Below are 288,358 nucleotides of genomic sequence, written 5' to 3' on the forward strand. Positions count from 1 at the left end.
TACATAGATGTTACTCCTTTGATTTCAGTGGAATTAGCCCAGCATAAACCTGGAGTAACACCATGGTGAATTAGGACTCAGGAATTTAATCAAATAATAGCAAGAGAACAAAATTCAGAAGCGAGAAAAATCTTCATGACTATACTAGTGCATATCCTCTTTCACATACACTGGTGAATTCCCACTGATGCCCATGGATTTATAGCAGATTTGCATGTGTGTAAAAGCAGAATCAGACTCAGGTGAAAACGAGCTCAGTAATACACACCAGAAATATCTGAAAAAGTTTCGAGCATTGATGAAAAGTGGGACAAGATTAACTGAAAGCAATGTTCAATTGGGAGCAAGTTCCTGACCCTCATAGAAGTAATTAGTTATATCTTAATTATTATAAAGAACTTGATGATTAATTCAGACATCATGTTTGACTCTGAGTACCTACTTTGCAAAGGGAAAATCAACTTACTCTCAGTTATTCCAATCTGGTTCACGGGCTTCCTAATTTCTTTAGTTGCCTGCATGCCAAGCTAAACATATAGGCTACAGCTATGCTAGCAAGTTTCGCCAACAAAACTTGTGGAACATCCACCCACAAAATACGTTCTGTCGACAGTATGTTGGCAAAAGTCGGTGCTTCTGCCGACAACTGTCCTGACTCTACCAAATAAGGAAGAATGCCTTTTGTTGACAGATTCTGTCAACAAAAAAGCTGTGTGGTCACTGAGTGTGGGGGGGAGCCTTCTCTTGACAGACAGGGTGTCCAAGACAATGAACAGCCCTGCCTGCTGAGCTTCTGGGCACCTGTTTTATTGAGAGAGTGACCTGGCAGTTGGCCGCTACATCACCAGAGCAGAGCTCTCTTCCGACTGGATTTTGTGTGTGGCCACTCTCTGTCGACAGAAGTTATGTCAGGAAATCTCTTCCAACAGTGACTTCTGTCGACAGATCACTGTAGCGTAACCCTAGCCAAAAGGTATTTAAAAACAAAAAGCCAACCAAACAGAGAAGTTGCAAAACCTACTTTGCTTTCAGGCTGAACAACTGTTTCTGGACATTCAGGGGTAATTTTATGCTAATCAGGGAAAGCAGACACCTGTGTAAAACACCAGTCATTGGTCTGAGCATTACCCAATTGCAGAAATATTTTCTGAGCTTGCAAATAAACAGCCGCGCGGTATCTGCTTAAGATAGGTTCTCCACTTCCCCAGCATTAATGTAATTTCACACTTTACCAAATTAAATGCCCAGCAGTTTCTATACAAGATGCAGCTGTTGTGCTGTTCCCATTGATAAAAGAGCAGCAAAGTAGAATTCATAGCGAGCCAGTTTTGGCTGAACCGCTCTGGTCTTTGTTTCAGTTCTGGCTGATTTGATCTGAGCTACTGAAATTAGAAACAGTGAGCTTCAGGGATAGGGGTACAGTCTTAGTAGCTCACTAGGCAAGTTGGAAAGAAAGAAGCCCAACAAGGTCAAAGGAAGGAAGAGGAAAGCTTTTTGCACCTAAATGCAAATGAATTAGAACGGGTGCAAACAGCACTCTAGGCCAAATTAAGACACCAGTTCAGCAATTACACACTTGAGTCACATGATAAATCCACAAGATTACTCATGTGTGTAAAGTTCGGCATGTGCTGAATGACTTTTTGAATGGGTGCTCATGAGAGCAAAAGGCAGGAAAAGATGCCCACTCAGAGTGGCAAACAAAGAAAAAGTGACCAAAGGAAGACCCTACAGGTTGAAAACATAAGCTGGAGAACTGAAGAAAGACCCCAGGGAGGAGGAAAGAAAAAGAGAGAAAGAATCAGAGCTGCCAGAGAAGGGAGGAGGAAAGCCCTGGTGAGACCAGAAAAAGTATAGGAATGTGGGAGTTAAGGAAGAATTGAGCCACAGTACGTAGCAGGAAAAAGTCAATGGAGTTTGATTACAGACATTCCTTGGGAGCTGAGACACACACAGCATAGGAGACAAACACGTGGGTCATTCTGGGTCTATTCCTTGTGCTAACTTCTCCCAGCTCCTGTTTTTCCAGCTCTCAAATGGAGATAAAAATCACCCACCCACTTAATGATACATACAATTGCTAAAATGGATTTGGGCAGGCCAAGAGTTATCCAACTGTGTAACAAGGCCATTGTATGTATTCCAGAGTCACTTTTATTGCTATGCTTATATTATTGCTAAGATGTTCATCTCCAAACATGTATGTACACCATTTACCACCATATTACCAGAGTATTTCATAATCATCCATGCACTTTATACTCATCACACCCATGTGAAATAGGGAAGATTAATTCTCTGATTTTTACAGAGTATGAGGAACTTGGGTACACAGTAAATTAAGTGACTTTACCAAGGTCACACAGGAAGTCTGTGGCAGGAACTGACACTTGTCTCCTGGATCCCAGTCCAGTGAATTATTCACTAGACCAGGCGTGTCCAACCCGTGGCCCATGGGCCACAGGCGGCCCTGGACAGCTAGTAATGCGGCCCCACAAGATCGTAAACTTTTAACATTATTATGTGATTTATATACATTAACTATATTATATATTTTATATGCGGCCCAAGACAATTCCTCTTCACTCAGTGCGGCCCAGGCAAGCCAAAAGGTTGGACACCCATGCACTAGACCATCCCTGGAGCAGCTACATCAACACTAACCATGCCTGATGAACTATCTTTTTATGCGGTGGTGGTGAGCAAGGTTTCTGGAGCACCACCGAAGTCTCATGCAGTCCTCAAAAAGGGGCCATATTAAAGCCAACATACTGCACAGGCATTGTGTTGGCCTTCTACTGAGGGGTGAACATCACCCTCCGAGTGTAGGAAGGTTTGCTGCTGTTTCTAGTGCTGTGAAATAGGAGAGCAATGAAAATGAATGTGACCAGGAGCAATTTTCTTTTTGTAAAAGGATCATGAGCCGATAGCCAGCCAGATGTCTAGAAAGGAGAAGAGGCTACATTGTGGTGTCTGGAACTTTACTAGGTAGGCAGCTGAAATTTCTTTCAAAAAAAGTGAGATACATCCTTTTAATTAGCCCCCCTCCACACACGCAGGATGTGAGATAAAGTGGCATAGCAAAATTAGCACTGGTGGCTATGAAACTTGCTGTAACAAATCTGTTAGGGTGTTAGAAGACACTTCCACAGAGTCTATTCTGAGCAACTTGCATGGAAATGATAGATGTCTCCCAAGTTTGTACCCAGATCTGAACTCTCCCAAATTCCAGGACTGCTTGAATCTGAGCTTTTAGTTCTGACTCATCTTTAAGATGTCTACACTGCACATTTATTTAGAAATAATAGCCATTATTTCAAAATAACTTTGTGTGCTTTTACACTACACACACGCTATTTCAAAATCAAATTGAAATAGCAGGCGCATTATTTTGAATTTTGTAAATCTCATTGCAGGAGGAATAATGCCTAATTCGAAATAACTATTTTGCAATAGGCACGGTTAAGACACGGAATAGCGCTATATTGAAATAAGCCATAATGGCATCCAATGACACTATTTTGAAATAGGCACGATGTATCCAGGCATGCTATTTCAAAATAGCTGGTTGCTATTTCGAAATGCATTCTTGGGTATAGCTGTGTTATTTCAAAATAAGCTATTTTGGAAAAACTATCTTGGAATGGATCATTTCAAAATAAGGCTTCTGTGTAGACATGGGCTAAGTGAGACGCAAAATTTTCCAAGACACACATCAATTCTTAGCCTACTTGTCCTTTGGTCCTCATCATTCGTATATTGTCGATCTTCCTGGGGCACTCAGTCATATGTCGCAGATAGTTACCAACCTCCTATTTGACTACTATACCATTTGGCTTGACTGCTGGAGCTTTGAGTGCTATAGACAAAGATGTCCAAAGAAAGGAGACAAGTCTTCGGGCATGCCTTTACTATGGGACAGATCTATGGGCAGCAGTCGATCCAGCAGGAGTTGATTTATCGCATCTAGTATAGACATGATAAATAAACCTCCAAGTTCTCCTCTTTCAACTCTGGTTCTCCACCAGAATAAGAAGAGTAAGTGGAGTCACTGGGAGAGTGTCATCTGTCAACCTACCACTGTGAAGATACTACAGGAAGCAGACCTAAGTACATTGGCTTCAGTTAGGGCAGGGCTACACTGAACCTGAAAGTCCATCTTAGATACACAGTTCCAGCTACAACAATTGACATATCTAAGATCAATTTATCTGGCTGTCCTTGCAGAGGAAGGTTGACAGAAGAAACTCTCCCACCTACCTCCCTTGCTCCTTGTGAGAGCGAGGAGTACCAGGGTTGACTGGCAAGCCCTGATAATTCAATTTAGCTCCCCACTAGGCATGCTAAATCAAACCCTGAAAAAATCGACCCTGTCAGGGTTGATCTTCCAGTGAATATAGACATCCCCTAGTCTTAACAACTGAAGTTGCTTAACTTAGATTAATGGCCCACATTAGTATAGACAAGGCCTAAATTGCTCTGTTGTCCTAGAAAGTCTACAGTCTGGTGTTGACAATAAATTTGGAATTGGCTGGTGGAAGGTGCCATTTTTCTCTGAGACAGCTGAAGGAAGCTTGCTAGCTGCTGTCCAGGATATCTGGGTCTTAGCAGATTCCTTTCTCCTCCCTGAGTTTGCTTGCTGAAGATTTTCTGTTTATCTTACAAAAGTCTGTTTCTCTTTGACAGGTGTCCTGAGTGCAGCAAATATGTGCTGGCTAAGGACACTCCAGAGGGAGTTAGTTTCTGGGTTTCTTCTAAAGAGGAACGGGAGTTTCTCTGCGAAAGGTAAAGCACCGCAAGGATTATATATTGGTAACAACGTTCCTCTCTATATTTAGACATCTTTCAATGTGTGTTTCATTTTAGACGCTGTAGTAAAAACCTCAGATTTGAGAGGCCACATGAAAATAGAGATCTAGAAGAGCGACACTCCCTGGGAGCTTTTGGATTTAAAAACCAACTCAAACAAAGAAAGCAATTTTGGGGTTTCCAATATTTTGCAAACCACAGACTAAGTTAGATCTGGATCTCATTGCATCTGAATCACTGATGATCATGACAGATGACTCAAAAGGCTCCTATTTTCCATAGAATGTGGGGTTTAATGGGATTTTTGTTTGTCAGATGATGTAAATATTCCTTTAAAACCTTTATGTTAACTCCTGAATACTTTTTCAGTCGTAAAGAGAGGTGGGAAGTGAAATCTAGTGGTTAGAGCACAGCAAGGCTGGATTCCTAGCATTCCCTTGGGGCTCTATATGCCCTTTGGTGAGTCATTCATTTCTCTGGGTCCTAGTTTATGCACGCATAAAAATGCTCCGAGTACCTCCCAAGAAACTGGTGAATCTTAGTTTGTGTTTGATGGATTTAGCTGAGAAGTGCTAGACAACAACTATTGCAGAGCCCAGTCAGGTCATCTACATCCCTGTTCAAGCAATAACACTAGTGAGTTCAAGAAAACTTGCAGCCCATGAGAGAAATGCCTGAATAATCACTTCAGCGCTAGGTACAAGAGCCCTGGAACCATTCTTGTGTCTGTCACATCTGTTAGTATTGCTCCATCCCAGATGTGCTATAACCATGCAGAAATTCAGTGCCTGCAATGTCTTATTGCTTACTTGATGGATGATGCATTGGGAGAGGACTGTGCAATATTGCAATGTTGCTTATGGACAGGAAAAGGCAATGAACTTGAGTGAGGGGTTTTTTTTGTTTTGTTTTGTTTTTTAACTCTCCAGTGTGAGTCCTAGGGGAGGAAGGCAAGGGAACAAATCAGCAAGGTCAAATCAAAAAGGTATCTCACTAATAATATAAGTCAGAGGACGACAGAAAACAGCTATTTACGCACTTGCAGAATGAACTGTCTTCATTAACTTTTGAAGCCCAAATTCAAAGCCTAGTCCCCACTTAACTTTCAGCACAGGCTCAAGTTCAATTAACATAAAGGAATTTTAAGCACAAGCTCCATTGCTCTGATGAGTAGGAATGCTCTTGAATCTGTGCTTAGGTGCTTTGCTGAACTGGGACTCATCACAGATCACCCCACAACCGGAGCCAGAAATCAATAAGCCTGTTACAGTGGACCTCATTATACAATGGCAGATCAGGTTCAATCAGCTTTTGCTTGTAGTTCTGTATCTTGGGTACAAATATGCAACTACAGAGAATTCTTTCACAAGTGTCTGGCTGGTGGGTCTTGCCCATATGTGCATGATGTAACTGACTGTCATATTTGGAGTCAGAAAGAAGTTTTTTGCCTCCCCCTACAGCACGGGTCATGGGTCAGTTGCAGTTTTGAACTAGTGTAAATGGTGAATTCCCTGGAACATGGAGTCTTTAAACCATGATTTGAGAACTTCCGTCACTCAGCCAGAAGTTATGAATACAAAAAGCAGTCAAGTAGCACTTTAAAGACTAGCAAAATAGTTTATTAGGTGAGCTTTCGTGGGACAGACCCACTTCTTCAGACCATAGCCATACCAGAACAGACTCAATATTTAAGACACAGAGAACCAAAAACAGTAAGCAAGGAGGACAAATCAGAAAAAGATAATCAAGGTGGGCAAATCAGAGAGTGGAGGGGTGGAGGGGAAGGTCAAGAATTAGATTGAGCCAAGTATGCAGATGAGCCCCTATAGTGACTCAGAAAGTTCCCATCACGATTTAAACCATGTGTTAATGTGCCGAATTTGAATATAAAAGTCAGCTCGCCCACTTCTCTTTCTAAAACGGTGCGATAATTTCTCTTCAGTAACACACATACCTTGAGGTCATTGACAGAATGCCCCATTCCATTAAAATGCTGACTAACTGGTTTGTGGATCTGGAGTGTTTTGATGTCTGTTTTATGAATTATGAATGTTATGAATGTGTAGGTGAGGTTCTGTGAGCTGCAACAGGCACATCACGGTGGTTTCTTCTGACCCTAAAGTCTGTAAACCTGGGCTAAAACTTTACACACGAGGACTCTTTCTGGAAGCTTTTGTTTTAATAAGCTGATTCATTTGTTTTGGAAAGGAAATGCACACACACAGACAAATGCTATGGATTTTACAAAGAGGAGAATCACACAGCAACCCATAGGATACAACGTTGGTCTCCTCCGATTTTACAGCCAGTGTTTTGTCAGGTGATTTTTGCTACAGAATTGTGACCACAAAGAAAAAAAGATATTGCCCTTCATGAGCCTCACAGAAATAAAAGTTATTGTGTGTTATTTTGTCAGCAATGCTTCTTTACTGTTCAAAATAATCAGAGGCATGTCTTCAGTCTGTGATAACACACCTTACTCTGCTGGAGTCAATGGGACTGTGGCCAGTTTATACCATCTGGCACCAGATTATAACAATATTGAACAAAGTCACATTTAGATAGAAGAAGTGTGAGGATTTCTCTTTAACAAGAGGGAGGAAAGTTTTGAAGACAGATGTTACGGGAGAGCTCTCAAAGCTCAGTCAGTGTACTTGGTGTATTTCAACAACAAACAGTTTTCATGCCGTCCTTTACACTTAGAGCGATCATCTAGACCTGGCAGAGATCCAGTCTGACACTTTCTTTACCTCTTTTACTTTAAGGAAGTGTCATGGCAAGTCTCCAGTTAATATTAATGTACATCATTAATAAGGCAATTCCCATTATGGATCTCTGCCTACTACCCAAAAGGAGCTCAAACACATCCATGAGATGCAGAAGCCTAGTAACGTCTATTTCTGGGAGAAAGGGCACATTTAAAAAGCACAATCTCAAAAATGTGTGCTTTCTCTCCACTTCTAGACTGCACGCCTGAGAACTCCCACACTAGATAGCAAGACATACATAATCTTCTGAAGACCATAAGCCGCAGTCACATGATTACAATTATTGTACATACTGAAGTAAAAAGGTCCTGAAGGAAGACAGTGCCGCTCCTATTTAAGTACATTTGCTCCCATGCTGAATTTGGTCCAAAATTACTTAGAAAACCCTTTTTCATTTTATAAAGCATCTGGGACCTCAACTGGTTGCTGTTCTTGCATATCTAGATTATGATACATGCATGTATAAAAGGAGCTATTCGAAAGCAACTGGAATTTTCAAAGCATTTTCAGCAAGTAAGACACCCGATTTCCATTGGACTGGACCCCTTTTCCCCTCGGGCATTTGAAAATTGAAGCCTTGGTGCTTTATAGGTAAAGACCTGCTTACCACAATGGGCTGGGGTAATGGATACATTCCTACCATATGGAGTCTCACATTCTGCATATAGAGGTTCCTTAAAGGAGGGATTAGGATATCTTGAAACTCTTCCAAATTTGTGGGATAAATGCCATTGATGGAGAAAAGTGGCGCTCCGCACACTTTGGTGCCATTCTGACTTGGTAGGAGGAAACATAGACAGAATAATAGGAACAGTGAGATGGTACCACTCTGTAGCTGCTGAAATCAGTGGGAGGCGGGCAGTGCTCCTAATATTTTCTACCCATGAGAAGAATAAATTTTGCTACATGCACCAATACATGTGCACCACCAGTAGAAACACATGCTGCCAGCCGTGGGTGGCTGTGGGCACTCTAGTAACCAGCTGGGCAGCACCTGACTCTCTCCCAGGCAGCTGCCCAAGCTTTATCTTACAGGGTTCACCGGAGGCAGGCACGGCGAGCACCTTGTAGGATTAAACTCCTATCAGTGAACAGAGAATGTTTTACCGAAGAGACTTTACATCCCTCTCCTTAGCAGTCGGAAAGGATTTGCACAGAGCGAGACAAAAAACACCTTTTTAATTAGTCCTACTGACTTTAATCACTCACCTGTTTTCTCTAATTTCCTATGCAATAAGAATATGCCTGGTTCTGCTGACTCCTTCACTGCAATAAATTCCCAGGCAGCTAGCTGCTATGCCCCCCTCCTCTGTCTTATTCAAACCAGCCCATTCTTGGAAAGGAGATAACCAACCAGATCCTTATCTAGTGTAAACTGGCCTAACTCCCTTGATTTGGAGCTACAGTAAATTATGCCAGTCAAGACTCTCTCTGTCTCTCTCTAAATTTGAATCAATAGAATTTTGCTTCACTCTGATAACTGCAATCCCCAGTGTTCTTTCAGCTACTCCTTGTAAACACAGAAAGTTCACTGGCTCCTGTGCTCTGCTAACATACCCATCTCCTTCCCAGAGCTTCCTATTTGGCAATGGGCACCTTCTTCTGAATCACAACTATTCAGGTCTTGCTTCATTGGCAGACTCTGATGATCCAATAGCATTTATTTAGGGCTCCAAGTACTTCAAACCAACACAACACATTTCAAACATAATCTAGACCAAGAAGGCATCTGAACATTCTTATTTAGCACAGCCTGGGAAACAACTTCTGCTCCCCTGGAAACTCCAATATTTTGAAATTTCCATTCAGCCTGAACATTTCAAAATTTACCATAAAATGGAAATGAAAATTCAGAAATACTTTGTTTTTGAAACATTGGAGTTCTCCCATAAAAATTCATACTGTATAATTTAGACATTCTGTTAAACTGTATTCTGTTAATATTAATATTAACATTATATAAATGTTATATGAATATAATCTACCATAAAAGATAGTCAAAGGGAAACAGTTTATCAGTTTATCTTACCAGAATACAATGTTCTGAAAATTTCCCACAAAAAAATTCTATAAAATCGATAATTCCCACTAATGACTCCTATCAGATCAGCATGTTCTGATGAAAAATTTTGCACTGGAAACTTCTCAACCAGCTCTACTGCTATTATATTTGCAAGTACTTTTTGGTTTCTTTCAGCATTGATATCAAATCAATCTCAGGGATGAAATCCTAGTCTTACTGAAGTTGCTGGGAAATTCCTATTGACTTCAATGCGACTAGGTATTTAAAATTAGTAAAGATAATTAACATAAGAATCCTCTGGTTTCGAGTTGTATAGCTTCTACAGAATTTAATATAATTATGCCCACATCAGATTAGTTAGGCATCTAACTGGTCATTTGCATGCATAATCATGATTAAAAAAATCAGGCCTTTGCCCTCTTTGTAGCATCATTTTCTCACTGAAAAAGGGCGGCTTATACATTTAACAATGTGGCATGAGGTTTCATTCACTATGGTTTCTGAACTGCTTCAAGATCTCCAATGAGAAGACACTAGATAAGAGAAAAGTGGCTTTATCATGATACTTCTTTGAGAAATCAACACTTCTTCAGGACTGTTCCTGGGGAAGCAAGGCTTGAGACTTTGAGTAAGCCCTTCGATTACCATGAAAGAAGAAGACAGATGTCTCCACATGCCTGTATATAAAAACTGGCCAGGTCAATGCTGACGGTATCAGCCTGGCTCTACTATGCAATTAAAGAGAACAATGACATCCCTGCATTATGGAAGTTTCCTAGAAATAGTGACTGATAACAAAATGTCCAGGCTTTGAGTCATAAGAGTCACAATCTGGTATGCAGATCTGCATCTGTCCCTGAGCTGAAGATGTTAGGAGAGAGAAGACTGATCTTATTTGACCTTAACTACGTCAATCAGTAGATTCTCAGAACTGAGCTGCCGTTAGCAGTTCAGGGATTTGGGTCAGCAAATCCCTTTATTCTTTGCCCACAGTAAAAGAGGCATTGTGAACTTTTTCAGGAGGTAGGTTGTCTGGATATTAGGGCACATTTTTTAAGACACAGGGCAGAAACAACCAGGAGGTTTTGCCCATAGCCTCTTTCTCAGGACCCACCACTGATGCCTCGGCACACAAGTTAAAGTATAACAAAACAAACAAAAAAAAACCACACAAGACAGGTGATGCTTGTTCATAGAATCCTTCTGCTTCATACTTCCTTGCTATTTTCTTTTCCTTGCTGACATAGTATTAACTCCCTTATTTCCCCACTGCTGCAGTATTCCCCGGTTACACTGGGTGAGCATACTTGGGAACACGCTCCTTTCCGCACTGTTGAATATTTCTGTATTTTCACACCTAAAAATCTTAGCTGGAGTAAGTGGCGATGGGCTGCCAAGATTGGACACTGAGCAAGGGTTCTCTGCAGAATAACTGGCACTTGTAATGTTTTGAACATGGCGCATCTAAACTCAAGCTACATGTTGGGTAAAGAACTTAACCAGCTTGCAAGCTACCGCTGAAACAGCCATACACAGAGAGCCATACCTGTAAACGGTCAGTTTGTAGGTTGCAGCAATTACATTTAACTATAGCAGAACACTACATAGGATATTCTCAACTATGCTGCTTTAGTAGGTGCCTCCAAGAACAATATACATGTTCCCTAGTGTTTAGTAAATAACAAGTGCGTGAAAGCAGCCATTCAAGCAAGGGTTCTATTTCAAAAGAGCTGGTGGGGCAGCAGCCAAGCATACAGTGATGCTACTTGCTCTTTTCCCCCTGCTCCTGACTCTCAGGGAGTGAGGGGAAAGGACACAGGTTGTGTGAATGACTTCTCTGTCCCCTCCCCTCACCTGCCAGGAGTGAGAGGCATGCACACAAGCTGTGTACTTTCCCCTTGCTCCCTGACAGTCAGCAGGATGGGAAGAACAGCAAGCAGCAGTATGCCCAGACACTGGTCCTCCACGCTGCAAAACAACACCCTTGTATTCAAGGCAGGTGACATTCCCAAATGCAGAATAATTTAACTCTTCTAAAGACAAGGGTGAAAACTACTTACAGAGCCAAGTTCTTTTCTTCAGCCTTCAGCGGTAGAAAAACCCTGAACCTGAAGGTTTGGTCCTTCCATGTCTTTCACACAGCAGTAAGAACAGCTAAGAGATCAGGTATCCAAAAACATGGATATTAGAAGCATAATTCCTAGCTTGTCTATTTGAAAGGGCTCTTCTTTCACAATCTCTACAGTTTGCTGTGCTGTTACTGAATTGCCTCTGCAATGAGATGTCTCTTATTTAACAACTAAAGTGAATTTCAGGCTCCTTAAAATTAGCTGTATGGGCTAATGAAGCTAATGAATTAGCTATCTGGGCTAACTTCATTGCAATGAAGTTCGCAGTCGCTTTTAACTCCTGTTACAGAGTAAACCCCATTCAGCTTCTTGGGGGACTTGGCTAAGCTAATTAAGAGGTGAGCCAATTTCATGGGCTTCTTCAGGCTGAAAGTCTGCTTCAGAATTGGAATGCAACCTTAAACAGTATTAGTACCTCATTCTGGTGCCTGAACTACCCCTGAGTCAGAGGCGCTATCCATGTAACGAGTCAGCCCCCCACCCAAAGAGTGTGATCAGTCATCAGAGGCAATTACCTACCATACCCCATTCTATCAGGTTTCAGCCAGGCCACAGGCCGGGAGCTACCCAGCAGACCCCAAGGCGGGTATATAGATTCCTAAGGGAAGCAGCCTCTTCAGTTTCCTCACTGTCATTACCCAACTAGGAATGCTACTAGTTCTCATCATTTCAACGGACAGCCCCTGGTCCCGGTCTAACCATGCTTGTTTCCATAATAGACAGCCCCTGTGTTTGTTTGCATCTCTTTCTACCCTACCCACTAAGCTGGGCAGATATACCATTTCAGCCAAGTGAGAAGGCACATGCTTCAAGCTAACACCAGCTTTACAGAGGTTGCTGAAGTGAGAGTTAAAGTTATCAGAGGTATTTCTCCTCCCCTATTCTAGCCACAGAAGGTGGCAGCATCATCCATCTTGAGGATTTGGAGGTGACAAATAGTGACGCTTCTTGAGTGTGATGTCAAGCTTTAAAAGATCATTTGACAAGAGCAGCGTAATTTATTAGCTCGCTCAAGGGAACATAGCTTGTAATCAAAGTCATTGCCTTTGGAGGTCTTGAGCACTGTCATTTCCAAACTGGCCTCAATTATGTTATAAGCAACAATAAGAAACTTTACACTTGATAAGTGCTATAATAAGCCAATGATAATTCCTTCCTCCCCCATTCCCTACTCCTTTAATGAGCGCGTCCATTAAATAGAAGTACAAAAGGAGTTCACCCTAAGCTATAGTAATTTTGCATGTTAGTAAGGCTGAGGAACAGTTCAAAAAGCAATCTGCCTACAAACCACAAGTTTATGAATCCCAGAAGTTTCATTTGCTCAGGTCAGGTTGAAAGCTTGGCTGAAGTTACAGTAGAAATTTTTCTCTGTCAGGCAACAGAAAGCAGTACAAAGAACACAGCTGTTAGGCCTCATAGCCCAGGCCTCTAATTAAAACAGTGGAAAATTAGATAACTTCACAAATTCATCACTGCCACTACTGGCTGTCAAAAAAAGCTCCGGGGGTTACCACCCACCTTTTGTTTATATTGCTAACTAGTGTCTCTGTTTAGCTTGTGTGCAAGAGAGAGTTTTATCGTTCTCCCCTTTCTTTGCTTTCAGCCATGTTTTGCACCTCATTCAAGAAAGCTTTTGTATCAGACTGTGCAGGAAACCGCAGGCGAGTATTTTTTACACACATATGCAGTCTTGCCCCAAATTTTCAAAAGGACTCACCAGAATGAAATGGTCTTATTTTCAAAAGCACCCAGCATGCAGAAGAACCCACTGGTCTCAGTGAGGAAGGAAGAGTCTTCACCATTGTCTACCATAGGAGCTGCTTGAGTCTTCTCAAATTGTGACCCAAAGTTGACAAATATCACCCAGACAGTTATGATCAACTTACTTAAAATAAAGGAGAAAAGGTTTTCTACCAAACCCAATTCCCCATCAGTAGAAAAAGAAAGCTGTCGCTCTTTCTAAAGGTTGTAGTCTCTGGTTTTAATGATCATTGTTAGACCTGCAAGGGCTATCAGACCAGAGTTAATAAAATACCTTTTATTAGTCTTTATTATTATGAACAAGATGCTATTTCAAAGAATGAGGAGAAAAACAGTCTCAGTCCAAAAAATCTTAGCACCCACAAAAAAAACTATCAGAGGCCAAACCCCATACATACATCTATCTATCTGTCTATCTATCTATCCCCATTCACCCCCTCTGTCTGTCTATATATCTGTCCATCCATCCATCCATCTCACTCTATTTATTTATCTATCTGTACATCAAGGAAAGTTTGGACCTTGACAGTGGGAGCAGAGTTGGGTCTCGGTTGTTGTTGTTATTTGAATTACAGTAGCGTCCAGGGTCTTCCGCTGAGATCAGGGCCTATTGCATTAGGCATTGTGCAAACTCGTAGTGACAGTCCTGGCTCTGAAGAACTGATGGTACAAACAAATGAGCAAGACAAAGGGTACGGCTGCGCTGCACACTCATGGGTGGCAACATATAGGGTATGTGTAGCTATAGGGGGCTGTGAAAAGCTACACCATTCCTGCTGGGAGTAACTATGCACATCAGTAAGAGGATGGGGGCAGGCAGTGAAGTCTGGCTTTGGCAGTAGGGAGCTGCCTGAGCCTTTCCCCACTGCTGGAATCTTTCACTGAGGCAGGAAGAGTCTCCAGGAATTCTCCTGGGCTCTGGCACCACTTAATATCAGTGTATCTGTTTCAGCTTGGGCTGCAGCCTAAGCTCTGGGACCCACCCCCCATCTTGCAGGCTTTTAGAGCCTGTCTTCAGCTCAAACCAAGCAACAAAATAGCCCCACAGCCTAAGCCTTGTGAGCTTGTCAGCTGGCGCTGATCAGCCACAGGTTTTTAACTGCTGCGTAGACTTACAGCTATACTCTACTCCTCTTCTCATTCTAACTCTCCACCGCGCACGCCATCCCCAACCTTCACAAAGCAGTAGCCAGAGAAACACCCTGACCCACAGGTTTGGGACAGAGACTTCTATAGTTTCACCCACAAAGAAGGATAAGTGTTCCTTACCACTGTCTTCAACGGAAGGCAGTGGTCGTACACATCCCCATTTTCAAGGAAGTTTAACCCAACCCATGAGGGCAGTAAGCACAATGACCTGTGTTAAATTTTGGCCACTTTGGGCCCTAATTTGTACTTTTTGACACATAAATGGTCAGAGTTATATATTTACTCATTGAGGAGACAGCATATTCTTCACCAAATGGTAAAGACATTGAGGAGAAAGGAGCTCCAATCACGTGTCACCTTCTAAATCTTGGGTCTTCCTTTGTACTCTGACAGCAATGTTACATACAGACATGGCTGCCAAGCGACATTTGTTTGATGTTCTTTCCTGCCTTTGTATGGTGTTTCCTTTGGGGGGGGGGCAACGGGAGTTTATACATGTGGAAAAGACTCTTTGGCATAAAATTCGCATTACATTTAAATACCTACTTGCACAGCTCTTTCTTCTTAAGCTGGCTACCGTTGGGATTGTCCGTTTGGAAAATGTATTCTTAAAAAAAGAAACACAGAAGGAAAAATCATCATCTCTGGGAAACAAGGAAAAGACAGTGAAGCTTTGTCCATTCTATCTGTGGCACATGGATAGCCTGTAATACTGCATGACTTGAGCAGTTCTCAGGTTTAGTGCTTTTAGGGACTGGAAGTTTTAATCTCACTTTACAGATGGGAAACTGCATTACAGACACTAAGTGACTTGCCCAAGATCACACAGGAAGATGGTGGCAGAGCAAGGAAACGAAGGCAGTTCAGCTGGCTCCCCGGCTAGTACCCACCACTAGATTAGGGATGGGCAATAAATTGGATGCACCTCTGCAGGATTAGCCCCTGTTGGGCCACCAGTGCTTTATTTACCTGCCAGTCCACAGGCACAGCGACTTGCAGCTCCTGTTGACCACAGATTGCCATTCCTGGCCAAAGGGAGGTGTGGGAAGTGATGTCCCAGCCCATCCCAATTCCTGCATCTCCCATTGGCTGGAAACAGTGATCTGTGGCCAAAAGGGGCTGCATGTGGCCATATCCACAGATTATCCAGTAAATAAAGCACTATTGGCCCATAGGGGACTAACCCTGGAAACTTGTGTCCAATCCTCTGGCTGGTTATTGCCCAGCCGTGCATTAAATCACCCTTCTCATTGAAGATTAACTTGATCTACAGCCTTCCAAGCTGCTCCCTGAACTTTGCTCTCCAGCTTCTATTTCTTCTTCAGTTGTGCAGGCATGCTAATGATTTGTTCTGGCTTAAATGCATATATTTATTTCTCATATCTTTTGGTGTGGTTCAGCTATATAGATAAGTATTCTTATTGGGTATTTATGGAAAGTTAGCACTCAGGGGATATCCTGCTAATGCAGATCACATCAGTCCCTTAAAGAATGAGAGACAGAAACTTCTGTTTAGCATACTTGGGGAAGAACCTGTGATAATCAATATAGATTGCAAGTGCAAAAAATTTCTGCCCTTATTTAACAAGACTACAAAGTCATTGGGGACACACCCACATCTGTTGTATTCAGAGTACCAGGGAGCAGGACTATAACATTTTAACATCAAGAAAAAAGAAATATAATTATATAATCTTGAAAGAACATACGATGTAAACAATACACTAAACCATTTTGGAGGAAATTCACTACGGTAATAGCCTAGTGAACCAGGCCCAAAGTGAACATAAAATACATTCTGTGTACACAAGCCAATCCCATTTTTTAATTTCACAAGTGCCTGGCAGCTTTGACAGTTGTTCAGACTCAAATGGCTCTGCAGATCTGCTTGCCTAGCACTTTTTCTTATTTCCTGTTGGGCTGTTGAGCTGCCTCATTCAAAAGAGGGCCAAACCCCTCTCTCTCTTTCTCTCTCTCTCTCCCTTGCATTCTTTTTTGTTTAATTTACTCCTGTGATTGGTCTCATTAGGTTGCGCTTGATGCTGCAGTCTTGGTTTGGCACATGAAAATCCCATTGATTAACATGTATCTCTTATAAAGAGAAGAAGTGAAAACCACATCCAAAGTCCCAACCAGACTGCCAGATGGAACATTACAGAAGACGAGAGATAAGCTGCCTATTGGCTTTTTTGAAGAATCACTGAAATTAGAAAGGGAAAGATCCATTATAGTTAATCTAATGTGGGTTTGAGCACTAAATATGTTCCCCCAGTGCTCTGCACAGTGCTGAATGACTCATGTTGTGATGCTTCCAATACTTCTCTTGGGAAATTATTTCAGTCTAATAGATTTCATTGTTTGGAATTTCTGACCATCTGCATTTCAAAGCATATAAACGTGCTCGAGTGTTTGGTTTGGAAAGGCTTGAAATATTTTTTAAATCTCATATTTGCAACACTACTCAGTTACAGGAATCCATATTTGCAAAATGCATCCTTCAAGACTGTGAATGCAATTTCATGCACGTATCACTCGTGCATGCACTGGAGCTCTCACTAATACTTGTGCAAGCCAAATTGTTCACAAAAAATTAGAGCCTTTGATTATTTGGCTTGCTGCATCAATTGAAGCTTAGCTCTCAGGAGACTAGGGTTGATATATTAATGACCAAGTTAATGTAATTTGGAATAAACAAGGTTTGGGGGTGGAGTTGTTAGTACAAGCAGTTGGACTGGCTTGCTACACAGAATAGACTAAGCAGTTCAGAATGCCTGTCTGGCATAAAGTGAACCTGTTGTAAACAGTGGTTGGATTCCCTGAAGTCCAAAGTCATGAAGCCTGATCTAGATTTCTTGATCCGGATCACTTGAATTCCAGGGTGTAGAATTGTTGTGAAATCAAAACTCAGACTCTTGATATAGAAAAGGAAGAGGATTTTCCCCGGATATCACATACGGAAGACAGAGCCTTCTGTTAAAGACTCACTGAATTTGGAGACCAATGCCTGCTTTACCCATTGAAGGCCAGTTCTGCTTACACTTTAGGAAACACTCCTGTGAGCTTGCAATCCATTGCAGGACATTTTAGGGATGTGGCACATGATCTTCTCTGACTTTCCCACTTTGGCCTAATCCACAATCCAGCCCCAGTAGCAAATCAAGTACATAGTCACTTGATTTGAAAAACTGTCACCACACAGGTCAGAAATAACATCCCAGTTCCCTGCTTCACTCTATGTTAAGCTTCCCACAAGTCTTCACTTACCTGTTCTGTTTTAGAGAAACTGGAAGAGACAGCTGACTATCAGAAACTTTGAAAGGACGCTTCGGCTAATTGAGAACAGATCTGAAACAGTGCAGAGAGTAAACCATTGCTAGCTAGGACAGCTGCCCTTCTAGTACTCTATTATTACTTAATATTTATTTGTATTATTTTAGCATCTTGGAGCCTCAATCAAGGACCAGAACTCCACTGTTGTAGATTCTGTACTCTCTCTAACAACGATCACTTGATAACAAGTAGGACGTATTCATGTCACCCTCCTATTTGTGAGTCGGTTGATGGCTGATCAACCCGATTCTGGAGCTGTAGGTCTTATCACAAAAGGGGCAGGTGTTGGTAGCTGTTGGAGGGGCGCAAGGCAGTTTTTGATGTTCTTTTCTTCTTCTCAGCCTCTCCTCATCTGCACTGTGGCGGGACACCTCAAATTGCACCACCCCTTCGTGGATTACTGTTCTCCACTGGGGATGATCTCCCAAGTGCCAACACCAGTGCTGCACTTTTCCATGTGTGCCTTCAGCATGTCCTTATATCACTTCAGCTAGACTCCAATGCTCCTCAGTCCTTCCTCCAAATCAGAAAACAGAATCTATTTTGGGAGGTGCTGCTCAGACATCCGAACCATGTGACCAGTCCAACAAAGTTGTTGATGAAGGATAATAGCCTCAGTGCTGGTCATGTGTGACTTTTCCAGGACACTGATGTTCGTGCACCTATCCTCCCAAGAGATATTTAGGATTCTCCTGAAACAGTGTTGATATTGTTCAAGTGCCTTCAAATGTCGCTTGTATGTTGTCCAGGTTTCACATGTGTACAGTAGCGTTGGAACAACCACTGCATGGTATACATGCAGCTTTGTCTTGGGATAGATGTCCCAGTCCTTGAAGACCCCTTGTCTCAGGCAGGCAAAAGCAGAGCTTGCATGGCTCAGATGATGCTGTACTTCCACATCCATGTCGATTTTAGCAGAAAGATGTCTTCCAAGGTATGGGAGGTGCTCCACATTTTCCAGCAGTTCTCCACTGACTTCAATAGATGGTACATAAGATTGTCCCCTTTGGTGAAGGTTGGTGGAGCACCTTGGTCTTTTTGATGTTCAGTGTGAGGCCAAGATTCTTGTATGCTTCAGCGAAGGCACTTAAGATGGTCTGAAGGGCTGTGGGTGAAACAGCAGCAATCATATTGTCATCCACTTACTGTAGCTCCATGATGGAGGCTGTGGAAGCCTTGCTTCTAGCCTTCAGCTTCCTGAGACTGAGAAGCTTCCCTTTCATTCTATAGACAATCTTCTCACCATCCGGAAGCCTGCCATCAATGAGGGGAAGGGTCATGGCAATGAAGATGAAGAATAATGATGGGGCAATGAGGCAGCCTTGTTTGACTCTTGTTTTGGCCTCAAAGGGGTAGCTTTGGGATCTGTTGTTGCTCAGTACTGTGGCCATCATATTGTTGTGAAGTAGCCTCAAGATGCCAATGAATTTTTGGTGCAGCTGACCTTGCAGAGGATGGCCCAGTGGGCACTATGATTGATTGAGTTGAATGCTTTGATCAGGTTAATGAAACTCAAGTACAAGGCTTGGTTTTGTTCACAACATTTTTCTTGCAGTTGCCAGGCAGTGAAGATGATGTCTGCTGTTCCTTGGAATGATCAGAAGCCACACTGGGGTTCTGGGAGAATTTTCTTCTGAGAGTGGCAGGAATAGGTTTGCAAGGATTCGAGCTAAGATTTTCTCTGCCATTGCCAGGAGGCAGATGCCATGATAGTCTCCACAGTATGACTTTTTGCCCTTCTTCAAGAGACTGAGGGTTAGTCTGTCTCTGAAATCTTGTGACATCTGCTCCCTTTCCCAGATTTTGAGAATCAGGAGGCAGAGTTGTTTGTGGAGCTCTGGCCCACCATCTTTGAAGACTTATATATAATATACAGAGAGATATTCATGGTTTCTGTACAAGTTCCAATGATGGCATTTTTCAACTAACACCAGTATTCTTCCCCATCTTCAAGGTGTATTGTTGGCAGCTTCCTTTGGAGTGCTATCTGGAAGTCACTTTGTCTGATGGGGTCCTCCACGCCTTGTTCAATGACCTGTTGTTGGATCTGTTTCCTCCGACTTCTCCGTTTCTCCATTTCTCTGACAATCCTAATTACCATTGTGGATCAAATAAGGCGGTGATCAGTCCAGCAGTCATCAGCACTAGTCACTGCACTTGTGAGAAGGACATCGCACTGATCCCGAGCACAGATAATGACCTAGTTTATGAGGTGCTAGTGCTTCAGTTGAGGATGTTGCCATAAGGTCTTAAATTTGCTTTTCTGTTTCAGGACGATGAGCTTGTGTTCTGCACATTTCATAATGAGGAACGCTCCATTGGTATTGCTGTCGCCAACTCTTTCTCTCCCAATCATAGCCTGCCAGATGTTTGCGTCTCTTCTGACTCTGGTGTTGAAATCGCCCAACAGAATAATCTTGTCTTTTCTGGGGGTGTCTTTCAGGACTGTGTCCAACTGGGTGTAGAGCTTCTCCTTCATATCATTTTTGGTGTCTAGAGTTGGTGCATAAGCACTGATGACAGTTGCCTACTTTTTTCGTCAAGCTTCAAGCAGAGAGTCATGAAACCCTCATTGATGCCAACAGGGACTTCAGATAAGATCTCTGTGAGTTCATTTTTGATGGCAAATCCTGCTCCGTGAATTTGTTTTTCTTCCTTTGGGGTTCCTTTCCAGAAAAATGTGTACCCTCTACCTTCTTCTCTTAGCTGTCCTTCTTCTGGTCTCACGTTTCTGCCATGGCAGCTATATCGATGCTGAATCATCGCAGCTCATGGGTGATAATTGCCATGTGGCTTTCAGGTCACCCACTATCTGGGTTCTCCATTACAGTCAAAATATTCCATGTTCCAAAGTTTACTGTTCAATTTCAACCACACTGAAGTGAACCCACTGGACATGGTTATCCAGCAGGGAGGTTGAGGTGGACTATATTTAGGTCACCTTTTCTAGCTTCTTCCCCAGGTGGGGTGAGCAGAGCGGATCCTAAATAGGGCTGCTCAATTGTGGATGCAGCAGCTGGACCATTCTACCACCTCAGTCCTCAAAACGGAATGACTGATGCACACACCCACTGCCTACATGCTGATCCATGACTAAAAGTTTCCAGATTTCACAATCCTGCATCTGTCGCCATTTGCCAATCAGTACAAGGCTAAAATTTAGGACAGTAGCATGCAGAGGAAGATGCATGTGCGTGACATCTTTTAATGTGAGGGGACTGTTGCACTGAAGCTACCATATAGTTCTTGATGGATAAAAGGCTCAGGTCCAATGGTCTGGGATCCACAGCAACTTGCAGTCTCCTGTCTGCTGCAGCCTTTATGTGACTTCATAGGTGTTGTAGCATTACCCTTGCTATCCTCTGCCTCTTCTGCCATTGAGGACTTTTAGGATCATTCTTCATCTGGACCCTCTCCCTTGATCTTCACATGATGGATGACCCTGCTGGGAGTACGAGATTCCCTACGACGTTGCTCTTGGGTTCATTGGCCCACTCATCCTGATAATCCAGTGGCAAGGATCCCATGCCATTGGATCTGAGTCTTCTATCCATCAAGAACCATGTGGTGGCTGAAGTTCAGATTCTGTACAAAGGCAGCACAAAAAGATGGTTCCCACCCCAAAAGGTTTACAGTCAACAAAACCAGCTGCGAAATAATCTCGTTAGCAAATGTACACATTTTAAAGACAAAATGAGAAGATGTTTGAGCTCAGTTTTGACCCCATGGATAGATTACCCTGCTTCCAAAAGAAAGAAGGGAGGACATACAACCACTGGCTGGAATATTCATTTTACTATTTTAAGGTTTATACCATATCTTGGGGAAATATATACTTTGCAGCTTACTTTAAGCCCTGAGCCTAACACTCATCTGCAAGGAACACCCCCCTCCCCAACATTCTGGTAGTTTGCATTCCATATTCAGATCAGGATATGAATTTTGCAAATGGCCTCAATTTTTTCAAGGAGACAAAACCTGTATCCCTGATGCCAACAGGTGTTTTGCTATTGACTTCAACAGCTGTTAACATAAGGCAGTAATGAGAAAAATCAAACCCTCAGTTCCAAATGCTGTCTAACTTTAGGATGCTTGACATCTAGATGGGAAATCTGAATTTTGTGTCTTACGACAACTGTTTGGATAGACGCACAAACGCACTACCCAGCCCAAAAATTTATTAAGGAGGCATATCCATTGATTTCAAATATGCATATTCTGCTTTGTTTTGTTTTTGTCTGGGTAACACAATATGTTGTGAAAATAACAAAAAAAGGCTTTGACTGATTTTACTTTATTGCATAAAATGTACTGAACACACTTGTGGGTGGGGAAAGGAACCACAGGGGGATTATTGAACATGTTGACATGAGAGCACGATGCATCTTCAACTATATGAAGCTGCTTCATATCATTTAGTGACTTGAAAAGATAAAATAATGTAACATGATTGGACATGATATTACATATAAGCCCAAGAAAAAATTCAGAGAAAAAGAAGTTCTTGTTCTGGGAGGCATTATACATTGCATAGAAATTGGGCAGGCTATCCAGCAAATGGGTGGGTATGTAGACAGTGAGATATCTGCTTAAATACACTTTAAGTGCTAAGCATCACAGATTGAATAGTTATGAGCAACTAACGAACAAGATACTATCACCAGAACAAAAACAAAATGTAGGTTTAAATTTTAATCTGTATACGAGTCCAATTCAAACATTGTTCCACTTTCCTAAGGGATTCAGTAACTATTATGAAAAATAATATTGATACATCTTGAGTTACTTTCTTTGGAACTTGTTACAATCTGCTTCCTCAGAGACCTCACATTAAACAAAAATCAAGGGAATGGCAACCCCTTAGACAAAGTGTTTCTGTAACCTAACGTACTATGTGATAATGCAGAAATCAAACTGTGGACCAAATGGTTTGAAGTGGGAAAGTGATGTTTTGTTTTTGTTTTCTTTTCTTTTCTTTTTTTCAAAGGGGCCAGGTGTATTTTGAAAAGTAGTAATGCTTTGGAATGAACATGGTATTTCTTATGGTTTTACCTAAGGCAAACAAAATCAACAGGACTTAATGCTCAAGGCTGAATCAAGGTCAAATTCCCAGCTTTAATTGGCTTAGTAGCACTGAAATTCATTGAACATGATGTATCAGCAGCAGATAGAGAGGGGATTATTTTAAAATATTGTATCTATTAGCTCTTGTTTCTGAGATATGAACAATGGGCCAGATCCTACATGTTCATCTTGATCCATTGAAACAAATCAATTCTTATTTGTAAAATATTTTATGATGTCCCATTAAAATAAATCCATATACTCCAAAGTATTTCACAGGCACAAATGAGTTACACACTGGCCAATGTGTGTTACGTTCCTCTTCTAGGTGTGATCCACAGAAAATGGGAGTCTGTGATAGTTCTCGAAAGGCACCTGTCACTAAGTAGGGACACATGTAGGATCTGAACTACTGTGAACCTAATTTTCTCTGTCTAGGGAAAGAATGTAACCCACAGGTCTTGCCGGATGCCTAGTCCCAGAGGATATGGGTCTGCTGTACGTCTCCAGATGGCACTTTTAGCTCCAGTTATAGGGATATAGGTTTTCGGTTCTGGAGCCCTGGTTCAATCTCTGGTGATTGTCATGTATGCAAATAAAAAGTATCCCTGTTCTCTCTGGCTTTTAAACATTAATAGCTCAAATTACATCGAACAAGAGACTATGAAGGCTATGTCTAACCTGCAGCCCAGAGGGCTCCTGACAGAAGTCTGCCACTTTGAGAGCATTCTGCCGATATCCCAGTCATCCTCTTTCCACAAGGAAGAAGGGATATCTCAGCAGAGGGGGAGTTTCCTGACATTTAGCCCCAAGTGGACAGAACTGTCAGCAGGAGACACGCAAATGCAGTGCACAATTTGTGTATCTTTCGCCGAAAGTTCTCGGGAAACTAGACAGCCTATATGGACAGAACAGTCTGCAGCTGTTCTCACCCCTCCCCCCAGCCACACACACAGTGGTCCACCACAGCTTTTCATACAGCAAAGCAGACAAGATAGTTATTATATGGCAGAGAACACCTAGGCAGAGGTTAGAGATATTTATTACAGGCCTAACCTCTCTCATTCAGCACTCTCAGGACCTGACCAGTGATGTACAAAAGAATATCCGAACCATGGGAGGTCAATGTTGTCTAGCAGCATGATCAACATGTCCACTGCTACCTGGGCTCTTAGTAGACATTTAGGGGTAAACTACAGCTAAATAACAGCATAGAACACAGATCAAGGACAGGTGGCTGTAAACAAATGGTATGGGACTGGGGGAAACTTGACCACACCGATGATAAGTATCATCCAGCGAACTAAAATCATGCCGGATTACAGATATTGCCAGATGAGAGAATTCCAGATAAGAGAGGTGCAACCTGTATCCTACTATGGATGTGAGCCTGAACTGTAAAGACTCAATCCGCCCCTAGTTCCAAATCAAACCCAGGTTCAAAGTGTTCAAATGTTGGTTCCATTTTAGGTCCAGCTCTTGTTATGTTGCTAGGAAACTCTATGCTTTGAGCCTTTAATGCAATAAATGAACATGTCTCCACACCTTGTATGCAAAGAATGATTATGATCAGGGTTATAATGCCAACATCTGCAAGATAGGGGCAAAAATAGAATTATTGATTATTGTGCCTAAATATAATGAAAGAGCAGGATTTGTTATAATGAAACCTGAATTTGCACCATGTTTCTCTGATCCGGGAAGGCAGATGACAGCAGTCCTATGGGCATGAGGAGGGTGGGGTGGAATGTATTACAGAGGATTATAATCCAGCTACTGACAGGATTATTCACTGGAGCAGTTGTTTGTCCTTTTTGCATCAAACATTTGATTGGGTCTGGAACATGGTTCTTGCACTGTTTGACAACTGAAATGCTTTGTGGTGATTGACAAATGAGGTGGTATCTGACAGATTTAAATGTAAACTTGACATACAGTATCAGCCTAAGAACACCCATGAATATATGAGATAAAAGTAGATGCCCCACAGTGTATTCGGGCTCAGAACGGCATCATATACCATATACTATTGCAGTTCCTGTATCTTCATCTACACCTAAGAGAAAAAATATTGCACCACTTGGGTCAAATGTCCATCTTATTCCTTGTATTTCAGCACAGATGTGTAGATGTCCAAGATGGATCCTGCTTTCAGGCATGTCCAGATAAGATGTTATAATGATGATAATGATATGATAATGTTGTGTAGGAGAAAAAAGTTCAGAAATCCAGGAGGACTGACCATAGTTTTTAAAGTGCACAGTGCTGAGAAGAACTAACACATTTACAGTCTGCCTTTCCAACAAGCAAATAGCTTTAAGTTTTATAGAAAGAACTTGATTCACCTCAACGCTGCATCCCCTCGACACTGTCAGAGCCTAAATGATATGTCTACACTGCAATTGAAAAGTGGGTTTGCAACACATATAGCACTACCCAACATAGTTTAATCTAGATCAAAATTAGCATTGGCAGGTTGATCTGTGCTGCAATCACACCTCCTGATTGCAGTGTAGACTTACTATCAGACTCAGGCCTAAGCATCTACAACTACACTTAGAACGCATTTGAAATGGGTGGTAGAGACTTTTTTTGAGTAATCAAAATCAGGTGGTGACAAATAGAGATGGGTTTGAACCAAATCTAAGCTTTGCAGAAGTCAGCGTGAGTTATTGCACCTGATTTTGTAGCTCTTGCCCACCTTCACTTATAATAGGATCCTAGTTCTAAGGCAACGGTCAGAGGGTGGGGCATCTGGTATATTTCACGAGCCAAAGGGCTGATTTGATATCTGGTGGTAAGAAAAGGGAGATCACACATCTTTTTGATTCATAAGGGGAAATTTTGTGGGTTGGACATGGGGCATGGAGAGGATGGTGAGTTGAAAGCCTCAGGTTCCACCCTCTGTGTCTTAGTAATCAATTTTTCTTGACAACATATATATTGCATCCTATCCAAGAGAGGTCTAAACAGATTAAGGGGAGCGCTTCAAACAAGGAGCCCAGCTGGGCACAAGTAGGGTGCTTTTATTTTGGTGGGATGTTTTGGGTTTTGCAAAATGAGGGGATCTGGTATGGATCAGGATTTCATTTTTTAGCTGTACCATTAAAGGACTGGGGATATTTTAAATAATATGATCTGGTTGTCTCCCAACTCCAACAGACAGAGATGCTTAAGGTGGACATGAATCATACGTCAAACTAATTGCACTGTGTCCCTTTCACTCTCATCCACATGACAGACAACTGTCATGGCCAATGTACCCTTTTACCGGAGGCCAAATGTTTTTCACAGAGCCTTCATGCCAAAGCTGACCTTCCTCATTCTCAAAGGAAACTGGCACAACTCTTTCCAAGATGAGCCTAGGAGTTTAAATTCATAAGTTTGGTAAACACTAAATCATGGACCTAACAGTAATTCAAAGCTGATGACAACAATCTGTACCCCATTGCCCCTTACTTTTTGTCCTGTGACTGCAGAGGTATAAATGGGCCAATCTGCATTGCAATATTAGCCAACTACCTATGCTAAACAATCAGGGCAGTCTGTAGGCAGGTGTGGGGGCTGGGGCAATTCCCCCTCAGTGCCCCAGGTGTGGGGCCCATTGCAAACCCCCACCACAGGTCATGCTGCACCTCTGCACCTCTGCTGCACCTCTGCCCCACTCCACCCTTCCCCAACTCCACTCCTTCGACCAAGTCCCATCCCTTCTCTGAGACACTTTGGTGCAAGGCAGCAGCCAGGCATTATAGCTGGCTAGCATTCCAGGCGTGGACATAGAATCACAGAATCATAGAATGTTGGGACTAGAAGGGACATCGACAGGCCATCGAGTCCAGCCCCCTGCCCTAATGGCAGGACCAAGTACTGTCTAGACCATCCCTGATAGACATCTATCTAACCTGTTCTTAAATATCTCCAGCAATGGAGATTCCACAACCTCCCTTGGCAATTTATTCCACTGTTTGACCACCCTGACAGTTAGGAACTTTTTCCTAATGTCCAACCTAAATCTCCCTTGCTGCAGTTTAAGTCCATTGCCTCTTGTTCTGTCCTCAGAGGCCAAAAAGAACAAGTTTTCTCCCTCCTCCTTATGACCCCCTTTTAGATACCTGAAAACCGCTATCATGTTGCCCCTCAATCTTCTCTTTTCGAAACTAAACAAGCCCAATTCTTTCAGCCTTTCTTCATAGGTCACAGTCTCTAGACATTTAATCATTCTTGTTGCTCTTTTCTGGACCCTCTCTAATTTCTCCACATCTTTCTTGAACTGCAGTTCCCAGAACTGGACACAATACTCTAGCTGACTCCTAACCAGTGCAGAGTAGAGTGGAAGAATGACTTCTCATGTCTTGTTTACAACACACCTTTTAATGCATCCCAGACTCATGTTTACTTTTTTTGCAACAGCATCACACTGTTGACTCATATTTAGCTTGTGGTCTTCTATAACCCCTAGATCCCTTTCTGCTGTAGTCATTCCGAGACAGTCTCTCCCCATTCTGTATATGTGAAACTGATTGTTCCTTCCCAAGTGGAGCACTTTGCATTTGTCCTTATTTAACTTCATCCTGTTTACCCCAGACCATTTCTCCAATTTATCCAGATCATTTTGAATTATGACCCTATCCTCCAAAGCAGTTGCAACCCCTCCCAGCTTGGTATCATCTGCGAACATAATAAGCATACTTCCTATGCCAACATCTAAATTGTTGATGAAGATATTGAACAGAACCAGTCCTAAAACAGACCCCTGCAGAACCCCACTTGTTATACTTTTCCATCAGGATTGAGAACCATTCACTATGTACCCAGCTAGGAGCAAAGCTACACACATACACTGTGAGCACATGGCTGAGTTTGCTTGGATGACTGACCACAACACCAAAAAGGAAGCCAAGAAACAACCCTGGTGAGAAATCACATGTGTACTGTTCCAGCTCGTCAACAGTAGAGTGACCCAATATCCTCCTGTCTGCAGGCCACAGGGTGCCCTGATACTGTCCCCTCTTATGACCTTGACAGCTCTGTGTCTCTAGGAAGGGCTGAAAATCAAGGAACAGGAATTGGGTAAAGCTTGACATTAACTATTATGTCCCACTAGCATTCACAAAACAATTTGCATTTCCTAGGGACCACTGCAGCAGAACATCCACCACCACCACCACAACAAAAAAGCATACACTTTAGAAGATGTCTGGAGCAGGAGAAGCCATAAAATTTATCAGAGTAAAATATTCTCAGTGCAAAAGGCTCCAAGCAACAGGGGATAGAGCCAGTCATTTAAATAGGCCAATAATAACAGCGCTAAAGTATCCTCTCTCCAAGACAAGCTTTTATGTGCTATTAGTGACCAATCTTATTTTGTATATGGGTTGAAAAGAAGAGGTGTTGATCAGGAACGTGGTCATAATTTTGTGTTTGGGATTTCTCCATAACAGAGCAGGGAAACAAGCATGGACATGTAGCCTAATTTCAGGAGTTTGTTATTTTGCTGGAAAAGAAAATAACTCTGCTGAACAAGTGCCACATTTTTAGCATTTCAGTCATATTGCACAAAATATATGAAAAGGGAGCCTGGTTCTGAGCTGACCTTTTTAAAGTGGTGTAACTCTAATGACCTCAGGGAAATAACTCCTGATTTTCTCTGGAGTAAACCTGAGCAGGACTTGTATAAAAAGCAAAGCAAAGAGAGACAGCAACTGAATCTACTTGTCAATAAAGGGCTGGATTCTCAGCTGCTGTGGACTGGCATATCTCCAGGTAAGTCAATGGAATGATGCAGCTCGACACCAAGTGGGAATTTGTCCCGACATCTCTATTACTTTACTAAAGCCAGCCATGCCCATGGAATTGCTTTATTTCTACTTAAGATGAAAAAAAGGAGCAAAGCTCTTTGCAAACCTGAGCTGCGTCTACACGTGCACGCTACTTCGAAGTAGCGGCAGTAACTTCGAAATAGCGCCCGTCACGTCTACACGTGTTGGGCGCTATTTCGAAGTTGAAATCGACGTTAGGCGGCGAGACGTCGAAGTCGCTAACCCCATGAGGGGATGGGAATAGCGCCCTACTTCGACGTTCAACATCGAAGTAGGGACGTGTAGACGATCCGCGTCCCGCAACATCGAAATAGCGGGGTCCTCCATGGCGGCCATCAGCTGGGGGGTTGAGAGATACTCTCTCTCCAGCCCTTGCGGGGCTCTGTGGTCACCGTGGGCAGCAGCCCTTAGCCCAGGGCTTCTGGCTGCTGCTGCTGCAGCTGGGGGTCCGTGCTGCATATACAGGGTCTGCAACTAGTTGTTGGCTCTGTGTATCTTGCACTGTTTAATGAAAGTGTGTCTGGGAGGGGCCCTTTAAGGGAGCGACTTGCTGTTGAGTCCGCCCCGTGACCCTGTCTGCAGCTGTGCCTGGCTCCCTTATTTCGATGTGTGCTACTTTGGCGTGTAGACGTTCCCTCGCTGTGCCTATTTCGATGTTGGGCTGAGCAACGTCGAAGTTGAACATCGACGTTGCCAGCCCTGGAGGACGTGTAGACGTTATTCATCGAAATAGCCTATTTCGATGTCGCAACATCGAAATAAGCTATTTCGAAGTTGGGTGCACGTGTAGACGTAGCCCTGATGTCCTGCTGAGGTCAGTTCAGGCAAGAAGCCATGGGGCATGCCACTGCTCACCTGCCCTAAAACCTTCCTGAGTGATTCAGCCAGCCATGTTTCTGCACTGACCTCCTGAAGCAGGGATTTCAGTCTCCGGCAGAGACTCTGGTGGCTGGCTGTAACTCAAAGCAAGAAGCCGTGGCTCCCATCGTGTCCATGTTTGCAGAGAGCCAGGGTGATGCTGTTAATATGACTCAGTGCAGCATATTTGGCCGGAGCAGTTAGGTCAACACAAACTGCAGAGGGGATTTCATCCGGAGGCTGGCTGCAAGCCTGCAGTCCGCCACCCTTAAAGAGGAAGCACACCTTTTGTATGTATCCCCTCATTGGTCTCTGCTGGTCAATGTTGCCAAGCTCTGGCTCATCACATGACATTTCTGTTCAGTGCAATGTCATGGGATAGGAAAGGTGCAGAATGTGTGTAACTTTTTATTTTCTTAAGAGACAAACTGTGCTCTATAGCCACCTGGAAGGGCAGCTCAGGAAAGGACAATATTTCTACAAGGCAAGCAGCTTGGTACATTAGAAGATGTGTAGGTCTTTGTCACCTTATTAGTCCAAACATGCCCAGTCAACTCAAGGGTCAGCCCTAGGCTCTATACCTGTTTTCTCCTGAGTCTTTTGGGGCAGGGTCCTCTGAACTCCAATCTTCAATTGTGAGGATCCTTTGTACTAGATGAAGTTCCTCGTGCCTCCTGCACACCCTGCCGCCTGCCAGTCACAACGTGGCCCTTAGTTTTAGAAAACTTAGATGGATCCAGACTAAACAACCTAATGTAAACACACACACCTATAATAGGTAGCAAAATTATGCTGTGCGCACTCTCTTTCCTAGCATCTGTTTTTATAAAGATGTTATTCTGCATGCTCCATGCACTTTGCTTCTGCTTCAGAAAAATAAATCAGAGCAAAACGCATGAAAAAGCACCCACAAACAGGAGGCCATGCAAACAATCGGTCTGCATTACTTACTTCTCCACAAATGCCGAGGAAGGGGAAATGGATAGCTGAAGTATGCCAGTAGTTCAAACTTTCCGACGGCTCTCTGCAGCTGTGACTTGGACAGGGAGTGCTCTGGAAACACGCTCCATGTGGACATGTTTAAAAAGATACTGAGATTAGGAAAACATTATTGCACCACAGAAATAACACATTTCAGCTGCCTTTACTCCACTAAACCTGAGAAAGCTGTTCCAGCATTATTATGTGATAACATCAAATAGCTTGCAAACAAAGCAAAAAAACTCCATGGCTTTAACAAAGCTTGGTTTTAAGATGAAAGGCAAAATTCACTTACCAAAGGACTAGGCATTGGCCTAACTGTACTGTCATTGACGTCAGAGGTAAGCTCCCACTAACTTGAGGGGGAGCAGAGGCAGGCCAGATCTGGGCTGGGTTGCCAATTTTAGCTGGCTATGATCTGTTTCTGATGCTTTCATCATGTGACAGAAGCTTTCATTCCTGCAGACTCCAAGACAGTCCTGGAAAGTTGACGACCTGGCTCTATTTTTGTGTTACAAAGCAGCTTATATTAAAACAATGTCCACTGTACTTTCTTCTACTTGAGGATCAGATCTTCTCCATGTGTTGGCCCTCATCTTCGCTGGCTTCCACTTTAAAATTGACCTAATAGTTTTCCAAACTTCACTGCTTTCTAACTGATCTCATAGCCACTTCCACCCTTATTCCCTCTATCAGACTGTCTCTCCTTTCCTTTAAGAGTTATTTTCTGTCTTGAAAGCTCACTTTTACTACCAGATCAACAGAAGCTTGGAGTAATGTAGATGATGAAAAATACTCAGGATGCTCTTTCATTCTCATGCTTTGATCAGATGCTTCAGGTGGGACTGGTGGAGTACAGAAGAAGTCATGATCCCTCCTCTTTGGCCGGAGTGTGGAAACACCTCAACATGGAGACTTGGAGGGGAAGAGAAGAGGAAAGATGACTGGAGCCTGTACACTTATTCTCAACACCAGCCCCAACATCCTCCCTCAAATTCATTTTGCTCTTTGCTTCTCAGTACTTCAGAACCATCTCTTAGTCTGGTTCAACAATAACGAGATAGTCTTCATGCTGGGGGGGTAGCGGGGGGGGGGAGACAGAATACCTAATGGAAGTCCAGCTCCACAACAAAAAAGAAAAATGTGTACCTGCATAACAATGTCAGTTAGGGGTGTGATTTATTAACCAACATAGAAGTACGAGCTCTGAGGTAGATACATTTATGTTAGAATAAGGGTGCTTCTGCTCGGATAGTTTAGGTTTCTCAAAGAACAGATATAAGCGGTACTGGCAGAAATCCTCTTATGCTGGTATAAGCTGCATCTAGACTAGGAGAGCTCAGCAATACACAGATGTGCTAGGATAACAATGCCAGCAGCTCTTCTGACATAGACAAGGTCTAAAAGGGAGATATCAACTGAAAACTGAACCCCCTTTTTTCCCTTTAAATTTTGGGCAAATTAAAACCCAGATCAGATCATTGCAACCATCCCAGCCCTCCTCAATTGTGAGCATCAAGTTTGCCCGGAGCTTCTGTAGGGTCAATGACAAATAGAAAAACCTACCGGCCCCTTCCACATACTGGGGAATATTAACACCGTATTAAGGCCTGCTTCCACTGGGGAGATCTCGAGACAAGGGGGTTATGATGTCCCAAGGCCTACAGTGGTAGAGAACCAAGGGTGTTGCATTGCCACAGTCCTGTCGAAGGCAAACAAGCCAACTGGGGCAGCACAATGAAAAAAGAAATACCTACTACCCCGGGCATTTCTTAGCCAAAAGCCTTTTGTTTATTTACTTGGTCTTCCTTTTGATTTTACATAAACAGCAGTTACCCAGCAAGCATGGGAGACGCAGCTCCACTGAATACTTTTCCTACCGGACAAGACTGGAAAGAGATCTGAGCAGTTAAGGAGCGTTTTTCAAATGCCATGTTTTTGATCGTTTGTTTTTCTGTTTTCTTGGCCCTGTCTCAAAAGATCATGTTTCTTGAAGGGAAGTTTCCCCTGGCGAAGCGGCTGACCCGTTGGCAGTAGTACAAAGTGCTGAGTTTTTAGGAGATGAACTCATACTTTTGAAGTCAAGCCCCTTTTGCTGATGAAAGCCACTGATGGAGGCTGGCAGTGTTAAGGAGGAAGCTGGGTCCAGTGGTTAAGGGGCTAATCGGGGTTGCCAGAGACTTGGGTTTGGTGCCCAGCTGTGCTACAGGCTTCCTGTGTCATCTTGGACAAGTCTCTGGGGGCCTTAGTTCTTTACCTCAGCAAAAGGCTAGGGATCTGACTGCCTTTGTGGTTCCCTAGGCAAGGTGGAGTGAGGGGGCTGGCTCTGCGCTCCTGGAAAGGGTGGAGCTGAGGGTGGAAGAGGTGGGGCTGAGGGCAGCCAGCCCTCAATGCCACCCAGAGTATGTGGTGTGGTTTGGTGCTCTGGCAGTGATTTAAAGTGCCTGGTGTTCTGGCTATTATGGTAGTGGCACCCTTTGAAGGGCTGGGCCCTGGGGCAACTTCTTTCCTTTGCCCCTCTGTTGACAGGCCTGGCAAAGAGTGGAACATAACCCTGAGCTACCTCAGAGCAATGGTGTGAAGCTGAGAGGGTCCAGGAGAAGTAGCCTACATAGATCCCTGTTGGAGGATGCAGAAAGCCATTTGTATCCTCTGGACAGTCTCCAAGTTGCAGAGAAGTGATGTAGCACACTCTGCACTTGTATGGTGCATTCCCTCCAAGATGCTAACAACACTTCACAGTCGGGGGAGCACTAACACATGGGGGGGATGTTGGGGACTGTTTAGTATCATTAAGTATTTAGGAAAGGAACTGAGGCAGGGAGCAGTTACGTGCCGAAGATCACCCAGTGAGTCAGAATTAAGAGTTGGGAACAGAGCCCAGGGCTGCGATTTTTGAAGAAGTAACTAGTAAGGCGCAGCCCTTTTTAGCTATCCATTTTGAGACACCTGAAAGGAGTTCCACCATCAAAGGCTAAGGGAGCCTCAGCAGTTTCAGAAAACCAGGTTCCTTTGAAGTGTCCCAAGCTCGGGCCTCAAAAACAAAGGCACCCCCCATCACTAATCAAATCTTGGCTGACTTCGAGGCTCTTGACTCCCATTCCCCTCTCCCAACTTCCAGATCTCCCCCCTTTCAATGAACTAGTAGTTGATAAAAAGCCTATTAATTCCTGTGCATTTGGCCAACAACTCAAGTGGATGCAATGAAGGCTGTTAGAGCTTCATTTGTTCAAACGTCACCAGCTCGTCTGTATCTTGGGGATGGCAAGTGCACAACATTCCCATCCTCTGGCTCATCTGATGCGGCGACGTGCTTCACACGCTGGCCCACACAATGGAAAAGCTCTCAAGGGGCCTCCTTTTGGGTGATCCGGGGCTCCTTGGTTGAATGATTGTCTTGGCTTAGGATCCACACTCACCCGCCATCTTTCCTGATCCCAAACATTCAAAAGGCCTCCAATTTATCAGCTTATCTTTTCCCATCTTACAAAGAAATAGGATGGAATCAAGCCAAGGGCACTTAGAAGGGAAGATATGACAGGTTTGGGGAAATGGTCAAGGGGAATATGGGAACATTTATAAAATCAGAACAATGACTCCATGGAATCCTGATAAGAGTTGCAGGAGCTATTTTTACCCTCAAACCTGCATTCTGGTTTTGATTGTTTTGGGTCCCCTGCCTTTAAAACAAAACCACCATTAAGTGGGTAGCAACGTGGCCATAAGGGTTAATGGACTGGCCTTTCATTTACGATCTGAATTCAGATCTACCCGGGGGGTCACTCGTGGGTATTTGTTCATATCATAGAACACAGTTCACAACTCTCCACAGAGTCTTAAACAATTGGCAAACTCTGCTTGAAGTGGGGTGGCCTGGATATGTAAACAGCAGGGGATTTGCAATCCAGCCAGCCAAGCTGAAATCCATTGACAGAGTTGCATTAGGAGACTTACACAGTATCGCCTTGGCTCGCAGCCTGGCCTCTGCAAGTGTTATCAATTGCTCGCTTTCAAGAACATTAAAGAAATCAAACTTTCCTTTTTTTAAAATAGCAGTTCAGAGGAAATGCAAACTTAGATCAAGGTCAGAGGCATGAAAAGTTCTTTTTCTCATGCTCCCTTTTGTGGCAAAACTAGGGATCATATGGTGGCTGTGACAATGTTATCTTCATACGAGGTCAGTGCAAGGGCTGGATTCATGGGCCACATCACTGTGTCTCTCACTCAGGTCATTTACTGTGAAGTGATGCACCCAAAGGCATGAGCTTTGCCTCGTCATACAATTGCACTAAGCAAAATCCTCTACAGCTGTATGGTTTGGTCCCCCCGATGAAAGTAGCAGTTCTCGTGTGTTTCTATCCTCTTCTGGTGTTGCTCTGGCTGTTGTTTGCTAGTAATGCACAAGGGCCAAATAGTGTCTGTATTACAGGCTGCACCTGTCTAATCTGGAACTCTCTCATCTGACGTCTGTAATCCGGCATGATTTTAGTTAGCTGGAAAACCACTTATTACGGGTGTGACCAAGCTTCTTGTGGTCCTGTAAAGCTTGTTTACAGCCACCAGTCTTGTCCCTCAGTGTTTTGTGCTCTTATTTAGCTGTAATTTACCCATAAATGTCTTCTAAGAGCCCAGGACGCAGTGGAAGTGTTGGTAACGTGCTAAACAGTATTGACCTCCCTTGGTCTAACAAATTCTCTCGTCTGGCCTGGGTCAGGTCCCAAGCAGGCCAGATGAGATTGGTTCAACCTGTAGATGTGCATTCACACAGATGAGATCAGAATTGGACCAAGGGAAACATCCCACCAAAACTTGAGCACAGCAGTTGAATTAATTCAATGAAACCACTCACCTAAGGAAAAGTACTCCCGGTGTCAGACTAGGTCTGAAGGGTGAACCACAAAATAGTACCCACTTGGCTCCCATACATGCTTAATTAGACATATAGTGTTATTCAGCAGTTCTTTGTGATGACCAGATATCTACCTGACCAAACTCTAGACGTGAAAGGAAACTTCACAGCAAATGTGGAATTATTTGTGGGAAAGTTGAAGAATGGGTTTTTTTGTCTAGATAATAAAACCTTGTTCTTTCCATCAGTAGATTGTGAGGCTCTTCACAAAGGAGACCAATGTACATATCCCTCTTTTACAAAAGAGAAACTGAGGTGCAGAGAAGCAGTGTGACTTGCCCAAGGCTACTCGGCGGAGCTAAGAATAATACCTAACTCCCCTGACTTCACACGTTACTGCTGCTTTTAAATCATGAAGAAAGAAATTTGTTTTCATTCAGGTCCTATGACAATCCACTGAGTGGGTACAATCGACTTTTTCATAGCCAGCATACTATCATCTGGAACTCTCAAATAACTGGCACTTTAACCACAAGTAAATTTTAGTCATGTTTTCCATAGGTACAGTATAGTGAAAGTAAATACAAATAAATACAGCAAATACAGTATTAGTTAACAGTGTACAACACTACTGTTGTTGATAAATAAAGTACTCTGCATTCATTTTTGTTTGTTTTCTAATATCTAATTTTGTTTTTCTTTAGTGTTCTGCATTGCTAGTTATACCTCTCTCTTAACCAGAATATTTGAATATCCAGCAACTTCCCACCCCTGGGGCTGCCAGATATGAAAGAGTTTACTGTATTTAAAAAAAGATCCTGAACTCATGTTCAAAATCACTTATGTATCTTGGATACCCTTCCAAGTTCATCTCATTAATTTTGTGCATTAAGCCAAGGCCTTATACACTGTGTCATCAAGGGATCAAATTTACAAATAAGATGAAGAAGTGAAATAAAATCACTCTAGAAGGAGATAACTCACTTGCTGGCAAACAGCTAGAAGCTGAATTGATCTCCTGGCACATGTGCATGCTTCTACATCTGCCAATAACACGCAGCAATTAGTCAGAGCCACAGTGCAGTCAGTGTTTATAGTCAAGGGTTGTAATGAAATCAACATCTTCTCTCACGAAGGAATTTTAACCCCTGTATGTTTATTTAATAGAACAGAAAAGTCCACCAAAGATCATGTCAGAGAAATGCATAGCGAAATATTGGTTTTGATCTGCAAAAGATTTGGTGTGCAAAGTACACATCACTTCTTTGTAAAGGTGTCTACCAACAGCAGAAAGTCAGTACTTTAATGTCCTCCAGGAAATAGGGCACTGGTTTGAGAACTCAGGAGAGTGGGAGATTTTTCCTGGTTCTGTTTCTGACCTGCCATATAACTGTGGACAAGACATTCAGCTTTTTGGGCTGGTTTGCCTTTCCTCCTTTCCTTTGCCTGGAAGACTTTTGGGGCAGAACCTCTCACTTTCTATGTTTGTGGGGAAGGATAGCTCAGTGCTTTGAGCATTGGCCTGCTAAACCCAGTGTTGGGAGCTTAGTCCCTGGGGAGGCCATTTAGGGGTCTGGTGCAAATAGAATTACAAAAAATTGTTGGGGTGGTGCTTGGTCCTGCCAAGCAGGCAGGGGACTGGACTTGATGACCTCCCAAGGTCCTTTCCAGACCTATGAGGTGTGTATCTCCATATATTATGCAGCTCCTTACACAATGGAAACTCTCAGTGCCACTGTTGAAATATGAATACTCCTATTGAGGTCCATCCTGTTTTAACCTTAACAGAAGAACTGATTTTTTCCCTCCCTTCAGCAAATTACTTCACATGATATTTACATTTATTTTCACTTCAGCCTTTTTTAATGAACTTCACATAGTTGGTATAAAACAAAGACATGAGGTATGGAGGTTTGGGATGGGAGGGAACGTAGCACATCCATATCAACAGTGTAGTGGGAAACACTCAAAGCTGTCAATAGCCTGAGATGAATGATGAAAGATTTGGGATGTATTCCAGCTCTATTAATAGATGGCTTGTTGGTTTGCTTACAAAATTCAGAGAGACCTAAATTATTTTGACCTGTGATTCAGAAGTAGTAAGGACTGTGTGTGAATAATGAAGTGGAAAAAACTGAGAATGGGATAAATGCTGGGGCTTATAGTCACTAAAAGGTCAGATGAAACAGCTTTCTACCTGCCAAGATATTAGTTCAATAGCTCAGGATGAAATCTGAAAGATCTAGGCTCCTCAGAAGTCTATATATAGACCTTTCTCTCTTCCAAGGGAAATAAAGTGTGATGCAATGGAATATGTATAGGCCTTTCAACAGAGATCTTGTGAATCAGCCTTTAAGGACAGATTGTGCCCCTTGAGCATTGGCTCATATGGGTCCAAACTTGCTCAGGAGAAGCACAAAAGCGGCATTTTGCTTAGGCAGCCATGCTGCCTGCTCTAGTGTCCCTGGCTGTCTGAGAGGTACGGCCACTGTTAAGTGGATGCATACTGTGCTCCCCTCCACAGCTGAACAGCTTTGCTTGGTGAGTGCAAACTCACAGGTCTTCTTCAGAGTGGCTTGTTCCCTCACTGTACTACTTAGCAGATATAAGTTCCTGTACTCAGGTGAGGGACAAAGGACAAGGCATTAGGGGCACAAAGAAAGAGGAAACTTTTTAAACCTTCCATCTCTGAGCCACAGTCCAGCTCTTTAAAAGCAGAGGCATACAAATGTGGGTGCAATCACTATGAATTATACCACATTTGTAGGTCAGTTTAGAGCCAGCGTTTTCAAACACCCTGGACAAAAGCAGGGGTGCCTTATTGGGGGGAACGAAGGGGGCACCCGTTTGAAAATGAAACCCTTGGTGTAGTGCAACCGCCGATTCCACAATTCCTCCCTCACCCTGAGCTCTAATTCCACCTCACCCTGGGAGTTCTGCTGCTTTGGGCTTTCTCCAGAGTCCTCACCCAACAGCCGTAGGAATCCAAGAGACCTCTACCCGTGCTGGTGATATAGGATAACCACCAACTCCATTATCAGCAAGCCAGCTGGAGACAGATGAACAGGATGGGGCACTTAAAAGTGTGTGAAAACAGAACGATTTGAATGAAGGCTGACTTCAATTATTTACATGCTTCTTCTTTTCCCTGATTAGCATTTCATTTTACACCCACACCTCTACTTGTTCCACTGCTCTGTGGGTAAGGGGTCCATATGTCCAGCTTTGTAGGTCTCCAACTGGTATGGACACTTTCCATGTTGGATACATCTTTTCTTTTTCCGTAGGATGACACCAGATTGGTTCCTACGGTAAATCCTCTTCACTGATAACTATTGGCTACTTTGGAAGTTGGGCGGCAGGGAAGACAGTGTCAGGAAAAAAAAAGAGCAGGGACTTATGACAGTTGAGGAGCAGGGGGCTTTAATTGGAATGGATAGATTTGTTGAGATCCTGTGAGGATGCAACCAGCCTGACTTAGTGACATTTTCTATTCACGAGGAAGGGGGAGATAGAGACATGTGATCCAACAATGAAACCACGGTGGTGGAGCTGCTGCTGAAACTTTTGGAGAAAGGAGGAGGGGAGGGAGTACCTGGGAGGAAAGTTAGGCAATTTAGTCTGTAACATGTTTAGTTTACATTGGTGTAGCATGTTGAAGAGTAGATATTAGAGATGTCTGGCGATGGCTAATTGTCCTGGAAATCTTTACAATGAAAACGGAATCATTTTAGCCACTGTCAGGCCATTAACATTTCAGTTTCTAAATAGTACTGGCTCATTTCTCCATAAAACTCTTCTCCCAGGTCTCAATAAATGGTTTTAATCTAGTAATCATCCAAACGTTTAAGTGGTTATGTGGCAACCACTTTATATACGCATCATTTCAGCTCCACATATAAACACATTGCAAATTAGCAATCATCTTAATCCCCATTTCACAGTGATAATCTGATACAAACCAGACACTGATTCATATGCATCAATCAAAACAAATATACCTGTGGACCATCAAACATAAATTTCTTCCATACTGCTGTATGATAGATTGAATAATTTGGTGTGTTTTTTTCTTTTGCCACAGGGCTGTAACTTGGTTCCTTTGCAAGAGCAGGATTGTAGAAACACTCTTAGAAGACATGGGAACAGCTTTAGCAGAAATAAGCTAATCCAGTATTCAAAGTGAACATACACATATTAAGATCAGATTTTAAGAAGCGTTAGAGAGAGCCCAAGGAGAAAAACAGGAACAAGATTTGCAGATTCTAAAGATAGAAGAGACCAGTGTGATCATCTAAACTGACCTTCCACATAACACTGGCTGTAGAACTGCCCCAAAATAATTACTGGAGAAGCAGGTTGTTAACTCAGGGAATCTGAGTGCAAACTACATTTCAGGTTCAGTTCCAAGATAAAATGAATTTGGTCTCTCACCATTTATGTAAGTGAAAAATGTCACTAGATGATAGAACCAGTCAAAATGTTTTGACTTTTTGAGGAAATTTGTCAGCAACATTTTCCACATTTTTTTTAATTTGCTGGTTTACAGTCAACACACAGCATGGTCAAGATATTGAAAAAAAATCAAACTGTTGACGAAATTTTTGCACAAAAAATTCTGAAAACATTTTCCCCACAATTTTTTCCCAAATTTTTGACCTCTTCTACCAAGCAGCTAAGTAAATTTTAGCACAATTGAAACAAATTCTGATCAGAGATCTTGGGATAACAGGACATTATGGCTATGCCTACATAGGTAGCCCCTGCCAACAAAGGTCACTGTCGACAGAGAAACCCCAGGTTGACAGATTGCATCTACATAAAACCAGTTCGAAAGAGCAATCCTCTCTGTCAACAGAGAGCAGCCAGATTGTGCTGCCCTCTGTCAACAGAATGGCTAACTAGAAGCTGTGTAAACAGAGCTGTCTAGGGAACAGGAAGCCCTCTCCATCAGCCGAACCATCTACACAAGCACTCTGTGGATAAAACACTGTAGACAGGCATTATACCTGACTGGGGAGCGGTATAACACTACTGGCTGAACAGCTGAGTTTTGTCGACAGACTCTTGACAGAGTGCTTTAACCGTGTAGCCGCTCGGCAAGTTTGGTCAACAAAAGCCCAGTTTTGTTGACAGAGGCTGCCCATGTAGACGTAGCCTATAAGTCTGAATCACCAGGAATTTAGGCAAAATTTAACTGGAGAAGCTCTATATATTTCAATGGAGTTACTCCAGAATTACTCCATATAGGACAATCAGACAGGATAGAACATGGCTGAGGTAAATTGGCAGAGCAGTCTATAGATAGCAGGCAGAATATTTAACTTCATGACGCCTGGTTCTGCTTTCTTAGTCCATAACTTTCACTAAATTCACATGGTTTCTGCAGAGGGAAGTCGTGTCTAACTAATCTATTACAACTCTTTGAAGGGGTTAATAAACATGCGGACAAGGGGCACCCAGTGGACATAATATACCTAGATTTCCAGAAAGCCTTTGACACGGTCCCACACCAAAGGCTTTTATGTAAATTAGGTGGTCATGGGATAGGAGGAAAGATCCTTTCATGGATCGGGAATTGGTTAAAAGACAGAAAACAAAGGGTGGGAATAAATGGTAAATTTTCACAATGGAGGAGGGTAACTAGTGGTGTTCCCCAGGGGTCAGTCCTGGGACCGATCCTGTTCAGCTTGTTCATCAATGATCTAGAAAATGAGGTAAGCAGTGAGGTGGCAAAGTTTGCAGATGACACCAAGTTGTTCAGGACAGTCAAAACCAAAAGGGATTGTGAAGAACTACAAAAAGATCTCAGAAAACTGAGTGATTGGGCAGCAAAATGGCAAATGAAATTTAATGTGGGTAAGTGTAAGGTAATGCATGTTGGAAAAAATAACCCAAATTACACGTACTACATGATGGGGTCAAATTTAGCTACGACAGATCAGGAAAGAGATCTTGGAGTTATAGTGGATAGTTCTCTGAAGACATCCACGCAGTGTGCAGCGGCAGTTAGTGAGGCAAATAGGATGTTAGGAATTATTAAAAAAGGGATCGATAATAAGACAAAAGATATCATACTTCCCCTATATAAAACTATGGTACGCCCACATCTTGAGTACTGAGTGCAGATGTGGTCTCCTCACCTCAAAAAAGATATATTGGCATTAGAAAAGGTTCAGAAAAGGGCGACTAAGATGATTAGGGGCTTGGAACGGGTCCCATATGGGGAGAGGCTAGAGAGACTGGGACTTTTCAGTTTGGAAAAGAGGCGATTGAGGGGCGATATGATAGAGGTATATAAAATCATGAATGGTGTGGAGAAAGTGAATATAGAAAAATTATTTACCTTTTCCCATAATACAAGAACTAGGGGACACCAAATGAAATTGATGGGTAGTAGGTTCAAAACTAATAAAAGGAAATTTTTCTTCACACAGCGCACAGTCGACCTGTGGAACTCCTTGCCCGAGGAGGCTGTGAAGGCCAGGACTCTATTAGGGTTTAAAAAAGAGCTTGATAAATTTTTGCAGGTTAGGTCCATAAATGGCTATTAGCCAGGGATAAAGTATGGTGCCCCTAGCCTTCAGAACAAGGGCAAGAGATGGATGGCAGGAGATAAATCACTTGATCATTGTCTTCTGTTCTCCTTCTCTGGGGCACCTGGCATTGGCGCCATCGGCAGATGGGATGCTGGGCTGGATGGACCTTTGGTCTGACCCAGTATGGCCATTCTTATGTTCTTATGTTCTTATGATAAATGAAAATAAGAAGAGTTTTTGGAGAAAGAGGAAAAGATTTTTTTAAAAGACACTAATCTTTCCACTGAAATAAGGCATTACATACGGTAGTCATTTAACTCAGATGTACCTGAGGAATGTCTTAGAACACTGTGATAAAGCCAAGAATTATTTTGATTACAGCTGATCCAATAATAGCATATCGATGCAGTGTGAGTTGGCAACATTTTGATACTTCTTCCAAATCAGGACAATAAGTCAAAATAACAACACTTTTCATGACTGAAAATTTCTGAGTCAGAAATGTAGAAGCATTTCATTCCAAGTCAGCATTAACCTACTGGAGGGGCGGGGGGGGGGGGGGGGCACCTGAGTTCCCACAATGCACTCTGATAGTCTTATGCCTGAGGGGAATCATGGGAAATGTAGTCCAGCTGGAAAGCCCCGCATACAAGAATGAATAACGGAAGAGACACCCAAACCATAGGCAATTCAGAGATTAATGCCAAATCAATCTGAAACAAAGTGTTTTGATTTGATTTGAAAATGTCAGTGAAACAGTCATTCCCACACAAATATTGATTTTGCAGCAACTGCATGTCCATCAGGAAAAAGCAATGAAAAACTCTGAACTAGTTGTAACTATGATCCATTGGTAATGGTACAAGTGACTACGAAACTAAGATTGGGATGGAATCAGCTGAATTTGAATTCAAAGAAATATATTTGATTTCTGAAGTATAGTTAACCCTGTACAGTCTGTCATCCAGGAGAACACAGCACTCCCTGATGGTGAAAGGAAGCACAAATATTCCAGTCTACCTTATACACATATATTGTGGCATGTCCTGGAGTCTAGTTGATGTGTACAAACATACCTCCTCCTGTTTTCTTCCTCCTGCTTATTGGCAATGGCTAGTAATCTTTCAGTTGTGGTATAGAAAGACAAATATGAACCAGTATTTTCCATTATGATGGTAATTTTGGCCTGCAATTTTACCACTTACATCTATATCCATTTCAGAAACACCATAAGCTAATTGTCATGAAATAAACTAAAATGTTTGAATGGTTTATAGAAGTGATTTAATAAAAGGAGAATAAAAAAATGTTGGTCATAATATATTTGGCAAAAATGGTACAATATTTCCTTCTGTTCCCCTCATTTGAACACAAATATCCACCCTATGAAGTCGTATGGGTTCTCTTTCTCTTGGATGATGTAGTTGGAGATTTAATATATGTCCAGTGTGATCTGACTGAAAAAGAAAAAGCAAACAGATCAAATTTCTATACAAAAAAGATATCCTTTTCCTAAATTTTAAACATGCTGAATATGAAGTGTTAAAAATATGACTGTGTTTTCCTTACATAGTTATAGTCATTTTCACAGTTTGCATAACTAAACACTTCAGAGCCCATTGTAAGTTTACGTTCGGCTATAATCTTCATGGCTACTGGTTAGCCTGCTTCACTTCATTCATATTAAGAAACAATATACAGAGGATATAAAGTGATCAGCTATGTTTATGCTGGAGAAAAAAAAGGAATGCATAACTAGTAAACAGGGAATTTGTGTCTGAATGTTGACAGGCTTCTGCTAATCACTTATGAATGAAAATCTTTTGCAAAACTTTCAAGTACAGACAAATCTGGAAATGTCAAACAATGGAAGTGTATGAACAGTATTTCCAGAAAAAAAAACAAAACCTAAAAGGCTTCAGTAACTCTTTTATTGTGGTGGTTTTTATACTGACACATGAAAATTTGCAAAGCATAGCTGTATGTGGGGAAAAAAAGCCCCATATTTATTCAAAAAAAGACTTACTTCAAGACAGCAACACAGATCCATCTCTTATAAATAAATAACAGATACAGGGGCTGATTGCACATTCTGACTGACATGTGCTCGGCCCAAGAATGGGGTGGGAGGGCTCTGTCCAGCCCTTAGGTCTCCATATACTCTGGTCTGCCCAAGGAAATTTCTATCCTCAGAATCAACTACAGCAGCCCTGAATCTGCTCTTACCTGTGCTATCGTGCAATAGGAGCCATTACAGCAGCCAAGAATAGCCAGAAGACATTGGCCTTCTAACTATTCCTCTGAAGTCCTGGCACATTCCATATCACAGAAACAGCAAGAGACGGTAGTTTATAAGAACGTAAGACTGGCCACACTGGGTCAGGTCATTGGTCCCTCTAATCCACATCCTGTCTTTTGACAGCACCCAGTGCCTGACACTTCAGAGGGAATGAACAGAACAGAGCAATTATCAAGAGTTTCATCCCATCATCCAGTCCTGGCTTCTTGAAGTCAGAGGTTGAAGGACACCTTGGAACACAGGGTCACACCCTTGACCATCTTGGGTAATAGCTATTCATCAGCCTATCCTGCAGGAAAAGATCTAATTCTTTTTTTGACCTGATTATAACAGATGTAACCTAGGTTTGTTTCTGGAGGGAACTGTTTCTGCCCCTCTATATGACTGGAGCAGTGGGAAAGGGCCAAGACAGATAATTACCCCACAACCTGCTACTGATAGTTATTTTTCCTCATGATTATGCTACTTAATTTCTTTCCTTTGATTCCATTCTGTCCAATGTATGTTTTCATACTATACCCACCCACCACCCTTGTGTCTGGACACAGTGCAATGGAGAAAAAGGGACAAAGGGAGCATTAATTTCTCTCACCTCCCTTCTAACTCCAGGAGGTGTAGTTCGTTATGCAAGGGGCAGGATGTTTGCTTGGCATTACTACAGTCAAGTGTCCATCATTGTGGAAGAGCCAAATCAAAGAGGTGGGGGTTCTTAAGGACTGTGGTCTTTCTGAGCTCTTGTGGGTGGGCACTCTGCCAGGAAAGCTCTGTCCCCAGTTCCAACATGGCTAAACCTTCCTACTGAAGTTTCCCTCGTATTCAGTGGTTTGTGATCAGGTGGTCTCTAGGGTAGACGGACATTCATCTCAGTAACACTCTGATGATCAAGACCAGTACCATGAACTTACAGGAAGCCCAAGACCGGGGAATGATGACTTTGTATCGACCAATGTTGTTGAGTCGGGAGAGGCTGCCACTTGTTGCACCAGGTCCATCTTCTTTCCTAAGTAAAGCGCTGTTGTAGCACTGAAGCCTGACGGTCATGCTAGTGTTGATTACAGTTGCCAAGTCAACATGTGTCAGGACTAGAATCTATAGAAGTAGCCCACTGTGGCTACAGAAGTATGAAATTACATGAAATTTAATATTGATAAATATAAAGTAATGCACATTGGGGGAAAAATCCCAACTATACATACAAAACAATGGAGACTAATTTAGCTATAACTACTCAAGAAAGAGATCTTGGAGTCATTGTGGATAGTTCTCTGAAAACATCCACTCAATGTGCAGCAGCAGTCAAAAAAGCAATCAGAATGCTAGAGTCATTTAAAAAGGGACAGAGAATAAGACAGAGAATATCTTTCTGCCTCTACATAAACCCATGGTACACCCACGTCTTGAATACTGCATACAGATGTGGTTACCTCATCTCAAAAAAGATATCTTGGCATTGGAAAAGGTGCAGTAAACGGCAACAAAAATGATTAGGAGTTTGGAATGGGTGCCATATGAAGAAAGGTTAAAAAGACTGGGACTTTTCATCTTAGAAAATAGAAGAGTAAGAGGGGATATAACAGAGATCTATAAAATCATGACAGGTATGGAAAAAGTGAATAAGGAGAGGTTACTTACTTGTTCCCATAACATAAAAACCAGGAGTCATCAAATGAAATTAATGGGTAGAAGGTTTAAAACTAACAAAAGGAAGATTTTCTTCATGCAGTATGTGATTGGCCTGTGGAACTCCTTACCACAGGATGTTGTGAAGACCAGGACTTTAAGATTGTTCAAAAAAGTCCTAGATAAATTCATGGAGGTTACCTCCATCAATGGAAATCAGCCAGGTTGGGTAGGAAGGGTATCCATTGTCAGAGGCTGGAAATGCATGACAGGAGAGGGATCATTCAATAACTACTTGTTCTGTTCACTCCCTCTGGGGCATCTGGCTTTGGCCACTGTTGGAAGACAGGATACTGGCCTAAATGGACCTTTGGTCTGACCCAGTGTGGGCATTCTTATGTTCTTATGTTCATATGAGTATCCAGGAACAGAGGGGGAGTTCAACGTGATTCTGAAGCAAGGTCTACCTGATGATCTAGGGCTGTGATTCCTACTTCTTGTACGTATGCTAACATGAATATAACTAACAGTGTGCTCAGGGCAGTGCCAGTCGCCACAGCATGGCTTAACAATGGCAAGTGCATACCCACAGGGTTCACATGCTTACCAGTGAGCTTATGCTGGCAAAGTCTCCTGTCCATGCTACAGAGAGACAACTCCTCTCCTCTCAATGGGATATTTCAGAGGAGCCTCAGCACATCTAACCAAAGAGTTCCTTCTTTCGGTGGTCCTGATTCAGCAGAGCACTAATGCACCAGCTTCAATGCTTTGCTGCATCAAGCTCTGTGTGAGCTTTCATCCTTCAGTGCAATAATTTGGCCTACGATTTTCAGTCCAGCAGAGCTAACAAACGTCCCCCATGTTCTGATTTCCTTTAATGGCCAGGTGCTTTTAATACCACACTGCCAACTGTGACTGGTATTGTAGCAAATGTTGCCTGGAATGAAAAGGGAGGGGGGAGGGAAGTCAATGAAACAGAACAGATAATTTTGCAATTTAATTTTCCATCTTCTCTAATAATGGCACCAATGTCATGCTTGATGGATGAAATTGCTACAGAAGGCTTCTCAAGATTAATTCCTCTCCTATAACTACAGCTGTGTTTTTCCAGAGCACATCTTTACTCCCTTACTCAATCTTTCCTGTCCCATCCCCCTTTTTATTTTCCCTTGGAAGAATGTTTCGGATCATAGACTGCATGGAGAATCAGACTGGGCATTAAGGCCAACTTTCATATTTACTGACGAGACTACAGTCCTTTTCCTGAAAGAGAGAGTGCAGTTTTGATGTGGAAAACTCGAACACAGCAGCAAACAGACTAGAATACCCTCTGCCCCTTATCTGAAACTGCTGACTACCACATAAACACAGTGCATCTGCTCCTTCCAGGATCCTGGAGGATCCACATTTTTTACCATTTCGCTTAGGCAAAATCTCCGAAGTCCATTAAAACCTGCAGTTGTAATCCGAGCTCCATATTTTCTCAGGCCAAGAGATCTGCAATTTAACAACAGGGGTTGATCTTATCTATTTTTATCTGACGCTGCTGGCTCCACCACATAAGTTTTATCTGCAAAGAAAATAATGCAATTAATGTCCTGGCTGTCTAGAACTTTGCAGAGAGATCTCGGTTCTAACAACTCAGGGCAGCCTGTCAATTAAAGGTAACTCTGTAAACTTTAATGAACCAAATCCTTATCTAAGAACATGCAAAGCTACTAAATTAAGTCCCTGAATGTAGTAAACTATATGGAAAGGTCTGGGGCTTTTTATTTTAAATTATTTTTAATGAGAGTGAATAAGAAACTCTGTGTTGAACAAAATCTGATTTTTCTTTCCCCTCCACTGGCAAAGAAAGCACATACCACTAACAAGTGTCATTACTGCGTTTACGTCACTGAAGAATTTTCTCTTTCTGGCACGCTCACTGGTATCCCACAGCTGAAGGGACTCCAGGAAAAAAAAACAAAACAAAACACCAGAACACTCTGGCCTAATGGTGGCGGTGGAACGTGAAACTCCCCCTGCTTGATTTGCACATTTAGCACTCACAATATGATTTTGGATCTGGAAACTAAAGCAACCACAGAATGTTTGCTTTTATTTGCATGCATTTTATTTGCACACATTGGAACAAACGTGTGGCCAGCCAGGACTTCCTGGCTGACAATGTTCTGCACACTACTGACAATCAGTATTGTATTCCAACATGGGGGACAGAGCTTGGATACCTTTGCTCCGGAAAACAGAGGCCCTCGCCACACTAGCTAACAGGCACTTCTTGTTATTAGCTAGCAGTGAGGGTCCCATGGCACACAGTGGAGCAGTACTGATTCCATTCCAGTAGAAGGCAGTGATCAGCATTTCATGATCCACCCGGGAGAGATTCAGGTGCCACTCAGCGGATTAGCAGCATGCTGACATCCACCTGCAGTGGGCAGCCTGTGTTTCTATTGGTGGCGCACATCTGCACATGCCTTGGTGCACATAACAAAATTTATTCCACCCCTGGATGAGAAAATTAGAGGGAACTCTGTTGCTGACACACAAGCAACTCAGAGCCTCTATTTGTTTCCTTATACTGCCTGTGGTACCAATGAGTACGTCTCTGAAAGTTTGGAGCTGGAGTTCAGCTGAGAGAAGCATCCAAAAGTTGAAAGGCATATCTAGAGACGATCCAAATTATTCATACCTCTCTCTTCTGTGAAAATGCACAGGAACTCTCATTAGAGTGAACTGCTTTGTTAGAATTCGAAGATTTCAGAATCCTAATACTACCGACCTTGCCACATGGCAGGTCTATTCCAACATAAGATAATTCAAAATAGCCATACACAAAATGCATTTAGAAATAGCACCCAGTTACAGTCATACCCCGAGATACACCCATTTGAGTTATGAGAATTCGACTTTACAAGGTGTTTCATTTAATACCCCTACTTCAGCTTACGAGGCATTTCTTTGCATTTACAAGGACTGATCTGGAGGCTGGCGGCTCTGGTAGGCAAGCACCGAGGGGATGGAGTCAGCCACATTGGGCTTGACGAAGAGGCCGTGCAGGGGGGTGGCGGTGCCCTGCGAGAGGGTGGTGGTCTGGTGCGGGGAGGTAGACTCGTCTGAGTCCTGGCAGTAGATCACACCACTCTGCGAGACGTGGATGCTGGGTGCACAGCCCATCCTGGCCCTACTGCTGCCGCTCACCCGCTGGGCAGCTAGGGGGCCACCGCTGCCCACCCTGCGCAGCTGTGCCTCGGGCACCACTCGCTATCTGCGGCGTGCCCTCCCATTTAGCGCCTGGCTCGCCCACCGCTGCCACCTTGGCTGTCACCGGCGAGGCCTCTCTGCTGCGCAGCCCCGCACGAGTGAGGCATCACACCTCACCAGCCGGGGGCCCCCTGTTCCTGCCTAGCTCCCCATGTGGCCAGCCCCTGACAGCACCCCCTCTCCACTTAACCAAAGCTGCCCTCAGGCCGGGCTGCTTCCCTGTGCCCTGCTCTGCCCTGCCCGCCCCCTTGCACCGGATTTAATGGGATTTGGTGTCGTTTTAGCATAAATGGGTGTAAATTTTGGGGCTCAAGAATGCATAAAATTTTTTCCTATTGAAATTAATGGTAATTACATTTTTGACTTAAGAGAATTCACCCTAAGAGGGGTTTTTCAGGAACAAATTACCCTCATAAGGTGGGGGAAGACTGTATTTCAAAATAGTACTTCCGGGTCTATAGTGCTATTTCAAAATAGTGCCACTCGAGAGCATTAGGGCTTATTGTGAACTAGCAGTATTCCATGTCTTAATAGCACCTACTTCAAAATAGCAATTTTGAAATAGTCTTATTCATTTTGGAATGAAGTTTACCGGAATCGGAATAACATACCCGCTATTTTGATTTTCTTTCGAAATAGCAAGTGTGTTGTTTGGAGGCTGCCAAAGTTATTTCAAAATAACTGCTGTTATTGTGAGATAACTTTTTTGTGTAGACAAAGTCCTAGTGTGCTTTTCATCTTTGGATCTCAATGCATCTTATGAAGGAGGTATCATAGTCCCAGTTTTGCAGATGGGGAAAATGAAGCACAGAGAACTTGGCCTCCTGACTGCTGCTGAGGCTTATATTACCTATGCGAACATCCAACAGCAAAACAACAGCTGTTGGACAGGGTCAGATTGTGACGGATTTTAACTTCTGCATGGAAGAGATCGATTGATCGATAGATAGATAGATAGATAGATAGATAGATAGATAGATAACTGGCCACAGCTCTATCTATCTATCTATATCTCATAGTGTGTCTCTGTACGTGCTACATTTATTCAAGAACTCCTCTTAAACCATCAGAGCTATGCCCACAAAATTTAGTATGCACCACCCTCTTACCTTAACTTAAACCAAGGTCACAGTTTGGTTGTGCCTGGAAAGTGGGAAATGCCTGAAACCCCAGGATTTCCCAGAACATGGAAAGGGAGGGGGCAGATGGAGGCAAAAGGGAGAGGCACAGATAGGGATGCAATACTGAGAGTGGCCACTAGGGCAGCTGCAGCACCCAGACAGAGGCTAGCAGGGATGGGACTCTGCTATCTTGTCTGCCACAGTTTAAGTAGCTCTCAAGCCCAAACCCAGAGCCTGCCTGCCCCTGTGGAGAGCCTACAGGCCATGGAAGGGGCTACTGGAGGGAGGGGACAGGCCCCAGTTAGTCTTTGGCCATGGGATGGGATGCTGGAGGCTGGAGGCAGCCCCTGGAACCTTGCCCCACCCAGACAGCCTACTGGCCATGCAGGGATGGCTGGAAGGGCCACAGCTGGAGAGGATGGTGGCCTCCAGAGCCTGTCCCCCCACACAGCCTGCAGAGGTGAAAACTGGAGGGGGCAGCCCCCCAGAAGCCTGCCTGCCACAGGAGGCATCTGGAGGAATGTCACCCCTGGAGCCTGGCCCCTCCCGGATAGCATGCTTGGGAAGGGCTGCTGGAGGGTGGAGCTGCCCTCGGAGCCTGGCTCCCCACCCCGACAGCCTGCAGGCAACCGGGGGGGGGAGTTGTTGGAGGGGAAGCAGCCCCTTGTACCCTGACCCCCCAGATAGCCTGAGGGCTGTCGGGAAGACCAATGCTGACTGGGAGCAGCTCCAGGAGCCTCCCCCTCCCACAGCCTGCAGACCAAATGGGAGCCACTGGAGGCTGGGAGAAGTCCCCAGAGACTCGCCCCCACTTCAACAGCCCATAGGCCATTTCGGAGGTCTGCAGAAGGGAGGGGCCAGCCCCTGGAGCGCTCCACCAAACAGGCTGCTGGATGGAGGGGGCCACTAGAGGCTGGAGGTAGCCCCAAAGTGCCACCATCCCACAGGCTGTAGGCCAGGGAATAGCTGAAGGCTGAGGCCAGCCCCCAGAGCCTCAGCCCCAACCCAACACACAGGTCCAGACCCCTTCCTTCCAGGAGTCACTGGCTGGAGCGCACAGCCCCAGCCCTGTCAGGAGGAGCTGCTGGGTGGACAGCCCAGCCCTGGACCCCTGTGAGGGACTGCCACTGTAGCAGTGTCACTCTCACAACTGGGGCGGCCCTGGCAACCCCGCCCTCTGCGCCCTCTTTCCTGAGACCTCTGCCTTACCGTCTGCATTTCCCATGTGCCTTGACTTCTGCACCCATAGCCCCTGCCTTGAGCCCCCCGCAAAACCTGCCTGAAGCCACCCACGCCCTGCCCCTCCCCACCTCCCTCCAGCCTTCATTCTTCTTCATTTTTGAAAAATACCTTCACTGAAACAAGTTGATTTTCGTTGATTTTCAGAAGATTACTTCCCTTACAGAGCCAACAACGCTGGGTACCTCCGCTAATGGCTGATACTTCAGTAGTACATAGAGACCCCCAACGGAGATCAGGGCCCCATTGCATCAGGCATTGTACTCGCCAAAGGTTAAACAGTGCACGGTCATGCAGCAGTGGTGAAAATGGAACCCAAGGACTAGCCTCCCCAAGAAACTCAGGTGCAGCAATGCTTAGCAGGCCACACCTAACTTGGAAGCAACTGGAGCATCCCTGGGATCCCCAGACCCTGAGTTAAGTGCTTCATCTCCCTGGCCAATGAATGGAGAGACAGGCTGTTCAGAATGGGCTTGCAAGATGCCTCCCCCACCTAAGCTAACCAGGGCAAGGGGTGTGTTCTAAGCCCTCTCCCCTTTGGGGCATTTGGCATCTAAGTCCAGGCTGCAAAGAGGTGCCTCCTTTCTTGGGGTTCTCAGCTGCAAACCTTCTTGGCATTAAGGTTCCTATGCCTGTTTTGCAAGAAACAGGGAAGAAAGGAGACAGGGGAGGATGACAACAGCCAGGGAGGGGCAGAATTGCCAGTCCCCTGGGCAGGGTGTGGGAGGTGGCTCTGTACTCCCAGAATGGGCAGGGCCTGAGGTTGAAGGGGCAGGGCTGGGGCTAGCAACCCCTCTCCTCTGCCAACCCTTCAGCACCACTTCGAGCACATCGCCCAAGGCTTTGGTAACAATTTAAAGGGCCCAGGGCTCTGGCTGATACCCCTGCCGCAGCAGATGTGGTGGTAGCTGGGAGACCCATGGCTTTTTGATTTGCTGGACCTTGGTGGTCCTTTGTCTTCCCTCCCCTTGTGTCTTTGGGCCTGCCAACTGCTCTCAGAGTTTTAGCCCAGCAGTTAAGATACTCACCTGGGATGTGGAGACCCCTCGTTCAAATCCCCCCTCTATCTAGAGAAAGGAATTGAATAGGGCTTTGCCAGCTCTCAGATGAGTGTCTCAGCCATTGACTCGTAGGATGTTCTGCCGTGGGGCTGCCTCAGTCTCTCCTGTAGAATGGAGTCCTCTGTGGATAAATAATAAAACAAAAGTCATTGGAAGAGGGAGACCAGGTCCAGGTCTTTCATCGTCAAGGTGAGTGACGTAGCCATCAGCTTCTAGTGAAGTTTTCAGCCTCTCTCTTCTCCACTGATTCTTTCATTCTTTATAAAGAAGAGGTCCAATCCAGTAGGGTTCAGCTCTGACCAGGATCACCAGACTGGGCTGCTTAGGTGAGTCAGACAAAGAAACACCTATTTTCTCCCTTTTCACACCATGTCCCTGGAATTTAGGTGTCCAGACACCTGGCATGGGACTATGGTACATATATGAACAGCCATGTGCATAGGCAGCTAGTGGACTTTTAGGGCCAAAATGTAAGCAACAAGCCAGGTTAGGTACTTACAGCATTTGAGGACAGATGAGGGGTTGTGAATCCACGTGGGACCTAATTCTGGGACTTAGACACCCAAAATGGCAGCCAGGCACCTAAGTACTTTTGTGAGTTTACCCCAAAGTCTCTTGACTCTCTGTAGCCACTGGACAACACTGCCAAAATATGCTCTTTATTCTGAACTAAAGATACCACGAGGAACTCATTCAGTTGGATTCTTTACAGACTCCCTCCTCTCCTTAGCGGTGATTAATAACTTGAAATGATTACTGTGATGAGTTGGAGCTGTTTGAAAATTATCATTGAAATCATCTGCAAGAAAAGCTCAGGTGTTGGCATGACAGCCTGTTTGTTCACTCATTGGAGAAACTTTGATAATTTTACACCTGATGCAAAGCCCTTTGAGATCAACAGACATTTTTGCATTGATTTCAGTAGTACTTGATTCAGGATCATTAAGCCTAGCTTGTATTTTTCCTTACAGAGGTCTCCTACAGAATGGTGGACTGGATGTAAGATGTCATCGTTGATTTTTAAAGTTTGTAATGGTGTAGGCCCTGGATGCATTGAACACCTCCCTTGTGAGTCTTGTCTTCATTTGTACACGTTTCTGTAGCATCTGCATTTGGGCTTTCTCCCATAATACTTTTGGCTGACTTTTGGTCATGTCTTTGCTGCAGCAATAAGTTGTGCAAAATTACTCATCTCCAAAAACCCATCTCAGTAGCTCTCACCCCACTTTCAAATCCCTCTAAAGCTGAACCTTGTTGAAATAGTATCTACATTCAGCATAAATAACAATTATAGAAAAAATGATAATTTTTTCACACTTCCTTGCTATATTTCATCCAGCCATGGTTAATATTTTTAAAGTTTAAAAAGAGGAAAAGGTTGGGACATTCTCCTGCTCCCCCATCCCTGTTTGAGGCAACTTCACCTAAAACCATTCCCCAGCTCCTTAAAGATGTGCATTGAAATGATTGTTGTCAGCCTTCTGAATTTACCCATTTATTCCTTTTAATTTTTTTCCCAGTATTTTCATTGTATCCTGGACCTCCTTAAATTTATATTTGTTGTTACTGCAGTGTCATTTTTGTTATAATTTTTATTATTTAAAAAAAATGTTTTTTAAGGATTCTGGAGTGTGTGGGGCTTTAGAATTCATATCATTATTATAATTGAAGTATAGTAAAAGACTGCAAGACGGTGATAGATAACCATACCTCAGCTTTGTTTTCACCCCATCGTGGTGCCAATGGGAGCTTTTCATGCCTACCTAGAAAAATGCAAGACATTCCCACAGGATTAGTCTGTCTCTGAGAGGGTCACTAGCATCGTAACCACTCTGTCTCAGTCGAGCTACAGGGCCTTTAACTTTCACACCACAAGGCCTGCTTTAATGTTCCACCTGTAGAACCCGTGGTCTGACACAGTGGAGACATCTCTTGTATATTGCCCTTCAATGTGTTCACAGAGGTTATGGTGAAGTTCTGAAACCAACAGCACTGCACTGCCATCATGAGAGCAACATTAACACCTGGTTAATAGACTCTGTGGGATCATGGTAGTTACAGATGGAATAGATCCAGCACACTGAGTCCATCTTGCTGCCATTGAAGGATGTGGTTCCCTAACAAATATTAAACTATTCTCCTACACCAGATCTTAACCAAATGGCCAATGATAGTCTCAGGGTATGGTCTGTTGTGCATCACATTTGAGAAAGTTCACCATCAGTTCTTCATGATTTTGAATGAATTTTAGAGGCACATTCAGCCTCACCACTCTTCTTATTTAGCTCATGAAAGAACAGCACCCAGCTAGCTGAGGAAATCAGTTGCTTTCAGTGAAACCAAACTTTCCCTTCCTTGTGTAAACACCATGTATCTCCCCAACGGTGTCCATAAAACAGAAAAGAGTGCAAAGCAGCAGCTTCAGACAAACTTGGTACCTCCATGCAGTGAGCATATAACAGGTGGTCTCTGTCAGAGGAGGCGATTTATGCCAGCTCTGCCTCTTGGGCTGCATTTATTTAGTTAGTTGGAGTTTGGCAGCCCAAAGGTCACAGACACTCCAGTCACCAGTGGTTTCTCTGCTGAAAAAGGAGAAATGTCTTTATAAGGTGGAACAAATGCAGAACTGAAAGCAGGGTATCCTTCTCCACTGGAAAACCAGCAGATGGATAAACAGTAAGCGCTTCGAGCAGAGAGACTGCGTACACTGAATTAATCACACATGACATGCAAGAGAAAGCCGGGCTTTTCTCTTCCTATTACTCCCTCTTACTCAAGATTTAAAATCTTAGCCTACATCTACACTATAGTTATTTCAAAATACGATATTTTGAAATAGGAGCTATGAAGACAGAGAATAGGGTCTATTCCGAAATAAACTATTCCAGAATAGCTTATTGCTAAATAATTCTGCTGTGTAGATATGACATTTCCGATTACAGCCCCTCAAAGCAGTGTGTCCAGGGGCTCTGATCCGAAATACACTCTATTGTATGCAAACACACTATTTCAAAATAAGTTATGCATATTCCGGAGCTTCCCTGTAGTATAGACACATTATTCTAGAATATCTTATTTTGGAATAATAACTCCAGAATAACCTTGCTGTGTAGACATACCCTAAAAGTGTTACCTATTAGCCCAATTAAAGAGACTTTTTCCCACTGTGGTTTGATTAAATCTCTCGGGCTATGTTTACACTGTGGCCCTAACTCAAAATAAGATACACAGTTTTGAAATACTGTGCTATTTCAAGGCATCTCTTACTCCTCCCTCAACAAGGAGTGGAGGAGTGCCAAAATAGCGCACCCGGTATTTCGAAAGGTGTGTTTCCTAGCTCTGGAAGCCAAAACTCTGGTGGTGTCTTGTTTTCCATTTGTAGTACCTATTACAAACTCCTCTGTCAATAAAGCAGAATTGTGATATTACTAGTACATCAGCATAGAGCCAGATGTATAATATTACTGTTTTAGAGGCTACACCTATACAAACACTGAATAAAAAAGAGTCTCTGCCCTGAAAGAGCTCACAATCTAAGGCTATGTCTACATTACAGCTGTCTCTACACTAACACCTCCCCCCTGTTGAAAGGGGTTGCTAACGAGACACTTCAGGATATGCTAATGAGGCGCTGCAATGAATATGCAGTGCCTTATTAGCATAATGGCAGCCGTGGCACTTCAAAAGTGTCGTTTTTGATCATGCATGGCTCATCTACACGGGCTCCTTTTCTAAAGGACCCCGCACACATCCAAATCCCCTTATTCCAATGCCACGTACCCCAGAGGACATGGACAGAACAGGTATTGATGAAGCAATCTCTCTCCTGCCATCCAACTCCAGCTTCTGACCAACAGAGGCTAGGGACACCATTCCTTATCCATCCTGCTAATAGCCATTCCACGAGTTTATCTAGCTCTTTTTTAAATACTGTTACAGTCTTAGCCTTCACAGCCGCCCCTGGCAAGGAGTCCTACACGTTGACTGTGCGCTGTGTGAAGAAGAACTTCCCTTTATTTGTTTGAAACCTGCTGCCCATTAATTTCATTTGGGCCGTGGCTACACTAGCAACCCCCCAAAAGGGGGATGCTAATGAGGCACTTCGGCAGATGCTAATGAGGCACTGACACGCATCTGCAGTGCCTCATTAGCATAATGGCGGCTGCGCGTGTTTCAAAAGTGCTGCTTTTGAAACACATGCCGCTGGTGTAGACAGGGGCCTTTTGAAAGGATCCCCCCCCCAGGATTTTGAAAGCCCCTTCTTCCCAAAACCAACATCTGCCAAAGTGGCTCATTAGCATCCCCCTTTCGAAAGGGGGGGCCTAGTGTAGCCACATCCTTGGTGTCTTCTAGTTTTGACATTATGAGAACAAGTAAATAATTTTTCCTTGCTCATTTTCTCCACCCCACTCATAATTTTATATACCTGTATCACATGCCTCCTTAGTCTCCTCTTTTCTAAGCTGAAGAGTCCCTAGTCTCTTTAATCTCTCTTTATATGGGACCCATTCCAAACCCCTAATCATTTTAGTCACCCATTTTTGAACCTTCTGTAATGCCAATATATCTTTTTTGAGATGAGGAGACCACATCTGTGTGCAGTATTCAAGAAGTGGGTGTACCACAGTTTTATATAAGGGCAATAAGCTATTCTCCGTCTTATTCTGTATCCCTTTTTTTAATGATGCCTAACATCCTGTTTGCTTTTTTGACTACACACTGCGTGGATGTTTTCAGAGAACTATCCACGATGACTCCAAGATCTCTTTCCTGATGAGTTATAGCTAAATTAGCCCCCATCATACTGCATGTATAGTTTGGGTTATTTTTTCCAATGTGCATTACTTTACATTTATCCACTTTAAATTTCATTTGCCATTTTGTTGCCCAATCACTCAGTATTCTGAGGTCCTCTTGAAGTTCTTCACAGTCTGCTTTGGTCTTAACTATCTTGAGTAGTTTAGTGTTATCTGCAACCTTTGCTACCTCACAGTTTACCCCTTTCTCCAGATCATTTATGCTAAGTGGAATAAGATTGGTCCTAGGACTGACCCTTGGGGAACACTACTAGTTACCGTTTTCCATTCTGTAAATGTACCATTTATTCCTACCCTCTTTCCTGCCTTTTAAACAGTTCTCAATCCATGAAAAGATCTTCTGTCTTATCCCATGACAACTTAATTTGTGTAAGAAGCTTTGGTGAGGGACCTTGTCAAAAGCATTCTGGAAATCAAAGTACACTATATCTATTGGATCCTCCTTTTCCATGTTTGTTGACCCCTTCAAAGAACTCTAATAGATTAGTAAGACACAATTTCCCTTTACAGAAACCACGCTGACTTTCGCCCAACAAATTATGTTCTTCTATGTGTCTGACAATTTTATTTTTCACTTCGGTTTCAACTAATTTGCCCAGTACTGATGTTAGGCTTACTGGTCTGTAGTTACCAGGATTGCCTCTACAGCCCTTTTTAAATATTGACATTACATTAGCTATTTTCCAGTCATTGGGTACAGAAGCCAATTTAACGGGTAGGTTACAAACCACAGTTAACAGTTCTGCAATTTCACATTTGAGTTCTTTCGGAATTCTTGGGTGAATGCCATCTGGTCCCGGTGACTTGTTACTGTTAAATTTATCAATCAGTTCCAAAACCTTCTCTAATGATACCTCAGTCTTGGACAATTTCTCAGATTTGTCACCTACAAAGGGCTGCTCAGGTTTGGGAATCTCCTAACATCCTCAATCGTGAAGACCAAAGCAAAGAATTCATTGAGTTTCTCCACAATGACTTTGCCGTCTTTGAGTGCCCCTTTTGTATCTCAGTCATCTAGGGGCCCAACTGGTTGTTTAGCAGGCTTCCTGCTTCTGATGTACGTAAAAACATTTTGGTATTGCTTTTTGAGTTGTTGGCTAGCTATTCTTAAAATTCCTTTTGGACTTTTTGTATTGTATTTTTACATTTAACTTGGTGGTGTTTATGTGCCTTTGTATTTTCCTCACTAGGATTTGACTTCCACTTTTTAAAATATGCCTTTTTATCTCTCACTGCTTCTTTTACATGGCTGTTAAGCCATGGTGGCTCATGCTGGGTCTTTTACTGTGTTTTTTAATTTGGGGCACAAATTTAAACGGGGCCTGTATTATGGTATCTTTGAGAAGTGTCCATGCAGCTTGCAAGGATTTTACTTTAGTCAATGAATCTTTTAATTTCAGTTTAACCAACCTTCTCATTTCTGCATAGTTCCCATTTTTGAAATTAAATGCCCCATTATTGGACTGCTGAGATATTCTTCCCACCACAGGAATGTTAAATGGTATTATATTATGGTCACTATTTCCAAGCAGGGCTGTTGCAGTTATCTCCTGGACCATATCCTGCACTCTACTCAGAACTAAATCAAGAACTGCCCCTCACCTTGTTGGTTCCTGTACTAGCTGCTCCAAGAAGCAATCATTTAAGGTATCAAGAAATTTTATCTCCGCATCTCATCCTGAGGTGACACGTGCCCAGTCAATATGGGGATAATTAATATCCCCTATTATTATTGAGTTTTTTATTTTGATTGCCTCCCTAATCTCTTTTAGCATTTTATAGTCACTATCACTGTCCTGGTCAGATGGTCAATGATATATCCCTAGTGCTATATTCTTATTAGACCATGGAATTTCTATCCATAGAGATTCTATGGAACCTTTTGATTCATTTAAGAGTTTTACTTCATTTGCTGCTACAATTTCTTTTACATATAGTGTCACTCCCCTGCCTGCACAACCTGTTCTGTCCTTCCGTTATATTTCATAGCCCAGTATGATTGTGTCCCATTGATTGTCCTCATTCCACCAAGTTTCTGTGGTGCCTATTATATCAATATCCTCCTCTAATACAAGGCACTCTAGTTGACCCATCTTATTATTTAGACTTCTAGCACGTGTGCATAAGCACTTTAAAAGCTTGTCACTAATTTGTCTACCCTTTCCTGATTCTTTTTCATGAGATTGTTTCTCTTCTGATCCACCCACACTTGATCCTCTTCTACCCTCTCCTGAAGCGGAAACCTAGAAAATTTCTATCAAAGGACTCTCCTCTAAGAGAAGTCTCTGTCCGAGCCACATGCTCCTCTGCATTGATCGGCTTTTCCCCCGTTTCTTAGTTTAAAAACTGCTCTATGACCTTTTTAATGGTAAGTGCCAGCAGTTTGGTTCCATGTTGATTTAGGTGGAGTCCATCCTTCCTGCATAGGTTCCTCCGATCCCAACAGTTTCCCCAGTTCCTAATAAATCTAAACCCTCCTCCCTGCACTCCCACTATGGCCTGTACATCTCCCAGGGTCACGATCTTCCTCAGGAGATGCCGACAGAGTGCCCTGGCTACCTGCACCACGGTGGCCCACCTGAATTGATCTGCCTACCCAAACTGATCTGCCACTCACCGGTAACTGTCAGGTATTGCAAACTTCCACAGACCAATTGCCACTCACTTTTGAACTGTTAAAGCCAGCCTCATTCATGTGTTGCTGCACTTCTGGGGGCGGGGGAATGGGGTGCAGCACATCACAAAGTTCCATAGAAGTGGACTTATGCATGCGAAAGTTCTGCTAGTTGTCCCAGGATCTCAAAACAATGTGGTCCCACCAGTCTGTGCTGGTCTCACAAGTCCAAAACCGCTACTCCACTCTCAGAAATACATCCTGGGCAGCCAGCATTTGTGAGTTCTTGAACTGCAGTTGAGCGATTTCCTCTTCAAAATCATCATTTTCCTCAACCACCATCTCTCTTTGCAGTCGAAAGAAAAAGTGCATGACAGTCCGTGAAGTTGCTGTAATGGTGTGTGCAATGACTTGAAGCATTTGAGGATCCATGCTTGTGGAGCATTTGCTTGAGGATCCATGCTCGAAGCGCTTGAGGATCCATGCTTGAAGCATTTGAGGATCCATGCACAATCTCCCATTCATTTTTTCACGGTGTGTGGGTGTTCTTAATTCTGGGACAGTGCTTTGCATTCTGGGATAGTGACATCAAACACCCGCAAGCAACCGCAGCAATTGTTTTCATGCACAACTTGTTGGTACAAACCCCCCAGAAAGCAACAGGACTAAGGCAGTGTGGGATAGGTACCCACAATGCACTGCTCACTCATTCAGACTTGGATAAGGCAATGGGTATGCAGTAACTCGACAGGGAGAAATAGTGGGTCAAATGTCCAGAAAGTTTGAGGACACTTAAATTCAAGAGCATAAGAATGAGGTTAAAAAAATGAATTTATTAAAAGTCGAATTTATCTCGTAGTGTAGATGTAGCCCAATGCAGGAAATCAGACAATAGCTGGATGATGACAGAGGGCTGAGCACTAGGAAACAATGAGACAGTACTGGTCAACAGAACAGCAATGTTCTCAGTTTACCAAATTTCAAGTTTTTTGTCATGCTGTTGGCTTCAGCAGAGCTACTTTGGATTTCCACCAAAGCAAATGAGATCCATTTCTGTCTCACACCCCGTGCCAACTTCCACGCCACCCCGACATACTCACTGCAAAATGGTTAAAATTTAGTTTGGTCTCAGAACTTTCCTAAATTTGGCCGGTGGCCTCTATCCCCTAGGGGTTTTATAAGGTCAAGTTGCCAAATCACAATTGTTTTCCAGGGTCGTGGAGGTCAATGCCTGATTTCACATTGGACCTTTCACTTGCAAAAGAAAAACAGTCTGGGTTTTGTTGCATACCATGCCCAGCACAGAGAATACAGGAAGCCATTTGGTTTGGAAATCTCTTCTGAGACTGATCAGCTTTTTCATACATCTGCTGATACAATGCTGAAGGATAACTTGACTTCCCTCAGGGAAAATCAGCCGTTGGAAATCTGACAGGAAAACAAGGTTTCCCAGGAAAATCTCCATTCAAGTTCATAGGAAATGGTGCTGACCATTGCAGCATAGACTCGGGAACCTGAGTGAGCTGTATGGACTGGAAAAGAATGCCAGGGTAAATGGAATTCTTCCCTAAGGAAGAAATTAGCTTGTCTGTTAATGAAAGAAAGTTTACATGAGTTATGTGTCAAGTTACTCTGACAGCAGTCCCATTGTAATCAATGAGATTATTCACAGAGTAATGTGCTAGTCAAGGCATGTAAGAGTGATAGAATCTGGCCCCAAAATTTACAGTAACTGCACAAAAACATAGAGCCATTCAGAGATCAGAGCAGCTAGGTGAGGGTCAGAACTCCTAGGTTCTCCTCCTGAGTTTTCCAGTGACCTTGAGCAAGCCACTGAAAGGGTCACTCAGTTTTTCCAGCTGTAAAAATGGATATCATTTAAAGGGATATAATACTTCCCTTAGGGGTATTGTGAGGAATCAGCGAATGTCTATAAAACACTTTGGGTGCGTCTACACTAGGAACTAACTTCGACGTTAACTTCGAAGTTAGGCACTATATCGAAGTAGCCAGCAGAGAGTCAAACCTCGAAGTTAACTTTGAAGTAGGGAGCCCAACTTTGACGTCCTTACTCCATTCCTGGGAATAGAGTTGTGCCCTACTTTGAAGTTAATCTTTGAAGTAGGGTGTGTGTAGATGCTCAGCTTCAAAGTTGCTTACTTCGAAGCTGTATTTCAAAGTAAGCAACTTTGAAGTTATTTTTGCAGTGTAGACACAGCCTTTGACAGCCACAGAGAAAAGGCACTATATGAATAAAACATAATTATGTGTGTTGCATCCTCTGTATGACAATATAGTGCATAACAGACAATTGAGAGCTCCTAAAAGAGTATATAGATATAATTATTATCAGCATTTCACATAGTCATTGGTTCTAAAACCAGGAGGGACCATTATGATCATCTAGTCCAAGGGGGGGCATATAAAAATGTATTCCACAAATGGATGGAAAAGATTAGAGAGAGCATTGGTAGGGACCATCTTTTAGTTCTGTGTTTGTACAGCACTTGGAAGCATAGGGCCCTGATCCATCTCTGGGACTCACAAGCGCTACTACAATACCAAAATAAATACATGGTAATTGATTGTGCAGAACAAAGAGAACTTCAATAGAACTCAAGGAACTGAGCAAAAACTTGTTAAATCAGTCAAACCATCTGTAGTATAATAAACCACATATCCAAAACAACAAAAAGTCCTGTAGCACCTTATAGACTAACAGATATTAGCCAAATATATTAATTAATATATTAAAAATATATTAGCTATAGCCAAAATATCTGTTAGCCTATAAGGTCCTACAGGACTTCTTGTTGTTTTTGAAGATACAAACTTAGCTACCACTTTGATACTTACATCCAAAATATACACTGATGGCAAGAAACAGAGCACGAGTTCAGCTTTGCTTGTATACAAATTGTATGAACAAAATGGGAATCTTGTTCTAGAGCTTTAAAGAATTTTCCGATCAAAACACCATCCTTCAATGTCCAAGAAACAAAGGTTGATCTTTCAAATGCTCTGTGATTGCAGCTGGGATCGGCTTCAACAGGAGTCCCAGGCCTTGAGCACTTAGACTTGGCCTAAAATGTGCTACTTTCTGCAAAAATAGATATCCTTGCTGGATATCGTGGATATGGAAATCCTCTGAAGACTGGATCCATTGTCCAGTGGGAAAACAATGCAACCTCCCTGTCTGAGACAAGGTATGTCTCTGTGACTTTTGTGTATATGCGCTTATCTCTACAAGTGGAAGGAACCATCCTTCTTTAGGAGAGACCTGAAGTGGGGAATGGGAAAACAGGTGTGTGGCACAGAGAGGAACAGAGGAGTGTTGGGGCGCCAGAGGAATTGATTGAAGGATGCGCTGAAGGCACACATGAAAAAGTGCAGCATTGGGAGAACCCTGTCCAGGTCTGTCCCCAGTGGAGAGCGGTAATCCATGAGGCAGTGGCACAATCAGAGAGGTCCTACGATAGTACAGACAAAGAGAGAAGGAGAAGGAGAAAAGAGCAGCAAGAACTCCCCTGTACCCCTCCAAAAGCTACCTACACCGACCCCTTCTGTGATAAGACCTGTGTCTCCAGAATCTGGCTGGTCAGGGTGGGCGACAGGAAAATGTTCTACTCATGCTGAAGTGACCACCAAGAGGAAATGGAGCGAAAATAGAAATAGGTAGGAAATTCACAGTTGGCTGGACTGGCACTTTACAAAACACTCCCAAGAATTGTGACTCATAATTCCAAATTCTGGAAGTTTTGAGGCGGGGAAGATTTTTCAAATGTGCTTTCTATATTATGTTTGTGTTCTGACCAGCTATGGAAGAGGTCAACCTTGTTAGAATTTTCACAAAATTTTAAATAGCAAAACCCAACAAAAACGACTGAACTATGGTCTGTTTTTGTTGTTTGGGGTTCTTCTTGGGGTGGAGGAATGGTGGGAGGGAGAACCTTTGTTTTATTCTTCAGGTCCTGGTGCTTAGACCTGGGCTGACCCTGTCTACGTGAACACATTTCATCCATTATGAAAAAGCCATGTAATATGTTAAGCACAAAGTGGACTGTGAGATACCAACATGTGCTATATTTTTCTAACTTGCTGGTGTCCTTGCTACTAGTACCTACAACCCTCTCCTTACCAGGAAACGTAGATTGTAATAGAATCTCCTCGCAACATTTCCCATGCTTTCTTCCTTTACAGAATAAAATTAGCAGAGTTCTCCTGAGATGGTAGCTAAGAAATCTGGCCTTCCTTGGATGACCTCAATGGAATCATTTGCTGCTCAAATGACAGACAAATGCAGTAATTAGGTCTATTTAGTGAAGCAGAGGTGAAAGGTCAAACTACTGGGCAAACTGTCTCCACTGCTTAACTTGGTCACCAAGTCGGGGATTTGCAAAGGTAATATTTGTACAATAACCCGACACTGGCAATCTCCAGCCTGCAGGTCCCTGCTCCGTGACTGGAGCTCCCCTAGGGCTCTGCACACCAAATGCGTTTTTTTTTTTTTTGGTTTAACTCAGATGGTAGCTGACAAACCTATTCAAGGTGTTCTCCCTTCCTCTCTGGCCTTTTTATTTCTTTGTTTTCAGGACTGATTTTTCTTAATTTAAACAAGGAGCAGGTGATCACCATTGTATGATGGGTTCTTTCCGGATGCCCCAGAAGTATGGTGATGGAGTGCTTATAACATTGAATAGTCAGGGGTATTGGGGTTTCACTGGGATTTGCAACATTTCTAAACATCATATGGGAATGATAGCAGTATGTATATTACATGCACACAGATGTAAATTGTAAATACATTATATATATATAGATATATAGATATATAGATATAGCTGGTGCATAATATAGCGATCTAGAACACACAAAAATATATTAGAAGAAAATTCTTAAGGTTACTAAGTTAAATCTCAGTAGCTAGGAAATGCCAGAATAGAGGGGGGCCGGTGCAGCCCTCTTGTGTCCCCCTTCTGCATTATGACAGCTTTTCATTATATGATCACACAGTATTTTACTCCCTGCCTAAAAAACAGAAGTTTATTAATAAATGCCTAAGCAAAATCCTCCAGAGCTACTGGCCATCCACCATCACCAACCAAGACCTGTGGCAACTGATTGACCAACTTCCTGTTGAAGAAGAAATCAGGAAGAGAAGATGGTGATGGATTGGACGTACCCTTAGAAAACCAACCGCCAACATCACAAGGCAAGCCTTGGGTTGGAACCCCCAAGGAGAAAGGAAAAGAGGGTGCCCAAGAAACACCTGGTGCAGAGACCTGAAGGCAGACACTAAAGAGACAGGACACACTGGTCAGAACTGGAAAAGATCACCCAGGACAGGGGATGCTGGGAAGTGGTTGTCAATGGGCCTATGCTTCAAGCTGTAGGAATGGAAGAGGCTTACTACTACTACCACTACTAATTTGGTGCACATGATGGGCCTGGTCTGGAGAGAAATTTGGGTGGCAGAGCAAAGAAGAGTGTTTCCTGTAGGACTCCTGCTTCCTTTGCTCCAGAAGTCAGAAGGCATGTTACGAATGAGGCAGGAGATTGCTAGAAGAGAAAGGCTGCATGGAGTGCTTGACTGCAACCTCAATGGTGTTATTTTTACAGTTTTTTTTTTGTGTAAAATTACCTAGTTTAAAAAAACAAACAGAAATTCCATCATGTGGCATCATAGTGATGGCTGCATGGGCCACCAGCAGGGCTGGAACTTTTCACTTCATCACACAGACCTCTGCCACTGGACTTAATAGACACATAATACCAGGCATGGCTACAATCTTCTGTGTGCACTGACACTAGAAGGGGCTGAGTCGCTTTGCCAGTGGGTATTTCCTGAAAGTGGCAGCAGAGCCGTCCCTTGGATGCAGCAAATGGGGGCGACCGCTGTGAGTCCCATACTTTTGGGAAGGCCCATGCTGCAATGTGCATGTGTTTTGCAGCGCTCAGTCTCCAGCAACAGCAGCCGTATTTGCTGACTCCATGAATGCTCTGTGGCTAGAATATCCACAGAAAAAAAACGGTGGGTGCTCAGTGCACACTAGGCACCCCTCTATCAATGCCTCTCCCTCCTTCCAGTGCCTCCTGCTTGCTGGTGGGCCCCAACAATCAGCACCTCCCCTCCCTCCCAGCCTGTGCTGCCTGATGCAAGCAGCTGTTTCGTCAGGAGGTGCTGGGGGGGTGGAGCAAGGGAGCAACGTGCTCAGGGGACAGAGTGGAACTGAGCAGGAAGAGGCGGGGCAGGAGTAGGAAGAGGCAGGACTCCTGGCATGACGGTGCTAACAACGATGTTGGTTTTAGCTGGTGTGTTTTGGTGTAGTGTAGAGGCATTAAATGAGGAATCGACACTTTCCAGATTTGGAATGTGGAAAGAAAAAAGCATAAAGAGAAATATTCCACAAATACTGAGAGTAAAATACCCTACCCAGTGCGAGCACACTTTGCTTTATTTCAAGAACAGCATTGGAAAGTGTGTATGTTTAACTGGAACTGCCCATGGGCAGATTGCTACACAGACAGTAACACAAAATAGCTCCTGAGACTCAGACAGAAGGCACAAGGTTGCTGTTTGTTTTTGAAAGAGACAGGAAGGTTGTTTATTTGTGGAAACAGGTCATTGTCGGACCATCAACTATTAGACTTGACTGTGAGCCAGCACTTGTTAGAGAAATTTGCACTTCCCAACTGGGGTAGTTGTGTTTTATTGTTCATACAGCAACTACGGTAAGTCAACTAAATAATGATTTATTTATACATGTGCACACGATAAAGAACTGTCAAAAATAAAATGAAGAGCTTGCTCGAATCTCTAGTCAAAGCAGTGGGAGCTCTGACCTCCTACTGCCCATAAACCCTTCCTGAGTAAATATTTCTGTCGTGTAAAGATAAAAGATTATTTTTATAACTTGTAACAAACTTGGATTCTTCATCCTAAAATGCCGGGGTTTGAATTGCTTCACACTGAAGGGATGCATGGAAAATCTTGGCTTTCAAAACGCAAGTGAGCAGGCAGGTTAACTGTACTGTATATCTATTTATTTTGCTCAGTGTCCTACCTCTGGATGATTGCTATGGAAGTCCAGTGACCAGAGCATGTGTCTTACTTGGCAATGCTCTAGTACTGTTGATGGAAATGTCAATGAATCCTGAAACATTCTGCTGTACATTGTATTGCATCTTGTGTGTATGATATCACACACATGCTCTTATGTGTTAAGGAAGAGGTCTTTCCCCCCACAGCTCTTTTGCACCAATCTGATGGTGAAAAGAGGCCTTTAACAGGACTCCATCAGCTTCCTGGGGATTCTCCAGGCATTGGGAGTACCTGGCACAACACCATTCCTTCTCCTGCTTCCTGCTCTAGAAGGCATCTCAAGCATGTGGCAAGGAACAGGGGACATAGCAGGTGTGCTTCAGTGCTACCCAGTAGCCAGAAAGTTCATTGGTGGCCATTACAGCCAGTCCTCTAAATAGTGATATGGTCAAAACTACCCGAACTAAGAAGTGATGCAGGGCATTTCTCCCTGGCTCAGCTGTAGCAGGGGCACCTCTGGTTTCCTTGAGGCTCAAACCCAGTGTTCCCTCCAAGTTTTTCCATCCAGGTCTGGAATAAATTTTGTTATATGCACCAAGGCATGCACAGAAGTGCACTGCCAATTGAGGCACAGACTGCTGGCTGGGGGCACTCTGCTAATCAGCTGGGTGGCACCTGAATTTCTCCTGGGCGGCAGCCCAAGCGCTCAGCTTACAGGAACACCGCTCAAAGCCTGCATGCCTACAGACTAGCTCTCCCTCCCTCCCAAATCATTCCATAGCCATGCAGAGGTGAGAGGCTGAACTGTGCCCCAGAGTACAATTAGTAATATGGTATTCTCTCTGAGGCTTAAAAAGAAAGCTGGTATTAAGAGGTACAAGATTTAACACAACAAAAGATGCCTTAAAAGCGAAACTCACAGATGTCAGCAGCAGCCCACTACCTGGGTTTGAAAACATGGACCATCTTCAGAAGACTTTGGGGAACGCTGTTGCTAAAGCTGCTGGCTCTAACTGACAGATGCTCCATCTGAAGGCCATTTACCCCATTTCCTCATGATTGTCTCCTCCTAGCTATGAATTAATTAGATCCAGCTATTAGAAGTGAACCAGTACTCTCCTGGAGACTGGGCTTGGAACACATTTTAACTTTGGTTGTCAGAACATCTTGTTCTTTTCAATTCCGGACCCTTAAAATCTTTATTATGAGGTTCAGAGATAATCCAAAATGTTAGCCATTTTCATGTGATACGTGTACGCACACGCTCACAGAAACACACACACACGCCCTGTGGTCATCCTGAACAACTTGCTGGTTTGCTCTAAATAAATAAGTAGGGTTCCCTCCGTTTTTTCCATATTTCCCATACTTAACCCTAGTGAATACCTATGCAATATGGAGGTAAGATTATTTTGCAACTAACATGTTTTTTAAAGGATGACCACCATGTATGTGTGTGGGTGGGTGTATAAACATTTAAATACATGCAAACACACAGAGAAATGGCTCATTTCTGCACTCCTTTCTCACGCAAAACTCCCATTGGTTTCATTCGTTGTTCTGCTTGAGTAACAATTACAGAACTTGACCTTCAGAACAAAAGTTTATTTGCTTGATACTGTAGCTAATATCCCAGTTTCTGTTAATTGGGCTCTGCATCACATTACTTCGGGAGCAGGGGCCCATTAATCATCTTCTTTTGCCTAGTTTAGCCCTGCTTTAAGGCCTAGTCTACACTAGGGAACAAAGTTGATCCTGACCATCAATTCTAGACACGCTAATGGCCTACACTGGTCTATACTAGGGAAAAAAATTGATCCCAGATAAGCAATTCTAGCTACGTCAATAATGTAGCTAGTATCGATGTATCAGGATCAACTTTATTCCCTAGTGTAGACTGGGGTTCTTCAGTCTTGCACCGATATCCCTTACTCCACACGATAGCATAGAATACCAGGTCTACAGCCGAACCTAGAGGCAACAAAATCGAACTCCAGGGGATCTATCACAGCAGGTTGAAAGTGCAGTAAGAATAGACATACCCTTGTTCTCTGCTCATTGTGATGGAGAACACGAGAGAAAAGAGAAATAGGCTCAGGACTAGCTTCACTGCCTATATTTACTTTTTGAATATAATTGAATGACAAATTCCACCTGGCATTTATTCACCCTGAAGCATTTAGTATCATGATGTTTAGTAACAAAGGGACCAATCCTGGATGCTTCCCCCCAATTCAAGTTATTGGGTCACAATTGTAACTGGTTTGGACCTATTTGCTGGACTCCCCTGGAATTCTCCTCATGCCCTAATTAAATCATGGACAGCAAATTTGCAAATCATTTGTAAGTGTCCTTGTGGACACTTTGCATGCATCTTCTTCCATCTTGATTTCGACCACACACAAGATGAAGAACCTGAAATTCTCTTCATAGGCACTGAGGTCAGTCAGGAGTGTCTACACTGAAGTCACTTTAACATGGAGGAAAAATGATAAAATTGCCAAAAGTTTTGAGGCATCCTACCAATTTCTTGCCTGCTAGTGCTCCTGGCACCTCTGCTCTTAAATTGGCTATTAATGGTTATTGTCGATCAGGAAAGTTCACCACTCAGTTGGCGTAAGACAAGTTGCCTTTGCCCTGTTGCTGTACTGGACCACGTGTTCCCTACATGCACTACTGCTCTCTGTTGGAAGGGATAAGAATAAGTTCTGATTTTACTACAGCTTGCAAGATCAGCTACATTAGTCAATAATTTGTGTGCTTGCTAGTTATATGAGCTGCAAGATTTTCTTTAGGTTAAGAACTGGAGATGGAAAGATAAAGGCATTACACAGAACTCGGCTTTTTAGGCTACAGTAACTGAAACCAATTAATACACCCAACAAACTGATACTCTTATTTACATCACTAGTGCATCAGATTTCATAATAATCTGACTTCTAATCTCCAGTTCATCAGTAAAAGGGGGGAGAAGTCTTTCTATGGTATTTTGGTTTCAGCATTTAATTAGATTGGTTCCACCATTATTGGGTTTTAAAAATAAAACATGATTTCATAACGAAGAGTGAAACCACAGACGAGATGGTGTTGTAAGTGGAATCAAACAGATAAGCAAGAAAGCAATGCCAGATGCTTTTGGGGGAAGAGAAATCTTGACTCAAATCAGATTTAAACAGATGTTCTGATGTCTGGAGTTTGCCAAACATTTCATATTCAAAATGCCTGGTGTTTTTATTTGAACCCTGTCTTCTCCAGATGGGAAAAACCTGTTCCGATCAAATAAAAACATCAACCTGCCTCTTTACCAGAACTTGATCCCAAAGGCTTTTTGAAGTTTGGAAGACTTTGGTTAACTTGTTTTGCTTCTTTTTTTTTTCTCATTTTTTTCTCTGTTAGTCTCAGATGAGATTAGCAAAGTAGCAGGAAAGTAAGAAGAAACAAGACTATTTTTGCAGAATTACAAACTGAGGAAGAAATATGTTTCTGTAAGATTCCAAAAAGGATTAGATAAGGTCATGCTTGGTTCAACAACATCCAAGCTAAAGTTTCCAGATTTTCAGGGATTCCACCATCACCCCTACATTTTATTTGGAATTGGGAGTTGAAAACTTAGACTTACATGAATATTACTAATTTATTATTAAAGCTTTGAGCTTCAAAAGAGCATCTTCCAACCACTGGATCCAATCTGTAAGTGCTAACGTGCTAAATAACTGAATGGGCACATTCAATGTTTGAAATGCTGACAAAAGCAAGGAATGCTGGGCATAACCCCCCAACTGATGTTAAAACGAAACTCTCATTGACATCAGTGGAACCAGATTTCATCTTGCTGGAGCTGCTCAAAACAAGAGATCGTCCACAGCAGTGGAGGATTGTTTTCCTAAGCTGAGTGCTTGGGTAGCTGCCCACAAAAGATTCAGATGCGCGCAGCTGATCAGCTGAGTGTCCACAGCTGCCCACAGCCTGTAGCATGTGTTTCTATTGGTGGTGCGCACCTATACACACCTTGATGCACATAACAAAATTTATTCTGCAAATGGGTGCAAAAAAAATAGAGGAAACATTGCAGTGGCAGCTTCTAAAGGTTTAACTGTAAAAGATCATTGACAAGCCTACCCATGAGTTCCTGATCTTGATTCCATGGCCCCATTCCTGAAGTCCTTGCACAGATAACATCCCCATTGAACTCCTATGGGATGGGGGGAGGATTTAAAGAAAAACCTTAGTCAAAATTTTAATCAGAGTGGTGAATAAGTGCACCTAAACTGAAATATAGAGGATTTATTTCTGCTTTCTTTGTACCCACAGACATCAGTGGGTTGTTTAAGTGTGCACACAGAAGGCAGGATCAAGCCCAAAATAGGCTGTTTCTAGAGAAACAGTTCATAAAGAAACATCCTTCAAAGCAATTATAGGGGAAAATACTCCAGGTTACCTAAGAATTCACAAGAGAGCTCACCGAGTTTGGAAAGTGCTCCACTGTCTTGGGCTGCAGCCACACTACAGCAGAAGATCGAACTGCTCAGGGTCAAACTTCCAGGGTTTCATTTCATGTATGCGCAAAATTATGCTCCTAAGGGTCAACATTGACCCCTGTACACCCTGAGGCAAGGAATAAGGAAGGTCAAACTTCTGCTATGTGGACAGACATGGAAGTTGACCATGGATAAATCAATTTTAGCTACGCTATTGCCTGAGCTAAAATTGTGCATTGCCAGTCAATTTCTAAGGCTAATGTAGACATAGTCTAAATGCTATTAGCCTAATCCTTTGGGAAGCCTGGTTAAAAGAATCAGAGATTATGGTCAGGTCTACAATAGACAAAGTTGAGTGTAGATACTCAGTTCCAGCTATGACAATTGCATAGCTGGAATCGCTTTATCTACAATCGACTTTCCTGGCCGTCCTCACTGAGGGAGGTTGATGGAAGAAACTCTCCAATCAAACTCCCTACTCCTCGCGAGATTGAGGAGTACAGGGGTAGACAGTCGACCCCTGATAATTCGATTTCATGTGTCCACACATGGCAAGTGAAATCGAACCTGCGAAGATCGACCCTGATCAGGGAACCTGATATCCTAAGATGTGCCTATTGCCTGACCAATTCAGAGCTAAACTGAGGCTTTGCCACCAGACCTGTGAATGGGCCAGTGACTTGTTGTGATATCCCAATACCAGCTCAGGAAGCAGAAGAGAATCTGCCTCTCATTCCATAATGGCTCAGTACATGACATACCCCATGCTATGAATATACCTGACATTCCTATGAGCCCAACGTGCTGGTACATCTACCCTATCCCATGCATTAGGACATGGAGCCAATGAGCAAGGAGTGCTTCTCTCCCACCAATGCTGAGAGCTGGTAGAAGGGAGTAAGAAGGAGCCTTGCATACACCCCCACAACCCCTGGTGCCGGCACACTAGAGCCGTGTCTACACGTGCACGCTACTTCGAAGTAGCGGCACTAACTTCGAAATAGCGCCTGTCACGGCTACACGTGTTGGGCGCTATTTCGATGTTAACATCGACGTTAGGCGGCGAGACGTCGAAGACGCTAACCCCATGAGGGGATGGGAATAGCTCCCTACTTCGACATTCAGCGTTGAAGTAGGGACCGTGTAGTCGTTGCGCGTCCCGCAACTTCAAAATTGCAGGGTCCGCCATGGTGGCCATCAGCTGATGGGTTGAGAGACGCTCTCTGTCCAGCCCCTGCGGGGCTCTATGGTCACTGTGTGCAGCAGCCCTTAGCCCAGGGCTTCTGGCTGCTGCTGCAGCAGCTGGGGATCCATGCTGCATGCACAGGGTCTGCAACCAGCTGTCGGCTCTGTGGATCTTGTGTTGTTTAGTACAACTGTGTCTGGGAGGGGCCTTTTAAGGGAGCGGCTTGCTGTTGAGTCCGCCCTGTGACCCTGTCTGCAGCTGTGCCTGGCACCCTTATTTCGATGTGTGCTACTTTGGCATGTAGACGTTCCCTCGCAGGGCCTATTTCGATGTGGTGCTGCGCAATGTCGATGTTGACCATCGACGTTGCCAGCCCTGGAGGACGTGTAGACGTTATTCATCGAAATAGGCTACTTCAATGTAGGCTTCACGTGTAGACGTAGCCTAGATGGGCCTCAATCTGACCTCAGTGCAAAAGTAAAAAAGGGATCATGAAGATCATCAGGTTAGAGAAATGTTTAGTACAAGAAAAGTGCCTCACATTTTTTTTTTGAATGAGTGACTGGTTGTCTGAATCAGAAAGGGACAAGTTTGGACTCAGCCCAAATTCATTACTCAAAATTCAGCTCCATTCTAATGTTCTATCTAGAATTAGGAGTTCCTGATGGCAAGGAGGAGTCTTGAGTTTTGTTGTCAAAGACCTGTACACATGAAAGCTAGTCAGCATCATAGCAGCCAAGGACAGAATAATCTGTTCAGTTCTGTAGTTGCTGGGCTTCTTATTCCAAGCACAGGTGCAACAAGTGAATTTATTAAAGTCTTGTGGGACAAATGAAACAGGATCTGTAAGCACAATGTTTGAATAACAAAGAAATTTAAGAATGCAGGTCATCAGCTGATGAAATGCATTGTATAAGAACTAGTATTACCATCATCACAGTCCTTCGCATAAGGCATGACACACTTGGATTCTAGATCCACCTCCATCATTGATTGAGCTCTGGAGCTCACCTCAAGAAATCACCTCGCTTCTTCCTCATTTCAGTTTCCCCATCTGTAATAGCACTGCTTACCTCTCTTTAGCGTGCTCTTTGGATTCGTAGATTACAGATACCTCCTTTTTCTTTTCAGAACACACTCATTTCTTTTTCAGAAGACATCCCTCTGCAAACTAAAGGCAAAAGTAAAATCAGTCCAGAGCCCTATGCTCAACTCTAATGTTCTGCAAGTGTACTGTTCAGGTATAGCTCACAAATACATCTTAAATTCTAGTGAGACATCTAGGCTGCGTCTACACGTGCACGCTACTTCGAAGTAGCGGCAGTAACTTCGAAATAGCGCCCGTCACGTCTACACGTGTTGGGCGCTATTTCGAAGTTGAAATCGACGTTAGGCGGCGAGACGTCGAAGTCGCTAACCCCATGAGCGGATGGGAATAGCGCCCTACTTCGACGTTCAACGTCGAAGTAGGGACAGTGTAGACGATCCGCGTCCCGCAACATCGAAATAGCGGGGTCCTCCATGGCGGCCATCAGCTGGGGGGTTGAGAGATACTCTCTCTCCAGCCCTTGCGGGGCTCTGTGGTCACCGTGGGCAGCAGCCCTTAGCCCAGGGCTTCTGGCTGCTGCTGCTGCAGCTGGGGGTCCGTGCTGCATATACAGGGTCTGCAACTAGTTGTTGGCTCTGTGTATCTTGCACTGTTTAATGAAAGTGTGTCTGAGAGGGGCCCTTTAAGGGAGCGACTTGCTGTTGAGTCCGCCCCGTGACCCTGTCTGCAGCTGTGCCTGGCTCCCTTATTTCGATGTGTGCTACTTTGGCGTGTAGACGTTCCCTCGCTGTGCCTATTTCGATGTTGGGCTGAGCAACGTCGAAGTTGAACATCGACGTTGCCAGCCCTGGAGGACGTGTAGACGTTATTCATCGAAATAGCCTATTTCGATGTCGCAACATCGAAATAAGCTATTTCGAAGTTGGGTGCACGTGTAGACGTAGCCCTAGTGAGCAGAAAGGCTGTGATTCTATGTTATATGCTAGAAAATTTGTGTGTTACTAGGATTGCACCCATATATATGCTGTCTTTTTGTATAATTTTCCATCCAAAGATCCAAAATATCTGTGTTATCCCACTATGGTAAATATTCTGCAGGGACACCTAAAGTCTGTGATACCACCTGGCTTAACCAATTATTCTTTGTAATAGGGTATGTGTCACATCAATGTTGATACTAAATGTCAAGCAGAGAATCCTTGTTACAATTAAACATTTTTTTTGCATGCAGCAATTTCATAAAAGTAAGGGTGAAACCTGCAAACTTCTCATTGTGCAGGGGTTTCCCTATATACATCTAGAGCATTCTATGTGTGTGAATACTTGGCCTTGGATTCTTCAAAAGCAATCAGAAAATAAATATAGTGTCATATGGAATTTAAAAGGCAATTATCGCTAGAATTTGTGGAAAGTCGGTGTGAATTATACACTAATGCCTGTTGTATAGTTAATAAATCTCATTATTGGTAACTTACAGCTCCTAGAATTAATTTACCAAAAACTGCTAAAAATGAGACTGATCCAAAAAGCATTGAAATCAGTGGAAATATCGCCTATGCTTTCAATAGGCTTTGGTCAGAGTTGAAATAATTTGAACAGAATAGACACATTACTGGGATGAGTACGTTGTGTAATATAATTTAGTAATATTTGCAGGAAAAGATATGGTTTGCTTTTTATACTCAGCAGAAGAAAAGGAAGAGCCAGCAGTCGGATTCCAGAAGTATTGTCTGTGTCTTTTGAAGTTAAATATCCAGTTCATAATTAATATTTGGATTCTCTAGGGTAGGTTTTTAAATTGTTTAGATGAGAAAAGGATTCAGGCCTAATTTTCACACACAATAATGATTTTGCATATGCAGTTAAGACAACTGTGCATATAAATTCCCAGTTCTGATCCTTTGTACATAAAGAAAATGATTGGCGCACGGCAATTAGGACAATTACACATGTAAATTAGATATGCTGCCAGGCACACATTGAGGATTTGACTCCAAACACACACATACGCTTATGGGCAAATAAACTGCTAGTGTGCAAACTGCAGAATGTATAATAATTATAGATCTTGGGCTGCAGAGGTGAGAGAAACAAAATAAATCCAAGTTGCCTGTTAATAAAGGTGCAGGGCTTTAGTTTCCTGTTTCAATGTATTAATCTTCCACGAGTGGTTTACACATATTTGGAATATATGAAGTTGGACTGAGACAAAGAAAATTCTGTCCAAATTTTACTATTTTCCAAACGATGCCTCATTTATTATCATAGACAGATCTGAGTCTCCAGGGATTAACATTTTGGCTGCACAGAATGATTAGATTCAAGATCAGGAAGAACCCTGGAGTCTAAGGCTCAAAGGATTTCATGCAACAACAGAAATATCAGATGTAACATAACTTACCTTTTGCTTCTTATGCTCCAACCAAAATGCATCACTGAACTCTTCACACACAAATGCTGCCAGTATTAAGGATTTGACATCAAAAATAAATATAACACTTTTTTCCACTACAGTCTAGAGGTAACTGGGCCACTGCCTTTCTACCACACAGATCATCGCATAGTTGGGTGCCTCTAACATTACTAGTATTCATAATACATTAACGATTCTTTATTATTGCTAATCAGGATTTAATAAGGATTATTTTCACTGAACATCTTGCAACCAGGCCCACTGACACGTGGGGAAAGAGAGCAGTTGCCACACGGCCCCGAGTTTAAAAGGGGCCTGGAGCTTTGGCCTCTGCGGTTGTTACTTCAGCAGCTCTGTGCCCTGTGAAATGCTGTAGCAGTGCTGTTCTGCTTCTCCATGCAGCTCTGAGATGGAGGGGGGGCAGGAAGGCGGGTGGCCCAGCACGGCTATTTGCATGGCACTGAGGCCCCGCCCCCTCCTACCATTGGCCACACCCCTTCCACTCTTGGCCCACCCCTTCCGGGGCACAGAGCTTGCCCCGCCTTCCACATTGCCTGGATCTGCAGTGGCTGTTGGCCCAGCTGCTTTCAAAAGAGGCCTTCAATTCAAACAAGGCCCAGATCATGCAAATGCTAAGCCCATGCATAGTCTCACTGACTTCAGCGGGACTGCTCATGTGGGTAAAGTTAGGCAGGATTTACAGAAACTTGCCTTAAATAATTAAGCTCCAAAATGAGAACTGAGTAGGTCACCACAACTCATGTACTCAGGGTTTGTCTACTCTTGCGGGGTTCTCTTCCAGAAAAAAACCCTTTTTCCAAAAGCCAGCAGAGTGTTCACACTGCCACGCACAGAAAGTCGAGCTAAGTGAGTTTTTCCCTTGAAACGTCTGCCAGCTCTGCAAACAACTTTTGCCACCTCCCCACCTTTCAAGGTCGAAAATGAATCTCTGTGAACAAAGCATGGCTATTATTGGCTTTCGTGAATGCTCCGTTTTGCAGTGGTGTGGCTGTGTAAATGCAATTTTTCAGATTCTCTCATTTCGCCCTTGAGACATTGAAAAAGTACCATTGAAAAAAACATGCAGTTTAGACACAGCTTCAATGAAATCAGCCTTGTTTTGTTCCTGGAGCAAACAAAAGTAAGTCAGAGTTCCTCCAAATTTTTTATTCAAACCTAGTCAAGGAACCACTTTTCAAATTAGTTTCTCCATGTCTTGGTTCCTATTATTCAGACTCAGAGCACTGTTGCTGGGGTGTCATTTGTCAGGTAAGCTGCATGGCTAGTTCCCGGACTCGGGGAGCACTCAAACATTTCAGACACACAAATTTCCTGCTGGCTTTCTGTGAATCCTGAAGTCTGTTGCCTAAGAAATTTGCTTTTCACTAGCGTTTTTGTTTGTCCTTGAAAGTGAATCCAAAGAAGCATGCACTATTGCTTGCTCTTCAGCAGATTGTTAAAGTGAGACACAGAGGGTTTTGTGAGTTGCCTGGATTCTCAGAACAAGTAGTTATGGAACCTGAAGTTTGAGAGATTCATTGGTCCCTCCTTTAACCACCTCAATGCATTGCCTTTGAGAAACTTCCTGACACCCAACACAGAAAGGAAAGAGTTAAAAATGTAACACACAATTGAAAGGAAAGACTTAGGCTAAGTCTACACTAGACCTTAAAGTCTATTTTAGATATGCAGTCCCATCTATGGCATTTGAGTAGCTGGAATCGACTTATCTACAATCGATTTACCTGGCTGTCCTCACTGAGGGAGGTTGATAGGAGAAACCCCCGTCAACCCCCCTTACTCATCACGAGATTGAGGAGAACAGGGGTCAACTGCTGACCACTGGTAGTTCAATTTTGCACATCCCCACAAGGCGTGCAAAAACAAACCCAGGAAGACATACCTTCAGTCCTTCCTGAAAGGAACTGAAGGCCTGGGTGCAATGACACATGAAGCACCTTAGTGCAGGGGCTATTTTATACTCTATATCCTGCGTGGAGCTATTTTGAATTTGAAATTGCATCATGTAATTGTAAGGAGAGCAATTCAACTAGTAGTTTAGTGTTCAAAGTGAGGTGGAAGACACTATGGGTAATTTGTACATTATAGATACACAGTTTACTAATTAAGATTTATGGCTAAATAAACCTCTTTTTTGTCTGCATAAAAGGGACAAGAATACTGGAAAGTACCTGGAAACAGCCCAAATTTTGTTGGAAAACAAGAAACCTCAGCACCACTCTTCTAACTCCATCCACATTTAGCTGTATAGAAATTAATAGAAAAGTATATAATATGGAGAAGGTTGGGAATAACCTTGAAAACAGATAGAAAATTGATTGCTGTAAAAGTCTATAGACTCATCTTACATTTCAATAGCATCTTGTCAGTCAAGGGGAACATTTTCAAAGGCACAAATCTTTCAGTGGGCACGTGTAATGAGCTTGAAAATCTTAGGCCTTTATAAATGTATATTCCCATGAGGGTGGAGCTCCCTGCCTGCTTTGGGTAGGCATGGCTGGTGAAGGAAAAAGCAGGGCCCTACCCGAATCTCATCTTTCCGTAGTAACCCACATCCAGGTTCCCTGCAGCCGTGACTGTGGAAGACACAAAGATTTGGCCCAGAGAGAGATGTGCATGTGTTATTTCTGTCCTTTTTCAATATTAAACAAACCTTGTTGGATGGATTTATGCGTACGTGTGCTCTCTCTCTCTCTCTCACACACACACACACACACACACGGTACATATGTACACCAAAATAGGATCCTACAGTAAAAAAAAAAATAGTTATTTCAATATTTTTCCTGCTAATTTCCGGAAACCATCCCAAATTTCCATGGCAAGGTAACCAGCTTCGATTCACCAGGGAAAGGAAGTTTACATACTTTAAAACCAATTGTTTGTCCCCACATTCCTACCAAAGAGGAAGGCATTGAATATCATCTAATAAGGGAATTGGGAAAAGGGAAAGAAGTAGAAATATTGTCAGACATTAATAGCATTCATCTCTTAAGCATGTATCGTGGATCCGTAATTGTTAACAAAACCGTAATGTAAACAACTGGTGCCTTAAGCAATGGCAGCAGAGCAGCACCAGAAGGCCAGATCTAAATTTAAATCTCCATTCACTTGGAATTTTTTGGAATGGGAACCCTTTCAGCATTGTTTAGGAAGACTTCTATTCAGTCCATAGCAGGAAAAGCAGATCCTCTTATTTCCTTATAAATGACAAATAAAGCCCATGGGGGTGTACTTTCCACGCAGACATGGGGACCGCCTTCAGTGGTGAAGTATGGAGAGTTAACACCAGTGCAGATTTGGGCCTGGTGTACGGTTCATTGTGAGATTGTGACAGGAGTCTGATGTGAGGTTGGGAGGGGTAATTAAAACAATTAGGGCTTGTCTACACTAGCTCCCTACTTCGAAGGGAGAATGGTAAGTAGGGTGTTGGGAGTCTATTAATGAAGTGCCGTGGTGCTTATGCAGCTCTTCATTAAGCAAATTACCCTTCGAAGTGCTGGCTCACGTCTAGCCGTGGCTCACCTGCCGGTACTTCGAAGTGCCTGGGGTAAAGTCCTGGAGTAAAGGTACTTCGAAGTATCCCCAGGCACTTCCAAGTACCCGCGGGTGGGCCGCCGCTCGATGCGAACTGGCACTTCGAAGTTGCACGGGGGGGAATTTGCTTAATGAAATGCACTTCATTAAAAATCTCCCAACACCCTGCTTACCATCCTCCCTTCAAAGTACGGAGCTAGTGTAGGCAAGCCCTTAGAGAATTTTTAAATGAAAAGCAAAAAGGGTGGAGGCGGGTAATTTAGAGTTAAGTAATAAGTAACTGACCCATAGGAATGTGCATGTCACTAGGCTTATGGGAACCACTTGAAGGAGCCTTTGGGTAGTCTTTTTCCATTTCTCCCCCCAATGGAAATAGAGCTCAAGCTAAACCGGACAGTACTGGCCCCTAGAGACACCACAACGATGGACAGGTTTGCAATGATACACCTTTGATATAGGTTGTGAGATTTCAAAATACACTACAAACCGCATTTTGTTCTCTAGATTTTCCAGCTGAGCAGGAAAGTAGGACGGCATTTCTTAAACTTTTTGAGCCCACGGAACACCAAACTAATATTTTTATGTGAAACACATCTGAAAATTTTCTTCAAAAAAAAAAATTGCTGTCAGACCAAAAACTGCCCCCTCAAAAAACAGCAACGTATACAGCAAAACCAAAATGCAGTAATTTAACCAGCAATGAAGAAGTAACAGTGTGTCTAGTTTTAATAACAGAAAACATAGACCATCAGGGTATTTTTCCAAAGGCTCGTGGCACACCTGAGAGTTGTTCACAGAACACCAGAGTTCTGTGGAACACAGTTTAAGAAACACAGGGCTAGGGAACACCAGCTGGTAGGTTTTCTTTGCTGCATGGGTATGGGTGGGGACATGATGCATAAGTTTCTTATGTGAGAAAGGCTAAAAGGAACCCAATTTAAACCATGTGAAATGAGCCACATTCCACCGTGGTGGAGTCCCCATGGAGGCATGTAATAATCACCATCATAAATCAACCAGATTTTGTTCCCATTCAACACAATTACAGAATTTCTATTGGGCCAAGTTTTCTATGAGGGGAAACTACTTTGAATCAGTGGAGCTATTTCAGATGAGAATTTGTCTTCCCCAGGAGCGGGGTGATTTGGGGATGAGATTCTTCTAGTCAAGGCACTACATTTAGCCGTCTGAATTCTAGTTAAAAGTGATATATCTTGATTAGTGCTAAGACGAAAGCCTCTGGATCGGCTTTTTTGGCACACATCTACAGAAGCTATGAAACCATATTGTGCTAAATATGGCGGATTTAGTTGTGCAATTTCAGGGGCTGTCTACACTTGTGGGGCTTTTTTGGAAAAAAAATTCTCAAAAAAGCCTTGTGGAGCATTCAGACTGCCTCACATAAAAAGTAGAGGTGAAAGGGCTTTTCCTTCAAAATAATAACTCCAGCTCTGCAAACGATTTTCATTGACCCTCCCTTTCAAGGTCAAAAAATGAATGCATGTGACCAAAGCACTGACATTATCAGCTTATGGGAATGGTCCTTTTGCACTGTTAGGGCTGTGAACCCTGGCTGTATGTGTGAACGCTCCATTTCACAAGGCTGTGACTGCGTGAACACAATTTTCCATCTTACCTATTTCAGCCTAGGGACGTTGAAAAAAATATGGTCAAAAAACCAGGCAGTGTGGACGCAGCCTAGGAGAGCAACCAAAAAGCTGCCCACTGCACCTTGCATATAGCACTACTGCTGTGCAAAGGATGTCTGTGTGATTCCCATCTGTTCAGATCCTATGGGAAAGAATCAGTGCAATTTATCTTCAGCCAGGATTTTCAAGGTATTCTCTCTCCATTGTTTGCTAATTGCTGCAAGTTTGGATGACAGGCTATGGGGTCAGAGCCAAGGCAGAGAACAGAGCTTTGCAGAGCTCACGCAATGCTCCTCAGTCTGGGGCTGGAGTAAACAGAATCTCCTTAAAGGTCACTTCTTCAGGCTCCCGCTGCAACTGCCAAAGGAAGCTGCAATCATTTTTCAGTCCCTTAAATGCCAAGAGTAAAATGCACTGAGTCACAGTTTTCCTACATGTTCCTGGTTTATGATGAGTCTACTTAGAAGGCATTTCCTTGCCAAGAACAAGCTTCTTTTTCCTTTTGAACCCGGAATAGACCCACAGTACCTTTTTACAGTTAAGGGTCATGGCATATTGGGTGAGGAAGTCCGTCAGACTCATTTGTGTGCCCTGGACCCAGGATTTTCTCAATAATCCACTCTGTATTCAGGATGATCAGATCATGGTCTTTTCCTCAATATTGCAAGAACAATTAGCGCTGGGTGAAAAATTCAGAATACATTTTACTCAACTCTCTCCTTCTGTTTGCAAACCATCTTAAATGCCCTACTGACATTTCGTCTCCTTATTCAATGTTCCCTCCTGGGCTGGCCCACCAGCCCACCCACCCTTTTCTCCTTAAGAAGTGGAATTGAGATTTTCCATTGTCCCTAAATTTAGCCTCTGTCTGGCACCAAAACTGTCTTATCTGGAAGGAAATCCAGATAAATCACAACTACAGCCCTTATGTACAAATAGAAGCAGCCCCAAGGAAACTACAGAGACTACTTGCATACACGCCATTCAGCGTGAAGATGGGTTATCAAATCCAGCACTGAATCCAGCCTTAGGAACAGCCTTACATGAATAGTCACTGTGTTTATATGAACCATTCAACAGACCTCTTCTCTCTTACCCCGCAGTTCCAATACACATCCATAAGAATCCCTGGGATTCATTAGGCAGTCCTGGCTGGATACATAAATAATACGGCTGTTGTCAGATTTCCCTCTGGTGTGCAGGGGCAGATCTGGAAACCTAAAGGCCCTGACCTTCATGTTTCTCAGCAGGGAGTGAGACACCCTCAGAGCCGAAGCAGTGGGAAAATGAGCGTCTGTGTTATGCTTTCACGCGATACTGACAGGGAAACGTAATTTCTCAGAGCTCACTTGAGTGAACTCTGATCTGGTGTATAATCTTGTGCATGTAACACTGAGCCAGTTGTAGCTGGTAGGTTGTGGCAGAAGCTTTAACATGGTAAATTCCTTTTTAAGCTCTGCATTGGCGTATAGGAGAGTGTGTGGGTTCCTCATCCTCTTAGAGGCAGGGAAGTGAATTGGGCTCATTTAACTTAGACCAAGATGTGAGTGTGTTTGAAAAAAAAAACAAAGAAAGAAAAGAAAATCTATGTCACTGTGTTGCATGAGGGAGATGGCTTAGGATTAGAGCTAACATCTAAGGCAGGAAGAATAGTCACAGAGATAGCCTTGTTATTGTATATCTTCTCAAAACCAAAAAGCAGTCCTGTAGCACTTTGAAGACTAACGAAATGCAGGGTCCCCAGGATCTGATCTTTGATGAAGCCAGACTCACTGCAGCTTTTCTGTCTGAATGTGGGAACATTGATGTGACAGACGGGAAAGGCTCAGGGTCCACTGTAGCTTGTCCCTCTGTCTTCCAACGTCCCTCATCTTCCTCCCTCCCCCAGTCATGTGGATGCACCAATCTCACTTGCAATGCAAGCGCCCAACACTGTTTGCTAAAGTGGGGGTTCTCAACCTGCTTTTTTTATGATTCCCTCCCTGCCCCCCACCAACATGCTGTTCAAACCCCATGGCCTACCTGTGCCACAATAACTGGTTTTTTTGCATAGGCAAACCAGGGCTGGTGTTACAGGATAGCAAGCAGCGTGGTTGCCTGGGCCTCATGCCACAGGAGCCTGTGCAAAACCGCATAGCTCAGTCTTTGGTTTCAACCATAGCAGGCAGGGCTCAGGGCCCTGGGCTCCAGCCCCATACAGTGGGATTCGGCTTTCTGCCCTGAGCCTCAGTAATCATAATGATGGCCTTGCATGTTGGACACCCTGAAAACTGCTACTACCCCACTAGGAAGCCCCAGACTCTTGGCTGAGAACCACTGTCCTTGCGAAGACAACACAATTCTCAATGGCCCTGTTAGTAGGCCCTGGGCAAAATTCCTCCCCTACCACAAGGGTGGGCGCAGTTTGGAGCCGCAGCTTTGCAAAGGGAGCTCAGGGAGCCATTGCAGTAGAGCCTGGTGTGCTGGGGGAAGGCATCTCCAGCCAGCCGTCTCCACAGAGTGCAGCTTATTCCTCTGCTGGCTGGTACAGATGAGGTGTGGGCAGATGCTGGGCAGATTCTATGGCATAGAAGCAGGTTCTCGGGCATGTGTTGTCACCGTTGTCATGGTTTCAAAATACAAACTCTGGCTCCAGCTGTAAATCAAGCCTCGCCAAGCTTCCCAGAGCAGGACTTCCCAGAGTACATCCACACCTCATGTCAGCGGAGCCGCACAGGGTGCTCGAAAAGACAGCTGCCAGCTGCATCGTTGTTCTCGTGGAAATACGGCTGCTTGACAGCTCCCCATCACAAATGACTGTCTCAAATGAAGACGTACGGCCCGAAGTCGGCAGTGCGCGGAGGCTTTGCAGGTGGAGAGCGGGTGGGGGAGTGGATCTGACTTGCAGCCTGGGCAGTAGTTTGGGGGTGTCAGTATGATTGAAAGCTAAACTCCTCTGCCTGCCCCCCGGGTCACAAGAGAAAAGACGCCTTTAGGCTGCAGCAGGCCTGCTTCTAAACCACCCCCTCCGCATGGAACCAACCCATGTTAAATCTCCCCTGGCCCCGCCTTCCTCTTACAAAAATGTCCTTTAAATCCACTTGTGCCATGCACGACTTGTTAGTCTATGTTTAGCTGGTGCTTTTCGCCTTTCAGGGCAAGGAACGTGTTGTCAGCATAGTTTTCCCTCACTGGCGGCACCAGGCGTGTGTCTGTCACTCACTACAAGCGACAGAAATGAACCTGAGGGGCAAAATTCAGCTCTGAATCTGAAAGGGGTTCAAACAGGTCTGAGAGATAGCTGGGTTCAGAGGGGCCGACAGCCACCACAGGCGCCAGGGCAAGGTGTGGTGAGCCGACTCCATGCCCTGGAAGAGGCCTTGGGTGGGAGGGGAGGAGCCAAGGGCATTCATACCACAGTGCCACCCAGAGCACAGCACAGCACACCACTCCTCCTTCCCCCCTGAAGTGTTTGGATCTGGAATTTTTGTTGGGTCCCAGTGCAAATAAATTAACAAGCAAGAGCACAAACATAGGCTCTACTCAGCATCCAAGCCTTCCAGCTGTGGCTATACAGAAAATAAATAACACACTCAGCTGGGCTATGAAAGAACCAAGAGTGGCCACTCTTCACAGACAAAAAGGAGGTGGCTGGCAGCGTCCTGAGAAGCTCTGCCACTGTCACAAAACTGAAAGGCACATTACGAAGAGAGCGGTGAAGCAATTCAGGAATGTCTCTTCCTCATGACTTCATCCTGGCGTCCGCTAGAGAAAAAGCTTGTTTACATCTAAATGTTGTGCAGTGGCGGAGAGCAACGGTTAACCAAATATTGTCAGAGGAATTAACAAAAACTATACACAGAATGGTGCAGGGGAGGGGGTGCATCTGCTGAGTGGGAGTGGAATTTGGAAACTGGATGGAAGCATTTCGTGTTTGGCATGGCTGATTTCTCCCGGCAAAGGGAAATTGAAGGAGGCGGAATGACAGGACAGCCTGGCGACCTCCTGAATGCGTAAGAGATAGAGAGGAATTATCGAGATGGTATGAATTTCCCTGGATGGGAGACAAGGGCAAGGTTTGCAGATGACTTTATTAGCTGTGGAAGTAGTAGTGGCACTTTTCCAGGAGTACACTATGTCTCCTGCACAGGAATGTATACCATGCTCTTCAGCAGGGTAGTGGAGTTAATCACACAGCAAGCAGGAGGAATTTGAGCAGCGCAAGCAGCAGAGCTGGTAACAGGCAGGAAATGTATCCAGGAGCAGGGCAGGAAGACTCCTCCAAAACATTTATGGCCCAGAAGAAATCTCAGCCCCCTGGTAGTGTGTGTGTGTAGCGTGCAAAGTCAATGCAGTCTGGTCCCTGTGTGGTCTGCAGGGGGGTTGTGTGTGTGGTCCTCCCAAAGCCCTGCTCATCTGTCCAAAGGCTGCTAACTGCCTGCTGAATGACCACGTCTGTTTACTTTAGCTCTGTCTGCACCAACTGAACTCTGATCGCTGTCTTCCTCCAGCTGGGCCGACTCAGGACCCCAAAGTGAAAGAGAGAGAGACAGAGAGAGAGATCTGTGTGCGAGCCTCCAGGAAAGAATGGGCTGCAAATGGACTGCAGCGTAAATCACAGCGAACAATTGATGGGCCATTTGCTCGCCATCATTTTTTCGCTGACCTCCACCCCTGTTTCACTCAAACAGGCCAGGCTCATAAATCGCCTTTGCTGAGTGCTGGGAGAAAGATTTTTCGTGTTCCTGACAGATACAATAAAAATATGCCTGCGTTTCTCTTTGTTGGGGGGAGATGGGTGTGCATGTGTGGTGACTGTGTAGAAGTATGTGCATCCATGGTATGCGTGTGCAGTGACTGTGCATGGGTGTGGGCAGATGGTGAGTGTGTGTGTGTGTCTGGTAATTACGTCTTTGGAGGCTGTACGTCTGGTGATCGAGTTTGTGCCTATGAGTATATGGGCCCAGGGGTTTCTTAGGTCTGGTTTGCAAATGACACACAGTGCGGGGAGAGTGGTGAGCATATGTTGTGTGTGCCGGTAGAAAAAAATAGTATTGCCAAATATTCTTGCAAACAAAACTAGCAGATACACTTCGCTCGTTTTTAGAGCTTGGGGGGGGGGCACTGTTTTTCTATCCTGGGAAAACAGTTGACATTTCAATAAAATTTCCCCTCACTTATTGAGACAATGATTTGATCTCAAACATTTTCATGAGTTTACTGGCCAATCCCAAACTCAGTTAAGGTCACTGGAAATGTTGTGGTTCTCTTTTGATCATTTTTATTCATTTATGCATTTTAACTATCATTTGCTCATGTTTCAAAATGAAAAATAGTTACAGAGGGGTAGCCGTGTTAGTCTGTAGCTTCACAAAACAAAGCAAGCAGTCCTTAAAGACTAACCATTTTATTTATTAGACAATGAGCTTTTATGGGTCAGACACACTTCTTCAGATTCTTACCACAAGACCTCATTGCCTGATAAATAAAATGGTTTGTTTTTAAGGTGCTACACAACTGCTTGCTTTGTTTTTCAAAATGAAAGTCATTTCGAAATGGGAACTTGGAATTGTTCATTTGCAAAATGTCAACATTTTAAAACATTTTTATTAAAATAATTTAGTGAGATTCTTATCAAAATGAACCCCTTCCCAATCAGTTTCAATTTTGACTGATATTTATACACAGAAAAAAAAAGATTTGTCAAAAAAAAAAACCGCAACAACAACCACCTCTGCTTGTTTTCATGACCCTCTTTTATTCTCCTACCAAAGAACATTTGTGTGAATGGTTTGTTTGGAATTCAAAAGAATATGCATGGAAAACAAAAGCATGGCAAAATCTGGCACGCAATACTCTTGTGAGCTTGTGTCTAGTTGACAAAAATTGTAATGCACCATTTTATAAGGCTTTTTATTTGCTCAAAAGATTAGAAGAATTATGAGCAATGTGGAATGTGGACCTGAAATATTTGTGATAAGTCACTAGAAAAATTAGGAATTTCTCCTGTTTAGAAATTAGCAGTCAGGACACAGGTACAATAGCACATGATTTAGCTAGTTGCCCAGTCATATGGTTTTAACACCAAATAGTCAGTGAACAATCAGCAAATAAGTCATTCACAACATTGGTTTGGTGAATCCAGTCAGACTCACTGAAAAAACTTCAAATGCATAAAAATCATAATCTATTCACAGATCATACAAAAACAAGCAAAAACAAGGCTGGGTAAGTTAGCTACAGTGAATAATTTGATGAGTCTCATGCTCTGTATATGCAAGAGACTCTGCACAGAAGAGGTGAATATTTAAATACAGTGTGCATACATATGTATATGAATGTGTGTGCATTTGTGCATAAAGAAGTATGAGCAGTGTGTATGGTTTTTTTTCCAAAAATAAGCGTGGTATCTCTGTGTGTGAGGGTGTGATAATTGTGTGTGTGGTTTGTATTGATGTGTACCTGTGCATGAAACAAGGAAAGTTGTTATAAATGATTTATCCACTCAAGGGTGTACCAGTTGCCCATTATCAATCTTATTTTAGAGATATAGTATTCATCTGTGAAAAATCACTCCAGTCTTAATCTTGGCATGTAAATATGGCCTGAAAATTAGAAAAATGTATTACTAAATTGTGATAGATAGATCGATAGATAGATAGATAGAAAGAACTGGAGGGAACCTGGAGAGGTCATTTAGTCCTGTCCACTGCACTCATGAGAGGACTCCAGGGATTCTCACCCTATGGGTCGGGACCCAAACATGGGTCACCATTAGTTTAGATATGGCTCTTTAAGGAGCCGATTGCAATTGTCATCACTCACTCCTCCAGCTCCCAGTCCCTGCCCTGCTGCACTGAAATTGAACTCAATTTAACTGGTTTAATGGCTGGCAGGAGGGATCCCACTGTTAAACCAGTTAAATTGAGTCCCATTTAAGCGCAGCAGGGCAGGGAACTGACTGCACTGCTGCTGGGTGTAAGGGGGTAGGACGGCTGGGTGGAGTTGAGTGGGGGAAGCAGCAAGGGGCAGCAACAGTGCTCGTGTGAGGTAGGTGGGCGGCATTCTGGGGCTGCGAGGGGTTTAGCCTGGGGGAGGAGGGGAGGTCAAATCAACATTTATAAAAACACATTTCCCCGGGGGATAACCTCCCCCACCCCAGTTTTGAATGGCCTTGGGTCACAAAATCTTACTGAACTGTCAAAATGGGTCACCATCTCAAAAAGGTTGGAAACCACACCATTCAGGTAATAAAGAGCTGTGTGAATGTGTATATACAAATGAAATCTCAGACACTTTTGAACTACTGGAAAAGAAAATATCCCAGAGCCTGAAAGTTACGGAAGTCTTTTGTTATTTAGCTAACAGTAAGAAAAGCCACAATTAATCATAAAACAAATAATATTTGGCAAAACAATAAAGTTCTTTCATGGAATTTTGGAAACAATTCAAGTTGGTGCTGATATTACGCTTTCAATGATGACATCTGACCTTTATGGGGGTCTAAGAATAAGTCATGGAAATGAGAATATACCCCTATAGAGTTTTAACCTGGCAGACAGAGTGTGTGTGTGTGTGAGAGACAGAGAGAGAGAGAGAGAGAGAGAAGTGGTCTGAGAGTGGGGAAGTGAATTAAAATTCTTATTTGTTGTTCTTTGTACCTCATTGACCCATTCTATTGACCTTTATGCTATTTTTTCAATGGTGTGATTCCACCAATGAGGATCTCCACTGTTATGTGCTTAAAAATAGTGAACTATTCTTCATTATTGTATTGATCTACATCTTAGTTCTTCACTACCTGTGACTGCCTAAAATATACTTTAGAAGTACACAACCCAAAGACAGAGGCAGAGGAAATTGTTTCATTATATTGTTACCTACCAGTTCTTGATTTAAAAAATTCAAAGACCATGCTTTTAAGAAGTAGCCCACAGTCTCCCTCCTGAAAATAAAAAGGACTGTAATTATTTTTATTGCCTATTGATTTAATTTGGTGTTCCATATTTGTCACATCAGAGAGACGCTTAGGTAAATTATATTTCCATTGCTTGAATAGCTATTTAACAGAATGATTAATTGTGAAATCATATATGCTATATGAAGTTCCATATTCCCTTTGAATTTTAAAAAGATAAAATGAAGTCACATGCAAAGGATTAAGAGTGACTGATAAGAAGTTTGGGAAACAAAGCAACAAAGATAGTGACTTTCTAGATCTCTTTTAGCTGCTCTAATTATTTTTTTATTGGCCCAACAATGAGTTACGAATGAAACAAGATTCCAAAGCACCTTTTCTGGCTTTCCTCATGTGCACTATAACCTGCTCCTTATTTTAAATCCTCCCTTTTGTTGTCTAGTTGTAGATTTAATTTGGAGTTATGCAGTGGTGGATATTCAACTTATTTCTCTTGGGTATTTCTGGAGCCAGATAAGACTGTAAAAGTAGACTTCCCAGGTCTATGGAAAGAGATGCACATTGTTAAATGCTCTTCAGCGAGCAAACCAAATACAGCCTGGTTATTCAATATCCACGGTACCCTTTTACTAGCTCCAGATACTGATCTTCCAGCTTTACAGTGGGCTGGCAGACTTGATCGGTGTCCCATAAATGCTCGTTTTTATTTTCCACCACTAGAAAAAACAACTTGGGAGCCCTTAAGCCCTGGGAAGGGGCAGCGGCAGCCGCTTTAGAGGGCTCAGTCTGGAGGTTATCGAGTTGGCCAAGAGAAGGGAAATAAACCAGAATCTGCCTCTGCTGCTCCTAACTCCTGCAGAGCCTTTTTGGGGAGCCAGTCGCTGCACCTCCAAAAAAGTCCCTGACCCTTAAACTTAACCTCTCTTAACAGGGCAGGAATAGGGGTTAGCGGCTCAAGCAACTGGCGGCTTTCACAACTCCGCAGGAGAGCACCAATGGCCTGGGGATTAGATAGGGGTGCACAAAGTGGGGGGCGGGTCCCAGGGGGTGTGAAATCTCCTGGGGGGCCACAGGCCAGTCAGCCGCTGGATCTCAGGCTCCTCCATCTCTTTAAACATGTAGAGACGCGTTACTGGTGATATGTCTGTACGTTCACCTGGCTAGACCGACTGGGAGCGTTCTCACATGCTACCGCTGTTCTTACACGCGCTGACAGCGGGTTTAATACGGACCTCTGCCTTGGTTTGGAGCGGGTTAGACAGGGTGGCGGCGGGGGGTCTGCTACCGGCTGGGATGAAACGTGGGGGTGTAACAAATTTGCTCAGCCCTGGATTAGGAGACCAGATTTCTCCATGGGGTGTATTTATTGCTTTGATTCTTTTCCATTTCCAGTCCGTGTGGATTTACATTTAAAAGCAAACACACACACACACACACACAGATTAATTTCCTTCCCCACCAGTGGACCCTGGGCACTCGCAAGGCAAACAGGGCCCTTTATTCCCAGACCCCCCGCCCCGAGCAAACCCATGTGGGGCTGGCTTGTGTTTTTCCACCCACCCCTTCGGAGGGCTGGGAGCGATTCCCGGCTCGGCTGCGGGAAATCAGAGGAGCCGGGGGGTCGGTTTAACCAGCCGCCTGGTGCTTCGGGGTGGCAATACGGAGCCAGGGAGGCGACGCTTTTCTCTGCCACTGAACGCCCGCCCGGGGCGATCCCGCTCGCCGCAGGGGGCACCGCGCCCGGGAGGCGGCGAGTTCGGGTCCCAGGCGCAGAAGGAGGTTTCCGCTTCAGCCTCCGGTGGCGTGAAAAAGCACCAGGTACGGTCGGGGCGCGGCGCGGGCGGCGTTAGGGAGGCACCGCCAAGGGGCCGATCCCGCTAGCCACAGAGCCGAGGGGTCCCCGTCCGCTCCTTGGCGGAAGACGAGCCCCGGGGCCGGGTGTGGTTCGCTTTTCGCCAGGGGGAGAAAATGACTGGTCCCTCCACCCCCGTGCTGTGCTCAGGATGGGGAGGGTGAGAGTGTGTGTGTGTGTGAGAAAGTGTGTATGTAAGTGTGCGCGCGCGTGTGAGAGAGTGTGTGTGTGTGTGTGAGTGAGAGAGAGTGCGCGCGCGCATCATTGGTTTGGAAGAAAATTAACCCGGGATGGATGTGTGTGTGTGTGTGTGTGAGTGAGTGAGAGAGAGAGAGTATGTGTGTGTAAGAGTGTGAGTGGGGGGCAGACGGCGAGTGTGTGCGTGTGTCTGTGTCTGGGACAGTGTAAGTGCGCGCGCGCCCGTACGTGTGAGGGAGTGTGAGCGTGTGAAAGTGTGTGTGAGAGAAAGAGATCGAGTGTGCGTGTGCGAGCGCGCATCATTGGTTTTAGAAGAAAATTAATCCGGTGCGCGTGTAACAGTGAGTGCGAGAGTGAGCGAGTGAGTGTGTGCGCACGCGCGCATCATTGGTGTGGAAGAAAGTGAATGAGGGGGGCGCGTGTGAACCTCGGGACTTCACAGGCACCCGCCGGGGAGCGAGACGACCCGGCTGTCCAGCGGCCCTGCCGGGGCGGGTTACTGGATCCGCTCCGGTGAAAGCCGTGGGGAAGCCCGCAGCTCAGACCAAGACCTGACTCGGCGGATGGGTGCGGGGATGTTGGTGGGGGGGGTGAGGTGAGTGCTGTACGACAGGCTGCGCTCGGCACAAGGCAGCGCGGCTGAGCGTGCGAGTCGCCCGCCCAAAGGTGCGCAGGAGCGCACAGGTAGGCTGGGGGTACAGGTGGGCGCGGCTGGGGGGGCGCCTCAGCTGGCTGCCTTCGGGGCCGTGCCGCCGGGTGGATCCAGCGCTGGGCAAGGATCGGGCCCCACCCGAGCCCCCGGGGGAAGAACACCCCGCGCGCTGCAGCCGGGCCCCGCACCCCGGCTCTCCCGGGGCATGGCCGCGGGACGCAGAGCGGGAGCGAAAGCTGAGCCTGGAGTTTCCATCTGTGAAACTGACGCGCATGTGCCTGTAATGAAATATTTCCTCCCGGCTCCGGGCAGCGCCGTCAGCCCCATGGCCCAGAGCCTGGGAAAACAGATCCCCCCCGGCTCCCACCCACGGCGCCTAACCGCACGGGCCGGGGGGCAGGGCCGCGCGGGGCCGGGCACTGTCAGCTTGCTGCCTCCCGTGGGTGGCTTGGCCACCGTCTAGCTCTCCAAGCACACAGCCCGAGGCGGGGAATTGCTGTAGGAAGGCTCCTCTCCAGGGGCAGGAGTTGCGCTCATCTCAATGCGGAAGGGGGCTCCCTTCCAAATCAGCCTTCAATCACCTCCCAGGCTGGTCCAGAAGGGACAGGCCCAGACCCGACGCCCAGGGCGGAGGCAGCCGGGGAACTACGTGTGCTGTTTAAGCAGAGCAGGGTTTTGCCGTCAGTCCACAAAACACGGTGGCGCTCTCCTCTAGCCACCCCTACCTGAACAAATCTCCAGCCGGCAGCCCAGGCTGCAAGGTAGCTCCTGCCAAGAAAGAGGTCAACCAAACTGCTTTGCTTGTGCTTAGCTAGTGGTTAGATCAGAGATGGCTGTGAAGGGTGTCCCTGTGATGGTGGCCAGTGACTTTATTTGCTTTAAAATTAGAGTGTTAAAGTTAGAGGCTGCTCTGGCCATTTTAACTTCCAGATCAGGAAAAACCAATCAGTGCCAGAACAGGAGCTAGTGTAAACACCTAGCACTAGATTTGGCTCCCAATTAACGTGGTGTCAAGGCAGAGTAACACGGCTGACCTCAGGGAAAGCCCATAAGATTTATACCAGCAGGACTTATAGTGGAATATACCTCTTAAGGTCAGTTTTAGCTATGCTTTTACAGTAAACTCTTTCATAGCTGGCAGCCCTGGGAGTGGGAGGTTGCTAGATATTCTGGATAATAGAGAGGTATACCCAGCAATGCAGAACACTAAAGAAAAACAAAATTAGATATTAAGAAACAAACAAATGTATGCAGAGTATTTTATTTACCAGCAACAGTAGTCTTGTACACTCTAAACTTATACTGTACTTGCTGTATTTATTTGCATTTACTTTCACTATGCTGTACTTATGGAAAATATAAGTAAACCCTGAGGCTGCTTGTTTGAGGGTGGCACTGCCTACCATGATGACTACTGCTCCCTTTTCTGTAGCCAGCTGTAGTGTCCTCCTTTACCTCCATGGTGTCCAATATACATGTGGCTATCTGGACTATTGAGCATGGCTAGTGGGCTTGAACAATGAATATATTTTCAGAATAATATGGCTAGTTTGCTAAATAAATAAATTAAATAAAATAATAATAATAAAATAAATAATAATAATAATAATAATAATAATGTGGCTTCAGAACTGGTTGGACTCCACAGTTCTTTATTTAAACCCTGGGAGGCAGAGACCATCTTTCTTTCCCTGTTTGTACAGCACCAAGCGCTATGGAACTGGTCCAGGACTGCAGCTCTTAGCCACTAATATAAGTAACGTGTAGGCTTAGTTTCTTATGTAAGCAACAAAAGGGTTGGGATTTGCAAAGGAGGCAAAGCAGCCTACATCTTCTGGAACATCAATGGGATGTGACGGCCTAGATCACCCTTTGAAAACACCGCCAATATTTGCCAGTTGGAGCAGGGCACACGGAGACCACAAAGAGAGACTGTGCTGCAAATTCCAGTTACACATGTAAGTAGCTCAATATCTGGCCTATTATAGAAACAGGAGCCCACAGTCTAGCTCCCATGCAAATCCAACGTGTCCCAGCATCCCCAGGGTTTCACTCAGAGGTTCAGCCAAACACTTCCACTATGACAAATTGGTTAAAAAACTGAATTACACTGACACAACAGTATTTAAAAAAAAAACAAACCACACATCTCAGTCCAGATTATTTAATTGTAATTGATTAATATTTGTATCAGAATCACTTCCATAGGCTCACAATAAAGTCCAAGACCCCATTGTACTGGGTGCTGTATGAACCACACAAAGGCAGCCCCCCCACCACCCCACTACAATTTTATAATCTAAGGCTCAACCCTGCAAATACTGCCACAATGCGTAAGGTTACTTGCAAAAATACAAAACTGTGCAGGATTAGGGACTAAAAGAGAGGTGACATGACAGGGGAGCTGGATGTAATTGTACATTTTAAAAAATTCCAACTAGAGAAAGTAAGGGCCAGCTAACATAATGTGCTCTTTAAACAGTAATTAATTGCATGATTTATTGTAGGCATTGTAACAGAGATGGGTTTAAAAGCCTCTTTGTTAAGAGGATGAACCAATAGGAGCAGATTCACAGTGCCTGTAAACTGGCATAGCACTACTGAAGTCAGGGAAATAAGATAGTGGTTGAAGCCAGCAGAGTTATGGAGATTTACACTCGCTGAAGAATTGGCCCATATTCTTTAGCATTCTGATCAACTTTCCCTCCACATCTCCCCGAGCTGATTAAAAAAAATGTAAACTATAATATTTTTATCACCCAGGAAAAAAGTATCATGACACTTTTACTTTTTCATGTATTTTTCTCCTTCTACTTTTTCAGTCCTAGCCTCCCCAAGACATGGCTCATATGGCAGAGGTAGGAACAGCTCAGACCAGGGAACCACGTGATTGAGCATCCTGTCTCAAACAGCAGTCGGTACCAGTTGCTTCCACAGAAGGTGCTCTTACCTCTTAGGTGAGTTGTTACAGAATAATCTGCCCTCAAAGAAAGATTATTCTTAATCCCCTTTAATCTGCAGGCGGATTATACCCAGGAGATCCACACAAGGGACAGTGCTGGTCAGAAAAGATACAAGATTCAGACTATTAGTGGTAAAGTTTGAAATAGTGGAAGTAGTAAGCCTCTTCCACTCCTATATCTTGGAGCACAGACCACTGAAGACCATTCACCAGGTGTCATTAAAAAAAAAGCAGAAGAACAGGAGTACTCCCAGCTGATCTGCTTTCTCTCTTTGGCGTGCATGCGTACACACACACACACACACACACACACACACATACACATCCCTTTCATCAAGAGTCATCAGAGATGCAGAAGTTGTTGAAATGCAAGGACTAATCCTGCCCAACAAAAATCAGTGGAAATTCATCTAGAAGCAAAAATCCTAAAGGAATCAAAATGTTCCATAGAATCATTATGGATAACAATTCATTCCTCTAATATGAATATGGCATTAGGAATATATTACCGACCACCTAACCAGGACAGTGATAGTGATGCTGAAATATTAAGGGAGATTAGAGAGGCTATCAAAATAAAAAACACAGTAATAATAGGAGATTTCAATTATCCCCATATTGATTGGGTGCATGTCACCTCAGGACGGGATTCAGAGATTAAATTTCTTGATGCCTTAAATGACTGCTTCTTGGAGCAGCTAGTACAGGAACCCACAAGGGGAGAGTCAATTCTCGATCTAGTCTTGACTGGAACGCAGGATCTGGTCCAAGAGGTAACTGTTACTGGACCGCTTGGAAATAGTGACCACAATATAATAACTTTTAATATTCCTGTGTTGGGAAGAACACCGCAGCGGTCAAACACTCCGGCATTTAATTTCAAAAAGGGGAATTACACTAAAATGAGGAAGCTAGTTAAACAGAAACTAAAAGGTAGAGTAATTAAACTAAAATCCCTGGAAGCTGCATGGAAACTGTTTAAAGACACCATACTAGAGGCCCAACTTAAATGTATACCCCAAATAAAAAAACACAGTAAGAGACCTAACAAAGAACCACCATGGCTAAACAGCCATGTTAAAAAGGCAGTGAGAGAGAAAAGGGCAGCTTTTAAAAAGTGGAAGTCAAATCCTAGTGAGGAAAATAGAAAGGAACATAAACACTCCCAAATTAAGTGTCATAATGTAGTAAGAAAAGCCAAAAAAGATTTTGAGGAACAGCTAGCCAAAAATTCAAAAAACGATAGTAAAATGTTTTTTAAATACATTAGAAGCAGGAAGCCCGCTAAAAAAGCAGTGGGGCCCTTGGACGATAAAGATATAAAAGGAGCGATCAAGGAAGACAGTGCCATTGCGGAGCGATTAAATGATTTCTTTGCTTCAGTCTTCACGGCTGAGGATGTTACAGAGGTTCCTAAATCTGAGCCAGCCTTTTTAGGTGACAAATCTGAGGAACTCACTCAGATTGAAGTGACATTAGAGGAGGTTTTGGAGTTAATTGATAAGCTGAATAGTAACAAGTCTCCAGGACCAGACGGTATTCACCCAAGGGTTCTGAAAGAACTCAAATGTGAAATTGCGGAGTTATTAACAGTGGTTTGTAACCTATCCTTTAAATCCACTTTGGTACCAAATGACTGGAAGACGGCCAATATAACGCCAATATTTAAAAAAGGCTCTAGAGGAGACCCTGGCAATTATAGACTGATAAGTTTAACATCAGTACCAGGCAAATTAGTAGAAACACTAGTAAAGAATAAAATTGCAAGGCACGTAGAAGAGCACGAATTGTTGGGCAAAAGTCAGCATGGTTTCTGCAGAGGGAAGTCGTGTCTAATCTATTAGAATTCTTTGAAGGGGTTAATAAACATGCGGACAAGGGGCACCCAGTGGACATAATATACCTAGATTTCCAGAAAGCCTTTGACATGGTCCCACACCAAAGGCTTTTATGTAAATTAGGTGGTCATGGGATAGGAGGAAAGATCCTTTCGTGGATCAGGAATTGGTTAAAAGACAGAAAACAAAGGGTGGTAAATTTTCACAATGGAGGAGGGTAACTAGTGGTGTTCCCCAGGGGTCAGTCCTGGGACCGATCCTGTTCAACTTGTTCATCAATGATCTAGAAAATGAGGTAAGCAGTGAGGTGGCAAAGTTTGCAGATGACACCAAGTTGTTCAGGACAGTCAAAACCAAAACAGATTGTGAAGAACTACAAAAAGATCTCAGCAAACTGAGTGATTGGGCAGCAAAATAGCAAATGAAATTTAATGTGGGTAAGTGTAAGGTAATGCATGTTGCAAAAAATAACTCAAATTACACGTACTACATGATGGGGTCAAATTTAGCTACGACAGATCAGGAAAGGGATCTTGGAGTTATAGTGGATAGTTCTCTGAAGACATCCACGCAGTGTGCAGCGGCAGTTAGTAAGGCAAATAGGATGTTAGGAATTATTAAAAAAGGGATCGATAATAAGACAAAAGATATCATACTTCCCCTATATAAAACTATGGTACGCCCACATCTTGAGTACTGCGTGCAGATGTGGTCTCCTCACCTCAAAAAAGATATATTGGCATTAGAAAAGGTTCAGAAAAGGGCGACTAAGATGATTAGGGGCTTGGAACGGGTCCCATATGGGGAGAGGCTAGAGAGACTGGGACTTTTCAGTTTGGAAAAGAGGCGATTGAGGGGTGATATGATAGAGGTATATAAAATCATGAATGGTGTGGAGAAAGTGAATATAGAAAAATTATTTACCTTTTCCCATAATACAAGAACTAGGGGACACCAAATGAAATTGATGGGTAGTAGGTTCAAAACTAATACAAGGAAATTTTTCTTCACACAGCGCACAGTCAACCTGTGGAACTCCTTGCCCGAGGAGGCTGTGAAGGCCAGGACTCTATTAGGGTTTAAAAAAGGGCTTGATAAATTTTTGCAGGTTAGGTCCATAAATGGCTATTAGCCAGGGATAAAGTATGGTGCCCTGGCCTTCAGAACAAGGGCAGGAGATGGATGGCAGGAGATAAATCACTTGATCATTGTCTTCTGTTCTCCTTCTCTGGGGCACCTGGCATTGGCCACCGTCGGCAGATGGGATGCTGGGCTGGATAGACCTTTGGTCTGACCCAGTATGGCCATTCTTATGTTCTTACGATGATAGGCACCAGACACAAAGAATTCAGAACATGTTGTTATATCACTGCTTGTCTTGCTTTATGAATTTTAATTAGGAACACATGCATTGCTGCACAGGATCAGACTGAATAGTAACAGAGAGTAAGCCGTGCTAGTCTATACACTATCAAAACAAAAAGCAGTCAAGTAGCACTTTAAAGACTAGCAAAATAGTTTACTAGGTGAGCTTTCATGGGACAGACCCACTTCTGAAGAAGTGGGTCTGTCCCACAAAAGCTCACCTAATAAACTATTTTGCTAGTCTTTAAAGTGCTACTTGACTGCTTTTTGTTTTGATAGGATCAGACTGGTAGTCCCCAGGCTCACTTACCTTTCTCTTACAGTGCTCGGCTCCAGTGGCTCTAAAGCAAGAACCCCTACGGTATGGGATACCTGCTCCATTCCCTGTTTGTACAACACCACGCACTGTGCCATGACTTCCCAATAGTAGAGATTTGAATTATGCATTGAAGCTCAAAACTTTATATTGCTTCCCAAACTGTTTTTAAATACCTGATAAGAGTCTATACCTGGATATGGAATTGTATTACCAACACAAGGCCTCAGGAAACTACTTGAAGTTTCTGTTGAGTGGTCCCTAGGGTTTCAGCACTGGAGAGGAATGGTGCTGCGACAGGATTTGGGGAAGTTTATCACAGTCAGTTTTATCATTTGTAGAGCTGCCTGGGTTTGAGTGGCACCTCAGTGCTTACAATCTCCAGCCTGAAGAGCTTTCATTCTAAGGGCTCAATCCTGTAGTGCTGAGCACCCTTAGTTTTCATTAACTCTGACAGGAGCCCATGGTGCTAAGCATCTTGCAGGATGACAGGTTCAAACCATGTAGTAAAATAGTTTAAAATATTTTTCCTGATCCTCTTTTAAGTAAGCGTCTCAGTTTCTTAAGTCTTGTTCTCCAAAACCACAATGTGGAAATGGCTTTCACTGATCCACTGCTAAACCCCATTGTTGTCATGTTAACAGTTCCCATTTCTTTAGCGCTCTAGATACTTCATTTGTATGAGGCAAATTATCTTGTATGTTCAACTGAGCTAAACTTGGTGAAGCAACATCTTTTATTAGACCAGCTTCTGTTAGTGAGATGCAAGCTTTTGTGTTTGCAGGATAAAAGATACTTTGTCTTGCTAATATCCTGGGACCAACATGGCTACAACAACACGGCATATATATGGGCTAAGATTCCATGCAGTCTAGGAGATTTAGACACAAACTCCATTAAAGTTAATGGAAGATGTGTCTAAACCCCTTCTGCTTTAAGGCTATGGTTACCCACAAGTTTTGCCAGCAAAGCCCTGGTTTTGTCAACAAAACTCGTGGAATGTGCAACCACAAAATGGGATTTGTCAACAGTATCTGGACAAAACACAGGCCTTTTGCTGGCAGCATTCTGCCCCCCACCAGCTGTGAGGCATAACACTGCTGTTGACAGATTCTGTCGACAAAAATGCTGTGTGGACGCTCAGTGTGGGGGCCTTCTCTCCACAAACAGGACATTCACAACAATGGGCAGAACTGTCTTTGTGCTTCTGGGTGCCTATTTTGTCAAGAGAGCAGCTGGGCAGCCTGGCTGCTGTGTCAACAGAGTGGACCGCTCCCGACTGGCCTTTGTATGTGGCTGCACTCTGTCAACAGAAGTTTTGTCAGGAAATCTCTTCCGACAGTGACTTCTGTCGACAAAGCACTGTAGTGTACCTATAGCCTAATTCTGTTTTCTGTCTCATGAAGGATCTCTGTGGAATGTGTTTTTCTGTTGAACTTTGTCATGCATTTGGTTGGAGAGCTGGAAGATGTCATTAATGTTGGAGAAGCTGTATGCATCTGGTGGAAGGAAGAAGCCAGCATTCTTCTCACCTAAAAGAACGAGTAACTGTTTTTGAATTGCACTGTGAGGAAGTTGCAATGGTCCAGGTCTCTCTGAAACTCAGTTGCAGTACCATGCAATTACACACGCCTATTCCACATGCTTCACGTGCTAAACAGAGTATGAGTCACATCGACAGAATCTGAGAAATTGCTGAGTGGCATTAGCTCAAGTCAGCCTTAATTAAGTGAGCATCATTCAGTCTTCTTCGATACATGTCTTGTCTCAAAAGGATGAACAATGCTCCTGGATGATCGAGTACATACCTTTATACTCATACTATAAGACTGATTAGATCGATAATTAAATGAAAATGATGGAGCAGAAAGTAACCCATAACACAGATCTTCTCCAATATTATACTTATATTCCAGTAAACATTTTCATAATTACTCTGTCATACCTCAGTAGTTATGCACCATTTAATTTATTTTAAAACTCTAAATAAACTGTAAAGAGTTTAAGCAAAATGATCTGATTTACTACCATGTACCTTTTATGGCAATGGGGTTACATCCGCATCAGTGTGGATTAATACTCTGGCAAATGGGACCTGATATTTGAAACTGTTCAGAGGTGTTTCTGGAATGCTAAGAAAGTAAGTCCTTTAATGCTAGAAAAGGATAATTTCTGGAAAATAGTTCTGTAGGGAGCTTGATCCCATGCATATTGAACTCACTGGACAGACACACAATGACATTAATGGGCTTTGGATCAGGAGAAAAAAGGGAAGTTGGTGTAACCTATTAGGTTATTTTCAATATTTTAAATTGTCTGTTCCAAAAAGTTATTGGACACATGTAAGATATCAAAAATATTATTACACTTGTTTCTAATGATTTCTGGATCACCTGCTATTAATTATCTCCCTGTGTATCCTATCATCCTAAACCCAGGGTTATACATTCAACCCTTGCAGGGGCCATTTAGGGATCTGGGACAAATAAAAAGAAATCTGTCAGGTATGGTGATAGGTCCTGCTATGAGTGCAGGGGACTGGACTCGATGACCTCTGAAAGTCCCTTCCATTTCTATGAGATAGGTATATCTCCATCTAGCTTCTTATAAACTGCCAATGACAGGAATTCCACAACCTCCCTTGGAAACCTATCTCAGTGTTTAAAGCTAGGATGTTTTTCCTACATCTAATCTAAATCTCCCTCGAAGCAGATGAAGCCAATTACTTCTTGATCTACCTGCCGTGGAACGACCACAGTCTTTAACATCTGAAGACAGTTACTAGGTCCCCATAGTCTTCTATGCTGAAGATTAAACAGACCCAGTTATTTCTTATGTCTTTCCTCATGCATCAGTTCTTCTAACCCTTTTGTCATGGTGTTGCTTTCCTTCAGACCCTCTCAAATTTATACTCATCCTTTGTAAACTGTGGTCCCCAGAACAGAACTCCATATTCCAGCTGAGGCCTCATCACTGTTGAATAACAGCACGACAATTGACCTCTCTGTCTTACCCACGACACTCCGGTTCATACACCCCAGAATGATACGAGATTATTCTGCAACTGCATCACATCGGTGACTTGTTCAATTTGTGATCCACATCATAAGTCAACTTATGCTAAAGATCATCCTCTTCCAATCACTAGTGAAGTTCCTTTCCATATTTACACCCAGCACTAGTCACATTCTTTCAGTGCTCCTAGATCAGAGAGAGAAGCCTATTTCCCTCCACTCAGTTAAACTTTACTTCCACACATGAGGACACACATTTCACTCTTGTGGTCATCTGGATCCCCACCAAGACATACTTCCGTCGTGCCTGTCATCACTACCACACACAAGCCACTCATGTTCCTTGGTACTACATAACTTCACTCTCTTCCTTTTTGGCATCAAAAAATTCTGTCAACTGCTACTCTCTTCCTTCTGCAAGCAAAAAAAAACAAACCCCACACCACTGTACAGAGAGACCAAAGAATACAATTACACACAAGTTTCATGTCATTTGCCTGTGATTTCTGATGACGGAGAAATCCTTTGCTTGAGGCATTAACAAAACACACAGAGATGTGCACTCAACTGGAAACTTGCTACGTATTTTCCTTGTCAATATATAAAATACATGGACATGAAATAATATGGGACAGGTTTTGATTGGTTTTTGTAGTAACAATACTATCCAAACACCAGATTTCTATTCCAAGCTACAGATAATTATCTCACACACAACATATCTGCAAAGTCACAATGCATGTTGAGCACCAGTTTCCTTCTGCATGTTGCCGGTGGCGGTACGACACAACTATGCACATGGCCTGTGTCACTGAGAAGGTTGGAACACTGATGTCATTCTACTTTTCTTTTTCATATTGACAAAACATGATGCTGAACCCATTTCTTGTTCTCAGGGGGTTTTAACAATCACCATAGAAATAATAAACTAGTCTTCTCTCTACCACAGAATTACGGGGAATGGGCCTCTGCTGACTTGCATCTTGTGTTGTCACTGACACCCATGCAAAGGGTATGGAAAATGCTACCATCATAGTCAATGACTGAACAATTCTAATTCGGTCGCATTTTGCATCATACTTTGCAGAGGTATAAAAGGTGACCTGTGAGGTGCAAAGCAGTGGAGAAACAAGCCCAGCAAGTGTTGATGCCTTTACTATAAAGGAGTCATTTTGCTTGTGTTTTTTAATTTTATATTTAAGTGCCAGATGGGCAGCCTTAGAACAACAGGAATATAAAATTGTCAGTGTGCCTTACCCCAGCATGAAGGGCCAGTCCTTGATGAGAATAATCAACAACTAGAACAATTTATCAAAACTCATGGTGGATTCTCCATTGCTGACCATTTTAAAATCAAGATTAGTTGGTGCTTTTGTAAAAGCTCTGCTCTAGGAATTATTTAGGGGCAGTCTCTAGCTTATATGCTACAGGAAATCAGTGTGGTCTCTTCTGGCCTTGGAATCCACAAATCCATGACTGAGGTTCCTAGGGGTTACCATCATACAAAAAAATAGTAACAGTAATGATAACATGGACTGCGTTTGCATCAGAGACAAGCAGAGTTTGTCAAAAATTGTTACATAAGTTATCCCATTTTTCCTCAAAAATACATTTGAATAAATTTTTTCCAAGTAGATGTACAGCTGGTCAAAAACTAAATAACAATAAAAATTAGAACACGTTTTGACAAGCCACACTTTTTTTTATTAAAAATAAAGCCAAGCCAGAGTTGATTAATATCTTCCAACCAACTCCACCTAGTGAGGAGAAATACCCTAACCACTGCAAACCCTTACTGGCTCCCAGTTCTTGAAAGTACACAGGATTTCAGGCTCAGATCTACAAGGGACTGAGGCTCAGTTTCTGAAAAGCATTCATTTCAACAGGAGCTAGATGCCTAAACACCAGAGGATCTGGACCCAAGAGCCCCCAACGTTCCACTTCACTCAGCGACATCTTGCCAGATCAATATGTCAATCAAACCTGAGCTCCTCCAGGCACTCAGCAGAAACATCACTGAAACAATTGTTACCTATTTTTGTAAATTAAATAGTGAATATATGAATGGTCCAGCCAAATCAAAATAATTTGTCTTATGTGTGAACTGACACGTGTGTGTGTTCCCTACACCTTCTCATGGTCTATGGATCTTATGCAATATGTTTTCAAGGATTCAGATACAACTGACTTAATAGCAATAGAGGGTTTTTTAATGTATTTCTTACACTGTAGCTAATTTAAATAAATACTTACAATGGGAAATGGGCAAGTAGTAGCGTCCTAACACTTGTTCTCCTTCCAAACTGTACAAAGGGAGAGTGTGGTGCGTGTCAACCTCTTCCATTCTGTCTCCAGAAACTGGATTGTGCCCATCCTAAAATTCCCCAGTTTCACTCACTCTTTTTAAGAGCTAATTCTAAAGATTACGAGACCCTCTTCTCTCCCATGCTCTCTTTTGTTTTTTAAATCCAGCACTTTCACAGGCTCAGCTACAAAAATTCCCATTTCTAGAAGGTTTTGTTGGCCGTTTGGTTTGTGGTGGTGGTGTGATTTACAGGAAAATTTGTCCAGATACACAAACAATGACTGCTCTTCCTGATTTTATCTTTCTCCCTCTTATTACTTCTGGTTATTAGTCACTTGGCTGCAGCTTCCACTGGGACTTTCCAAACATCAGGTCTGAGTAGAAAAGAGTTTAAGCTTATGAAACCCCGCACACCCTTGAGACTGAATGACATCCAGTCAGAAAAGTGGGATTTGTCTGTAAATATGGAGCATGTTTCCCTTTTACTGGAAGATGCCTAAAGCACAGGAAGTGCAATCAGGTGAAGAGTTCTATGGAGATAGTCTCCACTGACTAGCAATGGCATGAACATGTTTCAGGGCACAGTAAAGATGGTGGCTGTCAGAAAATCACTGATCTAATACAATGGTAGACAGGATTGCTCAGGGTCTATGTACTGAGCAAGGGTGGCTGTTCACAGACCAAGAGGGGGTAGTACTTCTCCCTGACCCTGGTGAGCATAGCCTAGCTCCGCCCTTTTACCTGACTGCAAGTCGGGCAGGACTACCTGTATAAAAGCCCAGGCCAGGAGCTCAGTCTGGTCCCAGATGCCAGAGGAAGCAGAGGCCTGCCCCATGCTCCTGAGATGGGAGGCCACTAAGGACCCAGCAGACAAGCAGTACTGGCCCCTTAACAGACAAAGAGGAAGACCTCCCGGCCTCACGCAAGGGTTCAGACCCTGATGACTCTGAGGATTTGCTGCAGAGCCAGGTATACCTGAGGGGGAAATCCAGAAGTGGCCCGGGGCAGCTGACAAGAGTCAGGCTGAGCGAAGGCACTGTAGTGAGTCATGCATTGCAAGCTGGATCCCCGCTGACCCCAGTGGCAGTCAGCACTTCCATGGCTAGGACCCTGGGCTGGGGCATGGTGGAGCGAGTAGGCCTGTGCCCCACTCTGCCCCTCCAGCATCCCCAATCCCAGGGTGGCAGTCTCCCCCCTTAGTTATTGGGGATTGTGTTTGTTTGTCGGCCCCACCCTGCTCCAGGGCTTGGATACCAAAAATTTTGACTGTATGTGGTTGTCTGCCCCACCCAGCGCAAAGGCCTGGGCTCGTTGAGGAGCCTGCCATTGGTTAACTTACACATCTATAGGCTGTGGCGTGGCCAGACCACAGGCCCCAGCTATTGAATTTTAACAGATTTATTTGGTCATCCCATCCCCCAGGGTTGGAAAGACTGGGAATGGTGTGGATGGTAGCCTTAGCACAGGCCTGGGCCCTAGAACTAAGTCTTGTCAACTAACAGACTAGACAGGTCTTTTCTACCTCTATAGCCCCTCTGTATTTCACTCTCACCTCTACAGTTTTCTTATAGGACCACACGGAAACCACATTCACAGGTACCAAAGTCTGCCCACACTTTGTACATCTTTTGACTCGTGCTGCAAGGGCATTCTTATACAACTTTACAAAGGTTTAGGGGCAAAAGCCTTTAACACCATTCTTACAAATACGGTTCACTCATGGCCAAGCCAAGAGTCTTACGTGCTAATACAGTTCCTGGAAGGGAAGGGAATTCACTTACCCACTTTGGAAGTAGCAATTATCTCCCTAGCTACAAAACCTGAGACAAGACCCATAGATTCTTCTATACTTCCCCTGTAGTTTTATACCTTTCCTGATTCTCCGTTTAGGGGAAATTCATTCCATTTCACAAACTGTTACCTCCACTTACACAGTCTTTAAAAAGATCCCCTGGCAAAAGAGTCTGCCTAATGCATGTATTAGATGGGTTGCACTGGCCTCTCTTCAAGCAGAAACCAATACTAGCACATTGCTGAAAACTGGTGCAATTTGACAAGCAGGCAAATGGCTTCATCTCGGTGGGATGATTGCGTGTGATGCAGAATTGGCAGAGAGCTCTTTTATGTACAGAGCAGGATGGGACAACAGGTGGATACAACAAACAGTGGGGAGAGCAATCAAATAACAGTGAGATCATTATAATAAGCAACAGTCAAAACAGGCAGACTAGGAAGAATGTTTACTGTAGGCAAACCTGTGAGGCCAGCTGCAGAGGGAGAGAGGGCAATTTCAACCCTTTTTCGGATGGAATCCCAGTGGACTATTTTGCAATGATGGAAAAGAAGTGTTTAAAGGATATGCAACAGACTGAACAACAAGAAAAATACCCTGAGTCACATCTACTAGCATGTGGAATAGAATTCCAAGTGGCAGAAGGGCCAACACTTAAACGTAGTCTAGGCACAATATTCCAGACTATCCAGTGGAAAACAATTACACATTAGCCATGAAAAGCAGACAAAATTATCAGAACCTTCCCCACCTCTTTGATTCTATGATAAGCTTGGAAGGAGAACCTGAATTATTTTTTTCTGGGTCTTCTGGAAATAAAAATAAACTCACGGAAAGTAAAATGTGCTTCAATGACATAGATCCAAAGTAATCAAGCTTTAAACTAATTGAGAGCTTATCAACATACAGCACAGGGTTGACACGCTGGAGGTCCATCTTCCAGAGTTTGATTTAGTGGGTCTAGTATGGACCTGCTATATCGAACCCTGAGGGAATCTCTGTTGACCCAGGTACTCCTTGTGTTGACCTCCTGCTGTGGGGACAATGTAGAAACAAGACCTAAGGAATGTCAACTATGATAGAGGTATATAAAATCATGAATGGTGTGGAGAAAGTGAATATAGAAAAATTATTTACCTTTTCCCATAATACAAGAACTAGGGGACACCAAATGAAATTGATGGGTAGTAGGTTCAAAACTAATAAAAGGAAAATTTTCTTCACACAGCACACAGTCAACCTGTGGAACTCCTTGCCCGAGGAGGCTGTGAAGGCCAGGGCTCTATTAGGGTTTAAAAAAGGGCTTGATAAATTTTTGCAGGTTAGGTCCATAAATGGCTATTAGCCAGGGATAAAGTATGGTGCCCTAGCCTTCAGAACAAGGGCAGGAGATGGATGGCAGGAGATAAATCACTTGATCATTGTCTTCTGTTCTCCTTCTCTGGGGCACCTGGCATTGGCCACCGTCGGCAGATGGGATGCTGGGCTGGATGGACCTTTGGTCTGACCCAGTATGGCCATTCTTATGTTCTTATGTTCTTAACTCCAACAACATTATTATATAGCTGCACTGTTTATCGTAGGTTGACTTTCTCCTCTGGCATAGACCTGGCCTGTATGTGTGTGTGTGGGGAGAGACCAGGTTCCTTGGCCAGGCAAAGATCAAGCCCCAGGAGCTCCAGTGCAGTTCTCACCTTACCTACTCCCCAGATTCTACTCTAGATATAGGCTGGCACTTGGACAGAGTGTCTAAGTCCCTTGGTCTAGTGTGGCAAGGTCAGGCCAGAGGGCTCCAGCAGAGTGGGAGACTGGCAACCCACAGGAAAAAAAAGACCTGCTAAATACAAGCAGAGAGCAGCAGGACAATCAGTAGCAGCTGGGAGGGAGCTGGCAGGGGCAGATTTGGGCCAGCTGACTCCACGGTGGGCTTGATGAAGGCTTGAGGCAGACCCTCCACAGCTGAGAGAGTGAGAACTAGGGGCGAGGCACAGGAAAGAGAGAGTTAGAAAGCTTAAGTTGAGAACAAGACAGACCAGCTCTGGCTCAGGAGAGCAGAGGAGGGAGCCCCTGGAGCAGTGGCTGGGCTCCCTGCCCTGGAGACCTATTGCAAAGCCCAGCCCCTGCGGGGAGAAGGGGCGAGAGACTGGAGAAAGTGAAGAGACTAAACTGAACCATGGTCTGGGTAAGAGGGGCCCTTGCCACAGTAGTTAATATTGGACTTTACACTCTGCCTCTAGTGCCACTGTGTGTGCAATCCTACTGCACGGATGAAACGGTGCAGCTTTAAAATCTGCTCAGATTTAATTGGATCTAAAAGTTGTTCATGGAGGCGTATGGGCAGACAGGATGGTTCAGCTGTCTGAGTAAACTTCTATGCAGCTGATATATTAGCCTTTAAGGAAACACGGTTAAATTCTAGGATTATCAATAATCCAATTACACTAAACAGTACAAGTTATAAAGGAGAGCGAAAGGAAATGGATCTGGAAATGGGATACTGGCTTACGTAAAAGAATTCCAAAACCTGTCTGGATGTCAGTACTGTTAAAATTGATCCCAATTTATGACTCTTCAGGATTTTATTAGCATGTTAGATAAAAGTTAGATACATGTTTATCCAGGAAGGCCCGGATCCTGAATGTGAGAGCAAGATACTAACATTCTAATAAATAATTGGTTTGCATAATAGATGCCAAAATTAGATGACTAGCTAGGCAGTATGATGCATTTTACAGACTAAAGTCTATGACAAAAGAGACTAGGACTGGCCTTGTTTTTCAACATGAAAGATCGATTTTTCAAGAGGCCTCTGAGAATGCCTCTGCTGTGGTTAGAAGGCCACTGAGTGATACTTGCAAAATCCCACGTTTGCCTGGGTATTTTTGCTACAAATCATGTAATTGATTGTACATGTGTATCAATCCTGTAGGTGTCTTTTCCAAGACCGCTGTACATTTGGTTCCCAAACGTACCGAGAAACCCAATGGTACAAAACTCATGAGACAGGCTCCCCAAAATCATCACCTTTGCTTTTAAAATAATAAATGCTGTTGTTTTTTTTTATTTGAGTTCAGGTTTCTCAGAATACAAGTTACACTCATTTTACATTTTCAAGCCTTTCACTCACACCATGAGGGTTAGAAACTTATTTTTTCCCCCAACAAAAGCTAAGATTCTTTGTAATCACATCATTCTAGACTCAGAGGGGCAGTCATGTTAGTTTGTAGCTTTACAAATAAAGAGCAGCCCCATAGCAACTTAGAGACTAACGAATTTATTAGGTCATGAGCTTTCATGGGTAAGACCTACTTCTTCAGATGAATGGTGTAGAAAAATAGAATCCAGGGTTTATACAGCAGAGAGGGGGATTGGAGGAAGAAAAAATGGAGTTACCTGTCACTAGTAGGACCAGTTGATGATGCAAATTAACTTGGATGTGTCCCCTTCCTGAGAATATCAAAGGTGGGGAAATTGCTCTTGTAATGCATAAGACAATTAGGAGCTTTGTTCAGGCCTAGGTTTTATGTGTCAAATTTGCAAATGAATTCCAATTCTGACCTAATAAATTTGTTAGTCTCTAAGGTCCAACAGGACTGCTTGTTATTGATCAATCTAAAAGTTGGGGTACAGCAATTTGATGAGAGAGCTCTTCATTCTGGCACCTGAAGCTATACCTGTTCCAGTGGCTGGAAGATGAAGCACAAAATTGGAATTCATTTGCAAATTTGACTTCACATTTATCAACATGGAATTTTACCTGGCATTTTGTCGTCCTGTCATCCCGTTTTGGGATATGCATCAACATGCATTAGTGAAGTATTAGAGAAAGCAACAGGGTCCACACAGGCCAGTTAATACTCATCATGATAATCCACCTTAAAATTTACACCCCTTCTATGTAGGCTAATGCACTGTGTGGCCAAGCCCTTCATGACGCTCTGCAAAAGCTAGCCAGTGCTTAAGACATCCTGCTTCAGCTCCAGAGCATAGCACACTGTATCATTTTGTGTTGGGTGACAACAACATAGAGCTAGATTCTTGCTCGTTCACTCACTCTGAGTGCCCCCGGGTACACAGTAGAAAGACCAGTTACTCAGAAGAGGGAACTGGAATTTCTGTAAACAGGGATTAGATATGTTACTCGATGACAAATGGATCTGACTGCCAGTTTCAGGCATGTGGTGCCTAATGCCAAACTGGCAAGCACCCTCTTGAAATGCACATGTATAAGGCATCTGCACTCATTGAACTGCTGTACTTTTATGGTAATAAGCACAGGAGACCATTATACTACAGATTTTTGTGCATTCAGATGTGTTGGCTCAAACTGAGCTCACTGGCTGTGAGATGCTTACAGGAGAGAATTAACTGTTTACATGACACATGCATACTATAGACCAGTGTTTCTCAACCTTTTTGCAATAAAGTACCTCTTTTTAAAAAAATTATAAGTACCCCCAGACTTCTCTCATGTACCCCTGAGGGTATGCATACCACCAGTTGAGAAACATGGTCCTAAGGTAAACTGATGTCTTGAAACAAGTGCCATTCAACCTTTGCAGATGACGGTACCCTTTTCAGATTTGTTTTGCATCCCATCAAGTTGCACCTCGCTTAAAAATGACTTCCTTACAAAAACATGCAAAACTATCACAGAAGACTACTACTTGAAAACTTGCTTTCTCCCATGGTATGATTGAACAGATGAATTGGAATAGAAATACTGTACTTACATGTCAGTATAAGACCTATGAAGCAGTAGAAAAAAGACACCATCTACTGACTTAACTAGTGTTTTTTATGTAGGCTGTTGTAAAACTAGGCAAATGTCTTGATGCACCCCCTGGAAGACTCTGGTGTACCCCCAAGGGTGCACGTATCCATGGTTGAGAAACACTGCTGTAGAACACACAGCTAGGTGTGATGCTATTAACAATGTGCAGAAACTCGCAGCTCCGTGTATTGACAAAGACAGTGCCATGTGCAAGTGAGTTTCTGCTTCACATGCCAAAGAGTGAAACAACTATGAATTGGCATCCTGCTGGACAAAGAATATGCAACATGCGCCAGTAGGAATCTGCAAATAGGGGAATGATTGAGAGGATAGGAGTAAACAAGGACACAGAGTAACAACATAAATAGAGCTGGTTGGGAGAAAGTGGGTGGGGGGAGTACATCAGCAGAAAATTTATCCATTGAATTTAAAGGACTCCTCAAAAACTTAAATAATTTTTACTGCTGAAAAATGCAGGGAAGAAAGAGAAACAAGATAGCTCGTTTGAAACCTCTGGGCTACTGCAGCTTCTACCTGTGCAACCTCATTAGCTTAATTAGCAAAGGTGCAATTCTCTGGACCAGCAGCCTAACTCAAAAGCATCTCCCTAAACCTTCTCCCACAGTGGATTCTCTTCATCCCAAACATCCCTTCCAGTGATGAAAATGGAACATTCCCCAGCCTGCAGTAAAAGACACCAAGAGACGAGACGCTCCTGAATGCTACACAATGGGGAGACAATCAAAATGAGAATGAACCCCCAAACAACAGACTGACATTTGCAAACAGATCAGGATAGTGCCTGCAGACATCAGAATGTGTAATTCCAAAGTGTCCAGGACCAACAGGATATATATGTGCTTTGCAGATCTTTGAAAGTTTAGCATTAACTTTATAAGAAAATATCATTTAGAGCCCAGCCTAATCCAAAATCAGAGGAGTCACTGGGGGAGGATTTCTTACATGTGCCAAAAGTGACTCAACCGCATAATCCCACCCTTGGAGTCTTCCAATAGACTCCAAAGGGCTTTGAGTCAGTCCCTGTGTGATTACTGATGTTCTATTGCATTCAGGGAAAATATTAACAGGAATAAGAGAACAAGAAGAAGAACGGTAATGTACAGAAGCCTGTGACAGAACACTTCAATCTCCCTGGACACTCAAGCTGCGTCTACACGTGCACGCTACTTCGAAGTAGCGGCACCAACTTCGAAATAGCGCCCGTCGCGTCTACATGCATCGGGCGCTATTTCGAAGTTAACTTCGACGTTAGGCGGCGAGACGTCGAAGTCGCTAACCTCATGAGGAGATAGGAATAGCGCCCTACTTCGACGTTGAACGTCGAAGTAGGGACCGTGTAGACGATCCGCGTCCCGCAACGTCGAAATTGCTGGGTCCTCCATGGCGGCCATCAGCTGGGGGGTTGAGAGACGCTCTCTCTCCAGCCCCTGCGGGGCTCTATGGTCACCGTGGGCAGCAGCCCTTAGCCCAGGGCTTCTGGCTGCTTCTGCGGCAGCTGGGGATCTATGCTGCAGGCACAGGGTCTGCAACCAGTTGTCAGCTCTGTGTATCTTGTGTTGTTTAGTGCAACTGTGTCTGGGAGGGGCCCTTTAAGGGAGCGGCTTGCTGTTGAGTCCGCCCTGTGACCCTGTCTGCAGCTGTGCCTGGCATCCCTATTTCGATGTGTGCTACTTTGACGTGTAGACGTTCCCTCGCTGCGCCTATTTCGATGTTGGGCTGAGCAACGTCGAAGTTGAAGATCGACGTTGCCGGCCCTGGAGGACGTGTAGACGTTATTCATCGAAATAGAGTATTTCGATGTCGCTACATCGAAATAAGCTATTTCGATGTTGGCTGCACGTGTAGACGTAGCCTCAGTGGCAGATTTAAGGGTGACAGTTCTGAAACAAAAAATTTTTAAAAATCAAATGGAGAGAGAAATCTCTGAGCTGCAATTTATTTGCAAATTTGATTCCATTAACCATGGATTAAACAGAGACTGGGAGTGGCTCACAGTTTACAAAGGCAGTTTCTCTGCTTTGGGTGCTAATAGCTCCCCATTAGACTCTGACAAAGGCTCACATCCCCCTGTCTGCTCTGACTTGTTTTTTTCCTCTTTTGATAAGTACTGTTGATACTGGGCCATTTCCACCTTGATGAATAGACCTTGTCAGCTCTGGCCCTCCCTCTTACTAGGATGCCACTCTTTAAATACCCCTCTGAAACCACCCCTACCACTCATGCATCTGATGAAGCGGGTCTTTGCCCATGAAAGCTTATGCTCTCAAATATCTGTTAGTCTCTAAGGTGCCACAAGACTTCTTCTTCTTGTTCTTGAAGCTACAGACTAACACGGCTACCTCTCTGATACTTGTCAACAGGAATAAGGTCACTCACAAAAGCTTAGTGCACAAGTGTCCTCTATATTGCAGGGGCAAGTGTTTGTCAGAGTTTACAAGCAAAGATACACATCATCTGAATACATAAGTACAATGAGACAGCATGGCAGCTGGGGTAATTCCATTGCTTTGCTTTTTTTGTTTTTGTTTTTTTGTTTTTTAAGAAAACATATAAATAAATGGCAGCAGAGTATCATCATTAAGTCCAAATCTGTTCTCTTTTACACCCAGACAATTATGAGGCTTCAAGGGTATAAACAAGAGCAGCATGTCTCCTGTTACATTTACAGCAAAAAGCAATTCATTGTTGAGCTGAACAGCAAGCTGCCAGATGAGAGAAACTAGGAAAATTAATGTTTCTGAACCAACAGAATGGACAAACTAAAGCAAGCTCCACCTTCCATAAAACACAGGGTTAAGCAACAACTTGGGGCTTCACTAACTGTATCTTCCCAGCTCCCATGCATTATGTACTCCTGAAATGTCTTTCTTTTAGCCATATCCCCATTTCACTATGTGCTAATCTCAGAAATGTGCAGCTAGTTAAACTGCACTTGAGCCATGCATGGCATGAGAATGGCACAGAAGGATTGCTGGATTTCAGCCAGTCCCGTGGCCTTTTGCTTTCAGGGGCTTCATTATTCTCCTGTGCAAACATTTGTTGGACTGAAGATTGACATTGTGCAGGGTTTCGGTTTCAAAACAGCTTTTCGAGATTAAGATGAGTGATTATTCCCATTAAATTCTAGGCATGTTTTGTTGCCAACACCCAGAGTAATGCTCTGCAATCTTACCTTATGAGGTCTCCAACCTGCAGCACAACATTACTTTTTATTTGTACTGCAATAGCCCCTAGAGGTCCAACCAAAAATCAGGGTCCTATTGTTCTACACTGGGGTCAGCAACCACCAGCACAGATGCCAAGAGTGGCACACACGCCAATTTTCATCAGTACGTGAGGCAGGAGCTCACTCTCCCTCCGCCATGCAGCTGGGAGCTTGCTCAAAGCCAGGCCACCTGTGGATTAACAAAAGACCAGCTAATGCTACCAACCATCACCTAAATAGTAAAGCTCTGCATCTTCATTTATTTATTAATGAAGCTGTTGTAAGTACAACTATTAGCGACTTTAAAAAGTATGACCAGCACACTGATCATAGGTAGAGGTCAAAAGGTCAAATTTCAGCACTCCGCCTCGGAAAGATTGCTGACCCCTACTCTAGGCTCTCTACCACTACCTGATAATTGTCCAGGTCTAGGTCCCCAAGGCTATTTAGACACCCAGGATCCATGGCAATAAAAATAAAATACCTCTGAGGATCTAGGCCTAAACTCTTGACTGCAAAGACTTCCACACTTGTTCATTCAATGGGACTGCTCACAAGTTTGACGTTTCACATACTGAAGTCTTTTTATGACCAAAGCTTCTGCACACAAGGCCAATGAAGCTGGGAGAAAGATAACACTATCATCCCTCATTTACTTATGGAAATTGAGTCCCGGTGATTTCCCAAAGGTATCACCAAGGCTGTGGCAGAGTTAGGAACTGAATGAATGCAGCCCAGCTACTTAACCTTCCTCTCAGTTATTACTATATATCATCATGTTTATGTTTTGTCCTTCCAAAATTATGCACAAGAAGAAGAGCATAGAGCCACTGCGGGGGAATATTGAAAACCCTGTACCAACTGTGGCTCAAGCAGCAAGACTGCCTGAGTCCCAGCTGGCACAGAGTTCATGCAGCGCCACCGTGAGGGGTTATGCTGACCCTGCAGGAACCCATTTGCACTGGGAGGCAGGTGAAATGCTGTTTCCTGGCTCAAATGGGCTGGCGGGGAGCCTGCTCTCTTCCCTGCTGTGGCAAATGGGGAGGGAGAGAAATGGGCAGGAGCCTGTTGGAGCTGGCATGCGGTTTAAATGCTGTGTCCCATCTCCAAGGGGCTGGCAGGGAGGGAAGCCTGCTCCCTGGAGCCACCTCTCTTGCACCACAAGTAATCAAGCAACCACTGAAATTTTCAGCAGTTATTCGATTACTCAACATTCCCAGATGGCACTGAGCAGATTTTGAAAACATGTCTGTGCTCCTTGTTGAAGATGGTGTAGTCCACGAGGAGGGCAGTGAAGCACTGCAATGCGTTACCTAGGCTACAGCTATACTAGCATTCCTCTTTCAAAAGAGGCATGCAAATGAGGGAAATTGAAAATGCAAATGAGGCACAGACTTACGTATCTGGCACTTAATTTGCATATTCTTTCAAAAGAGCCGCATCTACACTTCTCTTCTTCTTTCAGAAGATGCTCTTTCAAAAGAAGAATATGCAAATGAGGGGTCTGATATGTAAATATGTGCCTCATTTGAATTTTCTATTTTCCTCATTTACATGCCTCTTTCAAAAGAGGAATGCTAGTGTAGACACAGCCCTAGAGAGGTGGTGGAATCTCCATCCCGAGAGGTTTTTAAGTTGCTTGACAAAGTCCTAACCAGGATGATTTAGTTAGGACTGATTTTGCTTTAGGCAGGGGGCTGGATTGGATGACTTGAGGTCCCTTCCAGCCCTAGGATTCTATGATTCTAGTCTGTGATGGATCTGAAACATAAATGTGTTTTTTCCTTGTTTAACTTGTTGCATGCACGACTATGTTGCAAACCCCTCTAGTATGACCATAACCATAGTAAATGTAAGTAAATGTGACATTTATGAGCAATCGATGCAGCTGCAAAAAGCAGGTGTGCTGTGGAACTGTTTGCCTCATTGAAGTGTGCAGCGTTACTGAAAAGGTTGAGAACCACTACTCTAGAAGTCCAATATGGCTGTAATGCATGTGTTTGAGTAGTGAATTCATGCCACCCTCAACAAAACAAAATCAAAGAGACATTGGGGCCCTTTGAAACTTGCCAGTTGCATCAGATAAATGAGCATTTGTAGTCAGATTACCTTGGAATGCAAAGTATTTCCCATAGCACAAGAGACTACTGCAGACCCTGAGGTAACTACAGTGCAAGCTTTATTATCCATGGGGAACAGAGGTTGCTGGATAATCAAATGTGCCTGTTATTTGAGCTGGGACTGCCAGCTCCTCTTCCACCAGTCCCAGCAGATGCCAGTTAACTGAGCTGGCCAGTTAACCAGTTGCTGGATAACATGGTTTTCACTGTAAGTGGTTCTTTAGGTACTTAGGTAACCCTTCTTATCACAGCCTCTGAACACGTAGTGAGCAGACTTGAAGGTGAGCCACATTTCTCCCTCCTCATATTTACTCTGCACATTAATAAAAGGGGAAGATGCAAAGAGTGAGAAAGGACAGCTAGTTTTCTATTTTCCTCCTTACTACTTGGTGATATGTAGCTTATTCACTGCTCCCATTCCGCTCCCACCACTTCCATCCATTAATTCACATGCACCTGACAAATATGTTTTATCTACAGGTAACTTCAGCAGAGACACAGCACAACGTTGTTGCCGAACTTGTTTGTGCTTCATCACAATTCAAGATGGCAGGCTGTACTCAGGATATGTGGGAAGAGCATGATGGGAAATGAAATATTTTGGTGAGAGCCAGAAGGCATATTTTGACTGGGAAAATCAGTAAACCAACAAGTGACCTCAGTTGAGACTGATGGAGGACTACAATGCATTCAGTCTTTAAGTAGAAAAGGGATATTTGAGGTAATGGAGACATGTGCCACCCACTGCTGTTGCTTTGGTGTACAATTTCTGCGGGAGCCCTTTGTCCAAAATTGGTCACTGAAAGAAACTAGATTCCGTGCAGTGAAGTGGGATACCCAACTGACGCATCATTTCGTAGCAGCAGAAAAATCTCCAATGGAGCGTTCTTCTTCCTCTCTTATACAGCATTTCATGGCTCCCAACACTTTTTTGTACGAGCATTCATTGTTTCCAAATAAAACTGTCTGCTATACTTTGAGAGCCTAATCATGTCATCTTCATAAAAATAAGCATGGCAGTGAGCAAGGTAACACTAGCGGCAAAGACATGGCAACATAGATTACAGAGCGGGCTAACAGCCCACGTATGTGCCCAGGGTCCTTGGCATGCTTGTACTGGGGGGGTTATTCTGAGCCCAAGCTGTGCTTAACAGAAGAACGACCATCCTCCGTCAGACCAAAGTTTCATCTAGCCTAGTCTATTGTCTTCTAACAGTGGTCAATGCCAGGTGTCCCAGAGGAATGAACAAAACAGGTAATCATCAAGAGATTCCTTCCCTGTCGCTCATCCCCAGCTTCTGACAAACAGAGGCTTGGAGCATCATCCCTGCCCATCCTGGCTAAGAGCCACTGATGGAGCTAACCTCCATGAATTTATACGCTTCTCTTTTTGAACCCTGTTGTAGTGTTGGACTTCACAACACCCTCCGATAAGGAGTTCTCCAGGTTGACTGCGCATTGTGTGATGAAATACTTCCATTTGTTTGTTTTAAACCTGCTACCTCCTGATTTCATTTGCTAATGCCTCATTTTTGCGCTATGGAAAGGAGTAAATAAGTCTTCTCTACTCATTTTTTCCACACCACTCATGGTTTTACAGACCTCTATCATATCCCCCTTTAGTTGTCTCTTTCCAAGCTGAAAAGCCCAGGTCTTACTAATCTTTCCTCACACGGCTGCTGTTCCAGACCCCTAATCATTCCAAATATTTACTCCCATTGTTACTAGAGTCCCAGCTAAACTGGGCACTTCTGTGGCTGTGCAGGAGGGATTCTAATGACACCCAGCTGATTTGCAGAGTGCCCACATGCAGGTTTTGTTTCTATTGGTGGTGCACAGTCGCACATGCCAAATTGATTCAGCCCGTGGATGGAAAAGATGAGAGGGGCTATTGGCTGTTACCCATGCTAGCTACCATGGGTATTGCTTACTTACACTACTATTAAACCTTCTCCTTGAAGGGCAGACATATCCTACTGGCAGGACAGGTCCTAAATTAATACCCCTGAAAGCCTTAAAAAAGGTGAAGATTGCTGCTATTGCTACAGGAACCCTTAGCAAGTTCAGTTTTCTGGTTGTAGTCAAACATCTAAAAGTTTGGATGCTAATGTGAACTATGTACACACTTTGTATCTATAAAACAGAGCTGGGAGTCTCTTAAGGGCATGGTTTCTTGTCAGATTGCCAGCACTTTGGTTCCTTTTCCAAGTGGAAGTGAAAATACCACAGGCTCAGCTTGGAGTGCATTATTTTTAAACCATCACTATAGGTTTGGAGCTAGTACGTGGGCGAGGTTATTTCTATGGGACCTGGACAGTCATCCTACTTGGCTGCAGAGATGCGCAAAGACATTTTAAAATCATGGGCTGACCTGTAAGGAAAATGTACCCTGAATATTGGGTTGGCTCCTGCTGTTGCTCCTCAAAACCTGTTTTGGCAACAAAAATGTTAGGGCAACAAAAATGATTAAGGGGCTGGAGCACAAGACCCATGAGGATAGGCTGGGCGATTTGGGCTTGTTTAGTTTACAGAAGAGAAGACTTAGGGGTGATTTAATAGCAGCCTGCAACTTCCTGAAGGGGAGCTCTAAAGAGAAGGGTGAGAAACTGTTCTCAGTGGTGTCAGGTGGCAGAACAAGGAGCAATGGTTGGAAGTTAAAGGAGGAGAAGTGTAGGTTAGATATTTGGAAAAACTACTTCACCAGGAGGGTGGTGAAGCACTGGGGTGTGTTGCCTAGAGAGGTGGTGGATTCTCCGTCCCTCAAGGTTTTTAAGTCCCAGCTGGACAAAGTCCTGGCTGAGATGACTTACTGGGGGTTGATCCCGCTTGAAGCAGGGGGCTGGACCAGATGACCTCCTGAGGTCCCTTCCAGCCCTAGGGTTCTATGATTAAAACCAACTCTTTATCTTTTATTGGGTGCAGTGACTTTCTGGCTAACCAAATTTAGAAGCAGGACCAAATATGAGATTGTGCAACCCTTCCCCCCATCTACTGGGGGGCGGGTCATCAAGAGGGGGCCCAGTGGCCTCTACCTTCTCCCTCCCTCCTCATGCCTCTGAAATATGTGGGTAGTGCAGTGGTCCCCAAACGCTTCAGGGTCATGCCCCTCTGTGCCTGGAAGCTTGGGCTGAGACAGGGGATGCAGTTCCCAGGGGTGGGGGCAGGAGAGGGGCATGGATATTGGTAGGAGGGCCACAGGTGGAGGTGGGTTGGGGGTGGAAGTGGAGCCAAGACTGGGACTGAGGCTGGAACCATGGCTGGGGGTAAGACGGAGGCTGGGTGCTGCCTGGGGCTGAAGCTGAGGGAGGAGCCATGAGCCATTGCTGCAGCAGGGGATGGATCTGCAGCAGAGCTGGGGCAGAGGGCAGCTGGAAGGATCACTGGGAAGTAGCTGACTGACTCCCCATCTTCAGACCTCCAGGGGCTGACTAAGGTACCAGCAATTCTACCCATCATGTTGCCTATCTGCATTCCAATCCCACCGCAGCAGAACCGTTCCTGATCCCACTGCTTTAAGGACCCATTAATGGGCAGTTCTCCTCCGCCTATGTACATATAGCCGCTTCTTCCTCCATAGAGCTATCCCCACACCCTCTGTGCATTAGAAGTCTCAAGAAGAAGTTTGGAGTCAAAAAATTAAACAGCAATGCTCAGAAACCAGCTATCTTTGCTACACAAGGACCATTAACAAAATCCTGAGCTCACCCAAATCTCAATAAGGAACTGTCTGTGCATTACAATGTATATTTCTTTCAGACCAGGCCAGCGCAGATACCTCATGCTCAGCTGCACATGAACATTCTGAAAATACTTTCTTTGCCTCCTACCAGAAGGATGATGCTAGAGCAGTAAGAAGGGCAAACCGTGCCGTGTGACCCCCAAACACTTGCCCACCAATGCAGACGTCTTTATGCTGTTTGACTGCAGTCAAATTATTTCTTAATGTGAACTGGAAGACCTACAAGGGAGCACCAGCATATGTTACAAGAAGAATCTCCTTACAGAGGGTTGCATGAGGTTTCTGACCGCAGTATCTGTGTGTTCTTGGAGATGACTTATCATGTTACTAATTCCCCTAATTGCATGTCCGGGCTAAAAAAAGCCTATTGTCCTAAGAAGTTTCATTCTTAATAACATTCCTTCAATCACAGTGGTACACTCAAGTAAATTTTAACTGCTGTACTTACGCTATAAATCAGAATCAAAACAAAAAGCAGTCAAGCAGCAGTTTAAAGACTAGCAAAATAGTTTATTAGGTGAGCTTTCGTGGGACAGACCCACTTCTTCAGACCATGCCCAGACCAGAACAGAGTCAATATTTAAGACACAGAGAACCAAAAACAGTAAGCAAAGAGGACAAATCAGAAATCTGTAAGCAAGGACAAATCTGATTTGTCCTCCTTGCTTACTGTTTTTGGTTCTCTGTGTCTTAAATATTGAGTCTGTTCTGGTCTGGCTATGGTCTGAAGAAGTGGGTCTGTCCCACGAAAGCTCACCTAATAAACTATTTTGCTAGTCTTTAAAGTGCTGCTTGACTGCTTTTTGTTTTGATAGTGTATAGACTAGCACGGCTTACTCTCTGTTACCTATAAATCAGAATATATGTGTAGATAGGGTTTACTTTAAACTTGTTTATCTGGCTTTGTCGCTCACTTTGCATGTTTTGTCGAAACAGAGGAAAATTCAGCAGTGCCAGAGTTAGGAACTAGAAAGGACTTGAGAAGCTTTTCTGCACATTTCTACTAGGGGATACATGTAGACAGAGCATTGTATAAATACAAAGCTCACAGAAGAATCAAACAAGACACTCTGTCTTTTATTGGCCTAAGCTGCCAATACTTCAGGGTAGCCTGCTGAGGTTTCCATTCTCTTCACTGGAACAGCTTATTTCAAAATAAGGTAAGGACACTGACCCAATGGAGTATGTGTATAATGAGAAATGGGTCACAACCAACCCCAGATTATCACCTTCTGCAGTGAAGAATGTTCACCTTCAGACCTCAACTTTGAGGTGGGATTCATCTCGATAGGAACTGTTAAGAATATAACATAAGAACAACCTGACTGGGTCAAACCCAAGGTCCACCTAGCCCAGTGTCCTGTCTTCTGACAGCGGTCAATGCCACATGCCCCAGAGGTAGTGAACCAAACAGGTGATCATCAAATGATCCCTCACCAGTCATCCATTTCCAACTTCTGACAAACAGAGGCCAGGGACATCATTCCTACCTATCCTGGCTAATAAGCATTGATGTTACACTAGCTTAGGGAGTACTTTGCAATACATGCAACTTGGCCATGCATCACTGCAAGCCCGACACTTGGTGAAAGCCTCCTGGTTTGGAAGCAGCCAGGCAGGATGTTAGAACAGAGGTGCGGCAGTGGCAAAGAGAAGTTGAGGCATAGGGATCCGGAAGGCTTGGGTGCAGCACCTGGAGTGTCTTCTGCAAGAGCTTGCAGTCCTCCCTTGGTGTGACAATTCATGTAGTGACATCATCACAAAATGTATCCTGACAGAGATTTCCTCCTCCTAACCCACTCCCCCAGGACTCTCTATGTGAGAGATTAATTGGGATCGAAGTCATTAACTGGGAATTATTTCAGTGAGGATTCAACCTCACAGATGGAGTCTGAATGTAACACAGGAGAAGTCCTTTGTGATGGGAACAAACCCTTCAGGAGGTGGATCTCTCAGCTGATACTTTCAAACAGACTAAATGCAAATCAGTTTAGGCTCTGAACACATGCAGTGCAATTCCTCCAGCATCAGCACCACAGAACTTATGGGAAAGTGATATTTCAATAGCAACCAAACAGTACAGTACAGGGTCAATCTCCCTCCCCTGAAATCCCTCCTGAAGTACGGCAAACTGCTCCTCTTTCTTCTCATGGCAGTATCTTAACTGACACATCAAGACAACTCTGCAAACACCTCCCTAGTAATGGGGCACTCCCTTTTGAGCAACAGAAGAGACTGGTATTACTTATTTCATAATATGGGGCAAAAGTGTGCCAGTGAGATAAGGGCCAAACAAAGTATCTGTCAGAACTTGCCTATCTGGGGTGGTCATTTTTTAAAGATTCTTCCAGCACTCATTAAATCTATTGCAATTATTTTAGCTTCACAGCAATTTTGCTTCAGCAGTACTTTGACTTTTGCACATTTAGAATTAGCAATACGTTAGGATTCCATTCTGAAGAGGTGATTTCATGTCTCCCTTAAACTCTCTCCTTACATGTGGGCAAAAGAGGGTCAATATCAATTAGCACAACGTTACTTTTACGTAATCATCCTGTTTCTGATCACACGATGTTTATTACGAGCGAACAGTTGCAGGCCTCAGCAATGCTATGGATTGGTCTTGATTTCAGACAGTAGTGGCCAAGAACAGGTGTGAACTCCTAGCATGCACCAACAGAGTCCACTTCAAATTTCAAAACAGTGAAATTAAGGCTTTCCCTGTCTCTGATGATGCGTCATTGCTATCTATCTATCTAAGATACTTATTTTATGGTAACAGAACCCATCGCCAAGCATCTTTCAAACTTTTAATGTATTTATCTTCACAAAACCCCTGTGGAACAGGGAAGTATTACGCCTATTTTACAGATGGTGAACTGAAGCAAAACGATACTAAGTGACTTGCCTAAGATCACATATGAAGTCTGTGGCAGAACAGTCAGTTGAACCTGGATTTCCAATGTACATTCTAACTGTTTCACAACCCTTCCTGTCCAGACCCAATTTTAGCATTCCATATAATCCCCAATGCAAACAAACATTGATTGCTGACTGCTGGTTTGCTGGGGAGTTAGAGTTTATGGCTTCTTTAAGTTTCCCACAATGTTTACTATTACAGTGCTTTCACTTATCTTCTCAGATCTCAATCCACCCTCTGTTGGACTCGAGCTGTGTTAGTAACGTTCATTTCAGGCCCTACTGAAATGCACATTTGCTCACGATATATACATTTTGGAAATCGAAGAAGGAAGGCGAGGAGGGAAGGAAACCACTTGCATTTTACGCACATGAAATATATTGGACATGATGTCTGTGAGGTGGTCCTGCCAGTCCAGAGTAATGTGGCTTCCATAAAACACAAAAAGGGAGATATTTCTATCACCCCATAAAAATATGGGGTTTATATACGGTACTATGAAGTCCCACTTAAAACTTTCTATCAGAAAACAATATATTTCAGGGACAGCATCTCCCATGCCACATTCTTGTTAGTCTTAAAAAAATCAGTTCTACCGCCTTGTGTCTGGGCATGGGAGATCTGGATAATTTAGTTTCCTACCTGTTTCTTTTCACCCACTCTTCATGGTCCAGGTAGGATGAGAGGAATTCCCATTAACTTGGTCCAGTCAGAAGCATGAATTAGTAGATTTCTCAACAACAAGGCTGCTCCTGGGAGATTTCCATACTCATTTTGCAGGGTTAGTCAAGTTTATCCAGTATCTCAGAACCTAAATGAACCTAGATGCTGCTCTGTTTTTAGTTTTTTGCTTTTATTTGTCTTTGTTTTGTTTTTTTCTCTTTCGCCACAGGGTGGTTTATTCCCACAACCTCTACAACTGCTGTCATAACACATGCATCTGATGTGTGCTGCACTGGTAGTTAAATCAAAGCTCCAAGGATCCCTCCCCATCCCCATTTCGCACCTCACATTTGAAACGTTTCTACCTCAAGCAATCCTGTTTTATGGGTTGTTTTTGAGGACACAGTAGTAGCAAGACATTTCCTGAAAAGCCCATCTTTAAACAGAGCACCCTTGTTTAGGGTTGACAGAACTATGACTTGACTTGGCAGGGGGGTGGCCCAGCAAAGGATGCACGCCCCAAAGGTGTTTTCCTCAGCAAAGTTCAAGCCCCCACAGCACAGCAGTCTCCTGAACATTTTTCTGCATAAATTAATGCCAAGTTAGAACTTGACAGAGTGTTTCCAATCCTCAGAGGGTCAAAAATCAAAGAATTTCTCGTGCCCCATGTTTGAATTCCATGGGTCGCTTCAGAGTCAAACACATTTTAATTCTACCACAAGCCAGCCTGCATGTGAATTTCACTCAGAACACAGACTGCCTCAGAAAGGCAGTGTCCCGGTCATGAAAGACACACCACTAATTAATTATGCACACTTTTATTCTCGAATGGACAAACATTTCTGCTTCTAGCCATCTTTCAGCCACCACCGGCGTTTAACTAATTTCTAAGGAATGACCTCAGGCAGAGTGGTTAGCACTGTGCGCACTGAGGGAATTGGCCGTACTGACAGACTGCAGGCATGCTCAAATGAGATGAAAGAGGAGGTGCTAAAAATTACCTGTAAAGATCTGCCCTGCTGTTGAAAATAACCTCAAATTAGGATAAGGCATTTCCTGAAACAGGTTTCTAAAATTTTAAAGAGAGGCTGACTGCAGATGGATAATTCTGTCAGGCACTCTGGAGTTTACAGGTACTTTGCATATATACACACTCACACATAGTATGCTCTTTGTAGGGCTCCTCATTTCTAGAATAATAGTTATTGAATATTAATGTAATATCCATACAACCATTACATCTTCTAGCCAATCATCTCTTTCCCCCACTTCTCACAGCTGTTTTTCCACAAGCATCCCAGATAATATACAAATCTGCCAGCATCTAATACTTCGTCACCTGCGTTGAAATTCCAGCCTCACTGACGTCAATGGAAGTTTAGCCATTGACTTTAACAGAGCCAGGATTTCACCCCCAATATCATTCCAGCCTCCCCTCCCCTGCCTTTCTATACAAACATATTCTCCTTGTCACGGAACTAGCATCTGTTAGACTGGAAATCCAGTTGAAACTCACAGTGCTAAGTGTCAGCTTTGCACGGCAGGGGTAATATGCAAGAGCTATGGTAGCTATCTCATTTCTAAATGAGCTTATGTTTCGACTGGCAATACACAATAATTAATACAATTATCTTTCTTTTATGATATAGCACAAGAGGGAGTAAGAGGCATTTGTCAGGAAAACGGTGTCAATGGGAGCATATGTATTTCCAACACACACCCCTTATCAAAGCTAAATCTTTAACAGATCTGTTAGCAGAGCCATTCTTAACAAGTGCTGAAAGATTAAATGCTTCGATAGAACCTAGAGTGTGTATTTCATTATATGGCATCCTCACACATATGCTGGGGAAAACAAATGCATGTAACTACTGTTAGAGAGTCAGGCAGTCTGATTCCTCTCTTAAATAAACCTAGATGATGGTGATTACTCCTCACTTACGCTACTACAAAAGAGAGATGAATCAAGCTCATATGTGCAGTGGGTGGGCTGATGGAAATTTTTGCAGCAAAACTCAATGTTTTCATTGAAAAGCAGTTAGCAACAAAACAATTTTTTGAAAAAACTGCCAGGGTCCTTCGGAAAAATTTTAACTTTCCCATGACAAAAATGGAACACCCAAAACTATGGTTTTCAGACAAAATATGCAACACTGGAATTTATGCCAAAAATCAAAATCACAGGAAAAAACTATTTTTTAAAACTGTGGTTTAAAAAAAGCATTAAAAAGTATTCAATATATATTTTATAGCCCTGATCCGGAATAGATTTATTAGAAAGCTGGTATCACTAATCAACTGTAGAGTTCGCCCAGGGAAATTATAGGGTAAGAGCCTCAATTCCAGTCCAGCCCCTTTACCACTGGTAACAGAATGAGAGTTGTATAACAGAGCACTTCACAGCCAATGTCCAGCTGGCTTAAAATGACTTTTGTCCCTGTATGCTTCTGGCTTAAAGCCTCTGACTTTGTAAATAAAACTGAAGTAGTGGGATAGAGAAATTTGCCAGCACTTCCCCGATGGCGAGAACCACATCAGCATTAAAGATTGTGGGTGAAATCCTGGCTGTCTTGAAGTTATCGGTAATAGTCTCAGTGAGTGTGGTAGAGCTAGCAGTCCTATAGCACCATAGAGACTACCTAATTTATTTATTAGGTAATTACCCACAAAAGCTCATTACCTACTAATTAAATGTGTTAGTCTTTAAGGTGCTACAGGACTGCTTGATTTTTGTGAAGCTACAGTTACATTGCTTCAGTCACTGAAGTTAGTCGAGTTTATAACAGGAGAATTTAGCCCACTCAGTGTTGAAGAACATATTCATGGAAAACCAATTAAATCAAGAGAGGATGTATAGCTGACTGCATATTATACTTTGTAGGCAGTCCGTCGTGTCCAACAATGATGTCTTCAGCTTGCACCGGCTCATCGGTTGTGGACTCGCATGTGGCTGAGGAGTCCAACCTTTGAACGGTATGGGCAGTCACAGTGGGGGCAAGGGAACGTACATTAAATACTAAGAGCCTAATCCTACTGAAATTTAAGGGGGCAGATGGTAAAACAGAAAATATCACAATTCTTATATTAATCCTTGCTACACCCACAATTTGAATAGTCTGTTATTCTGGTCACCACATCTCAAAAAAATGTACTGGAAAAGGCACAGAAAGGAACAACAAAAATTATTAGGAATATAAAATATCTTCCATACTAGGAGAGAGAAAAAACACTGGGACTCTTCAGCTTCGAAAAGAGACTAGTTACAGGGACTCTTTTCTATATGATGAGGGTCTCTAAAATCATGAATGGTGTAGAGAAAGTGTCTGCAGGAGTGTTATTTACCCCTACACCTCACACAAGAACCAATGAAATTAATAGGCAGCAGTTTTAAAACAACCAAAAGGAAGTACTACTGCACACAACCGTCAACCTGCAGAACTTGCTCACGGAAGACGGATGCGTCAATGGCTATTTGCCAAGAGAGTCAGGAATACAGCTCCACACTCCAGGCATTCGTAAACCTCCACCACAAGCTGGACTGGACAACAGGGAATTGTTCACTAAAAATTACTCTGGGTGCGTCTACTCGAGGAACTAACTTTGAAGTTAATTTCAAAGTTAGGCAATACATCGAAGTAGCCAACAGAGAGTCTACACACATTTTTTCCCTTACTTCAAAGTCTCAACTACGCAACTTCAAAGTCCTTACTCCATTCCGGGAATGGAGTAGTGCCCTACTTTGAAGTTTAACTTCGAAGTTGAGCATCTGTGCACACCCTGTTTTGAAGTTTCTTCAAAGTAAACAACTTTGAAGTTATTTTTGTAGTGTAGACACAGCCTCTGTCTTGCCAGAAGACAGGATACTAGACAAGATGGCCCACTGCTCTGACCAGTCTTACGAGTTCTGCCACTGATTATGAAACTGGATCAAGCCCCATTTACTGTTAAAAATAGGTAGGCTATGGCATTCTTCTTGAAATACTACTTGTCTAATAAAATACAGCACTTTTCCTACGGGTTTGTCTGCCCAAGCACTTAGTTCACAGAAAGCTGGCATGTAAATCTACCTTGCACTAGTCTGCTGTGCTCTCACAATCTGGGTGGACTCTCCTGCCATGCACTATAAATTCACAAATGTACTTTAATCTACTCACATTTCAAAAACAGAGTAGATCAAAGTACCATGAGGAATTTGCAGTGCACAGCAGAAGGATCTACATGATATATGGTGCACAGTGGGCTAGAAGGTCGTTTCACACCTCAGCTAAAAAAAAACTGAGTGTGTAGACAAGCACAAAGACATTTCTACAGCATTCATCACCGCACAAATACATTGTTACGCAATGCAATGCTTTAGCAATGGTTGGATCACCATTGTTCTCATATATTTTAAGAGCTTCCGAAAGTTTTGATCACAATAACCAAATGTTACATTTTTGACCTTTTCACATTCTAACTATATTATTCTTCCAGTGCTGGATGCTGTCCTAGGCACTTTATAGACAAATAAGTAGACACGACCCTTCCCCCAAGGATCTTGCCATCTGTATAGACAACAATCAGAGGAAAGAGACACAGCTGAAAGTAAAGGGATTGAGCAGTTTAACAATCCGTGTTATGCTGAAAACTTTGCCCAGATGGCTGATAGCGGCAATAGTATCAAATCTAAATTACAATTATAAAGAGAGCCTTGTGACTGCATGACAAAACCAGTGTTGTATTTATTGGATTTCTTGAGTAATATTGATAACGCTTTGCATTTACATATCATCTTCCATCAGAGGATAGAGGTGCAGAACTAGGGTACTGCATCCAGTATATAATGGAAATAAAAGATTTCCATTACAGCTACGTTCATTGGGTCTCAGCACCCTCACTATGAAAATCGTTCCAGCTCTCCTGTCAGAGGAGCCCAACATGCTTTACAAATATTTATCAGTGAATACTATATTGCCACACAAGAAGAGTACCGGCAGACTCAGTCCTGTGTTTTCACAGAGCGGAAAGTGAGCAGAGACTGTTCCAGTTGCAGTGATAGACTCTCTCCTGCTCCAAATGCTGTTTCGTATTCCTTCAACACCCATAAGGATTATCTTGGTTGTGAGTTTATTCTTTTTTAACTTTGCAATTGCTTCTGCCTAATTCAAATATGAAGACTGTATAGTAGCCTGAGAATAACCATGCCTACAAATAGCTTAATGCTTGAATAGTGACAGAGAGATAGCCGTGTTAATCTGTATTCTATCAAACCAAAAAAAGCCGTCATGCAGCACTTTCAGGCCTGATTTATTAGGTGATGATTCTGTAGTCCTTAAAGTGCTGCATGACTGCTTTGTTTTTGTTTTAATGCTTGAATATATCACTTTGATCAGTAAGCAAAGGACTGAAGAATGAGCTGGTTTCATTGGTGAGCTGCTCATACTACTTTAATAAATCACTAGCAAAAAAATGATTCGACACAGAGAAATAAAAAGGGGGGCCCTGATTCAGCAAAGCATGCATATCATTCTGATCATGTGTCGAAACTCCACTGGAGTCTAAGACGTCAAGAGATCAAGGGAGCAGAAAGGGGATGTAGAACGGTGCTCTTCCTTCCGTCCCCTGCCTCTACTGATTTGTGCAGAGGGAAAGTTCTGGCTTGTAAGACTGAGGCCGCATTCACCATTTCTAGATTGTCTTCTCAAAAAAACACAATCTGCAATGGAAGGGGGAAAAATCAATTCCTTTTTCAGATCAGGAAACAACAGAAAACTAATGCAAGAGGGTCAAACTTTTAGTCACTTCATACACTTGAGAAATTCACCACAGTGAGCGGGATAGGAAATAAATGAGAAAGAAGTGAAAATCCCCCTCCCCGCCACCTTCCATAGATATCAATTGGAATAGCAGGTAATCAATCAATTACTCCTCCCAGAGAATACTGGTTTCTTACAAAGTTATAATTATTAAGATAACCAATTGGCCAGATTTTCAAAAAATCTGTAAAGGCCTACAAAAACTGCATATTCGGCTTTTTGCCTCCCCTACATGCACGGATACCATGACAGTATAAGCAGTTCAGATAATTTGTGCATTCAAATAGTTAACAGGGCATGTTTGCATGTACACTTTGCTATTTTAAGTAACCAAGATAACTCATACAACTACACACCTATGCCTAGATTTTCAAAAGTGATTTTTTAGGTGCCTGTTTTGAAAATCTTATGACACTGATATGCATTCTTTTCTTGTTCTGCTCACTAAGGGAAATTTCTAAAATCACTCTTTTTATCTACAGGTTTGTAAGAGGTCAGCAAAGAAACAAAATAAAAGATACACACCCAATAAAGTCAGTGGAAGATCAAAGCACTCTACACCCACAGAATTTGTCCCATATTTTAGTGTATTGTTCATTTATTGTATGGGTATAATTAACTAACATATTTTGTCATATATGATCATTGACTGCTGAATAGAATTATACTGTAGCATTATAGAACATATAAAACTGATCAGAAGTTAGAAGGGATAATTACGTATTAGGTATCTAAGTAAGTAGGATTGAAATACAAGGTGTATTATGTTCAGGCCCACAAGATTTTAACTTAGCTATTTTAGTCATTGGAGATAAAAATACTAATATAAGTAAATGAAAAAAAGTATAATCTCATTCCCTAAGATTATGAGAAAAAAGGGACCAAGTGGTAATATTGAAAGAAAAAGAAAACAGACTATTTTTTTGCTTATAGGATACCAAGTAATTACATATTTTTCCCCTAGCCACAGGGTGCACAATGTGCACAAATGCTAATGAGGTATAGTCATATTTACACTACAAAAGAGGGCGCCCAGAGTGGGAAAATTGAGCCCCCTATGGGAAACTCCAACAGGAACCATTGCTTCTCTGATGATCAACCCATGAAAGACTCATGAGACCCCACCACTATTGTTAAGGATGTGAGTATATAACTATATTTGTTACCCGTGCTTAGGTGTAAACAGAATTTCTATAGGCTTGCCAAATTAGAACTTTTAACTGTAAATTTAATAATATTTGTAAACTAAATTGGACCTTGCACTTATGAATGTCTATGTGGTCACTACCATGAGTCTTTGTGTGTCCTCGATATTCTAAATCACAAGCAAGTACCAGAAGGGGCATTTGCTCTGTTAAGCTTATTCTGTTAAGTCAAATCCATGTGCTTTAAGACCAAACACAGCACAAAAATGACTTCACCTAAAATAAAAGGCTACACAGTCCTGGCAGATGATGTCCCCTATAGCAAAACTGGCTCTGTAGGGCTTGATATCTCACTTACTTACTCATATGTCTGACACTAGCTTATTACGTGTGATCCTCTGGACTTTCCAGGACGGCCTAACGCCAGGTGCAGATTGATGTTTGAGGAATAGCGGAATTAGTATATACTTTGGATTTTAATTGGCAATTGTACCCTTGCAACACCTCCTTTTGGGGAATTCACTTGATAGTGAGTGAGATCCTCAGGATGTTTCTTTCAGGAAATATAAGGAACAACAGTCCCTCTGTGACATTATCTTGCAAGGTTTTTGATGCCATAGAAAGAGACACCAATATCATCAATAGCCTATACTTCTTTAACAAACTCGGGAGTCTGCTTTTCTCAACCCAGTGCAGTAAGTTACATTTCCAAGAATCTTATATTTCTGGAGTGACCGACAAATTCTTGTTGTTTAAAAGAAAGTACATCTCCTATCCAAACAGGGAAAGCATCTATTGCATAATCCTTGTTTCTGTCACAAAATTCAATTTTACACCCCTTACTTAACGTCAGAGGGATTACATGAGTGAGCAAGCAGGCTTGGCACTCTCTGAGTAAGAAAACACGAACTTGCCTTCAGTTGTGACCTGTTAAACTTAGGGGAAAACTGCACTCAGACATGTGTTTATTGTCTTAATACATGTGGGGAAAAAAGAAGGGTCATGATTTCCCAAATTATTTTTCTTCTTTTTAATGGCATCTGGCAGTGTATATATTTCACATAGAAATATTTAAATATCTACACCTTTTATTTTTGTTGTTGTTGTTGCTCTTTGCTACATTAAATCAGAAGCCATTAATACCTGTACATCATGCTAAATATTGGTACATATTTTAAAACAGCCATATACTGAGTGGACAATTGGTATTAATTACTGGAATCAAATAAAATTAGTCTCATTTCATGATCAACAGTTATTATCATGCGACTTATTTCATGCAAACAATACGCGTTCAGAATATATAATACATTGATTGCAAAAAAGATCAATTTACAGTACACCAAGTGATTGTAGACCAAAACCTGCTATCTACTGCACTTGTCTAAATCTGAAGTTAAGTCCACTGTGAACAGAATTTAGATTTTCGGGTTGACTGATTTTTATTATGGGGGAAGAGAGGGGAAAAGTTCTTACCATAAAGGCAGAGAATTGCTGTAGCTTCTTTTCCCTTTACTGACAGTAAAATGTACAGAAATGTAAAGCAATAAAAACTTTATTGAGGGATGTTTTTATAATGTTTACATTTCACCCAGCCTCATGTCTCTATGACGCTTTCCAGAAGATAGCATTTTAATAGGTGCTTCTTTCATTCGACTCAGATAATTACTAGGGAAAGACCAAGTTTTTAAAAGTACAGCATAATTATCTGACCTGACCCTATGATCCTTCCACATTGTAATGTTCATCCAACAATCTGTTCTTCCCCCAAAAATCTATAATGTTATATTACAGTCTGCAATGTTAAATTTAGTTTCAAATTACATAATTAAAATACAGCCTATTTTACTGATAATTAAATGCATGGGGAAAAAGTCAATGAATCTCTGTCTTCTACTTCAAGCTATTTATTTGTATTAAATTTTCAAGGAAAATATTTTAAAAACTGGCTGTAATATTTAATGCACATTCACATTTGTTTCTTCTTTAGAGTAAAAGCTATTAAACAAGGTGCATTTTGTTTTGAGAATTTAACTGAAACAGAAATTTGAAAAAATGCATTATTGCAATTGGCCTCCTTTGATTTTTTTAAGCATTATTTAAGTGTGCCAATATTATCTTTCTTCACCGCTGTAAAGAATTATCTGCTTCTAAGCCATAGTGGCAAAGAATATCTCCTTTTCATAAGAGAATTGTTTATTAGTCTAAGGTTCATCCTCTGATTTATCGATTCAGATTTCCATAGCAAGATGGACTGTGTTCACAGCAAACCAGTGTGCCTGTCGTATGTTCACATCTGAAGTGTTTACAATATTTTTGATTTACACCTTCCAGGTGTTCATTTGGAAAACATCACAGCATTTGGTTTACACATTTTTACCATATATTTGTAGCCATCAGCAAGCTTCCACATTTGTAACAGTGGATTTGCCAAGAAGACTGTTTTTTTACTTAGTGGCCAGAAACAGATTTTTGGCTTTTAAAATGTAAGGTAATTGATTGACTGTATTAGTAAAATTCCCCAAGTACATATTTTGGATTGGAGGAACTTACCTATGAACTTCAGGGAACCATGGGTCAGGTTACTGGTTTTGGTGTGTTTCTTTCAATTACCATATAAACCTTTGGTCTTTACCTTCAAAATGGAAGAAAGATCTTCCCAGCTTCCCAGCTCAATGTTATTTTCCAACAAATTCAACCACCGATAACAACAAAAAGTTTATATAATATATACAAGCTCCCCAGTTTTCAGGCTGTGTGTATTTTACATGTGTTAGGTGTTACGTCTTCATAGTATTCATGTAACTCTAAATCAAACATTTTACTAAACTAAGCCATAATTTAAACCCTTGTCATCTTCATGCACATTTTTAATAACCTCATTCTGTTTGATGCTTTTAAAAAATATTGTGTATATTTCACATGGAGTTTTCATTATGGTTTATATTTGCTTTTTAATGGTCTGTGTAGCAAGCAAAGTTCATTGAGGGGTGTTTGTATAACTAATTGACCATATTACTCTTTTTACAATAAGAATGATTTTTGTATTTTTCCAGAAGCAGAAAATTTTGAGGGTTGCCATCTGTGTTATCATCAGAACATATTTGGGTAGCTTTGATTTCCTTAAAAATAAAAATCGTTTGTCCCATATTAATGTCTACAACATACAATTTGCAAATATCTGTATGGAAAAAAACTTATACTACATTTTCCAGTGTCATAGCAAAATACTGTTAAACCAATGCATTTTTTTATTTAAAAAACATATTTTAATAGACTACGGGCCCAATCCTGGAGTCCTCACTCCAGTAAATCTCCTATAGGAGCACATAGGAGTTTTGCTTTCAAAGAGGACAGAAAACTGAGAAACCTGACCTCTTATTAGGATCAGTTTGTTTATAGGGTACTTGCTCATTAAATAGATCAAATTTATTCGCATGCATGTAAAATCCCACTAGAGGGATTTTTATTTGGTCCCCCAGAATACAGCCATAGCTATAAACCTACTGGCTCAGACTGGCGTATAATAGGCATGCCAAATTAAAGGGACATGAAGCATTTTCATCTATTCTTTTGTCATTCTCAGCATAAAAATTATGAGACTGAGACAAAACCCTTGTGTCTCATATACACTAAAATATCAGACTCCTTACATGTGAAGTTATTGACACCACACAGAATGATGAAGATACACTCCTTTTTGATGTTTGGGAAACAAACTAGAAAAAGTTGACAGAGTTATCTGAAGACTATGGACTGCCGTATCTATCATATTAAGAGTTGGCCCTCTTGGCTGTATTCACATTCCATATGTACTAATAAAGACATTACAAAGTTAAGGCTGTAACTGAATATTCTATATTCATACATCCATTTTATACACATTATGCAAACACAGTTCATTGTGTATGCAATTCTCAGTGAACATACAGCACATTTAAAAAAAACTTCCCTGTCTGTGTCAGTTAAGCCGTCTTAAACTTGCAATTTTTTTTTTTCACTAGAATTCTGGCATAAAGGTACGGACATCTCAGCTTTGTACAGTGCAACCAAATCGAGAAGGAAACAGGTTATTTCATTTTATCCGTTATTTTGCTGATTGGAACTAATGTTAAGCAAATACATAACTCAAATTGAAAGCTGATAATGTAAAGAGAAAGGGTTTGACAGTTGCCGACGTCTGTTAAATGGGCAGGCAGATTAGCAGCCTTACTTTTTAACATATAAACATCTGAAACCCGTTTCCTGTTTTAAAAAAAAAAAATCTAGGTGGATGACCTCAGGCACACTTTTTTTTTTTTTTTTATTAACAAATGCGAATTGTACATCATGGTGGAAAAAAAAATGGACCACACTTGGTGGTCTTGCTACATTCTGTGTATGGGAGAGTGAGAGGGAGAAAGGGGAGGAAAAATACAAAAATAAACTTTACCTTCTCACTTTCAGGGTGGGCAATGCCATTCCCGCATTGGGGTCCTCCGCTCTGGGAAGTGTAAAGGCTGTCATTGCAGACACAATCCCAACAGTATGCACTTCAGTAGGGTCGGAGGAAAAACATTCCCTAAATTCCTGCTAGTTAGGTCCTATCTTTGCTTCAGATTCAGATGTTGCAGGTTCACGTCGCTACTGTCAAATTGAATGGGACACGGGTAATCTAAACCAGTGGCCGCCCAGAGTCTGATTTTGCAGTGAGGCAAAACAATGACAAATTTGCTGTTTAAAAATGTTTTCTACGCTTTCCAGATTTTTTTTAAAAAAACCCTATAAATACACAGCAGCTGCACCATGTTGCCACAACCAGCTTTATGGATCTAGTACATTCTGCCATGATAGATTTTATAGGGCTTTGCTTAAAATTTGGTATTGGAAGTTAACATTCCAATTTTATGTCTTTACTGATAACAACAGCAGCTGACTCCTGTAATTTGTGTATTGTTCTCCCTTTATAAAGAGCATTTTCATTACATAAAATTTATTTATAGACAACACCTTATAAGGTAAGAGGGATGGTTGGAACATCATTTTAGTTATTTTATCATTTAAAAAAATGCAGCAACCCATCTGAAGATAACTTTAAGTGCTCAGCTTAAATATTTAGACCAGTAATTTACTGTGTGACCCTGGGCACATCACTTAATCTCTTAGTGACTCAGTTTCTCAGTCTGAAAGAGGAAGATAATAAGTGCTTGCTTTGAGGCTCGTTTGTGAGGTTCAGTTTCTTTCACAGTGTTTGTAAGGCCCTTTGAGATCCTAACATTAAAGACACTTGAGAAAATAAAATATTAATTGATCACTATAGAATACCTAATGAGCTATAGTACAATAAAGACAGAAAGGACGTTTCCTGTCAGCAATAGCACAAGCAAACTTGAAAATATTTCAGCAAGCCACAGAACCAGACAGGCACATCTCAATATTCCTACAGATTGGGAACAGTTCAGTTGAGTGGAGAACAAGTGTGTACAAGGCTATATTGACTCTTCTATTGTACAGTGGTCTATATCAAAAGCTATCTTGCCTCCTCCCATTGAAGCTAATTGGAAACCCTCCTAGAATCATAAAAATGAAGGGCTGGAAGGGACCTCAAGAGATCATCCAATTCAGCCCCCTTCACTGAAGCAGGAACCTTGACCTTCCCTTGATGTCCAAAGGCTTTAGCTAAGCACGTACTGTAATTTGTAATGATCCTGCATACTGAACTGCATTTTTAGTGTGTGGGTTGCTTCTAGAACAAAAATTTTAAAATCGGACATCTTTGTGCACTGCAAAACTAATTTAATACAAATTTCATGATTATTTTGTGAGTGATTATACTGACATTAAGTACATTAATTCATCTTCTGTGCATTCTTGAGAGCAAATCGTTGTATTTTCTGTGTATGTGCTGTCAGCTAGGAGAGTTTAGAAAAGACCACCTCCTATCTTATCTTGTCAGTTCATACCACTGATGGAAAAAAATATGGCTGAAAGAGTCACAGGCTAGGATAATTAGTAAAATCAAGTGACTTTGTGTTTGTTTGCTTTGCAGAATGAACTTTTCCCCCCCAGATTTTCACCATCTTATCATAGCGCATTTGACATGACAGGTTAATGAGACAACCCCCAAGTTGGACTTTTGTAGCTAATTGTATCAGTGGGTCCCTCCTGCTCAAACTACTGAACTGTCTGGCTTCTTCTCCAGTGAAATCTGAGCTCTTTGGGGAATACAAAAGCCATGATTGCAAATGCACAGAAATACTCCTACAGTTGTAAATTTCTCTTATTGCATTCATTCTGACTTCAGTGTGACTGAGTTCTGGAACTTTTATAAGGTCTGTTTTACATGGCTGTACTGAAATGCCTCCAGTTCTACCTTTTAAAAATACAGATAATACAGAGAGAGGATCCCAACAGAGTGAATGAAAGGGAAAAGACACTGCTCTTTTCTCAAAGCTGAAGTTTACTTCATCACGAATTGCAACTTATGGGCTGTAATAAATAAATTAAATAAAAGGAGGCAAGGATACAACATTCCCTGTCACTGTGAGTTGGAGCAACCACATCATGTGCCTGAGCTTATTAATAATATGCATCACCAAATAGAGGTGTCTCTTTTGTCTTTACATGCTACATGGAATGTTGCTATAAACAGCTTTCTTACAAAACTCAGGGCCTGTCCCATGAGTTGAATGCTTCCCACTTCCTTTATACAATTAAAATAATTGAACAATTTGGGGCTTTCGTTCTGCCCCGGTGTAAAGGCTGTTTCATAGCTACTCGCGGGTGAAATATTCACAGTGACATTTGGGCATATTTTGGATTTCAAGCCAGAATATTGCTGACATTGAGAGGTGCCAACAGACAGGCACCAGACTCATGCCTGGTTGCTAGTGTCGGGAAACATTTGCACCGGATTAAGGGGGCAGCGGCAGCTCATGCTCTCCTTACCTGCAAGCAGCAACAGCACAAGCCTTGTATGGCAGCTCTGCAGCCTAACTCCAGGCTAGGAAGTGGGATTTTTATCCCGTCTAGTACTGTTGCAGGAGCTTTTTGAATTTCACCTTTCTGAATTTCACTGTGAAAACAGTTCCCTCTGTACCGGTTGAATGTCCCTAGTCCAGCACCCTTGGGACCTGACCGGTACAAAGTGAGAGGATTTGCCAGATGAAGAGAGCTCAGAATTGCCTAGCAGCATTAGCAACACCTCCACTGCTTACCCAACTCTTAGAAGCCATTTAGGGGTAAATTAGAGCTAAGTAACAGCACAGAACACTCAGAGCCAGGACTGGTGGCTGTAAACAGAGTTGATGGGACTGCAGGAAACTTGGACACACCCCTGATAAATGGTCTTCTGGCTACTTAAATCGTGCCGGATTATGGATGTTCATATCATAGAACTGGAAGGGACCTTGAGGGGTGATTGAGTCCAGAGTCCTGCCCTCACAGCAGGACCTAGCACCATCCCTGACAGATTTTGCCAGATGAGAGGGTGCTGGACTAGAGAGGTTCAACCGGTATTAAGGTTCTGTATCCCTCTTTTCCCTCTCCACTGCACCTTTTGCCGTGTGTTCATATTTTTCACAGGACTCTTTACTTAAGATTCTACAGAAATTCAGGACCAGGTTTTCAGTGGTACTCAGCACTCTCCACAGAGAGGCCAGAATATCAAGAGAGATCAGGTCCCATTTAGGCAGCAAAATAAATTTGTCAGATTTCTAGAAGTGCCAGCAAGCTCATAGTTGCAGCAGACAAGAGTACTCTGCTGCTCCCAGCTGAGAACAACAAGAGCAGCTGATCACTTGAGCATTAGCAGGGACAAGGGAACCTCTGGACACTGGTTGGTGTTCATTTGCAAAACTATTAGCCCTTAATTTTCTTGCTATAGGGGGTTGACTGCCACATGCCATCTGATTATTCTACTGCATCCCTCATATAGAAGATCCAACTACGAAAGCTTAAAAAAAATCCTGCAGATTGTACATTAGATTTATTTTGAGGCACTGATTTATTTACGTTATAGAGGCTGGCCCCACAGCTGCAAGAATAGAGACAATTAGCAGGACAGGCATGTAAAGCAGCAAAGGATATTGGAGGGAAAAAATCACAAGTTGTTACTCTCTTAAAACTGTGTCATTTCAGTCCTGTTTTGCCCATTTGTTATGCTGGAGAGGGTCTTGCATGGAAGCATATTATAGAATCTTATTAAAGGCAATTCAGCCTTATGCATTTTTTAAACAGATTACCTCTTATCACATAGCTTCTTTTCATAAGTGCAACAGGAACACACGATGAATTTTACAAGTTAAAAGATTTTGCCAACCAAATTAATCACTGTCATAAGTCTGGGCTACTCACAAGCTAACATTACTTTCTGCAAGGAGGGACCCAAGGGTAATTTATACCATTTGGTGTAAAATCTTATCTCAACCAAGTAAATGAACAAGCGCACAATGTTAACAGTTTCTGACCATGTTGTTTTGGAATGGTGTGCACTTAATTATAGTAACAATTTAACTTTGAGATCAGCTCATACAAAATTACATATCATTCAAATCTCTTGAGCAGTATAAAGCGTGGCGAGCATTCCATCTGGGCAAGTGATAGGATCTGTTTTGAAATTAGCTCAGAACTATATTTCCACTGTTGATACAGTCTACATGTATCTTTTTGACCTACCAAAAAGAAAGACTTTCCTACCAGGTTGCTGTAAAGTCACCTGGTTCTTCCACATACATGCACTTTAAGTTGCCGTCTATACTATATATTATATATGGCCATTTAAAGCAGTCTAAATTATAGATGAGACCTGGTCAAAACTGTATGAACATAAGAGACGAGGTGGGTGAGGCACTTTTCGGGACTAACTTCCACAACAGAGAAGCATGAAAGCTTATCTATCCCACCAACAGCAATTGGGCCAGCCAAAGATTACCTCATTCAACTTCTCACTCTAACATCCTGGGTCTAACACAGCAACCCCACCACTGCACAATGTATGAATATAGTCTGAAGAGGAAGTGGGTTTAACCCATGAAAGGTCATGATCTAATAAGTTAGTTTCTAAGGCTATGGCTACACTACAAAGTTATTTTGAGAAAACACCAAATATTTCAAATATAACTTAATAAGAGTTATCTCAAAATAACTTTTCTGTGTAGACCTACCCTAAGGTGCCACAGGACTGCTTATTATGTATGAATATAGTTAGCTATTCCTACAACCAAGCAGTGCAGACTTTTCACAGCTGCCCTATGTAATACCAATGCTATTTCCTTTTTTATTATAAATAGGAATTAAACTAAAATGGATAAAGTAATAAGCACCGGCATGCTTTGTGACTGTAATCAGTGTTTTCCTGGTTTTAAAAAAAATGTTTATCTGAAAATAAAGAGGGGCTAATTTTATCTTGTGAAAGTAGATATCTGCTTATGTCCTCCAATTTCTAGAAAGATAACCAGAGCATATTATATCATCTAAATACTGCATCCCATGAGATCAAACGGCATAATGTATACATATGCCAAAGCGGATTGAAGCATTATTGGTGCTCACTTCCGCTGTACTAAGTATGTGTTTCACTGATATACATAATTTGCCACTGCCATGAAAGAAATTCAAAGTCCTCTGTGCCAGTTGATTTCCATGATATCAGGAGGCTTTTAAAACAGGCATCCAAAATAGATGTGCCCTTGTCACCCTTGTGTTTCAGTTCTCTCCAACAGGAAATGGCATGGGTTCAATTTTTTTTAATACTGGAAGCTACATGTAACTAGATAAGAATCACATCTTCCCTGTGACTAAGAATTGACATTTGCATGTTTAAAATATAGTCAGAATGATACATGGCAAACCCCACCTGAGACTATTTTTCTTTGTCTGGAGTTCTACTTTCTAGACTCTTGAAAGGGAAGGTGGAGTTCTTGAGGTTATGACATTATTGTGTTAGGTTACGGAAATGGAAGTCGGCTTTATTCTGGTGTTCAAAGACATTGCTGCTACTGTCAGTGTATCATTTCCATGAAGATTGGCTTTGACCAGAAGCTTGTTGGACTTTGACAACAGTTTTATATGTGAGGCTTGCTCAGCAGACTTGGGGACCCAGGTTAGCTTTTGCAAACTTAAGAATGTCAAATCTACATGTTTAAAATGTCAGCAGGTTTGCCTTAGAATTAGCGTCGTCTAAAGAAAGAAAAACAGGTCTGACATTTATGGAGTGTGGTAGGACTTTGGCAGGAAGCTCGCTGAAGGAAGAGAGTTGGCTGTGGACTACAGAGCCTTTCACTTCTAGGTCACAAGTTCAAATACAGCCTAGGTCAGTAAGGACAGAAAGTCATTTCTGATGAATGACTATGTTTGTTCCCTATGAGAAAATTGCGGGTGGGTTTTGATCCTGTTCCTAATGGACATCTGGGATGAACCGGACCCCCTGCTGGCAATCTCAGGATAGAATGGTCTGTGGAGACTGAACTAAACACTTACTCCAGACATGTTCCCTCTGGGTCAATAACTGACCTACATGTTCACATAAGCACCGTGATTCTGGCTTGTCTCCTCTATGGGCATGAAAGGGGAGGGATGGATGGCCTTTGACCTCTTTTCACCCCACCCTGGTGCACCTGTGCCAGAAAAGCTATAAGCTATTCTAAGACATGTTCTAAGCAGACCATCATGTATTTATTCTCAATCTGTGCCCCTCCTGTGCCACCAGACATCACTTAGGCCACGAACAAGGCTTCATCTGGTTTTGCAAAACACCATTTTACCAGAGAATCTGCAGAACATTACAATTCAAAGAGAAGTCCTCAGCGTACAGTCAAAGAGTTCAGTCTCTACAAGTAAAGACTATAGTTCCCTATCGAATAGTAAACGCAGCATATTTTGGGCCAAACTCTACTGTCAGTCCCACATGTGCAACCTCTTATCCAGCAAACTGCTTAAACACATGCTTAACTTTACCTGGGCAGGGCTTACAATAACTGACGTTGCACAAACGGAAAAGTGCAGAATTTAGTAATTTCTTTTTGTCAAGAGGCTAATATAATCAATAGCCATGTCCAGAAGAGTCCAGGTAAATTCAGTAGGTCTGACTGTATGGAATTACAGAGACCTGTACATGTAATAAAACCAACCACTCACACAGAACAAGTAGGTGTTGTTATTATTATTAATTAAAATGAGACAATAGTAATAATAATAATAATATAATTATTATTATTATTTTCAGTAGAACCCAAAACTTGCTATTTTTTCTACAGATAGACAGTAAGGCAGTACACTCTAGGCCAGAACACTCTCACCCGGCAACATCCATAATCAAGCATGATTTTAGTTAACGGGACAACCACTTATCATGGGCATGGCCAAGTTTCCTCTGATCCCATAAAGTTTGTTTACAACCACCAGTCCTGGTTAGAGAAGACTAGAGAGGTTCAGCCTGTACCTGACCGGAAATATTTGCTGTGAGAAAGACCAAAAGGGTGGGAATGGAATTTAGCAGAAGAGCCAAGTGGGTGGGCTTATGACCAACAGTGTTCCCTGCAAGCTGGGTTCTTGGGCAACTGCCCATGAGAGATTCAGAGGCTAGTCACCTGATTAGCAGAGTGCTCAGCGCCACCCACAGTGGGCAGCCTGTGTTTCTACTGGTGGTGCTCATCTGCACATGCCTTGGTGCACATAAAATTTATTCTGCCCATGGATGGAAAAAATTAGTGGGAAGACTAATGACAGACCTATCATTACATCCACTTTAGATTTCCTGTGCTTATTTGTATGAACAATCTGCCCCTGCCTTCTTCAGTCTACTTTCCCATAATTGGCTGGCTAGTTTCACAGGCATTAGGACAAAAGTGGGTCTCCAGGAAGGACTTGGAAGAGGAGAGAATGGCATTTTTTGTGTCACAGAGTAAAAAGTATGTTTCGTACATAGGCAATATATGAGAAGGCACAGAGACCATTGTGAGAGAAGTGAAGCAAAGGAAATTTGCCGGCTGGCACCACTGACACAGCAGAGAAGCTCAAACTGCACTGAAACCTTTGAAACATCCTTCGTGAAATGAGAACATGTGAGCTGCGTTATAGTAAATCTAAAAACACTTTTCCACCCTCATGATGCATATTTCCTAGAAATCAAGGGCCACATTTTCTCTGATTACATTTATACTAACCCAGGAATTTGCTCAGTAATTTTTACTAGGAGCAGCGCAAGCAATTTGTAATGTGACACTATATTTTGTTAAGTATTTTATCTCCATTATAGGCCTTATCTCATATCTTAAAATGCCATGTTTTCTATACATTTTAAGATTGCAAAATGCTCTTATTGCTCTTTGATTTTGGAATTCACCAAAAACATTAGGATAACACATAATCCGTTTTATCTAACACCATGGCTCACATGAGAAACCAAAAGAATACATCTTGCAAATGAAGATTAAATGACAAACCTAAAGTTCCTGGAACAAGGAGATAAAATCCCCACACAAAATTCTTAAGCAACAGAAATCTCCACAGCAGTTTTCCCAGTTGTTAAAAGTAAAAAATAATGATCTCCAACATATTTTTTCCGTGTAAGTGGTACACACAAGCAACTGATAAAAGCAGTACCACCACTTGAAGTTTAGAAGAGATAGAAGCATATTCATCTTCACAGAAGAGAGTTTGTCTCCCAGTCTCATTGTAAGTTCCCTATGATTTTAAGTATAGATTTTGTTTTCTTAACTGGAGAGGGGAAAAGGATCTGCTTTGTAACAATATGAGTGCATCTACCCTAGGAACTAACTTCAAAGTTAACTTGAAATTTAGGCACTACATTGAAGTAGCCAGCAAAGAGTCTACACAGATTTTCCCTTACTTCAAAGTTAACTTAGAAGTAGGGAGCCCAACTTCGAAGTCCTTACTCCATTCCCGGGAATGGAATAGTGCCCTACTTCAAAGTGTAACTTCGAAGTAGGGTGTGTGTAGACGCTCAACTTCGAAGTTGCTTACTTCAAAGTTGTACTTTGAAGCAAGCAACTTTGAAGTTATTTTTGTAGTGTAGACACAGCCTATATGGAGCTTCATTTTCTGCAGTGTTGCTGAATCTCTGCTGCTCTTTCCACTTGAAAAACTGCAAATCAGCCATGGTTTCAGAGTTCTAGCTGAAGGAGGCTAAATAGGATTTACTCATTCTGGGAACTGATAGCCAGATTCTGCACTTAATAACACTTTTAAATTACAAGATTTTTGGTGGGTAAAACTGTCAAGAAACACCAGCAATTTACTCTGCAGATGGCAGGAGTCTGGAGTAAGATATTTACTGTTCTCTTATGCATCTGTAAAATAGTGACAATAATGTCAATTAACAAACATTTAAAAATTTCAGAGATGTTTTGGGGTATGTCTACACTACAGAATTATTCCAGAATAGCTTATTCTGGAGTCATTATTCCAAACTTTTATTCTGGAATAACATGTCTACACTTCAGGGAAGCCCCAAAATAGGCAAATACTATTCTGAAATAGTGTGACGACACACAGTAGAGCCAAAAAACTATGTCTACACAGCAGCTTTACTTCGAAATAAGGTATTCTGGGATAGCTTATTTTGAAATGGCCCAGGCTTCCTTGTGGAATGAGGTTTACCAGTTTCAAAATAAGCCGACTGCTATTTCAAAATAATTGTGCAGATGTTTGCAAAGTTATTTCAAAGTAGCAGCCATTATTTCAAAATAACTTTGGTGTGTGGACTCACCCTTGGTGTCCAAATCTTGTCCCCCACTGAAGTCAATGGTAAAATTGTTGTGGGAGGAAGAAATAGCTCATAATAATATTTTTGTTTGATTTAAAAAAGCATATGAAATTATTCGAAAGAACAAGAAACTCTAAAGACAAGTTACGCTGGTTTCTTGAGCCCTTCTCTGGCTTCTTTTGCCTAGAATATTTCCAAGCAATTTAGGACGTGATATAACGTTAATGTAAGAAAATAAAATGACTCCCACTTCAATGGACTTTAAATCAAGCAATAGAAACACCACAAAACCCACCTTAATACTGTGATAATGGGAGACAGACAGGAGAATATCACCCAGACTCTAACCATGTTTTTAGTAAATCCATCCATTTGTTGACAAGAAGTCTATGGGCTTGTCTACACTAGCTCCCTACTTCGAAGGGAGCATGGTAAGTAGGGTGTTGGCAGTTTATTAATGAAGTGCTGTGGTGCATATGTAGCACTTGATTAAGCAAATTGCCCTCTGTGGCAACTTCAAAGTGTTAAACTTCTAAGTGCCAGCTGGTGTCTAGCCATGGCTCGCCTGCTGGTACTTTGAAGTGCCGGGGCAACTTCGAAGTCCCTTTACTCCTCAAAATTTTCATTAATAAACTCCAAACACTTCATTAATAAACTCCCAACACCCTACTTACAATGCTCCCTTCAAAGTAGGGCGCTAGTGTAGACAAGTCCTATGTGTGGTGATGGACACGCTAATTTCTGCCTGACTCTGCTCTATAGTTATACTGATAGTGCAGAGGCAGTCATCCTATCAGCAGGGGGAGCACAAGGTAATGATTAGCTTCAATACATGCATCCATGGTGATATTTCTAACGCTTAAGACAAAACGGAAAGGGGTGGGGGGATCGCTCTCTGAAGGCGTTAATGTGCATCAGCTGAAGACCCAGCCTACAACTCCTCCTGAATTCACGTTTACATTATAAAGTTCAGTTGACACGTGTTGCGTTGTTGTGCAGCTGCCAGTCTGGGTGTCAGGTGAATGCATGCTTGGGTGCTTGCGCTGGTGTAACCCAAACCCCTACTAAGTGTAGTTCACTGTCCCATGAAGAGGCACTTAGAATGAGTCAGCTGGTTTTAAGCTCAAGCTGTAGACAGCCCTGCACAAAGCTCCAGAGGTCCCAGGTTTGGCCCCACCTGTTGGCATTACACCAGCGCTGTGCCTACTCGCCAGGAGTGTGTAAAGTGGAGAGCACTATGGGTAGGTATCCCAGTGCTCACCACTCCACAGCTGGCTCATGGGACATTTTCAGTGTTATGTTGACTGTGACTGTCACTCAGGGAGGCACTGTTATTATGTCACTGCAATGGGTACTTATATTGGTGGAAGACAAACTGTGGCATAGACGTGCACAACTAGTTGAGACAACCTAACCTTGTGGCATAGACCAGGCCTTATTATCAGCTACCAAACTGAAGGACGGGCAAGAAAGCCCTGAGATTCAGAGCCAAACAAGTAAAATGCCTGTACAGCAGGTCTTTGAAATTGACAATACATAACTGCATTTAAGAAAGCTAAGGAATATGCCATAGGTGATACAAAATGTTGCAAAATAAAGAAACAAAAGCCTGGGCAGTATTGGAGTCTATAGGAAAAATAAAATTGAAAATAATCTATTTGGAGCTGTTAACGATAGTCTCTCATAACACACTTCCATGATCAAAGATTCATATATACATGGCATTAGCTTTTTTTTTTTTATCCTTGGTTTAGACATAACACTTAAAATAACGATAAACCACCATGTTACTCTGATAAGGGATTGTTATTTCAAAGTTACAGGAGTCCTTCTCTAGGGCAGAGATAACCAGCTCTGTAACTTCAAAAGTAGTTTTCTGCACAGCCCTAATAGCCGGCTAATTTGGTATTGCAACATTAATGTCTTGTGTAGTTCTATAAAGTGGTTTAAGGTTTTTTTTTTAAACTAACACCCTTTTTTCATCAAAAACTGTGACCCATGTTGCAAAAAGTCTCCCAAACAGAGGGGTAGGATTCCTTCTCTCTTAGCTGTGAGCTCCCAAGTAGCTCTCTAATGCAGTCAGCTGGGTAGGATACCTAATGGCTCTCCTACAGTTTGGAGAGGAGCTATGCAGAGAAAAAATATAGAGGAGAAAATAATAAAAATAAAAAGCTCCAGCAGATCTTTGAGGTGTGGCCTTTTAGAAATGCCTCTTACTTTAACAAAAAAAAAGTATTCAGCAGGCCTGGGAGAAAAGCATCAGTGGGCTAGTTCTTTCCTTGCATAGGAAAAAGAAGCAATTGAAAGAAACACGTCATGCAGCTATTACCCTCTTTGCAACACGTCTAAGGTTAAAGGGATAAAAATCCATCAATTTGTAAGGCCTGACCTTGCCGTGTTGGTTTTCATCTGAATTCAGATGTGCAGGATTAACCCAGTGAAGTTTACATGACACTGATGTAAAAGCTGCATTACAGGGGCCTTCCAGCAAATTACATTAATCGGAATCTTTAATCTGGGGTGGGGAGAAGGGTAGAGGGTCCTTATCTGACATGCAGCATATGATAAACAGATGTCTCCTAACCCAATTAATAATAAATTCTACATTCATATACATCACTGCAAAACAACCATTTCCTCAGCCCTGAGAATAGCAGATCAGCCCTAGCAGATCTCTAGCCATCTTATACAGTAAGCCCCAAGACACAGAAATTGACAGTCAGGGTCAAATTTTGATCAAATTTGCTGTAAAGTTCTAGTCACTCTAGATTTACATTACCACAACAGAGATCAAAATACAGTGCCCTGATTTAGGCCAGGTCTTCATGAGACATTAAAGTCAATTGTAGACAAGCAATTCTAGCTACTACAATTGCATAGCTAGAATTGACTTAACGACCAACTTCCATGGCTGTCTTCACACAGGGAGGTCAGCGGGAGAAACTTTCCTGTCAACCTCCCTTACTCGTGATATTAAAGAGCACAGGGGACAACTGCTGATCCCAGAAAGTTTGATTTCGTGCACCTAACTGGGTTGATCTTCCATGTCATGAAGACATACCCTTAGTGGCTCTATGTTGTCCCTTACTGGGAGATGGAATGAAAAGGCAGCACGAAAATTAGCTGCAGAGTAAAGATGGTAAATTGCACACGTTACTTCTGACATCACACTGTTCTAAGCCTTTTATTATGGCACAGACACGTGTCTTAAAACAGCTGTACATGGCATGAGTCTGATTTGTAAAGTCAAAATGGCCAAAAACTGGACAGTCATTGAAAACCCAGTGATGATTCAGCCTGGGGATAGCCTAAACAAACAAACAAAAAATCCACAATCATACTTGCAGCTATTGCTATCACTTTACACTGACTCAACAGACATTCTAGGCTTCCGAGTGACGCACCTACCTACAAAACCACCCCAAACCCTTTCTAGTACAATAACCATGGCTGAAGACATAAAAATTACATAAATGAGCCGCAGATACAAATACGCCGGATATAAAGTGGATACCTGCAAATTGACAAGCAATTTGTACCCATACCCATATCTGCAAAAATGAGCCACTGATGTCTCCATCCACACCCACAGATGCAGATACCCTCAGATGCAAAGCAGATATCCCCGAATTTGCAGGGCTCTAAATGGAAGAATGTAGCTGATATATCTCATCCACACAAAAACTGTTCTAACCAAACGTCATTCAAGTTTCAAAGTGGAGCATTCAAAAGCTAGAAAATGCCCGAATTCAGGATGCCCATGCAACCTTACTTTACCCCCCTTGTGTATAGACTTTATGATACAGTTCTTCCCATATATCAGAGGGGTAGCCGTGTTAGTCTGGATCTGCAAAAGCAATGAGGGGTCCTGTGGCACCTTATAAACTAACAGAAATGTATGAGCATAAGCTTTCGTGGGCAACGACCCACTTCGTCAGATGCAGGTCTTCCCATGGATCCTGTGTCCCAATCTATTTCCACTACCAGGTCCAACTTTCATCTGGTCTGTATTCTACTCAGGATGATTTCTTCTCCATCTTGTCTGGGCCTAGCCGCAGGTGGGGGAGGAGTGTTTTGGGGGGAGGGGAGAGAGCAAGGAAGAAGAGTGTTCCTGCTCTCTGTTGCAGTGCCAGCTCTCAACTGCAATTGTGGGAAGAGGCCTACGCAAGACTATCCAACCCAGGGCTGCAGCATGCCAGAGCCAATAGAAAGTTCGGAAAACTGAACTACAATCTAGCAAGTCTTTACTGAGCATGAGTGAACTGCAATTATTTCAAAGATTAACAAAGTGGCCGAGTTTCAAGAACATCTCAATGAAAAAGTCACCAGGTATCTGTTAACATGGGCAAAACAACATAGCTGTCCCTGACATTATGCTCAGAAGTGGCTGAACCAAATTTTCCAAACAAATTCAGCCTTAGGCAGACACCCAGCAGAGAAAATTTCAGTCCAAATGGTTACAGTTTGACAAAGTTATAAGAAACTGAAAACTGAAAAATTATTACAGAAAGCCCCAAGTAACCTTAATACCAGCTCTGCCTGAAATACACATGAATACCTACCCCTTGTGCACAAATTTTATAGAAAATGATTTTTGGGTGGGGCTTTTGAACCATCTTATCAAATTAAATAAGGACTTATTTTTCTTCTACAGGAAGATTCAAAGCCACTATCACTTTCAAAGAGTTTTAGGGCTAATTTCTAGAAGTAGCCTATTCCAGTTCTATAGAACCCTATTGAATTCACCCCGGACAGTATTATAGGAGTTTTATATTAGGGTTATGCCTCAGAAGCTACCTCTATAGACTTACAGATCTGAATTTAGCCCAATTTTCTCCAGAGGATACATTTAAAAACAGACACCAATGTTCTCAGTTTCTTAAGGCAGCCAAAATGAGAGCAGAACAAAGCTGGGGGAAAACCAGCAAACGAAAACCCACTAGTAAGTACAGCTAAATAAAGAAATGATTATTTTGTTATGGAAACCAATGCAGGAAATCTTGAATTAGTCAGTAATTCCTGACCTCTCATTGCACTGCTGAAAAAAAGTACATATTGTGAGAATGTATTTGAAGCTCATGTAGTACAAATGAGAAATTTGTAGCCATACAGTCTAAGCCTGAAATAATTTTCAGTAGGAAAAAAATTCTTCCATGTATTCCTTTAAAATTAAGACAATATCTGAGTTCTGAGAACACCAAGCCTAGTTAATTTTCAGCAGCCAACTCCAATCACTGAGTACATAGCAAAGGCTTTAGTAGCTATTGTGAATGAACCATGTAGTAATTGTTTCCATGCGTCCTCATTAACATGACAAGCAACACAAACAACAAAGGCTGCTATGCACTGTGCGCCAACCAGGAGGTTATTGGAAATAGAACTTCTCTGGCCTGCAGAAGTTCTGTTTCCCACCAGAAGAAATATTGTGATTAAATAGGACTTACAGCACATTACATTGAGGTCCATATACAGAGGGGGTGTGAAGTGTGCATACACCCTCATATCTGGTTTCTCTTCCTTCCTTCCTGCTCCACTGTGCATGGGGAGCCTGCAGGGCATGATGGGGGAACCCAAGGCACCCTGGGAGATGTAGTTTCTTGGTCAGCTCCCTGCCTAGATAGCTGGCCCTGGAGCAGAGAAAGCACTACATTTCCCAGGATGCCCTTGTTCACTAGCAACAGGAAAGGGACAGGGACAAATATTCTGGAATACTGTTTTTCACTTACAGTATTACAGCAAGATCCCAGAAGGTAATTTTTTAAAATCATTACTACTATATCAGTTTTAGCATGGTATAACAAACATTTTATCAATCACCGTTTCCACTTAAATTTTTCATTAACTTCTCTTGTGCCCACCCATTGCACAACTATTTTAAACACCTTTATATTTAAAATGCTGAAGTCCACATTTACAAAAAAAGAGGTACCCTCCCCCAAAGTCCTATGTATGGGCATAACATTGCTTATTATTATATTTCACCTTTAAGTAAGAAAGAATTGATATGCTTCCTCTGGCTAAGCATGATTAAGCATGGAGTTCTGGAAAACATTGTAGGACAAGGAAAATGAGGAGCTAGAAACATACGACTGGAACGCACCTCTTTGATCATCCAGTCCAGACCCCTGCTACTGCAGGCAAAGCAATCCTGTCATATAATCTGTCATCAAATTCATAAACATACTAAATGCCACCTTAAAGCTAGCTCATTTGTTTGCCCCCGATCCCCCTCTTCAAAGGAAGTTATAGCATAGTGCAGCAAGATTCAGACTTCAGTGGTTCAGCAACCAAATTAGCAATCAACATTACCCAAAAGAGCCACAGTTGTGTGAATTCACTGTTTGCATTTACTACTATTATTTATCTAATTTCACGGCAATAATGACCATTCTACAATATTCTATAACATTCTACAGTGGGTTAGTAACACAGTAAAACACCCTTCTTGGTTGGTAACTTGGCTGGGTTATAACTGATTCACACAGCATTTTAGTATTATGTGCTGCTGCAGGAGACACACGAAAGAGCAACGCCTGAGGGTCAGTCTGAACATCACTTGCATTGAGTGAAGAAACAGCCAGTTTTATCATGGTGCTGGAGGTTGCACTCGGTGAACTCTGGAATCCTCAGTTCACAGGTTACTAGACTCTGCAGAGAGGCTTTCATGCAAGGATCTTCATCTTTACCAGAGGCCAGTTAAGAACTGGGACAACATAGTCACAAACCTCTACCCTCCAATATATTAAAATATTAGTGTAACATCATTATTTATGCTTTAAAATTCACTGATGTTTATTATTATGCATCATACATAATAAAATTACACTTAAATTAATATTAAAATAAGAATGACATGGCACATTTCCTTTGTTCCATTAAAGTGAATTGTTTAAACAAAACAGAGTTATGGAGCTTTGGGGCCCCTCACGTCTGGGGTCCTGGAACAACTACACCTTTTGCCCTTATGTTAGTCCACCACTGGTCTTTACAAAATAGGGCAACTGTCAACACCTGCATTTTAGAGATGGGAACAGGGAGTGGTTCAGGGCCTGATTTAGGAAAGTGTAAAGCATGCATTTAACTTCAAGCACATACGTAACACCACTTTGGTCACCAGGCCTGTACACATACTTAAAAGTTAACCATGTCTTTCTAAAACAAAAACCTTTTCAACATTGCAGTTCACAACAGCTTTTTTGTTTCTAGGTTTATTGCAAAATGTTTTTAAAAGCTTGCAAATGGAACAATACATTTTGTTTGATGCAAATCCAATTTGTGGATGGGGCGTGGGTCATGATGGCCAGCCAGAAAAGTAATAGTTTGCACAGCTCTGTTTAAAATGATCCTTCTCTTACTAGGCTTCTAGCAACCTGAAACAAAATTAACAAGCAGTCTTGTGCCACCCTAGAAACTAACAAATGTATTAGGTCATTAGCTTTCCTGGGGAAAAAACCCACTTCATCCGATGGAGTGGATTTTACCCACAAAATCTCATGACCTAACACATTTGTTAGTCTCTAAGGTGCCACAGGACTGCTTGTTATTTTTGAAGCTACAGACTAACATAGTTACCTCTTTGAGACTATGAAACAAAAATAAATTTCCTTAGTATCTCTGCTTCCTCATTAATGCACCATATGCATTGGTACTTAATTCTGTAGGGCCTATATTATCAAAAGATTCTCTGCTGTGCACTTGATAATTAAATCAGGTGATTTTTGGGCATATGCTACTACAGGTTGAACCTCTCTAATCTGAAACTCCTTGTCCAGCAACATCTGTAGTCTGGCATAATTTTAGTTAGTCGGCCAACCACTTATCGCGGATGTGGCCAAATTTCCCACAGTCCTATAAAGTTTGTTCACAGCCACCAGTGCTGGGTCTCAGTGTTCTGTGCTGTTATTTAACTCTAATTTACCCCTAAATGTCTTCTCATAGCCCAGTAAGCCGTGGAAGAGTTGGTAATGCTGCTCGACAACACTGACCTCCCATGATCCGGCAAATTCTCTTGTCTGGCACCAGTCAGGTTCCAAGGGTGCTGGATTAGATTGGTTCAGCCTATAGAATCATTCCCTCTGGCCTCCTGAAGGGCCAAATGAGACATACGTTCAGGAAAAGGAAGAGAAATCTGCTCACAGTTACGCTGACTATTATGAAGTAGCCAGGGAAGGTTTCCATTTACTCATTTTGGCACCTTGTCATTATAAAATCTATGCCGTAACATGAGGCAAGATGGTGTCTCTAATGCACAGCCCTGAATAACGGGTAGAACGTAAGTGTATCAGAGTACAAGGAGTGTTGAGTGAAATCCCCTTCAGAGACACCAGGTCCTCAATGGCTCACTGTGTTCACTGACAGAGAATTAGGGGGTAAGGGGAAGGAATAATTTGTAATATTCTTTTATGGGGCATGGCACAAACTTCTCCCCCAACCATTCACACTTCCTGCCAGCCCTCTTGACTTGCACATACATAGACCAGAACAAGGATGGCCCTCTATTTAGGGCAGTCAGCTATGACTTAGGAGACCCTGATTCAAATTCAAGCTCCATCACAGACTCTCTGTGGGCACTTGCAAAACTCAGATGGCCTCTGCATCCTCAGTTTTCCATCTGAGGTAAAAAGATGGCCAATGCCCTGCCTCACTGGAGTGCTATAAAAGACTGTGAGGTGCTCAGATACTATAGTAATGGAGGCAGTATAGGTAGTATGTTATTTGTGATCTGTAGTCTGGTAACACCTATCATGGAATCCTAGCAAATTGTGCTAGGTGATGTACAACCACAAAGATGGCCCCTGCCCCAACAGCACTTACAATCAGCATACAAGAGAAGAGCCAATGGAAGGATATAAACAAGAAAGCAGTGAAACAATGCCACCATAGGGGAAAGGTGGCAAAAAAAGTCCATGTGAGCCAGGGAGACACTCAACAATCATATCAGTGATAGACAGGACAGGGCTGAGATTGCTGAGAGCAACTGAGAGGTCATCAGTTCCAGGCTGGAAGTCGGAGGAAAACTGAAGGACAAAACATAGGAAGGTGCTCAAGAGCAATGCTGAGAGAGACCAGGAGATGGGGAAAGTCTGCAACACGGAGACCAGAAACAGATCACCACTCAGCGAAGACCAGTTTAGTTAGCAGAAGAGCTGAACCAGGGCTGCAACATGTCGAGTGAAGGGGTGAGAGCCTGGAAATGTGCTACACAGGGCCCAGAGAGGGTAGCTGATGAGTGCTGGAGATGGTGAGGACAGGAGAGCATGAGCGAGAGCCGAGTGCTGAGAGGAGGGGTTGGGTGAATGGCAGCTGACAGCACTACGGAGGGAGGAGAGGAAAGGAGGCCAGATAAGTAGGAGAGAGAGTTTGGAAGCATCAGGAAGGGGAGAGAAGCAGCCTAGCGTACCCAGCACACAGCTGGATCCAGGGCCAGGCATGTGTGAGAGAATAAGGCCTCTGTAAACAAGGGCAGCTACAGATGCCCTGTCAGACAAAAGGACCCAGGTCTCTGTCAGAGCCCAGAGCTGGAGGGAGAGAGCTATGGAAGGTGGTGATCCTTTGAGAGATGGAGTGGTCAGCAAGAGAGGGGGAGGTGCATGGGGGCAACGGGCATGCAGATAGGAGTGGTAGCAGGAGAGGAGCCAAGGGGATGGTGGGAACGCAAGGAAGGATGGGCCTGGGGTAATTGAAGAGGATGAAGCAGGACTTGACTGGTGCTGAAGTGAGGAGGTCAGGATGGAGAGGAAAAGAGGAGCCAGCAGAGCTGGTGGGAACCAGGAAAAAGAGATGGAGGTCCCAGTGAGGGGAAGAAAAAGGAAGGGTGATAAAATGTAGAAGAGGGGTGTGGAGAGAGCTGCGAGTGAGCAGCTCACACACACACACACTTTGAGCTCCCCAGATCTGAGTAGCCTATCACAGCAGTAGTCACACAAGGTTGGGTGTGCTGGGAAGGGAGCAACCACACTGCCCCGCAACTGCCCTGATATCCTCCTGAGAGGTATGCACAGCCTAGCTTGCACTGTCTCCTCAAAAAAGGGAGCAATGGTATTTGACATTTTTCTCCTACACCAGTGCTTTGATTGGAAATTTTAAAAAAATTAGGAGACCAAACAAAGGCTGCTTTTGGTATGTCCCACATCTTACCAGCTCAACCACTATTTATCTCTCTTAACTGAGATCTAAGTGGCGATGTTTATTTCCACCATTCTGTGGGCGGAGAAGATTCTCTGTGAAATTTCCCAGTAATTTCCTTTTGTTCCTTTTTAGAAGCATTTTCTACAGCTGCATGTCTCTCATCTGGTTGCAGCATTGGAGAAAGGGAGAGGCAAATAGCGTGAGTCCCCAAATTAATCTGATCTAAAAGGTTACAACCATCTGATGGGCAATGAACTAGCCACTGCTTCCATAGGTCCACAGAATAGTGTGGTGGTGTATTTTTTCATGGTGTGCAAAGAAAAAGTGGAGGCTGGGTAAATTTAGATTCTTTTCAAGCTCTGTTAGAAACACTGTGCGGGTTTCATTTTAATTCCTCTTTTTCCTCCTTTCCTGGAGACACTGAGTAACAACGAAACCTTTCTACACCAACAAAAAATAATAAAATTAAAACATGCTGATCTCAAATAGGCAGTGCCCTGACCAAAACAGGGGGGATGCATATTAGGTGGGGAATGGTAATAAACATTGCTGTCAACAATATAATCATGGGGAGAAGGGAGTTTTGAAAAGGTGTTTAGCTGAGATATCAATGGAGCAAAATATAGATCAACAGGGAGCTATTCTGTCCAATAGCAACAGAGGCACCACTGTCTTCTAATTGCTGAACTATGAAGCATACACTTTCTTCCCAGGGTTCCACACAGATGGTGAAAGTCAATTGCAAAACTTGAATTGCTTTCAGTGAGGCTAGAATTATTTTAATTGGCCACCCTAGCACACCCACATTTGCCAAGCAGAAAAGGTGCAATAGATTGCTTCTGAACTTCTAGGGTGAACTAACTTTGCCACATAGATGCAGTATGAAGCTGCAAATTTGGGTTCCAGATGCAAGCTCTCCACAAAGTTCAGAGGTAGGAAGGTTTGTCTCTAATTCCAGGCAATAAAAATGAGAAACTACAGCAGCATATTTACTAACTGCAATCTGGGCTGTAAGTACTTATTCACAGAGAGACGGGGACAAGTTTTTGGCTAATAGTAAATTTGCCCCACAAAAGCATGTGGCGGGTAACCTATTTGCAAATTTGGATTGAATTTGGTAAATACTTTCAGCTGAAAAAAAGACAACAAAATTTTCCGAAATGTTTAAATAGTTACTTTAGAAAAAAATCAAAATGACCCATTGTGAAAAATGTCATTTCAATTTGCCGTTTCACTTTTTAAATGTTGATTTGATTAGACATTCTGAATACTTCATTTTGTCCCAAACAAGATTTCTGTGTTATTTCAGTGAGAAAAAAAAATCAGTTTCAGTTAGACATAAACCAATTTTTTTCGACATTCAGCCAATGAATTGAAAACACAATTATTCCCTCGACTCTTATTCATCTATTTCTTTTTACCTTTTTAACAACTGAAGTTCACATAACACTACGAGTTTATGAAATATAGAACATGGATAACATTTTCAGTTGAGTGAATTATATCTGAGAATAGGCCAGACTGAGGTGCAACAGATTGCTTCTGAACTTCTAGGGTGAACTAAGTTTACAAACTTCTCTCAGCAATGATTAAAGCTAGATTTTTTTTTTAAATAAAGCTGACATGAAAAGCTTGCAAACCAAAACAGCACTCATGTAGCACTTTAAAGACTAACAAAATAATTTATTAGGTAATGAGCTTTCATGAGGCAGACCCACTTCTTCAGATCTGGAAAGCTCATCACCTAATAAATTATTGTTAGTCTTTAAAGTGCTACATGACTGCTTTTCTGTTTTGTGAAGATACACACTAACATGACTACCTCCCTATGAGAAGCTTGCAAGTTCAAGTAACCCTGAGAGCAGTGCTGCTTGGAGTCACATACTTCCTTCAGGTTACCTACAGTAGAACGGTGAAGGGAAAATGAGGTTCTGGACAAAGTGCAAACCAAGAAGTCCTCAGTGTCAAAGCAGACGGAGGACAACTGCACAATGGAAGTGAAACTGTTGTGTAAAGTTGTAACAGCTGTGAAGGTGGATGAAGGCTGCAGCTGATAGAGGATTTCCAATCACCATGGTATCCACGCCTTTGGGTCCAAACCCTCTGTCTGTCAAAGATAGTGCGGTGACTGTTGTGCACCCATCTCCCCGCTTTAAAAAAAGTCCTGCACAGGCAAAATGATCATACTCAGAAACGAGTGATCACCACAAGCAGCAGCAGCTGTAGCCTAACTTCTTCTGCATTGAAACCTCATGCAAGGAGGAACCTTTAAATTTTCCTCTAGTCTCATTGATATGTGGGTGAGTGATGCCCGTTAGCTACTATTTCAGTCCGGGGGTTTCTTTGTTCAAGCTTTTGCTTTGGATTCAAACCCTGTATGTGAGAACCAGGTTACTGTAGACTCCCGTATTTGCCACAAATCTTCTCCTCCGAGATCACTACCAAAAAGAACATGGGCTATTTTTGGACACTCATGGCGTATTCCAAGCCATAATTCAGACTGGATTCCCACAAGCCTACGCAACAAGTAAGTTGAGAGTCTATTTAACCTGGGAGAACAATCCAAACAGTTTGTATTTTATTGCCCTGATATATTTAGCATCTCTTTTTTTTGAAACTGGAACTTTTTTTCAAACTGCAGCAGTATGAGCTGTGTGTTAAGAGTAATGAAACCATCTCAAACACTCTGTATTCGGGGGACATTTTTCCAAGGCATTTTGTCTTTGTAACAAAACCCAGAGCTCCCTAAATATTGGGAAGGTCATTTGTTTCCTAGCAGATAGATTCCCTTATCCAGGGCTTACTGGAGCCCAAACAACAATTTATAAACTCTAAGCTCCTTTTCTGCCTCAAGATGAAGTGCTTTAGTGTTGAAGCCAAACTAAATCTTTAAATGGTATAAGAGGCATTTGGATTTTTTTTCCCTTCTACCCAGCTGACAGTAGGTTTACAGTGTATAATCTGGCCTTTGTAAAGGCATTTGTCAGCCTGTATATTTCATTTTAAAACTCGACCACCCATGAGGATGGACAGGCAGGAAGCATTTGTTCAGGAAGGTTGGCTGCAAAATAGCAGAATTTAGTCACAAAGGCCAACTTTTTTGGCATTATCTTGCTAACATCTCATTTTAAAAAGCAGGCGTTGTTTATAGGAAGCGAGTCCTCAGCTCTAAATTTGGAAATTCTTCATATTCTCCTAATCCTCAAGCCCAAGCAGGGATGCTGGCTGCGCATCTTTGGCCTCACAAAAGACAGAACAGCTTTTATCTGCCCAAGCAGGGTTCCCGGTTGCACCATCCCACCAAAGGAAGAAGAGTCTTAACACGAAGGGGGCAAAGGGGAAACTTCCACATCAGTTAACAATTTAGGGAAATGAAGCCCATTCGCAAGCACTGCATCATGCTGCTTGTCATATTCTCAGCGTAGGGTTCCATGTTTAGCTTAAATTTGGAATGACTGGCCGTGGCTCCTTTTTGTAGCTCAACAGAAACCTGTCCAAGAGTAGCTGAATGCCAGGTGGCAAAAACAATTGCTCAGCAGCTCAGAGTGCTTGGCCACCCCCCAGTAGGTGGATGGATGCATGTGTGGGAGGGAAGGAGAAAGAAAATAGTAGGTTAAGTGATAGGGTCTAGCACCAACAGTAAGAGATATAAAGTCACATTCCTTCTCCCAGTATCATAAGTAACACTCACATTTTATCACTCTTGCTCAAAAGTTTAAAGGGAGGAAATAGCATAGTTTTAGCAACTGATAAAGGCTTAATCTGTAATTTTTTCAGCCGTAAAATATGCTCTGAACTTTATTAACTGAAAAAAGCTCCTCTTCTATGATTTGGCTTCTCACCACTGTACTATTGCTGCAGAGATAGAATATTCATTACATCAAAGGCACCAATTCGGTGGGTGTTCTAGAGTTTGACAAATCTTCCCAAACCAGCTGTCAGCCTCTTCTCCACTGCACTGTCTGCACTCTGTCTTCCTCGTGGATTCCCACCCATTCTGCTGCTGCTACCACTGATGCCTGTAATCTCCCGTTCTTCTCTCCTCCACAAAAATCTAGTTCAGATGCTTCACATATCTAAGCCAATGGCGCCCAACCTTTTCAGTAACACAGCACACTCAAACAATTCCACAGCACACCCACATTTTTCAGTTGAATCGATTGCTCATAAATATCACATTTACTACAGCTACAGTCTTACGAGAGAGGTTTGCAACACAGCAGTGCATACAACAAGCTAAAGAAGTATCAAATGCATTAACGTTTCGAATTCACCAGAGAACACACTGCCTTAGTGAGCACGGGCACGTTTTCAAAATCTGCTCAACGCCAGGCTGGGGACGTTGAGTAAACAAGTACCCACTGAAAGCAGGTTCCCCTCCCCACCAGCCTGTTGAAGCCCAGACTTGGCATTTAAACCGTGGCCCAGACACAGCAAACTCCTGCTTTTCCTCCTTCCCCCATCACCACAGCAGGGAATGGGGGCAGGCTCCCCATCAGCTCGTTCACACCAGGAAGCAGCATTTCAGCTGCCACCCAGCATGAACAGGGTCCTGCGGGATCGGCACTTCTCCTCACCACAGGGGGAAACTGATGAACCCCACACCACCTGAGACGCAGACAGGCTTGCTGCTTGAGCCCCAGCTGGTCAAGGGTCATAACACACACACCCCCCGCCGTGGCTCTGCAAAGAGCCACAGCAATGGGAAATTGACAAAAGTTCATGGCATACAGGAGCTGCATCTACACAGCCCCATCCCTTCCAGAAGGGGCATGGTAACGAGCAAAGAGGAATATTCAAATAAGGCACAGATTTAAATACCTGGCACCTTATTTGCATATTCCCGTGAGATTTCTCTTCCGGAAGATCCCCTTTCAGAAGCTACAGATCCATGTAGACGGGGCCATTCTGGAAGGACACCCGCTTCCGAAAGCTCCCTTATTCCTCAAACATTTATCCTAAGCCAGACAAAACTACCTTGCAAACACATACTACGGGAATGTGAAAGGCAGAGTTTCCATTGAACCTCATGAAGAAATGATGGAGGGCAGGAGACACACAAAGCCAAATAAAGTGTGTGGAGCTCCCCAAAGCCATAGAAATGTAAGACCTAAACTTTAAAATACTTAGCTCAGTCTCAAACAGGGATGTTTCTCTGTGAAATAATATTTTAATGGGCACATATGCAGCCTGCAGTCCCCCAACAATGGTGCCATCATCCAAAACCTAGAGAAGCATTGAAAGCACATTGCAGTGAAACAAAGGTCTTCAGCAACTGGCTGCAGCAGCTGATGAGAAAACTATTAGTGAAAGTGTTTTAATGTACGTTCAGTTTTCTCTGAATATTCTGATTAAGAGGAGGATTAGACGTCCCCTGTGTTTACTTAATTTAGGATTGAGTCCCTTGAGTTTTCACCCAGATGCAGTAATGCCAATCTCCAGCAATCAAAAAACTCGAGGAAGGTCTTAAGAAGTTAAGAGGGTGATTCAAAAATCATGGGATTGTTATAGAATATTACATTTAGGGTTCTTTGACTTTGAGCTTCTGAATCATTAGGGTGAAATAACTTTGCATGCTTCTTTCTGCAATAATGAAGGCTAGATTTAAAAAAAAAATAATAAAGCTGGCACGAGCAAGGTACTCCCTTGACTGCAGCAGCTGGGGCTCTCAGAAGGACACCAAATACTGTAAGTCTTGGCAACGCTGCTGATGTGCCTTCCTGCAACTATGCTATTTAGAGTGTTTTGGCTGGTTCGAATACAGTGGAGAAATAAAACAAAAAAGGGATATGTACAGATGGGGAAGAGAAGGGAAAGGAAGAGAGAGATGTCAAAATGTTGAGGAAGGAGCTATCTTAACGTTAAGTCCACTCTTCGGCGCTCACGTATGATGGTTAGGTTTATTAGCATTCTGACTGCACCTAGGTGTAGGATTCATGGCACTGCTAATAATGAAATATTCAATACAATGCCATCAACTGTCTACAGAAAGTTAATGCTGAATCTCCTTGTCCTCTATTTGAAATGCTAATTTTATTCTGCATGGATCTGGCAGTCCACTTCCTTGCTCATCTGTCACTGGCCAACAGGCATAACGCTGCATGTGGAATTGCAGAAAGGACGGGGCTCAGAAGGTATCTGTATCAACTATACCCAATGTTATTTCTGCCATTCAAACCTGGGCCGTGTCAGGGTTTTTGTGCCATTCCAGCATTCAGCCTGTCTCACCACACCGTAACTTGTTCCAGGCTTTCTTGTGAGCAAATACACTTTCCAAATGGGGATCAGGTTTCCGTTCATGCCTAATAGCTTAAACTCTGCTTTTAGCAGTGGTGCTGTACAATGTAACCTTAGGAGAAGGCTACATTCTTTGCTCATTTGTCCGTGTTGTGCTGAGCTGAATTATACAGTCAGGGTAAAATTCACCCCTAGGCAGAAGACCAAGCACAAGACCTGAACAACTTTTAAGTGTCACTTAAATCCTAAAAATAGGTTGTAAGAAGTGCATAAGCCTTTGGCTGGCCTTCTGCAAAAGGCTGAATTTCAGTTTTGGTACCTTGAGGTGTATTGCTGGCTGAGATTCCCTTTCCCCTGCAGTGTATTCCTTTGAAGGCCTCCGAACATTGCCCCCTCTCAATGCAGAACCCTTACACTACTTCACTGCACCATGCAGAGGAATTTTTCCTGGGTACTTTGTCTGTGCATATAATATGAACAAAATCTCACCTAAGTGCAGAAACACACTTTAAAAGTGGAGACAGGGTTCAAGCCACAGAGCTGGTAGAAGGTAGTTTTGGTTTATTTTTAATATGCAGAATGTCCCCCTCCCCAAATTTGGAGGCTTTCCAGATCCAGATTTTGGTTCAAGCAACTTGCCTACTTTATAACACTGTGCACTTCTATGGCCCTTGTCGCTCTCGACTCTCAAAGCACTTTACCAGAAATGGCGTAAGCCTCCCCTGTTCCTACAGACGTAGGTAAAGTGATCTTCTACATCAGAGGTCAGCAACGCCCAGCACAGGTGCCAAGAGTGTCACACAAGCCAATTTTCATCAGCACACAAGGTGGGCGCTTGGCCCCGCCCTTCTCCCCCCATGTAGCCAGGAGCTTGCTCAAATCCTGTGGATTAACAAAATTCCAGCTAATGCTACCAACCACCACCAAAACAGTGAAGCCCTGCACCTTCATTTATTTATTAATGAAGTTGTTGGAAGTAGGACCATTAGTGACTTTAAAAAGTATCACTGGCACTCGGACCGTACATAGAGGTCCAAAGGTCAAATTTTGGCACTCCGCCTCGAAAAGATTGCTGACCCTGAGCTACACTGTACAGACTGGGAGTCCAAAGCACAGAACACTTCAGTGACTTACCTGAGCTTACAAAGAATTTTTGCAGCCAAAGCAAAAATAGCTGACCCCTGCTAGGCCCATGCTTTAGCCAAAAGTGTCTTCCCCATTGGAAGTGGTTTTTGGTCCATAATTTAACTGCTACTACCACGCTGTGTGATGGTCACTCACAGGGTGTGCTCCTAGCAAACCCTACCATTCATTCCACTTTACTTCTCTATGCTTCATACACTGGCGTGGTGACTCGTTGTCTCAGTGCCAGTCATGAATATGCTGATGTTTTATCATCAAGAGAAGTTTCTGCAGATGGGGAAGCTTGGGCAGATAAGTTAATCGGAATTTTTTCTTCTGTAATGATGGCCTTGCTGTGAGTGTACAATTAGAGGTCGAGGGAAAGTCCGTGTGGGCAAATTAAATTCACAGTTGATGCCACAAAAATCTTTTAAAAATGTCTTCCATCTATAATCAGTGGCCAAAGGACAGAGCGGTAGCCATGACAACTCAGTGTGGCGATACTGTTCTTGCTTAGGCCAAAGGCTTATGCATTTTCCAGTAAGCTCGAGGACAAGGCTAACAATGGCTCATAGCTGGCCAGTGTAATAGCCATCAGGAGCAAACCAGTTCTGGCTTGGCTGAGGAGCAGAATTAGAGGTCAGGATTATTTCAGGGTAACCAAAATAGAACAGACAAAGAAGCAGTAACTACAGTGGCAGAATTAAGGAAACCGAACTGCTGAAATACATCTGAGTTTAAGGCAGCAAACTAGATCAGAGCGAGAAAATACAGTGGAGGGGAACTCTCTCAGGGCTAACTAAGTGCCTACTTCTGCAGAGCATAACCACTTTATGTCAAGAACCAGTCTAAGCCTCCCATTCTCTGGGCCAGGGCATACACAGAGATGCAGCCTCATCAGCAATGCAAGAATAGGCAATGCCTCGTCTGCTTCTCTGGTGAGCTTCATCCCTTGCTGTAGCGAGATCTTCACTACAAGGAAGTTACTGAAAGAACTGGGCTTGTTTCGTTAAGAAAAGAGAAGGAAGGGATACGATGGTGGTTTTAAAGTACCTAAAAGAGGGTAAAAGGAGGGCAGAGAAAAATTGTTTTCCTCAGCCTCTGAGGATAGGACAAGGAGCAATTGGGCTTAAACTGCAGCAAGGGAGGTTTAAGTTGGAAATTAGGAAAAAGTTCCTAACTGTCAGGGTGGTTAAACACTGGAATAAATTGCCTAGGGAGGTTGTGGAATCTCCATCACTGGAGATATTTAAGAGCAGGTTACACAGACACCGAACAGGGATGGTCTAGACAGTGCTTGGTCCTTCTCTGAGGGCAGGGGACTGGACTCAATGACCTGTTGAGGTCCCTTCCAGTTCTAATGTTCTATGATTCTATGAAGTGTCATGAAATTATGGAACCAATGTGACATTTACACACATATTCATTGGTCAGGCTGTATGTTTAATCTCATCTTCTGAGCCCCTTTGTCTCTTTTCCCTGTTTAGCTTATAAACTCTTCAGGGCAGGGACTGTTCTTATTTTATGTTTGTATATCACCTAGCACAATGGCGCCTTGGTCATAGCTGGGGTCCCCCAATAGTTTGGAATTGTTTAAGTACCAAGAACACCTCTGGAAGTAGGAATGCGATAAATAATATTTTATGAATATTAACAGTGATTGCTGACAAGCTGCATTTGTTGCCAGTGGCTTCCATTTCAAGGAGGAGAACAAACCAGCTCATATATGCATCTGTATGAAGTTATGGGGAGCATCATATAGGAAGAACAATAGAAATTAGTGCAGGAAAAGAGTCATGAAGTTATCTAGTTTGGCTTCTCCCCACCTAACCCACTCATTGGAGAATATGGATTTGATTGTGACAAACTAAATTAAAAACATCCGCAACATAAGAACACAAAAACAGCCGTACTTTTCAGACGAATTGTCCAGCTCACCTGGACTCCAATCTTCCGATGGTGACCAGTGTCAGATGCCTAATGTGGAATGACCAGAATGGGGCAATTTATCTGAAGATCCAGCTCCTATCTTTGAGTCCAAGTTTTTAATCAGAGACTTAGGGACATCTGGAGCATAGAGTTGTGACCCTGACTTGACTAATCACCACTGATGGACCTATCCTCCAGGAACGTATCCACTTCTTTTGTCAAACCACTTATACGTTTGGACTTCCCAAGGTCCTCCAGCAATCAGTTCCATGGGTTGACTGTGAATGTGTGAATAAGTACTTCCTTTTGTTTGTTTTAAACATCCCGGCATATTAAGTTCATTGGGCAATCCCCAGTTTTCTTATTATGTGAAGGCAAGTAGCACTTTCTTATTCACTTTCTCCATACCAGTCATGCGTCTATAGACCAATCATTACCCCTTTACTCATCTCTTCTCTAAACTGAACAGTCCCGATGTTTTTAGTCTCTTCTTATAGATGCTGTTCTATACCCCTGTTCATTTTTATTGCCCTACTCTGTACTTTTTCCAATTCTAATCTCTCTTTTATGAGATGGGTATAACCAGAATTGCATACTGCATTCCAGGTATGGGCCTAGCATCAACTATGTGTTTTAGAAACTCTGGGGCTATGTCTTCACTTGCCCCGTACTTTGAAGGTGGGACCATAATCAGGCTGGTGGGAGATTACTAATGAAGTGCTGTGATGAATACGCAACTTCCAAGCGTCAAACTTCAAAGTCCCAGCATGCCATGCAGCTGCAGGCACTTCGAAGTGCCCGTGCTACTTCGAAATAACTTTATTCCCCAAAAATGAGGGGAGCAAAGGCACTTCTAAGCCCATGGCTACACAGCATGCCAGCACTTTGAAGTTGCCACCAGGAGAATTAGCCTAATGAAGTGCTGCATATTCATCGCAGCACTTCATTAGTAATCTCCCATCAGCCTGATTACCATGCCCCCTTCAAAGTACGGGCAAGCATTGACACAGCCTGTATGTCTGTCTGTCCAGCCATCTGTGAGACTGTTTGTTCAAGAATGCCTCCTAAACAGTAAGAGCTAGGACCCCCACATTTGGTAAGCAGCTTCCTCTTATTATAACTTAAAAGAAAGTTCATGGTGAGGTTGTGCCAGGACAATGGGATGTGCCTGGAACCTGATAGTTTGCGATTAAACTGAAAGGGAGGGGTCTGACAGCAGGGACAGTAAGGCTCTGGAATGACCTCAGGGGCAGGACGTGCAGCAAGAATGGTGGATTGTTATGCTGCAGAGTGACCACAGGGGGGCAGATGTACTTGTAAGACAGTGGTCTTCGGGGGCCTGGACTTTCCATATTGCCATCATCCAAGGGTAAGTGACCCCCATGTCCCATAGCCAGAGTCCAAACCCTCAGTCCCAGCCCCCAGGGAGAATCCAACCAGGCAGTGTGACTCCCTTAGCCCCAGTCTGGTAATAGGAGCAGCCACCAGCCAGATAGTGCAGCCCCAAGCAGCCTTGCAGAGCAGCTGCTGACCAGAGAGCAATGGCCAGCCATTACTGAGCATTTACTCCTACCATTTGTCTCCTGTCCTTTAACCTCTTATGGATTCCTGAAAGGACCTTCCCTCTTATCCCAGGAGTCTACCTGCTTAGTTTAAGAGCTGTTGGCAAGGAACCTTGTCAAAGGTTTTCTGAAAGTCCCAGTACACTACATCAACTGGATCAACCTTGTCCATAGTTTGCCCCTTCCCTCACCCCACAAAGAATTCTAATAGACTAGTGAGGCCTGATTTCCCTTTACAAAAGCCATGTTGACTCTTCCCCCAATGTACACAGTACGTTTGTGTTTAATTCTGTTCTTTACAACAGCTTCAACCAATTTTCCTGGTACTGAAGTTGTTCTTATTGGCCTGTAATTGCCAGGGTCCCCTTTGAAACCATTTCTTTAAAAAAATCAATGAGCTAGCCCCCTCAGTCATCAGATACAGGGGCTGATTTAAGTGATAGGCTACACACCACAGTTAGTAATTCGACAATTTCATTTTCAAGTTCCTTCTGAACACTTGGCTAAATACCATCTGGTCCTGGTGACTTATGAATGTTTAATTTGTTAATTTGTTCCAAAATCTCATGTACTAACAACTCAGTGTGGGATAGTTCCTCAGATTTGTCATCTAAAAGAATGTCACATCTGAGCCAATCTCCCTTGCATCCTCTGCAGTGAAGACAGATGAAAAGAATTCATTTATCTTCTCTGCAAGGGCTGTGTCTTCCTTGAGGCCTCCTTTAACACCTTGATTATGCTGTGGCCCCACTGAATATTTGGCAGGATTCCTGCCTCTGATGTACTTTAAAAACAATGCTATTAATTTTTGTGGTTTTTGATAGTTGCTCTCTACATTCTTTTTTACTCTGCCTAATTACACTTTTTACAGTTGACTTTCTATTTTCCTCAGTAGGATTCAACTTCCAGTTGTTAAAAGATGTCTTTTGGTCTAAAACTGCACCTTTTACTTTATTGTTTAGCCACAGGGTCTTTCTTTTTTAGTCCCATAGCTAACGCTCCACCCTTTGCCCCCTCTCACTTGAGATTTTAAAAAGTTATTAATCCTTGGAAAGACAGATCCAGGGGGTCTGGTTTCCATTACTAACTCCACTGCCAATTCACTGTGTAATACTATGGTAAGTTATTGAAACATCCTGTGCCCTCTGTTGCTCCATCTGTAAATAGAACTAATATATAAGGATCAAATCTATTTAAAGGGTGAACATCTGCCAGCCATTACTACTACCACCAATATCACCTATTCGAAGTGTAGCAGGAAACTGGTTAATCTGTAGTACCCGGTACTTATATAGAGCAAACAAAATGCTATCAACTTTAAACTTTAGTAACTGATGGCAAATGCTGACATTTGTCTATTGCTTTTGTTTTTCCTTGTGAGGAGGACAACAGTGTAAATAACACTTATCAAACTATTTCTTCAGTGCTTGAATGAGAGCAGTATTTCGTTTTCAAAGTCTTATAAAGTTATTCTTTTTTTGCAGATTAACAGGAGATTGGGTGGTGATAATTTTTGGATACATTCTTAAGTAGTTTCTTTTTCTCCTAGGAGGTTATACATATAATTCTCTATTTCTCAGTATGCTGACCAAGCCCATATGCAGGAATTTCTGAGGCGGGATAGGGGTTTCTTGGTAAATCTGGAGAGCGATTTTTTAAATATAAAGGAGTTCAAAATAGTCATGCAATCAGTTTGCATAAAAGAGGTTAACAAAAAATGTGAGTGGAAACAATGATGAACAGTACAATGACTTTGTTATACCATATTAAAAATGTATAGAGTAATGAAGGTTTTATAGAAATTACCTTCTGGGATCTTGCTGTAATATCGTGAGTAAAAACCATTATTCCAGAATATTTGTCCCCTTCTCTTTCTTATTGTTAGTGGCAAAGGGCATGCTGGGAAATACGGTCGCTTCCCTATTTTAGGGCCAGCTTTCTAGGCAGGGAGGGGGCCAAAGTACTCCCACTCCCATGGTGCCTTGGGTTCCCCCATCATTCCCTGCAGGCTCTCCCTGCACAGTGCAGTGGGGAAGAAGTGCCTGAAACTGGACATGAAGGGGGAGCCCTTCACACACTCTGCATCTCGCCAACCCCCACATACGGCCCTATGATCCTCTTTATAGCTGTCCACAATCAATATCTCATTCCATTCTCCAATTACCTAAATATTTCAGTTTTCACATTGAAAAGTGCATCTTTTCTGAAAATTCAGTACAAGGAAGCCCAACTGCTGTTGGTGTTTTATATCCCTTAAGTTTTCATTTGATGCATTTATTTCTCCATTACCACTAAGAAATGTCTCAGACTCTATAGTAACAAGTAGCAACAGAGGAGGCTGCTTCTGTTTTTCAGCTAGCTGCTATAAGCCATGGTCTACTAATAATGATGTTGAAGACCGCATCATTAATTGGCAGAGCTAATCAAGATCACTACTGGGGGGCTTAGGCATGCTACAACCTATTAGCTTAGGAACCTGCCTCTTTCACTGAGAAATCCTGGGAACATCGCAGTATGCAGAATTAGCAACCTGTCTCCATCAACTCTGCTAGTTGTAGCTCCGTACTTGTAGCTCCTGCTGACATTGGCTTGAAAACCTACATAGCTATGACTTTAAACCTTAATCTCCTAGATGGAAATGGGGCACTGGGGGAGAAGAGGGGTAGGACTTCTGCTCTGAAAGCAGGCTGGTTTTGGTTGTGTTTTTACAGATTTTCCAATTATTTTTATTTGAAATAAGAGAAGCTTATTAACAGGCTTATTAAAAAGCTGTTTGGATCTCTGTATGACTAGCTGCTCAAAATGGGAGTTGAAATGTCGAGGAAAGCTGGAATGGTACTTCATTCTCCTCTATCTCTTCTACGCACATAAAAATGGTTTCATAACAATATCTGAACCATTTGCATTTATTTTCTGGAAACTTTATTTTGGGAATAGGGCCCAGGTCTAAGACGCACTCATTTTAGTCCATAAAAAGACTCAGATGTTTATTAGTTTAGCCTTATGAATCCTATACCTCAACACTCAACCTTTATTTATTATTTGTAAGAGACATTTATCATGCTGCCTTATAACTGTAAATACTCTACTTACACAGGTCAGAGCACATCCTCATTGTTTAAAATCTAAGTCGTGAGGTTTTACATAAGTTTGTTTCCTTTCCAAGTTGAAAGGTCTTAGGGATAAATGCCTACATAGCTTACTTTCCTGACCTTCAATGGAGCAGTGCCTGAACACTGATTCTTTGAAACCCCAGACTGCTAATGCATCCTAATACTCTGATTCTACCGTTAAACAGGTTGAACCTCTCTAGTCCAGCACCTGACTGGTGCTGAACCAGAGAATTTGCCAAACCACAAGAGGTCAATATTGTCTAGCACATTATCAACACTTCCACTGCTTACCGGGCTCTTAGAAGACAGTTAGGGGTCAATTATAGCTAAATGACAGTGCAGAACACTGAGAACCAGGATTGGTGGCTGTAAGCAAACTTAATGGGAACCACAGGAAACGTGGCCACACCTATTATAAATGGACATCTGGCTATCTAACATCATGCCTGACCATGGATGTTGCCAGAGGAGAGTGCGCCAGACTAAAGAGGTTCAACCTGTCCTTCCACACAAAGAACAAAGAGAGGAAAAGTTACTATGATAGCTAAGCAGCAGGATTTTAAATCTTACTACATCCAGCGAAAGAGAGAAAAGAGAAAATTCTCTGACTCGTTCCATTTAAAAAAATTACTTTACGTCTTCTTCCCTGCTGGAGCTGGCACAAGGCAGTAAAGTTGTACTCATGATTGTGTGTGTGTATATATATATATATAATGGTGTGTATGCATAATTATAGAACCACAGAACACTAGAAGTGGCAGGGGCCTTGAGAGATCATCAAGTCCAGTCCCCTGACCTCACAGCAAGACCATACACATTCATATGAGCAACCTTGGGTCATAGGGTAAACAGGGCTGAGGCATTTTTATTATTTCATCCAACCTGTTTGCAGTAGGGTTAGATAATTCAGGCTTACAGATGCTTGAGTCTTACAGCTAGCTGTCCTGGGGCTGCACAGGTGGAAGATTACCTGCTATGTATTTGAGAGTTTGTGTGTGTGTGTGCCTGTCAGTTTGTTCAAGATCTCCTCCGAAACAGAAAGAACTAGGATGACCAACTTCAGCATCCAGGTTCCTCTTGTTATAGTGTAAAGGGTTGGTTATGCCAGGAACACAGGACGTGCCCAGAATGTGCTTGCTTCTCATGACACCATACAGAAGAGACAAAACCAGCAGGCAGGGGAAAGGGACTGGCTGGGGGAAGGGGGACACCTGACCCTGCCATCCCCATCTGGGACTGCCCCAGTCTCTAGTCTCCCACCTCCCAGGTGCCCTTAGGAAGGGAGCTTAACCCCCTACCAATTCATACAGGATCATTGCTGGCTGCTCCCTTTCCTCAGGGAGTGAGGGGAAAGTGCACAGTTTGCTGCATTCCTCACTCTGGGGAGTGCAGGGGGCAGATGAACCTGGACCTGTCCCAGCTGGGGGACATGCACCCTTCCCCCCCCTCCACCGGCTGTACCCACTGGAGCTACAGTGGTCCTGCCGAGGTGCTTCTCACCCGGCCCCAAGCTGCTGAGGTGAGAGGGAGCTAGGGCAGTCCCCTCTCCCCAGGGCAGCCTGCGTACTGAACTCCTCACCCCCAGCCCCACCCCAGAGCAATGACTTGAATGAAGCACAGGCAGTTTTCATTTCATTTTCCAAAATATAAAAATGAATTGAGTTAAGGGCTCAAGCAACTCTGGGTAACTCTTCTAGTGGATTTCTATATTCAAAGTGTAGCTGCCGCACCAGAGGAAATTACAGAGGCACCTTTCAACAGGAACGGACGAGTAGCCTTTTGTCCAAGCCAATATTCCCTGCGGTATGCACACTATCACAAAATATGTGAGAATTACTCAGCTCCCTCACTCACTAGCTTATTTGCTTTGGTGTCCATATGTTACTGCCGTGCATTGTGTTCCATGTCATTAGCCGGCAAAGGGATAAGCTTTTTGCCACCAAGAGGTAGAGATTGGCAGCATTCAGATCTGTCACAGGTGAGTCATATAGAGTTACAGCAGCTTTTAGTGGTCAGAGTGGCCCAGTGGACTGGAGCTTGTCCAATGCAAGACCGTTCTGAAACACAGCTCAGGTAGAGCCCTGTGCAGGTGGCCGGGGACGAGAAATGGAACTGATGCATAGTGAGCTCGAGGTCCCACCAGAACCAACGGGAAGGTTTTAGTTGCAATCACTACGAACAATGGTCACAATTCAGCCTGGTGCTTTATTTAGACCTGAAAGTCAGTCCACTTCGGCTCTTCTCTCTGCTGTTGTTTTCTCCAGTTTCACATGGGACGTGTGTAAATCCTTCAGTGTCTCGCAGATGGAAACCACCGGAGAGTTAGGATGTTTTAACAATGATGTCACCTGCATTGAGTAAATTCTCTGACCAAACGCTAAGTCCAACACAACAGACCATGCTGCAACCTTTGCATGCCAAATACCAGCTCTCCATTTGCTTACAAAATTACTGGCGTAATCATGGCACTTAGTAGCCAGCTGTTAATTTGTGAGGTATAAATATTTACTCACTGTGACATGGAGATTCTCCCAGTAGCAGAAGGGTCACCATAATTTCTCAGGATTTATTGATGTATTTTACTTTTTTAGAGAGGAATTCATTTTTAGACACATTCTGTCCCATAAAAAGAGACTAGGTATAAAGATTACTGTAGGGACTTATGTATTTTTAACAAATTAAAAACTAAACATGAATTGCTTGGCCACATGACAAGCAAGGGTGGAAGTATAGAGAGGAGGGGCAAAATGACAATCATATAAGTATCTGAAGGTTGTAACCCTCCAGAAGGGAGTAAGTGTTCAGTCTCATACCAAAGAGGAGGAAATTAACAACAGAGAAAATTAGGCTAAGTATGTGGAAAAACTACCCTAATAGCAAGATTTATCAGCGCACATAATGGTATCCCAAGGGAGATCATGAAAGCCTCACTGCTCAAGATATTTAATATTCAGCAAATCAGCCCTGCATTGGCAGAGGGATGTAGATGACCTAATAAGTTATTTTCATCTTTTATTTCCATGATCCTTGATAGGCCATGGCAATACACTACACAGTCAAGCCAGAGGTTTGGGCAAGAAAGCAGGGAAAAAATACCCAGCTTCATTTACATGTTATTTAGTTCTCTCTTTACTTTTTCCAATACTATGCAAATGTCTGTTTTCCATGATAGAATTTCCTTATTATTGTTCCTAAAGAGATCAACTGAAAATAGTGACTCCGAAGCACAGAAAAAGTGATTCTAGAAATGCAGTTCCATTCTGGTTTGGCTTTGGTTTACTGCTGACCCTGTTCTTGTCAAGAATTACGAGATACTTTTTTCTAGCTATCTAGAGAGAGACAGTTCTCTCGGGCAAATGATCTGGCTGGGACTAAAAACTGCACCTGGAGCTTGCCAATGAGACTTTATAAAATATCCATCGAAAACAAGTGTTCCCTGTAAGCTAAGCGCTTGGGTGCCCACGCAGGAGAGATTCAGATGCTTCCCCGCAAATTAGCAGAGCACCCACTGCCACCCACAGTGGGTAGCATGCATTTCTAATGGTAGTGCACCTCATGCATGCCTTGGTGCACATAACAAAATTTATTCTGCCCATGGATGGGGAAAAAAAATTAGAGAGAACACAGTCCTGAACTATAATTCCTGATTTTAAAAAAGTGACTCACGTTTTTGCATGGTACTTGGATATGGACAACAGGTCTTTGTACAAAAACACATGCATTTCAACAGAACTATTTTATTTTATTAGCAGGCAGGGAAAACTTAAGATAGGAACCTAATCAGAATGGTGTCAAAAATATCCTCCCAGTAAATTAATGGTTCGTTCAGATACTAATGATTCTGAGGCTAATAATTTGTAGCAAAACTCAAAGAACACCTGAATTTTCATGTAACTGTTATTCAAATACTTGTGACAGCTGTAAACTACGACGACTTCTAAGATACTGTCAATAACTCCCCATTGACCTTAAGGAAGAAGAGATCTTAAAGGTTCTTAAATGGCATCGTGTGGCCCATGATATATGAAATGGGAAATTGTATTTTCTTGGTCTCACATTATTTTCATGATTTGTTACTTCTTTATGAGGCTAAAAATTTACACTGGATGCCCTAATCTGTTAATGCAAAGCATTACAGAGAAATTATGTGATGAGCACAACAGCGACCAACTCGGAGCTCAGAGCAACGATTGATAATTCTACAGATTTCCATTCTGGATACCTAAACATCATTGAAAGCGACAGATGGTGCCTCTAAAGTACTGTTTCAAATGGTGGGGAGAAAAGTTTCGGGGGAGAGGGGTTCTTTTCTAGGAAACATTTTTAAAGCATGAGTGCCATCTTGCAGAATCTGGGTGCACATCAAGTGTACTCTGGACAGAGAAATCTTTATGAAGCTGGGATAAACATCATCCCAACTTGGATGTTTTGGTGTCCAGATGACAATCTCCACCTGAGGCAGAGAGGGGACCACTAAGTAACCTTTTAGCTTGGACAGTAGTGAAACAAATGATTTTAAAATTCACATTGTCTAAAACTTGGCCACTAAACTGTATCATAAGTTTATGTTAATCATGAACTTTATTTGTTATTCCTCTTACAGACATCTGTTTCACCAGTGCCTCTACAGAGAGCATGTGTTAGATTCAGGGTGTTTTTGTCATACCAGTTCCTTTAGAATAGACTCTAATACTTATGTTACAACAGAATCCCCCTTCTCTTGATTGTGCAATATGCCTATTTAACTTAGAAAAAGCCTCACTGAGTGATACAGCTGAAGATCTATCCTTTCAGCCAAAAGAAAGGGTGCAGTCCTGCCAGGCACTGAGCTCCCTTCACAACTTTTTGAATTGCCTTCCCAGGGTATTAGCATTCTGCACCTCACATGGCTGAATCCCTGAAGGCCCTGAGACCATTTGCAGAGTAAGGAATTGTTTTGTAGAAGTGAGAGCATTGCAGCCTGAGTCACAGAAAAGATTCACTGTTAAAGCTGCTCACATACTCATTAATCTGTTGGCTTTTCTGCATTGTTTTCTTCAACAGCCCTATTTGCATATTTCCCTTGGATGGTGCAAAATATGACCCTGGTGGGACGCGAACCCACAACCTTTGAATGCCTTTATCTTGCAATGCTCTAGAAGGCCAATGCACAACCCATTGTACCAGAAATCACTATATTAAGCTGCTCTATTGTAATCTAGATACAGCATACTGGAAACTCTATTCTATCCCATGATTCTATTACGGACACTGAAACATAAACAACTTCAGTTAAGTAGCCATAGCAGGCAGCAGCAGCCAGGTCTGTCAGGGTAGAGTCACGTCACCATGGCCACTCCCAAACTGATGTGGTAGTTTTTAAACAGGCAGCAAACGTCATTTTACCTCTTGCTGCTACAGCATTGTCTTCTCCGAGAAGAGATTGTACTCCAGCCTCATCATCATTTTGTCCATTTTGGCTTTCACTGGAAAATGTGACCAGCAAGTTACATTAAAACTGGGATGTTTCTTCCTTTTACCTGTTAAAAATGAGTGAAATTATTGTAACAGACTTCCGGCAAAAGCCAAAAGCCCAGGAACTCTGGCAAATACTCAGGGTAGGTCTACACAGCAGCCTTATTTCAAAATACAAAAGTTTGGAAGGCTACATCAACACTTGCATTCCTCTTTTGAAATTGGAATGCAAATGAGAGAAATCGATCATGCAAATGAGACATTGATTTACATAGCTCATGCTTCACTTGCATAACCTCTTATTGGAGGAGATTCTTTCAAAAGAATAAAAGCAGTGTAGACCGGGCTCTTTCGAAAATAAAGCCCATCTTCAAAAGAGCCCTTCTTCCTATTTTGTTTCAGGATCTTTCAAAAATGGTTTATTTTTTGTTTTGTTTTGTGCTTTGTTTTTTTGTTTTGTGCAAAGGAGCCCTGTCTACACAGCTAGGTTTTTTTCTGAAAACAACACTTCCAGAAAAGTGAGTTGCCATTTTTTTTGCAAATGAGGTGCACTGCATGCAAATGAGCACCTTATTTGACTTTACTATTAGCTGCATCTTCATGCCCCTTCCAAAAGGGAGGGGCAGTGTAGACGCAGCCTCACAGAATGAGGTTTACCAATTCTGAAATCAGTCAACCACTATTTTGAATTTTTTTCAAAATGGTAATTACATTGTGTAGATGCCAAGGGAGTTATTTCCAAGCAACAGCTGTCATTTCAAAATAACTTTGCTGTGTAGCCCAACCCTCAGTTAAAATTGGCCAGGTTGGCTTACCAAAAAAATAAATAAATAAAAGGATCCAATTTAGTTCTGGAAAAGGAGCAGAAGTTAGTACTGAATATGCCTGGAAGGCCTTTAAAAAAAAACAAAACAGTGATTCCAGATTCCAGGTCTGGGGGGATCTGGATATTTTCACTATCATGTTATCACTCCACAAAATGTCAGCAAATTCTTGTACAAACATGATTTTTTGAAAAGCCACGTTTTATCACTTCTTTTACATAATCTGGAATGATAGTGGATCTAATCAGAATTGGGTTTAAAGGAGGTAAAGAGATGACAAAGTGCAGCTAGCACTTTGGAGAGGAGACCATATATCGTTACCTAATAGATCATTTCTGCATTCAGTTCTATCCTGTTTTGGTCAAGTGCTTATGATGAAGCATACGCATGCAACCATCAGAAATTTTTATTAAAACTTCCCCATGATACAAGTAAATTTTTCACATAGAATAGTATGTAATGTTCTGCACAGGTGCAAATAACTTCATTCGGTCTGTTGCAGTATCACTTATTAGCCACAACATAATAATGTTGAAGTTAATATCAGAACTTCATAGCCTAGAGTTTGTGTGATGCATGCATACCAACCATCTGCCCGCAATGTCTGCGGTTGCCAGGAAAAAGTAACAAACGATACATGCCGATGGTCATTTCCACCCATTTGCCCATGCAGACGTTTTATTTATTTCTTTGACTTTACAAAACATAGGTGAAGCTGCTCTGGACATCTATCCCATACCTTAACCTGCAAAATAATGCCGTCATCCCAGAGGTGGATGTAATTTTTGGGTTGGTGTATTCACTAAACGACAGAGTTTGGATTGATCCAAAACTCTTTGTAAATTTGCTACAAATTTGCTAACTAGGCTAAAAAATAAATTGTGCTGTTATGTTCATAAGCAGGCCCACCAACTGTGGGGGAGGGACAGCTGCCTGACGGGGGCCCAGCCACTCAAAGGGCCTTGGGGCTCCTGGCTGTTGCCACAGCTACTGCAGCAGCAGTGGTCAGAGCCACAGGCCATTTTGAATTGCCACTGGAGCACCAAGCCCAGTGCTGTGCACAGCTCTAAGCACCGGGGGGGATGGCCCCAGGACCGTGGGCCAGGTCAATCTTCCAGGGTTCCATTTTGTGCACCTAGTAGGAATGCGTGATATTGAACTATCGGGGTCAACACTTGACCCTGTATTCCTCCATACCGTGAGGAGTAAGAGAAGTCAACCTCCCGCTGTGAGGATGGCCAGGTAAAGTGATTATAGATAAGCTGATTCTAGCTACGCAGTTGCTGTAACCAGAGTTGTGTATCTACTGTCAAATTTAATAGCTAGTATAAATCTGGCCTACAAACATTTTATGTGTAACTGAATTTTCCTGAAGGGGTTATTTCTCGTTATTATCTGAGGGCTTTTCAAAACAATATTCACATTTATTTCCTTTCTCCCTCGTTTGTACCATGCTCTTTTTAAGAATGATTTGTTTCCTATTTTGTTGGGTTCCCCCCTTTTATTTCTGGTTAATTTTCTTCTGTCCAAGGGGATAGGATAGAGTAATTTATCATTAGTGTTACTGTAGCCCTTTGGAGCCCACAGAATGAGGATATTTAATTAATTAAAAAAAAAAGAAAATAGCTCAACACATCAGCACCAACACTTTTTTTATGTTTCCTGTTTAAAGGAAGTCCTCCAAGAAGATCAAAAGACATTTGAGATGATGTTTAAAACACGGGATGGGAGTGTGGGGGGCTGAAATCTGGGTCCAGTGAAGTCAATGGGATTTCATAATGGGGCCAGGATTTTATCCATGAGCTTTACCTAATGCCTTATGCTTAGTTTTGAGCATGACATTTGACAGCAGACAGAACTATGGCTTTTATCATCAAGACACTGCTCGCTTCTAGAAGGAACCCATATAAGGGCCAAATTCAATAATGAAGGGCCTGATGTCTGATCTGTGTCCAGCAATGCCCCTCTGCCATGTACACTTGACAAACTGGACAGTCTCTACACCAAAGGACGAATGGACACAAATCAGACATCAGGAATTTGAATACACATAAACCTGTGGGTGAGCATTTTAATCTCACAGGACACACTACAATGGACCTTAGGGTAAGTGTATAATTACAAAGAGATTTTAACACCCGATTACAAAGGGGGACAACTGAATTGGAATTCATTTGCAAGTTTATTACCTTGGACTTTGGACTCAGCAGGGATCTCATTAGTCTATGATTTTGTCTGCCATCAAAATGTACCTTTCTGATGCTGTTCCACTGAGGTTCAGCGCCTGGTTGCCGCCCAGAGAAACAAAATAATTCAGCATTTCCAAGTTGCCATCAAGAAAAATTAGCCCACCTTTGAAGCGTTACAACGACAGGCAGCACACAAACAGTAACATCATGGTGCCCTTTAAAGAGGGAACTTGCTTCATGCTGTCACACTCAAGAGATGGCAAACCCAGCAGACAATGGCAACTTTCAAGTGGCTAATCTAATTTAATCTTTCAAAAATACCTCCAAATTATACAAGCAGGGGTGGGGGGTGTAGCATGAGGAAAACCCCTTCAATGCAAAACACACTCACCAAGTAACAAAATTAGCTGGGAGGATTCCGCAGAACAACACCTACATACCACAGGTAATAATCTTCCACTGAAAAGCCCTGTAAAACTTGCTAGGTAATGCATTTGGGATTAGGCTTAAACAGGCTTCAATCACTAAGGCGTCTGTGAGCAATCCAGAGGTTTGGAATGCCTAACATAGGCATTGAGGGATAAAGTGCTTTCTATGTCTTGCAAAATGAATTAAGAACAGGAGAAAATGTTAGGAGGCACACAAAGCAATTAACCAAAGACAATCACCCTGTCAATTTTGTCTTGATTACAACACACCTTCTGATGATCTTTGCACATTTTCTTCAGTCCCTTTTTGACCCTCCAACTTGCACACACACACAAAAAAAAAAAAAAAAAAGAAAAAGAAAGAAACTGGACTGAATCCATTTTTTACTCACTAGATGTGTCTGAGACTTTGACAGATGCTGTTTAGACAGCCTGATTCAGTGGGTGGTCATGCAAGGAGACCATAGCTGTAGAGTTTATGGAAGGTGCCCGACATAAATGAACTGTTGAAGCCCAATTGGAAGCCTGAGTGAAATCACAACATGTAAAATATGGGGGGAGGAGGGATTCTCTTTTAAGAGACAGAAAGAAAGGGATGTTTAGATGGAGTTTATGAAAATTACAATGAGCAGGGCTTTACAAAAGCCAGCATTCATTAGGAAAAAAATCCTCCACCCCAATAAAGTAAACATTCATATGCTGCATTTAAAAAATTAACAGATTTAAATAGTTTCCCTGCATCAAGTACAAGAAACAGACAAGTCTTTTCCCTGCTCCAGTCTAGTCTTGTTAGGTAGAAAGCTAATATTTGAGAATTCATGCTCCAATGAGGTACATTTGTGTGTAAAAAAAGTCACCCCCTCTGATTGGTGTGTCTCGTATGGAACAGGACAAATACATGCTGACTTTTAATGCATTTGGATTTATTTAGAGGTGGGCCAGCACTGAAAAGAAAGTATCTGTATCCAGATTTCAAGCACACCAGTATTTGGCAGTCTGTATTTTCTGGTTCAGTTACATGTGGCTCTTACACATTTAAAATTCCTATCTTCTTCTAAAACCCCAAACTCGGGGCAGGGGGGTGAAGAGATCTGTGAGTTTGATTAAGGTTCATCCCTGGTTTCGTTTTGGGAAAGTGGCATTTGAACAGAATCTGAAAATGTTCATACACAGAAAGGACAATATTGAGTGAAGGGTTTGCATTATGTTCCACGGAGCAGTGCGGCTGACAGCCACTGTGAACCCCAGGGCAAGGTGGGAGGGGCATCTGACTCCACACCTCCAGAAGGGGCAGGGCCAAGAGTGGAAGGGGCGGGGCCTAGGGCAGTTGTCCCTTAGCACCATTCAGATCATGGCACCGCGCCCCCGTTCTGTCCTCAGAGCCATGCAGAGCACTTCAAAGGGGCTCAGAGCTCTGGCCACTGTTGCTGCCAAAGTAGCAGCAGCAGCAGCCAGATTTCCAGGCCCCTTTGAAATGCCAGGCCCAGTGGCAACTGCCCTGTTTGCCCCCCACCCCCACGTGTCAGCAGAATATGGCCCATTATTTAGAAACGTATCTTTCAGATGGGGTTCAGAAAGTCACACACACGTTCTTCCTGCACAGACTTTCACCCTGCGTTAAAAACAACCCAGCCAGCCTAATTCATGATGATGCAAAGGGCAAACATCAGGACATAAATTAACCTTTAAGCATCACCTCTTCATTTCAACAGAGAGGTTCAGACCTTTCAGCTAAAATGTGAGAATTACCCAAACTCCTTCCTCCAACATCAACCCTAACAAAAATATTAATGTTGACAAAAAAAGGCAGGCTAGCTTCTATGTCGTTTTAAAATACTCACATGCACCTTCTCATGTCCCTAATTAAAACTGGGTCTGGCGCTCTATTCAGTGCTCATCAGGCTTCAGTTGGAGTATTGTGTTCAGTTCTGGGAACCACATTTCAAGAAAGATATGAAGAAACTGGAGAAGGTCCAGAGGAGAGCAACAAGAATGATTAAAAGTCTAGAAAACATGAGCTATGAGGAAAGACTGAAAGAACTGGGCTTGTTTAGTTTAGAAAAGAGAAGACTTAGGGGGGACAGGATAGTGGTTTTCAACTACCTAAAAGAGGGTTACAAGGAAGAGGGTGAAAATCGTTCTCCTTGGCCTCTGAGAATTGGCCAAGGAACAATGGGCTTAAATTGCACCAAGGGAGGTTTAGGTCTGACATTAGGAAAAACTTCCTGTCTGTCAGGGTGGTCAAACAGTGGAATAAATTGCCTGTGGAGGTTGTGGAATCTCCATCACTGGAGATATTTACAAGCAGGTTCGATAGACACCTGTCAGGGATGGCCTAGAGACGGTGCTTGGTCCTGTCATGAGGGCAGGGGACTAGACTCTATGACCTCTAGAGGTCGCTTCCAGTCCTAGCGTTCTGATTCTATGATGAAAATGCCAGCAAGAAATTATTCTTCCTGTATTATCTCCAAACAGAAACAGCCAGCGGTGTTCCCTGGAAGCTATGTGCTTGTGCGTCCGGCCGGGAGAAATTCAAATATTGCCGAGCTGATGTGGGGGAGCAAAGGAGGCACCCTGTCCTGGGGCCCGGCCTTTCAAGGGAGCTCAGAACTCCTACTGCCGCTCCTGCTACTTCATTAGATGCAGCAGCCAGAGCTCTGGGCCCTTTTGAAGAGGCAGTGATGGTGCTCAGCCACTCCAAGCGGCTGTGTGCCCATGGCACTTCCCCTTCTGCAAGCACGAAGCTGGGCCCCCTCCCACTTTGCCCCAGGGCCTGTGGTGGCTGTTGGCCCCGCTGCCCACCACAGCTAGGTTTTGTGTTTCTCTTGGTGGTGCACATTCACAGATGCTTCAGTGCACATAAAATTTATTCTGCACATGGATGGAAAAAAATTGGGGAACGTGCCAGTAGTAGACATCGAAGGAGCAAATATTTTCTTGTGAGATTTCTAAAGAACATATTAGCACCTGAATATTTTGATGCTCATTGGAGTCTTATTTCTGAACCTTTTTGAGCTTGCCCAGCATTGCTATCAACGTGTTCCAAGATGGCTCCATTTTCCATTGAAATTAGGGCTCTATCCATCTTTTTATTCATTGCCGGTAGCACAAAATAACTACCTGCACTTATCTTGAAAGAGTTTGTCTTGACAAAATATTTTTTCATCATCTCATAAGAACGGCCATACTGGGTCAGACCAAAGGTCCATCTTGCCCAGTATCCTGTCTGCCGACAGTAGCCAATGCCAGGTGCCCCAGAGGAGGTGAACCGAAGACAATGATCAAGCTCTTTGTCTCCTGCTATCCCTCTCCCACCTTCGACAAAAGGCTAGGCACCATACCTTACCCCTTGCTAACTGCCATCTATGGACCTAACCTCCAAATATTTATTGAGCTCTTTTTTAAACTCTGTTAGAGCCCTGGCCTTCACAGCATCCTCTGGCAAGGAGTTCCACAGGTTGACTGTGCGCTGTGTGAAGAAATAAACTATCTTTTATTAGTTTTGAACCTGCTACACATTAATTTCATTTGGTGTCCTCTAGTTCTTATATTATGGGAACAAGTAAATAACTTTTCTGTATTCACTTTCTCCACACCACTCATGATTTTATATACCTCTATCATATCACCCCTCAGTCTCCTCTTTTCTAGACTGAAAAGTCCCAGTTTCTCTAGCCTCTCCTCATATGGGACCCGTTCCAAACCCTTAATCATTTTAGTTGCCCTTTTCTGAACCTTTTCTAATGCCAATATATCTTTTTTGAGGTGGGGAAACCACAAAGATCTCCAAAGCTACTCTCTACATTTTCTGATTTCGCAGTGACTACACAGCGTTCTACTTCCTAGTGCTATTTTTGTGTGGGTCAGATGGAGATAGAGGTATTACCACATTATTAATACTCACATATATGCAGGGAGAAAATTATCCAAAGCCCTGAGATAACAGGGAAAGTAATGGAGGGACAGAGATGAGCAGAGATGGGACCAAGATACTTAAGGCATTGAGATCTTTCTTTATGGTCTCATCTCTAGAGAGTGAAAAAAAGAGGAAAAATGAGCTGGCCAGGTGGATGGTTAACACAACTAAAAATAAAATGAAATAATGTTATTTTTCCATGAGGTTTCTAGCTATTTCTTCCCTGCAAGTTTTCAGACTTTCCCCATTAGTATAATTCACCAAAATGAACAGACGCTACTGCATTCAGAATAATGGTGGAGAGTTTTTCAAAAATATCAAAACTTTTCAGAATGTTCCAATCTGAATAAATATTGCCACAGAAAAGGGTTAGAATTTCTAGTCAAAATTCCAAATATCTGAGATACCCAGATCCCAGCATAGATAATAGCCCAGTGCATAAGGAGCTCAACTGAGACACGAGAAACTCAGATTCAAGTTTGTCCTCCAATTCACATTTAATTATTTATATAAAAGAGAAGCAGCACCTGCTTCTTAAACAGCAAAGACAGCCGGGCAGAGGCACTCAGTGAAAAATACGGCACCAAGCACAGCAATATTAAATCAATGAAATAATAGAAGGGTGAGTGGCAAAGTTGTGGTACTGGGAATGCACCCGCCTGCAGAGAGGTGTTTTGAGCACTGCCAAAGTATGTTCAGTGACTACTTCATGCAGGAGAGCTACTAGCTCATCTAGTCATTGCCTTACAATGCTATTTTCTACTCAAACAGAAAACCTTTCCATAAAAAGTCCAAGGCCCCTAATCACCCTCAAATTAACATCCGGTGTCACAGCCAAACTTTCCAAGGGCAGGGAACAGGAGTTAAAGATGGGGAGAGGAATAATGATTTGTACGACAAATTTTTCTCCAAAAGTTGAGGGGGGTTTTCCTGGCTTTATTAACCTTTTGAATAACTACAGGCACACACAAAAAAAAAGTGTCCTTCATATGCCTCACTCCACTGATCTTTGTAAACCTCCCATGGAGTGCACTTATTTGCCAGGGTCATGAAACAAAATTGTCCAGTAATTAAAAATGTGCAGCTAATACTAATTAGTAGATGATCTACTAATGGATGGTGTATGTCTCCTAGCCAGGGCAAACGAAACTAAGATTAGAGCATTTAACAACTATAATCTATTTTTGCAAGAAAAAAATGATATAGTTGGAACATATTTCATCGGGTAAAGGTCAGGATGCTTCAATTAAAATGTGTCATTCAATGTCAGAAGCTAGTGTATTAAATGATATTAACACATAGAAGGTATCTTCATGGTCATACATTATATGCTCACATGAGTTCAAATGCTACTGTGTAGTAATTTAATTATTCTTACTCTTGAAATATCCTTGGCTCCTAAAAAAAAAAAATCACTCTATGATTTGGGGCTTGATCCTGCTCCAATTAAAGTCAGTCGCAAAAAGAAAAAGTAAAAAAGTCCCATTGCCTTCAACGGGAGCAAGCTTGAGTCCTTAGCTGCCTCATTTAAATTGCTTGCAAGAACATGGGGCATATCATCAGAAATTTTTCTTCTGTGTAGGTCCTGCCATTGGTATGATAAGGACAGCACTCTCCTCTACAGGCGACTCCACATTTAATCAGCTCCAGATGCAAGCTAATTAGTCAGTCTGCAGCGAGAGCATTGCTCTGTTGTCACTTGAGCCTGCTCTCAATGGTTAAGTAAAAGGGATGAAATTGAACATGAAAACCAGATGCCATGTGCATGCTGTGCTCTGTGCCGTCGGAGAGGACTGGAGGGCTCCCCCCACAATCAATGGACTAAGTAGAATGTTGTGTTTAAAAGCCATGGGCGAATCTTTGCATGGTTCAAGTGAGACAGTAGCATGTATTGAGGGAAAGGGGTCATGGCTTAAAACAACTGATTTTCACTAATGCAGAGAAAGGACTAAGATTTACCAGTTGAAAATATATGGAATATTTATTTGTAGGGTTTTTTTTTATGTAGGCTTGATTTACATTGCATTTACATAACATTTTGCACTGTATTTTTTGCATGAGAAGATTTAGGGCCATATCATTCCGTTGAGTAAAAATTTCCATCAGTTTCAGTGGGAGCTTTACGCACTCGAACATAGATTCAGCCCTTAATGAATATGCGATACATGGAATATAGCTATACTTTTACAAAGATTGCACATTTTGCAAGTGTTCCAGGACTACCCTTCTTGAGAAGCCTGCAACTTGATAATGCATGCTTTTTTTGGCTTAGGATTGCTCTTGCACAGACAGCAACATGACAAATGGGTTACAGATTCCACCAATTACAATCTCATGCACTAGGAAGTGTGCCACGTTGCATTTTGTAAAAATAGTGAATTCTTACACTTTGCTGTTGCAGAGTATTTGCAACGGAAACTGAGTGAGGTCTTGCTGGGGGAGGGAAAGGATAACAAGCGGTGCACGAGCATGGTTCTACTGAACCAGGCCCATGATGAGAAAATTACACTTACCATATTGTACACAGGCTTGCCGATCTGTACACATTTTCATCACTTACAACTGATGAAAGATTCAATAGGGAACTGCCTAACCAGCTACCAAGTGTTTTAGCATCAACCTATTGTACTATGGCCACGTGCCAATCTAAACCCCTGCTAAGATAGGACTTCAATAACGTCCAGACTCTAGAGCTATTTCCTCAGTGTTAACAACATTAGAGAAAGTTCACAGTATGTTATTTAAAAAGAGGATAGTCAGGTCAAACCCATGAAGCTTAGTCTAGGTTTTGCCCCAGAATCATTTCACAATGTATCCTTGGATGCCTGGATCTGGGCAAGGAGGTGTTAAGGAGATACACTAAGTTCCAGAAAGCAACAACCCTGCTGATCTAAAAGTAAAAGCCATGTGAGAGTGAACCACTGAAGATGGGTATTTCATGAACGTTGCCTGTGCCTGACAGAACTGCCACTGGACATTAACTGCCTGTTTATGATGATTTTGCACAGGGACCTGGCCTGTTGCTTAATAAATGACAAGTAAAAATCAAATCACTGCCTTAGAAACCTCCACCATCAACACGATAATGTGGCTGCCCAAAGCAGAAAGCAAATTATTTCAATAGGGACAACATTTTGTGCAACTGGAAATCAAAATGACTACAAACAAAAGCATCATGGCTCGGGGAGTGGAATTGCAGCAGAGAGCCTTTTCTTTTGCCAGGCTCTTCAAAATGACAAACAATGGATTGTACGCCTACTCTGTTCCAAATATATATACTTACATATTATATATATGTACACACGTACCCCATGCATTTCAGCTATCCCCGCACAGAGAACTAATCACATAGTTTGAGGTGCCCTTATTTGATCACTCTTGGTACAACCATCTCCTCACCTGTCAGCCATTAAAAGCATGGATTATGCAGTCTTCACAGACGCTACTATGGCCGACGAGTCCTTTAAGCCACTAAACTCTTCCTTCTCTGTCTTCCTTCTACTGAGGTTTAGAGTTGTTGCATTGCTTCTACCTCCTTCCATCTCTTTAGCTCTCATAGGCCATATCCTTAATACTTCCTAGTTTTAACTGTCCTCCCATCCATTGTGGACAGCATTCCTTGTGCACAAACAGTACCTTTAAATGGATTTATAAATTTTTGCACACGCTCCACATGCAGAATTGTTGTTATATTTCTACTGGTTGACAGGGGAGGTAGCCACTTGCATACATTGAAATCTGATAATGTTTTAACAATGCAGAAATATTGCATATGCTCCTTGGAATTAACAGAGCGTTGGCACTGCATCACCTGGTCTAGCAAAGAGCCAATAATGGGACATGACTGTGGCTTTGTGTCGTTATTTCCTGTTTGAAAGAATGCACAAATCATTCATTTGCATCATGTATCCTGTTTCTACAAAGAATGTAGAATGTGCTCTGTTCTGCAGTTCTACTCCCCTGAGTACACACGCACCCCACGCATTTGGTGACTTGATCTAAGGCGAGAGGCAAAATGCTGCTGTCAGTATTTCTTCAGGATACAAGATTTTGCCCACATCCTGCCAGGGACTCCATAACCGCAAATCCCTATGGATTACATGGAAGTGGGAAGGACTCAGCACTTTCAGGAGTAGGCCTTAGCATCAAAAGTAGCACCACCATTAAATGTTTTCCATGGTTCCATTTGCACACCCAGAGTGCATCACTCCAGTATTAAATGCCACTTATAAAGCACCACCAACATATCACACTCACTCCAATCAACCCTCTTCCAACACAGAAAGCTACGGAGAAGACAGCGTGCATTCTCTGAGCTAAAACCTTAAGTCCATTCAATGCAAGATCTTCTCATTTTAATGTATTTCCAAATTCCTTTTCCTCAGACTGTGCAATGAATCCACAAGAGCAAAAGCATTATCATAACATCTAGGGGGGGAAAAATAGGCCATCAAGCTTTCATAGCACATCAGGCTGAAGAAAAGACATCTGTTTTTTATTATGTTTTATAAGGTTGATAGCAAATAAGGGTATTAGAGTTAATTTCCCTAGTTAGAGAAAAACGACCCCGTCGCAGAAGCTGTGATTGCAAATGAATGCTTGAGTGCTCTACAAGGATCTCAAAGCTCCTTTGGGAGAAGAACAATGCCAATTGTACAGCAACAATTTTCCAAAGAGATATTTCCAAGAAAGAAAAAGCAGTCAAGTAGCACTTTAAAGACTAGCAAAATAGTTTATTAGGTGAGCTTTCATGGGACAGACCCACTTCTTCAGACCATATCCAGACCAGAACAGACTCAATATTTAAGACACAGAGAACCAAAAACAGTAAGCAAGGAGGCTGTTCTGGTCTGGATATGGTCTGAAGAAGTGGGTCTGTCCCACGAAAGCTCACCTAATAAACTATTTTGCTAGTCTTTAAAGTGCTACTTGACTGCTTTTTGTTTTGATAGTGTTTAGACTAGCACGGCTTCCTCTCTGTTAATATTTCCAAGAAAGGTGACTATTAAAGTAGCAGATCTAAGAACTTCCTAAAGGGCAGTCTGGATGGGAAGACAATACAAGCTCATCATTAGAAGAATGGTAGCACTGAACTTCCCCATTGAGAGCAGGGCTCCGTTGTGTTAGGCGCTGTATCTCTATATACTGAGAGAGGTCCTGATCCACAGAGCTTCCAATGTGAACAGGCAAGATGCACCATGGATAGGAGGTGAAAGAGAAGGATGGATGCAAAAACTTGATGAGGCTTATATGCCAGGACAGTGGTTGAGCCAGGAACAGAAGGCTGGTCCACAGAGTCTCAGTTCGTCACTTAAGTGTGGTAGTGTTACACTAGGAAAAAATCCAGCCCTGACTCCTACAAGGAGGGACAGCCTCCCTTGAATCTGCAGCAGCAGAACCACCAATTTAAGTCTTTTGGACGAAGCATCAGTAGGAAATGAAAGTGGTACGAGCCCAGCTCCCTTGAAAGCGAGACCATGGAGAGCATCCCTCACCTCAGGTTGCCAGTTTGAATCTACCCCAGATCAGCTGTGGTTGAATCTGATGGCTGTTCAGTAGCTTGCAAGAAAGGAGCTTGGTGGGTCCCCATCCAGTCTGTAGCAAGGTAGTATCCAACACCACAGAGCAACTGCAAATGTTTCCCACTAACCGGCCTCTTTATTGGCAGTTTTGGCAAAGTACTGAATGGCACATGGAGAATGAATTCTCTTTTTACCCATTGAAGCAGCCCCTCCAGGACAAGGCTTAAGTGCAGCAGCATGGAGAAGACTTGTATTTTTGATGGAACTTGATCCTAAGCTATGGACAACTAGGTTATTTCAGACCACAGAGCTTTCAATACACCCACCTGTCCCCAGCACATCTGCTCCTTGGGTCCTGCTACAGAGTTGGCAGAGGCTGGGAATTTTGCAGCAGTTACGAACCCACCTCATGAGGAGGAGGAGGAGGAGTGCTTCATCTTAGGCTACTACACCATGGCACTCTGTTGACAGATGTCACTGTTGGAAGATATCTTCTGACAAAACTTCCATCGACAGATCACAGCCACACACGACAGTGCATCCTCTGTCAATCCACTCAGTCGACAGAGACTGCCCAGCCACTCTCTCGCCAGAGCTGTCAACCGGAAGCACAGCAGAAAGGGCTGCCCAGTGACTGGGAAGCCCTGCTTGTCGACAGAGGACCCTCCAGAGCATCCACACGGCTTTTGTGTCAACGGATTCTGCTCAGAAAAGTATTCTGCTTTATGAGGGGGAGGCAGAAGGCTGTCGATGAAAGTGCCAAGTTCTGTCGACAGGATGTTGACAGAACGCATTTTTAGTGTGGATGCTCTGCAAGTTTTGTCGACAAAACCGTGGTTTTGTCAGCAAAAGTCTCTAGTGTAGATGTAGCTTTAGTGAATAGGGAACCCTCCCCCATACAGTTAAAGAGCTGAAGAAATCCTAACCAGTCCTTCCTTGACAAAAGCGACTGACCTCATATCTGAGCCTCAGAAGAACAAGAAATGCAAGGGAGTCTGGGATTGCACTGTTTCCAAAGCCTACTGTGGATGCATATTGTCAAACGCAGCCTGTACGATGCCAGATTTAGATGTCCTTTAATTGCACACTGGGTTGAAACTTGGTTTTCGACATTCCCAGGTGGTTTTCATGCCTGGCTTACACCACCTTAGCGAATAAAGTGATTTTATAGGGAAGGTGTGGGCTTGAGGGTGGGGAGGGGGAATGAGGCTTTAATTTTTCTTCCTCCTCTGTATTTTAGGCTTTCCCTCTTGGATTTGGCTACACATACATGCAACTCTGGTTGAACTAATACATGCTGAGAAGGAGGTAGCTTTGTGTGTGGCTACTCCACAACAATTTAAATCAGGCTTACACTGGGTTAGCTTGCCCCAATGAAACACACATACCAAGCTTTTTGTTCAGTGATTTCCAGCGCTTCTGGCAGCCTCTGACACTCATGCTGCCAACTCCCCAGGGTTATCAGTTTGGGGCAGGGACCGGCTTTTGTGTTCTGTGTTTGTATAACAGCCAGCATGGTGTGGTGCTGGTTTATCACCCAGGCATTAAGGTAACAGTTGCCATAATAAGTGATGACAACATCTTTGGAAGCATTATGAAAACAGGAGTTTAAAACAAACTAACAACTAAGCACTAGGCTCCCCCACCCCATTTGCCTCCTGTGGAGTTCTTACACCTTCCACTAAAGTAAATGGCAACTGTTAAGACACAAAATACTGCAATAGAAGGAACTTGGCTTTGACCCATTTTAGTAATTCCTAAATTCCTGGATCTGGATTTGCATCAGCACATCCAACTGGACTTTCAGTTTTAACTTCACTCCCTTCTTTTTGTCTTTTTGAGATCTGTTCATCCAGACAGGACCCCACATCAAATGCCTTCTGGAAGCACAGCTGCTAACACTGTAGGAATACCATCTCTATGTCAAGTAAAAATCGCTTTCAGAAGGCAAGGAAAAGTTACTGGCATGGCAAGGAACCCAAACTGATAGTAGGCACTCCTGAATTGAATCATTATTTAAATTACACAATAATTTGTTATCTGTTCAGGGCCAAGAGTTCAGTGTACAATGCACAAAAATACAGACTATCCTGCATGGAAGGATTTGCACATGGGGGACTTATTGTTGCCACATTAAAAAATGATTTAATATTACAGTTCATCAGATAAAAATCACGAAAAAAAATACCTCCTAAGAATCTGCCTGTGCAGTAAAAATCCACATGTAAATGTGAACTAAATGTTAGAGGAACAGACTCTCAACCACAGATCCTGGGGAATATTCTCAGCTTTGCCACTAAATCACCATGTGAGCTTGGGCAAACGGCTCACCTTCTATGCCTTAGTTTCCCTGTGTATGCAAAAGTTTTTATTATACTGAAGTACCACACAAGAATGGATGCTCAGAAAGTCTGATAAGATCCATAGATGAGAGACCCTCTGGATGAGATTTTCAAAAGTGAAAGACCCATAAGGTAGAAGATGAGCATTTTTGAAGCTCAGGCACCTTAACAAAACAGAATGGGACCTCCTTGGTGCAGAACTCTTCAGAAAATCTGATCTGCTAAGTACAAGGTATTAGTACTATAGTCTAATAGTGCTTGATAACTGCAAGAAAATATTTTCCAAATGCTCTCATTGCCCTAGTCATTTCTGTATAACACACCACTGCTTGGCTGGATCCCACAAACATCCTTTCAGGGATAGGAAACCATTATGGTGTTTCCATGCTTTTATTTTAAATGTATCCATTTTTGCACATGTAGGATTGCCAGCAATTGATTTGGAGGTGCTGTAAAAGTTACACTGCCTTTTTCTTTCAGCTTCCTCTGAACTTGGTTTCTGAACAGAAAACACTGCTGCCGCCATCTGGGGCTTTATGGAAATCCCTCCATTTAGCAATGATGCAAACTACAAGGCAGAAAAGATGCATTTACAAAACACCAGGTTTTTCATTCCAGTTCCTTTGAATTTGTCTGAAGCAGAGAGCAGGTAAGTGAGTGCATCCTTGCAGTAACACAGCAAGACTATACAAGCGCTGACACATTTTAGGAAGAGCTGGCTTTTTCTAGACACCATCAGGTGAGCCAGGCTGGACGTGAACCCTCCCCCCCCACAAAAAAAAAATCACCTAATCAATAATTTCCCAGATTAAATCATTTTAACAATGAATGAGACCGGAGAATTTGGAAGTCCACAGCTTACCAAATTCCCACCCATGTAAGAAAGATTGGGCAATGTTGGGAAATTGTTTTACACAGATGTAGAATGACCTGTTTTGCAATCAATTTTTAGGAAATGTACCAAGTATTCATCACAAAGTTACCAATTGGCTCAGTAGAACAAATAACTGCAAGGTGAAATTCCATTTGATAGAGTTATCAGGCTTCTGAATAGGAGTGTAAGTTGATCGACTCCTCATAAGCACAGTGCCAGCACAATGAAGTCAGGAACAGTTTTCTTTGTTACTGTTCTGTGGACCTTGCTGCAACTTTCTACAGCAGATTAACAGCAACAAAAGTGATCATGTTCATATGAACCATTGGCTTCTCTGCCAGTAAAACAAGTCAACTCCAGTAAAACTGAAACCTACATTACGAGTGAAGTGATTTATATACGGGGTGGCTGAGATCGCAGATTAATGTTCTGTGTAGTTTGCTGTAATGCCACTCAAGATAATTTTTGATTTAATCCATGCCACATGAGGCTCTGGTGGCTGATGACCCTTGGCTTTTAACCCAAAGACCTTAGCTGTTCTGGCAAAAGGAACTACTGTCTGTCCTCTGATAACCTCAGTGACATAGCTCAGCTGGATTTAATATTGCCTGCTGTTGTTTATTGATAAAGAGACTGAATCTATGGCTCACATTAGCGGATAGAAAAGAGATCTTTTTTAAATAATACATACATTTATTGAATTTAGGAAGGTACTTATAAAGCATGCCTGAATCATTTCAGCTTGGAAAAAATACACGCATATTAGGATTTTCTGAGAAGCAAGAGAAAAGTTAAGTTTCCCGCCAGAACTGGGGCCCAATTCTCCATTTTATGTCTCATCTACAATAGTAGAAATGACTGAATGAGGCATAATGCATCAAGGCCCTGAATGCTTAGATATGCTCTGACAATTTAATCTTCTCTCCAATCCCATCCCTGAGAAAAGACTTCTCTTTCTTGTAACACAGTGGTTTGTGTTGGTAAGGATAGCTGTGTGCAGTTATCAAATTTGCTTAGCAATCATATACACCTGAATACCAAAATACATGAATCTGAAGTAGGGCAGGGAACTTTTGACACTTCTGTCAGTAAACAATTTTCCAAAGTAGAATTCCAAGTAAAAATAAAAAATTGTGCAAAATTATATAGCTTGAGTCTGCTTCTATAGTGACATGAATTCCAAACGTACTGCTATAATTATGCATTAAAATATTCAGACATAGTTGAGTCACATTCGATCAAGCAAATTAAAAGACTGAGCCCATAAAAGGGTTTAATTTAAGGGTTGGACTTTACAAGCTATTTACCCATTATTTCTTTTCCTAATGTGTGTTCTTGATTTATTAGAAACACCATCATCTTCTATAAGAAAATATGCATATATTGCAAAATCTCTTGTAACAAACTATACATACTTTACAGTGTGCATACATATGGTGCACATATTTTATCAGATTTACTACTAACTGTGCAGAGTGGGTTTTAGAAATAAAAATACTGAATTTTTTTAAAGTTTGGGTTTTTTTTAGTAATTGCAAGCAAAGTCAATGCCTACCAGAGACTTAACTCTGGCAAGTGCCTGGAATACCAAGACAGGCCCTCAGCAAATGTAAAGCAGTGTAGCTCCAATTGTATCAGTGCAGCTATGCTTATTTACACCTGAAGACCTAGCTGACACTGAGTTCTAAGCATGCTTCCACACCTGTACCAGTGCATCTTTATCTTGACCTGCAATTCTCCCTGACATCTGGGCTATTATTAATACTTATAAAACACCTCAGCAGCTAGGTGTCAGAATTTTCAATCCACAGGGCCAGGTGTTAATTCAGTACATATAGTGTTCTAAATTACTATTCTGGTCTTGAGACTGTCCTGAATAAAGATCAGAGAGGTAGCTATGTTAGTCTGTATCTTCGAGAACAACAAGAAGTCCTGTGGCACCTTACAGACTAACAGATATTTTGGAGCATAAGCTTTCAGGGCCAAAGACCCGCCCATGCATCTGACGAAGCGGGTCTTTGCCCATGAAAGTTTATGCTCCATAATATCTGTTAGTCTATAAGGTGCCACAGGACTTCTTGTTGTTCTGACTAAAGAGTTTATCAGGGTGAGTGGGCCAATTAAAAATATATTAGACATCGTTCCTTTACATGTAGTAAAAATCTCCAGCCAGCTCAGCTTTAAAAAAAAAAAAAAAAAAAAGCTTGCATGCAAGAACACCAGAGCTCTCTAGGGAAAAAAAGGCTAAAGTCTGGACAGATAGAGCCATAAACGTGCAAGGGAATTCTGCTCCACCCCGCCACATGACACCATAAATCTTGCTGTGGATTCTGCCTTCCAGTTGCAATGATGATGAATTCTGTGTTCTGCTGGGAAAAGAGCATTGCTGCTGTTGGTAACAGAGAGAAGGATTATGTAAAACATGGTGAGTGTGGAGGGGCTGGATCTTTTCACTGATAAGAGGCTGAATTTTTTCTCTCCTAATAGAATTTTACTAAGCTGGGCTTTTAAAGAGAACTGTGTTTGACAGGAGGCCAACTGAAGTCAACAGGTTTAAAAAAGAACCTCTCCCTTTTTAAAATCACTGCTTTGTAATTTGCTAAAACCTTGCTGCGGAGAGGCCGACAGCTAAGCGGGCAGGGAGTTCTGAATTCGCTCCAGTCCCTGGAGAGGGTGGTCTCCGCAGGTCAGAGTGGAGGTCGCTGACAGGGCAGAGCTGGGGAAAGGTTGCATGATGGCTGCTTCGGTCATACCTGGCCTGTAGATAAACTGAAACACAAGACATCTGTGTTGAGAGCTGTCAATTCCTTACCCTTTCAGGAGTACAGATTTGTCAGTAATGCAGACGGGCAGGTTTGAGATTAGCGGAAGACACACTTTTTAAAAGGGAGCACAAGCAAAGTTGTCTAAAAGTTGGATTCATGGGAGAGATGAAAATAAAAACGCCTCTCAGGATAACTTCAGTGCAAGGGTGAACATGCTGCTGTTGCCGTGGGCATGTAGAACAGACCAAGTCGTATACGTAGGGAAATATTGACCGCTAATAATAATTCTTGTAGCTTGTCCTTTGGTGGTGCTCCTCCATCTTCAGTTCTCTGTTCAGGCTCTTTGGTTCCCAAAAGGTTTGCTAATGAAAAGCCCTAGATCAGTAAAACAGGATAAAGCTAAAAAAGCAGAACTCTCAAAATAGAAATGGAATATAGTTTTAATAACTCTGAAAAAACACAGTCCTTAATTATTCCTCAATGGTTCTAAACATTTGTCCGTATTCTTGGTTTATTCCAATCCATTAAGACACAGGGACAGACCAAACAGCTGTTTAAAAATAGCTACAACTATTATAATATTTATTCTTACTGTAAATCAGTCTTCCTTTATCTTGTATCTGACATTTGGTCTTACTACCTATATAAGAAAACACATACTGTCACCTGTTAATCTTTAACAAACACTCAGCAGCTAATTCATGAAACGAGCACGCTTACTGTACACACAGGCTTTCCAAACAAGAGGCATTCGAGGGCTTTACAGCAAATTTGCCCTGCTTTTTACTTCAGCCCCTTTACATGCAGAGGGCATAAATCAGAGCCCTAGCAAAACAAATCAGATCCCTAGTTCTGGAGCAGTGAAATAGTAAGGGGGCTACATAACTGACAACAGGATTTAAAATGTGGAAACTTTCCAATACGAGGAAGAGCCAGCGAGGCTGCTTACGTGTGCACTTTTTGCCTGTCCATTGTGGGAGCCATTGTATTAAAATGTATAAACATCCAGCACTTTATTTGGGGCTGTGAAGGGGTGAGGGAGGTAATGCATGCTGACCGCCTCCTTCAGATCATCTATTCGCCATTTCCAAACATTCAGTACCTTCATATCCAGGGATTGCACTGCCCAACTGCCCACTCCTCTGCGTGCATGTGCATGTGCAAAAGAATGTTGCATTCCTCTGTGTATGTGTGTACAAGAATGTTGCACTCCTGTGTGTGTGTATAAAAGAACGTTGCACTCCTCTGTGTGTGTGTCTGTGTAAAAGTAAAAGAATGTTGCAAGCAGAGATGGGCTGAAACAGGAGGTCTGGAAGGCCCCTCTAAGTGAGGAGGTGAACATGTCAGCAGCCAAATCACGGCCCCCTCCACCACCGTTCTGCACTTTCCCCCAAAGCCCTGCCCTCACTTGCTCCCTCCTGTCATCGATTGGCCTTCAAGGCGGGTTAAAAGCGCTGGAGCCTCCCCTGTCCCAGCGCTCCAGGGCTGAACTAAAACGCCGATGTAAAGTCCCAAGTCTTCAGCCCAGGCCTGGAAGACCCGAGAGAGCTGCCACATCCTGGGAAGCTACTAACACTATAGACCCAGCCAATGTGTCACTCCCAGGAGCTCGGATTGGAAGATCACACAGTTCCACTGATTGGTCCAGCTACACTATTTAAACCAGGAAGAGGAACAGGAAGTCTGCCCAAGCAGTGTGGTGGTTTTCCTGTTATAGCTGCCGTGGACCCTGCTTGTGCTGTCCTCCTGTACCCAGCCTGTTCCTGACTCTTGCCTTCTCCTCACCTTTGCACCTTTTCCCACAGTGTGATGTTATTTGTTTGAAATACGCACCTACAGATCATTGTTGCACTCACTGTTCTAAGTTTGCAACAAATCTTGCACAAAGAGAGATGTCAATGAAAAGCTTATAATTTGCTGATTACGATTATGCTAATTGTATGCACGTCTCATTTTTGCATTTGAGATTATAAGATTTGGAAACACACTTGTATTTCAAATGTGTTTAATTTCAAGCAGCACCAGTGAAGCATTTGGCCAAATTACGTATTATTTGGGGGCTATTCAAGTTGAACAGAAGTGCCTGGCTGACAATAAGCCTTGGTGGGTGCCCATCCACATCTGGTGAGCCTTCCTGAAACATTAAGAATAGCATGGGAGCAATGGCTTCTACCTGTAAAGGACTGAGTCATGTGTGGACAGGTGACTTCCCTATGTGACTCCAAACTTCATCTTGTTGCTGTATTTCTTCCACAGCAAGAACAATGGGTTTCCCTCCATATAGCAGAAGCTATAAAGGGCCCTGGAAACCCCTCCATTTTGTCTTCAATCCTGCTTCTTACCTCTCTAGGACTTTTGCTATAATCTGAAGCTCTGAACAAAGGACTGAAGTCCAGTCAGTCTGCTTGGATGGCTCATTAAGCCAGCAGTTTATTCCATCTCTGCAAGAAGGCTGAAAAAACTTTGCAAATGTTAAATTTATTTGATTCCTTTAACAATTTCAACTTTCATCCTTTTCCTTCCTTTTTTGAATAGGTTTAGATGTTAGGTTCTAAGGAATTGGCAATGGTGTGGGTTTTAGGTAAGTTCTGAGCTACAAACTGACCTGGGCATGTGGTTGATCCTCTGGGATCAGAACAACCTTTTATTTGGCTGGTTTTCAGAACCTCTCTAAATGGAAATCCAGCAGTGTGCATCCTCAGAGAAAGTGCCAGCTTCGTTCTCACATTGGGAATCTTGAACAAAGAGTCAGCTGAGTTACTGGTAACCAGTCTCCCAGTTCAAAGCTAGTTGCTCCCCGTCCCCTTCCTTGGTCTTGCTGAGTAACCACCTCCAGGTTTCAAGCCTTGAGCTTTTATCTCCCAGGGTGAAATCCCATAATTCCACTCAGACCAGGCCCCCAGGCTACAGCACCCTGTGTGCCACCCACAATTCCTCACTGCCGTTGGCACCTGCAAAGCAGCTCCTCATCAGGAGCCATGACCAATGCTTCGCGGAGACCCAGAAATCAGCCTGTTTAATCCATCACAGCCAGAACAAAGCGTAGCGTAAGAGAGAAGCTCTACCAGCACCTCAGTTTTACCTGTGGTCCTGGATGGCGTATCTTCTCCCAGACACCCCTTTGCCTGCGGGGACTGGGTTCAGCTTTCTCCCCAGCAGTCTAATTCCCTCTGCTCTTCAGTTCCACTTGCTTGGATCCCACCCCACCCCAGTTTCAAGCTAGGACCACCTCACCCTACCTCACCAGCACAGGCCGGTGAACTCAGCAGCGTTGGAAGTAAAACTTCCAAATAAATGTCACCCACATTGTCCTTTAAATGTGGGGGACGTCCCATAGTTCTCGGCTTCTTTCCTGCAAACATGCAACTAACCCCTGCTTGAATCAGCTCCTTGCAATAATATAGCCAAGACAATAGGACATATAACCTTCATGAGTTATTACACAGCCGCTCAACCTCCTTCAAAGCCACACAGCAGTTAGCAGTCATTACTCTGAGCTGAAAATTCAGCATCATGCAGCGGGCCAGCACAAGTCCAATGCATGACTTCAGCCCTCAAAACGGGGTTTAAGTGGAACTTTCCATGGTGTGTAGGTCTTGCCCTGCTGAGTAGGGTGCGTTACCTGCACACATCTTTAAACTGAAGAAAACAGAATCCTTCTCATCTCATTCCCATGAAGTTAACTTGAAGGCAAAAGGCACAGAGAGGTTCTCCAGATACCAAATATCCTCCTATTTCTATTTAACTTCATGACTCTGCTACCAACACATGCCAGCTCCAATCCAGACCTGCACGCACAAATGCTTGTCAGCCCCACTCCACTCTCTGCAAGGAACGCAACAACTACAGGCCTTAATCCATGTACATAGAACCCACTGAATAAGGGAGCCCAGATGTAGCCACTACAACCAGCATTTGCCAAGTATTAAGAAAGAACGTGTTTATTTTTGTTATTTTTTTAAAGATACCAACAGAAGAAAAATGTGAGTAAAATATTTGGTGGGATGTGGTGGCCAAGGTATGCTGCTACATCTGAGGATTCCAGAGAAAGGGGAAACAATAGCAGGGGAGGGGTGAGGGCTGAATCGGAAGGACAGGGCTGTGGCCCTCCATGCCACAGGAAGAGTCCAGTTATAACATTAAAATACTAAACCTTTTTAAGTTAGCTCCACGTTCCCACTACCAAACACAGCTCCAACGCTGCTGCATTTCCCTGCTGCATTTGCAGACATTCTTTGTTTCGTCAGTGACGTCACTTGCTGGCCAAAGATTGCCGGTACAAACCAGTTCCAGCTTATATTCTGATTCACCATTACAGTTTTGGATCCTTGACAGCAGCGAATGTAAAGTTCGCCTATTAGCACACATAGAAGTTTTTACTTGGGACTCATCCGTCATTTGTTTAGCTAAAACACTGCTTCTTGTAAAAAGGAAGTAATTTGTCTCTCAGAAAAAAAAAATACACCCCCACCTCCCCGACGACAGTGTTGGTGTGCAAAGAAGTCTATTAGCATCCCTGGGAAATGCATCATCTGACATTGGTACTGAACTTTATACTAACGTATCTGCAGAAGAACATAAGGGTGTCCCTTGCATCAACCTACTTGCTGGTTACATCAATACCCAATCCTGCCTTTATCTGGAGTCTTAGCTGCTCGCGTTTCACGGAAAACTTTGAAAACTGATAACAATACAGGTTGAACCGCTCTCATCCAGCACTCTCAGGACCCGACCAATGCCGGACCACAGATGTAGCCAGACAAGAAAGTTCCGGTTTAGAGAGGTTCAACCTTTACTATGCTTACGGCCTGATTTAGAGATTGGCTGAAGACACCAAATCCAGCCCTGCATTTAAGTTCCCTAAACTCAGCAGAGCTGTATGGCACTGGGCCTTTGTATGGTTGCTGTTGTTGTTTTTGCTTCTGCAACATCTCGTCTAGCTGCTAGATCTGTAAAATTCATAAACAAGTCTTGTGGTGCAAGGCCCACAGAAGAGAGATCTCCACCCACTTGTCCACTTGCGTTTGCTTAAGGGTGGCTGTTCATGTCTGCGAGCCTTTGATGTTTATTGATGTCAATAGGAACTGGGAAGAGTTGAACAGTTTGACCCCACTATACCATTGAATCTTCATCATATTACATTTGTGGTGCAAAAAGCAAAGATGAGCTATTTATATTAAGCTCTGGGTACCTCCTGGCAGTCCCTTGCAGTTGGGAACTTTAAAAGTAGAGGAAGAAATTCTCTCCTTGATTTGACTAGGAAATTAATTCTGTTCATGCCACATGCAACAAGGTTATATTGGAAGGAAAGTGGAACAGTGATGAGCCACTGTTGTTTCCTTTAGCGACAGTGAACAGCAAAATATCACAGAGATCTAATTTGCAGAGTTTCATGGGAGATATTTCTAAAGCCAAATGATTTCTTTATGGCTGAGCTAAAGTGCTGTGAAAAACACGGCTAATTCTGGGCACAGCTTGTAATGGATGCTGGTTTTAAGACAGGGTTTTATTTTTACATGGCCTTGAAGGTATTCAGACACTAGACCAGCCCTGCCTTAACTGAGCAACTAATGTTGCTTTCAGCTATTGCTAGAGATATAAATCCATGACTGTCATACAACATCCATCTGTCAACCTAAAGGAAGGGAGGAGGGGAGTAATTTTGGTAGTAAATTTTGGGTACAACAAGCACTAATGGCCTAAAATTACAAAAGAAAAACACTGGACTAAATAGTAGGAAGCACTTTATAATAGTGGGGTCAGTGAGACAATAGAAGAGGGGGTCATGTAGTCACCAGCACCAGAGATGTTCAAGGCAAGACTAGAGAGAGAACTCCTGGGAATGCTAGAGAAGGTTTCTCTGCAGGAGGACAGAAGAAAGAACCAAATGAGTTCCTTTGGTCCATTCCAACTACACCTGTGCATTGCATCTGTGAGAAATCCCACAATCTAGCAGAACTCACCAGGACATGTTACAAATTAAAACCCAGCTTCATTGGAACTAAAGATTCACTAAGGCACACAAATCTTTTAAGCACAGTTGGACAGAGCGGTTCCTCTTTCACTGAGGATTTCAAGATTTCATACTTTGTTTTTGTCCCCGTTAGGAATGAAACCCAGAAGTTTCTATATTTTCTGTGAATTTTTTTTAAAAAGTTTTGGAACAATCAAAGTGATTCATCTTGATTTCTGCTTTTTATTTAGTATTGTATGATAACATGCCATTTTTTTTTCAAAATTTCACAACGAAATATCATTTCAAAAAGGCAAATTTGAACTTTGACATAAAACTGTGTAAAAATGAACACAGTAGCCACAAAGTATTTCTATTTGGACAGAACAGCATTTTTCTCTCACAGGCTCTATTTTAAAGCAAACTTTGCTGCTTATCAATAAGGAAGCTCAACTTCCAAAGAAAATCTGATGTTAGACATTTGAATTTTCACACTTACAAGATGCCATTTTACTGTGTTTCATGGAGAAGTTCAATTGTTTGCAACAAAACAGTGAACTCTGTCCTCTGAAGCTGAGCGGATAAAACATTTACTATTCTCAAGGGAGATTTATTTTAACATAGGTCCTACAGCAAGCATAAGAAAAACAATCTGAATGCAAGATGGACTCGAACGGGCAGAAAGCGGCACTTTTTCCTTTGCCAATTAAAAATCACATCATTGGGAACGCATGAGTGTCATAGTAAAGGTCAGAGATCAATGCATCTCTTGTGGATGCTGTAATGCTGAGCCACAAGCCACGGCATTCAAGTGGCCTGCAAGGCCAGCTGCTCTTGGCAAAAACACAAACGGGACCAGACGACTTGTGGCAAAAGACAGCATCAGAGGAAGAAGCTGCCAGCTACTCAAATACCTGTGTGCCACCCTGCATAGAGGCAGGTGATCGTAGTCTTAGCTGTGCAACCTTGGCGGTCACTTTTAGCACAAACATCCATCGCCTTGAAGTACGTGCAGCCACACGTGCATGCTAGGGACATGACCGTTCACCTAACGAAATGACAACAGACAAGCCACATAAGAACAAGAAGTCGAGAGATCTCCATCAGCTGTTTGTGTTTATTAAATAAAAGCCATATGAAGAGATGCCGTTTGAGACTAAAATAGACATCTAAGGAGCGATCTTCTGCAAGAGTATTTCAACAGCAAACAAGCAGGCAGAGGAGGATTGTGTGGGTCCAGACGACTGCACAAGTCAGTTTTTCCTGCCTGTCTGGTTACTTTTCCCGGAGCCCCAGCTCTTAACACCTGGGGTCTGTTACGTGACACGGTGTTCTATTTTTGGAATGTATTGTGTCCATCCTGTACAGCTGCGATAAACGATGCACAGGGCCAGCTTATTACATACATCAAACCCTCTTCACTTGGTGGTCCACTCATCTCTCTAATCCATTTTACTCCTCTTCTGCTTGGATTTGTATGTAGGCTCCCGAAATAGGGCACCCGTCCTTTGGTTCTCACCGACCCCTCAGAGACCCTCTCTCGTGTTTAGCAGTTCCTCTTCAGGGCTTTACTTCACCACCTTTTGTATACTAGAGAAGTCAAAATGTTTGCAATGTCCTTTACCACATCTGTAAAGGCAGATGGTGGAGAAATGGTGTCTCCTTCCTGAGAACACCATTATCAAACCCTACTACAGGCTGAATCTCTCTTGTCTGGTGCCCTTAGGACCTGACCAGTAGTAGTGGGCATCCTTCAGTCTGCATAGACTATGGATCGCGCCCTTTAAAGTTTCAATTGAGGACTTCATTTACAGTGTCTATTGTGACTATGAAGACCCACACGACAGTGACAGTCCTTGCTGCATCTCTTGCAGATGTAGTGGGTGTCTGGCAAGTCCTTATTGTGCTTTCGGTGCGCTCGCTTCTCCTCTGCTAGCTGTCTGATCTTCATCTCGCCCTTCTGAAGGCCCTTGTGTAACCCCTGCCTCCACCTGCTGTGGTCGTCTGCTAGTTCTTCCCAGTTGTCCAGCTCGATGTCTACCTCTCTGAGGTCTCTCTTGCAGACATCTTTGAAGCACAACTGGGGGCATCCGGGAGGTCTTTTGCCAGAGGCTAGCTCACCATACAGGATGTCTTTTGGAATCCTTCCATCATTCATCCTGTGGACGTGGCCAAGCCAGCGGAGCCGACGCTGCCTGAGGAGGGTGTGCATGGTTGGGATTCCAGCTTGCTCGAGGACAGCGGTGTTGGTCACTCTGTCCTTCCATGATATTCCAAGGATGCGCCTGAGGCAGCGCAAGTGGAATACGTTCAGCCTCTTTTCCTGGCGGGCATACAGGGTCCAAGTCTTGCTGCCATAAAGGAGGGTGCTGAGGATGCAGGCTCTGTAGACTTGCATTTTGGTGTGAGTGTACAGCTTGTTGTTGTTCCACACTCTCTTGCTGAGTCTGGACAGAGTTGTGGCCGCTTTTCCGATCCTCCTATTTAGCTCAGTGTCCAATGACAGGGTGTCAGTGATGGGGGACCCGAGGTAAACGAACTCATGGACGACCTCTAACATATAGTTGTCAGTGCAGATTGATGGGGATTCAGCAACATCCTGACTGAGTACGTTTGTCTTCTTTAGGCTGATGGTAAGCCCAAAGTCCTTGCACGCTTTGGAGAACCGATCCAGCAGTTTTTGAAGCTGGTCTTCTGTGTGAGACACTACAGCAGCATCGTCTGCGAACAGCATGTCTGTGATGAGGACTTCACGCACCTTAGACTTAGCTTTCAGCCTTGCAAGGTTAAACAGTTTCCCATCAGATCTTGTGTGCAGCAAGATATCCTCTGTTGAAGATCCAAAGGCATGCTTCAGGAGGAGTGCGAAGAAGATCCCGAACAATGTCGGAGCAAGCACGCATCCTTGTTTGATGCCGCTCCTGATTCTGAAAGCATCCGATAATGCGCCGTCATATTGGATGGTTCCTCTCATGTCTTCGTGGAACGACTGGATCATCTTGAGTAACCGTGGAGGACAGCCTATCTTGTGGAGCAGTTTGAACAGACCATCCCTGCTGACCAAGTCAAAGGCCTTGGTCAGGTCGATGAAGGCTATGTAGAGTGGCTCTCTCTGCTCCCTGCACTTCTCCTGCAGCTGCCTTAGAGAGAAGACCATGTCAACGGTAGACCTCTCTGTGCGGAATCCGCACTGCGATTCGGGGTACACCCTCTCTGCAATCTTCTGGAGTCTGCCAAGGATGACGCGAGCAAACAGTTTACCAGTGACGCTTAGGAGGGAGATTCCACGGTAGTTGTTGCAGTCGCTTCTGTCTCCTTTGTTCTTATACAACGTTACAATGTTAGCATCGTGCATATCCTGTGGAACCTCACCCTCTTTCCAGCACAGGCACAGTAGCTCATGTAGGGGTTCCAGGAGTGTGTCCACGGCACATTTGATTACCCCTGGTGGTACACCATCCTGGCCAGGGGCCTTTCCTGCTGCAGTGCTGTCGATGGCTCTCTTCAGTTCATCCACAGTCGGTTCTTGATCCAGTTCATCCATTACTGGTAGGAGCTCGACGGCATCAAGGGCTGCGTCAACCACAACGTTCTCACGTGGGTGCAGCTCGGAGTAGTTTTCAACCCAGTGCTCCATCTGTTTGGCTTTGTCAGCAATGACTTCACCAGATTTGGACCTGACCAGTGCTAACCAAGAGAATTTGCTGGACCACATTTTTTTAGCACATTACCAACACTTCCACTGTTTTCTGGGTTCTTAGAAGATATTGGGAATAAAAATACAGCTGAATAACAGCACAGAACACCAAGAGCGAGAGCTGGTGGCTGGAAACAAACTTCATGGGACCACAGGAAACTTGGCCACACCCATGATAAGTGGTCATCCAGCTAACTAAAATCATGCCAGATTACAGATGCTGCCAGACAAGAGAGTTCCAGATTAGACAGGTTCAATCTATAGCATCTGCCCCTACCCCGCCCCCTTCAGCTTCTCCCCCACTGTTCCTTGTCTGCTGTCCTAGCTAACCAAATCAGACTGGAGTTGGGGATTGGGAACCAAGCAGCAATCGAAAAGTTGGGTTCTTTGCTGCTTCCTGGCATTTTGTCACAGCTCCATTTAATAGCCGGTAATGAACACTGAATTAGTGATACAAAGCAGCACTTGACCATTCCTTGCCGAGCATGTGTTTCCACTAGTTCAAATACCTCTTAAAAATCAGGGACCGTCCAGCTAATAACTGTTCTGAACATTTCGCCCTTTTATATCAAAGGCTATCCATCTGCTTCAGAAATATTAACTTCAGACACTTTGCTCTGGGGCAGGGAAGCTATATTAAAGGAACACTTCTGGGGGAAAAAACAACATCATCTGACCTCAGGAAGTGATGTGACACACCACTTTAACAAAAATGGTGGGGGCAAATACGGTACAACTGAAATGGCAGGTGCAATCTGGGAAGGCAGAAGGCAGTTACAGAAGTTAGAATTTGGTCAGGGCAGCACTCTTGTTCTTACAGATTGAAAGGATTAACTATTACTGGTGGCAACACCATGGTTTTAGAGCACATCTGAAAGAAGACACCTGGCAAAGAATTACCATTGATTCAAAGGGAAGATTCACTTCCTGCAGCATCTTATGCAGAGCTGGCCCAGCAGGTGGACAGGGCCCAAGTTGACTTGCTGACAGTGGGGCCCAGCTGGTGGGTAGTGGATGTTATAGTCAATTGGAGCTTTGTTCACCTTGCTCTAAGACCAGGCCTGAATTTATGGAAGAGTTAGTAGAATTTAGCACGCTCTTACTTTTCCATGGATTTTTTTTAAAATCAACCTAGAGCATGGAGATCATTCTTACTTTAATTGTATGGGTTCTGAAAGTCATATCTAAAGACATCAATTCCTTTTATCTATATTGAGACAGTTTCCTTGAAGATCTCCCTTACAATTACAGATCCCCAACACAACATAATTTAGCTCATAAGAGCTCAGTAGAGAGTGGCATCGTAATTGGCTGTAAGAGTATAACGTATTCTTTTAGTAACGTATTCTGAGTGTGATTCAATATAAGAGTCGTGATATGTTCTGTGTCTTTCACATACATTCCCTCATCCGAATACAACTTGCATCATTCGGAGCTTTTGTATATGAACATCTCTATCTGTCCTCGAGCAGCCATGTTCCAGGTGCTGTTTTACTTGCCAAGAAGGGTGAAATAGAATTTTTTTCTGGAGTTTTGCTGACACTGCTTCTCCTTAGTCCTTGGAGAAGTCAGTGGTGAGTAACACAAGGTCCCCTCTGCCCAGCAAGGGAAGCACACGAACAGAGCGGGAGAAGGATAAAGTAAAGGGTTACTTAGGGGACTTGGATGGAAAGAAGGAAGGCGGCAAGGGGCAGTAGACATTGACAAGACCAGGGAAACATCTGGATGTTTGCTAGAGCAAGGAACTTAGATTAGTTACAGAGGGTTATGGAAGCCAGTGAAGGATGGGATCAGAGAATGGGAAGATTCTTCCAGCTGCCTTTGGGCAGAATGAAGAGGGGGCGGGAGAAGCGGAAATCTGGAACTGAAGAGAATAATTGAAAGCAATAAAACAAATTCTGAAAATTGGACTTTAAGTCAATATAGAGGAAAAACCAGCAGGATTTGGGGGTAGCATCAATGTGGAGGACACCAAGACTACATGACTAGCAAATTACCAAAGTACCTACTTGTATTACAGCTTTGTGCTTGCATTGCTGGGGGGTTGGAACCAAGAGGACCACAGTAACTGTGAATAAAGTCTACATCTCACCAATGAATGACTTTTCCACCACTAATGATGTTTATCAGCACATAAAGGTATACTCAAAAGGCCCTTTGTGATCTTTCTACTGAACATAAGGGGTGGCTTTATCACCAATAAACCAGGATTTTTTCATCCCCTCGCCATGGTAAGGGAGATTTAGTCTTTTCCCCTTATGGTTTCCAATGGAGAAATTAAGCAAGGATGACGTCTGTTTATAAGATTTATTCTTATTTCCATGATGATAGACATTCTGCAGCCAGAGGAGCAGAGGTTGAATTACCTTAGTATCTGATTTTATGTTGCCTGCCTTTAGGATATATGCAAGTCCTGGGTCTCACCGAGGTTCCCTCTAATTTTTTTCACTCTTGTGTGGAACAAATTTTGTTGTGTGCATTAAGGCATATGGTGATGTGCACCATCAGCAGAAACATATGCTACTGGCTGTGGATGCATTGCTAATCACAAGCGCTCAGGTTACAGGAACATTAGTCTCATCCTGTCCCCACTGCAGTCAGTGGATTTTAACTGAAGTGGGAACTGGACTGGAATGTGAATTCTTTCTCTGGATTCAGTGTCACTATAACACAAGACCCTCAGACATAATCCCTTAAACCTATTGAAGTCTTCCAGCTTTTTGTCCCTTGAAGTTCATTGTGTTGGGCTGGATCACCGGGTTTCCCGTGGGATTGTCACCCCCGTGTGTTGGTCGTGCCACTGATCTGCCTACCTGTCCTCTGGAGTGCTCCACCACCCTGTCCTGCTGGGACAGAAGCTCTGGTCTCCTCCATTGAAGGCACAGAGTTGGGATAACAGCACCCCAACAGAGGAACATAGATGCTGAACCAGCTCAGCTGTAAGGCCATTGACAGCATATAGGAAACACAGCCTCAAAGAAGACCAAAATCCCAAATAAATTTGCCTTACTGCATATAACATTTTAGTGCAGAGAAGTCTGAAGCTCACCTTGTTTATCAATGAAAAGAGAAATATGCATAATGGTTGCACACCCATTGGTAACATTTATTTACCTGGGCTTGAAAATATACAAAAGTGTCTTTATTAAATACAAAAAGTAGGATTTAAGTGGTTGCAAGTGAAAGCAGACAGATCAAAGTAAGTTACTAAACCAAAATAAATAAAATGCGCCAATTAAAATGAATACACTAAGAGAAATTGTTTCAAAGTATGTTCCTCACCTTTTGCTCTTAGCTCAGGTAAAGTCTTTCAAAACAGAGTTGTTCTTACACTCTGGTCTGGGTCTACAGCTCTGTTTGTCTCTATAGTTCTTTGTTTACAGGTTTCTTCATGTGTTCCCTTTTAAAGTGGGCAAGTAATTTCAAAAGCCAATGGAATACAAAAAGACTGATTGCTTTCCATTACTTAAATAGACTTTTCCCAGAGCAGGAACTCCTTTTTTAAGTCTTCCCATCTGCCGTGGAAAAATACCAGATTTAAGATGGATTCTCTTGCTAGGTAGGTAGGCTAGGTAGGCTGTCCTCCACGGTTACTCAAGATGATCCAGTCGTTCCACGAAAACATGAGAGGAACCATCCAATATGACGGCGCATTATCGGATGCTTTCAGAACCAGGAGCGGCGTCAAACAAGGATGTGTGCTTGCTCCGACATTGTTTGGGATCTTCTTCGCACTCCTCGGAGTAGTGCTCAACTCATAAGATGCCTTCATACCCTCGTACATTCCTCTGAGATTACCAAAGTCTGCACAGGTCTGGATGCTGCTGCATAGCTGGAGGCAGTGGTTGTTGGCACAGCACCTGGCTGTCTGCTGTACTGTTCTTCTGGCCTCTCTGAGTGCTTCCTGGGTACTCTGGCTCGGTGAGCATTTGTACTCCAGGAGTGCAGCGCGCTTCTTTTCAATGACTGGAATCATCTCATCAGAGTTAGCTTCGAACCAGTCGTTCGTGTTTCTAGCTCTTCTTCCAAACACCAAAAAGGCTGTGTTGTAAACTGTATCCCTCAGATGTTGCCATTTGGATGTCGCATCAACGCCCCCAGGGCCGCTGCGCAGATTTTCCTGGAGGGTCTCTCTGAACTTTTCAGCTTTCTCCGAGTTTGCCGTCTTTCTGGCGTCAATGCGGGGCCTTCCAGCAGGTTTAGAGCGGTACAGCTTCTTGGGTCTCAGCTTGAGCTTGGAGCAAACTACCGAGTGATCTGTATCACAGTCAGCACTATGATAGCTGCGTGTCAGAAGGACGTTTTTGAGGTTATTACGCCTAGTGATGGGCTCAGAGTTGATATCGCTGCACTGCAAGAGACGCAACTCGCAGATTCGGGATCTCTAAAGGAAAAGGACTACACCTTTTTCTGGCAGGGTAAAGCCCAAGAAGAACCCAGAGAGCATGGCGTTGGCTTTGCTGTCAGAAACACCCTTCTACAAATGGTTGATTTAGTCATGGGCGGATCAGAAAGACTTCTTCAGATCACGCTTCAAACTTGCGCCGGTCCCATCCACCTGATCAGCGCTTATGCCCCAACCCTGTACGCCACACCAGAAGTAAAAGACAAGTTCTACGACATGCTTAGTGCTGCTGTAGCGCAAATACCTGCTCGTGAACAACTGTACATCTTGGGTGACTTCAATGCAAGAGTTGGAGCTGATTGGGCCTCATGGCCTTCCTGCTTAGGACACTTCGGTGTGGGGGGTAATAAATAGAACCATTCTTCATATTTCTAATTTCACATACAAGAATGATATATGCGCAAAAATAGAATATACACATTCAGCAGATTGTAACTTTAAAAATGATGCCTCACATGATGGATTTTGCCTAATCATTGGCAGGTTATGCAAATTCATATTCATAAGCCAATTTTCATAAAGCATGGGGGGGAACATCATTACATCAATTTTAAAAGGTTATTTTGTGAGATGCATGTACAAACATTCTGTGGTCTGGATGGGAATGGGACCAAGTGTTACAGATATCCATCTTTATATTCCAGGGCAGGAACCAGGTTTTGCAATATTGGCATCTAAACCAGAAAAGCCTTGAGGCCCTAATTACAAGGGCCTCATAAAATGAAAGATTATGTGACGGGTATGGAGTGGGTGTGTGGGAAATGAATAATGGGAACTTTTAAAAACTTGCCAAGAGGAAAGGTTTGGGTACTGAGCAACGGTCTGGATCGAGTACTCTTAAAGATGGATGCATCAGTTTGAACAAGTGAAGATCTTTTCCCAGGCGCACACAAAAGCCACAGTTTTGCCTTGCAAACATCTGTGTTGTCTTGAGCACAGTGGTGCTGAGATGGGCACAAATGAGAAACAGACTAGAGCCACAAACTTCACTTTCATTTGGACTTTTACGTCCAGGACCAGCCTCTGATCTCATGGGTGACTGGTGCCTGCAGGCACAGGAGATGCAGGGAGGGCCACCACAGGAGCAGGAAGGGGGCATGATAGGGCACTCTATTTAGAATGTATAATTTTGGCAAGGGCATAGGGGACCGGTTCACCTCCCCAGTGCTACTCCGAGTCCCATATATCTGATCTGTTCACCCCACCATAAATCATAAGCCATTTCACCAAAGCCAATAGTTACTCCAGATTTATACTGGCCAAGCGCAGAACCATGCCTACTGTGTTTACTTTTCACAGTCTAGCATTCTTTTAGATAGAAAACATGTGTCTGTTCCCAAGACTTCCAATGTGGCGCAATAAACAGTCATGCCCTTTTAAAAAGTCAGCTACTTAGGAAATTAGTAAACAATAAAATGAAATGGCTACTTTGGAGCTGTTGATTCCCCATTCGGTATTCAGAGACAGGCTAGCTCTACTGCTGGAAAGATATATTGTGGGCTACATTATTCTTAGCCTTGCTAAATTTTTGTTACAGTGAGTAACGTACTTTTTTTTAAATGTCATTTCTGATCAAGCTAGTTTTCAGTAACAACTTTCAGCATATTCTGGGTCAAGGTTAAGAGGTAAAGAGAAACTGCAGAGGGGCTCCACCTTATTGCTCTTTGAGCTGGTGACAGCTACTTGTAGTAACGGCGAGGGAGGCTTGAAGCAGAAATTAAGTGAGTTGTTGTACTTCTGGGGGGAGGAGAGTTACAAGAGAAGCAAAAAAGTAGCATTTGTGACAGCCGGCATATCACAACAAGATGTGACTGCGCAGGAATTAATTGAATGTTGGCTCTAAAAACATTCCACATCGACTTGATTTCAAAGTGTCGGCTATTTGGTCCAGTCCAATGAAACAGCATGTTTTTCTGGAGGAAAAACACTTCAGTTGTATGCCAGTTTAACTGGGTCTGGAGTATATCTTTAAAACCAGAACCTGTCTCCCAGCAGGATCAGACTTGCGCAAGGCTCTCCCTTCTTGTTTGTTTTGTGCAGGTTGAAAGGACTCTGGCCGTATCATATAGTAACTCTAGCCATATTCACAATTAATCTTTAGCAATACGCTCGGCCTTCAAAAGGTCAAGAGAACTCTGTGGACAACTGTTACATTGTGTAGCAAATGGAATGGTGTGGGCCTTGAAGACAGCACAGAAGCATCTGCTATGCCAACCCACAATGACTCAGGACAAATAGGTAATCAGCCCAAGATAAATCCACACGCTAGCCTAACATGATGCAGACAGCTGTATCTAACCACGTCTGGCACTGGAACCTTTTCTGCTTCACGGCCTCTGAAAGCTTAAGTCTAGAAACAAAACAGAGACTGCATCCCTCTGATTCATTCTTCTGTCAAATAGCAAATTGAAAGTTCCCTTTGGCTAAGATGACTCAGGATTCCATCTATTCCCAGGCTTACCTCCGTAATGCCGGAATTTAAGATCAGTCACTTCCAGTCTAAATTTTAAGCAGCGTCCTCTGCTTTTGGGGAATCCAACTGGAGACACCTCGATCTTGAGAGTTGCTGGGAGCCTGCTGTTCCCATCAACTTTAAGTAGAGTTGTTGCCCATAACATCCAAAAATATCATGTAATACCCAGAGGCACTGAGACCTCATCTGGGTGAGTGAAGTCACTGCTTGGGAACCAGCTGCCCTTTGGCTCACATGGTAGAGTGCAGGGCTTTAGCCCCTTGGCTTGCAGGTTCTATTCCTAGGACCAGCAAGCTGGGCCTGCTGGCATTACAAATAAGATAGTTCAGACTCAAGGGATAAATCCTGATCTAGTTAAGTCAATGAGAGGTTTGCCCTTGCTTTCCACGTAGCCAGGATCTCACACCAATATCTAAAACTTGGCACTGAAAGACAGGAAGATGTTGACCTTGAATCCAAGTAGTGTCTGCGTAGAGCAGGAAGGTTATTTATCCTTAATTCACATGCACCTGGAGGGGGTTGAGATAACAGCTGAATTTGGGGTTCTGAAGTAAATTTACCCATAGTGCTTATTGGCTGGTTGGTATCTCAGGCAACTTCCTGTTTTCTATCATGTATACATAACCTTTGTTTTTTCTAAATATCTGATTTTTCATGCCTCATTTTAGGAGGTTCAAAAAGGTTTGGGTAATTTTTATTTGAAATATTTGCTCACTTATCTGCACACCCTGATTTCACCTGGGACTGGATGCAGACATGCCAGAATACTACAAAAACAGGTATCACTGTGGTATTTCAGGAGCTACTGAAACCAGAAATAGAAGAAATGTCTCCTAGAACCAGATTTTCAAACCAAAAATATACAAGCTGTTAGATACTGTGAAGTAAAATGCCTAACTTTGAGATTTGCCTTTGATGAATTATGACAAATACTTTGATGGTCTCCTTGATATTCAATAGGTAGTGTTGCTTAGTTCAACATTTGTATTATAGTCATAGGTGCATTAGTAACAACAAGTTCTCCCTAGATACAAATACTGGTTTCCTTGAGCATCATGACAGTTTTGTTGTTACATGTCAGTGAAAACAGGATGCATCCCTAATTGACTATACCATCTGTAATTCTACTGGTGGGCAGTTGGTTGCTTTTTATTATTAGTGGGAGAGAATTGCTGAATAAATGTATTTAGCATGCACAAAAACAGGTCTATGAAAATGGAACATCAGCTGAATAAAGGAGCAGTATTTAATAGATTTGAAAATCAAAAAATTGTGCTAATCTTTAAATAAAACAGTAAGGGAAGTTGTTTAATGCCAGTATAATGAGTGTGAGAGAAAGAGAGAGAGAGTGGGAGAGACAAGCTTTGGAGGTACACAAAGGTTGTCTTCAGATCTCAAGAAGTTGGCTCATCAAAAGATTTTAGCTCACCCCCATTGTGTGTCTCAGCTGAAGTACTGTGCCCAGTACTGTGCACCATATTTTGGGAAAGACGTGGACAAATTAGAAAAAGTGCAGAGAAAAGCAACAAAAAATGATTAAAGGTCTAGAAAAAATGAGCTATGAGGGATGACTGAAAAAATTTGGACTGTTTAGTCAAAAAGAGAAGATGGGGGGGCTCAATAACCCTCTAGGTACTTGAAAACTATTAAAAAGTAGAGGGAGAAAAATTATTCTCCTTAACCTCTGAGGGTATGAAAAGAAACAATGGGCTTAAATTGTGCAAGCGGGGTTTAGGTTGGATATTAGGAAAAGCTTCCTAACTGTCAGGGTGGTTAAGCACTAGAATAAACTGCCTAGGGAGGTAGTGGGATCTCCACCACTGGAGATATTTAGAAGCAGGTTAGATAGATGTCTGTCAGGGATGGTCTAGATGGTGTCCTGCCACGAGTGCAAGAGCCTGGACCTCTCAAAGTCCCATCCACTCTTATGATTCTATAGCTGTGGTCAACAAGGCTGGAGAAGTACAAACAGCATTCTTTGGACAGCTCTCATACCCTATCCACTCAAGATACTCATCAGTGTTTGGAGAATCAGTTTTGTGTTGGGCACAGAAACAGATTCTTTGATAATTTAACTGGTTAAGGAGAATAATTTATCTTCCCCCTCCTTGTAACAACATTTTAGGTGCTTGAAAGTTATCATCATGTCCTCTCTGTCTTCTCTTTTCTAGACTAAACAAACCCAATGCTTTCAATCTTCTCCTGTCATCTGGTCACAGTGCCTAGCAATTACAGACCAGTAAGTCTAACATCGGTACGAGGCAATTAGTTAAAAGTACAGGATAGCACAGAATAGAACTGTCAGATACACAGATGAACATAATTTGTTGGGAAAAGGTCAACAGGGTTTCTGTAAAAAGAAACCAAGCCTTATGAATTTGCTAGAGTTCTTTGAGGGGGTCAACAAGCATGTGGACCGGGGGACCACATGCATATAATGTACTTAGATTTCCAGAAAGCCTTTGACGAGGTCCCTCACCAAAGACTCTTAAGTAAAGTATGTTGTCACAGGGTAAGAGGAAAGGTCTTCTCATGGACAGGCAACTGTTTAAAGAGACAGAAAACACAGAGTAGGAATAAGTGGTTAGTTTTCAGAATGGAGAGAGGTGGTGTCCTTCAGGAGTCCCTACTGGGATCAATTCTAATCAACATATTTCTGGAGAACATATGATCTGGAGAAAGATAAACAGTGAAGTGGTTGCTGATGATGCTAAGATTGTATCAAAATAGTTAAGAACAAAGCAGACTATGAAGACCTTCAAAAGGCTCTCACAAAACTAGGCGACGGGACAATAAAATGGCAAACTAATTTTAATGTTGATAAACACAAAATAATGCACATTGGAAAAAATAATCCCAACTGTGCCTACAAAAAGATGGGAGTGATTTAGCCATAACCACTCAAGAGAGAGATTTTGAGGTCATGGCGGATGGTTCTGTGAAAAAAATCCACTCAGTGGCTCTATCTACACTAGCCGCAGAACTTCAAAAGGGGCATGATAATGAACCTAGTCGAAAGATCCTAATGAAGAGCTACCATGAATATGCAGCACCTCATTAGCATAATGGCAGCCACAGCACTTTGAAAGTGCCACTTTTGATCGCGTGCGGCTCATCTACCTGGAGTCCTTTTCAAAAGGAGCCCACACACTTCGAAAACCCCTTATTCCTGTAACCAAATAGAAATTAGGGGATTTTGAAGTGTGTGGGCCCCTTTTCAAAAGGACCCCATGTAGACAAGCCGTGGGCGACTGAAAGCAGCACTTTCGAAGCGTTCCGGCACTTAGCCAGTTGTGCTGCAACAGCCACAAAAGCAAACAATACGAAGACTCGTTTAAAAAGGGATAGAGAATAAGACAAAGAATATATTATTGCCTCTGTATAAATCCATGGTACTCCCACAAATTGAATAATGCATACTGATATGGTTGCCTCAGCTGAAAAAAGGTATCTTAGCCTTGGAAAAGGTTAAGAAAGAGGCAGCAGAACCGATTAGGGGTTTAGAAGGCGTATCATATGAAGAGAGATTTAAAAGACTGGGAGTTTTCATCTTCGAAAAGAGGAGATTAAGTGGGGATATGACAGAGGTCTGGAAAATCATGACACGTATGGAAAAGCAAATAAGGAAAAGTTATTTACTCGTTCCCATAACATAAGAACCAGGAGTCACCAAATGAAATTAATGGGTAGCAGGTTTAAAACAAATAAAAGGAAGTTTTGCTTCACACAGAGCACAGTCAGTCTGGGGCAGTCTTTGCCAGAGGATATTGTGAAGACCAGGACTTTAAAGGATTCAAAAAAGAGCTCGGTAAATCCATGGAGGTCAAGTCCATCCATGCCTACTAGCCAGGATGGGTAGGAATGGCGTCCCTGGCCTCTGTTGGTCAGAGACTGGACATGGCTGACAAGGGATGGATCAATTGATGGTTATTTGTTCCGTTCACTCCCTCTGGGGCACCTGGCAATGGCCACTGTTGGAATACAGGATACTGTGCTAAATGGACCTTTGTTCCGACCCAGTATGACCATTCTTTTGTTCTGTGCACCACATGATGGATGGCAATCACCACATTTTCCAGTTGGCATTTTCAGACAAATTGCTTGTGCTAAATTATACGACGCTGCCAGGATCCCAGCTAGCTTTATCAGTACCTGGTAGTCTTTCGAGTACATCCAAACAGAACGTAGTGGGACCCCCCAAATAAAAATGAGCCAGACTTGCGACTGGTACCAGCTAAAATATTAGTGAATTACTGTTTCATTATTTAATCAGCCCTCTTGGGCCCTTCATTATTTTATTATTTTTATTATAATGGCAACTAGTCATAATCGTAGGGTTAGAAGGGACCACAAGGGCCAGCTCCTCTAATCTGTCAAGATGCAGGATTTGTTGTGCTGAAGCATCCAAAACAGATGGCTAGCATCCCAAACAAAGAACAATAAGACAGCCAATGTCCCCAAGAACTTTTCTCTGTCACCTTATCTGCAGTCACTGGGTCCCCCTCGGTTATCCCTTGCAGAAGAGAATTTTGTTCCTCTTCTGAGGCAACTGCCACAGCTCCAAGACACCATTTTTACGAGATGTAACTAAGTCAGTTTCTGTGAGAACAGTACATTGTAAATATACTCAATGCCCATTAAAATGAACAGGTCACAACAATGTACATCAATAGCATAGACATAGCTGTTGGTCGCTTAACCACCCAGTTGGGGTTTGAACAATCCACATTCTAATCAGTGGAAATTCCTTCACAGAGCAGGAATCAGGCTCATGATCTGTGTCCCTGTAAACTGAGCACCTGGGCAGATGCCTCCAGGAGATCCAGGTGCTGCCAAGCTGATCACCAGAGCTCCCACAGCCAGCAGCATGTGCTTCTACTGGGGGTGCGCATCCGCACATACTTTCTTGCACATAACAAAATCTATTCTACCTACTGGTGCAAAAAATTAGAGCACAAACTCTGCGCACGGTATCAGCCAGGAATATTACACAGAAACCAACATGAGCCCTTGGATAAAGGTGTAAAGGCTTGTTTGGTTCACAGGGCTTGATATAGCTTCAACTCCTGAGGCTCAGTGATCCCTGAATTTCACATTGAATGGCTGCAAAAGCTCACAACCGAAAGCTGTTTAGACTTCCTGTTTCACCAGGCGTCTTCCCAAACCCCCACGCTGACCTGGATTGGGGAACCTTACTGAAACATTAATAAATGGTCATGACCTAATAAATGTGTTAGTCTCTAAAGTGCCACACGACTGCTGGCTCTTTTGAAAGTTACAGACTAATACAGCTACCCCCTGAGACATTAATATGCAGATAGCCACAACCATTGCCATTGGAACAGCCTGGGCCAAGTTCTGTACCAAATCTAGGTCATTTCTGGGCTCCCTACTGGAATATTTCTCCTGTTGTTGTATTAGTTGCCCAGCTAGTCTAAAACAGGTTACTGGGTTCCCAGCCTACTCCTGCCTGGACTTCCTTTCCTGCAAATCACAGGTGTCTTGTGCTGTAATTCGTTACAAGATGTGTGACGTGAAGTGTACCACAGCTGGCCAGGTGGAAAGACAGCAGTAATTAATATCAGCATTCCTTCCTCCTGCATCAGACTCGGAGCTAGTCCCAGGGAGGCAACACAAACCCCTGCTCGCTCACTGCTCCCTAATTCCCTGTGCTTTCTAGTTCACATGCCCTATTGTTTCTGGCAGGATGGGTTGAGCTCAAGAGCTGCACAATACAAATGCCCTTTTCTCAGGATGTACATTGGTTATCCTAGGGCAGGAAAATGCTTTAGGGCAAGGCTTCCTCAATGCATCCCTCTTCCTTCACCTCCACTTTGCTCAGTTACAAGGCTGGCTCCCCACTCTCACATTACAAAGTGGTTGGCTGCTTACACAGGGACCTGCATGAGGCAGGTTTCTTCTGTTTCACAAGCTCATCGGGTACATACAGCATCACCCTCAACCTTCTCTTGAGACCCTAGCGCAATCTGACCACTCCCATTGTGCTGCAAAATAAGGACTTGAAGCTGCTAGCTTCTCCTGAGTTTCTTACGTTCTGACAATAGAAGCCTTAATTTAAAGCTTTGTCACTGTGCCCACTGGACCAAACTCCACTTGCAACACAGAGCGCCAGCCTCTTCATCACAAGCCAAAATTGGTCCTCAGCTGTGCATGCAACTCCCAATGAACCTAGTGAGCATTTTGAGCACGAGGATGGAATTTGGCTCTTTATGTTCAGCAAAGGGTGGAATGTACTTATAAATGTCAGTCCGTATTAGAAATGAGTTTGAGCTGAAGAAGCGCGTCTGTCCCACGAAAGCTCATCACCGAACAAATCATTTTGTTAGTCTTTAAGCTGCTACATTTCTGCTGTTTTGGGGTTTTTTATAGAAAAAAACGGTAACGTTCTCACATACGCTCCGATATTTATGCATCGGCACATATTGATATATACACGTGTAACCAACGCACCTACTGAGTGTTGTTCACTGTCTCACGTAGTGGCTCTTAGACCATTTACACAAAGAACAAGCCTGCTCCACGGTCTTAGCTGAGAAGCAGCTGGTGTTTAGCACAAGCTGCAGCAGGTCATGGGCTATGGTCTAGAGGTCCCAGGTTTGATTCTGCCTGTTGGAGTTACAGACACACACGCACAGAGCCATATCTGACTGTGCTGTGGAACATAAGCCAAAATCAGAATACACAATATAAAGACCCCGATCCTGCAAATACTTATTCATGTGCAGGCCTGCTGACAGGGGAGGTAGTCAATAGGGCCTGGAGCACTGGCTACCAGTGCCATTTCAGCAGCAGCCAGAGCTCCCTTTGAAGTTCCAGTAACACTGCTTGGCATGGCAGTGCTCAGGGCAACTGTTGGGCATGTCCCTTCCAAGGGCATGGAGCTGGCCACCCACCCACTTTGCCCTCAGTGGCTGTCAGCCCACTACTCATGTGCTGGACATTTGATACATAAGGGCTACATCTACACATGCACGCTACATCAAAATAGCTTATTTCAATGTAGCAACATCGAAATAGTCTATTTTGATGAATAACATCTACACGTCCCCCAGGGCTGGCAACGTCAACATTCAACTTCGACGTTGGGCAGCACCACATCGAAATAGGCGCTGCAAGGGAACGTCTACACGCCAAAGTAGCACACATCGAAATAAGGGTGCCAGGAACAGCTGCAGACAGGGTCACAGGGCGGACTCAACAGCAAGCCGCTCCCTTAAAGGGCCCCTCCCAGACACAGTTGCACTAAACAACACAAGATCCACAGAGCCGACAACTGGTTGCAGACCCTGTGCATGCAGCATGGATCCCCAGCTGCAGCAGCAGCAGCCAGAAGCCCTGGGCTAAGGGCTGCTGCACACGATGACCATAGAGCCCTGCAGGGGCTGGAGAGAGAGCGTCTCTCAACCCCTCAGCTGATGGCCACCATGGCGGACCCCGCTATTTCGATGTTGCGGGATGCGGATCGTCTACATGTGCCCTACTTCAACATTCAACTTCGAAGTAGGGCGCTATTCCCATCGCCTCATGGGGTTAGCGACTTCGACGTCTCACCACCTAACGTCGATTTCAACTTCGAAATAGCGCCCAACATGTCTAGCCATGACGGGCGCTATTTCGAAGCTGGCGCCGCTACTTCGAAGTAGCATGCACGTGTAGACACGGCCAAGTAAGCCCACTGATTGCAACAGGGATTGCATGATTCCAGGGTTTGTCCATATGGGGCCTACAGCAAACAGTTAAATTTGTTACATTTTTCTCTGTGATCTCCCAGCGGAATCTCTGGTCCCTTCTCTGATGCCTCATGGTGGTTGATAATCAATTAAAGCTGCCCTCGTAGGTTTAGTCCTTTCTGCCCTTTTGCCTGAACAAGACTTTGAAAGGAAAGTGCCTCCCAGAGCCCTGATATCTGAATGTGTTGTTAAAGAAGAGGTGTGTAGCACACGTAGAGTAATTCACATGGCTCTGACAGCCGCAAGTGGTGTTTTGAGTGGCAGTTGGCTGCTGGAGTCCATAAATAAGTGGTATGATTTATCAAGCCTTGGCTCGCATGGGAAACAGCCCAAGAAAGCAACCCTGAAACTATCGCTTTTGGGTGCAGCATTTGAACATATTCTAGCTGACTCATAAATCCTAAAATAGGTGGTGGGGTGCCAGGATTTTTTGAACTGGAGAGATCAGACCTCTAAGGAAGAGGGGTAGGATTTGCGGGGGAAAAAAAAAAAACACAACAGGTACATTTTTGGCTTAAACAAACCCAGGCCACAAAGTAAAATGAGCAGTTAGCTGTATTAGCTTTGTGTGGGTGGCATAATTGTTTTTGAAAGTGGATCCAACCATTCCTCTAATGCAGTGGCTATCAGCCTTTCCAGACTGCCATACCCCCTTTCAGGGGTCTGATTTGTCTTGCCTACCCCCAAAGTTTCACCTCACTGAAAACTATCTGCTTACTGAATCAGACAAAAATATGTGCTCTTTTCATTAAAAAAAAATTAAAATAAAATAAAAGAGGAGCTAGTACTCAGCCAGCTCCCTGCCCCCTGCCCGCAGCTGGGGCTGCCAAGGTGACAGTACTCAGTACCGGCAAGTACCAGCACAAAAAAGCACTGTAAAAGTACAAAAGTGCTCACAGCACATTGTTACTGAAAAATTGCTGCCAGGCTCCTTTTTGTCTGTATGAAATTTTAATTTGTGCCGATTTCACTCAGGCTTTGTCTGTAGTCTCTTGTAAAAGAAGTCCGATATCTAGCTGAGTTGACATACCCCTGGAAGACCTTCATGTATTCCCAGGGGAACACCTATCCCCCAACTGGGAACCACTGATCTAGAGCTCTTCAATGTGTAGGGAGGAAAGGACCAAGCAAGTATAGAGAAAGTGATATGTCAACAGCCTTGTGAAGTAAAGTAAATTAAAAAAAAAAAAAAGACGACGACAGAAGAAAGCCAAATCTAGCTGGAAGGAGCACAGGAGGCCAGTTTTCAGTAGACATGCAGAACAGCCTGTGCCTATGCCAAGTGGGAGCAGAAACCTGACTGGCATTTTGGCCTCTGAAAACCCCGACTGTAGTGTTTTCTTCCCTTACGCTCCTCTGGAGGGAGAGATGCCCTCTCAGGAAATACTCTGCAATGGGCAATCGGTAAACCTCTTAGCACTTCCAGTTTTGTCAAGAGAAGGAAATAAGCAGGCTGATTTAAAAACCAAAAAAACTTTCCTCTCTGTTACTTCCCTAAATGTTACCTAAGGAACCACTACCAGTTGTGCTCCAGCAAACTTTAAACAAACAGTCGCTTAACATTTCCAAAGGTGCCGTTCTTTTGGCAGTCCAGAAGCTCTTTAAAAACACTCAGAAGCCTTACAACCCCATGGGAATTGGGCAGGTTTAATTATTATCCACCTACTTTTCTGAACAGGTAAACTGGGGAGGGGTTTAAGTTGCCCAAGATTCTGGGGGTGTTCTAGATCACTGGTTCCCAAACTTTTCACTAGTGCAGGCCCCCAAACACCCCACCAAACCATTCACAGCCCCTCCCATCAAAATCAATTCCAGCTGCTATGTACACTTTATTAAATGAAAAAGGAAACCACAAGATCTATTTTTTGAACAACAATTAACAACATTATTGGAAAATATTTAATTTAAAAACAATAATTGATCATCACTCGCAATTTACTTAAAACTTACTTTCTATGATCATTTTGACTTATCTTCTATTTTTTTCAGAGACCCTCTGCAATATCCACTGGGACCCCAAGGGGTCCACGGATCCCAGGTTTGGAACCACTGGTCTAGATGGTGCTTGGTCCCACTGGAAAGATAGAAGACTGGATCTGATGACCTCTCAAGGTCCCTTCCAGTTCTAGTATTCTGTCCTATGGAGGGAGCTGGTGGAAGGAACAAGGACTGGAAAACAAGAATTCCATCTCTTGGAAAATACTAAGATCTTTCAAAAGTGTCCATGAAAGGAAAGGAAGGCCCTCTCCTCACACCAGCATAACCAAAAGTCTATTGGGTAGAGTGCTAGCATGGGATGTAGGGAAGGCAGATTCAGGTTCCTCTCCCGTCTGCTTTGGTGCATTGTCCTCAACCTGAATATGCTGCATCCTACATGTCTGCCCCAAGGGTTGGGCTACTGACTATTCTGGGAATCAATCACTCTTTTCCATTTTATCCAGGAATTCCTAATAGGTGGCACAGGGAGCAGAGCTCAACACCCAATTGTTGTTCTTCTGTTCTCACCTCTCAAGTGTACTTTTACTTAAGCCAGGCCTGTAAATGAGCATTTTCTCCCTGTACCAAGTTGTTGCTTTTTCTTTTCACAAGCCTCATGTAATGATCCTGCAAACCAGATTTTCCTGACATCATTTAGCATGAATCTGACTGTATTGACATCATCCACGCTGGACCGTGGAACTTGAGAATTAATCCAAGAGAGGGATTAAAGAAAGGAAGTGAATCAATGTGCGTGAATTAGGGCAGCTTCAGCTTGATTCATCAAGTTGCATTACACGCCTGGGAAAGAAATGGAATTCTCAACTGTGCATCAAGTTGACTGGTCTGTTTTAAGATGTGCACTTTTTGAGGCTGGGGCCATGCCCTGACTTACATTTGTGCAACCCACATACCAAGGTGGAGTTCGCTGTCCCATTGTAGCAGTACCTAGACCGCTCACGTTTGCATGGTACCTAGCTAAGTGTCGGGCACCAGTGTGACACAAACAATACTAGTAGGGTGTGTCTACACTTGCATTCCTCTTTCGAAAGAGGTATGCAAATGATGGAAATTGAAAATGCAAATGAGGTGCAGATTTGCATATTTGGCAGCTCATTTGCATATTCTTATTTCAAAAGAGCTTCTTCCGAAACAAGAAAACCAGTGTAGACGCTGCTGTTTTGAAAGCAAACCCCATCTTCAAAAGAATCCTTCTTCCCTTTATTTAATGGGAAGAAGGATTCTGTTGAAGATTGGGTTTACTTTCGAAAGAGCGTCTACATGGGTTTTCTTCTTTTGAAAGAAGCTTTCGAAATAAGAATATGCAAATAAGGTGCCAAATATGCACATCATTTGCATTTTCAATGTCCCTTATTTGCACACCTCTTTCGAAAGAGGAATGCAAGTGTAGACACACCCGTAGTGACTAGTAGGTTCACAGAGGGACTTGGGTAGTGGTATCATAATTGGACCTACAAATTTACCCTGCTTGTGAAATCAACTGTAAAAGGTACATGAACGTTCGTAAGATGTCACAATAACGTTCGTAAGATGTCACAATAACCTACGATAACAAAGGTTAACGGGAAAAGGTGCAAAAGGAAGAGACTGAATTATTCCAGCTAAAAGGCCTACAGATCTAACTCTAGGACTGTGTGAAGATCGTGCCTGGTAAACTAGAAAAGTCTGGAACCAGAAATGAGTGAACCAACATTGGCATGTTGAAAACTAGGACCACCTTGTGGGAAAAAGTAATGAGATCATGGGGTATTCTGTCCACCATTCCCTTTGTGGGTCCTTTAAGAAAGAGATTTACGCTTCTGTAAGTGCCTGCTGGTGCGAATTTCACCTTTATGACTGCCATCCACCTCCTGAGACCTGGGCCCTTCATCATTCTGGTCCATACAGATGTCCGAAACAGCCTGGACCAAAAAGAGTGCCCCAGATGGCAACTCAACCTCTGCCAGCTCCAGCTGAATCCCAGATGCTACTGGGATGAAATGGGATTAGATTCCACAAATCAGCTCCAGTCCACATCAACTAACGTCTCCACTTTTCCCCAGCAGGGCAGTGATTGCCATCTATGATACATGTTGTACCTCCCTGGTCCAACACCCTCAGGACCTGATTGGTCCTAAACCGGGAAATCTGTCAGACCACATGAGGTCAATGTCAGCCCCTCTGCTTCCACCAAGTGTGGGGCTCCGTTCCAGTGGCAGTAGAGGGGCTGTGATTGAGCAAGGACTGGGGTGGATCCTTGGCAGAAAAGGGAGAGTGTCTGGAGAGCCCTGTGGCTTGGGAGCTGGGAGCACAGCCTCTTGGGAGCACATGGCGCTCTGGGGCTGCTAGGATGGACTCCCAGCCCCCGCTGCCGGCCATGGGTCTGCACTCCTGGCCACCTGCCATGGGGCATCACAGGCAACCTGCCTCCTCTCTCGAGCACCCACCCCCCAGACTATCCTTGCTTGGTCAATGAAGACCTCTCACCCCTTTGCTGCTGCCAGATGCGGGGTCCACTCTGCCGGCAGCAAAGGGGCTGGCATTGACTAAGCAAGGACTGCAGGGTTGGGGGTGGGGAGCTAGGCAGGGAGAAGCAGGGTGGATGCAGAGCCTCAGGAGCACAGGACCACAGGAGTGCACCAAGCCTTGCAGCAGTCAGGGCTCCATAGCCACCTTGCCTCTTTCCCTGTTGTCCCGTTTCCACTTCTCCCACTCCCTTCCTCCTTCGGCCTGAGTGCCTGAAATAAGCCATTTGCTGTACTCCAGAAGCTCTGGAGAGTGGTGGAGTTGGTGAGCACGGGGACCAGCTTTCCCCCTCAGTGCTCGAGCCCAGAAGCACCCACCAGGATGCCAGGCCACAGAAGGTTCTGGACTACGGAAGTCCAGACCATTGAGGTTGAGCCTGTACCATCTAAGGGACTGTCAGCATGGAGCGTTTTTCTTCTAGGAACACTCTCCTGCTGAAGGGACAGTGAGCACCAGATGTTAAGAGGAAAGCTTGTTTAGTCCTTTACATTATGAATGCCTTAAACTCTTTTGTTCTTTCCCGTATCCATAATAAGAAGGGATTTCTGAGCAAGCTGAAGTCGCTGCATACCAAACCCTGAATCTTCATTAATGCCATCTCATGATGAACAGTTATTGGGTTATGTTAACATTTTTGGCCCATTTATTCCATCTAAATTAACACACCATTGTCTTGTCACCCGAAAGAATCCACAGCCCCGAGTGAGGCACAACCTCTTGTGTTGCATGGGGAAGTTAGAGGCCAAAGAAAAGGGCTCACGAAAGCCAGCAAACTGAGCGGGAAGCGAGCCGGTCAGCAGTGAAATGACGTGGGAAGGGGAAGGGTTTAGGGCTCTAAGGCCAGGTCTATGCTGCCATTTACTTCAGTGTAACTTATATCTCCCAAGGGTTTGAATAAGCCTCATCTCTGAACAACATAAATTACACTGACCTAAGCATCGTTCCGGATAGAAACGGAGCTGCAGGGCGGCTTCTCCTGCCAACGTAACTACTGCCCCTCATGGAGGTGGATTTATTATCCGTTTTCTGTATCAATGTACAGTAATGCTTCTCATGTAGAGCTATAGGAGCCCAAATCTGGTTGGTCTGAGTTTGAGGCGCCTGGCTGACAGGCCTGAGGCGTCCATCTCCCCTCAAGAGTCACAGCCATGAACCTGCTCCCAGAATGACGGGCCTCAACCAGATCCACCCTCTAAAACATGCAGGCTTGTCGCTATAACTTAGTGGTGTGGGCACTCTGCTGGGATGAGGGAGAGTTGGGCTCAGGTCGCTGCTCTGATGAAGCTGGGAATGGAGAGATCTGTTCTCCGCTGCCCAAGGTTACCTGTTCTGTTCTTTCCCTCTGGGACCCCTGTGGGAGGACAGGGTATTGGGCTACATGGACCTCTAGTCTGACCCCCTCTGGCCATTCTTATTTGTACAAAGTCAAACAGCTTCACCAGGAAAGAAATCCCTACACCAAGCTAGACAAGGGGATCTGTCATTCACTGAGGCTGTGAGAGACCTGGGTCCAAGCCTCTGTTCTGTATCAGTTAGGGGAGGGGTTCCAATCTGAGGGCGTGCCGTTCTCCACTGCACTGTTGGGTACACATACCTGTGCTAGACACCAGACCGCAGGCAGGTCCTCCATCCCAGCTCACTCTCATACAGCCAGGCACACTGACCAGCTCAGGATCCTCAGGAAAAATAGGACAGGACTCATGTTGTTGAGTGCTTGGGCGTCTGCCCAGCAGAGATTCAGGTGCTGCCCAGCTGATTAGCAGAGCACCCACTGCTAGCAAAAGGTGTTTCTATTGGTGGTGCTTATCTGCACCTGCCTCAGTGCACATAAAATTTATTCCACCCATAAGAACATAAGAATGGCCATAATGGGTCAGACCAAAGGTCCATCCAGCCCAGTATCCCGTCTGCTGACAGTGGCCAATGCCAGGTGCCCCAGAGAAGGAGAACAGAAGACAATGATCAAGTGATTTATCTCCTGCCATCCATCTCCTGCCCTTGTACTGAAGGCTAGGGCACCATACTTTACCCCTGGCTAATAGCCATTTATGGACCTAACCTGCAAAAATTTATCAAGCTCTTTTTTAAACCCTAATAGAGTCCTGGCCTTCACAGCCTCCTCCGACAAGGAGTTCCACAGGTTGACCGTGCGCTGTGTGAAGAAAAATTTCCTTGTATTAGTTTTGAACCTACTACCCATCAATTTCATTTGGTGTCCCCTAGTTCTTGTATTATGGGAAAAGGTAAATAATTTTTCTATATTCACTTTCTCCACACCATTCATGATTTTATATACCTCTATCATATCACCCCTCAATCGCCTCTTTTCCAAACTGAAAAGTCCCAGTCTCTCTAGCCTCTCCCCATATGGGACCCGTTCCAAACCCCTAATCATCTTAGTCGCCCTTTTCTGAACCTTTTCTAATGCCAATATATCTTTTTTGAGGCGAGGAGACCACATCTGCACGCAGTACTCAAGATGTGGGCGTACCATAGTTTTATATAGGGGAAGTATGATATCTTTTGTCTTATTATCGATCCCTTTTTTAATAATTCCTAACATCCTATTTGCCTTACTAACTGCCGCTGCACACTGCGTGGATGTCTTCAGAGAACTATCCACTATAACTCCAAGATCCCTTTCCTGATCTGTCGTAGCTAAATTTGACCCCATCATGTTGTATGTGTAATTTGGGTTATTTTTTCCAATGTGCATTACCTTACACTTACCCACATTAAATTTCATTTGCCATTTTGCTGCCCAATCACTCAGTTTGCTGAGATCTAACCCCATGGTTGACAAAAATGAGAGGGAACCCTGGTAGGGGCCTACCTAAGGTGAGAACCCTACCAGCACTTAGGCATGAGTGAGGATATTGAGCTGTTCAGCACTGTCAGAAGGTACATGGCTTTGTGGCCGTCCACTAATGGAAACTGCAGGGTGTCCAGGATTAGGTGGCAACTGAGTGTCCTCAAGGCTGGGCTTATGTGCCTACATTTTAGCATGGCCAACCCTCCAGGATTGTCCTGGAATCTCTAGGAATTAAAGATTAAGATTTAATTAAAGGTTATGTCACGTGATGAAACATCCAGCCAAAACCGCCAAACCTACTAAATCTACGTTGTCTGGAGTCACTGCAGAAGGAAGAAAGACTGACAGAAAGTTTCAGATCCCTCCTAATGACTCACTTCTTCTGCATCCCCTGCAAGAAATGAGTCAAGATCAACATATTTAAAGTAGTCCGAACTTGTTCCCTACCTCCACGGTTCCAGTAATTCCTGATTTCTCAACATCCGTCTCGTTTGGGACACAATCATAATTGGCTTCACTGGACTCAGTGATGCTTTAAGGATCGGTCACAAAGACTTGTCTGTGTGGTGCAGCCACTACATCACAAGATCTTTGAGGCCAAATCTTGTGTTTTGTACAGCACCAAGCATCTAAAAAAAAAGAAAAAGAAATCTTTCTACTGGCTATGCAAGGAGAAAAGACAGGTCACCTTGCTGTTAGCATCTATGAAGCTGCCTAAAAAGCCAGGAAACTTAGGCCAATTGCTTTAACCATTGTATCTGCAGCTATTCATCAATTTTGGAAAACAGCCTCTAAAATATCCCTTCCGCCTCCCCTTTCCCATGTAAATCACTCCAAGGTTTTGCGTTAAAAAAAAAAATGCTAAACGCATTCTGTTGTTCACATTTTTTCACCCATTCTAATTTAACAACTCCATTTAGCTCCACTTTCCCCAAAAGCCTGGAAACAGAGGAAGCAGTTCCTGTCTGTGGCTGCACGCAACCAGCACATGCTGCAGCTAAATGTTTTTTTCCTGTCCGCTCCTAACGACGTGTCAGCCACCTCCAGTAACGAAGGGGCACCGGTCAACTTCCAGGGCTGCTGAGGCAACAGCCCTCTGTTTTCTAGCTGGCTCTGCACAGAGCCCATGTTGAGTGACTGTAGATTAAGAATGTCTTCGATGAAGACAATGTTTCAGAAAAAACTACATCTCTCTTGCCCCGCTCTATTCTTTTCACAATCCATACCTTCCATGCACAGTAAGGGAAAGTGAAAGGCCCAGATTTTTCCAATGGGGGTGCAATTTATAAACTGTAATTCTCCCAAGAGAGAATCCAAGTTTGACAGGAGGGAATTGGGATCTCTTCTCCACACCCAAGAGAATGGGCCTTGCACAAGGACAGAGGAGAAGGAATCACCTCTCTTGTCCCAGAGCCAGGTACCTGGACATGCACAGATGCTCTGTACAGCAATTGTGGCCCACATTACCATGTGGTCAACACAGCCCCTTCCCTCCTTAATCCCGTGTGCTAACTGATCCATTGATTGTGCCCCTGCCCACCCTACCAGACCCTTGAGCAGGTCCTTGGAGAGAGCCAATGTAACACACATATCTGTGTGGTTCACTGTCCCATGTAGTGGTACCAAGACACTTTACACAGAAAGAATAAGTGTCCTCTACAGCCTAAGCAGAGAGCCAGCTAGCCTTTAGCTCAAGCTGTAAAGGTGCCTGCCCTAAGCTCCCAAGGTCATAGGTCGGAGCCTGCCTAGGGGCAGTTAAAATAACACCGTCTATGAGAGGAAGGATGGTCCAGAAGTTAGGTCAGGACTCAGGAAATGTGGGTTTAATTCCTTGCTTGACTAGGGTATGTCTACACTACAGAGTTATTCTGGAATATTTTATTCCAGAGTTATTATTCCAAAATAAACTATTCTGGAAAAATGTGTCCACACTACTGGGAAGACCCAAAAGAAGCAAAACTTATTCTGAAATAGTGTGTCCACACACAAAATAGAGCCTGTTTTGGATTAGAGCCCGTGGAACCACTGCTTCCCAGGGCTCTAATCCAAAATACTACATCTACATAACAGCTTTATTTTAAAATAAAGTACTCTTGAGTAGTTTATTTCCAAATAGCCCCTGTTCCCGGTCTACATAGATGCTACAGTCATACCCCGAGATACACCCATTCGAGTTGTGAGAATTCAAGTTTACGAGGAGTTTGATTTAAAACCCCCACCTCGTCTTATGAGGCGTTCCTCGACTTTGTAAGGACCGATTTCAATTCTGTGTGCCTCAGTGGGACGCAAACACCCTGCAGCGGGAGAAAGGCTGCAGCTCTAGGCAACGGCTGCCCACAGCTGCATCCCGCCTGGCGTGTCTCTCCACAGCGCCCAGCAGAGGTCTCCCAGAGCCCCTGGCCCAGCCTTTACCCGTGGCTGGTCTGGGTCTCCGCCTTGGCTCTGCAGCAGCGGCACACCCCAGCCCAGCTGGCAGCCGCGGGCTCCCAGGTGCTCCCATGAGACGTGGCTGCTGGGCGCGCAGCCCATCCCGGCCCCGCCCCTGCCGCTCGCTCCCTGGGTGCTAGGGGGCAGCCGCTGCCTGCCCTGCACAGCTGTGCCTCAGGCACCGCTTGCCACCTGTGGCGTTCCTTTGCAACTGCGGGCCTCCTGTGCCTACCTAGCTCCCCGCGCAGCCAGCGCCTGACACGACCCCCTCCCCACTTAACCTAAGCTGCACTCAGGCCGGGCTGCCTCCCCATGCCCTGCTGTGCCCTGCCCACCCCCTTGCACCAGCCCCACTTCTGCAGTTGCGAGCAGCTACCTGGCTTTGCACCCCGCTCCCAGGCACTCTTCGATTTCCGTTCCCGTCTCTGCAGGTAAACAGACATATTGTAGAGGAATTAATGAAGGGAAAATGCCTTGTTAGGTTGTGTTATGATAACTAATGTTAACTATTGAAGTAACTGTTTTCATTTTAATGGGATTTGGTGTTGTTTTAGCATAAATGGGTGTAAGTTTTGGGGCTCAGGAACGCATAACATTTTTTCCCATTGAAATTAATGGTAATTACATTTTCGACTTACAAGAATTCGCCCTAAGAGGAGTTTTTCAGGAACGAATTACCCTCGTCAGGCGGGAGAAGACTGTATTCCAAAATATCTATTTCCTCATGGAATGAGGTGTACCAAATTTGAAATAAGCCATCAGCTATTTCAAAATTATTTCAAAATAGTGGTTACATTGTGTAGACTCTCAAAAAGTTGTTTCAGAATAGTGGCCTGTATTCTGAAATAACTTTGCTGTGTAGACACTCCCCTACAGACCTCCTCCATGACCTTAGGCAAATTGCTTTGCCACTCAGTGTCTTAACTGTAAAATGGGAACTATTTCTTTATCTCACAGTGGGGTGGTGAGGGTGGATTATCAAATGATCGTGAGAAGGTCAGACTATGTCACAGTGATGAAAAACACTGGCATACAGAGAGGAGCTTTCCTCACTTTGTTGCCAAGTCTCACAATATATGCCTTTTTTTCTAAAGACCCAGGTCTTAGAGTCATGTGATTAGGTGAGAATCTTAGCGTCCATTTTTAACTCTCACGATTGCAGAGAAAACCATGTCTGAGTGCAAGGCCTAGAAACCAAAGAAGAAACAAAATAAAACAACAACTTATTTTTAAAAAGAAAAATCTCATTTTTAAGCAAGCCTTGATTTTTTGAACCATACTGATGTTCTGAACTGGTGGGCAGACAATATCTCCCTTTTCTTAGCCATTCCACAATCTGCTCCTCTTGCTGTGTGCTGGCTTTGTGCCACTTCCGCTACCTTTCATAACCTATACTTCTCAAGATGGAGAGACCAACATTTGGCCCAGTTACAACATTCTAACAAGGGAAAGAAGACTACCTTATCACAGCCATCAGCTCAAAGCTCCACAGGTATAGTGATATATTCAGGACTACTCAAATTCACACTCAGCAAGAAGCAGGAGGGCAGCCTTCAGTGAGTTAACAGACCCCACTTAGCACTCCCCATCAAATACTCCCCATCCACTGACAGAGTGGGATGTTTCAGATGAACACTGTCAGCCTGTTGCAAGACTCAGCAAAATCAAATGGGTCAAATTCCCAAAGGACTTCCACAATTTACAGGACTGTAAATGGTTAGTGGGCACTGTACACCCTAGATGAGTGGATCACTGGCCAAGATAACTGCTGTTTGCCAACCAATGAAGGGCATCCAAAAGAAAGGAGCTTTGAAAATTGGCCCAAGAGAAGCAGAAATGTGCTTGTGAGCTTTTTATATGGATATTTGGGGATTTAAACATGTCCTTGTTGTGCTGTATATTTGAACCTAAATTCTGTACTGGTCACGTATAACCCACTGGTGAGCCTGTGTTACAGATCCCTGTCTATGCTAATCAGCAGATGGTGTGAGTTGCTATAGGCCCAATAATTACAGAGCCATTAGTTCAACCAATAGCAGCTTTTATCTCTCTTCATCCTCAGTTCAGTGCCCTTTAAATCAGCCAAGGGGGATGATAGAGCTCATAGGCAGAAATCTGCTAGTGGAAGTAACTATAAATAAAAGTGAAAATGACCATCCTAGTTTCAATGCACAAATGGAATGAAAACCAAAAAGGGAAACAAAATATTACAGCCTGATCCTTAGGCATGTGAGTAACTTTATCAGCTTCAGTAGCCTTACGGGTTCATTGAGACTGTTCAAGTGCCCAAAGCAATTCATGTGAACAATTGAGTCATGGATCTGGCCCTGTACAGCCAAAATAAATTATTTTACCCCCATTCTAATGTTCTAAGGGGCACAAATAAGAAATGTGTTCAAGGCATCAATACTAGGTTGATTGTACCTTTAAAAGGGGGTTAAAAAAACCCAGATTCCTTTATAACACTGAAAAAATCCCTTTGTCTTTCCAGCTAACATTAGCACAGTACGGACTCAAATTACTCTGAAAATTGCTAAAGTTCTACCTCTCCATTCAAAACATTATTTTATTCACTTTTGCCAGTGCCCACCAGAATATCCTGTTATAGATACTACAGGCCAGGCTTGGGTAAACAGCTGACAATGCTTCTCTTCTCTTAGAAGGAGACATACAGAAATGATTAGCTGGACTTCTCAGGTTCTCTGGAGAGCTGTGAAAGAAGGCAGGAAAGCCAGCAAGACCATTCCTTCCAGTTCCTCTTCTGCAAACCATCACTGTCTCTGAATAGTGCCATTTCTCCAACTTCATCACTAATGTTTCCCTCTCTCAATGGATCTCTCTGACACCATTTTCCCTTGTTGTTTCATCCAACTGCCAGTCTTGTCTGGGCATCAGGATAGCGGTTTTTAAATGGCAGCTGAAAGGGATTAAAAAGTTTCCAATGGAGCCCGTTGGAAACCAATGCTTTGACAATACAGGAACGAGCTTTTACAATGCAAAATGAGGGTATTGCAGGATTTCTCAGAGGGAAACATTCTTGGCCACGTGCTGCAGAACCCAGGAACCTGGATCTGAATTTAAGGATATTTACTTCCAAAGCAGTATGGCTTTGTCTTCGCTAAAGGAAATGCTAAGTATTTTACACCAAGAATGCTCAGCAAGGAGATAAAGCTTGTTGTAGTAAACCCGGGAGTAGGTAAGGGCAGGGTGTAGAGTATGACTAGCTGCAGAGAGGTAAAAAAACTACTGGTGCTTTATCTCAACTAGGATTTACATCAAGTTACTGGTCTCACCATAAAAGCCCAATTTTCAGGGAAGACAATGTTTCAGAAAAAAAATACATCTCTCTTGCCCCCGCTCTATTCTCTTCACGATCCATAGCAGACTGCTTTCTCGTGAAGCTGAGATGTGCAATACAGGCTTGGTCTACACTAGGCAGGTAAGTCGAATGCAGATAGGTGATTCTAGCTACAACAATTGCGTAGCTAGAATCAACTTATCTGCAATCGACTTACCTGGCCATTCTCACTGAGGAAGGTCGACAGGAGAGTTTCTCCCGTCAACCTCCCTAACTCCTTGCAAAAGTGAAAAGTACACGGTCAACTGCCAACCCCAATAGGTCATTGTCATGCAAGTCTATCCTGAACAGGTCCATCTTCCGGGTAATGTAGACATGGCCATAGACAAACCCACCCTATTGATTGTTCTCCAGGCACTATTTGAAGGATTCTATAAATAGACAAGTGGCAGTCCAGCTTGATTTTGAATAGGCAAGTGTCTTAATTGTTGCTTAATTGGATGACACCCTCTGAAGCCAATGACTACATGCAACATCTCACAGAACTGGTCAAGAACATGTTCAAAGACTTTTACAAAAATAAAATTTTGGTCAAACAGTTTAGTGTTTTTAATTTTTTTTTTTTAATTTTTCAAATGAAAAAGAAATTGTGGCATTTTTAGGGTTATCCGAATCTTTTCCAACACTTCTTCCCCTTGTGTGGAATGAGGAGGGAGGGAAGGGAAATGAGATGAAAGGGCGGGGAACAGCCTGAAAAAAATTAAACAAAGAAATTGTTGAATTCCATTTGGAATTTGTCACTGACAAAAGTCCTGAGAATTTTTAGCAAGAATGACAAATTTTCAGTTTTTCTAGACTTCTCCCACGAAATGAATGTGTTTTGACTAGTTCTCTCTTGATGTGTATTACATATTCGATAGTGTTAAAAAATTTACTATATGGAATATATCCTGCTGTAGAGTAGGATTAATATTAAGGCCTAACCCTGTAAACAAAATCACCTGCAAAGGAGGAAGAATACAGACAAATATGTTTCGAGGATGTGGCTTTTGCATTATAAGCTTCCAGCATACGCACTTTGTCCTTTTATATCTGTAGGCAAAGCACCATGTACATGTATGGGCCTGTAAAAATAATTAACATAGTTGATAATCATAATATGATTCTCTCTATATATATTTTACTTACACACACACACACACACACACAGGTGCCTGACTAGATCCTGGTCAGCAAAGGAGAAGCTCTGATCTGAAGAAATATCATCTTATCTATAATTCACAGTCCATTCAAGTCAATGGAAATGCTTCCATTGACCTCAGCCAGCATTGAAACAGGCCTTTGGTTTTTCAAAGGTCCAGTTAAATGGGATTCAGTTGTGACTGCCATTAAAATATAGCCAGGTCAGCATGCTGACCACTAACCCCAGTGCATACAGTATTCCAGCTGAAGGAGTCACCAAGGAAGGGTGCTGTCCATACCACGTACTCCTAAAATATTGCCAAGCTAACGCCAATGCCTACATATGAATTTAGCACAGCTACAGGTATTGACAATAATCAGACAGATGAACAAAGCAAGCGGCTTGGGCAGAGCTAGGAGGGTCAATACACATTATGTATTTGACTTCTGATTTCCCAAGGAAGCAAACCACACTGCAGACTCAAGCAATAGTGCCAAATCCAAGATATAAAAGTAGGGGGGAGTCTGTATAATCTTGTGCTGACCTCAGCAATCATGCCCTGACTTAAACACCTTGCCTTAATGGGTATGGGAATGTTGCAATTTGGAATCTGGCCTTCCTTCCCCCCCACCCCCCAACACACACACACTGCCCCATTCTGTGCTCCCTTCTCCCCCTTCAAAAAGGGGGAGCCAGCCAGGTGCAGGAGACAGTGTTAAATGCATTATAGAGCACATAGTTTAGATAGAAGACATGTCTCTCCATGAAGCTGAGTTCCAAGTTCTTGCCAGATTTGGGTTACTCCCACAGCCAGACCTCCCTCACGGTGAAAACAGAATTCGCTAAAGATTTTCGAGGCTTCCCACTAAGGCACTAGACCTAATGGCCAAGAACCTGCAGCCTCCAAAGCACAACTGACCGTGAGCAATTCCCATTCATCCATGGGATGCTTGTGAACTAACTGACAGGTCCAAAAGAAGAGACCTGGGTGAAATCCTGGCTTCAATGGCAAAACTCCCATAGACTTCAACAGGACCCTGGTTTCATCCCCCAAGCCTCCCTGACAACCCTTGCGATATGGCTGTAGGGTTGAGAACTGCCACCTGCTGGTCAGAGCTCTTGAGTGCTAATAACCTGCCTCTTTCATTACAAATGAAGCAATGCTTCTTTATCCTGTGCTTTTCTATCCCTGTCTCTTCCCTCTATGCCCTCTCTCTTCTTTTGCTTTTGTTGGAGCGGGGATCAGAGGCCCCAGTCCTTGTCACCCGCTGAATGCAGGCGCGGAGGGTATTTGGTGTCACCGTCCGAATGAGGCTGGAGCCTGCAGTCCCAGGCTGGCAAACATGGCTGTAACCTATCTGAATCCAGGCAGGAAAGTATTTAACTTCTGGTGGATCTGGTGAGAGCAGAGGTGAGGGAGGGAAATTCTGCATATGTCTATCAGAAGCTGGTGCACTGAAATTCCCAATGACAGCTATCGTAGCACAGCTGACAGCTCAGTAGGAAACCAGGCACACTTAACGCCTGACCTCAGGAAATTTCCCCACCAAATAGCCTTGAAGGAACACAAAGAAGCTTCTCAGAAGGTTCCAGATGCTCAGCTGATCTGCCAACCTCTGACAGTTTTCTGACCACCCAGCAATCCACCATGTAAACCAGGCCCAGCATCAGTGGAGTAGAACACAGCCCCTGTACTGTATCCTTCATGCAGAAGTTTCACATGTGCTGTGACTCTTGCTTTGCGACCTTGAAGGACAATGAACAATACCATCATTGCTAAAGAGGAATGGGTAGGTTAGGTCTTAAACAAAGACGAGAGAATTACATTTCGACTAATTGCAAATCCAGTCATGGCTACCTGACAGCTTCCAGGGATTCATCCCCACAAGGGCAGATAATGAGGGATGCCTGTGACGACAGTGTGAGCTGGGCAAGGCATCAGCCTTTAGTTCTTCACTGGGAGCAGCAGCACAGGAAATCTGGTGAGGGCTTGATGGGGTGTATATTGCTCTCCAGAGTAGCTCCAGGAGGTAATAAAAAAAAAGACAATAAGGAGAAACACAATAAAACCCTGCCGACTGCGCAAGCCTTTTCAGGAAGGCCTGATGTTTGTCTGCAGATTTACGGTACCCCAGATACCAAAGGGGCAACCGATGTTACTCGGCAGTCCTTGTGAAGTGCTGCCCAATGCTGCTGACCATTGACAGCAGGTACAAGAGGCAGAGGAAGTCAATGTTCTCCCAAACTGCTAGTCTGGACCACACTACGCCTCCAGGCCTGGCCCCACTTCAGAGTCTCTCCCATCTCCTGGAACTGTCTGGGCTTCAGCCCTGCCACGGCTGGGGCCACGCCTTCAGCTCTTCAGGGCCTGGAGAGGCTGAGGCCTCCTCCAGCCCCGCCTTCCCCCATGCTCCCTGGCAGCAACGTAAGGGTTGGCAATGCTGCTAGAGTAGCAGCTCCCAACCTCTTCACTAATGCAAACCCCCACTCAGCCCCCCAGACCATTCCCAGACCCCCATCTAGCCAATTCTAGCCCCTACGTACACTTCATTAAATGAAAAGGGAAACTACAACATATATTTTCAGACAGGAATTAATAATATTATTGGAAGATACTTAATTTAAAAACAATAATTGATTGTCACTTGGCAATTTATTTAAAACTTATTTTATATGATCTTCCCCCCCACCCCCACCCCCAACTCCCTGCAATGTACTCATGGACCTCCTGGGAACCACTGTGCCAGAAAATATTGACCTCCAGTGGCTCTGCAAATTTTCTGGTTCTGCAACAGGCAGGTCCCAAGCTGTGCCAGGCTCCAAGAGATACAACCTGTGTATGCTTCTAGGCCTTAAAGTGCTCAGAATCCAGATCCAAATTTTGCATGACAATGAGCCTATCTCTGCTGTTATTATCATAATATATATATTGGGCCCAGTTTTTAAATCGAGGATCCCTAATAGGAAAACTAAATCCCACATCGGAATACTACTCAAGCCAGGCATGAAATATTAAATAAAAGATGTGTAATATTACATTAATATGAAAATGATGATATAATTGTCAATCCAAAACAATACAGTCAAAATAAACTGCTTTGACATCACTGGAACAAGAAAGTCAAATGATTCCTTTGGACTTTTTTCCAGCCATACAGTTGTTGAAATTGACTTGTTCCTGCAAAACATTTCCATTTCAATGAAACTGCGTTTTCAAGTGGAAAATGAGCCTGTTGAAAGTTTTTCACCCTGCTGCAGTGAGGAGGGTTGGACTGTTGGACCGATAATGGCCCGATCTGGAATGTTACTGAAAGCGAGCAAAACTAAGACCATCAAAGCAAAGGAGTCTGACAGCCAAACTCCACTGCTAGTGAGCTGTGCCTAAAATGGCCACTTGCATGCTTCAGTGAAAATCAGAAGGTTTGTCTACACTACAGGGAAGATCAACTCAGTCAGGAACGATCTTCCAAAGTTCCATTTCATGTGCCTGGCAGGTTGATTTTGTGCTTCTCTATCTGGACTCGGCAGCCAAACCCTGGACTCCTCAAGAGCATGAAGAGTAAGGGAGGTCTACAGGAGAGCTTCTCCCACCAATCTCCTTCTGTGTAGATGGCCAGATAAGTTGAGTGCAGATAGATCGATTCCAAATAGGCGATTCTAGCGACTGCAAGTGCATATCTGCAACCAACTTACCTGCCTAGTGTAGACCAAGCCTGAGTGCCTGAATTCAGGTCCCAGTTAGGCGCCCCCGACTGAAAACCCAGCTAGGAGGGTCTGAATTCAGAGCTGCAGAGCATCAGCAGCTCTCAGATTTCAGCTGCTGTTGTGGATGTACCCTTCTAAATCACAGGTGAAATCTTGGCCCCATTGAAGTGAATGGGAGTTTTGCCTTTGGTCTCTGTGAAAGCAGGACTGCACCCGAGAGACACAGCACCTCTGTATCAGCTGTTTGGGTCTCCAAAGTACAGAATGGAAGAGTTTACGGGTCTGGAATGAACATCTGATTCCAAAAGTGATAATCAGAGAAATTAACAGTTCACTTCCGACACTATAACCCTTAAGGTGTGGTCTCTTCCTAATGGCTGTGATCTAGATGTCAGCACAGCCAGGGCACTGTGATAACAATAACTCCAGATGTTGCGCTGTCAGCACATTAAATTAATCCCACTTGGAAATGGCATGATCTATAGCATCTCCTGGCAGAATCGATGACATTAAGTGTAATTTATTGTTTCTATTACATGCTCTTTTGTGTTTCCAAACTGCCTTGGGGAGCAATTTCTCACTGAGCAGACAGACGCCTTGGGAAAGGGCGGAAAAAAAAAGCTTAGGAAAAAGGAGAACAGGGAAGCACATGCTTCTTTCTCTCGCACCTCTTGTTCAAGATTGCTGTTGACAAGACCTGTGATAATAGCATAGTGCCACGAAGGAGTCCAAAGCTTATGTCTAGACCAGACTATAGTGGTAGGACTTTCACTGCAGGGTTTTACCTACTTTTTTTCTTGCTAGAAGCTTTGCATTCAGCAAGCCAGATCAGAAGCTCACCAGCTGGCTAGAGCAGCGCTTCTCAACCCACAGTACAACCAGCAGAAAACTCCGGCCCATGGCCATACAGGTACAGGTTGAACCTCTCTAGTCCAGCACACTCTCACCCAGCAACATCTGTAGACCAGCATGATTTTAGTTAGCTGCATATCCACTTATCTGCGGTGTGACCAAGTCTCCCGTGATCCCATAAAGTTTGTTTCCTGTCCTGGCGGTCAGTGTTCTATGCTGTTATTTAGCTCTAATTTAGCCCTAAATGTCTTCTAAGAGCCCAGTAAGCAGTGGAAGTGTTAGTAATGCCACTAGACAATATTGACCTCACATGGTCCAGCAAATTCTCTCATTCTACACCAGTTAGATCCCGAGGATGCTGAACTAGAGAGGTTTGACCTGTAGTATATACATTGTCTGGATGCACCCCCACAATAGTAAATACAGTTGTGCTCCTGGGCACCCTCCCATAACTCGACTTTTGTGCAAGGAGGGGGATGGGGAAGGAAGCCAGGAATCAGACAGCAGCCTGGCTCCCAGCTCCCCTGGGCTTGCGGGAGCTGGGGAAAGCAAGGGAGAAGCCGTACTGCAGCAGCAGTCTGCCCAACAGGCTCCCCCAGCTGGGGAAGCTGGGCTGGCAGACAGCTGTAGCAGGGGGGCTTCTCCCTGGCTTCCCCCAGCTGGGGGAGCCAGGGAGCTGCACTCCTTTCTATTTTCACTGAACCCACGTTAACGTGAGTTAAGTGCAAATCGAAATCGTAACTGTAGATGTAGATTAGAACTGCTGGGCTATAGGTACTTGCCTGTGACTGAGAATACTTGGGTGACCTTGGCAAGTTAGTTGAGCTCCCTGTACATCAGTTTCCTTATCGGTAAACTGGAGATAGTGATATTGACAGAAATGCAATAGGAATGAAGCAAGTTATTTATCCTAAAGCCTGGGGAAGCAGGGAAAAGTTGTTATTTGCCAATCTTCCAGAGGCACTCATTAATGCTGGGCAGAATTGGTTGACTATCAGAATTGCCTTCTCACAGGAACTTGTGACATTTCAAAACCTGCTGTCATTCTGAATCTGAATCACAAGCTGAAATGTCAGAATCTTTCATGAAATGAAAGTTCCAAAAACACTCTGATTCAGAACTTGAGTATAGTTCATTTGGGTCACATCAAATGAGTTCACTCTTATAATACCCGAGCAATACAGTATTAAGCATAATATAAATTGAATGTTGATATTGTACTATATTGACTGTACAGGAAAAACCAAATCATTAAGTCAAGTGTTTTGACTTGACTGAAATTTGATGCGATAGTCAAAATGATTAATTCTGAGACTTTTCCATCAAGACATTCAATGATATCAACACTTTCCTGCAAAAATTTAGATGTCAATGGTGTTTGGTCCTGCCATGAATGCAGGGGACTGGACTTGACTCTAGAGATCTTTCCGAGTTCTATGATTCAACACAAGAGCATTTCCCCCCAAAAAATCTCTTCTGTCACAAGTTTTTCAGCTATCTCTGATGGGGGCCTTATGATTAAATAATGGCCAATAGCTAGAGATTAATAGAAGTTAGGAATATTAATTAATTCAAGGCAGCCTCCCAAGTTATTCATGTATCCATGTGAGACCTTCCAAACCATAGGTAAAATACAATTGCCCACGTATCTCTTACATCTGACTTACAAAATAGCACCTATTTTTAAAAATATATTTATTATTCATATAGTGAGTGCTATATAATAGGTGAATCTGTATCTCAAACTCAGTGTCTCTGTCCCCACTCTCTGTTCTAATGTCCAGAGTCCCAGTTCAGCGGAGGACTTATGCGTGAAGTCAGGCAATGGGACAGACTCATGGAGTTGAAGTTCTTCATTGCATCAGGGCCTAGGGGCACATATGAATACAATGCAATGCTATACAAAGTGACAGTCCCACATACAGCCCAATCCAACATTAGCAAAAAAAAATATTCCCATTAACTCATTTCCCAAGCTAAGATTTTGTCATGTAATTGACCCAGCCCCAGCAGGTTTACTTTGGCCACAGAAACGGACTCTGAACACCGGGACTGACCCAGCCCCAGCTGCAGTTCGAACCTCAGGAGTTGCTGCAGGCCCAGCCATTGCACCAATCCCAGCTGTTGCTTGGATACCAGGATATTAACAGATGCCCCTAGTTCTAATTTTTTTCCGTCCAGGGTAGAATAAATTTTATGTGTGCCCAGACATGTGTGGATGTGCACCACCAAAAGAAACACGTGCTGCCGCTGTCGATAGCTGTGGGTGCTGTGCTGCTCAGCTGAATCGCTCCTTGGCAGCTGGCCAAGTGCTCAGCTTCCAGGGAACACTGCCATAGTGCCGCACCATTTTGCACGTTCCTCTCCAAACACTTGCACATAATTTGCACCATTAAAACCTGTCCCCAGTATCGATGCACTTTTGTACACAAAAACTAGTTGAACACCACATTAATCTTGCCCAACACAGTTAGCAGACAGGAGCCAAAAGGTTGACGCTAGGGTGCGGTGAACGGGAGACTTATTTACATGCTATTGCTCAGCAGGTCACAGAAACAGGATGCTGATAACATCCTGCAAACTTCCTCCCAGCCCTGGCATGGAGAGAAAAAAATATGACCCTCAGGCACATAATGACCAGCCAACCATTCACAAATTCACCTTCTGGGAGCCTTGCGTTTCAGAGCAGACTGGCAGACGCGTCACTTTTCTCTCATTATAAAGAGGAGCTACTTGAAAGCAAGGAAAACAGTGCTAGAAGAGGGGCTACCTCTGCTGCTGCTGCAGGAAGGACAATGGAGGTAATTGCTCTGCTAACGCAAGACTGTCACAAGCTCCTTTTTTATTATTCCAGATGGGTTTTAAATGTTAGAGCTCCAGCAGAAAGGCATTTGAATGGCCATGTTCTTGTCATTTGCTGTACAATAGTGAAGGGGTTCAAAGGGAGATTGAGAGCCAAACTCTGCCCTCAGTTACACCAGAGTAAATCCAAGTTAATTCCACAGTAGTCGAATGAATTGACTTTGCTGAAAGCACTGGAGTTCATGTGGATTTGCACCAGTGTAAATGACCAACTTCTCAACAGTTAACGTATCTCTAAAAATAAGTGGATTAGATTGGAGCGTTTTAACAAGAGGGCTGTGCAGCATTCCTAAGAAAAAAAGGCAAATTGAACTGGGTCAGAATCGGTTTTTGGGGGGGGCTTTGTTTGAAGTTTTTATGTTTGTTTCCTGGGGAATTCCAAGAGTTTAATTCTTCCCTTTTTGAGAGTTGGTTAATAGATATTTCCCTGACACAGCAAAAGCCAAAAATTTTAAATTTCCCATGAAATAAGTTTCTGAATTTAATCATCGTGAGTCTCTTGATATGTTAGGATAAAATTGAGAAATTTCATTCTGATTTTGCTGGTAATTTTATTTTATAAGAATAAGCTTGACAGACTGATTTATTTATTCTTTTTTGGTAACTGACATAATATCGATATATATTTTTAAGCATCTTTTTCAATTATCAATTTAAATTATCACAAGTTGTGCAAAATTGTGTGGGGTCAGACTATAGGGGACATATACATGAAAGTTTTTATTTTATTAGCATAGATTCACAAAGTTAAAGCTTTATAGTTGTTAAAACACGAACTGTCAACATCACGTGTCAAAATATTCAGCTTAAATATCCTTAAAATATATTCTAATAAATTCTCAGGCAGCAATTTTCTTACTTTGCCCATCTGTACGTTTCAGTTCCCATCAGTGAAAATATTGCTTTGTTGGCTTGTGGGAGTATAGTGAAAACAACACATACTGATAAAAGCATAATCGTCCTGAGCCTCACTATATACTACAGATTTTTTTAAAAAATAACCAAACGTCATTTCAAGACCATAAGTCAAGAGGTGCCATTCTGCTTCACCTATCTCAGAATGCTTTGCCTTCTCATCCCCATTTTTCTTTCTAAATAAATGTTTGCAAAATATCTCCCTTTCAACAAATCAGAATTTTCCAGTTCAGGTAACTTACGTTAAACCCAAAATTTTCCAGACAGAGAGGAAAACAACATGGAACAAACAAACAAAAGTTGCCGACTCCAAGCTCATTCTGAATCTTTTCATTAATTTCAACAGGCTTTCAAAGTGGGCCCAAGTCTTTTCCCTTCTACTTCTCTTTCCCTCACCACACCACCCGCTACCCACCCTCCCTACTCTATGATCTAGCTTCATGTGAGGTTTTGAGGTTATATTTTTCTAATTATTTTAATTAAGGTTCTTTACCTTCTTAGATTGTCAGCACATTTGTACACCTGGAGCTGTTTTTCTGTTCTGTCTTTGTACAGCACCAAGCACAGCTCTCAATCTGCAGCCCAATTAGCACACAGCAGTGGCTCATGTGACATAGTCAGGGTCATACAAGAAGTATTGGTTGAAGCCCACAATGGTAAGAAGGTTGAGAACCACTGACCCAGCACAATGGGATTCTGGGAAATGGAAAGAAACTGCAAATGTTTTAGCAAACCAGGGCCAGGTTTCAGAGAAAGCAGTGCACCAGGTTTAACAGTCCCACCTATTTCAGTCGTGCATGGCTTTGATCTGAAATCAGACAAAATTTGGGGGGTTCAAAGCTGAAACTCAAATTGAAGCTCGGGAAGGTTTCACAAAAAGCAAAACTGGGAGAAAAATATCTATTAGCCAACCCTCAAAAGGGACAGTCTACAAAACTTTCCCATCTGTCACACCTTGATAAGCTTTTTTACTATGGATGCTATTCACACTCTGTGCACAGACTCAAAATTTAGATGACCATCATGGGCCTGGTGCTGGGCCTCAAACTATAATTAGGTGAAATTCATCCCCAGGCAAAGGATGTGCCCATGTGCATATGTATGAAAGAATGCAGCATGTGCAAAATGTTTTAAATGCTGTTTCTTGTATTTCTTGCCACAGAACCTTGGGGGAGAATTTGCAAACCACGGTGGAGGGATTTCAGCTACATGACGGTCTTTAATAGAAGTCGCATGACTAATTCCCCATCACCACCCCATAGAAGACTGAAAATTTACCCGGTACTATATACAGACTTCTTTGCTGTGTTTAATTCTTGTAAAAATCTTACACAGATAGAATATCTGTGACAAAAAAAATCTCCACTTGTAAGAACTCTTGTTCAAATAAATAGCCTGTCGTCTTGGTTGATAGAAAAGTCTGTACCTAGGACTGCACGTCCTGGTTCCGCTTCCATTGACTTTAATCCTCAGGGCTGCCCTTCACCCTTCAGTGGAGCTCTGTTGAGCTTGTCAAATAATACCACATATGCTCTATTTTCACTTATTTGCTTTGATGATACAATTACCCTAGACTGGCTCGTAGTGTAGCAAAGTCTGTGCCACACTCATGGTGCAGGAGACAGCGTATCACGCTTACTCACCAGTGTGAGAAGTTGGGCTGCCACCCAGGAAAAATTCAAGTGCTGTCCAGATGGTTACCACGGCACCCACAGCCACCAGCATGAGTTTCCATGGCAGGGCACATCCTCACATGCCTTGATACACATAACAAAATGTACTCCACCCAGGGACAGGAAAAAAAATAGGTGGGTGCTATTCACTCAGCCAGAAACAAATCTGGCATGCCACAGAGGGGATTCAGGCTGGGGTTCTCAAATGAGCTCAAGGGAATTAAGCATTTAACTTCCAGCCTCCTTCTCTTTCCAGCAAGCACATGCAGATGCACCAAATTCACTTAGGCCAGGCTCAGAACAAGCTTCAGAGACATCCACATGGCAGTTAAGACCCACAGCCTGGCTGCAGCTGTCCCTGGCCAGCTGAGTCAGGCGATACACTGCAGCAGAGATATCTAGACTCAGGCCTGTCCTTTGAGACCCATCTCTTCACAAGGGCTCAGAGCCAGAGCCCAAAGGTCTGCCCTGCCTTAGCTGATCCGGGCTCTGAGACCCAATGCCACGAGGTTTTTCATCCCACTGGAGACGTATCCTTGGAGTTCAATTCCTTGGCCAGAGAAGCAGAAGGAGCTCTGCACATATGCCTCTGTTTGCCTGGTTGGTGTGAGCATGTCTCACACCCCTTCAAGAAGAAGGATTTTCATTGGACCAAGCACCCCTTACCAGGCAGCTCACCCGCAGGAGCAGCACCTGCTTGAGAACTTGCACCATTAAGGGATCTCCTTCAGTTCACCTTCCATTTTTTATTAGGTCTGCACTGGAAGCTGTCATGGCAGTTCAGTGGGGGAAGTGTTTATGACACGTTAATAGCAGCACAGAGACCGAGTACGGACATAGTTATACTGGGAAAAGTCCCTCGGCTAGTACCGCTCAGGTCACGCATACGCTATGCTTGCAATGAATACGCAGCGCCTCGTTAGCATATCCTAAAGTGTCTCATTAGCATTCCTCTTTCGAAAGAGGGTGGGGCTAGTGTAGACATAGCCTATGGCCATGTCTACACTTGGCCAAAATTTCGAAAGGGCCATGCTAATGGCCAAATCCGAAAATACTAATGAGGTGCTGAAATGAGTATTCAACACCTTGTTAGCATGCTGCAGCATGGCTCATCTACACAGGGCCCTTTTCGAAAGGACCCCTCAAATGTCAAAATCCCCTTATTCCTATCAGCTATCAACGTTTGGGGGTCCTTTCAAAAAGGGCCCCATGTAGACAAGCTGCGCGTGATTGAAACGCTGCACTTTCGAAGTGCCATGGCCAGCAGCATGCTAATGAGGTGCTGAATATTCATTTCGTCACCTCATTAGTATTCTGTGATTTGGCCATTAGCACGGCCCTTTCGAAATTTTGGCCAAGTGTAGACATGGCCTATATGTTGCATCTCCATTAGGAAAAGTATACTCCAGGATCGCTCTACTGGTCTATCTAGCTGGCAAACCCTTTCTTGTGTAGGTAGAATACTCTGTCGTACACACAGGACCCATCTACACCCATGCAGAGAGACATATGTACACACATATTGCTTTTTACTTGGATTATGGTAGCATCTAAGCACCCTAGATATGGGCCAGAGCCCTATTGTTCTAGGTGCTGGACAGAGTTCAAAAGAAAGTCTCTAAACACTTTTCTCCGCTTTTACCCCCAACATGCACTCACTCGCTCTGAATTACCTCCAGGGGCCTAGCTAACTTCCATTCCCCTAAATGCACAACCCCCCTTTGCCAGTCTGCCTTCTCAGGCTCCGTGTTCAGGACCCACAGCACAGGATGCCAAAATTGCTCTGTGCTGTCACCTGGCTGGAGAAATGACAAATGACCACACCCAGGCCTTCAATGTTTTTATTTTCTTTTTCAAAGAATAAAAAGCTGAGGTGGGGACGCCCTCGTCCTCCTCACCCCGCCTGTCTCGGCTGGGGAGCCTCCAGCCATAATGAGTTTCACAAAGCCAGCTCTGTCATTTCTTTTTCCCCTGCCAAAAATGTGTGTGTGAAAGCTAGACCTGCCCCTAGGGCGAGTCTATCTTGTACTTGGCCACTTTGAAGGAATTTTTCTTTGTATGAGGCATGGACATTTATCTTGGCAACAGCTGCCTTGCAAGCCTGGCACGCTACCTCTGAAAAATGACACCTAGTTAAAGACACACACACACGCACAGAGGTGTAGGGGTATTTTAGCACAAGGAGTTGCATGTCCGCAACTGCATTTCTTCACCTACCACCAGATACCCCCATGCTCAGCGGAAGGATATTTGCACAGTAGTCCTTGCAAAGAGCTCACTAACAACAAACCAAAGGGAAAGGTCTGAAAGGGGAGGTTATTCTCCCATCACCCAGCACACAAGTCAGGGCACAACATCCACATGTGACTTGCATTAGGCTGGACCAGAAGGAAGGTATGTGATTTCGGAGCACAAGTAGGGCATAGTTACAGCTCCTGGAAAGTTACCTCGGGAGATCTAGTGAAGGGGATGAATTCCCCTTTTTATGCAGGGGAAAAAGATTTTGTGTTGCCAGGTTGACCAAGATCTTTTCACTACAGGTCTCATCCAAAGCCCACTGAGAGTCTTTTCATTAACTATTTTTGTACTCTTCTCCCTACCCCTCCTCACTCACAAGCCAAATCTATGGACTAGCTGCATTCAATGGTTAGGGTCATGTTTTCATATTTGTGGAATGGTTTTAACTAAGGGTCTTTAACCACTTAGATTATCAGCTCTTCAGATCATGGACTGCCTTTGTGTTCTGTGTTTGTACAGCCTCCCAGGCCCATTGGGTCCTGCTGCAAACACCATAGTACAAATAAAATATTTTCTACTTTTTAACTATTTTTGTTTCAACTCTCAATTACTTTGACAAAGAGGCAGCAAAGCCTGATGGGGAGACATCTCCATGACTCAGTTCTTGGCTGTGAGTCACCAGCTCACCATGTGACTTTTGGCAATTCGTTGTGCTTTGTGCCTCAGTTTACCCAATCTGTAAAATGGAGAACAACAATAATAGCTTTGTGACCAGTCACTAAGAAATTCCAAATGTTTTCTTGTCTGTGCTGCCTGGACTCCACATAGTCCTTAAGTTTCCCATACTAACTTCAGCCCTCATCCTGCAAAGCAAACTACATGGGCAGATACCCGCCTTAACGTCTATAGTTTCTCAGAATCTACATGAGAAAATCTATAACCTGTGAGTAGTCCCACAGAGCCATGAGACTCTCTTCTTAGGACTGGGCCTTATATTCAAGCACTGTATCTAAATTTCTGCTGATTTGCCCCTTTATTAAGAGGAATCCTGTGTGCTCAGGCAGGCAGGCTAGGTGCATATGCTGTATTATTCTCACAGGCATGAGCAAAAAGAAGAATCTTGCAGCAAAATGTTCCATATTCCCCCTTCACTCTGCAGTTCTTAAACAAATCTAACTCCCTCTGCCATTCCCAGGAAACCAGGGGGGAAAGAACTTCCATAGACCAAGCAGCATCAGATCCACTCCACGTGGTCCAGACTGGGCTCCAGCACAAGCATCACAAAACAAACTGCAGGATTAGTCTTTATTTAGCCAAACTGACAACGCAGCATGCAAAATAGCAACTGCCAACCCCGCGACCCAGGCATTTTCTTTTTCCTTTTGTGAGTGCCACGTGCTTGCTGAAGTCCTGACTGACACAGCGGTTTGCTCGTTTCATTTTCAAGTCATCACTCCCAGAGAAGGAACTAGGAGGCAAACCCACCAGGCCGTGGGTTAGTTTAAAAAAAGCACAGGAGGTTCCCATTGCAGGTGGAATCCCTTCCCTCTACCCCGGACCTTCACTCTGAGCAGAGGTGCAATTTGATCAGGATCAGAAGAGCCGTGGCCGAAGCATTTGGGATTTTCGTTCTCAATGGAGCTCTACTTATAGTCACAAATTCGCTCCAACCAGGTATCAGCAGCTCACTGGTTTTGGGCTGATGGGACGGCAGCCCTGGTGCAACACTAGACAAAACGGATTGGCTGCCCCGGCTGTTCACGGAGGTGAGTGAAATATTTTATTCTTGATAGTGCATTCCAATTATACAGACATGTTGAGGACTTTTGGGTGCTGAAGTGCCCATAGGTTGATCTTTAAGGGCCTGATCCAATGAGGCGCTTAGTGAGAGTGGAAAGAGGTCAGCAGGCAGGGAAGCAGGATTTGGCCCACAGGCCATCGCTAGGTGACCTACATTTCAGAGTTTGGAAAGCAAATGTAATGCAAATAAAGGCCTGTGGCAGTTTGTTGAGCATTCAAGGTCATTAGTTGGATGCAAATAAAGTAAACTCTTTCCTATCCAGCATTCTAGCAGCTGGAACTCTCAAATAACCAGCCTTTGAACCATACACATTGGTTACATTTTCCATAAGTACATTATCTGGAAAGTAAATATAAATAAATACAGAAAATACAGTATATGTTTACAGTGTACAAATACTACTCTTATTGGTAAATAAAGTACTCTGCATACATTTTTCTTTGTTTCTTAATATCTAATCATGTTTTTCTTTAGTGTTATGCACTGCTAGGTATGCCTCTTTATTATCCGAAACATTTGAATAACCAGCAACTTCCTGGTCCCGGGGCTGCGAGATTTGAAAGAGTTTACTATACTGTAGGCATTTCACCAATCTCCCTTTTTCCAGCGCCGCTGTACTATACCTGCCAGAGCAGGAAAGGTCTGTAGCTGAGAAAGGAGCTCAGGGCAATAACTGGCTTTCCTTGTAACTCAGCAATGAAGAAATAACAGCAAGTGTGTCTCCTTACAGGGGATTATAAAAGTCTCCTCCAGTGTGGACACTGGGCTCTGCCTTTTATTTATCAACACTTTAAATACAAGCTGAACTTCTCTGTTCCTGCTGTGGTCCAGCATGGTTATAGTTAGCTGGAGGTCCTCTTACCATGGGTGAAGCCAGGTTACCTGCACCCACTCCCCTCCCCCTTACCTCAGTCGGTGGACCTCACTGCCATAAGTCAGGGCCTGGAGCAGAGCCCCAAGGCCAGCAGCCAAGAACCCAACTGGCAGCAAACGGGGGATCAGGACAAAAGGTTTGCATGGCTGGACCCTATGGCCCACACTGAAGCCCCAGGCTATGGTTACACTCCTATGGTCCAGCCAATTCTCTAGTTTGGCATCAGTCAAGTCCCAAGGGGGACAGACAAGAGAGGTTCAACCTCTACGAATAAGGCTGCTAACGATCCTGTGCACGGTGGCACACATCTTTGCAGCTATTTATCAGTTCATTCTCCAACCACTCTTGCAGGGCAAGTACTCGTGTCCTTTCACAAATGGGAAAGGAGAGGTACAGCACCTTACGTGAATGACTCAGGGTCACAGACCAGGGTGTGGAAAAGAACTCATAGCTTTTGTCCGCACCATCTATCCGCAGGAGCTATCTTGGGTATTTGGGGTGGGGTTTTCAGAGGAGCCTAAAGGAGTTAGGCACCCAAATGCCATTGACATCCACGGGGGAGCTTTGGGGTTACATTTTCAAAAAGCATTTAAGTGACTTAGGCACCTAAGTCATACTGAAAGTCTTAAGTAGCCAACTCACTTAGGCAGGCACTTTTGACATTTTTATTGTGGGTGCCTACCTCCTCCTTCGCAGATCCCAGCACGAGTGAGTTCTGGCATGAAGTGTTTCAGAGCAGTGTTTCTCAACCAAGGGTACCTGTACCCTTTGGGGTACACCGAGGTCTTCCAGAGGGCACATGAACTCATCTAGATATTTGCCTAGTTTTACAAAAGGCTACGTAAAAACACCAGTAAAGCCAGTACAGTCTAAAAGTTCATTCAGACAATGATTTGTTTCTACTGCTTCGTACGCCTTACGCTGATATGTAAGTACAATATTTCTATTCCAATTCATGTATATGATAATAAGATGGAAAAAGTCAGTAAGTTTTCAGTACCAGTCTTCTATGGTAGTTTTGCGTGTTTTTGTAAGTAGGTAGTTTTTAAGTGAGGTGTAACTTGGTGGTACACAAAACAAATCGGACTCTTGCAAAGAAGAGGACAGTAATCTGGAAAGGTTGAAGGGCGCTTGTTTCAAGGCCTCAGACTACCTCCTCTCAACAGAGAGAAGTCTGGGGGCTCCTTATTTTCTTTTCTTAAAAAAAAGATACTTTATTTTAAAAAAGGCTGAGAAACACTACTATAAAGCACAGTTCAGCCAACACCCCAGAAACAAAGTGCCAGGCACTTGCACGACACCCAGTGCCAGGTGCTTGCAAGACACAAGATAAAACCACGACTGTAACTTCACTCCCAAAATGGGGGCAGGGGAAGAATCCGAACAATCATTTCCACCTTGAGCCATTAACTAAAAAGTACAAAAGGCAAATTTACTGGAATGAACCCCATTAGCAAATCTGCTGGGTCCATCTACTACAGGGGTGGGGTTAACTGTGTAGCTAAGCAGCATTAACCAGTGACAGTCCACACAGGTGGGTTGCTGCTGAATTAGCTGCTAGATACGCCCAGAGGAAAGGACCTGAGAAACTCCAGGATGCAGATGCTGAGCTGCAGCATCAGAGGAGGACCTTCCTTTGGATGGAGCAATGCTCTCTTTGTGGTTCTGGCTTGGAGTGTTTGGAAGAATAAAGTGGTTATCTTCCTCTAGCCATAGAGCTGCAATATTCTTGGAGGTAGCTATCTTCACAGTTTCCCCTTTGAGAACTGGTTCCTGGATTGCCTCCAGCTCCTTATTAGAGGCAGCAGCTAGGCCAAAATACAAAACAGGCCCAGCATTCTGCAGCGGTGACCTAAGAAATGCTCCCTGCCCTGCTTTGAGCTCTTTTCCGGGAACACCAAGCCTTCTCCAATTACCCCAGCAGAAAAGCCCTCAGAAGAAGTCCCACTGTAAGCTTCTGCACAGAATACTCCTACCAGGTGGGATCAGGACATGGAAACCCCAGGCAATCTGAAAATAGCCTCTAAAAAAGGGCTTTTTCCAGACGTGATGCTGTATCCTATGGGCACTTTCATTTACAAAAAAAAAAAAAACGCAATAAATAAAAAGCCCCAGCAAGGAAAGGGCACATTACAAGCTAGGCAGGCTGCTGTGTCACCTGCCGCCCTGTGAAGACAGACAGCTATATACTGTATGACCCCTATTGTGTGCGCCTTATAGGGTGTGGCCAGATCAGACAAAGTTTCTGAAAAGGGGGGAAGTTCACAAGAAACTAAACTGTAGAAATGAAACAAGGTGCCAAAAGAGGAATAAGATGTATCTCAGCCACTCCGTTTCCTCACATTTCAAGGCTGTATCCTCTTTTCCTGGGCCAATTTTAAAGAAATAAAACTCAGAGATGCTGGTTAATGCGGCCATTAGGAAGAGAGGGGAAATAACAGGGTGATGAAGGGGATGGATGCAATTGGAACTTCTCAACAGTGTGTCTCTGGCCTTGTCCTGCTAATGAAGAGTCTCTTTTAGCCCCCAGGGAAGGGGCTTTTGTGCTGGGAGCTGGAGGGTCTGAAGGGGTTGTGGCTGGGATGAACATGAAGAATAGTGACAACAGCAACTGCCCAGCTGGCCTCAGACTTACTGAAACTCCACCCATTGCAGACTGGCGTAATACCAGACATGCCAGTTAATACCTCTGTATCCCCAACAAAAGGGAATCCCTCTTGCTGTCTTCATGGCTGATAGGTCTTACCCCACACCCCACGCCACAGCCCCCATTCATTCCCTCTTCTGTGCCAGTTCTGGTTCCCTCTCTTCCACGGCACAGCCAGCCACTGCAGTGGCCATGCCAGCCATCTGCAACAACACTGCCCAGGCCAGTCATCTGCCCACATCACGCAATCTCCAGCCTGCTTGCCCTTGTTGCCTCCCCACCTCACGCTGTCAACGAGCTCCCCACACTGGAACGGGCCCCCCAGCTGCTCACACCCGAGGCTCCATTTTCAGGGGTTTAATTGCCGCCAATGGGGAGATTTGAGGGAAAGTTGGGTTTCCCATGGTAGGTCCTGTTAGCAATACAGCAGCAGGAGGGATGCTATGGCCAGATGGCAAAATTACCTACCGGCTCTGAGCTGCTTGAAACTGACAGCCAGGGATACGCCCGGTGGCTTCCGCTCATCTCTGATACAGAGGAGCGGGTTTGCAAAGTTTAATACAAACCTGCCAGGGAGCCAGGAACACTTAAGTTAGGAGTTTCCGGGTGGCCTCCCTCCCTCCCTCCCTCCATCCATGAACTGTGGTCTCCTTCCTGGGCAGGGAGGCTCTGTCTGATCCAATGCAACTTCCTTGAGGAGTCAGGAATTGTGCCTGTATCCTCCTCCCCCACTTGACATAGTTCCTTCATCCCCTAGTGCCTTGACCGGCTGTCTTCCCTTCCAGAGGTTGCTGCATGTAAGGCCTGCTCTAGACATGATTCTTGTGCCACTCTTTCAGACAGGGATTTGTTTTGGTTTCTCCTACAGGCACAGTAAGACTGGTCCACCCCCTAGTGAGTAGTACTGACCAAAAGGGACCTCGTGCCTATATAGGTTATTTCTCTTAGCTATAATGGTGTAATGTTTACGCCAGGCTACGTCTATATTACAAACTTCCTCCGGCAGAGCTATGCGGGTCACAGGTCTGGGGCGAGGCGTGCTGCATAAGCAGCCAAAGCCCCCAGTTGCAGTTATACAAGGAAAGTAGAGCTTTTACCACTGTAGCTTGTTTTGCTTGGGCTTGGTAGAATAAGCTACACTGGTAAAGACCACACAGCTTTGCCAGCAAAAGGAGAACGCACCATGCAGCACACGCAGAGCACAGAGTAGAGTAGATGACCTTGGATACAAGTCGGGGGTGAAAGTCACTGAAATTTCTTACAAGCACTGTTGTCTTGCTTCCCCTGTAAGAAAATGTAAGTGTGGGGTATAGTGCAGGGAGCTCAGGGCAGGGGGTTGGAGCCAGGACTGGGTGTGGGGGGTGCAGGAGTCGGGGTTGGGGTATGAGAAGGGGCCCAGGGGAGAGGATTGGGTATGTGGGGACTGCAGGAATATGGGGAAGTGCTGGGAGCGTGGGGAGAGTATGGGGGGGTGGTAAGGGCACTTTTTAGGGATGGCGTGAGGGCATTCCTACCAACACTGTTTGCAGCTCCCCTTCATCACTTTCAGGGAGCGAAAGGAAAGCCAGTGTGGAGTATTGCGTTCTGGGTGCCCAGTTCTGAGCACCGCATTTCAAGAAAGATGTGGAGAAATTGGAAAGGGTCCAGAAAACAGCAAGAAGGATGACCAAAGGTCTAGAGAACATGACCTATGGAGAAAGGCTGAAAGAACTGGCCCTGTTCAGTTTTGAAAAAAAGATTGAGGGGAAGGGGGGACATGATAGCGGTTTTCAGGTATGTAAAAGGGCGTGATAAGCAGGAGGGAGAAAACTTGTTCTTCTTGGCCTCTGAGGATAGAGCAAGAAGCAATGGGCTTAACTGCAAAAGGGGAGGTTTAGGTTGGACATTAGGAAAAAGTTTCTACTGTCAGGGTGGTCAAACACTGGAAGAAGTTGCCTAGGGAGGTTGTGGAATCTCCATCTCTGGAGACATTTAAGAACAGGTTAGATTGATGTCTATCAGGGATGTTCGAGACAGTACTTGGTCCTGCCATGAGGGCAGGGGGCTGGACTCGATGACCTCTCGAGGTCCCTACCAGTCCTAGCATTCTATGATTCTATGGCTCACTCACTCCTCTTCCCCCGCCCTCCCCACTCCAGCCAGGGGGCAGCAGAAGGCAGAGGAGCTGTCAGAGATGGAAGTGGAACAGCCAGCGCCAAGCAGTGTCAGTAAGAAGGGGGAGCTGCAGCCAGCTCCAACCTCCCTGAAGAGCACCTGTGGAAGGTGGTGCACCCTGAGCCTGCCCCTTTCACCAGAGGGCTCCAGAGGCCCAGCTGGGAGGCAGGGAACACCCCAGATGGCTCCTTGGGGATCAGTGTTCAACCCCAGCTCTTCCAAAAATTCCACACCAGCTCAGGCAAGTCACACTCAGAGCCTCAGTTCTTCACCGGCTGTGGGCATCACCTGCTCTCCCAGGAAGCGGACTCACTCAGGGCAGGATATGCACACCGCCTCACCTCTAGGCTGCCCTCCCATGCCTGGGCATGGCATAGCGGGACTCCCGCTCTCAGCCCCAGACCCTCTCTGGTGACCGCTTCCATGGCCAACCCCAGATGGAACCATCTCCTGACTCCTCCTCCAGGTTCTGTGGCTCAGCCAAGTCAGGGAAGAGTTCATCCCCCTTCCTGCGGTAAGGAAAGGCCCATCTTCAAGTCCAAACCGAATGCCCTGACTAGCAGCTCTTCTGCCCCTCTCAGGCAGCGCAGAAATCCTCCCGGCTCCCGAAGAGCACTTCTGCTCTTGTTCTCCCCACAGCTGGATTCCCCTACCACTTTCCTTCACCAGGAGCCCCAACCATGCACCTCTGAGGCACTCTCTGATCCATTTAGGCTTTCTCTCTACTTTCCTCACCCTGCTCCTGGTGGGAGACTCAGAGTAACTTCCTCAAGCTATTCCCAGACAAACTCTACTTGTTCCTCCCTGCTGGGTCTTCCCTCCTCTACTGAGCTGGTCACTCCCTGCCATGCATGCCCTGCTGGGGTCAACCCAACCCACCCAGGTGAAGCTGTGTGACAATGTGGGGGAAGGATTTTATTCCCCTTGTAAGGCTGCATGTGTTTCCTACTGTCCTGTCGCAACCCAAGGTGGGTGCCTTAGTTTCTCTAGGCACAGAATTGCGGGGAGGGATAGCTCAGTGGTTTGAGCATTGGCCTGCTAACCCAGGGTTGTACACTCAATCCTTGAGGAGCCCAATTAGGGATGGGGGCAAATAGATATCAAGGATGGTGCTTGGGCCTGCCAAGAGGGCAGGGGACTGGACTAGATGACATCCTGAGGTCCTTTCCAGTTCTAGGAGATGTGTATCTCCAGTTATTTTATATTATCAGTGCATGGCTTGTGATGTGATGACATCTTCCACCATGACCTTTTTAATGTAGGCAACCAGACAACCTTTCTTCCCTGGCAAACAGGACAAAGGCAGGAGGAGGAGCCTGGCTCGTTTGAATTGGAACTGGGCAGTGGGGTTGGGGGTCTCAGTGGACTTGAGAGGGAGGAAGGATGCTGGGAACCCAGCTCAGGGACCCCCTCAGGACCCCTTCTCCCTAAGACAGATTGTTCTGATGGCTTCTGGTTTGTGCTGACAAGTCTGTTCTATGCTGTGTCCCTGTCACCTGATGACCCTTTTGTCCTCCCTGAAAAATAAGCATCACCTCTGACTGTGGATAGGGTGAAGGGCCTAATGACCCCACACACACTCCGTGACAAGCTGTTAAGCAGCCCTCCTGTTACCAGGGCATAAGTGGGGCTGAAGAGTAGCTGCTAAGTCATGGGCAAGGCAGAACCCAATGGGCCTCAAAGGGCCCGTGACCGAGAGGGATGGTTGTGGCTGGTCGAAGTCAGGGAAATCCCAGCTCCACGGGGCAGCACTTTGTTCTGTTGTAAGGGTGGGTATCTGGAGGGGTTCACTGGAGATGATGAGGATATGAATTGATTTCAGACTCGGGGATTTGCCAGTGCTCTGTCAAGCTTTCTGACCACCCCTCTGATTTACTTGGCAGTGGCTCTTTTAAATTCATGCAACTGGCCAGAAAGGATGGGCAGGTGCAACGCAAACAACTGTGCGTCTGAAGTTTCAGGAGCAAGACCCCATGCAAAGCCACCAGACCATTCCAGCCAGGAGTCCTGTGGCACTTGAAGACTAACTAATTTTTTATGCCCAAATAAATTGGTTAGTCTTTAAGTATCACAAGATTCCTGGTTGTTTTTTTTGCTGAAACAGATTAACACAGCTCCCCCCACCTCCCACCCTCTGAAACTTTTCACCCTATAGCTCCAGCAGAATACTTCAAAGTGACTGAAAGTCACCAGCCAGCTCCCGCCCCCGCCCCCAGATCCATTCTTTCTCCCTGCACGTTTCCAGAGAACTCCCAGGACCAGGCAGCTATTCCCAAACCCTCCACTGATCAAACTGGCTCCTGCTCATTGTTTATTCAGCTTGGCGGCCTCCTCTGAGCTCTCCTGCCGCCCCCTACTTCTGCCATAGAGTGACACCTGCTGGCAGAGAACGGGCTAATGCCACAGAAGCTTATTTCCCCTCCCTCCCAGCTGCTGCTTGCTCCCTGCCAGGGGCTGGAGCAGGCAGGGAGGACTGGCTGTGGGTTTGAATTCCTGGGTGGGGTTCCATGTCCAGGTGCCCCAGGGTAAAAAGGCAGCACACTACATGAAAACTGCCTCACGCTGGAAAACTGCAAGCTGGCCTTTGAACTCACAGTCTCTAATGCAGGGGTGGCCAAAGAGCCATGGATAGAGTGCAAAGAGCCACGTATTATATATTTAGTTTTATCCAGACAAATAATACGTGGATCAATGCCCTCCCCTTCCCCCCCAGAGCCAAGCACCCCCACCCTCCCCCAGTGCCAGCCCCCCAGCACTAGCCCAGAACCCCACCCTGCTCCCCCAGAGCAACGCACCGCCTGTGCCCCACTCAATCTCGCTGCTGATGACTCACTGGAGACGCTGCCCCTACCACTACGGCTGCCATCACCTGCTTCCCCCACCAAGCACTGGGGCGCACACAGAGCGGTGGACGGTATTCCCAGCCCAGAGCTCTGAGTGAGAGCCGTTTTTAATTGCTCAAAGATCCACACGTGCCTCCAGAGCCGCGGGTTGGCCACCCCAATCTAATGCACTCAGATCTTGGCCTTGATGCTCCTGCGAAGAGGAGGTGAACGTCAGGCCCAAGCGAACACTCGCTGGGGTTCGATGGTCGCCGAAAAGGGAAGGGAATGGGGGACGCCGGCCTGGTGGCTCTGTCAGAGCTAATTACCGCCTTTGAGCAGCAGCCAGCCGCAAGCTGAAGAGTGAACCTTAGGCTGCCCGTCGACTGAACTCCGTTCTGTGCAGCAGCCACAGCTCATCTCAGCCTCTCGCCATGCAGTGCCTTCACCCTTTATCTCCCCAGCGCGTTTTCCTGTTTACGTTCCCCCTTAGAGGCTGCAATTAATGTAATAACTGCAGATACGGCTTGGGAACTCATCTAGCTACTCTTCAGTAGAGGACCCTTCACTGGAGCAGCGGGGGGCAGGGGAAGGAGATGGAAAGTAGGATCTGATGTGAGGATTTGCATGGCAAATACAGGGCGCTGCCTGTGGGTGGTTCAATGGGCACATGGTGGCAAGAGCTAGAAGGGGCTCAGCCCCAGGGTTCCTGTAAGCTATGGGGCTGGGTATATTCAGGGGCCGCCCAGCTGCTCAGCAGCGTGTCCACAGCCTCCCAGAGCCAGCAGGATTTGTTTCTAGTGGTGGTGTCCACCCACAAATGCCGTGGTGCATGTAACAAAATTTCTTCTGACCATGGATGGAAAAAAGTTAGCAGGAACACTCAGCCCCTGTTCCCCCTGCCCCCCGAAGTGATCTCTGCCTTGTCGCCTCCTGAGACACCCCTGCTGCCCCCATCCATGCCCAGCTAATCAGGCAATGCCCCATGACTGGTGGGGCCAAGGCCAGGAAGTGGAAAGGGTGAGGTGTTGTAGCAAGGAGGGCCCCAGCTACATAGGGACAAACAAGCAAGGCTGCGGTGGGCTCCTTCAAACTGGAAAGAGGAAAGAGCCAATGGGCTGGAGTGGGGACCCAGGCCTAAGACCCATGGAATGGGCCTTGCCCCAGTGGGGTGAGCGTAAGAGCTGCTCAGCCAAAGAATATCTTCACCTGCGGCCTACAGAACCATGGTGTTGGAAGGGAACTGGAGAAGTCTTCAAGCCCAGCTCCGTCCCTCCTCCACCACCAGCCAGGAGCTTGCTCAAAGCCAGGCTGCCTGTGGATTAGCGAAAGACCAGCTAACGCTACCAACCACCACCTCAATGATAAAGCTTCTGCTTCCTCTTTTATAGTAATGAAGCTGTTGTCAGTAGGACTATCAGTGACTTTAAAAGGTATCACCAGCACAGGGACTGCATATGGAGGCCAAAAGGTCAAATGTCGGCACTCTGCCTCAGACAGGTTTCTGAGGATTCTATTACCTCCCTTGGAAGCCAGTTCCAGAGCTGAACTATCCTGACAGTTAGCAGATTGTTCCCAAGATCTAATCTTGCTGCAGATTAAGACCATTTCTTCTCATCCTACCTTCAGGGGATGTGGAGAACAACTGACCACCAGTCTAGTTATAACAGCCCCGGATGTATTTGAATACTGCTTCCCAACCCCTGTCTTCTTTGCTGAAGACTAAGCAGGCCTGGGGAGTTTGGTTTTGGTTTTTATTTTTTAAAACCTTTCCTCCTAAAAGACTTAGAAAATCTGACCTATCATTTTTGTTGCTCTCTTCTGGACTCTCTCCAATTCACACACGTTTCTCCCAAGTGTGACACCCTCAACAGGACACATCAATCCAACTCAGGCCTCCCCACCGCCGTGTAGAGCAGGACAGTTACCTCTTGTATACAGCATTCCTGTTAACAGCCCAGCAGCTACATTAACCTTTTTCACAGTTGCTTCTACAGTTTCCTTTAAACTGAGCACTTGGGCAGCCACCCAGGAGAGATTCAAGAGCAACCCAGCGGCTTAGCAGAGCAGCCACAGCCACCCAGAGTGGGCAGCCTGTCCACATCCACACATGACTCAGTGCACATAGCAAAATTTATTTCACCCAGGGATGGAAAAAACTAGAGGGAACCCTGACTGCATCCCATTGTTGATTCAGTTTGCGATCCAATGCAACCCCAGATCTCTTTCAGTATTGCACAAGATGGGAAAGTGCTCAGCTAATGGTCCATTTGCACATCCAAACCCCTGGACATAGAAATAAAGTGGTGTTACTATATTTTATTACACACCAAAAAATTGGCTCTGGAAGCATTATGATTTTGTAGCGCTCCAGCCACCACCCTGGCCCACGCGGCAGGGACTGAATTGGAGACTCCAGATAGAGTCTAAGCTGCACCACCTTAAGCTTTTAATAACCTAGCCTCTCTCCATGGGGGCGATAGCAATTCATATCCTCTCTGGATTGCCACAGAGAGGGACCCATAAGACACATTCGCTGGTAGATTACTTTAGTGCTGAAAAGCCCCACTGTGCCTGCTTCAAAGCATTTACAGTCTACCTATGGTCAACTGGATCATTTAATTCCATTTATGCAGAGGGCAAAGATTGGTCTGTTCCAACAAAAGATATGGAAGAATTAGATTCTGCTGTAGCCATTTGCACTTGCAAAATGTTTCCTGAGATTCAATCTGAATTGTCCTCTGATTATTTAACCTTTTATCCCCATTTCCTGGGCCACAACAAACCTTTACTCTGTGGTTGGGAACAGGTCAGACAATCTGTACAAGGAATTTTTTCAGGAAAAAATCTGCACTGATTTCCCCCCAGCCCTCATTTCCTGCCTGAGAGAGAACACTCCTCAACCAAAGACCATTCTGCCCCACAACTGCCTGCACTGATAGCAGCCCTGCCATACTCTCTGATGCAGAGGGCCAGTAATCTAGGGGAAGCCGAACCATAAAACCCTTTCCATCTCTGTCAAGCCAAAGCAATGGCTGTACAGATCGCTATCAGAATCAAAGTTCTCCAAATGATGTATTGCGTCTCTGCTGTGTGTCAGGGACTCTTTGGTGAAAGCAGCCCCCTTGCTGTTATATGGTACCCAAAAGAACGTTTGCTATCAACTTACCAGGGCTCGTGAGCCCTGGGTGACTTAATATGCCTCACACAGTCCCCGGTGGCTGCTGCACATCTGTGCCTCAACTCATCAGCACGTAGGTACCACTGTGATTAGGTGCCATATAAAAATCCGAGGTCAGGAGGGAGATATGTATCTTCAAGAGGGAAGACCCACTGCAAGCACAGGCTTTGCGAGTGCTTTAACTTCAAAAGCTTGTACAACAAGCCACTTTGATTCATCCAAGAGTCATTTCCCGGTGAATAAATTAAAGCGGGCTGGGGTGGCACAGGGGACATCTGGCCTGAGAGCTTGTTCATGAAGAGGTTAGCTGAAAGTGGTTTAGGTCCCAAGAGACTGATGCACGCTTTGACATGGGCGAGCTTCTGTCGGGAGAGCCAGAAAGGCAGACGGTCTCCCAGGTCAGGAGAGAAGCGCAGCGAGACCAGGACAAGCTTTCACCAGGCGTACTGGCGTTACTCCAGGTCACGTTGTTAGGAGCACCAAAATCACTTACACATTTAAATACATGCATCCATAAGGGGACATGGAAGAAGGATCGAGATCCAAATTATTATGAAATATATATGTATCAGTAGAAGCCAGAGGCACAGGCACTGATTCTGGGGCTGCTCTGGGACTGGAGATGACAGAGGAAAAATTAGTGGGTGCTCAGTACCCACCAGCAGCCAAACTCCCCTCCCTTGCACCCCCTGCACTCCCCTCCCCCCTGGCCTCTCACCTGTTAGTGGCCCTGAGCCACCAAAAGATGCAATAACATTCTATTTGCAAGGGCCCTTTCCCACTATGCAGGAGGTTTCTCTTGCTTGGAGGGTTTGCAGACATGCCACAGCTGGAAGATTTGCAGCTTGTCTGTCTGCCCTGCTGACCCTGGCAGAATTTCTTTCCAAGCCCCTACAGCTGGTGTGTGATCTGCAACATGCCTGCACAGTTTTGAAGCCGCCCACCAAGAGGGAGCATCGGTCTGGCATATCTGTGTATTCATAGCATTCTTGTGGACCCCAGCAGTTTTCTTGTGAACTGGAACAGTTATTTTCCCAGGAAAAACAGCCTCTGCATCAGATTTCCAGATAAAGCAAGAGAACCCCCGTGCCTACAGAGAAAGGGCCCTGGCAAACAGAATGTTATTGCAACTTTTGATTCCTCACATGACTCGGGAATAGTGGCAGGTTTAGGTTGGGAGTAAATGCCTTTCTGAGGACGGGAGAGTGGGGGGGCAGGGGAAGATGTCAGGATGGAGTCTCAACATACTGACAGGCAAATATGTGCAGACAAGGAAAGGTGCCACTCATCCTAAATCTCCTCTGACCTTCCTGCTTCCCATGGGTGTCTCCCCCAGCTAGCTAGCACAGCACCGTTGTATGGCATTACCCAGCTCCGCCTGTAGCTGGGCCACAGAGGATAATTGCTCCTGCTCCTTCCAGCAGATGGATTCAGGGCCTGGTCCCAAAGCTGCTGAAGTCAATGGAAAGGCCACCACTGATTCCAAATATGCTTTGGCTCAAGTCCTTAAGTCATTAGTTCAGATAGTAAAGGTCTGTGGTTCAAACCTACCAGCAGCCTGGAGGCCAATGCACCAGTATCTCACACAGGGCATTCAACATCCCGCAGCAGATGCCCAGGTTCCCTGCATCCTTCCAGAGGCCCATGCAGCCCACCTGGCAATGCACTCAACCCCTCCCAGCCATGGAGGATCCCAGCAGCTGGGCAACATAGCCCCGATGAGGGAATGTTGGCTTCAGAAGGAGCACACTGAAGTCAGCCAGACAACGCACTGATTCAACACATCTGCAAGAGGACAGCAGGGCTTGCTCAGCAGATGTTCGAGCTGCCTTTCCCCCAAGGCTGGGGAGCACAATAGAGCAGGGGCTCTGCCATGCAACAGCAAGCCTGGCAGTGCCGGAGTCCTCCCAACATCATCTTTGCCACACGCTGGGGAGGCATGGGGTGAAATGGAAGCCCCCTTACAACAAATCTGCTACTGTGTGCTCTCTGGGAACAAGCAGCAGAGGAGGAGACAAAGGGAGAGATTAATTGGGTAAGAAGGTTTCCCCATTGCTGAGCCCCCGAAATCCCAGGGCCGCCCCATCTCTTGTACAAGATTTAAGAAAAGAAAAGTTCAAACCCAAACCGGGATCCAAGCAGCCTTGATACTTAAGAACAAACAGTATGGCCATATTGGGTCAGGCCAAAGATCCACCTACTCCAGTATCCTGCCTTCCAACAGTGGCCAATGCCAGGTGTCCCAGAGGAAGGAACAGAACAGGGAATCAGGTGATCCCTCCCTTGACAGCCATTCCCAGCTTCTGACAAACAGCAGCTAGGGACACCATTCCTACCCTACTTGGACAGGCTCAGCTCTTGGCACAGATCAAATCTTAATGGCTCTGGCCCCATGCTAATTTCAGTTGTAAAATATTCTCCAGGAGTCCAGGCATGAAGCCAGGGCTGTGAAATGAACTTCAAACATGCACTGTCTCTGCACCCTACCCCCGGTTAATCTATTTCTGTCTCTAGGCGATATTAACCATTTACAGCACAGCCTCAATTATCCGACCTTCAGTTATCCAACATTCCCTTTTATCTGACATGTTCTGCCAGCCCCACAACAGCCCCGCAGCAGCTGGCCCCACTTCCCCAGCTCTGCAGCAATGAGCCGCACACTATCCAACATTTCCGGTTATCTGACCGTCCTTCCATCTCATTTAGGTCAGATGATCCAGGTTCTACTGTACTCCTCTAGGTTTAGCAGCCAATTCTCCATTTCACCATCACTTTCGCAGGAAGAAAATCTTGCACCTTTTCATGGATGCTGCCTGCTACCAGTATCGTCTGCAGTCATCAAAGCTCAGAGACGACACAACATACTGCCCAACTCTAGACTAGCCCAGCAAGCTTGGTATCTGAATGGAAAGGCAAGAGAAAACTCTAAATGTCCCATCACTGAGCTCTTCCTCAACGATGAGCTCTCATGCTAGGGCATACTGCAATGCTGAGAACGGGGAATGTTGTCATACAAATGCCATTTTACGCGGCTGGCATCTTTCGGCATGTCATCCCTTCACAAGCAGCTGTTTGTCTGGAGAAGCCCTTTCCCTGCTGCTAGATTCCAAAAAGAAAATGGGGCTGTAAAAACTCAGCATGTGTGGTGGGACAAATCCGTGCCCAGAGGGAACATGCAGAAGGAGTGACATCACGGCACAGCATGGCCCTATGTTGGGGTGGGTAGTAATTTTGATGACGGGGGGACACTCAAAGATTCTGGAAAGTGTTTGAGGGCCACACTTTTCCATAGAGGGGGCGTAGGGTCTGGAGGGGAGGTTGGGTATAGAAAGGAGCTTGGGGTAGGGGATTGGAGTGCAGGACAGGGTGTGGAGTCAGAGGGAGTTTGGGTGAAGGGAGGGAGCTGTGACAGAGCTGGAGGTTGCAGGGTCTGGGAGGGGATATGGGGGCAGGGGAGGATTCTGACCTGAGGGAGGGATGTAGGAGCAGGTGCAGGGTCTGGGTGGGAGTTGTGAGCCAGGGCAGCGGGGAGGAGGGTGCAGAGGGTTTTGGGAGTCACCTGGGTCAGGGGCTTGAAGTGCAGAGTCCGGGGTGGGATGGGTGCAGGAGAGGATTCTGGCCTGGGGAAGGGGTCTAGGAGAGCGTGCAGAGTCTGGGAGGGAGCTGGGGGTTGGTGCCAGAAGCAGGCTCCGGCCACGAGACGCTTACCTAAGCAGCTCCTGGCCAGCAGCACTCTCAGGCTGGCTTCCCTGCCAGCCAGCAGCCCCAGCCAACTGGCTGTTCTATGTGGCTCACCGCACTGTAGGGCAGGAGGTGGGGCTTCACCTGTTGTCCTGCCCCTAGCAAAATCTCTCAGCTCCTATTAACAAGAAACCAGCCAATGGGAGCTGAGAAATTGTGCTGCACTGCCCCCGACCCCAGGAAAATCTGTCAACTCCTGTTACCTGGTTTCGCATTTGGCACCCCACCCCAACAAAATCTCTTAGCTCCTATTGGCCAGATTTTGCCAGGGCAGGAGCAGTGCTTGAAACCAGCCAATGGGAGCTGAGAGATTCTGCTGGGGCAGGGGCAATACCCAAAGTTCCCCCCACCCTGCACTACCAGGGGGACAGACCATTGACCAGATCCAGCCAAAAGGCCCTATGTTAACCATCCCTGCCCTTGGTTCTAGCAGGCAGAGACGATAGTTGCAAACCCCTCTTAGGTGCGTTGGGTGGCTGTAAGACCATGATGGTGAGATGCACTATGGGAGAACAGACCAGGACCAGCTAAGAGATGGGTTGTGGATCCTAGAGCTGGATAAAAATTGGAATTTCCATTCAGCAGGAAATTCTGACACTTATGAGTTTCTTTTGATTCCAGACTGGAACAAGAAGCCAAATTTCTCATGGAATGAGAACACGGGAAAATTTGGATTCAGAAATATCCGACCATTTTGTTTCCATAATGTCAAAATACGAAAGACAGAACATGTCAAAAAATATTTCAATAGAATATAAACTTTAAAAGAACATGAAAAGCAATGATGAAAGTCAAAATGAAAACATTTTTACCTTATCAAAACAGGAAAGTCTAAATGAGTCTTTGTGAATTTTTCCCATCAAAAATGTTGTCAAAATTTCAATTTTAATGAAACTGCATTTTCTGATGGAACACTTATTCCACTGAAACATTTGTGAGCAGTACTACTGGGCCTCTTGCAGCATAGACCTGTGTTTTGCCTTAAAAGGACCCACGTGCCCACTCATAGCCCCTGCAAGTAGAACCAAGAAAGGGTCTCTTTCCTTTCTTGATCTGGTCTGAAACCAGAGCGAGAGGAGCAGGTTCTGACAGGGATATCTGAATCCACACTCACCCAATGTCACACTGAAGTTCTGGGTTTGACTGGTCCTTATTTTTCTGATGGAGGGGGGTGGCCATGTGTGTTTAACTCTTGAATGTAAGGTCGTAGTCAAGTTCTGTTCACCAGCTCTATCGACCACCTTTCCAGCCAGAGAGATTTCCCATTCAGGCCAGTCTGGCCGAGCAGCCAATTCCAAATTTTCCCACCCTCTAGGAATCTTGAGAGCTGGGCTCCTACTTTGGTTTATTATAGTGATACCATACCATCCAAGCAGCTGCAAAGATCAGCCCCACATGCCAACCTTTCCAACACAGTACTGCGGTTTGTTTGGGACGCTTTGTTATTACCTTACTCCTGTTCATCTGGGACCAGCGTGCAAAACAAGCACTTGGTTGTACAATTCTGTGCTGGGTAAATGAAGTTCTGGACATTCCTACTCTGTTGAGACTGGCACAGCAAGCAAATCAACACAGCAGAATAGTGTACAGGGGAAGATGGCCACGCTGCTGGCTGTGCTTGCGTCAGTCTCATATATGCTCACCAGGGGGAGCCAACCCCTAGGAGATTGCAGACCTCACGGCCATTGCAAACTGAGCCCAGAAGTTTGGACTTCCAATGCCTGCTCAAGAGAATCTGTTAATTTGCAATGGTGTTGTGTTCTGCGTTATCAGTTCACCGTGGTATTTGCCTATTCTGCTGTTCAGTGAACCATCCAACCAACTTTTCCCTTGGATAACATTGTCTCAAATCCTGAGCCAAAATGTTGCTCAGTTAGGCCACTCTCATTCTGGCTCTCAGTTGAGCTACCCCAGAATTACACAAGTCTAAATAAGAGCCACGGGTGGGCACTCCCTCAATATTAATTTTGTTTGTCTTCTTTTCTTCACCTGGTAAAAATAATAGAAGAAAATGGTGTGATTGTTTTTGTTATTAAATCTTCTATTCCCTCCACTATAAAACACTGATGCGTGCAAATAAGAGACAGTTCAATTCACGTCAAATTCAAAAGAGTATCCCATCAAGTATGCCTTTCACCTTCAACCCAAAGGAATTCCTATTAATAATGCTTTGGCAAATATCAGCCAAGTGAATTAGATTCTCTGGGTTATGTTAAAATACCATCAGATGCCTGGTGGAGAGCACAAGGGAATCAGTTTGTACAGTCACTCAGTCTGTGACCGCGGCCAAGTCATTTAATCTCTCTTTTGCTCAGTCTACCTTTCTGTGAAGCTCAGATAATCTCCCCCTGTGGCTGTTGTGAGACTGAATTCACTACTGTCTGAAGAGTGTGTTGAGAGCCAACCCAAGTATTATTTTAATTTGTTTCCCCCGAGCAAAGAAATTGCCAGCTATCATCTGTTAAAAAAATAAGCTCAGAACCTCACTGCAAAAATCACAAAGTAAATTAATAATAAATTTCTCCCTGGTATACATGACCCATTGAATGCCATCAGCGATGCTTATCAGACACAGTTTCCTTACATCATGAGTTATCCCAGTAAAAATAAATGTTCTGCATCCAAGAACAGAATTTGTCAAGCCCCTGTAACTTCAATAAGGTAGCACTGGTATTAGAGAAAATAAATTATTCCATTTGCCATTCGATAACATTTTGCCAGATCTATTTGATTCTGGGTGGGTCTTAGTTTATACTTGCTAATGACGAAGGAGTGTGGTACATTTGAGGAAAGCAATATATATACATATATGTGTCTGCATACAGCTGTCCAGGCGCATTTCAGTGGGTATAGAACTAAAATAATAAACATTTTGATCAGCTACAATGTGATAAGAGGACAAGAGAGATAAAAGTTTCCTTTTAATTCTTCCTTAATAAATTTTGTGTGCATCTTTGTAACCACTTGACCAAATGACCAATGACTAGGTAATTTGAATATACATATGGATTAGAAAGCATTTAGAATAATTGGCTGTTGACTATATATGTCTGCCTCTCCACTGTTTTATGTATATAAGTATCCTGAAGTATATGGTATAAAGAACTGGAAAACAGTGTGTCCCACAAAAGTGGGGGAGGGATTAATATATAAATAAAAACATACCGCTACTCTACGTTGCATCTTCTCCTAATCTATATTGTACTTCTTATGCAAATGTTGTCTTTTCAGATATTTTGTAAAATTGCCTACCAAAAAAGGAGGATTTGTACCAAAGTGGGTGCATTTTTTTTTCTCCACAAAAGGAAAAAAATTGAGTCCAGTTGAAGGTTTAAACCCAATGTTTAAGGAAGTCTCACAAGGTTAGATGATTTTGAAACCAGTGTCACTTCTGTGGGTTGATTTACGGGAAAAGGCAGAGTTTCAGATTACTCTTTCAACTAGGGAGTTTGGTGGTGTTGTTTATTTTTACCCCCCCCCCTTTCTTTGGGCTCCTTTGTGCCCTTTTCAAACTCCCCAACAAACAAAATTAACTATAAAAGTTGGCAAAATGTACAGCAATCATTAAATTAGGGTCAAGTGAGGGTCTGACTGAGGTCATTGGAGTTGTGCCGGGAAACTGAATGCTAATGGAGCGCATTCTCTAATGTAAAATATCCAGGATTAAGTGATGCACTGTGCTTAATGCTCTATTAAGTGCCTAATTACATGAAACCCTTATTTTAATTAAAATAAACTTTTCTGTGCTTCTAGTCTCATATTGTGTGTATATTAGCTAAAATACGTATGGTAAGGTCTCAGAGTACGCAAGGGTTCTGTTCCGCGTGCTCTCGCGTAACCTGGATTTTGTGTAAGTGGGAGTCCGTCTTTTTCCCCCAGCAGAACACACATTTTGCAGCTGGGGAAGCAGCAGAAAGGTAAGTCCTGGGTTTGGGGGGGTAGTCGGGGGGGGGTTTAAGCCTGGCGGTGGGTTGGGGCCATGGGAGGCAGGCAGGGCGGGGCTAAGCCTGGACTGGGTTAGGGCTGCAGGAAGGTGAGGGGTGGAGTTGAGCCAGAGCTGTGCCAGAGGGGTGGTGAGCCAGAGCCCTGCTCGGGTGGTAAGCCAGGCCGAGGGGGTTTGAACCAGAGCACAGGCAGGACTGAGCTGGAGCCGTGTGTGAGGGGTGCTGAGCTGGAGCCAAAGCAGGGCATCGGGCTTGGGGGTGAGCTGGCACTGTGTGTGAGGGGTGAGCTGGCAGGGTGGTTGAGCTGTGCCTGGGGAGGTTGAGCTGGAGTTGCGCCTGAGAAGTGGTGAGCTAGAGCCAGAGGTGGGAGTGCGGGGTGACCAGGAGCTATGCGCGGGTGCTGTGGCCATGTGGAGCCGGGGAGTTGAGGGTTGAGCCACGGCCAAGGTGGAGCAAGTTCAACACAACTAGAAATTGGGCATTTCCAGGGTTTGCTGTAGGAACTGCGGGTCAGCCGTGTAAGAGCACAGTTGTGTACTCTGAGACCTTACTGTATTTACTGTACATACAACAGAATGACATGGCCAGAAGCAGCAATAGCATTTCAGTGTTTACTGCATATACAATTTCAAATACGGCATCATAAAAACCTAGTCTAAGCACACAGCAGTAGTGAGTGCTTTGGTACCTGCAGGTAGCCATCAACAAGGAAATAGGATTCAAAGCATGCAAGGGAGTTTTCAAAGTCAATGATCTCCCATAGGAAGGGCATTTTCAGACTTCCAGGTCAGCCCAACACAACATGCACTGAAATCACTCTATTGAAACACTCATTCATTGAAAACATTATTAACTATAAACACACAGCAAAGTCCAAAGGGATTTTTTGCACAGGGTGATGCTTTCTGTCTTGAAGTTGGAATATACTTGCCAGGAATGCAAGCTCACACCCCAGCCAGGCCAAACTTTGAAAAGTAACCCCATGCATTTTGGAAGATAAGGATGTGTCAGAGCTCTTGAGTGGCTAAATCACAAACAGGAAAAACTTCTGAAGCAAGACTTTCTATAAGGCTTGGTTCAATCAAAAATAAAACGGAAGACTTTGCCCTTGTCCTCCAGTAACAGATCTAGGTTCAAGAGCAATTAAGGGATAACTCCTGCAGCTTTTATCCAGCTCTTATAGAGATTTTAAGCGTGGAACATCTGAAGAGGCCTTGTTTGAGTCCTCGCTTTGCTATCCACTCCTTGCGTGAGCTTCAGAAACTCACTTAACTGCTTTGTGCCTCAGTTTCCCCATATGTAAAATGAGGGCAAAAACACTTCCCTCCCTCGAAGGGATGCATTGAGGGTCACTACATTAGGAGACACTCAGCACGAAGGGTCCGATAAGTACCTACATATATAGATAACAGACAAAATCCCTATTTAAACAGCAGGGATTTGCGCTCCATAAGGAGGTGCCATTTGGAAGAGTCGAGCGAAGGCCAAGGGCTGGCATAGCAGGATTTACTCCTCAGCCTTGTTGTGCATTGGCAGAACTCTGGGGATCGGAGCGGCACTCAAGACAGAAATACAGATGCTTGTACAGCTTTGGAGTAAGATGCATTGTTTGCAGAGGCCATGCAAGGGCTGCAATGGTTGCCATGCATCTGAATTGATATAATTGGCAGGCACAGAAGCTGAGTTTTAGCCAAGCACTTGCATGAGCATTAAACTCATTCACACCCTTGTTTTACACACACCAGCCCTGCTTCACCCTTTGTGCAGCATCACTCTGATTCTACAGGTATAGTCCTATTGCTGTTCACCCAGGCATGTCAGCATGTACTGAAGGGATTTGCTACAGAGAGCTCTCTTGCAGCAAGACTCCTTTGAAAGCCACCCTCCCACCACGGCCAAGCTGTCCCACTTCTGTGTGCGCTGCAGAGGCCACCCTACCTCATCCCAGGAGGCACAAATTTGCTCTCACCCTGGGAATGCCTGGTTCTCGCTTTCAACAGAAACAAAAAGTATTTATAACACTACATGGCTGTTATATAATTAAAGGGCTTGTTCCTTTCCCTCGCTTCCCCCGCCCCCCGCGTGGTTAGAGCTCTGTAGAACCCACCAACAAGCTTTGCTCGTCTTCTGGTTTTAGTGCATGTGTCTCTTAGAAAGAGGAAATGGTCTGGAAGCTGACACAAATGTAACATGAACAAACACAGAAGGCAGCAAACTAGAGGCTGCCATCGAAGAAGGAAGCTTTTCTGTGGGAGTTAGGGAGCCCCAAACAACCCCTGGAAGATTCTGACCCTTCAGCAAACCGCTTCACCTTGCTGCCATCAAATATCACAATAGGCTAAAGTACTCTCCCCGGCTTCTATAGTAACATTATTCCAAGCAGTGCAGTTTGGGGCCATTGTTATGTACTATTGTCATTAGGCAGAAGAGAGGTTTCCTATAAATACTGCAAGAGCAGGACATAAGACTCAGAAGTGGAGAGCTGACAATGCCCCGGGTGTGACAGATATGCTTGTACTGGGAGCATCAGAGTCCCACCTGAGTTCCAGCGTAACCATAGACTTCACCAGAGAGAATCCAAATTTGGCTTTGTGCAGCCCAGATCTGAATTGGAACCAGGGTGCTCATGTGGACTGGAAAATTCAGAGAGTTTCAGATCAAACTGTGGCTTGCAGTTCCCTGCTCTAACAAAGGGCACTGATTTTTTTTTTTTTTGGTAACTTACATTTGGAAAGTGAATTAACCATGAGTAAGTTTAGTTTCCAGAGTATTGGGAAAGCAGGAAGTAAGTAGCCAGTTGATTTAGGCCAAAATACTTCACTTGAATCACTGAGTTAACATTCCCTTGGAAGGCTCATCCTAAATGTGACCTTTATGTGCCCCCATAATATAAATCCTGAATCCATTTCACCCCATGTATAGAAGATGGAGTATCCATGGTTATAAAAACATCTCCTACATTTTATTACATTCTTCAAACAGTAAAACATACAAGTAAAACAAGTGAAGTATTTTGGCCTAAATTAATCTAGCATGCAGTTTCTCCCAGTAGGCAGGGAGACAGCTGATTACATTTGGCAACTTCTTAAGCACTGCAGCAATATACAAGTTTCCATTTAGGCCTTGGGGTCAGACCCTGATTTCTCTGCCTCACCAGCTGCAGAACACAAGCCAGAGGAAAAGGGGAGATAATTCTCTCAGGCCGGATGCCATATACGGATCTGACCACAGCTCTCAGTACCACCAGCAGAAGCTGCACTGGCAGATCAAAGACAGGATGTGGCTCTTTGCAGCTTAAGTACTTTCCTTTAAAGTGATATGACTTCACCCCTCCTCTGTAAAAGCAGTTGCAATCCTAGAACAGAAATTAGGGAGCCCAAAAGGTCCTCAAACTCCCCAAAGACAAAAGCAATAAAAACCAGAGCAAAAGCACTTACCAGCTACAGGAGAGGTTCACCAGCCAACCACAAAGTACCCCTTCTAGGGCTGCTACCTTTGCTTTGGGCCAAATTTAAAGGGCCAGTCAGCAGGCAAGCATGCTGGGAAAGGTGCTTATAAAAAGGGTGATTCTCCTTTGCAGCATTTTGGTAGTGGTTAGACAGTTGCAGGGGGAAGGGAGTGATTCTAAGCAAAAACTTAATTCTGAAGTTTTGGTCTAGGTAATGAGAATGATCCTATTTGTAGAGCAGGTTTCCTGCAGAAAATCAGATTTTCCCCATATTGCTGCATTAAAGCATCTGACTTAAGAAATGAGTGAGGGCTGTTGCCCATGTTGGGCTCTTTCTAAGTGTATTGCAGAGGAAAAAGTTACACACTTGAAAATGAAATGTGGCTTTGTCATATAAGTTAGCATTAGACATGTGCTAAGTACCGTAGCCAATCTATGCCCATGTAGGAACTTTATTTTTGTCACCACGCTGCACGCTATGGGCACCCAGAAACTGAAAGCAAGAGTGAGGATTAAGCTGAGCTAGAACCTCCTGCTCCAGAGATCCAAAAGCACAGGTTTATTCATCATAAGCAGAAGAAGAAACTCTTTTAGCAGTATAGGGCCAATGGCACACATTGGAGGATGTGTAAAAACCACAAGGAGTCTTCTAGCACCTCAGAGACTAGCAGATGTATTAGGGCATAAGCTTTTGTGGGTAAAACCCACTTCCTCAGATGGAATGGAGTGGAAATACAAAGGCAGGTATATATGTAAAAAATATACCGCCAAAAAAAAATTACTATCCATTATAAATGAGGGTGATCAGTCAGGGTGACTATGGCCATTCAGTGTAGCTGATGGGAAGACGTGAGTGTGTGGAGGAGAAGTCGCCTCTGTAGAGAGTTCACAGATTATGATCTTTACTGAGACCTAATTGCTCTTGGATGCACAAACTAACACCGCTATCCCTCTGAGATTAGAAGATATGTACAAATAGCCAGCTAACTGCTATTATGGCAGCTATGAAAAGAACTTTCCCTGGAGGAGAAAAAAGTCTGTCTCACGCTGTAATCAGCAGGGATGAAACTGGACTGGTGACTGGCACAACAGTGTTCTCTGCGATGTTAGATCTTTCATCAAGCCCAGCTTCCCGTTTTCCCATTGTGGCCTGTCCCACATGCTTCAGAGAGAATGGACAGAAGTGGACAATTTATCAAGTGATCCATCCTGTCATCCAGTCTCAGGATCTAACACACAGATGCATAAGGGACACCAGGTTCAAGGGGTTTCATCCTTGACCCTCTTGGCTAGTAGACAGTGGGCTCAGTAATTCTTTTCATCCATGTGCAGGATAAATGTTGTGTATTGGGAAACATGCAGACATGCACAGACAATAGGAACACATGCTGCCAGCTACTGCTCACTGTGGGTGCTCTGCTAATCAGCTGGGTGGGATTTGAATCCCTTCTGGGCAGTTGCCCAACTGCTCAGCTTACATGGAACAAAAGATAGGCACTAATAGACCTGTCCTCCATCAGCTTACATACTGCATTTTTTTTCAATCCACTTATACTGGTGACCTCACAACCGAACCTGGCAATGAGCTTTGCAGGTTGACCGTTCATTGTGTGAAGTACTTCCCCATGTTTATTTTAACTGCTGCCTATTAATTTCACTGGAGGATCCCAGGTTCTCATGATGTGCAAAGGGGTAAATAACATTTTTTCTCCATAAAAACAAAGAAGCTGTCATGTAGCACTTTAAAGGCCAACAAAATATTTTATTAGGTGATAAGCTTTTGTGGGACAGACCCACTTCTTCAGATCATAGCCATACCAGAACAGACTCAATATATAAAGCACAGAGCTCCAAAAATTGTTATCAAGGTTAACAAATCAGAAAAATTGTTATCAAGGCTGGCAAATCAGAAGAGCAGAGGGACGGCAGAGGGCATATGGGGTGGGGAAGTCAAGAATTAGATAAAACATCAAAGAGAGCAACAAGAAGTCCTGTGGCAACTTATAGACTAACAGATATTTTGGAGCATAAGCTTTCATGGGCAAAGACCCGCTTCATCAGATGCATGAGTGGGGGCCTGGTTTCAGAGGGGTATTTAAAGAGTGGGGTACCAGTAAAAGGGACAGCCAGAGCTGACAAGGTCTATTCAGCAAGGTGGAAATGGCCCAGTATCAATAATACGTATCAAAAGAGGAAAAAACAAGTCAGATCAGCCAGGGGGATATGAGTCATATTAACACCCAGGGCAGAGAAGCTGCTTTTGTAACGTGCAAGCCATTCCCAGTCTCTGTTTAATCCTTGGTTAATGGAATCAAATTTGCAAATAAATTGCGGCTCAGAGATTTCTCCCTCCATTTGTTTTTTGAAATTTCTTTGTTTCAGGACTGCCACCCTTAAATCTGCTACTGAGTGTCCAGGGAGATTGAAGTGTGCCCCCACAGGCTTCTGTACTGTACCGTTCCTGTCTGATTTATTTCCATTTATTCTTTTATGTAGAGACTGTCTAGTTTGGCCAATGTCAATTGCAGTGGGGCATTGCTGGCACATGATGACATATATTATATTAGTAGATTTGCAGGTGAAGGAGCCCCTGATAGTATGGTTGATGTTAGTTCCTGTGATAATGTCAGTGGTGTAGTTATGTTTTGATACAAAACATCGAAGTTTGTAAAAGAGTCCTTATAATGAGACAGGTAATTGCTGTCCCTGTTCAAACCACATGTTAATGTGTCGAATTTGAATATGAATGTTAGTTCTGAGAATTCCCTCTGTAGACAGTTGTTAAGGTCCCTTTTCAGTGGAACACAAACTTTCAAATCTTTAACAGAATGGCCCGCTCCATTAAAGTGCTGGCTGACAGGTTTGTGTACTTGGAGTTTTTTAAGGTCTGTTCTACGCGCATTCATTCTTTGTCAGGAGTGTTTGCAGTCTGTCCTATATACATGGTCTGTGGGCATTGTTGGCACATGGTGACATATGTGATGTTAGCTGAGGAACAGGAGAATGTGCCCGTGATTCTATAATTAGCGTGGTTAGGTCCAGTGATGGTATCTCCAGAATAGACATGTGGACAAAGTTGGCAATGGGTACTATTCATGATTTTATACACTTCTATCAGATTCTCCCTTAGCTATCTCTTCCTTTTCTAAGCTAAACACTCCTGGTCTCTCTACTCTGTCCTTATATGGAAGTTGTTCTATGCCCCCAGTCATTTTTGTTCCCTTTTTTCTGTACATTTTCCCTGTACATTACAGCTTCAGAATTGATTAAAACTACACACAGTATTCAGGGCATGGGCATAGCATGGATTTAGACAGTGGACTATTTTGTTTTACTATTTATTCCTTTGCTGATGGTTCCTTGCACTCTGTTAGCTTCTTCGACTTCTGCTGCACATTGAGGGGATGACTCCAAAATCTACAATGACTCCAAAATCTCTTTTTTCGAGTGCCAACAACTAATTTAGGCCTCCTCCTTTCATGCTTGTGCTTGGTATTTTTATTCCATGTGTTTTACTTTGCCTTTATCAACACTGAATTTGATCTGCCTGGGCACCCAGTTCTGCGAGATCCCTTTTGAACGCTTTGCAGTCTGCTTTGGACCTAACCATCCTGAATAATTCTGCATTGCCTTCATACTTTGTCAGCTCGCTGTTGACCCATTTTTCCCAGATCATGCCAATGTTGAATAGCCCTAGTCCCACTTCCGACCTTTCGGGACACTATTTAATTCTCTCCACTGTGAAAACTGGCCATTGGTTCCCATCATTTGTTTCCTATTGTATAACCCAAGGGGTGGGGGTGGGAGCAACCTGGAGCTCTGGAGCCGCATGTGGCACCTCAAAAGTTAATATGCAGCTCCTTGTGGAAGCACCAACTGCAGGGCTGTTGCTACTGGCAACAACTTTCCAATGTGCTGATGGATCCCAAGGCCCACCACAGTACCCCTTCCCTCAGGATCCCTGCACCTTTCTGCCCCCTCAAGCCTGCCATGCTCTTTCTCCTGCCCACTTCACCCAAGAACCTCCTCCACACCAACAGCTGATCATGGGGGGCAGGAGGCACAGCGAGGGGAGGAGGTGTGGTCTGGCGGGTGGGGGTGCGGAGCTGATGCAGGCTGCTGACATACTAGTGTGGCTCTTTGGCAATGTACATTGGTCAGTTCTGGCTCTTTTCCAGGGTTAGGTTGGCCACCCTGTCTAACCAGTTACTGATCCATAAGGAGGTCTTCCTTCTTATCCCAGCACTGCTTGCTTTGCTTAAGAGCTTTTGGTGAGAGACTTTGTCAAAGCCTTTCTGAAAGCCCAAGTACACTATATCTACTGGCTTTTCCATGCCTATATGCTTGTTGACCCACTAAAACAGTTCTAATAGATTGGTGAGGCATGATTATTGGCCTGTAATTGCCAGGATGGCTTCTTGGGCTTTTTTTAAAAATCTGCTTTACATAAGCTATCTCCCACACATCTGCCACAGTGGCCAATTTAAGTAATAGGTTACATGCTACAGTTCTTATTTCTACAGTTTCACATTTGAGTTCCTTGAGTGACAGTCAGACTCTGAGGTGAATATCCTCTGGTCCAGGGAATTTCTACTGCTTAATTTATCACTTTTGTTCCAAAAACTCCCTTATGGTCACCTTAGCTGGGGACAGTTCCTCCGACAGATCATCTGAAAAGGCTGGCTCAGGTGTGGGAATTGCCCTCCCATGCTCTGCAGTGAAGACTAAGGCAACCAATTCATTTAGCTGTTCCTCCAAAAACCTTGTTTTCCTTGAGTGCTCCTTTATTACCTTGATCTCACAGTGGCTTCATCTACTAAGGTCCAGCCAGGGTTTCCTTCTGAAGTCTTAGATACTGATTGAGGTTGTGCCCAAATGTGAAGAAATAGTATCAGAGAAAGACGTGAAGTGCTCCTAGAAAAACAGAATATGAGAAGGTGGCCCTAGTCCAACCCACGTATTCAGTAATGAAGAGATGATGGACTAACAGGTGATGGAGAGCCTCTGCTCTCTTTCACATATGCTCCCTAAATGCTCTTATTTATGAGCAGCCTTTAATACATTTTGTCTTTTTTCTAAATGTGTATATGACCATTAGGGGGCAATAAATCCCCTGAGCAGTAAAGTTCTGCCTGGAACCCATTCAACATTTCACAAGACACACCCTCTCTATAACCAGCTTATGCAAATTCTCAAACAGCCGCATCTGGCAAAAAGACCCCTTATAAAGATAGCCTCCCCCTAAGCAAATAAAGGAACAGGGTCCTGATCAACCTGTAAAGTATTTTTAATCTTTCAAACAAATCTTATTTGCATGATATTGTGTTTACTGGTTGCTGAGCTTTGATCTGTCATCCAGGGTTGGTGCGTCAGTGCCGATGTGAAGGTTCGTGCTGTCACGGTGAGATGACAACCCTGCCATCCTGCAGGAGAAAGCAGCTGTATTCTTCCCAGTGCGGTAGATTTCAGGCAAAGGAAACCAACCAGCCTGTTCCTGGCTGGTGGTTATTATTTCACCACTGAGAAAAATGCAGTCCCGTTTTTACAGGTGGTTTACTGAGCACAAGATTTCAAAAATTGTTGTTATTTTTGGTTATTATTTGGCCCCAGAGCTCGTTGCCCTAGGCACCCCACAACACACAATAAAAGATTATTAAAGACCTTAAAGTCTTACCGTAAGACATGAGACAACAGAAGGATACAGACAGATGGGCAGGTGAAGACGGGGAAACAATGAGACAAGGTCATTGTGGTGGGCAGTGGTCTCAGCAGACCAGCAGCCTGGCTAATTTGAGAATGTCCTGCAAAAGATAAGTTATTTCGTGAACGATGTTGAACGGTTTTGAGACGCAACGTTGCCCAGTTATCAGCTCAGCGGCGCAAAGCATCGTTCTGTGGATTTTACAGTCGTAGTCAGGACGTGGCCTTACTTTGTCTTATCGGCCAATTAACTATCAGGTGCATCCTAAGTGTAATCATAGTACAGTAAGCCCTCAATTTAACGGACCCCAATAAGATGGACTTCAGAAATAATGGACGCTGTCTGCCAGTCCCCCACCCCTCCACCCGCTTCCCCCTAAATAAATGCCGGAGACTCACCAGAGCTGCTGCCGGGACTGGAGGAGCTGCCAGAGTAGCTGGGGCTGGAGCAGCCGCCCCAGCGGCTGGGGCCAGAGGAGCCGGTGGGGGGCTGTGGCAGAGTGCAGGAGCTCTCCTCTCCCAGCCCCATGTGCATGGAGTATATTAGCACCCAGCTGCCGCTGCCTGCAGTGACACTGAGCAGCAGCCATGGTCTCGGAGGCTGCTGCCCGCTGGCAGGCTGGGGGCAGCCACGCTCTACCTTCACGCTGGCAGCTGGGAGCAGTGGCCTGGAGCAACCACAGCGCTGAGAGCTGCAGGAGGTGGAAGGAGCCAGGCCAGCATTCAGCTCCTCTCTTGGTAATGGGGAGCAGGAGACGGAGATGTGAGGGGAAGATTGGGGCAGGAGGGGTGGAAGGGAAGAGTCAGGCGCAGAAAGCATGAGGCAGTAATGGGCTGGGAAGGTCAGTTCATCATCACACAGTAGAGCCATTGAGAGATAACAGACTTTTGGCCTTAACGGACACCCCTTCTCTCATTGGCCCTCTACACTGAGGGTTGTTGTTTTAGAATGAAGTACCATGAATTGCTCACCCGGTGCACCTCCTCCGAGAGAGAAAATTAAAATGGGCAATATTAGACATATAGGCCCCAGGGCATTTCTCCCTTGTATATTTATACATAATCTAAATCAAGGCCTATGCTTATGAGCATGCCCAGGGCCTACAAAGACCTTAATCTGGCCTTGCTCACACATAGGAATATATAGGCCCAGTTCTGCAGCTAATGCAAATGAGTGTAGACCTGTCAACTTCCAGGCTGCCACTAGTTTTAGATCTCAAATGACTTCTCAATCCTGGTTTTCTTTTCCTGCTGTTTCATCATCCCATCATGCGTTGCTAGTTTTCTATTAATATGTACGCTGCCTCCAAATGGTACAGAGCGCTTCCTATTTGCTGTGTCTCCACTAATGTCTTCAGATCGCTGCCAAGAGATAAGAAGTGGTTTCCTCTTCAGAGAAGTTCTGCCGCTGACAGGCACTTCTGTGTGCTGCTTTGTCTTTCCCTCTGTACTCCCACATGGACAGTGGCCTGGACAGTGTTACTGCTGCTTATCATGGCTCTTTAGACTGTGTTGCAGGCTAGAGGGTCTCAGATACCTGGCACTAGAGAGGAAGACGAGCCCTGTGGATAGGGCTCTAAGTAGATGAGTTAATGTCCTTGATGTGCTACAGACTTCTTGTGTGACCTGAGGCCAATCACTTAATCTTTCTGTGCCTTAGTTTCCTTTATCTGCAGTGATATTACAGCACTTCATTGGCATGTTCTGAGGCTAAATTTATTAATGACTGTGATGGCCATGCCATTTAAATCCACAAAATAAGTAAGCACTACTGCTGAGAGTTACTATCTTTTACCTCCCATGTTGGCCAGTTTACTTTTGACACAAGGATCTTCAGTTCCAGGAAAAACAGAACTCACCCCTTAGTGCCATGGAAACTGAATGCTGATGGGTCTGTTGGCATTGTAATATGCTTGATATGCATCAAAGGTGACATGGGAGCCCATTCCACAGCCAGCCTCCCGCCGCTTGCTAGGAAGAGCCAGAGGAGTATGGCCAAGCACAAGCAAGATTCAGGAAGGGATGAAGAACCAGGAAACAATTTGGCATAGCCATTTCCCACGTCACAACTTACCCCAAGTTGATTTTTCACAGAATGTCGGGGGTGGGGAAGGGACCTTGAGCAAGAGACAAAGTCACACTAGGTGGTTATGCAACCTGGTTTTAAAAAGTGCTAGGGGGATTCCATCCCGTCTGTTGGAAACCTGTTGCAGAGCTTGATTACCCTTACTGCAGTGAGAAAGTTACTCCAGAATAACTGAGGCTGAAATGGAAGGATGGTGAGTGAGAAGCATAAAAAGGGGAGAACTGGGAACTGAAAGGAATCCCTTTAGGGTCCCATGCTGAGCACCTGTCTAGACAGAGGACTAGCTCCTTGTAAAGAAGCTCGATGCTCTAGGGGTATGTCTTCACTACAGAGAAAATTGACCCTGCCACGGTCAAGCTCCTGGAGTTCAATTTAGTGCACCTTTTGGGGATGTGCTAAATTGAACTTACAGGGCACCCCGTCAACCACGGTACTCCAGCCCCCCATAGGGAGTAAGGGAAGTTGACCAGAACACAGGTTCCCCTCATGCTCCCTGAGTACAGAAGGTGCGGAAGCCTGAATTAAGGTACATCAGCTCCAGCTACATAATTAACACAGCTGAAATTGCCTTAATTCAGCCTTCCCCTGGAGTGCAGACCTGCCTTGGAAGAACACATCACTGCTGTCTCTGGCGTTTGCCATTCCTGAAATGAGCCAGCCAATCAAGTGGATGCCTCTTGGAGAACCCATGCCTCTCCGTTTGGGGCAGGGTTCCATTGTTCACCATGAAGCACAGTTTCAGCTTCCTTTGAAAACAACAAGAAGTCCTGTGGCACCTTATAGACTAACAGATCTTTTGGAGCATAAGCTTTCAAGGGCAAAGACCCGCTTCATCAGGTGCCTCCCCTGGGGCTCTACCTGCGTCTCCCCTTTCTGCATCTGATGAAGTGGGTCTTTGCTCATGGAAACTTATGCTCCAAAATATCATTTAGTCTATAAGGTGCCACAGGACTTCTTGTTGTTTTTGAAGCTACGGACTAACTCGGCTACCTCTCTGATACTTGTCACCATGCAAGGCACAGCTTCTTTTGAGAGGCACTGAGTGCCAACTTTCTCTCTCCAGCAGAGGGATGTCTGCCAGTTGGTACTTCAACTCCAGAGCCAAGGGAGGGAGCTGATTTTCTAAGAGTGGGTCTTCCCTTTGCAGAACCTGCCAGCTCTGCAGCCCTAGTGTTCTGGCAAGCCTGACGCATGAAATCAATAGAGGAATGTCTCCAGAGGGAGCAAGAACCATCATACTTTCACATGAGGTGCATAAGTTGTCTGAAGAGGAGTGGCGTTTCCAGGAAAAGGAGGCACGCCTCACACACGTGATGGAAATATGTTGTGCTAATGTAGCGTTCCTAAGGCTAATCATTAAACAGGAGAAGTCTTTTATGGTTTTCACAGGCATTCTGAGCATCATAGACCGCAGGCTTGGTCACCGAACTGCCTGAGCCTCTTGGAAGCCTGCTTTATATTTTAGAGCCATTCCTTTAGAGCCAGAGAAAATGCTGGATGCACAAATACCTCCCTATTGATGTGGAGGCCACATGTTCGTATGGGCCTATGGGCTGAGCTTGCCCACAAGGGGCTCAGTTCTACTGATTTTGAAATACAGGCAGATGTTCACATAAGCCTGGCCTGGGATCTGCCGAATCATAAAAGCCACACAACAGCCATGAGAGAGTAGCAATTCTGAACCGCTGCCAACCTTGGCCAGATTTGCCATTGCACCTAGGAAGATTCAGGCCCCAGGAGGCATTGCTGGGACATAGGTGTGAATAAAAAAATGACTCTAGGAAACTTGTCGTACAAACAAGAGCGCATGTTGAACATCATTGTTGCCCCCCTCCAGCAGTGGGGCTTGCTTCAGTTTCACACAGGTGGCACTGAGAAAAATAAGGTTCCTCCCCCCACCCACCCTTGATTTCAATGGTGAACAAGGTACCCTCTAATTTTTCCATCCATGGGCGGAATAAATTTTGTTATGTACACCGAGGCATGTGCAGAGGTGCACCACCAGGAGAAACACACGCTGCCGGCTGTGGGCGCTTTGCTAAAGAGATGGACAGCACCTCAATCTCTTCTGGGTGGCCACCCCAGTGCTCACCTTGCAGGGAACACTGATGGTGAACTGCATTTTCCTTATACGTGCTCAAACTGGAGGTGGGCGACAAAGAGAATGAAAAAATGACAGATTTATTTCCATCAATCAGTCCAGGATCAGTGGCCAGCCAATCAGATCTCAGTTCTTTGTGCAGGATTCTGTCCTTTCCTTTTAAGGCAACGCTTCATTCTCTCGGCTCAATGGGTTCTCTGAACACTATGCCAGCTTTTGCAAATCAATACCACCATGAACAATAAAGCCACTGAGGACAAACTAAGGCGTTCCTCTGTGCCGGTGTTGAATATAAGGGCATTTAGGGCAGCCATGAGGCCAAAAAGCAGTGGCCCCATGGGACATCACATTGGTGGGTTTAGTAACAAAGAGAGAGACACTAGAAGCCTTGGGTCCATTCTGTTAAGTCAGATCAGGAGAACTGTGTTTGGTGGCAGAGGAGCTGCTGCTATTTATTGTTTGTATTGGGTAGCACCTCAGAGCCTGGCCACAGATCAGCACCCAATTGTGGGAGGAGCTGCACAACAGGGAAAAATGGAACAGAGAGCAAGTGTACTCCTGGCACCCCGACAGTGCGTCCCCTGGCCCTGCCACCTTCTCAGTGAAATATATTACAGCAGGGACAGGCAACAACCGATAGTGGGGGAGCCACATGAGTGGCCCTCCTTTGCCTTAACAGGCTGCTGCATCCCATAGCCCGCTGGGGCTCCACCTGCATCACCCCGTCTGCGCCCACCACATCCCATCCACCTCTCAAACCAGGGGGAATCAGAGCCCTGCATTTAGCTCCCACAAATGCCACAGACAGCTGATTTGCAGCATCGGTGAAGGAGCAGGTGAATGGGGACAAGAGCACAAACCAGGAGATTCTCAGCTCCTCCGAAAGCGCTTGCAGGGAGGGTGATGTGTAGGAAGTGTGGGCTCTGGTACTGCAGAGTACAAGAGGCCCATGGGAGGACAGGAACAGCTGGAGGGGTCTGCTAGCCACAAACAGACCCACAGGCCGCAGGCTGCCCACCCCTGCATTACAGAATCATTACTCTAATCTGCATGAGAAGCTACATTGAGCATTGGAGCTGACCTTTTTTATATGGAATGAATTATACAAAGCATTATAGGTGTAAAATGAGCAGGCCAACTTCTAGTCTTAGTCATGCCAGAGTAATCCCGTGGGAGTCCCCATGCAACCAGAGGCAGAATTTGGCTCACTGTATAAGTGAGCACAGCAGTGCGGATACAACTCTGAGACTTACCATAAAAAGGAACCGAAAAGCTCATGGGAAATTGGGCCCCTTGTGGTATTTTGGATCTTCTTGTTCCAGTCACAGGTGGAAACAGGAAACACGGAAAGGAAAAGTGAGCAGAGGAAGGAAAGGGCAATTCAAATAGTTTGCATCCTCTAGAGTTTGTCTTTGCTCTTGGTTCACCTGACTGGTTTGCCAAGTGACTCTTCAGCATTGTCCATCTGGGAGCTGCTTTGCAATCCGCTCATGGGCCATATTGCAGCCCCCCTGCCCAGGGTGCTTCAACTGCCAATCATAATGTGAGACCCAGCAGTGGAAGAAAAATTAAAGGATATGGGCATAAGTGATGGTAGAGCAAGAAAGCTAAGAAAAGAGGAGGATTAAGCCATTGTTAATTCAGCTTTTCAGGGAAATGGATATACTGGGCGTGGTTTAGATCGGGGGTCAGCAACCTTTCCGAGGCAGAGTGCCGAAATTTGACCTTTTGACCTCTATGTACGGTCAGGTGATACTTTTTAGAGTTGCTCATAGTCCTACTTACAACAGCTGATTAATGGATCAAGAAGAGGCATAGCTTTACCATTTAGGTGGTGGTTGGTAGTATTTAGCTGGTCTTTTGTTAATCCACAGGTGGCCTGGCTTTGAGCAAGCTCCCAGCATGGGGGAAGGCAGGTGGGGCTGAGCTCCCGCCTCAAGTGCCAATAAAAATCGGCTCATGTGCCACTCTTGAGTTACATCAGAGCAGGTTCCGGGAACAAATTGACAAATGTGGTTCACATGCAAGAAAAAGAAACTAGCAGCCCAGACATTTTCTTCCCTTGTTGCAACTCATTTTTCTGTTTAGGAGCCATCTGGCTTGGGGAAAGCAGGAGGCAGAAGGAGTGAAATATCCATGATATTAAACATTAAACACCAGTGTTCCCTGTAAGCCAAGCACTTGGGTGGCCACCCCAAGAGAGATTCAGGTGCTGCCCAGCTGATTAGCAGAGTGCCCACAGCCAGCAGCCTGTGTTTCTATGGTGGTGCACATGTCTTGGTGTGCTAATAAAATTTATTCTGCCCTGGGATGCAAAAAATTAGAGGCAACTCAGTTAAACACCCGTTTTTCAAAAGCTCAAGATTTCCCCGTGAGACTTTCTATGCAGCAGGTAGAGAAAATGGAACAACTCACAATGCAATCTCCTCCTTCCAGTTTCTCCTATTTTGTATCTAATGAAATGGTACAGTAACACTAGCCAGCACCAAGAGCAGGGTGCAAACGCATCAGGAATCAGGGTGGAAGACCATATGTAACTGAATTATAAAGCCTTGATACAAATCAGTGACATGGGGTCATCTGGATACTGTGTGCGACTCAGGTAACCCACCCGCCCTAACTATATTATAGAACTAAGGAGGTTTAGAGAAAGGTGATGTAAATGATAAAAGGCCTGGAAAAACTCTGAGACAAAGACAGATTGAAAAGACAGGATTTGTTAGGAAGGAGGCCAATAAGAAGCAAGATGCTACAGGCAGCTGGGCCAACAGCCACTGAGGGCCCTGGGGCAAGGTAAGAGAGGGTATGCCCTCTGCCCCCTGGGACCAAAGGTGGAAGGGGCAGGGCTTAAAGCAGACGGTCCATTGTGCCATTTGGAATATGGCACTACCCCTCCACCCCAGTTCTTCAGAGCCGTTGCTGTAGCATTTCAAAGGGGCCAACAGCTCATAACTCCACTGCTGATGAAGTAGCAGCAGCGGCAGCCGCTGGAGCTCCAAGCTCCTTTGAAATGCCAGGTCCTTGGGCAACTGCCCCCTTTACTCCCTCTGTCGGCAGATCTCTCTACAAGGAGATATAATAATGTGCAGAGATGGTGCATGGGGTGCATATATTCTCCCTGTCTCATTATACAAAATCCAAGAGGCCATTCAATGACACTGAAGGGTGAGGAATTCAAACCTTCTGAAAGGACATACTTTTGTCACGTAATACATAATCAGACTCTGGCACTCGCTGCCATATGATGTCATTGAGACCAGAAGTTTAAGAAGATTCAGAGAGGGATTGGACAGCTCCACGGGTCACAGCAGTATCCAAGGTTAACGTAGTTCATGCTCACGAAAAAAGAACATTGGGAGAGACATAAAATCTCCCACTTGAAGGCTTAACCCAGATAGAGAACAGGATGAGAGCTCTGGGAGGTGCATGCCCTGCTGTAGGATTTCTTGTGCCTTCCTATGAAGCAGTTGGTACTAGCCACTGTCAGAGACACAATACTGGATTAGATGGACTCTGGTTTTGGTCCACTTTGGCCATTCGTGTGCTCCGGCGCAGAAACCAGAAGTTTCTCTCCCAAGTGGAGCTCTTTGTTGGTCAGGAGAGGAAGGACCATTTCACATTTTGGCAGCAATTGTACGTTTCTTTTAAGCTCACGCCCACCTATTTCCTGAAAACATGTTATGGATAAGCCCTGTAAGAACAGGACCATAAAGATGACCTTTGCTGTATATATTTGATAGTGCCTCTTTACGTAACCCTGATTAATGTTTAGCTTTGCCCCTTGTTTCTGCTGATTTAGTCACTAACGTGAAAAACTCTCTCAATGGATTAGTGATGTGTACTTCTCCCATTGACCCGATAAGATACTGTGCTCCACTATGGAGACTAAGTAAATATTAAGGCAGGTTAAATATCTACTGGGTGCCGTAACTGAAGTCGTTTTATGGCACGTCTTGCTAACTTCTTGGAAACATCTCCCCTTTCCTAGAATAGAGAGAAGTTAGTTGCTTTGTGCTGTTCGCCACACGTGTGCCCTGTACGGTCTTAGAAACTGAATACCAGATCCTCAGCTCTGCTTTGCCCCATGGGGACTGCTTCAGCAATGCAACGGGAGGGTGGAACGCTGGCCTAAAAGCACTGCCCTATAGAAAGGGAATTCTTAACCAGCAGAACTAGCTGTATGCCGCCAGCTCCTGTCTCCCTTCCATAGCAGAGTGGGACGTTCCAAGGTGTGGCAGGGAAAAAGAGCCTGACAGGGGAGCCGTATCTCCAGAAGAAGTCAGGTTAGCTGTGAGACCCCGTTTGTTCATTCAGGTGGAATATTGGGCCCAAAGAGTCAAAGCCGTTTGCATAACCCAAACGTTGTCCAGCATCCCAGAACTTTAATCAAGGTTTGCATAATGGCTTTGGGTTTTGGTGTGCTGAAACCTCAGCTTGTGTCATACCTGCAGAAGTATGCCATTAAAAGTCCTTCCCATCTTTTATTAAAGATACAGAAGCGAAGGGGCAATAGCTGAGACATTTGAAATGTGAAGTATTAGAAAGGGCTTTCTTTTCAGTAGCCTCTCTCGTTTTCTCTCTCTAACCCAGTGGTACTCAAAGTACGGGCATGGCTACTTGTGGTATGTGACCATCTTGGAGGTGAGCCATGAGCCCACCATGACATGCACCCAATCTGCAGTGGGGAACCTGCCCTGCTTCTCCAGCTCCCCCCACCTCCCACCGCCATGTTACATCAGTTTATTTACATTTTTATGCTCTGGTAAACTAATCTGAATAATTTAGTATTTAAGGCATTCAGAGATAAGCAAATGCATTTTGTCATCCTGGGTGGTCTATGGAAAGGTTTGTGCTGAGCAGGGTGGGACAAGAACCAAAATATTTGAGACCCACTGCTGTGCCTGGAGAGAGAAACCAACTTCTTTGGTGCGAAAGAGAAGGCATTAGCTGAGGTGGGCTGGAGCTGTTGTTGATGCTGAAGTTGTTGATCCCATTTCCTAAGAAGACAACACAATCCTGGCATGCATACAAGGGAAGAAAAAGGAATAGCATAGATAGAAAACACAACTTCTGGTGTTGGCTTTTGCCCTCTACCTCGCTGCTGGAAAAACACAGGGCCAGCACGTGCTCTGACCAGCATGACTTGACCTGGTGAGACCTCCCATTGCCCTGAGAACAGGTTTGCTTTCTCTGCTGTTTGCACACCCAGATGTGATAGTGATTTCAAGAGGCAAACCCCTGTCCACTAACCATGGTAGATCCACAAGTTCATTGCCCATAGGCCTCCAAACAGAAATGAAAGACAATATTTAATGCCCTTTGCTCACTTCACCACCCAACAAGGATCAAACAGTCAACAGAGCAGTTAAAGGAAACAGCATCTGAAGCCAGTCCTCTGTGGCATACAGAGCCCTTTGGGCTTGTTTTATTTAAAACAAAAAAGTTCACGCATGCAATCAACCAGGAGTAATTTGTCAGGCGTAGCTGGGAACAAAACTTCTCCCTGTGTCTTTACCTGCACCAAAAATATGGCTTATAAAGAGGGAGTTAATGGCCCTTCCTTGGCACATATGTTTTAGATCCTAACAGCAGCAGCTGGCTTGGCATTTTATATGGTGTTTGGACTGTAAGTTTTTAGCAGCAGGCAGAACCTCTTCCTATGTGTTTGCAGAATGCCTGGCACAGCAGGGCCCCAAGCTTTGGCTGCCACAGTTCAAAATCCAGAAGGATGATGATAATAACAACACTTAGGGAGCTTAAGAAATCTATAAAAATGAGAACTGCGTGGGGCAGAATGTGACTGTCGAGTTCTTGTTGAGGAAAGGAGAACTGCCCAGAAGAATGCAACGCCCCCAGTTCATGAGACCCAAGAGAAGACTTAGTAAGGCTCACAGTTTTCTCACAAGTCTTGAGGATTGTCTTCAAGTCCCAGCTTCCAGAGTCTCGTGATTATCAGAATCTCATCTTTCACTTCAATTATGAACTAGGCTCTGGTAGTGGCAGAGGAAAGTTTGAAATCATGAACCCCAAAAGCTTACAAGGCAAATAGTTTGTGGGTGTTTTTTAAATCTCATCAGTTGTAGGCCAGTATCCTGAGTCCCTTTAGGACAGAGATGGGCCAGACACGGTTTGCCGGGGTTGACTTGTGATGGGCCACCCGAGGCTTGATTTACCTTGTCTGCAGGTATCGATGTTTGCAGCTCCAGTGGCCAATGGAAGCTGTGGGATGTGGTGGCCTTACCCGCACTCCTTTCTGCAGCACCCATTGGGGGAGCAGCAGACATGCAGGTAAATGAAGTGTCTGGCAACCCACCAGAGGCTAACCCTGGTGAACCACGTCCAGCCTGAGTGCCTCTTATCACCCACCCCTGCTTTGGAGCCTGCCTGGTGATTTTTGAACCCTTTGGTTTGGCAATATTAGTGCCCACTCCCCCTCCAAGCTATGGTGAGGTGATACAAGCATTACTGCAGAAGATATGAATAACTGGGGAAAGATCACCTGGTGCAGCTTTTTGCTTGATTCGTCGAGCTGGTCAGCCATTCGTTGACCACCCCGGGAGCTGAGAAACTAGAAATGAAAATAAAAGGAAAAACAAAGAGCTCTTTGGGCCTTCCATCGTCATCCAAAGTGCTGGTTTTAGGCTCCATTTTTTTTTTAACGTCATGGAGTCACTGCTGCTTGCAGAAGGCTCCCATGGTAGCAGAAATGTTGCCCTAGGGGTCAGAATTTACGCCCCCCATGCAGAACAGAATCTGTCAGGACTCTGTGGGCGGGTATGGGGCAGGGTCAGAAGACCTAGTGTGACCTCAAAACTCCAGTCCTCTCCTCCTAAAGGTTGACTAGCCTGGGAGCTAGAGTAGCCTCCTTGGAAGGGCTCTGACATCACTCCATACTCAGAAGGGTGAGCTTCCTCTTTCCCCTTGCACAACTCTGCCTGATGCTCAGCCCTTGCCCCGCCTTAACATCATGGTACCAATTATGGAGGAATGGGAGGGCCATGGAGCAACCCTCCTTCCTCTCCCACAACTCCAGGTTTTTGACCTTGCTCAAAGCTCCGTAGGCTGCAGGGCAGCTGGCTGGGCCTGGCCTGACCACTTTGAAGCAGTGGTCCTGTACTACAAAGATGTTGCGACCTGGCACACAGGGAGGTTGCCCCATGTAGACCCAGGAAATTGTAGGAGAGTCAGCTAAGAACTTCACTCCTAGCAGCACCAGTGCACGTGCTGTCAGAGCAAGGGAAGACTTTCGTGCCAGGTAGACCCGGTGTTGCTGCATGGGGAGGGCAGGCAAGGACTGTTATGGGGTCTTCCCCAGGAACTGACAGAGTCTAGAACTTTTCCCCTTCCTCACAAGAAATATCTGATTTGTCCCCACTGCTCAGGATGGGCTCGTGTATCTAAGCAAAATGGGCATTCATTAGCAAGGATGAAATCTTTCTGCTTCCCGGTCATTTTCTCTTCTACCACCTTCAGGAGAGACCCTTTGAGAGAGAGACTTAGCCAGGCTCAGATGCTGAGCTGGTTCAGTTCTGTCCACCCAGAGCCAGCCTACCTCTGGCTATAACAAATATGTTCTTTCCCTTCTTCTATCTACGTCCCTTTGCCTTCCCACCCTCCTCCGCCTCTCACCCATGGCAGGAAGTGAAACTTCTTGGAATCTCTCCTCCTTGTTTTTTAGATGACTCACCGTCACTAGAATTCATAGAAATGTTGTAACATCCTGTTTACAATCGCCTTGTAAATAAATACCAGTGGCCCAAAGCAGTTTTTGTAAGTGCATGCTCCCTTGCACATTTGAAGGTGTAAATTTATTCCACAGTCTTATTTGTTCATCCTCTGAATTGATAGCGCAAATGGCCTTTTGATATAATTCTAGAAACCATGATCCAGACCATGGTAAATGGGTACTGTAAAATCTCAGAGAATCAGTGTCAGTTTGATCTCCCCTCTCTCCCTCCATAGATGTAAACATGATGGGTTTGATTGCAGGGGTCCCCTTGGGAATGCCACCAGGTGTGCTGGTCATGCCACTGAGCCTGTCAACCACCTTCTAGGGTGTCCCACCAGCTGTTTTTCCGCTAATTCTTTCCCTCCACAGGGTGGAATAAATTTTGTTATCCACACCCAGGCATGTGCTGATATGCACCACCCATAGAAACATGTGCTGCCAGCTGCGGGCGGCAGTGATCACTCTGCTACTCAGTTGGGCAGCACCTGAATCTCTCCTGGGTGACTGCACAACCACGCACCTTACAAGGAACACTGCGCATCATCAAGTTCTGCTGAACTAGAAGCTCTGCTCTCCCCCAGCCAAGGCACAGAGTTGGAGTAAAAGCTGGACAGGGTGGTGGGATGTCCCACAGAGCAAGTAAGGAGACTCAATGGGATGATCAGCACTCCAGGTCACAGTCCCAAGGGGACCCCTGTGATCGAATCTGTCACAGGAGTTTTTCACTGTCAGGTACTGTTGCTTTAAATTCTACTTCTGAGCACACCAGACACTTGGGAAGAAACCACAGTCAACCTTAAAGTTTACACCTACAGAAATCAAGGCATAAATCATATTCCCTCCCAAACTCACAAATCGACACAGATTCCCTTGAAACTCTGCCTAGAGTGGCTGAAAGGTTAGCCCCCCCCCCCCCCCAAAAAAAAACCAAACCATACCAAATCCTTTCTTCTGCTTTGCTTTCCTTATGAAGGTTTCATACAGTGCTAGTGTATTCCCCAACCAAATACCTGCTTCAAGAAGTGATTCTCCAAGTGGCTTGCACATGTTTGAGCACAGGATAGAGATTTGTTTAAGAACTTTTTCTTCTGAAATTTCTGATGCCAGCTTACTTTTTCCTCACCAGGAATAAGCTGATGTAGTTACACTGTCATCAGCGAAACAATGAGGCTATAACCTCAGCTGAGAGTCTGGGCCTTATCATTTAAATAAATCTCAATTTAATGTTAATTTAATGACAGTAAGCTTTATAACCTTGAAAATAATTTACCACATGCTAAGGAGTTATACATAGGAGCTTAAGCTCTATTGCAATCAAAGGGGCATTGGCTCAAACATGTAGCAAATTGGAACTTAGTTATTTACTGCACATAGGTTCTGCTAACTGAGCATAACAGCAAAATGCTTGAGTGAACTTCAAAATAGTCTTTCATCTACATCGGAGATGGAGACCCTGCAGCCCAAGGGCTTCTTTGTGTGACTGACAACATGATTTGTTTACTGTTGCCCATGCAGAGGATTGCCAGATTCTGCTGGTTTCCATTTGTATAGGGTTTTTTCAACCCGTGTTACTAAAGTGATATGCACGTAAAGCGTGTGAAGTGAGGTGCATGCTGATTGCACACAGCATTGGCTGTGAGAGCCACACGTTCCTGCTGCATCCAATCCAAGCACGGCTACGGTTCTAGGTACGTAAATTCTAGGAACGCAGGTGCGGTTAGCAAAACCGCCCTATCCTGGGAGAACATCTTGGTTGCGCCAGTCTTGTAGCCCACTGAGATGGAGGGCCCTCATGTGATCCACTCACCAGCCTGGGTTGCCCATCACTGATCTACCTGGATGATGTTTTCTACTGATGTGTATCTACCAGCATAGTAATGAGGCACCAAATATATCAATCCCAGAAGAATCAGCAGCAGTCTGGCTATGAGCAGTGCTCCGCTCATGGAACCACCTTGCTTTCACAATACCCCACAGCTGGGGTCTTAAAAATAACTCATTCACCAAAGCCAGCAGGTAGGTTGTTACACAGGCTGTAACTGGGGAACTGTGGGATTACTATGGGTATCGATTTCCTTTGCCAACTCCTGCTAGAGTAAAAGGTCTCTTCTCGCATCCTGGGGCCTTACACTTCCTGCGTGATTATTTTTCAGAGCCTCTGCTCTTTATGCAGCTTTTGTGGTCTTGCTGGGCAGTAACAGCACCATTCATTGTTTTAGCAGGGTCCAACTGCAGGCTCCAAATCGGTGCGTACCATCTGCAGGGGCATCCTTTGATTCTCAGAGCCAAGCTTTCATCCAGGCAGATTTCTATCCCAGGTTTATCCTGCAAAGAATCAGCCGCCGGGCTTTTATTTCATCCCCCCCTCCCCATCTCTATCCACCACTCTCCCTCTGTGCGGTGCAGACAGGGTTTGACTGACACCCCCCGGAAGGGCAGCAGCCAACCATTTGTTTTCTCGCCAAGGGCCCTGGCACCTTGTGTGGGTGTATTTCCTGCCCTGCGAGGGAAGGGGACCAGCGGGGAGTGATGCCAAGTGCCGAGAGGATTATTGCGCAATGGCAGGATCGCACCAACGGTCAGGGAGGGCAGCAGCAGGGGGAGGAGAGACGTGCAGTTGGATAGAGTTGTGGCTCAGGGTCTTTTTATACTTTTAGAGAAGTTGGCTCATCCCCAAGTTCCTCTCCTACAGATTTTCTGTTGTCGCTGCTCTCCAAGTCCTACAGACCGTGTGACTGGCTGCAGCAGTGTCTCACCATAACCTGGGCTTGGCTCTGTCTGGCTCACCTAGCCAGCTCCTTGCTGCCCTCTCCCCATTGCTTTGTGACCCTGAGCCACCTGTGGCTGCTCTACTTCTGTGTTTGGGTCTGGAGGGCTTGGCTCAGCCTTTGGGCTTGTTTCTTTTCCCTTTGCACCCAGCTCTTGGGGAATATTCACCCTTCTAGGGATTCGATACCCTGCTGGCTCGGGAAGCTGCAAAGTGAGTGAGGGATGACTCTGATGAGCAATCTGCCTCCCTGTGTGAGGAAGAGAGGCGGTTGTGTTTTCTCTGTTACCAGACCCACTGATAGGTGGGGGCAAAGGGGGCAGTTGCCACCAGTCCTGGCATCTCAGAGGGGCCCGGAGCTCTACCTGCTACCACTGCAAAGTAGCAGTGGCAGCAGCCAGAGTTCCAGGCCCCTTTGAAATGTCACAGAGCGCTGTACCATGGT

The 288,358-nt window shown here is 43.9% G+C and overlaps 2 long non-coding RNA genes across 3 annotated transcripts; one reads left to right on the top strand and one right to left on the bottom strand.

Moving 5' to 3' along the window:
• Positions 1-43,462: 43,462 nt before the first annotated feature.
• On the bottom strand, positions 43,463-173,298 carry LOC142020773 (uncharacterized). Of its 2 annotated transcripts, none has more exons than XR_012647497.1 (5): positions 173,243-173,298; positions 73,894-73,991; positions 52,651-52,804; positions 46,606-47,568; positions 43,463-43,536 (listed from the first exon to the last, which is right to left on the bottom strand). It is a non-coding gene; the product is annotated as an uncharacterized LOC142020773 (long non-coding RNA). The 2 variants fall into 2 exon arrangements; XR_012647496.1 differs by lacking the exon at positions 173,243-173,298 and adding an exon at positions 134,494-134,823.
• LOC142020792 (uncharacterized) lies at positions 91,597-100,712 on the top strand. The gene is made up of 4 exons (XR_012647500.1): positions 91,597-92,119; positions 93,791-94,045; positions 94,910-95,044; positions 99,975-100,712. It is a non-coding gene; the product is annotated as an uncharacterized LOC142020792 (long non-coding RNA).
• Positions 173,299-288,358: the final 115,060 nt, after the last annotated feature.

This window comes from Carettochelys insculpta, chromosome 14 (assembly GCF_033958435.1).
Source record: "Carettochelys insculpta isolate YL-2023 chromosome 14, ASM3395843v1, whole genome shotgun sequence".
NCBI classification, from domain to species: Eukaryota; Metazoa; Chordata; order Testudines; family Carettochelyidae; genus Carettochelys; species Carettochelys insculpta.